This window comes from Euprymna scolopes, chromosome 25, assembly GCF_053919585.1.
Source record: "Euprymna scolopes isolate OS-2025 chromosome 25, ASM5391958v1, whole genome shotgun sequence".
Lineage (NCBI taxonomy): Eukaryota > Metazoa > Mollusca > Cephalopoda > Sepiida > Sepiolidae > Euprymna > Euprymna scolopes.
Genome location: NC_136506.1, coordinates 14,651 through 303,008, shown reverse-complemented (window position 1 = coordinate 303,008; position 288,358 = coordinate 14,651). Strand labels below are relative to the sequence as shown.

General features: G+C 36.6%; 3 protein-coding genes across 3 annotated transcripts in view; 1 reads left to right on the top strand and 2 right to left on the bottom strand.

Annotated features, from left to right (window-relative positions):
• Window positions 1-29,651: 29,651 nt before the first annotated feature.
• LOC145247241 (organic cation/carnitine transporter 2-like) lies at window positions 29,652-43,361 on the bottom strand. Its single transcript, XM_080108863.1, has 4 exons — window positions 43,137-43,361; window positions 36,349-36,530; window positions 34,609-34,762; window positions 29,652-29,807 (listed from the first exon to the last, which is right to left on the bottom strand). The coding sequence occupies exons 1-3, from the start codon at window positions 43,225-43,227 to the stop codon at window positions 34,616-34,618; spliced, it is 420 nt and encodes a 139-aa protein (XP_079964989.1). The 5' UTR covers window positions 43,228-43,361; the 3' UTR covers window positions 29,652-29,807; window positions 34,609-34,615.
• A 62,357-nt stretch (window positions 43,362-105,718) lies between these two features.
• LOC145247270 (organic cation transporter protein-like) lies at window positions 105,719-245,096 on the top strand. Its single transcript, XM_080108875.1, has 11 exons — window positions 105,719-105,961; window positions 154,104-154,278; window positions 179,447-179,666; window positions 190,736-190,839; window positions 200,623-200,777; window positions 209,096-209,267; window positions 222,857-223,072; window positions 227,302-227,531; window positions 239,170-239,351; window positions 242,597-242,748; window positions 244,809-245,096. The coding sequence occupies exons 2-11, from the start codon at window positions 154,136-154,138 to the stop codon at window positions 244,888-244,890; spliced, it is 1,656 nt and encodes a 551-aa protein (XP_079965001.1). The 5' UTR covers window positions 105,719-105,961; window positions 154,104-154,135; the 3' UTR covers window positions 244,891-245,096.
• A 36,560-nt stretch (window positions 245,097-281,656) lies between these two features.
• The window catches only part of LOC145247271 (uncharacterized), a 19,377-nt gene continuing 12,675 nt past the window's right edge, over window positions 281,657-288,358 (bottom strand). The window contains exon 2 of the mRNA XM_080108876.1: window positions 281,657-284,753. Within this exon, the coding sequence (XP_079965002.1) occupies window positions 282,606-283,580 (975 nt within the window). The 5' untranslated portion in view covers window positions 283,581-284,753 and the 3' untranslated portion in view covers window positions 281,657-282,605. The remainder of the gene's footprint in view (window positions 284,754-288,358) is intronic.

Sequence of the window (288,358 nt, the reverse complement as noted above, 5' to 3'; positions counted from 1 at the left end):
AAAGAAAACACGAATAAACCTAGAACCCTATCCTCCAACGAAGACCCCTACTACCATCTCTCCTTTTCCAATATCAGAGTCTACGTTCCAACCTTCCGGAGATTGAACCCCAATTACAGGAGACGAAACCGGACATATTCTTCCTAAGCGAAACTGGCATAGGCCGGCCACTTCCCTAAATGAGTTCATAATTAAAGGATACTCTAACTTAACATCTATATCTGGCCCCCAAGATTGTCATGGGCATGGAATATGTGCCTACATTAAAGATGGCTTTCCGTGTGGAAAGGATATCTCCAGAGAAGACCCTAATTCACCTTATATGTGCTTCTGGGTTGCACTTCTTTACACCACCACATTTATATTTGCCCTCTATCGCCCCCACAACAACGAGGTTACTATCTTTAAGAGTATATATGAGAAAATTGACCTTCGGCTAACATTCACATTTGCGGTGACTTCAATGTCCATAGTGTGGAATGGCTGACCCACTCAAATAAGACAGATGATAAGGGGGGGGGGTCCTGTCATGAGTTTGCCATTGCATATGACCTCACTCAGATTGTTCACGAACCCACCCGTGTGCCCGATAATACCGGTCACTATGCAAGCCTTCTAGGCCTTTTCTCACAACTTCCCCATAGCTATGTTTGTTCCATTCTATCTCCCCTGGGATCCTCCGACCACTCCATTGTATCAGGTAAGATAAAAATTAAATGTAATAAGTCTTCAGACGTATCTCTCTATCGTACTGTATATCGGTACTATGGCTGATTGGGATAGCTTCCGTACATTCATATCTGATCTACCTCTGCATTCCATGTTTAAAAAGGGTGTGTTCTCTATATTGTCAGACCTGACCGAATGGTTAATTGTAGGCATAGGCGGATTCATACCACCCAAACAATTCCAACAAAAACCTAACAACCAGCCATGGTTCCCTCCAGAATCTGCTGCTGCCATTGCGCACAGAAATCACATTTTCCATGTCTACCAACATAACAGATGTACTGAGACTAAAGCTGCTTTCAGGACTGCCATCAACCACTGTAAAAGAGTAATAAAAATGCAAGAGAGCTATATGCTCAGCCCGTTAAATCGAAAGTACCTGAGCAGCGGCTTGGTTCTCACCAGTTTTGGCAAATAGCAAACAGGATACTGAACAGAAATGTGCGTTCTATCCCAACCATCATCAATGGACTTGAGGTCATCTCCTCAGCATCAGACAAGGCCAAACTATTTGCCAAGAGTTTTGCAGCAAATTCTACCCTACACGATGAAGGCCATCAACTCCCCGAATTTCCACTTCTAACAGACAACACACTATGCAACATACAAATTTCTGTGCGTGAGGTCGCCAAGCTAGTCAAGAACCTTGATTCCAGTAAAGTAACTGGCCTAGATGGCATTGCAATTATATTGTTGAAAAAGCTTCAACCAGAACTTGCCCTCATACTTAAAAAAAACTGTTTAAGCGTTGCCGTAAGGAGAAGTGCTTCTCAACATCCCGGAAAACCTCATCAGTATGCCCTGTGTTTAAGAATTCTGTCAATAAGTCATCTCCCTCTCAGTATAGACCAATAAGTCTCTTGCGTGTCATGAGTAAGCTGCGGGAATCCATATTAAATAGAAAAGTAGTCAACCACCTCAGCAGAAATAACCTTCTTAGTGATATGCAATATGGTTTCCGTTCTGCTAGATCTACAGCAGATGTGCTAACGGTTATATCTCATAGGATGAGTGAATCTCTCGACAAAAAGCTTCTTTCTAGGGCAATAGCTCTTGACATATCAAAGGCCTTCGATAAGGTATGGCATAAGGGTCTACTTCACAAGATTTACAGCTACGGTATAACTGGAAATGGTTTCTCAATTATTTAATCATTTCTCAATGTGGAATGGTTAACTCACTCAAACAAGACCGATGATGAGGGGAGGTTATGTTATGATTTCTCCATTGCTTATGACCTCACTCAGATTGTTCACGAACCCACCCGTGTTCCCGATACTGACGGCTATTTCTCACAACTGTGTTCAGCTTCTCTTCTGTCTCCACTTGGATCTTATGACCACTCAGTTGTATCAGTTAAGATTAAAATGAAATGTAATAAGTCTTCAGGTGTACCTCTCTATCATACAGTATATCGATACTCTATGACTGACTGGGATAGCTTCCGCACATTTATATCAGATCTATCTCTGTGTTCCATGTTTAAAAAGGATGTGTCCTCTATAGTATCAGACCTGACAGAATGGTTAATTGTAGGTATAGACTGTTTCATACCATCGAAAAAATTCCAGCAAAACCTAACAGCCAGCCGTGGTTCTCTCCGGAAAGTGCTGCTGCCATTGCGCATAGAATCACTTTTTCCATTGCTTCGAACGTAATAGATGTACTGAGACTAAAGCCCATTTCAGAACTGCCAGCAACCACTGTAAGAAAGTAATAAAAAACGCAAGAGACTTGAATATTCAGTCCGTCAAGTCCAACGTAGCTGAGAAGCGGCTTGGTTCCCACCACTTTTGGCAAATAGCAAACAGAATCCTGAACAGAAGCGTGTGCTCTATCCCAACTCTCATAAATGGACCTGAGGTAATCTCCTCAGCATCAGACAAAGCCAAACTCTTTGCCAAGAACTTTGCAGCTAATTCTAACCTCTGCGATCAAGGCTGCAAACCTCCAATATTTCCTCATGTGTCAGAAAACAAACTATGTGATGTACACATATATGTACGTGATGTTGCCAAGCTAATCAAAGCCCTTGATTCCGGTAAAGCAATCGGCCCTGACGGTATTCCAATTATAGTACTCAAAAAACTTAAAACAGAACTAGCGCCCATCCTTACAAAACTGTTTAACGTTGTCTTAAGGAGAATTGCTTTCCGTCACCCTGGAAAATATCATCAGTATGCCCTGTATTTAAGAATTCAGGTGATCGGTCATTTCCCCCACAGTACAGGTCAATAAGTCTCCTGTGCGTCATGAGTAAGTTGCTGGAATCTGTGTTACATAGATAAGTAATCAATCATCTTAGCAAAAATAACCTTAGTAACACGCAATATGGTGTCCGTTCTGACAGATCTACAGCAGATGTGCTTACAGTTATATCTCATTGGATTAGCAAATCTCTTGACGGAGGTACCTTTCTAGGGCAATTGCTCTAGATATATCAAAGGCCTTTGATAGAGTATGACAGAAAGGTTTACTTCACAAGATCTCCAGCTATGGAAATGTCTTCTCAATTATTAAATCATTTCTCTCTGATAGGTTCATAAGAGTAGTGGTTGATGGGCAGAAATCAAAAGGTCTTAGTATTAATGCTAAAGTCCTTCAGGTGTCACTCCTGGGCTCAACTCTCTTCCTGATCTATATTAATGATCTTCCAAATCACATCCTTACACCATTCGTAGACATTTATGCTGATGACACTACTATCTATGGGAGCACATCTAAGACAGTAAACAACCAAGTTCTGTCTGACTCTCTCTCTCCTCTGATCTTGAGCAAGTGGTACAATGGGGAAAGAGGTGACTTGTTACTTTAATGCATCTAAAACCAAGCTTGTATCTTTACATCATCAACGCTCTGATCTCCATATGGCATCACTTGAAATGAATGACTCTCGTCTGGGGGAGGCCTCATGTTTTGACAAGCTTATGAGCTTGAACTTTACTCTTGATCTTAAATGGAACAAATACATTAAATATGTTTCCAAGGCCGCTGGGAAAATGGTGGATCCTTCTATCAATACAGTAGATATCTCACTGCTGATGCAATTCTCTATCTATATAAGAGCCAGGTACGTCCAAAGATGGAGTATTGTTGCCACATATAGGTAGGAGCTGCTAGAAAGGACTTATCCTGCCTTGATAGAGTTCAAAATAGACTTCGTAGCCTTGTGGGGGATGTCCTTTTCTCTTCCCTGCAACTACTTTCTCACAGAAGAGATGTTGCGTGTTTATCTCTGCTTTATCGTTATTTTTATGGCAGATGCTTGTCTGAGCTCCAGTCTATGGTCCTCCCTCGCCAAACTTTCACAAGAAACACCTGTCTAGCAGAAAATACTATCACTAGTTTCCCCCACTCTTTATCTGTGCCTAAACCTAAGCGTAGATTCCATGAGCAAAGCTTCTTTCTTAGAACTGCACGCCTACGGAATTGTCTTTCGTTTTTCTACTTTCCACCTGACTACAATATGGTTGTCTTCAAGTCTAACGTAAACAAGTTTTTTGATGAGCCGTTACATATAAGTTAACAAATTTACCGGATCTCCATTACTAACGGTTACTATATTGTCCAATATATATATATATGTATAGTCTTAGAAGATTTTAACATTTAAAACTGTATCTGAAATTTTTTTATACGTTAATTGTATATTTTTTATCATTCCTTGGAAAATTATTTAGTCAGTAAGTCATTTAATCATTGCAATCGATATATAACAATCATAATCACCTGCAATCAACTTGCTTCCTCAAATTCGCAGTAGTCTTAATGTTATTATTTTATTTTTTTATTTTTTTTTTTTTTACAAAGGAAGCACTAATCGAGAGTAAGGGTTAAAGAGTGTACAGTAGACAATTGGACAATAAAGTAATCGTTAGTAACGGAAATTCGGTAAATTTCTTAGCTTAAGTGGAACGGCTCATCAAGAACTTGTTTACGTTAGACTGGACGACAGCCATATTGTAGTCAGCTGGAACGGAGGGAAACAGAAGACAATTCCATAGACATGCAATTCTAAGAAAAAAGTTTTGTTCATGGAATCTACGTTTAGGTTTAGGCACAGATATTTATTGATAGTGTTTTCAGCTAGACGAGTGTTTTTTGTGAAAGTTTGGCGAGCACTTACCATGAAAATAACGATAAATCAGAAACAAACTCGCAACATCTCTTCTGTGGGATAGAGGTTGCAGAGAAGAAAAAAGGATCTCCTACGAGGCTACGAAGTCTATTTTGAACTCTATCAAGGCAGCACAAGCCATTTCTAGCAGCTCTTGCCCAGATGTGGCAACAGTACTCTTTCCTTGGACGAACCTGGCTCTTGTATAGAGAGAGAATTGCATCAGCAGTGAGATATCTGCTGGATCGATTATAGGATTCCACTATTTTTCCAGCGACTTTGGCAACAAATTTGATGTACGTGTTCCATTTCATATCCGGAGTAAAGGTCAAGTCCAGAAGCTTGTCAAAGCATTAGGTCTCCCCCAGACGAGAGTCATTCATTTCAATTGATGCCAGATGGGGATCAGAGCGTTGATGATGTAAAGATACAAGCTTGGTTTAAGATGCATTAAAAGTAATCAGCAACTCCTTTCTCCATTGTACCACGTGCTCAATATCAGAGGAGAGCACTTGGTCGTTTACGATCTTAGACGTGCTACCATAGATGGTAGTGTCATCAACATAAATGTCTACGAATGATGTAAGGATGTGATTTGGAAGATCATTAATGTAGATCATGAAGAGAGTTGGGCCAGCATTAATACTGTGAGCTTCTTATTTCTGCCCATAAACCACTACCCTTATGAATCTATCAGAGAGAAATGATTTAATAATTGAAAAGACATTTCTAGCTATAGTGTAGCTGGAGATTGTATGAAGCACACCTTTATTCCATACCCTATCAAAGGCGTTTGATATGTCAAGAGCAATTGCCCTAGAATGGTAGCCTCCGTCGAGAAATTCGCTAATCCTATGAGATAAAACTGTAAGCACATCTTCTGTAAATCTAGTCAAACGGAAACTATATTGTGTGTCACTAAGATGGTTATTTTTGTTGAAATGGTTGATTACTTGTCTATTTAACACAGATTCCAGCAACTTACTCATGACGCACAGGAGACTTATTTGCCTGTACTAAAAGGGAGATGAGCGATCACCTGAATTCTTAAATACAGGGCATTCAGGGATCATCAGTTTTCTACCGTTAAACACTATATATATATATATATATATATATATATATGTATGTATGTGTGTGTGTGTGTGTGTGTGTGTGAATTATTAGATAGATAGATAGATAAATAAATAGATATGTGTGTATGCGTGTATGTGTGTGTGCGCGTGTGTATGTGTCTGTAATATAAAACACTATAAAGACCGTATTCTTTTTTATTCGATGCAATAATGCAGAATATAGAAAAATGCATACATAGAATTTTGTGTACGTGTGAAATGCAACCATCTAATGAGTAATCATAAAAAATAATGAGTTTTAAATGATTGTTTATAGTCGCTAAAGTTTATAGAATTAAAGGTTGTGTAAGCAAAACTTATATATATATAAATAGATAGATAGATATAGATACACACACACACACACACACACACACACATATATATATATATATATATATATATATATATATATATATATATATATATATACTCTTAAGTCCCTCTCTTTGGGTTGAGCACTTTGTATATATATTTTCACTCGATGCGTATTTAAGCAATTAAGCGACGCCCATTATTTATTTGTTTGTAAACAAATGATGATTTGAGCACTTTCTGCGACGAGTGAGCGTGGATTTAATACACACTTGAGGAGAAATATTTACGGCACTGATTCCTAGCCCGATGGCTAGAGCTGTCGACTGCCAATGCGACGGTTGTAGGTTCGATCCACGGCTGGGGAAAGGTGTTTGTCTAGCCGCACTGATGAGTTGTGATGCAACGAAACAGTACTGTATGTGGATGACGAATATATAAATATATATATATATATATATATATATATATATATATATATACTTCGAAACATTATATAAAATTGGCACGGTACTGACATGATACAATAATTTAAACTAATATGGAGAGACAGGCAACTATTGCAAACTGCATCATATTTATGCGCAGATACTATCATCTATGCTAGTTTTATCAGGTTTGACAATAAAACTGGCAGTTAATTTCGAAAGATTGCGAAATGTTGTACAAATATTGCTGTATGAACATGTCTGAGATACAATCCACAACGGTGAATAAACTCAAATCTGTTACAAACCGAAATATTTCATGAAGCTACATCGTTTTGTTTTTGTTGGGTTTTTTTTTTGTTTTTTTGCTTGTTTTTTTTGTTGTTTTTTTTTTAATTCTACCAAAACACAATTCCTTTCAGGACATACTAACGCTAAAACAAAATTAGGCATATTTCTAGTGATGATTGGGACTTCAGTCGTTATCATAATGGGTTCTTGTATGTATTTATTTGGATTCAATCGTGGTGTCTTTCATGCTGATCTCACTCTCTTTATTTTTCTATATTTGCACTCCCAGTAAGTTGCTTTATTTGGTCATTCGCAAGCATTTCCAATGTCTCATTTATAAAATGAAAACCTTATTTAATAACTATAATGGCATCAGCTCTTGCAGATCATCGTGTTGCAAAGAATCTGCACAATCTACATGTTCCAGAATAGACCACCGGTGCGTTCAATTAGCAAGAATTCATAGATATTTTCAACGACGTCAAAGAACTGAATTATTTTTAGACTTGTGCCGCGCATACACCAACTAAATTCAATGAATGAGCATAGCATGGAACATATTTTGCAAGCATCAAATTTTTTTTTTTTTTTTTGACAAGTACCTGTATTCCGTTATATTTCACGCTCATGTTGGACACATTGTCATAACTCTGTTCACGGCCAGCTGCAAGATTGATACCCTTCTTACTGGTGTACTGTATGCGGCTATCAAGAATTTGCTGAGCAGTATGACCTTCCATTGTCAAAAATGACAAAACCTTTTCACAGACTCTGTTGGCTTAATATGTCTGTGTGAGTAATGTTCGGGATTAAATCTAATAATATTGAAAAGTATTAAGCACCTTTCAGTTAACAGGCCATTATTTCTTCAACTGCCTTTTCTAATATAACTTCGTAAATGCTTTTTGATTATTAGAAAGTGTGGCCGTTGCGACAGTTTGCATGCATCTGGATCTGTTGGCACAAGAATGGATCTACGGTTGCAAGAAGCACCAATAGGCCTAAATAGTTTTCTTTGTTAGGAGCCCCTACTGTTTCTTTCTGTTCCTCTGAAGGCCAAGCCTCTTTTACAAAAGAATTCTATGACATTTATGATACTCTCCAGTTAGGAACCTCAGTACTCCTTCTCGTCTTCAAGTTGTTTAGTCAGGGCAGCATCAATTTTCCACAATCTTTTCCTAGACTGATCAGCTACAGAACTGTAGTGTTGTGCATCGAACCTATATTGTGTGTTTTCAGTGAGAATTTGTGTATACTTTCAGTTATTGAAACCTTTTCGAAATGCGTGCCATTCAGTGTTTGATGGAGCTTTTAGTTTGCAGGTAAAACTTTTTGTTTTGATTACTTTTGGTTTCCTTGTAGTATAACTACTCCCCAAGCCGCTTTTTATTTATAGTTTTATGCATATCAAATATTCTTTTTTACAAAATCTGTTGTACCTTGACCCTCACTGCTCATGTTTTGACGTTTTGAACTACCCCTTACTTTCCATTTCCGTTTTTGTACAATTATAAGTATTAAATGCCACTCCACCAAGACAGTGGATTGAGCTGCCAGATCTGAAAGATAGGTAGTTCTTGATAGCAATGCTGTTGAGTTTCACTTGTCTCGGGTGGTTCTTGTTCTTCTTGCTTCATATCACTTGGGTTTAAACAAGGCTGCTGAAGTTCCAGCGTAGTAGTATCATCAGAGTAATTGAACCAACAGCAGATGATGACGTAGGAGAAAAGCGTTTTGATTTTAGTCATTGTTTACAGTAATTTCGGTTGTTTATTTTTAATGTTTATCTTTAATTTTGTCTTCATCTTTATCTTTATTTTTATCTTCAATTTTACTTCTATTTTATTTTCATCTTTATTATTACTACTATTATTATAATTTTCATTATTATTATCTTTCGTACTACTATAATTACTCTACTACTATTTGGTATATTTTTACTACTCTCATAAGTAGTAATGGTTTCCTTACTCCTCCACTTTGCCATCTATATGTATCCTTAACCTTTTGCATAAAGTTAAACGCACTCATAGTCATTGCCATTCTAATTTCCGACCGCCCCTTATAATCATACTCCCTATACCATAACAGAAGAAACTTATATATATATTGCCGCATATTACCTTTCAGTTTTACAACATTGCATAACCCCCCCACACACACACACACACTTATAAGCGATTTTATAGCCGCCATTTGCCGTTTAGGTGGCACCAATCAAAATTACAACTCCATAGAAAATAGACACCCCACAAACCGTAAAAATAAATTACAACGCAGCAACAATACACCCCAATTTAACCCTAATACATATACCCCTTAATCTCACCACTATATTCAAGACCATATACAATCTTATATATCATAATATATATAACAAGCTTCTCGTTATTTATTTAGAATTCAATAAAGTTTGCCCCAACATTTTATAATTCCTATTAATATTTTTCGTCCCTAATGAACCTTACGCTTCTCCATGCTTCCTAGCACCTTCTCTACTCTTCTGATGAGAAGCATTAGGCTTCGAAATACACTGGCATAAAGAGTCCCCTCTATCCTCCAAATTGTGCCTGTATTTCATTATTAAATAAATGATCCATTCTATATCTACCAATATATAGTTTTGTGTCTTCATTTCATACTCTTGTTGTCCTATTGTATAAGTTCCAATAATAATTGTTGAGCTTGACATTATCCGGAAAAGTCTGCTTTCGTGGAATTAAACTTTCTTTTTCCTCTTACACATTAAGCTATATATATATATATATATATATATATATATATATATATATATATATATATATATATATATATATATATGAATGGAAATGTATAAAAAAGAATACGAAAAGTATAAAGACTTATAACTTTTTTTTATTCGTTTTCAATTGGTGACGCGCAGGAATACAAATTAATATTATGAAAAAAAAACAACTTTTTTTACAGGTACATATTTTCGACCGATCCTTCAGTCTTCATCGGTGTAATGAAAGTGATGAGCATACACAGGGAAAAGGGAATCGAAAAGGAAGGAGGAAGAAGAGGAGAAGGAGGTATAGCCAATGAGAAAGTGCCACCTCAGTATTAAATATACACATATAAGTACGCACATACACACATGCACACGGTACATATACACATATAAACAAAAAATTAAACAGTAAATAAAAATGAAGAAACGCGCCTTTAACTGTCCACTATTTTGAAGTCTAACGATATTATTTATTCCAAGAGAGAATTATATATATATATATATATATATATATATATATATATATATATATATATATATATATATATATATAAACTACAATAAGTTTACCAAGGTAATCAAAATGGTAAACTTAAAATATATTATAAATATTAAAGAGTTAATATTTACAAGTAAAGTAATCTCAACCAGATATAAAAGCTCAATTAAACCGAAAATATCACAAATATACCGGAAATATATATAGGTATGACAAAAGGCCAATTTAAACAAAGATATTATGCACATATGAGCTCCTTTAGAGCTAAAACAAGGATGAATACAGCATTAGCTACCCGCGTGTGGGAGCTTAAAGAAAAAAATACACCCTTTTCCATAAAATGGAGAAAAATAGAGCATAGACCAGCCTACGCCCCGGAATTAAGTCAATGCTCACTCTGTAACGCAGAGAAATACCACATCCTCCGGTCCATTCATGACCCAAAAATAAAATGTTTAAATGTGAGGAGTGAAGCTTTGAAAAGTTGCATACATAGAAGGAAGGGTCTCCTAATAAATTGGATCAATGAAAAGAACAACACTTAGATGTTGTTTTTTATATATATATATATATATATAAGGAAAAAAATTGTAAATACATAAATAATTAGTCGGTAAACTTGGATTTTAATCGCAATTATATTATAGATTTTTAATTAATGTCATATATATATATATTATATTTTATAAATGTAATTTATAATCTATTTCGAATTTAAAACTATAGAAAAATATAATGTTAATAAACTAGGGAAATCACTTAGGATAGATAAATACTCACTTCCCCAAACCTTGAAAGATTTGGGTTTTTAAAAAATAATTTTTAAACGTATTTCGAAATTTTTAAACGTGATTCGATATAATTAAAAATATATTTTTTAAATCTTTAAACGTATATTTAGAAATTTTTAAATGTTCGATATAATTAAACGAATTTTTAAGTTTTTAACCGATACCAATACAGATTTTAAAGTTTTTACACATAAGGAAAGAGATTTTAAAATTAAATGGGGTTCAAATTAAAATCGATTCATATAAAAAAAAAAAAAAAAAAAAAAAAAAAAAAAAATTTTTTCGAAATTAGATCTTAAATTTAAATAATTCAAAGTTGAAAATTAGGTATTACATTACCCGATATATATATATATATATATAGATATATATATATATATATATATATAGATATAGATAGGAAAAAAAAAAAAAAAAAAAAAAAAAAAAAAAGGGGGGGGGATTAAACAAAACGAGATTTGAACGTGGATTCGCGAGGTATATATACTTCACACTTCCGGTTATAAGATAGACGAATATTGGCTGAAGAGAGCTCGATAAGGATACCTTAAACGGGCCTTATTATCGGGCTTGAAACCGACGGTACCAATGACCTGTCTCAACTAACAACTTTCTGTACACAAAATATAAGTACGCTCTTAAAATTTGGATTTTCCTTTTAATTGAGCACTCTGCTGGAATTCTTTTTCCAAAAAAACTAATCATATATATATATATATATATATATATATATATATATATATATATATATATATATATATAACTACTTCATTTACTCACATAAATTAATATACGAAAGTATAAATTTATGCGTAAACTTTAAGTATTTACTTCAAACGTGCTCAATACGTAGGTAGAGCTAGTTAGTATGTTCATTGGCAGCTATAAAAAAAAAAAAAAAAAAAAAAAAAAAAAAAAAATTTTTTCGAAATTAGATCTTAAATTTAAATAATTCAAAGTTGAAAATTAGGTATTACATTACCCGATATATATATATATATATATATAGATATATATATATATATATATATATAGATATAGATAGGGAAAAAAAAAAAAAAAAAAAAAAAAAAAAAAAAAAAAGGGGGGGGGGATTAAACAAAACGAGATTTGAACGTGGATTCGCGAGGTATATATACTTCACACTTCCGGTTATAAGATAGACGAATATTGGCTGAAGAGAGCTCGATAAGGATACCTTAAACGGGCCTTATTATCGGGCTTGAAACCGACGGTACCAATGACCTGTCTCAACTAACAACTTTCTGTACACAAAATATATATATATATATATATATATATATATGGTAGATTAATATCTAGACGATAATAATCCACTGAAAAATTTTAAACGGACGAGAAGAATAAAATATATTGGTGCTTGCATTGTACAGGTTCGACGAAGTCCGAAATAATTCCAAAAAGAGTATTTGTTTATTTTGGGACTTTTAGGCATTATTAACCCTCCAAAGACGACATATTGTTTTCGGCCATTTTGTTGTCGGTTTGATTTTCTAACTCGGAACTACTTGTTTTTCACACTGAATAAAAGTTTAAATATTAAAAAGTACCCCCAAAACTTATTCAGGTAGGTAGGAGAGTAACTTAGCTTGCCTTCGGTAACATTGTTTTGTTATATATTTGCATTTTTACCTCTTTTTTCGATTGTTATCTTCTCTTCACCATACGCGAGTTGTTTGCGTTTTTCTTCCTTTGACGTAATTATACAGTGAAAGAATCGATTTAATGTTACAAAGATTTATTATAAAGTTAAATATATAAAAAACATTAATTTAAAACATGTTAGTAATTTCTTTCATAAAACAGATTTCAAATGTATTAGATATATTAGAAGATAGAATAAAAATTTCAATTTTGAAATATTTCTGTTTTCGTCGTTTCTTATTAGTGGAAGAGAGATATTAATAACTAAACTGCCAAATGGTTTCCATAGGAAAAAAAAAGAAATCATTTATGTTAATAGATTTTATAGATTTCTTTCTCCGTTCAAACACCTTTTATTCATTAAGAATTTATTTTTACAACCAGGCATAGCAAATAAAAATTAAAGAACTGAAACCAAGTGAGTTGCCACAGAGTCGTGAAATTTTTGTTCAATTCAAAGATTCATTTATACCTAACTAAATGCAAAACCGATAATTTTAAAAGTCTATTTATTTCATACTTCTAAGCCCTCTTTCCTTGCAACATTTTTCAATCCTTTCTGGAGATTGAACAAAGGTCCACTGTGCATATGTTAAACAAAAATAAAGCAGAAGATATGATAATGAAACACAAACGAACGCCCAAAACAATAAAATAAATAGATAAAAATACCTTATATATTTCATTTGATTATCAATCATGCTTGATACTATGTTTTTTACAAAAATGTTTTATCTAATTTTAAAGTATTTTCGAAACCTCATATTTTTTTTTTGCATGGAGGTCACCACTTATCAAGGCCCAGAAGCAACGCGGGTATAGGAGTTATTGTGTGTACAGTGATCAATGGGATAGTATCGTAGTAATCGTTAGTATTAGAGATTTGATAAAGTGTATTACTTAATGGGGCGGTTCATCAAGAATTTGTTTATGTTGGACTTGAAAACATCCAAGTTGTAGTCAGGTGGGAAACAGACAAACGGAAGAGAGTTCCACAGTCGTGCACTTCTAAGAAAGAAGGTTTGCTCATGGAATCTACGCTTTGATTTAGGCACAGATAAAGAGTGGGGAAAATTAATTACAGTGGTTTTAGCTAGACGGGTGTTTACCGTGAAAGATTGGTGAAGGGGGACCCAAGACTGAGGCTCAGACGAGCACTTCCCATGGAAATAACGATAAAACAAAGATAGGCTCGCAACGTCTCTTCTGTGGGAGAGGGGTTGCAGGGAAGAGAAAAGGGCATACTCCACTAAGGCACGAAATCTATTTTGTACTCTATCAAGCAGGCTAGGCTGTTTTTGGCAGCTCCTGCCCAGATATGGCAGCATTACTCCATCCTTGGACGTACTTGGCTTTTATACAGATAGAGAATTGCATCAACAGTGAGATATCTTCTGGAGCGTAGAAGGATCCCACCATCTTCCAGCGACCTTGGCAACAGACTTGATGTACGTGTTCCATTTCAGATCAGGAGCAAAGGTCAACCCCAGAAGCTTGTCAAAACGTGGAGCCTTCCCAAGACGAGAGTCATCCATTTCAATTGATGCCAGGCGGGGATCTGAGCGTTGATGATGTAAATATAGGAGCTTGGTTTTAGATGCATTCAAAGTAACCATCCACCACTTTCCCCACTGCACCACGCGCTCAAGATCAGAGGAGAGAGAATCAGAGAGAACTTTGGCCTTTGATATGTTGCCATAGATGGTCGTGTCATCAGCATAGATGTCAACGAATGATTTAAGTATGTGTTTTGAGAGATCATTGATGTAGATCAGGAAGAGAGTTGGGCCCAGAATAGACCCCTGGGGGACTTCAGCATCAATACTCTGGGCCTCTGATTTCTTCCCATCAACCACTACTCTTATGAGCTTATCAGAGAGAAAGAAATTAATTCTTTAAGGGGTTATGTAGTGAATTCATGCAAAGTTTTATTTTTCACTTTTTTTACGCAAGTGAAATAAACCTACATTGTATTTTGATGTTATTGTGATTCAATTTTTTCGATGAGCTTTCCGTCTCTATTGGGATGATCGCAACCCACGCTGTATTGTGGCTATTGAAGTCACCAATAATCAGGTGGGGTTTACGATCCATAGTGCATTTTCAAAGGCAATCGAACGAATTGGAGGTGGCTTGTAGACAGATGTTATTGTCATTTTGTTAGGTTCCAACTCGAATATTTCCATATTGTCGGTCGACTTGTCCCAGTAATCTTTGACAATCGTCTTGTGCCGCACATAGATGGTACTTCCATGCACTGCACTGGCATCAAAAATGACGACAGGCACGCTTTGAATTCTGGCTGGGTAGAATGCTTTATTTGTCTCTTGAAGGCATAGGACATCAGACTTGAGATTGGACAGACATTAAATGTTTGCTGTTGACACGCTTTTAATATTGAAACTGATAATTTTGAATAACTGGGACATCTCCGGGGCCGAGGGTCTATCTTTTACTACAACCGGATTACTTTTGATATGGGTGTAGTGACAAAAACAGTGCCGACACAATGCATCTATTAATAACCGAGAAATAAAAGAAAAAACATTTGTCTGATTGCAAGAGAAGTCTAATGGGTTCAGACGATTAATAATAAATCGTACTCAAAATGAGACGATTAGAATAATAAAACCTGGCAATTTTACAATGATGCGATGTCAAAACAGCAATAGAATAAAATTGGTGACATTTCAAAGTTACAGGAGAGCGTAGACATTTGACAAATAAGAAAATATAAATAATATCTAATGTTTATACGACGCAATGTGAAAACTAAACAATTCAGAGCATAAGTTAATATTTGATAATGTTACTTATCAACTTTACCCTCTCTTTTACCTCTCACTTGCCCTTAAGTATTTCACTTACTCAACTATATATATATATATATATATATATATATATATATATATATATATATATTGAGACAGATAAACCAACAACCCGACTAAGAGAGCCAGAAAGACCAAGAGGGACAGACATAAAGAGAATCTGCAGCAAAGCTTTGAAATAGTTGGGGGGGTTAGCTGGAGCGTAAAGTTGATAGGTAACATTCCAAAATATTAACATGCTTTAACTTTTGTTTGTTACATAAGAGGAGCTAATCCAACGTCGTGTAAGTAATTAGATATTATTTTTATTTTCTTATTTGTCCAAGATATGTAGATATTTTTTAAGGTTTACTTATTTTAATCTATCGGTTTTTTACATTGTATCCCTGCAAAATTATCAGGTCATATTATTCTAATCCTCTAATTTTGAGCGAGCTTTGATATCAATCATCTATTAGACTTCTCTAGCAGTCAAACAAGTGTTTTTGAATTATTGTAGTGCCTGAAATATTAGGATTGGCTACGGTGGCGTGGAAAGTATTTTTGACGTATATTTTGTTGTGTGGGGTACTGGGGTGGGTGTTGGAGAGATTATTTTGAATGTGCTGGTATCTATGGAGGCGGTTTGGTTTCGTAGAGTGATTTCGCGAGGATTGTTGAGTAATAGGATATTTTGGATGTTTGCATGGGTGGTGTAGGGTGAGAGGTAAGGGGTTCTCGATATTGTTGGATGATGATTTGGCAATAGATATGAACACTTTTGGCAGATAAGTTGTGAAGTTGCGATATTTATATTTTTATTAGATGCAAATGTTAATAATAATTATATTGATTTTAGTTTTAAATTTATATTTTATTTGATTTTGTTTTATTAAATTTATAATAGTTTTTTTTCTGAGTTATATAATCTTGTGAGCTGGTATTGATATAATGTTGTAATCTGATTTAAAATATGGCATAAACAAAACCGACAATTCTATTCTGCGCTTCCCCTGCACTTCGCATCCCTTAAAATCACATACTAGACATAATGCCGAACGATGGCACGTTTCGAAGATTTCTTTTTAATTTTGTTAAACGGAGAGCTGTATCCAGCTTAGACGATCCTTAATAGTGAGACATTAAATATGGACACATTTTAGCAGATAAGTTGTGAATTTGCGATGTTTATTTTCGTTTTTATTAGATAAAATGTTATTAGTTATTATATTGGTTTAAGTTTTAAATTCATATTTTTTATTTAATTGTCTTTTTTTAAATGTATCAGTTTTTCCGGTCCAAGAATGTACTTATATAATCTTGTAAGCTGATTTAAAAAAATAGCATAAACAGATCCGACAATTCTACCCTTAATAGTTATGCATTGAAGATGGACGCTTTTAGCAGATAAGTTGTTGATTTAGGATATTTATTTTCTTTTAATTAAATGAAATTATCAATATTATATTTATTTCAGTTGTTACTTTATATTTTTATTTTATTCTGTTTTATTAAATGTATAATACTACTGTTATTATTATTGGAACTTTCTGTCGTCAATTTGCGGTTTTGATTCGCTTGCTATTTCCCTCAAAATTGACTCATTCTCCAATTTGGAACGAATGTTTGTCCACGCGTTCTTTTGCAAAACAAAATTTTCGATTCTATTTTAAATAGCCTTTTCAAAAAATTCATAGTAATAAGGTGCCGCTTAGTGTGGAATATCTTAGCAAAGGTGTGAGACAATTTCCACATAAATCAAGTCGGGAATGACTAAATGAAAATAACCGATTTGAAGCAAGAATTACATAAGTATATATCTATATATATATATATATATATTACACAGTGATCACTACTTATCAAGGCCCGGAAGCCACTCAGGGATAAGGGTTATTGCAAGTACATTACGCTAATGTGGAGATTTGATGAAGTGTTTACTTAAGGGGGCGGTTTATTAGGAATTTGTTAACATTGGACTTGAAGACATCCAAGTTGTAGTCTGGAGGGAAGCAGGCAGACGGAACAGAGTTCCACAGACGTGCAGTTCTAAGAAAGAAGCTTTGTTCATGGAATCCGCGTTTTGATTTAGGCACAGATAAAGAGGGGGAAATTGTTCGCAGTGGATTCAGCTAGACGGGTGTTTTTCGTGAAAGATTGACGAGGGGGACCAGAGATTGGAGTTCAGACGAGCACCTGCCATGGAAATAACGATAAAACAAAGATAGGCTCGCAACGTCTCTTCTGTGGGAGAGAGGTTGCAGGGTAGAGAAAAGGGCATCCCTCACTAAGCCACGAAGTCTATTTTGTACTCTGTCAAGGCAGGATAGGCTGTTTTTGGCAGCTCCTGCCCAGATATGGCAACAGTTTTCTATCCTTGGACGTACTTGGCTTTTATATAGATAGAGAATTGCATCAGTAGTGAGATATCTTCTTGATCGGTAGAAGGATCCCACCATCTTTCCAGCGATCTTGGCAATACTTGATGTACGTGTTCCATTTCAGATCAGGAGTAAAGGTCAAACCCAGAAGCTTGTCAAAACACGGGGCCTCACCCAGACGGGAGCCATCCATCACAATTGATGCCAGCGGGGGATCAGAGCGTTGATGATGTAAGGATAGGAGTTTGGTTTTGGATGCATTAAAGGTAACCAGCCACATCTTCCCCCACTGAACCACGCGCTCGAGATCAGATGAGAGAGAATCAGAGAGAGCTTTGTCATTTACAGCCTTTGATGTGTTGCCGTAGATGGTCGTGTCATCAGCATAGATATCAACGAATGATTTAAGTATGTGTTTAGGGAGGTCATTGATGTAGATCAGGAAGAGAGTTGGGCCCAGGATTGACCCCTGAGGGACTCCAGCATTTATATTGCAGGCCTCCTATTTTTGTCCATCTACCACTACTCTTATGAGCCTATCGGAGAGAAATGATTTAATGATTGAGAAAACATTTCCAGTTATACCGTAGCTGGAAATCTTGTGAAGTAGACCCTTATGCCATACCTTGTCGAATAGATATAACTGTCAGCACATCTGCGGTAGATCTTGCAGAGCGGAAACCATATTGTGTGTCACTAAGAAGGTTATTCCTGCTGAGGTGGTTGACCATTTCTCTATTTAATATGGATTCCAGCAACTTACTCATAACACATAGGAGACTTATTGGTCTGTACTGAGAGGGAGATGACTTATCACCTGAATTCTTAAACACAGGGCAAACTGATGAGGTCTTCCAGGGAGTCGGAAAGCACTTCTCCTTAAGGCAGCGCTTAAATAGTTTCGTAAGTATGGGAGCAAGTTCTGGTTGAAGCTTTTTTAACACTATAATTGGGATGCCATCAGGGCCAGTTGCTTTACTGGAATCTAGGTTTTTTTATTAGCTTGGCGGCCACATGCACGGATATTTGTATGTTACCTAGCTTGTTCTGTGTTATAGGAGGAAATATGGGGAGTTGATGGCCTTCGTCGCATAGGGTAGAATTAGCTGCAAAGTTATTTGCAAATTGTTTGGCCTTGTCTGACGCTGACGAGATGACCTCTGGTCCATTGATAATGGTTGGGATAGAACGCACACTTCTGTTCAGGATCCTATTTGTTATTTGCCAAAACTGATGGGATCCAAACCGTTGATCAGCTACCTTGGATTTAACAGACTGGGCATATGGCTCTCTTGCATTGTTTATTAGTCTTTTACAGACCTGGAAGCAGCTTTAGTCTCAGTGCATCTATTACGTTGGTAGCTATGGAAAAAGTGATTTCTGTGCGCGATGGCAGCAGCACATTCTGGGGAGAACCATGGCTGGCTGTTAGGTTTTTTTTGGAATTTTTTAGATGGTATGAAGTGGTCTATGGCTACAATTAACCATTCGATCAGATCTGATACTATAGAGGACACTTCCTTTTTAAACATAGAGTGCAGAGGTAAATCAGATATGAATGTACGGAAGCTATCCTAGTCAGCCATAGAGTATCGGTATACAGTACGGTGGAGGGGTACGTCTGGGGGCTTCTTACATTTCGTTTTTATCTTAACTGATACGACGGAGTGGTCGGAGGATCCTAGAGGAGAATGAACGGAACATGAACATAACTCAGAGGAAGTTGATAGAAAAAGGTCTAAGAGGCTTGCATATTGACCGGGTGTATCGGGCACACGGGTGGGTTCGCGAACAATCTGAATGAGGTCATAAGCAATGGCAAAATCATGACAAAACCTCCCCTCATCATCTGTCTTATTTGAATGGGTCAGCCATTCCACGTTATGGACGTTGAAGTCACCACAGATGTGGATGTTAGCCGAGGGATGTGAAGACAGTATGTGGTCTATTTTCTCAGATATGCTCTTAAAGATAGTAACTCCGCTGTTGTGGGGCCTATAGAGGGCAAATATAAATGCAGTGGTGTTAGCAAGTGCAACCCTGAAGCATATATAGGGTAAATTAGGATCTTCTCTAGAAATATCCCTGCCACACGGGAAGCAATCCTTAATGTAGGCACATATTCCATGCCCATGGCGTCTTGGGTGTCAGATTTAGCTGTTAAATTAGAGTATCCGTTAATTATGAACTCATCTAGGGAAGTGATCGGCCCTATTCCAGTTTCACTTAGAAATAATATGTCCGGTTTCGTCTCCTGTAATTGTGTTTCAACCTCTGGAATGTTGGAACGAAGTATATTTGCTAAATCAGGTCTTTATTTATTACAGAAAATGAGAGGGGAACCTATCGCCATACTTTCCCCTAAACATGTCAATTGAACTTATAAAGTAGAATACTTATTATTGTTATTATTTTAATAGAGTGTAGACAATGCATTGTGGATGCGTTATCAGCCGTAATTCCGTAACTCTAGCTTCTCCCAATTTGTCCCTCAATCCTCATTCAGAATGAGTCATTTTTCTGACAAATGGAGAAGATAAAGCTGTAATCTTGATCGGCAGTAATTTTTCGTGAGTCGTCGTCATTAGATGTCGGAAAAGTTCTGTTTCCGAGTCTATTCTTATAGCCATGTAACTAATAAGGGTACAGAAGGTAAACGTTTTGCTCGGTTGAAGTGATCCGTCAGGGACCCAAAACTTGAATTAACCACTAAGGAGACCGTCCTATCAGTAGTTGCAAAATACTGAGATTACTGTATTGCCATTTAGTGAATGGATTCTGGACCATGCAGTAGCTTCTGATCAGATTTCTCGATGCCATGTTTACGGCTTTACATTATCATAAGCTACAAAAAAGATTTCTTCCTTTCTGTTTCTCACTTACTTTCCCTCTCTGTCCAGCCTTTAATCTAATCTGTCAACCTGTTCTACAAATACTAAAACTCCATTTAAAAGGTCTCCAGGAAAAATACACGCTTAAACCCCGTGTGACGGATCCCTTACCAAGGAACCTTTTTGTCACATAAGAGTCAAACTTCGGTTACGGAACCCAAATACGCCGCTTTCCTGGTCGCCGCTCACCAAAGTGTGACCTATCCTAGTCAATGCAGTAGGACCCGTTAATCGCACTGGTCAGTTTTTCATTCGCAGTCGGCGCCTGTTAAGTTCTCTCGTCTCAGGGTTAATATGCCGTCGTCTCGCTGGTCGGTCGCTCGCTAAGGAAAAAGAAACAATAATTGACAATTCGCCGTCTAATAGGAAGCGACAATACACAGAGAAAGAAAACAAACTCAGCTCTTCTAGTCTACTGATTAATTCAAACAAATATATATATATATATATATATATATATATATATATATATATATATATATATATATATATATATAAAATGGTCGGGGGCTTCGGAATTTAATAATGGCTAAATACAGACCAATCAACATAATGATTTTAAAAAATAAAAAAATGAAAATAAAGGTTAGCTAACTAGGTTTCGTTCCTCGCTTAACAGAGCTAAATCGAGGAAAATATGATTTTTAAAAAAAAGGTAATGAATACGGCGGGGACAGGAAGAAAAACGAAAAATAAACAAAGAAAAATTACATAGAGACTAAATTAAGTCCTAAAAGATTTTCTTTTTGCTTGGAAAGAAAAGGTCTCAAAGACTTAATAAAAATAGTCTCTAGAATTTCCAAATGAAAGAGCGAGTGCGACTTACTCAAGATCGTAAACATATCAGCACTGAAATCCGTGGCACACGCATAATTATTTATAAGGTGGTCGCAAATCGTAGAACCATACGTATTACTCAGAACATCCGAGGGGGAAAGATTTGCATAGCGAATCTTTGCTGGTACATGTTGTTTCAAACGGAGATCTAATCTTTGCGATGTTTGCCAAATATAGTGCGCACTGCAACTACATTTAAATAATTAAATAATAGAATTATTATGGTGGGGGAAGAACATCTTTGCAAATGGACGGCAACATAGGTCTAGTTGAAAAACAACACGTGGAGTCGATGCAAAATAACACCATTGCACAGACAAATTTGCTTAGCAAATCGGTCGCTGATGTTACCTAACCAAGGTAGACGTAGGCAAACAGGACATTTATTAACTACGATTTCTTTAGGTTTATAAAAATTGGAAACTTTCTTATTAATAGTAGTTTCAACAATATCTAAGGGGTAACCATAATTACAAAAGGTCTTAGTAATAAATTTAAGCTCGTCATCCAGATTAACTTTATAACAAATATTCAACGCCCTATGTGCTAAAGTCTTAATGAAATTGTATTTGTGATTTTTAGGGAAAAAAGAGTCCAAACGCGTATAGAGACTGGTAAAGGTTGATTTACGATAAACAGAAGTAAGACAATATGAGGATCTCTTAAGCACAAAAACGGAAGAGGAGAATTCGTTTCTTGTCTACCGTAAACTTAAGGGCTGGATGAACGTTATTGAGGAACACAAAAAAAGCATAAAAGCATCCAGCATATATCTCTCCACGGTTTGGTGGTATGGGAGGAATGCAGAAGTCCAAGCCGTGCGAAAGAATATTAAATTCAAGCTCGGACAACTGCGCGGAAAAGAGATTTAGGACGTTCTGAGTAACATTAGGACTTTTAGGACTTAATTTAGTCTCTATGTAATTTTTCCCCGTTTATTGTTCGTTTTTTTTTTCCTCCCCCGGCCTATTCATGACTTTTTTCTAATCGTATTTTCCTCGATTTAGTTCTGTTGAGCGATCATAAAGTCCATGGTAGTAACCAATCAACTACGACATCGTTATTTTTAGCTTTTTCTAGATTGGATTCCTCTTCGAATTTCCACGTAACCGCAGCTAGAAAGGTCGCAAGCTTTTACCAGGCACCGGGGGTCACACTCATGATCCATATATCAGATGAATGTAGTCGAGGTGCAAACATTTCTTCTCCAATATACGAATTCGCCTTATTTTGAACTAGTTCACCACATATGTTTTCGCTCAACCTTTAATAAAATGACATTGCTGAGTACAGACAATAAAAAATGATCAAAACACAATCGTTTATTTTTTTACCATTTTCTTTCAGCAGGGACTTTTCTGTTGCCCGCGCACACTAAATGTAATAAAAAGTTACGTATGCCCATTTTTATAATTAATTATTAGTTTCTACTCCTTTTGGGTCGGTCATCTCATATTCCGCCGCCCTTGAACTCATGATTTCCGAAGGAAACGGATGAGTTCAGCTCATTCACACAATCGCCTCCGTCTCAACTAACCTTTCATCGCATTACTCTAACAGCTGGTTAGATCGGCTGCTTCTCCGCTATTAGTTCACCTGTCAAGAAAAAAATTAAAACTTGAGTTCACAAACAGCCCTCCAGATGATTGTTCCTATCAGCTCGTCATTCGAGAGAGTCACATTCTGGGTCTCCATTAGAATTTCAAAAGTTCTACAGTCAATAAAATGTTCTACTTTCAATAGAATATACAATTAGCGAACAAATTAGTCATTTTTTTTCAATAAAAAGTCCCACCTGTTTGTTGCATAAAAGGTGTTATTTTAGAAGGGATAGCGTATGTATTCGTTGTTCGTGTTAGAGTGTTCATGTTAGTGTGCAGATATATCGCGTATATATGAAGAGAGAGACAGTTCTCGATATATAAAGAGACAGGATACATGTTAATACAGGAGAGCCGACGGCATGTAATACACAATGAGAGGGTATTTGATATATAGATAGATAGACCGAGAGATAGTAAGTTTGATAGAGGAGATTGACATACGTTTGACAGTTCTGTGAATGGGAGTGTGGAGATTGGCATACGTTTGACAGTTCTGTGAATGGGTGTGTTTCTATAACATTGACACATATTTCTTTACTTATTTTTGAGATGATGATTTTCACAAAGTTCTTATAATATAAATTCGCAATACCTTTCTGTTCAATAACATAACACGAATACGCAGATACAAATTATGAAGTTGCTCGTTTATTCCATTCTGACCGGTCAATGGCTTTGCATCAAGGAATTCAAATCTTTACATGATTCTTTCTTCTCCCCTTCGCTTCCAAGGTTCCATTTAAGCTCTGCCGCTAACTCCTCTCTCCTCCCCTGACTAACTGACTGACTTACACTTTGTCAAGCTTCAACTATATTGAAAACTCATTGCATCATTGCATGACCAACACGTGCATATCAGACATGTGGCCTGACACGCCTCACGTTTTCACAAAGCCGACTCTCTAACCTAATTTTTGATTAACCCATTTTACAAACATTTCTCATTGTTCTTTTTTAAATCCCTTATTTTAATTTCGTTTCTTTAACGGAAACAAAATTACATCATTACATTCCTCTTTCCTGTTTTCCAGCTGACTACAATCTGGTTGTTTTCAAGTCCAACGTAAGCAATTTCTTGATGAGCCGTTCCACTTAAGTTAAAAAATTTACCGAATTTCCATTACTAACGATTACTATATTGTCCAATTGACTACTGTAAACTCTTAACCCTTATCATCGAGTGGTTGCTGGACCTTGATAAGTGGTGATGCGTTTGAAAAAAAATAACTGGTAATCACCGGATCTTGTAGGTTCATCCACGGGTCACTTCTCCGCAAAAAAAAGAAAAAGACCGAGAAGAAGAAGAAGAAGAAGAAGAAGAAGAAGAAGAAGAAGAAGAAATCAATACGTCACTCCTATCGGCTCCATAGCTCGTCGAACGACTCAGATACGCACGTTGTCGTCCTCTGTTCTCTTCTCATCGTAAATTTGATTTTCTCCAGATGGGGGTCACATTGGCTGCTGTTGGGCTTTGACTGTAGTCACTCCTGCCATCGTCGCAACCAATCTTGAGGTGGCGTTCATTGTCTCTTATCCTCATTTGCTTCCTCACACCCCACACCACTGCCGTTAAACTCCCATCCAGCATTGATAATACGGCTATCACCATCCACATTACTGTCAATTTACGGAAGCTACTTCCTGATTCCTCGACCTTCTACAAGAAAAAGTCCTTCCTTTTCGCTAATTTTTAATTCATTTTCATCCATCTTTCCTTACGAACTTCTAATATGAATATAGGGAGTCAGACTCGCCCCTCCACGCACGTCCGAGTGGCACAATCTGACAGAGCCCTTATATATTTTCGTAAATGATCACATTTTTATGGTTATTATTTCTTTGAAATTATTGGACTTACTTGCGTTCATGTCTGCTCAATAGAAGTAACCCAGAGAAAAATATTCGGAGTTATTTCCCTTTCACTTAAACTCGCCAGGGTTTTCTACTGTAATTACTTTTTTTCTGTACCTATGTATACTTCTTTCGTTTTCAGAATTGTTGTAACGCACGCATTCAGAGTTCCCTCTGTTCTCCCTCTCTTTCTCTCTATCAATCTATATATCTAAGTATATGTCTCTCTAAAATGATTGCATGTTTAAAATATTGAACTTCATCAAATTTCTTGTTGTGACTTTAGGAGGAAATTACTTGTTAAGTTATATTTTTTCCAAATATATGTAATACAATTCTTTTCAATCGGCAACAATAATAATTTAAAAAAATGTATTTTTTTTATTTCTTTATTTTTTTTATTTGTTTTGTTTTTTATTTCTTTTTAACTTCTGTTTATGCCTTGTATGTATGTGCGATAGTGCACGATACCTCCTGTATACATGGGAGCCAAACACTATACCTGCGTCAGAACCACAGGTAAAACAATTCTGGCCTCGGTGTTGCCACAAACACCAAAATATGAAAAATGCCAAGTACAAATAATTCAAACTATGGGACCCAGAAGAAAGATCTGGGTGTCATGATCGTCAGGTGTTCTTTCGGTAGCCAGCATGAGGGACCCGGTCGTCATCCTGCGAATGTTGGCCAACTTCCTAATTTCAGAAACTCAAATAACATTGACGCTGAACAGGTAAGCATAACCTCTAATTTCAAGGATGAAAATGATACCGAACAAACACAGCACAGCCGTGATAATCATCAAAATGGGAAAAACCGAAAAAAGAAATGGACAACAAAAGAGAATAGACTAGTAATGGAATGCTATTATAGAAGTCATCCTAAATATAGATATGGGGGTTATCGGAAACGAATGAAAGAACTATGGGACCTCTCCAATTACCAACAAGCGACAGAACAAAGAATTGTGGACCAAGTAAGACTAATACTCAAGAAAGGTTGGCTCTCTAAACTAGAACTAGCAGAAATTCAACGAAAAATAAATGATGAAACTGAACAAGAAACACCCCCAACGGAACTGCCCGTAGAAAACCCCCACAAGTTGACGCCTCACAAATAAAAACACCAAAGACCCAGGACCTACGAAGACCGAAGACTACACACGTTGAAAGCGAGAACAATGAAACAGAAGTAACAGAGAATTAAGCAAATGAAATAAATAAAATAACACAGTTCCTGAACGAGGAAAAAACAAAACTCCCATCGTCAAAGAACCAAGAGCAGAAGAAATTAAAAAACAGAAACAGAGAAGGTTAACAAGCTCTTCTCACACTTCCCAACAAACATAATCACAGACTTAAACAACCTCATTTACGCAGACGCCAAAATGGTAAGTATGAATCTCAAATCAGAAAAACAACCGGTGACAAGCGAACCCGCAAAATCTGGATGAGAAATAAGTCTAGAAACCCAAATACAGAAACATAAAAAAGAAACCAAAATGATCAACAGGAAGGAAGAAATGTGGAGAAAACGGAATATTGGAAATGTAACTGGCAGGGAGAGGCTAAACAAGAAACATGAAGAACTGGACCAAAAAATAAAAGCAAAAGAAGCGAGATTGAGACGATATAGATATAAATCTGAACAATGCAAACAAAACAGAACATTTGAAACTAATGAACGCCAATTCTACCAAAATGTGAACGGAGAAAAAACAAAAACAGAACAACCAAATCCGACAGAAACAAAACTCTACTGGAGTAACATATGGGAAGAGCGACGAGATCACAATAGAAATGCCGAATGGCTGCAAGACATGAAAGAAGAGTTACAACAAATCGAAAAAGGAACAGTGAATGAAATCAGCAAGGAATCACTAAAGAAAACCAGAGGAAAAATGGCAAACTGGAGAACACCAGGGCACGACGGGATACATGCATACTGGTTAAAAAAAATCACAACCTTATACGAAAGGCTATCCCAAAACCTGAGAAGTTGTATACAGGAAGCGAACGTGCCAGACTGGGTGAAAAAAGGTAGAACCATACTGCTACAGAAGGACACGGAGAAAGGAACCGTCCCCAGCAATTATAGACCAATCACGTGCCTACCCACCATGTGGAAGATACTGACAGCACAACTGAGAGAACAAATCTACCACTCGCTGAATAACCTTGGACTCATCCCCGAGGAACAGAAAGGATGCCAAAAAAGGAAAAGAGGAACACATCATCTGCTATATGTTCATCAAAGATCCAAAAGGAGGTAAGAAGGAGGAGGAAAAATTTAGCCATGCCATAGATCAACTACAAAAAACGCACGACAGTATCCCCCAAGCATGGATAATAGAATGCCTAAAAATGTATAAAATACCAAGCGGGATCACCAATGTAATAGAAAATGCAATGAAATCATGGAGACTGGAACTGACAGCTGATGGACAACACATAACAGAAATTAACATACAAAGAGGCATCTTCCAAGGAGACTCATTATCATCATTACTGTTCATCATAGCCATGATGCCCTTGAATAGTATTCTGAGAAAGTGCAAAGCCGGATACAAGTTCCCCAATACAGAGGGAAAAATGAATCACCTGATGTATATGGACGATCTGAAACTTTTTGCAAGGACCGAAAAGGAGTTAGCGACACTAATTAACACTACCAGGATCTTCAGCCAAGATATCCAAATGGAATTTGGAATGGAAAAGTGCGCACTACTAGTTATATAAAAGGGAAAACTAGAAACGACAGAAGGCATGGAACTACCCAACCAAACAGAAATGAGGGCACTAGGAGAATAAGACGACTATAAATACTTGGGAATTCTGGAAGCGCACACCATCAGAGCAACAGAAATGAAAGAGAAAATTGGAAAGGAATACCTTAGGAGAACAAGAAAACTCCATAAAACTAAATTATATAGTAGAAACCTAATAAACGGTATAAATACATGGGCAGTGTCACTAGTGAGATACTCTGGACCGTTTATATGATGGATAAAAGAAGAACTGAGACAGCTCGACCAGAAAACCAGGAAACTCATGACCATGAATAATGCACTATACCCAAAGGACGATATTGGCATACTCTACGTGAAAAGGAAAGATGGCGGCAGAGGACTGGTCTGTATAGAAGACTGTGTGAAAGACAAAAAAATGTTTTATTCCTTTGTCATCATATATATATATATATATATATATATATATGTATATATATATATATATATATGAGATAAGTCACAGATTAGAAATCAAGTGAATTGTCCTGTCAGATATCACACTACTGTAATACTTTCAAGGCGATCCTAGCCAAAAAGGTTATGCTTAATATATAAAAATAGAGAAACGTATAAGTTTAATGATTAAAGTTAAATTCTGTAGATTAAAATATATACAAATATATTTATTTAAGTTAAGAATTTATTGTTTGAAACAAGAAATATATGGAGAAAAATTATGTTTATTTCTTAATCCATGGATTTTGGATAATGGCAGAGAAAATGAAATGCAATTAACAAAATGTTAAGCTATGAATAAACAAATAGTTTGTTTTTCAACACATATATATATAAATGTCATTAAAAAGTTATTTAAATTGTGCTTAACAGCCATAGAAAAAGGATATCATACAATCTGGGGAGTCCGATATCAGACTGATTTCCAATGTTTCCGGGATATTACTGCCAGGTCGAACGAGTAGTGATCCAAGGGAAAAATCAGAGGTGATATTCTGGATATATCTCTATATATTCCTTGTTTCAAACAATAAATTCTTAACTTAAATATATATGTATATATTTTAATCTACAGAATTTGACTATAATCATTAAACTTATATATATATATATATATATATAACTACTTCATTTACTCACATAAAATTTATATACGAACGTATAAATTTATGCGTAAACTTAAAGTATTTATTCAAAAGTGCTCAATACGTAGATAGAGCTAGTTAGTTAGTTATAAAATATATATGGCGATTAAGCTACACTGAATATTCCGCGTTTCATCCACCTTAGGATTCTTCAGGCTGAAGATATATATATATATATATATATATATATATATATATAGTTAGTTAGTTAGTTAGTTAGTTAGTTATAAAATATATATGGCGATTAAGCTACACTGAATATTCCGCGTTTCATCCATTCCAGGATTCTTCAGGCTAAAGAATCCTAGAAGGATGAAACGTGGAATATTCAGTGTAGCTTAATCGCCATATATATTTTATAACTAACGAACTAACTATATATATATATATATATATATATATATATATATATATATGAATACTTGCAAAAACCAAAACAACAAGGAGAAAGATAACATCATATGTGTATTTTTCGAATATTACAATTGTTTCGATATCAACCAGGCAATTTAAAATCTTATGTTATTCAAGAATTTTCTTGGTAAACATCTCATGAAGTAAGTTGAAAAATACAGGGTTAATGTGTATCTTAACACATGTCCTAATATATATATATATATATATATATATATATATATATATATATATATATATATATATATATATTTGTTTTTCCTATTGAATATGATGATGCAATTTTATCTCCAAAAGATTTATGGGGATTTTTTTCAATCAAATAGCAGCAAAGTTTATTTTCTTGTTTAATTTTCTACCGATTGGTTGCTCTTCATTTCCGATTCCGCTGTGATAGTAAGTTTTCCAAATTTCTTCTCGGTGGAAAACCTGATAAACGAAAACAACGGACTTATTTGAAACATTCCAAATAATTAATGACTTATCTAATTAAGGTGAACAGTTTCTAAAGATTATTTTTTCTCAAGATTGAAAAGGAGACTTCATCAGTTTAGTAAATGAATTTTGTTAATAAATTAAAACATGTTTTACTAAAGTTGCCAGCTGAGTTTACGAGCGGCAATAGCGTTGATACATTTTTGATGGGATTCAGTGAAATAATTGTAAAATCGGTATACAGATGGTATTTTGTTCTGTTAGCCATGACTGGATAAATTTTTCAACTAATTTGTAATTGTATCTTAGTATCGTTCGCGCTGAAGATTTAGTTTTCAGCGTTTCTATGACTGAAAGTTAAATCCCCAATCGCAGATGATTTGTGACTATCTTGAAACAAAAACAAAATCAAAAAAGACAACGATGAAAGCGTGGTTTATGTTCATTTAAAAACGAAAACAAATAAAATATTTGTACTAACTAAAAACAACTTTTATTTCTTGACGATTTTGAAAATAGCAATAACAGCGTAGAATACATGGTTTAAATTTTACTCTTAAAAATTATGGACGCTAATATAGACCTATATTTAAATCATTAACTTCAAATCGTTATAACATACACGTACATCCTCTAAAATACAACTCGTTCTTACCTGGTGATGTTGCTGAGGATGAAACGTAGTGTAAGGAATGTGCTTTAGGGACGACCAAAAACAAATTCATATGACACTCGCAACCCGGCAACTTTGACCTCTGGTTAAAAGTAAGAAAATGTCTGCTCCGGTAACGAGTCACTTTATACGGGCTTGTCTTTGATTCTTTGGAAATCTGTGGCAAACAAGTTATTTTACCAAACAATTGTATAATTGCGGCCAAGGATTGTTGCTTAGTTTTCTATATCCAAGATACTCCATACTTTCCTCCATGCTCCTCTCTCAACATATGAAAATCCTGGTATGGCGTCCGCAAATAATAACACGATCGCCAAATGATGCAAGTATCAAATTAACTAATTAGGATGATCATGATGCATAGAAAGTACTATATCATTGATTAGTTGAGCGCCAAAACCTTGATGTAAGTAGAAACTCAATTGTTAACAATAGAATTCCTATTCAAGTACTATATAGACTTAGCTTTTTTTTTAGAAGTCATACTTTCTGATACAGGCGGTTGTAAAATGAAATAAAATCACCAGTAGCTTATTAGTTTGACTGATAACTCTGATTAGCATGGAGTTGTTTTCGCTCTTGCTGATTATCTCAATGAATCGGTCCTTACCTAGTAATCAATTTCTACCTGTCTGGCCAACATCCTCTTGAAAGGTTTGGTTCTCAATGGAGACCAAAATGTTAATAGCGAGCACTGTTTACTTTGCAGTATACATCAAGACAATACATACAATACAATGACACTATACTGCACGCGTTTCCAATATCCTCAGAAACATTTAATTATGTAATCATTACGGTGTCACATTCAACTAAATCGACAACTTTATTGTTACACACCGCTGATCATAAAGCGCCTTTAATTATCGTGTCTTTCAGTTAGCGAATTTGGTTCCGATCAAGTATTGATTTCAAACAACTTTTAAGCAAAATGCAGTATCGGATTTTGCATGCAAAAGTATTGGATGAAACAACAAGTAAGTCAAAGGTCTTACTTGATAACAAAAAAGGTGAAGGAGAGGGAATAAGGTTAAGAAAAAGTTGATTACACGTGAATGTATAGTCTGGTGGAATATTAATAATCAAGTGACGGTAAAATCCAAATATATAACTTCAAGGAAGTTTACTGAATTTCCATTTGCACAAGTAAAATCCAAGGAAACCCCGTAATTGGAAGATGGTCCAAAATAATCCAAAGGCAGAAATCCATTGAATAATTCTAAAATAATGTGTACAAGGGGAAAAACGGGAAAAATTCCAATAATTTTATCTTATATATATATATATATATATATATATATATATATATATATAAATTTGAAATGGTTACATATGATTTTTATTCAAGCAAATATTACAAATATTGCTCAATTCAACGGAGATACTGTCTTTATAATTCTGTTTTTATTTTTACGATTTTCTGTATAACTTTTTGATATCAAAATCGAAAATATTAATGAAGATTCACAAATTGTCACTGTTACGAGCGCTTTCGAACCGGTTAACGGTATTTTACCACCCCCACATATACACTTAAAATAAATAAGATGCACATGCGTTTCTATTTTGTTCATCGGTTAATCAGAGAATTGCAATAAGTCAGTGTGTAAACGGAAAGCAAAATTCCCACCCCTTCTAAGCTTGACGTAGAGAAACAGGGACGCGACTTCAATCGTGGAAACTGAATAAGAATCCAAGTGTTCAGATAAATGAGACTTGCGTCTGCTGCTATGGATGAGAGAGTTTTTGTTTCAGGTACGCCATAGTTGGGACAAAAACCACTGAAGATACGAAAAAGAATATAAAAAGTACATACTGCTTCGTTTTTATACACCCCGCAAAAGGTCTGATGTGCCGTAAAAGTGATCACTGACACGTAAAATAAAAAAAGCTCCTGTCCCACATTACAACTGAAATATTCACCCAAGATTAAAACGATGAAACACTAGTACTATTCCTCAAGAAAAGTAATAGGTGCTGATAGAGCAACTACCGTGGTATCAGCCTGATTGACGTGCCTTTGACTCTTCTAAAATGATTCCAATCAGAGCGCGACGCCATAACGAGGCTAAACCAATGTGGGGTTCGTCAAAGTTCTGGATAAACCTATCAAAACTGCACCTTAAGAGGAATCCTTGAACATCATTGGTGCTTCCAGTCTCATTAACTCAGTTACTTACTTTCTCCGCCCTTGTAAACCATGGTACCATCTGGAACGTTATGCAAGCAGATATTGTTCCGCCTCAACTTCTAAGTCTACTTAAAGCACACTACTGCTCAACATGACAGTTTCGCAAAACAGTGTTCCACAGACGTGCAGTTCTAGGAAAATTATTTTTATTGCGCCATCGTCTGCGTTACTTTGAATGCCTAAAAAGAGTTTCCTAATGTCACTGTTAGATGCAGTTTTGTCATTAAGGTCTTAGATTATGCAATTGGTATCGCTTTACTTCTTGAAATTGAAAATTTATCTGATGCTTGGTCACCTATGAATGGATTTTGTATGTTGTATCGCAAATTGGAATTACATCGAAAGCAGAGATACTCGCTGCATTTATATCTGAAATCAAGCCCAGCACAAAAGTAATGATCAACCAAGTTCTCGTGCTAATAATCATACCTAGTGGCAGTGACGTCTTGCCAATGAGAGTTGAAGAGGTTATGTGATTGGAAACACTTTATCATAATGTATGCGTCGTATTATCGTGTCCGATGGCAGCACTTCCTCTCAAGCAACACAGTATTTTTGTCCTGAAAAATAGCATCCCCCGATAAGTCATCCCTCAGGAGACGTCAACACTTACTTGGTCATACTTTTATCCGTATACCAGGAGAATTCAGCTTCGAAGCTATTGATTCATATTACATGCAGAGTTGAATAAGTAAAACCTGACCGATAACTATTCCAACATAGCTGAAACTAATCTGTTTAGCCATTAACTTCAAATCGTTAAACTGGATAGGGTTTCGTGAACGATGCAGTGACAAGGCTGGATTGAGTCAGAACGATCACACCGGATGAATGTTGTTTCAAATATGGAGGGAAAATTGTAATTTACTTGGCTAGTATGTGTGCGTGCTTCAAAGAGTCGGTTGTGTAACAAAACAAAAAACAAAGACAAATGCTACAATAGTGATACCCGGTTGATTTTATGGTTGACGATCACGTGAGTGACGCAGACTCATTGTTCCTGTGCAAATGAGACAGGTGAATAAAAACGGACGTGAAGTGAACAGGAAGACGAATTGGAAGAAGGCGATTTACGTACGTTGTCGTGTGCAAGTCAACTTGAAAGCGTGTCAAGTTTTGGAGTTAGAAGTTTGACAACAGTGTGTTGAGTTGTGGAGTTGAGGAGTTGGAAGTTTTGACAACAGTTGGAAGTTTTGACAACAGAATGTAAAGTTTGGCAGTTGGAAGTTTTGGCAGCAGTGTGTTGAATTTACTCAAGCAATTGTTAGTTGAATACAAGCAAGTGCTTAATGATCGTAGCCCAGCCATCGTTGGGTATTTTAAATATGTCAGTTGCAGAATTTGTTACTAGCAAAGGTCAGAATATTTTCTTTTCTACAATAGATGGACAAAACTTCAACGAATTCACATTGGAATGTTTTTATTTTTACTGAATCCTATTGAAAAGCTGGTTTTTCTTCTTTGCACGGTCTAATTCCGGCAAACAGTGGAACTTATTTTAGCTAGATTCGTTTGAGCGAACACGAGACGTGAAATCCCTCTAGACGGTTACCTCATTATCCTGCCAGATATCTAAATTTCACAAGCATATATGTGCTGCACGCGAGACTTTCTGTACTCCCAATAAACATTTTATTTATATTGACCTTGTTGAACTGTTTAGTATGTTTTCATGTATATTCATTATTGTTTCAGAATTGAGCGATACTTTATATGTGTGACGGTTATAAGTATAACTTACATGTGATTAACTCTTTTTATAACATGATTCATCAGAATCTTCGACATCTGTAAAGCCTTTATATGTAAGGAATTCTATAAGTTTGTGGAGCAGTAACGTATAGTGCGTCGTACAATCTAGCAAATGCGTAAAGCACTTACTGAACTTAATCGCTCCCTGAGAATGGGGTATTGCAAGAAAGTTTACTTACCTCTGCATCAGCTTTCATTCTTTGATTGTGTCAGGAATTGATTGCTTTTTTTTGTTTCTGGTAATAATATAACGAGAGGGCCAGCAACTAAAGTCGCGATTGCAAGGATAATAAAAGGAAGACCTTTGCCAAAGTTTCCTGCATTAAAATCGCCCTATATAATAAAAAAGATAGAACAATTTAACGTTTTATTTATCAATATCATTCCAACATTTAATATAAGATTAACAGACTATTTCCCAGAAGAAAAATGTCAATAAATAGATCATGAACAATAAGACATTTCATTGTAAGGTATTAGCTAATGTCTTGCAATTTCATATGATAGTATATGGCAAATAGATCTTAGATTTGAAAAAAAAGTATATCGGCTGGTCAAATTCTTTGGGGTAGAATTATTTTGCAACGTCACTCTGATGACATATTTGTTAGAAAGACCCTTATAAGGTTGTTATAAATTCATAAATTTCTAACACATAGAAGTAAATTAATTCGGTTCTTCTTTAAAAATCAACTCGATTTGTAAAGAATTCAAAACAAATATTTATCATGTACGTACTCATGATGGAATAGAGATGCCATATTCCAAAAATTACATACATTTATCAAGTAGTTACTTTATATAGAAAATCATTTTCTTACGATTTTAACGATTTAACTAATGAATTGTGTCCATTATAATACTCATTTGGATTCCGATAGTTAACACTGAGTTACATATAAAATATTGCGGATCAAATAATGTCATTTTCTTTCGTAATAAAATACGAGTTTTTTAGTTTTAAAATAAACTACTTGATAAATGTACGTGATATTTTGGAATATGTCATTTTCCTGCCGTGACGTATACGTATATCATACAGATTTTTCTGTGCTTTCTGTACTTTTTAAATTAGGTTATGGTCAAAATAAAAACCACACATTTATCTATAAGTTTCCCAAAGTTTCACATTTAACTTATTGAACGAATAATAGAGGAAATGAAAGCCAAGTACAATTGCACATTCATTTAGAGTTGTTGACATATAAAAAGCCACAAACATCGCATTATGAACGGCTTAATTAATGAATGTTTTTCCATACGTAGTGGCAGTTCACTGCCGTTTCCAGGCATGACCCAAATATTCTTCGTTTCTCTTGATGTTGTGATAGTATGTCACCGTTTCATCCCTTTAGATAACTCTCCCAAAAAGGAAGTTTCAAACAAAGAATCTCTAGTTTATGGCACCGAGATTAAAAATAGGTCTTTATTATGGCCCCTTTTACTGTATCATGTGTTCGAGGTTCTTCTTTCCTAAACAATAAATTGTATCTCAGATGTGAAAGGCGAGGCATCCAACGTTATCGAGATGTGAAAGGTGAGGCATCCAACGTTATCGAGTACTCTTTTTCTCTACTTCTTTTAATTTTCACAAAGGGAACTAACTCAGTGTATTTAGTTTTCCTATGTAATTGTAGTGATTAAATTCACTTAAATAATCGTTAGTCTAAAGTAACGTTTGTTTATAAGAAAAAGTCCAGAGGCAAACTTCAGATATTTGTAAACAATTGCTATTCTTCACCTCACTCTGTAAGACAAACTCGAATGTTTTCATAACGTTTAACTCAAATGATTTTCTCCGTGACTGGTAACTTCAAACACAATTGGAGGAAATAACTGATAATCAGATCTAACGAAAGAAAAAACGAATAATTTGCGATTAACATACGTGAAAAAATAACAAAGAAAAACATACTAACCAGAATCATGATGTACGGTGCTGACAAGGATCCTACCCGGTTGAAAGTCACACAAACTCCAAGGGCGCCATTTCTCGCTACGGTTGGATAGATTTCGCACGCATACAGATAGATGATATCAAATGCAGCTGTAATAAAAAATCTTCCGACGATACAAAACACCAGTGTAATCCATTGTAAATCTTAAAAAGAATATAAACAATATGGAACAATGATAATTATTTGAATTATTCTGAGTGGACGCGCGAGGCAACGAATAAATGACAATAACAACGAATAACAATTAGTTCTAAATGACAGTGTTATTAAGGTTACAACTAATCTATTTCCATGAATTAAAAAGCCAACTCAATTCGAAATATCCTATAGATTGCTGAGATCGATACAAACGCTTCCGCGTACGTCGGGGTGAACATGTATCCACATAAATGATATGAGATATAATATTTTATGTATCAATTTTCAGTATTTATTTCAATATGTGAGTGGAGTTAAGTACTAAATTATGAAAATATATAGTAAATAAGCTACATAGAATCTTCCGCATTACATTCCTGTAGGTAATCGTCAAGCTGAAATGAAATGTGGAATATTCTGTATATATATATATATATATATATATATATATATATATATATATATATATATATATATATGAGAGAGAGAAGAGAATGTTGTGTTTTCAAATAATTCACCAAATTACTACATATTCGCGACAAATAATAAAAAAAATCAATGTGGATTCCGCTGCTGGGACATGTTATCATCACCGTTATTAAGATTAGACCCTTTTCGGACAAGGGAATTAGTAATTATTAGTACTGCAGTAACTTCTACATTTTGGAAAAGCGTTGAAAATATCAGCAGGAAGAAATCTTCAACCTAATATATTGACACTGTTGAGCTTATCCAGCGAGTATAAGAATGGAAAAATTGGAACTGAAAATGAAACGAAATAAAACGAGATAGTTTGTAAATAATTACACAACATTTTAATTTAAAACGTACTTTCCTGTGAAATTATTTAGATCTATGTATACTCAAAATTCATTCAAAATTGAATCTTAATAAGATGCAGCATAATATCTCACCAAATTTACTTGCCTCAACTTCCTTTTTCACATGAATTGCTACGGATACGAAGAAAAATAATTCGTGATGTACCGTAGTTTCTTTTAAATATTTACACACTTTTATTTAAAACCCTTTTCCCTGTGAAATTATTGCGAAAATGTTCAAAACTGAAACAGTAAATATTTTCATTCAAAATTGAGAAAAACTGACATCTCGACAAATCTAATTTGCCCAACTCTTTCTTTATCCCTCCTTTTTTGTGAATTCCCGACGATGCAAGAAAAAATGACTTCGAGACGTACCATGCTAATAACGCAATTTCCTTTTGAATTAAATATTTCTTTAAATAAATAATCAACTCTTTAATTTGCTATTTATTTTTATAAAATTAAAGTAAATTTTAAAATACTGTGCATAATTAAAATGCTATTTTATTTTATTTCATTTCATTTCCAGTTCCATTTTTTCCTAAATACTAATCGTGCGGCCCGCCGACGTTCTCTGTAAATATTACTAATTTTATTTGGAAGAGTTTGACTGAACGGATATATTTATTTATTTTCTGTAAACATTGCCGAAATTTACAATTTATTTATGTAAAAAATTAATTATACTTATTCAATTGTATTTTCATTTTGTATTTGGAAAGTGGATGCTGAATGCAGAATTTTCAATGATACTTGGACATTAAATTACTTATTTACCAAACGCAGTCGAAAGCCGATTTGTCCCATGTATCAGGACAGTCTTACTGTGAATAAGATATCAGCCGACAAAAAAGTTTCAAGGAATTTTCTCCACAATCAAGGAAAGATGACGTTTAGCTGGTGAAGCCTCAATATAAAAAACAATTTTTTATTTATAAAAAGAAAAGGCAAAGATATTGTCATTATAAACGCCAGCTATGAATTTCAAAGCTGGAAAAATAAAACCATTTTTAGGTGATCATTTTTAAAGAATAATTATTACTCGTATTGAATAATGTTTGTCCGAAAATGTCTATTTTAAACTACTAGTCTTCTACAACGACGGCATGCTGCGTATCGAAGAAATATTAGTAGATGTTAAAAATAAAATAACGTACACCTGCAGTGAAGTGCAACATTTTTCCATAGCAGTCGGTATGAACACAGACTAAGTGATACTGTGCAATTTGGTCTCTTGGTATAAAGCGTATATACTTTTTTTCATATTTTTTAGGAGTTTATTCAGTTTATTCTCATGAAGAAACCGTGACCGGAGCAGATATATTTGCAATTATTTTACTCGTATATGGGAATATGTATTCCATTATTGTGTGTGTGATTCATTTGTGCAAATTTCTTATATGCGTTTCAAACATACACGTTATAGTTTCATCCATTTTACATCGGTTGATGTTTTCACTTTAAAGTATTTTTACGTTCCGCAATGGAAAACAAATTTTTATTCTTTTAATTTTTATAATTTTTTATATTATTATTTTTATTTCTTTTGGTTTTTCTTGATTTCTTAATGTTTATTTTCATTAGTTTTTAGATATTTATTTTGAAAGTTTTCTTCATGTGAGCTTTTTCTTGATTTCCCGTTAATGTCTTTTTTCCGGCGTGCGAACAACCATTATAACACAATCTAGCCCTTGAAATCGATAGAACACTGAAAACTCGAAGTTTCTTTTTAACTGGCCAATACTCAAGTGTGAAACGTTAACAGATAACGTTTAAAACAAGCCGAACATGCGGGGCCACCCTTTCACTAGTGACAAATTTACTTTCACTATGACAAATGTTTATGCAATATTTCCCAAAAATCCAAGGCGTAGTTATTGAGAAAATGAACAGACGAACGATTCTGGGGCAATTTTCCTTATATAATGGCCTCTACTGGGGAAATCAGAATTTTCCCGGAAAACCCGTTCTGGCAAAAATTTACCTTAACTATTACTAATATTTGTGCAAAATAAAAAAATATTCAAAGCGTGGTTATTGAGAAAAGAGCAAACAAACGAATGGACGAACGGAAGTGAAATGCTAGATCCAATCCCTCCTTTGTCGAAGGACCAATAAATAGATTTCAAGTTAAATAAAGTTGCTATTACAGTTGTAGGGCGGATAAAGTGTAAAAGACAAAAACACTGAATAAATATCGCCCAGATTGCAAAGAAAATGTAGCGAAAATTGCAATTTGCAAAATAAATACAGAATAAAAATATACTAACGAAATATATGCAATTTTTTGTTAGAGTTTTTAATAAGTCTAACATATATGAAAGCTCTTTTTGCCTCTAGCACAAGGGACGATGCACTGTTATATTTACGACCTCGCTAATATTAAGGTAATGTTTAGAGCGGGTTTTGTGTACGATGCGAAAGAAATACGCTTCACTCCACATTAGTATCATACAGACATTGATCAATAGATGAGGCGTGAATTAGTGAGCGCCCCAATGTGCTTTGTAGACACCCGAATGTATTATTTAAACGCACCTTGCGCTTGTAAATATATTCTCATAATCGTTGTGGCTTGCGTAAACATGCACGGTATGCTGTGCTACTCTGATTTCTAAGTGTTGAAAAGTACGAACAACATAGTTAGCCTAACACTAAGATTTAAATGTATATGATACAAAACTTTTCTTGTGTTATTTGGATTATCTTGACTGTGAGTTTCACAATGTTTCGGTCGATACAACCTCCGATCTTATCAGGTGTATTTTGTCGAACTCGGGAATGTTTCTGTCGAACTCCAGAATTTGGACGGAATTTCGAGCGGAGCCATTTATTTACTTTACGGGGGAAGAATGCTCGTGTTCCATCAGCCAAGACCCGTGGCGTAGTGGTTAGAGTACTTAAAAAAATCAATTGTAAGAAGTTATATTCTTCTGAAGGTTGAAGGTTCAATCCTCAACGTGAGTGACCGAAACATACAATTGCGAATTACTTAGGATCTTTATCTATTAAAAATAGTATTTCTTCTTTTATAAATAAAAGAAGTTTTACGTTACACCGGTGTAACGTAAAATATTACTCTGTAATTGTTTTATTTATAAAAGAAGGAAGACTATGTAAAGATCGGAGGTTTTTTTTCGATTGTCGATACTTATCGGATGAATTTTTCAAAAAAAAGAAACATATCTAAAAAATATGCCAGAAATATAGTTGCCTTTGGTTACATTTACAAAAGATAGGGTCAGCCATTTTGGAACCTATGAGGAAGGAACTCTCTCACACATACACACAAATTGACTGATATATATATATATATATATATATATATATATATATATATATATATATATATATATATATATATATATTAATGCTCGATTATGAAATGTGATAATTTTGTAGATTAATTCTTAAGTCAACCATTTTTGGCTTAAAACCTATAGGTATATGAAAATTTATATATATTAAGTCTCTCTCTCTCTCTCTCTCTCTATATATATATATATATATATATATATATATATATATATATATACATGTAAACTGTGTCCATCGCTTTATTGCAGATTACAAAATAATCAATATTTCAGTAAATATAAGTTATAAATAGCTGAAAATTACACCATCCAAGGACTGTATTAAGGTGAGATAAATCCTAAAATTTCATCAAAATTCATGTTATATTTAAAAAGTTATGTTATTTTTTTAATATTCAAGGAATTTTCACCGTCCATCGCTTTATTGCAAGTCTTCTAAGATAATGCTTTAGCTCAATAAAACAATACCAAAGCATCATAAATTTATATTGAACACATTTTCTGGGGAAAATTAACAAAAACAAAGGCACATCCCGAGGTCTAAGTGTCAAACAAACGAATTATTTGTCAACATATCCCCCATGTTTTGAAATTACATTAAACAACCTTTTGTCCACTGAGGAGGTCAATTGTTTGATCTGAGATGGAGTAATGGTTCTGGAAACGTCGACTATTTTGTTCCAAAGAGCATCCTTCAAAGAAAACTGCCCTCCTCCCTCATAAACTCCTCATTTCAATATTGACCATAGGTGTTCGATGGGGTTAAGGTCCAGAGAACACGGTGGCCAGGACATGAGGGTTTCTCCAACAAAGCCCTGAGATCCAAGGAAGGATGTAGTTGCCCTAGCAGCATGAGATGGGGCATTGTCATGCATAAAAATAATCTTAAAACGACGTGATAAGGGAAGATCATCTAGCCATGGTAACAAATTCTCATTTAGAAAGGCAGTGTAGGCATTGCTGGTGAGCTTGACACCTTCTGGCACTCGGAATGGTCCACATAGCTTATCCCCAATAATTCCCGCCCAAAACATTATGCCTCCACCTCCTTGTTGGCGACGAAATTTATAAGGCGTTGGAGTTCCATTTGGATTCCAAACTTTGGCCCATCCGTCCTGTCCATCAAGGGTAGCACGAGCCTCATCTGTAAACAGAACATTTTGGCAATCCATTTTCATATATTTTTGTGCCCAAGCCAATCGTTTTTCTTTGTGGGTTTGGCTCAATGGAGGCCTTGGAATAGGATTGATGTTCCTTGCCATTTCATTCAGTACATTGCATCGGGCTTGTCTGGACCTTGGTATTACTCCAGCCCTCGCAAAAATTGTTGCACTGGTGCTGTTTGGGTTGCGCACAATCTCTCTACAAATTTTTCGAAGATCCGGATCAGAAAGGTTCCTCCTTGTGCCCTTATCTTTCCTGGGCTTGATGTTGGGGTTCTTGACGAATGTAGCTAAAGTTCGGGGATCCCTTTTTAGTTCTGTGGCTAAATTTATGATCGAGAGTCCTTCTGCTTGTCCTGCAATAATCCTCTGCTTCTCGGTAGCTGTTAAACCTCCCTTTTTTGGTATTTTATGAGACCTGCAATAAAGCGATGGACGGTGAAAATTTCTTGAATATTAAAAAAATAACAACTTTTTAAATATAACATGAATTTTGATGAAATTTTAGGATTTATCTCACCTTAATACAGTCCTTGGATGGTGTAATTTTCAGCTTTTTATACCTTATATTTACTGAAATATTGATTATTTTGTAATCTGCAATAAAGCGATGGACACAGTTTATATATACATATATATAATTATGTTATTAAAGTGTAACTCTTTAACAAAGCAAAGCTTATCAAAATAAGAAACGCTCAGCCCTATTAAGAGGAGAAAAAATATATATTTAATAAAAAATTAGGTATAAAAGTTATACATAACTTTATTATTTCATCAAAACAATAAGGAAAAATAATTGGTAAAATTAATTTTTTACTTTACTTTTCCTTATTCTTCTGATAATATGATAAAGTTATATATAACTTATATTCCTTATCTTTTACCTAATATATATATGAAAAAATATAGGGCATCAACGTTTTATCTTTATTGTAAGATTTCTTCTAAATGAATAAATTGAAAAAATAAAATATCAGTACAATATTTGGAAATATATTTGTTTTGAAAAGTATGACTTTGCTTTATTTAGAAGAAAAACGTTGAAACATTTGAAATCATACATGCGGTGAAAAGGATGGCTTATTTCTATTTCGGAACGAAAACAGTTGTTGAAAATTCTAAAAAAGTTATTGTATTGTGAAAAGAGGAAATTTTTTTAACATTATGTAGCCATTATTCTTATATATATATATATATATATATATATATGGGGGGGTGTATGTGTGTGTGTGCGTGCATCGCTTTTGTAAAGCATAATAAAAGAAAATCAAAGCAAGAACATAATAACAACAGCAATGTCTCACCAGGTCCTCCATAGACATAAGGGAATGTGCTACTAAAACAAGTAACTCCAGATGCAACCATGGACAATGCCAACAGAGTCCGTCTGCCCATGTGGTATTTCAGCAAATATATGCCAATTAAATGCGCTGGGAATTCTACTAGGGCGCCAAGAAAGAAATTCAGGTGAACGTTAGGGTACAAATCTCTACTGTTTACAGTCAGTGCATAGTAACACAAACTTACAGAAAACCTGAAAGGACAGTAAAAGCAAAGAACATAAGATAAAAACGTGTATCATTAATAAAGATGTAAGAAACGCCAATCTTGTCCAACTTCAATTGTATTTATAAGTTGAGAAATAATAATTTTCAGTAACTTATCTGTATAGTTCAGTCATTACCCGCTGTAGTAGAACCGGTGACAACTTGCTAATCTCAGAGCCAACCGTCTAAAATCCAGAAAGAGTCGACATCAAGATTCGACATCCTCTTGTCAGCTCTTCCTCTGCGTGTGAAAAGCGCTGAACCGTAAATCATATAGTGATATATTAGCAATGTTGCTTCTCCGCTATTCCTTTGTGTGTTCTATTCTAAACCAGTCTCGATTTCATATGCGATCGCTAAACCTAACTGGTTTCAGTTTTGGGGGTGAGGTCCTGCAATATTATTAAGGAATAGTTGCGACTAACAAACAGGGCTTTATGTAAATCAAAAATGAACTTGAGGCAAAATCTTCGTGAACTGAATGCAGAAGTTTGATTAAACAAACAAACAAAAAATTAAGCAACAATTAACGGATCTTTTGTCCATTGAAGTGAAATTAACATGTGCTTAGTGTCAATTAGTGTTCTGTAGATTAACTGGTGTCGAGTATCAGACAAAAAATCAGAGCCTGGGTCAGTTTCCACATAATAATTACAGTAATTTCATGGTAAGTAATTTTTTAAAACTAGTCGAGTTTTAATATTCAGTTATCTGATGAAATCAAACTTTTTATAATCATTATTATATAACTTATGAGAAAAATCATTTCAAATTACAATTACAAATATTTAATTGAGTTTTTTTTACATTTACAAGTTATAAATCAAAATATGAGGATTCTATCTCCACTCGTCGATACCAAAATGGCGGCTTGAAAATAGGTTCACGTTATGTCGAATGCATGTGAGAATTTTAATTTAATAATCTTTTTAATGGGAGTTTTACATATTTTCTTGCCGTATTTCAGCTGTTCCTGCTTTACTTTGGATTAATATGATTCTTTTAATAATTAAGTCAAAGTCCCAATTTGAATAGTGTGTGAAAGTAAAAGCTGGTATTTTTGTTTACTTATTCTGAAAATATCAGAAGACGAAGAAAATATAAACATTATCAAATTTAAAAATATAACAAAGATTATGATTGTAGACTATCGTTTAATTTTCGTTATTGGAATTCGATTAATATGCTCTGGCGGCGTAAACATAGTTTTGTTCAGCTTGTAACTTTAAATATTTGGATGATATGAAAAAAGAGTATATATATATGTGTGTGTGTGTGTGTGTATGTGTGTATGCGTGTGTGTGTGTGTGCTGTAATATTTTGATTGCCGAATTCCCCTCTGAGCAAAGTACCGTAGGTTTGCAACAGCAGAAGCCACAAACAAATGTATTAGGTCTACACTAATAGCCGCTACCTTATATAATTTTAGAATGACATTTTAGACATATTTAGTAGTTATAATGCAAGACTACATTTTGTTCGAGGAGCGCCATCATCACAAACGCCCCACCTTAAAAGGAAGTAGTTAATATTTTCCCCTCTAATTCTAAAGTCCTCTCACCGCCACAAGGTTACACCGGGTATAAATATACGCATTATAAATATACTGTCCTGTCTCTCTTCGTAACTGCATCATGAACTCATAGACAAACAATTACCTTTCCTTTACACAGTTCTAAAATAAGAAGTTCTCCCCTTATAAGTTCCGGCCATTCTCATTGGTTGCCCTTCCACAAATCGCTTATTCGGGATGCCATATTCTTATTAAATAAACGAACACACTAAACCTTTACAAATATGACCGCTATCTCTGCGCGGTACAATGGTTATAGCCAAAAACAAACCGATTGTTCTTTATTTCTATGAATACAATGTTTCGTTTACTTATTTTGCTGTTTACTGCAATTTATGCTTTCTGCGTAGATAAAAATGTACCCGGGAAATTGAAGGTTTTCAATAAGAGCAAGCGACCGCGATAGTATGGACAATAATATACACGGACAAAGCTATAAAGAGATAGAGATAGGGAGAGGGGGAAATAGGGGAAAGCAGGCCAAGAGAAAAAGACAGAGAGATATGAAGAGAGAGAGAATGGAATATCGTCATAAGCGTAGTAAAGTAAATCACAAGAAACCAATTGCTTGTTATTAAATTTATATCAATGCAATGTCTCGTTTAGTTATTTTAATGTTTACTACAATTTACGTTTCTGCATAGATAAACAAATGTATCCAGTTTGGAAGTTTTCGAGAAGAGCGATCGAGCGCGACTGTATGGAAACTAATATACATGGACATAGTAATAGAGAATTAGACGGATAGAGAGGGGGGAACGAGAAAACGGGAAAGAAAGAGATATTGACATAGAGAGCGAGAGACGGATAGGGAGAAAGAGGGGAGTGACAGAGAGAACGATAAAGAGAGACAGAGATAAAAGGAGAGAGGAGAGTTGTCAACATCGTAGCCGTGCTAAAGTAAATCACAGCTACAAATAAACTATTTTTTTCCTTTATTTTTTATTTCTTATTACATAATCGTTCGTTGGAAACCATTTTCCTTCTATACCCTTTAATCAGTACATAAATCGACATCGCTATCGTTTTCTTTCACCGTCAACTAGACCGTTATTTTCAAGATGTCAGTTTTTGCGCCCGCCTTTGAAAGGCGTTTGCAAAGTTTATACATATATATATACATATATATATATATATATATACACACACATATATATATATATATACTAGCAAAAGTACCCGTCGTTGAATGGGCTCAAAAACAGAAAATGGACTCTGATTTGTGAAAGTATGATAGCTTATGAAAAGGAAGGGTTGTAAAGAGATAGCTTCGAATTTGGGGGTATCAAAACCAAAGCAAAATATGATTAAAGTAAAAATAGATTAGATAAACTCCATAATTTATTATACCATACCTGTTCACACTGAAACACTTATCACAATATTCTGTGGATCTATATTAAAAAACCTTGTGAAACTTTGTGTCATATTTCCATTCTGTGGAGGTCAGGCGCGAATGAACACCCCATAATTTTATTATACCATATTTCGTCAAACTGAAACATAATTATCAAAGTATACTTACGCAGATAGATATGGAAAGTGTTTATTAAAGTGTGTACCTATTTCCATTCTATGGAGGACAGGCGCGAACGCAAACCCCACAATTTTATTATACAACCCCTATTTAAGTTAAAACATACTTTTAAGTATTATTATGTACATCTATATTAAAAACACTTGTAAATGTTTTTTTTTAATTTTTAAATTTTTTATTTCCATACTTTGTGAACCAGGCGCTTACGCAGACCCCATAATTTTAATGAATCATCATTATGCCAGATGATCAAACATACCCATTCCTGTGTCTCGATACATCTTCTATCATTATATATGATCAATTTTCTATAATAGCCAAAACTCTAGGAGCCTATTCGTGACCAGACACACACAGACGTTCAGCTTTATATATATATATATATATATATATATATATATATATATATAGTATAAATAGAAATTAATAAAAACTGAAGAAAGTGCTCAATACTGTTGTAGAGCAAATATGCGTTTTATTTTTTATTACCGTATCTTTCTGTTAAGTTACATTATTGTGTCAGCTACCTGGCCGTTTTTTGGCCGTCTGTAGCTTCCTCAGACTTTTACAGAAATGTTCGTTATGATGGGATGAAAGAGTGAATGATCAGGGGAGAGGTGCGAGAGGACCTCTATATATGTGTGTACGTGCGCATGTGTGTGTTCGTGCGCGCGGCCCTAGCTAACTCTCTCCAAGCAATTAAAAACAAATAAAAACCAAATAAATAAACCGAATCATAGCGCCCCCCCCCGCCTCCGAACCTAAGCGAACACCCAACAGGTCAAGACATACTTATCAAGAAATCATCGCACCAACGAGACGCCAAAAAACCTAAACATTAAGACTCGAATTTTAAAGCAACCCCCTTCTCTTACACCCACATATACACTCCCCCTCCAAATATCCCTATGCCCTCAGCCACACCAGAAATGAACTTCCCAGACCCTCTCCCACAACCACCTAAGGTCCTTAAACTTCAAAACTAAAACATTACCGACATACCAAACACCCCCTCCCACCTTTCCCCCTTGTCCCCTTCCTTTTTTTTTCCGCTCCTCTCGCACCTCTCCCCTGACATCATTCACTCTTTCATCCCATCATAACGAACATTTCTGTAAAAGTCTGAGGAAGCTACATACGGCCAAAAAACGGCCGGGTAGCTGAAAAAATAATGTAACTTAACAGAAAGATACGGTAATAAAAAATAAAACGTATATATATATATATATATATATATATATATATATATATATATATATATATATATATATATATGTATATATAAGCACCGATATACAAAAATTGATGGAACGAGAACATGCTGCGTCCGTGAATTAAATAAAGGGTCTCATTCGAAATTTCGTGCAGATTTCTGAGTTCGACATAAAGATTCCTGAGTTCAATAAGATACACCTAAAAAGTTGAGAGGTTAAATCGAGCGAAACGTTGCGAAAATTATACTAAAGATAAGAACAAATTCAAATAATACAAAAAATGGGTTTTTTTATTATATCGACTGTAACCATTTATAATTGACTCATCTGTTAATTCGCTTAAATGTGTTACTTCTAACTCTTGTTCCGGGGTTCGAATCGTGCCACTGCTACACTGACCATTTCACATGGTTTAAATGTAGATGTATGTATATTGATTAACTAAGTATTAACATGAAAATATGAACTTTACAGACGTTTAGACGCATGTAAAATTAATAAATAGATATAATACAATCGAACATGCCATCAGATTTTGGAATAGCTCACCAACTAATAGCCATAACGACGTTTTGCAGACATAATGTTTTCGACGTCCACACCTTGCAAGTGCCAAGAGACTCAACTTTCTCTACAGAGATGTTCTCTTCTTCAATATTTGCTGGCAATAATCTCTTGTTCGTTTTTGCAATCAACTTAACAATTTTAAAAGCTTGTTGATTTTTATTCTTTGTGAAAAGCAAACGTGGCGATTCTTGTATACACCTGAAAAGATGGTTTGAAAATACATGAGCATACAAACAAAACTTTTACATAGAAATACATTAATATGAAGTAAAGTACATATTTTCTTAATATATTGAAGTGAAGTAGAAAAAAAAGAAATTTAAAAAATATATATAAGACACAGCTGTTCCTTCCAAAAAGGTCGAGCTCTTCAACGTCCAAAAATAATTCACCGTCACAAAAAGAATTCGCCGTCACTTCTTCCAACCGTCGTTTCACTCTCTGAGCTCTTCACGCTTGCTTAAAAAAAAAATTATATGCTGCCCATTTCTCCACTTATGCAAATCAACCAGGACCATCTAGTTTTCCATTTCTCCAAACAGCCAATTTGCAAAGGGGGACAACTCAAACCACACAGAGCCATCTAGTTTTCCATTTCTCCAAACAGCCAATTTGCAAAGGGGAACAACTCAAACCACACGCCCCCTTGATCTACACGATCATCACATGTCAACCCATCATGTAGTCGCTCAACCAACATGGCGGCCGTCTCTCTCGCTGCGATCTCCGCGGAGCCTCTTCGTGAACGTCACTACTTGGCTCGACATCGCTGTTTTCCTTTGATGACACCACTACCGGCCGCACATCAAGGATGTGTCGAGGGATGCCGTCGATAGATACATTGTTCGGGGACTGGACACTTGTCACAATGCCCCTCCCCCAGCGTGTGGTACAGCGAGCATCAGGTGGTTTGATCCACACTTCCTCTCCCACTCACACAGTCGCTCGCTTCTCGCCTTCCTCCGCGGGTACCTGTGCAGTTCGGGGATGCCGCCACTCGTACTTAAAGACTGCCCTCTGCGGCACTGACTCCACTTTTTGCCCTGACTTTGGAGCCATATTATACCAGAAGACAGATTCTGGCGGCGAAATCTGGCTCCTTTCAGCTATAGCCTTACTGGTCCTGTGAAGCCGCTCCACAATTCCGTTTCCGCCTGGTCTATATGCAGCCCTGAAATAGCGCCGCACTCCCCACTTATCCAACACATTCTCCATGGCAGCTGAGCGAAAGGCAGTTCCATTGTCCATTAGCACTTCCGTCACTGGACCCCTCTCCAAAAACACCTCTTCCAAGACCTTTGCAATTTCACCTGCATTTTCCGCCTTTGTTTCCCTCCAAATGGCTACTCTTCCTGGTCCACCGTCGACCATTGACAGATACGGCCTCTGTCGATAGTGCGTTACGTCTATCGCCAACCTGCTCCAGTTCTCTGACACCTGAACCTCACCAGCTTCGTGTCTACTCGGCGCAGGGTCGATTGATTGACACCGGCTGCATCTCTCAACCACTGTCCTAACGGCCTCCTTTTTGATTCTGGGATCCACCTTCCTGGCCAAGAACAAGGTTCTGTCCACTCCAAAATGGTGCATGTCATGCAAATTCTTCAGAGTGTCTTCATTCAAACAGCATATTGCAACAGCCGCCTCTTTCGGCGCCTTTAGCCAGGTCTTCCGCACCCTCGTCATCACATCTGCTCTGTTCTTCGCTGAAGGAACGATAGTGACCCTAAGTTGAAGATCAAATTCCCTAATCAGCTCCCTTAACATCATCAATCGACGCTTTACTAGCATCTCGGCAACGCCTTTCGTCTTCACCCTCCTTTCTCCTGTAACTTCGGACTGGATCCAAGAGAACACAGTGGCTGAGTTGGTCCTCACCTCAACATTCTGTAGCCCTCATTTCAAGGCTAAGTTGATGCCCTTCATAACCGCATCCAGTTCCGCCACATTTATGTGAGCCACGTCGTCCTTCTTCTGCAACGAAGCAGCATCTTCTACAGTAACACCACCTATCTCCAAGGTGACCCCACTGCTATACAGCTTGCATCACACCACACAACACCTTCTGCACTGTTGGGTACATGCCAAACACCTCTCACTTGATCCTCCCTCTTCACCTCTTCAATAATCTCTCTCATAATGTCCACAGTCCCTTTATCAACTCCATCCTTCCACTTCTGTCCACTAGCTAGCCTTTTGATATAACTACATGCAGTCCGTAGCCATCCTGCAATAGGGTAATGGCCCACCAGTCTTCCGCATATTGAGAAGAGTTCTCGCCTGCTCAATTTTTCCGACACCTCCGGGATCTCATTTCCCCTCCGGAACACTAACCGTCCTATCTGGTCCTTTCTTACTTGGAGCCCTAACACAGCTCCTCCCTCCAACGATTCCGGGCATTTTGCAATTAGCCCAAAGCTGTTGAGGTGTTTTACTACGTCCTCCGCAGTTGTTACCGTCTCATCCACCAAAATATCATCAATGTAGGAACTGGTTGCTCTTCTGACTGTGTCCTCCTTGCTTAGCACCGTTTTGAGGATTGCTGCCATGATTTTTGGTGCAGAATTCAGGCCAAAACCCAACCTAGTCAGGCAGTACGTTCGGCCCTTGTATCTGACCAGTTGGTATTTACAGAATTCCTGTGAAATGTGGATCTGTAGGTATGCAGATTTTAAATCCACAATCGTCGCAGCCTTCTGAATCTGCCTCCACTCTCGCATGGTCTCTCCGCACACGTCCATCACATCGCCTCCTGTGTGACACGCAACGTGTACGTTCAGCTCCCTGGAGTCCAGTACTGGCCGAAATTTTTGTTTTGTGGGCTGAACAAACCGCCATTAACGGCAGCACACCTTCCACCTTCTCCGTCCATGGTCTTAAAACCCCCTCTGAGATCCATCGGTCCACCTCCTTCTCAAATTCAACTCTTGTGCCTCCTCGCAACGTATGCTCGTAGCATTCCACTGTTGTTCAGTATGGGAGGTTCTCCCTTCCATGCCCACTTAACTGTTCATTTCTAACCATCAAAGTATGCAGAGAAATCTTGGTCCTCTATCGTGCAACTTTTGTCTAACCCGGCCGCTCCTGTAACACCTTTTTCGAATTGCCCTGTTCGTTTCCCTGGGAACAGAATCTCCTGATGTGGCCGACTTCCCCACAGCGGTAACACGTGACTTCTGGCTTTGGCTCACTGCACTCCCTTTCCATATGGGAGCCTTGGCATCGGTAGCATCTGCCAGAGAACCTGGGTCTCTGCCACAGTCCTCTCTGCTTTTCGTCCTTCATAATTTCCTGCTGCAGTTTGCTTCGTTGAGCGACAGCTACGATTCCCTGCTCACTCTCTTTTTTCCTGGCCAGCACCCTAGCCTGTGTAATCAACTCCGCCACCTCCATAGTATTTACACCGGGCAGTTGCTGCAGAGCTATAGAAATATGGTCCGGGAAGCCATTGATAAAGGCCATCTTAACCATCTGTCGACGGCCTCCTCCATTGAATCCTGCTAGTCCCGTCAACCTCCTGATATTGTTGGCGTAAACATCGACAAGCTCTCCGGTCCACACCATACGGCTTAGTTTGCCATATGCCACAAACAGTCCTTCGGTAAATGCTTCCTTAAACTTTTCCTCAATGGTGTCAACAGACAGTCGATCCTCCTCCCGCATCTCCAGATATAGGGCCAGAGCATCACCATCAAGATACAGCGGTATCAAGCTGGCTACACCCGCGATGTCCCGAAACTTAGCGACAAGTTTAACCTTGGTCAACCAAGTTATAACATCTCCCTCTCCAGAGAACGTCTTAAGCATTTCACTGCTGATCCTCTTTGCTTCGATAGTTCCCGCTGAAATAGCTTGTAGTGAAGTAGAAAAAAAAGAAATTAAAAAAAAATATATGACACAGCTGTTCCTTCCAAAAAGGTCGAGCTCTTCAACGTCCAAAAATAATTCACCGTCACAAAAAGAATTCGCCGTCACTTCTTCCAACCGTCGTTTCACTCTCTGAGCTCTTCACGCTTGCTTAAAAAAAAGTACCGTTTATATGCTGCCCATTTCTCCACTTATGCAAATTGACTATCAACCAGAGCCATCTAGTTTTCCATTTCTCCAAACAGCCAATTTGCAAAGGGGGACAACTTAAATTACTATTAAGATGAATTTCTATACAATAGGTGGTTTGGTGCTTCGTATAAAGATACAAGAAAAGGTTTTCAACAATAACAATGCTCTCCGTCGTCGTTAGCAGGGAAGTTAACATCATGCAACCTCATCTTTTTCTTGAAGAATTCATAGTGAACACGTTTCAACATCCGCATTTGATAAGGGAAGTGAAAAACTTGATCGACCATGAAGATGAATGTCAATTATACAAGGGTCAAAACTCTGCCGTACTTGTGGTTTAATGAGACACATTTAAGTCTTGAGACTGGTTGAAGGTTGAATTCAAAGCGGTATTTAAAGGGGAATAAAAATGTGTAATATCATAAACATTGGTCGTTCTTTCATCTTACATAGAAATGCCGTAGCGTGATGGTTTGGAAACACGATGACCAATCCGACCCTGAGCGTTGTAATTTCGACAGTATCTTTTTAGAACTTCTTAAACATTTAGAAATTGTTAGGCAGGCATCAATCTCCCACACATGAACATTCTTTTGCTACAAATAAACTTGACATCTGAGCAAGTTTATCTTTACTAAAAGATATACTGCCCGGGAAAAGACGTTATACCATCAAACTGTATTGCTATTTCTTTCTTTATTGTTTTTAAACTTCTGTTAATGTGGATACATTATATAAATCATTTAAACGAATAAGATGCAGTTTCGTGTCATAGCTAGAACAGATATATATATATATATATATATATATATATATATATATATATATATATATATATAAATGCTACAAGAAAGGTTTCCCTTTTCTTGTAAGTAAGAAAAATATTAACTAAGTAAAAATGAGATAGGATAGACCGAGATTTGAACTTGGTAAGCTAGGTTCAGAAATAGGTTTGAAAATGGATTCGGAAAATGGAATGTGGAATTACCTATTGTTTAGTTTTAACATAAAATAGATTAGATGTGGTTTCGTTAGTCTCATCTTTCGTAACCCCTATTAATTGTACGTGTAGCTGTTTCTCTTTACATTTTTCTTTGCTTGTCATATCTACCATCTCTGCTAGTTTTTGTTTTGTTTTTTCTTTTGTGGCTTTTAGTGTGGTAATTATTATTTCGTTTTTCTGCATTATATATATTTCTAATTCTTTTTTCGTTTTACTTACAGTCTTCTATACGCACCAGCCCTCGACCTCCGTCTTTCCTTTTCACAGAGTCGATCAGTATCATACTTTGGGTGTAATGTGTTGTGCATTGTCATAAGTTTCCTGGTCTTTTGGTCGGGATTCCTCAGTTCTTCTTACATATAAACTACAAACGGTCCAGAATATCTTAGCAGTAACACTACCTATGTGTTTATACCTTTTATTAGGTTTCTACTATATAGTTTAGTTTCAAGAAGTTTTATGTTTTTCTGACGTATTTCTTTTCAATTTTCTCTTTCTGTTCTGTTGCTGAGATGATGTCTGCATCCAGAATCTCCAGGTATGTGTAGCTTACTTGTTCATCTCTCATTGGGTAATATCATACCTTTTCGGGTCTTTTTGCATCCGTGTCGTTCTACATTTGGTCATCCATTCTGATACGTCTGCTGCATAAATAAATCTTTTCCGGTTTTGAAGTAGTCTTTCATGTAGTGCTGTGAATTGTTAAACTAGCTCGCGTGTGTTCCATCGTAGCCCGGTGCTCCCCAGTTTTCAATTTTGCAAAGGGTTGTCCTGAGTGTTTTCCTTCTTTATCATTTCCTCAATTGCTCTGCTTCTTCCTACATATCTTCAGCCATTCGACATTTCTATTATGATCTTGCCGCTCTTCCCATATCTGGCTACAGTAGCGTTGTTTTCCTGTTGGATCAGGTTATTATTATTATTATTATTATTATTATTATTATTATTACTACTACTACTACTACAACAATAATAATAATAATAATAATAATAATAGTAATAATAATAATAATAATAATAATAATAATAATAATAATAATAATAATAATAATAATAATAAAGATGAGTAGTGGTGATATAATGTTCACCAAAGTATTATATCAAGTATAACAACATACTTCCTGTAGGATTTGATATAAATTAGTAATATGTTGGGAGCTATATGTGTTTTAGTAGTAATAAAAGTAGTTTATACTATATATCAATGATAACCTTTGTATCTAAAAGACACATCATACAAAATGTGGTGCAATCTGTCGCATATTAGAGCCTTTTAACTGGCTACAATATGGGCCAAGTAGTGAGTTTTTTAAGAGTATCAGAACCGAAGTTATTGTCAAATTTGAACCTTTCAATTTTCCGTGAGCTTGCCCTTTGATTAAAATATATCAGTCTCCACTTCATATTTTGATTATAACTGATAATTTGACTTAATGTGGGAATTGGTCAAGCGATGTGAGCATTAGGTTGTAATGAAATCAATTCCAAAAAATTTAGACTAAAACATAACCTATGTAGCGGGTGTAATGATTGCAATTCGAGTAAAAGTTTGTGTTGACTTACTAGATAAAGCTAAAGCCCAGAACAATGGAGGGCACGGTTATTATCATTATAAGAGTCCGCCATTTTCTCACAAAATAGCCTGCCGCTGTGAGTACACATAAGCCGAAAGTGTAGAACACCATAGATACGTTAGAAGTTACCGGCCTTTTTTTGGTTCCAACAATTTCAGAAGCTTAAAAATAGAAAACATATTTAAATTCCCTTGAAAAATGTAAGGCATTGAATCGTTTTATTTAAAGTTTTTATGAATTACTAGTACGCCACCTAGTGTTGACCGGTCACAAATACGCTTAAATATAATATTATATTATAATTAATCCACATTTCGTATTTATTATTATAGTATCAATTCTGTGATGATTATTATATTGCACTTAATATAAAGGAGTGATTTTAATAGTTTGGGGTACTATAAGCTAGAATCGAAACGAAAACATGTAGCTCTCCAGCGGTATTCGCTAAAATATGAGCTAAGAGCACAGGCATATACAAATTGTACAAATGAGCACACTTTAACGGATAAATGTATATTTGTGTATACGTAGAGAATTTTACCCATTAACAGCTAATTTCTGGCTAAAAAAAAAACAAAACAAATCGATTTCATTCCACAGGTCCAAATACACGATATATCAATTTTCAAGTCTGTCGACCAAAAATTAACAGCCTGGTTTAATAGAGACCGTTCCAATGACCGACACGTTCCCTTTTATAATATACTAGCAAGCCGCCCGGTCTTGCCCAGTCACAAAATACGCATAAATAGTATATTTTAATTACTGCAGATTTCTAATTTATTATAAAGAGAAACCCCGTAGGTACTAAACGTAACTGAATTTAAGAAAACGGAATTTAAAAGAACGGAAAAAAAACTGAGATATGACGAGTATTATGTTTTTTTTCTAAACAATTCACTTCTTGTAACAAAAAAATATCGAGCTGATCGAAACAAAAACCTAAAGATTGTGATTCAAGTACGTAAACCATAAGACCAGCTTAACACCTCTTCATTAGTTTTTTAAACATACTTATTCTTAACTTAAAGAAGCTGTTATGTTTCATGACCGCACATGCGCAGCTGTGAAACAGTTGGCAAACATAACATTTCGATGATTCCCCCAATTTTTCAATTTTGATCCCTTTACAGCCCTTTTTCCGGATGAAAATAAATTAAAAAGTTTTACAAGTGTCTGAATACCCTATATACCAGATTTCAAGACTGTAGATCAAAAGTTTGTGGAGTATATAGGTTGAGAAGTCTTTTCACAGACACACATTCTCTTCTTCATAGGTATATAGATATAGATAGTTATTGTTTCTAGGACATTATTGCGAACGTTTGCATTTTAGTGTTTGTACTGAATTGTGAAATAAGAACAGAAATAGTAAACTCTATCTACCGGCCTAGAAAACGTCTGTCATATGACTGTATCTTATATATATATATATATATATATATATATATATATATATATATATATATATATATATATATATATATATAACAGGTTTATATTGATTCGTCTCCTAGATGTAAGTGCACGTGAATATTAAAGAGTGCTTAATGGAGGACAGAGCTGGTATATAGTAAACAGCCGCCAATTAAAATAATATCAATACCTTCCCTGCTTCGACAGCTTGACCACACGGGATCGTACTTCCCTCTACTTCCTTAACTTTAACCCCCCCACACACACACACTTACTCCCTTTTTACCAACCCTCCCTCCAAAACCTCTAATGCTCACATTCACAAAGTATATACCCAACTTTTTTAAAAGCCTAAACCACACCCGAATATTTTTATAAAAACAAATTTAATCTTGACTCTCGTTTCAATATTGCCTCTTTTTGTAGTTTGATGACATTGTCTCTTTGAATTGCGATTCCACTGAATCATGTATGCACATATGTAACTAATAATGTTTGTATAATAAAAAGACTGTTTCTCTCTCTCTCTCTCTCTCTCTCTTTCTCTCTCTTTCTCTCTCTCTTTATATATATATATATATATATATATATATATATATATACGTTTTATTTTTTATTATCGTATCCTTCTGTTAAGTGAGTGTACAGTAGAAATTGGACAATATATTAATCGTTAGTAATGGAAATTCGGAAAATTTGTAAACTTATATGGAACGGATCATCAAAAACTTGTTTGCGTTAGACTTGAAGACAACCATATTATAGTCAGTTGGAAAACGGAAGACAATTCCACAGGCGTACAGTTCTAACGATTAATATATTGTCCAATTTCTACTGTACACTCACTTAACAGAAGGATAGGGTAATAAAAAATAAAACGCATATTTGCTCTACAACAGTATTGAGCACTTTCTTCAGTTTTTATTAATTACCATCTCCACTATATATATATATATATATATATATATATATATATATATATATATATATTCAAGACCACCATTTGCTTAGTACATAGAGTACTATAGTTCTGGACTGACTCACGGGCTATTAGGTATTCTCTATTAGGGCAAGCGAAAAAGATTTTAATATGAGTAATTCGTTGTAGTATGCACTTTCTTTCAAGTTCAAGCCGCCATCTTATTGCCGGTATGTTGCATCCTGTGCTTGTCCTACGCGGAAAGTTTCCAATAAACTAACTGCACTTGTGCCTCCCTTAACATCAGTACCTTGAAAAACTTTGGAACATTTCCTTTTTTCTTAGGTCGCTTGACTTTGGAATTTCTTCCCTCATCCCAACTTCACTAGCGTTATAACACGCGGGATTTTAATGAAATGTAAACAAACAGCTAAACCAGATTCACGGCTTTGCTTTTCTATTAAGTTTCTTGGTTTCGAATGTAATATTTGTTTAAGACATGCGAACGAACATACAAGATTACTAGCTTCCCTAAGCTACCCTCATTTTTCTCCACTGTTTTAGCAAGATTTTTCATTTTCATTTCTTTCCTTACTTTATCGAATAGAAAAGAGACAGCCAAATTAATATATTTGTGCTACGTCCGTGCTCCCGGAAATATCTCATATAAAAATGTGAATTCTACAAACAATGTTAATGATTATCGTTCGTTTGAAAGGATAAACATAACGAGCCGGTGTGAAATACAAATTTCTTCTAAAACTACAACTCGACAATTTGAAAACGGTTATCTAGAGATAAACAATGACTTGCCTTATAGCTTAAGAAAGCAGTTTTTAGTCCATTAAAAACGAACAAAAGTTATAGCTCGTTAGCTAGAGTTCTTCATGCCAAATTCATGTTTGCATATTTTTAAATGTGTCCTTTTTCGTATTAAACACTAATCTATATTAATCCTATTTAATTTCTAACTCTGAATTGAACGGATATCATACTTATTTCGCCACATATTATAATAAAATTCGATATAAAAATTTTACCAGATAGAACCATAGATCCCAAGAAATTGTTTGGAGTAAATGTGGTATCGTGCTGACTAATCCATATCTATGCCTATTAATCTTTACATATGCATCGGAAGGATACGATAACATTTAGTCCACGGCACCTGATCATTACTAAAGTTCAGACAAAATTTCAATATGAACTGACCCAGTAGGTTTTGGGAAACTTCTAAAGTAAATGTGGCATTATGGTGACTAACCCATATAAATCCCTATTAATATCTTAATTTTGTGGGTGAGTTTTTCAGCGGGTTTCTAAAAACGCTTAATTAATTTTCCTACTACCAGGTAAAAAAAAATCAAAAATGGATTTGTTATACATCTCGACCAGAAGACAGGGTGCGTTCAGCATAGCATTTCGTCGTTACTATTGCAAAGATAAGATCTGGTCAAATCTGGTAAAGATGTTAAAGAATTTTATGATATTCAGAACATGGAAAGAAGTGATGATTAGATTATCTTGTGATTTTCATTAGTGGTGAATTAATTGTTTGTGGAGTTTTAGCGAAATTGAACAACAGCATAAGGGAAATTCATTTCATGATGAAATTAATGATGAAAGTGACTTACACAAACGGGTACGCCTCTCTCTATCTTGTCGTGTGACAGAATAAGGTAAAGGAGAAAGAAAAGATCTTCGTCTGTAGAAAACTCAGTAATATACATATAACATTATTTTTTATAGGAAAAGAGAAACTACTATAAAAACGAGTTGGAAGCACGAGGTGGTTTTCAGTTTTTCGACACCTGAGAGAGAGAATAGACGATACAAATTACAGTTGACGTTAATCGTGAGAAGGCAGGAGTTCGAACAAATATTTTTCTTCGTTTAATCTCCTTTGTCTTTCAGGAGTCCAATGGATAGTTTAGTGTAAACCATTAGGCACACAGTTAACTTTTGTTCAGTGTTATACAAGTGACATCAGAGTGGTTATAGTAGAGCAATTATTGGTTGCCCATTGTACATCACACTATTATATATGTTTTCGATAAGTCATTAGTTCTTTATTTCTAGGACTTGATACGTTTTGTTGTATATACGTAAACTATGATTATTACATTCTTACATTGGTTTTGTAATGCTACAAACGTTTATCTGTTTGTATTTGACTTATGGCGGCTGAAACAGCGGTATGCTGTCTGCCTATACGAAATAGCAGATGGAAAGTTATAACTGAATCCTCGGGAAGGGTGGGGGTCTACTATGAAATTTTAGCGGCGGCGCAAATATTTAATATAGGTAGCACTGGTGGTACAATGAATTAATCCAGTCATATATACACACCATTCTCCATTTCATAAAAACTTCGCCAATTTTAATGAGTAAATTTACATTTATTATTAAAAGGTTTGAGAGATGTTTTACTTACCGAGCACAAATGACGTAAGGGACGATCCACTACTTCCGAATCCAATGAAGAAACGCAGGATTAAAAACATAGTAATTGTTTGACTAAAAACAGAACTAATCCCTGCAATTCCTTGGATCAAAAGACAGACGATAATTACATACTTTCGGCCAATCCTGTAATTATATATATATATATAATGTGTGTGTATATATAATATATATATATGTGTGTGTGTATGTAATTATGTAATTGTATATACATACATATATATATATATATATATATATATATATATATATATATATATATATATAGCTTGTAAATAATAGGCAAATAAACTTGTGGGGAAAGGGGCGGATGACACAGGTAATTAATACTTTTTAAAAGACATGAATTTGTTAGCTTAATTTATCTGGAGGAAAAAACTAGATCCAGTTAAAAAATATTTTTATTCGTGTCTTTTGCGGGAGATGGTGTTTGATCAACACTGTTGGGACCTCTGATGTAATATTCTATTTTGTTTTAAAATCACAAAAACAGGGTTTCATACAAAGCAACTGATGATCTCCTTAAAAACATTGGTACATTTGTTTACTTATGTAAGTAAGGCTATTCAACGATGCAGGAGATTAATTGACTTACTGACAAAATAATTTTTCAACGAGGGACTGTTTTTTTATATATAGTTGTAAAGGTTTTAAAGACACTCCCAAGATGTATATATTCTAGGTTGAAAATATTCAAGGGTCGTTGACAGTGCACAATCAAAGAGAGCAAATTCATAATTTTTATTTTCTTATGTAAATATATCTTGCTAAAATGTGAAGAGCGTTATTATATTGATCTCATCAGGTAAGAAAAGATTTTGAAAATTGAAAAAGTTAAAGAACTTTTTATAATTTCAAAGGAGGAAATATTTTACTATATCTAGCGTGTGGCATGATTCAAGGTTCAGGTAGGAATTTTAAACGATGCCGAATAAAAATAATACACACACACACACATACTCCCCCACATACACATTATATATATATATATATATATATATATATATATATATATATATATATATATATATCAATTTATATCTTGTTTTATATTAATAATTATTATGATGAAACCTCACATGTTTGCGAAGTTTGATAATTGCGCCTTAAATTATTATTTTATGAATTACTATTAATTAAATATTTAATGAAATCAACAATGACATAGCGAAAACAATTAAATTAAATTCACTAAAATATATATCGGCGATTTTTTCTTTTTATTTATTTAAACTGAAAGTAAAAGAAAAACCAACAAAATTACAATATGATTATAGTGATAACAAACTTAATAACAAAAATAATATAAGTTTTACACATTAACACGCAGAGGCAAAAGGGGGAAATAAATCAGACAAGAAATAGGGAGATTGTTAGTAATAAGGAGAAAGACAGAAAAATGAGTAAGAAGAGGAGGAAGGAAAGGGTTAGAAATGGAGAATGAAGAACAGTAAGAGGGCAGAAGAACCAAGAGTAAGAAGCGAGGAAGGAAGTATGAAAATGGAGAGAAAAGGGAGAAATCAGAGTATACCTGGAAATAGAAGAAGAGTAGTAAGATTATTAGGAGCGAAAATAATATTAGTATGGAGAGTAATAGAAGAAAAGAAGAAAAGAAGGAAAAAGAGGATGAAAAGCTGTAAGGAAAAGAAGAACAGGAAAGTGGAGTAAATAGAGAAGGAGAAGTAAGGGAAACAGAATAGGAAAGAAATGAACTGCAAAAAGAAGAACAGGGCTGGGAAGAGGGGTCGGAAGAGGAGATAATTGAAGGGGATAAATAAAAAGATACGTTAAGAACAGGAAAAGAAGGAAATGTAAAAGGTATGAGGGATTAAAAAGGGTAGAACAATAAATCACGATTCACAGAAAAATGCATACTTCCTCGTTGAAATTTAAAAAAAACATGTACGAGTAACTTCAGCTAATAAATTATGTTAAAAAATGTTTTGCAAATAAATAATAATTTAATTTACATTCATTTACTATTGAATTGACATTAAAACTCCATTAAATTTCCAGCAAATCACAAAAAAATAAACCTTAATTCAACATTACTTTGATGTTAAATTAACATTAATTTAACAAATGTATATTTTATGATTATATCTAATTTATACAACTGAGGTTTACTACACTGTTGTCCTGGTGACAACCGTAAACTCGTTAAACAATTTCCCTGGATGTCCTTCGGGTCTTGATAAGTGGTAACTTCTTTGTAAAAATTAAAACAAAATTTACCAGCGCTAATGAACTCAGCGCCTTGAAAAAGCGTCTGTGTAAATTATACAGTACCCTACACCAGACTGTACTTATTGAATCGGAAAATACAGGCCGTCGTAATCTGCAGCGGCTCACTAATGAAAAGTAGAATGGTACACGTAAAAACAAAGCAGTCTAGATACCAACCGACCTTACCGAAGCGGCACTCACTATAGACGGGTCGAACTGCCTGCCTCTAAAAGAGAACGTTTCATGGGTGGTTGAAATTCACAAATTGTACCTAGTCGCATGTATAATAAGTCAGATTATTAAGAACATTACAATATTCTTGTTTATCTTGAATAGTATTGTAACGTGGCCGTTACACTTTAACCGTGTCCTTACATTCCAACAACAAGAACCCACACTTTGCGTGATACCGTCGCAGGAACAAACAAACAAACAAAGGACATAAAAATATGACTCAGCATTTTTTTACATGAATACAAAAACATAGATTCCAGTATGTTGTTCATGATGTTCGATGCGTGAGTGATATTTTGAACACAGTGAAATACGTTGTTGAAAATGACAACGTACTTCACTGTGTTTCAAAATATCACACGCGTCGAACATGTCTGTCAAGATGCTTTTTCACGAATGTGTCTCTGTCGTCGCTTGTCTTTTCGGGGTTTTTTGTTTGTTTGTTTGTTTGTTTGTTTGTTTTTTCGACCCTGCAGCGCATTTTTTACTATCGTCACACACAAGTCAAAATACTTCCGGTCGCTTCCTGTGTTCGACCACGTGCTGTGCCTTTTTCTTCCTTTTCTTTTCTCGCATTGACATTATCGCACATGTGTCCGCTTGCTTCAGCACGCGTTAAACACTTCTTCTCTCTCCGCTGTCTTAACCACGAGGTCTATACTTATTCTCCTTTTTTTTTTCTTTTTCTTCCCATGACGTCAGCGCGCGCACACTTGCCAATTTGCATACGTGCTCAAAATGCGGCTGTTGCAGCTTTTGTCGTTTGTCGACGTTCTGTTACAATAAGAGCACACCGATTCGTTACAGTATTTATTGGATCTTAGTGACTTTGGTTCTGGATGAAGTTTGAGGATTTTCACCTTCGATTTTGCAACACATCGATTAATTGACGGCCAACGTGAAATGTTCTTATTTTTCTGTGTTTAGACAGCACATTCATTCGAAAGAAACAAGAGTGTCAACTCTCCTCACTCAGTCTGAATCTATATCTCTAACTCAAACTAACTTCTTACTTTATCTGTTTTAAATTCGCCATACGTTACGCTTTATATATGCAATTAATATCACTCGGCGGCGTCTAGGTGAATTCTGCTTGCCTCAACCACAATGATCCGGTTGGTTTTTGCTTTCATCTGCCTATAATTAAAGCTAAATTAAATTGTCATCAAGGACTCGTTTTCATGTGGCTCAGGATTCCCCCCTTCATATTCGACCTGACAGATACAACATTCGAACTGATTCATGACTTGATAAACTGAAAACACTGTGTCACCAGGCCCTGAAAATATAAAAAAATCTCCTCTAAAGATGAGCATGATTTCACAGTTAATGGATATATATTTTAATTCTCTTGATGCGTATTTTCACATGCATATAAGCTATTCAATCCTCCGAAATTATCAATCAATTATCGTCCTTTTATTTTATCTCAAATATCTTTTTTTTTAATTTTGCACTACAGAGTTGAGCATCCAGAAACACAGACAAAACCTTTGAAAAAATAACCCATTAATAATCATCAACATTACAATTACAATTAAAAGTACATTCACTCGAAAGAAACAAACGTGACAACTGTTAAAATGTCGCTGAACGATGAAACGGGTTAATTAAAGTAGATTAAGATACTCACCAATCGGCCAGGACTCCTACCAAAGCTGCTCCACTGAAGACACCCAGGAACAATGCCGTGACACTGTGTGAAAGCATTATCTTTTGATCGCAGACAAGACTAAGCTAAGGAAATAAAACATAATTCTAAATATTATAAACAAACATAAAATTACAGAAAACATTAAACCAAACAAATAGTAATAGCATAATACTCAGTGGGTGTATACTTATACCGAGGATACAAGTAAATAACAGAATTGAAACATGAATAATAGAATCAAGTTTATTTTGTGCACCTCGATTATGGTAGTAGATAAATGAAAGCCATGATGTAGATGTTCAGAACTATTCTTTATGATTCAAAAGTGTAAACGCAAAGAGTAAACGGAAGTGAATATATTATGTGAATAAAAATGTGAATTCGACCTTTTTGATGGCAAATATTTGAACGGGAAAAATCTGCTATAAATCCACCAATTTCTGACGAAGCCTATAAACGATTACGAAAGAGAGTTGGGCTCAAGCCGTTTACTTCTCACTGATACTATAACCACAGCTTACGTAATTGATCTTTAATGCTATTTCACACTAATATTCGAGATGAATACACGTTCATTCGATGTATTTTAAAGGGAGCTTACATCTCTTCAGTGAACTCTATTTTTATATAGTACCAAGCCCCTAATTATATAATACACTCCATCTCTCAAAAACTTATACATAAAAATACGTACGCAAAATATCGTTTTTGCATATCGCATACTGCTTTAATATTTTTGTCATCGGTCTGTAATTTTAGTAATCGGAGAATTTCATGCGGTGTCTGGCCTTTCAATCAACTGTCTCTTATATATCGTACGTATTTACATATTTAGCTTCTGAGATAAGCAATCATCACTCTCCTATTGTGCGTATTACCACCTAAAATAAGTTTATCAACCCAAAATCGAAAATGGGTAGAAAAATATTTTGTTCATTTCTAGTTGGTAAATTAATTCGCATATTTTTGTCTTTCTTTAAATTAATTCTGTTTGAGTTATTATATTTTCTTTCAGAATTACGTAACTTGTGATATGTGGCAGTCATTGTTGCAATTTGCACTATAGTATAAAGTTATTAATATATTCAGTGTCACCTCCCTTTAAGCGGTCCTCATTTGTAACGATGTCTGTGGTGCGACGGGAAAAAAACAATTACATACCAAATAGAAAAGCTATTTTGGTGAAAGAGCCTGTGCGTGTTTGAAAAAAATTTAATGTGTACCCTAGTATTCGTAGATGGGAATAAGATTTCAAGCGCATTCGACTACAACGAATAAACATTCAAGACATGTGGGGAAAGCCGGACAAGACAAGAATACGGCCATCTTTTAAAAGCATTTTCCTTGCTCAGAATATATGAAATAACTTAAATAAAGCTACTTAGACGAAATCATAAACTGTGATATCATTTCGGTAGATGCCAGTAATTCTCTTCTTTCTTGATTTTTTGTTTTATCCAGCATATATTATTTGAAAGTCCTTCAGTTTAAAAGTATACTTTATCTATTGTTTCCATTATCACGATCATCTATCTTCGGATGCATTTCTAAGATTGTAGATTTCGTTTTGATTTCTAAGGTTTACTGTACTCTTTTCCTACTGCAGTTGTTACGTTAATTTTTCATCGCATACGTTCTTAAAACTATAAAACAAATTGAACAGAATCCCAAAAATAGTATCAATAATATCCCAAAGTATTTTACCTCTTCAATAATCGTTGTTTCATAGACTGATTTGTCGAACACCCAAGAATTGCATTTTTCTAAATGAAAACTTGTTTCATTCCAATCCTGAAATCGCTCACAAGAATTATAAACTATTTTACCATTTTTCACGTGATGTGGAATGGTTCTGTTAATCATGCGTTCGTGGTGTGGATCTTGGATCGCGAACGTGTCATTTTCCATTCCTTTCAGGGAACAGCTAGAATGAAAAATATACATGTTTCAATTCGATTTTTGATATGAAGTTAAAGAGGGCCAGAATTTTTTATTTAAAAAATCAAATACCAACATCGACGTGTCACAAAAGAGTAATTCAAGTTTTGTAAAAACATAGCATTAAGTAAAGTAAGTAAGAGTTTTTAATGTAAAAAAAATCGAATATCAACATTGAAAAATGGGTAACTATAATAATGTTATTGCTGGCACTATTTTATAGGGTAGTAACGGTAAAATGGTGTTATTGTTGACCATGGTAAATTAGATTAATGTAAGTAATGTAACTGGTTTTGATAATCAACTTATTTTTTCGCGCAATGTTAAGATAACATGTAAAACTATCGTTGCCCGAGAAGTGTATCTCGTTATATACCCGCCGAAATGATATTCCAAGCTGAAATGATCGTTCCAATATGGCGCTACAATATAGTACGATAGTCAGACCATCTGTCAGACAAATGATTGACCATTATCTTGAGCCAATATTGTCTTTCTATCCACAAAAATTGATGGGTAGTGTCTTGTTGAACGGGCCGAGGGAAAGTCATTACGCAGAAAATTATTTTAGTTTTGGAAAAAAGAAAAATAATCATAGTAGCTGGAAACTGAACACTTGATAAAAATTTATAAAGCATTTTATATAAAAATAGCATTTATTCTATTAATGATTTTTTCAAAGCTTGATTCGCTGAGAAAAAAAACGCTTCTTGTCCGTATGATGGTTTTTAAAGACTGCCTTCTCGTGACGTGAAAAAGGAATCCAACAAGTGTAAAACAGATAAAGGAAGAATCAACAAAAAGGAAGTCACAAAAAAAAACAATAATCAATGGATGTATTTACCTATTGCTACTATCAGTATCAGTCAGCTTAAAGTGATTTAACTTTCGATCCTTCGGCAGTAAACAGCATGAGTTATTGGCAACAAATCTGGTGACAAACAAGTGGAAAATATGATTAACAAGCCCCCTCCCATTTCAGTGCCACGTCCACTGGTTCTTTTCTTTAGTAAAGTGTATTATCCTCCACTAACTCTAAGTTCGGTTTGGGGCCACGTCACGAAGAAAGGTGCCTTCATTCATTTTGACACATAACAAATGCATTGACCAAATCCGTTTAATATATAAATAGGATTTTTTTTTTAATTTCTCGCTCATCTCTTTTGCAACGTAACTGAGATTATGACACATAAATAGGGAACATCTTTTTAACCGCAAAGTTTGCATTTATGTTTCTTTACCAAAAGTGAAAACATAATCGCTTTCAAATTTGAAGACTATTACTAAATGAGCAAAGTCGGTCAAAATAACAAAATAAACAAATACGAGAGATGAGTCGGGATTTAAAAAACCCTAACAGACCACTGCTAACCCACTATATAAAAGTACTGCAGTTGTTGTAATTATTAGCTATTGTAATTATTTGTGCAGGTGACGTTTGTGTTAGTTGTTGAACTCGTGTGATGTTGCTGATTATTATTATTATTATCATTATTATTATTATTATTATTATTATTATTGCTGGTGCTACTGTTATTGTTAATGGAGCTGCCGTTTATGTTATTGATTCTATTATATTTTTCGTGGATACTAGTTTTATCCTTGCTATAGTACTGATGTTTTTAACGGTGTGGGTATGTTATGTTGGTAATATCCATATTGCTACATTTGACGTTTGTGCTGGTAGAATTATGTAGTGAAGTAGAAAAAAAAGAAATTAAAAAAATATATATAAGACACAGCTGTTCCTTCCAAAAGGTTGAGCTCTTCAACGTCCAAAAATAATTTACCGTTACAAAAAGAATTCACCGTCACTTCTTCCAACCGTCGTTTTACTCTCTGCGCTTTTCACCCCTGCTTAAAAAATAGTACGGTTTATATGCTGCCCATTTCTCCATTTATGCAAATTGACTATCAACCAGAGCCATCTAGTTTTCCATTTCTCCAAACAGCCAATTTGCAAAGGGGGACAACTCAAATTACTATTGATGTTGAAAGTGTTTGTATTGCATTTGATGTTATACTTGTTTTAGTGTAGTTGTCTTACGTAAATAAGCTATATGAAGTTTATTTTTCTCGAGCAGATGACGCTGCATCTTCAAAGGAAAACAGAAAATGCAAATTTGTAACCAAACATGTGATTCTTCTTTAATTAAAAAAATCTGCAAAGATCAGAAGATGAATTTCTATACAATAGGTGGTTTGGTGCTTCATATAAAAATACAAAAGGTTTTCAACAATAACAATGCTCTCCGTCGTCGTTAGCAGGGAAGTTAACATCCTGCAACCTCATCTTTTTCTTGAAGAATTCATAGTGAACACGTTTCATTATCCGCATTTGATAAGGGAAGTGAAAAACTTGATCGACCATGAAGATGAATGTCAATTATACAAGGGTCAAATCTCTGCCGTACTTGTGGTTTAATGAGACACATTTAAGTCTTGAGACTGATTGAAGGTTGAATTCAAAGCGGTATTTAAAGGGGAATAAAAATGTGTAATATCATAAATATTGGTGGTTCTTTCATCTTACATAGAAATGCCGTAGCGTGATGGTTTGGAAACACGATGACCAATCCGACCCTGAGCGTTGTAATTTCGACAGTATCTTTTTAGAACTTCTTAAACATTTAGGAATTGTAAGGCAGGTAGCAATCTCCCACACATGAACATTCTTTTGCTACAAATAAACTTGACATCTGAGCAATTTTATCTTTACTAAAAGATATACTGCCCGGGAAAAGACGTTATACCATCAAACTGTATTGCTATTTCTTTCTTTATTGTTTTTAAACTTCTGTTAATGTGGATACACTGTATAAATCATTTAAACGAATAAGATGCAGTTTCGTTTCATAGCTAGAACAGATTATATCATATCTGCATACCGCAGATTTAACCGACATAATCCAGTACAAACAGACAGAAGTTTATAGAAGCTATAAGTAATTGTAAGAAAGAAATAGCGACAGCTGAAAGAGACTATACCGAAACCACCAGAAAACACATCGAAGTACAGAAATTAGGAACCCGTGATTTATGGAACAGCTACAACAATGTAGTATATAAAGAGCAATCAACAATTCCCCCACTATTCAACAATCATTAGGTTGTTAGCTCGGCAACCGAGAAATCTAACAAGCTTGCTAATCGGTTTGCTTCAAACTCTATTTGGGACCAGCAAACCATTCCCTCTCTGACTTTCCTTTGCAGACAGACGCCACACTAGATGATCTAAAAATCACTCCTTCTCAGGTGTGATGTATCATAAAAAACCTAGACATCTCAAAAGCACGTGGACCCGATATCATCCCGGTTGTGCTATTTAAATAATGCTTTTCTAAGGTTGCCCCAATCTTCTTCAAGCTTAACAACAAATGCCTTAATGAATCTTGCTTTCCTGACTACTGAAGAACTGCTTTTGTAGTATCAGTTTACACGAATTCTGGCGAAAGAACTAGCCGATTAAATCATCGCTCCCTCCTCCCTTTCACCAAAATATTTGAGTTCATAATTAGCCAAGCTCTACTCCATCACCTTACAGCTTCTGAACTTCTAATCGACCAACTCTATGGATTTAGGCAAGCCTGTCCTACAGCAGATATCCTAAAGTTGAACGCATATACCATACACTGGACAAAGCAGGGGATGGTAGAGATGTTAGATATATTTAAGGCTTTTGACAGGGTTTAGCACGGCGGTCTTCTCAGGAAAATTAGATCATACGGTATCACTGGACGAATACTTAATATAATTAAATCCTTCTTGAATGAGAAAAAATCACGGTTATCCTAGACGGTTGTACATCTAAACAATATGATATAAATGCGCATGTACCTCAGGGATCGATTCTTAGACCTTTATTACTCCTAATATTCATAAATGACCTCCCGTATAAAATTGTCTCTGGGATAGGTATAATTGCTGATGACACCACGCTCTATAACAGGCACAAGGGGAAAACAAATGAACACATATCTAAGAAATGGTGGAAACACTAGAGGAAGACCTCCAATCTGTAGTAGAATGGGGATAAAAATGGATGGTCAAATTCAATACTGTCAATACTAAGCTTGTTTCCTCCAATAATTACAAGAAACCTTCTCAATCGCCAATAGCGGTGGCTTGAGATACATTACTTGAAATAGTTCTTTGAAACTCCTAGGTTTAATGTTCATAAGGAATATGAGTTAGGACAAATACATTGAGAGCATTGCCAGGGCAACTGCGAGGAAGGTGTTTTTTCTTCCGTGCTAGAAAGTTACTTAAGTCTGAAAGTATTATGTACTTTTACAAGGCAACCATTCGCTCATGTATCGAATATTGTTGTCACATTTAGGATGGTGCATTCACTACTAGTCTCTCGCTACTGGAGAGAGTTCAAAAGAGAGTCGCCAACCGGAGAGGTCCTGAACTGTCATCTAGGCTTCAGCATCTGTCCCATCCACGAAATATTGCATTCCTCTGCTTGTTCTATAATTATTTATGGTGTATGCTCCCACGAAATACAAGCCCTTGTACCCCCTCGACGTAAATACCACAGACAAACCCGACAAACAGCAAAGTCTCACACATATTCAGTATAGATCCCTCGATGTAAGAAAACCTTCTACTCTAATAGATTTTTCCCCCAGAACTATTAGACTTTGGAACACCCTTCCGAGTCCCTGCTTTCCCAACTGTACTGCCATGCAGAAGTTCAAGTATAATGTTAATAGACATCTTGCTGTTCAACTCCCCACATACCATCCCTGCAACTTATGGCCCCGATAGTATGCTCCTCTATCAAAGTGGCACTGCGCCTTGTTTGGGGTGAAAATGGAACAACAACAAAAATGAGAAACCGGGAATCTGTTTCAACTCTCCGTAAAAATGAATCCAAGATATTTTAAATAGATTTTAATACATTTGTAAGCAAAATATATACTTTTACAAATATAGATTTGAGATTAGCCGGTTTGCTATTCTCAGCTGGGATATTGTTAACAAAAATTTATGCCGATGTAAACTCCAACTTTATCAGTTGCAAATTATCGAACTCGGAAATTTTTCACAAACTTGCAAATCTAAACGGAATTTCGAATTGAACTCTTTAGAATTAAGTTTTCTCGTATTAACTCTAGTGTAGAGAAAATTGAAAATCGCGTCGGTCGAAACGTGAAAATATGATATCAGGTTACAGTAGCAGTAGAACTAATAAAAAAATACTAGCTAAAAAAAAAATATCAGCTAAGGTTAAAAAAATGTTTCCAACTTTTGAACCTAATTTGTACTAATTACCGCTAACTGTTTTCTTATTACAGATTTGACTTAAAAACTCGTAACTAAATTTTACCTATCTTGTCTTGCTTTTTTGTTCTGTTCTGAAATGTTTGTCAAATATTCTGTTAACCAATACCGTCTTGTTACATGTAAAACGGAGAAAAAAAAGAAGTCACCTATGTAAACGAGAACCTCCCAAATTAAAATCTTGAATAATTATCTAAGCTCAAATGTAAATTAATATTAAGTCGACTTTACAGATTGAAGTTAATTATTGGATTTTAATTATAAGGTGAAGCTCGAATTATTCAAACTCTAGATATATAATGTCAAAACATCCATCCATGGGAGGGGAGATTATCATCAAAAGCGTCCTGAATTGATAATTGAGCCTCGGACTTTTACTAAGTAGATATTAATAAGTCCCTTATACTCCCCCGTTTTTTATGGAGAGTAGATAATACAGTGGATGTGTTATCGGCGGCTCCAATAACTCTCGCTTCTCCTTTTTTGTCCTTCAGTCCTCATGCAAATGGGTGATTTTTCTGACAAAGGGTGAAGAAAAAGCTGGTTTAAAGGTCGGTAGTACTTGGTAAACAGTAGTGTGAGATGTCGGAAATGTTTCTGTCCCTATGTCTATCCTTGTGGCCATGTCACTAGTAAGGGTGCTGGAGGTAAACGTTTTGTCTGGGCTGACGTTATCTGGACCCGAACCTTGGATTAACCACTAAGGAGACTGTCCTATCAGCAGGCGCAAAGTACTGGGACTGCTGTATTGCCATTTGGTGAATGGACTCTGGACCATGCAGTAGTCTCTGGTGGGGCCTCTCGATGCCACACTAGTGGGTAATTGTTACGGCTTTACCTTTTCGTGGTCTACACAAAAAAAAACTTTCCTACCTTTTTCTCTCTTACTTTCCCTCTCTGTACGGCTCTAACCAAGTATGTCGACCTATTCCACAAATCCCAAAACCACAATATGAAACATCTAAAAAAAAACTCGAATAAACCTAGAACCCCATCTTCCAACGTAAACCCCTACTACCATGTCTCCTTCTCCAACATCAGGGGTCTACATTCCAACCTTCCAGAAGATGAAACCCAATTACAGAAGACGAAACCGGACATATTCTTTCTAAGCAAAACTGAAATAGGGCCGACCACTTCCCTAGATGAGTCCATAATTAACGGATACTCTAACTTAACATCTAAATCTGACCCCCAAGATCGCCATGGGCATGGAATATGTGCCTACATTAAAGATAGCTTCCCATGTAGCAGGGATATCTCTAGAGAAGATCCTAATTTACCCTATATGTGCTTCCGGGTTGCACTTGCTTATACCACTGCATTTATATTTGCCCTCTATCGGCCCCACAACAGCGGAGTTACTATCTTTAAGAGCATATCTGAGAAAATAGACCACATCCTGTCTGCACACCCCACGGCTAACATCCACATATGTGGTGACTTCAACGTCCATAACGTGGAATGGCTGACCCATTCAAATAAGACGGACGATGAGGGGAGGTTTTGTCATTATTTTGCCATTGCTTATGACCTCACTCAGATTGTTTGCGAGCCTACCCGTGCGCCCGATACTACAGGTCAATATGCAAGCCACCTAGACCTTTTTCTCTCAGCTTCCCCTGAGCTATGTTCATGTTCCGTTCTTTCTCCTCTAGGATCATCCGACCACTCCGTCGTATCAGTTAAGATAAAAATGAAATGTAATAAGTCCCCAGACGTACCCCTCCACCGTACTGTATACCGATACTCCATGGCTGACTGGGATAGCTTCCGTACATTTATAACTAGTCTACCTCTGCACTCCATGTTTAAAAATGATGTGTCCTCTATAGTATCAGACCTGACCGAATGGTTAATTGTAGGCATAGACTGATTCATACAATCTAAAAAATTCCAACAAAAACCTAACAGCCAGCCATGGTTCTCCCCAGAATGTGCTGCTGCCATCGCGCACAGAAATCACTTTTTCGATAACTACCAACGTAATAGATGCACTGAGACTAAAGCTGCTTTCAGCAATGCCAGCAACCACTGTAAAAGAGTAATAAAAATGCAAGAGAGCTATATGCCCAGTCTGTTAAATCCAAAGTAGCTGATCAGCGGCTTGGTTCCCACCAGTTTTGGCAAATAACAAATAGGATCCTGAACAGAAGTGTGCGTTCTATCCCAACCATCATCTATGGACCTGGGGTCATCTCGTCAGCTTCAGACAAGGGCAAACTATTTGCCAAGAACTTTGCAACTAATTCTACCCTATGCGACGAAGGCCATCAACTCCCCATATTTCCTCCTATAACAAAGAACACGCTAGGTAACATACAAATATCTGTGCATGAGGTCGCCAAGCTAATCAAGAACCTTGATTCCAGTAAAGCTACTGACCCTGACAGCATCCCAATTATAGTGTTAAAAAAGCTTCAACCAGAACTTGCTCCCATACTAACGAAACTGTTTAAGCGTTGCCTTAAGGATAAATGCTTTCCAACACCCTGGAAGACCTCATCAGTTTGCCCTGTATTTAAAAACTCATGTGATAAGTCATCTCCCCCTAAGTACAGTCCAATACGTCTCCTGTGTGTCATGAGTAAGTTGCTGGAATCAATATTAAATAGAGAAATAGTACACCACCTCAGCCGGAATAACCTTCTTAGTGACACACAATATGGTTTCCGTTCTGCAAGATCTACCGCAGATGTGCTAACAGTTATATCTCATAGGATTAGGGAATCTCTTGACAAAGGCTTCCTTTCCAGGGAAATTGCTCTTGACATATCAAAGGCCTTCGACAAAGTATGGCATAAAGGCCTACTTCACAAGATTTACAGCTACGGTATAACTGGAAATATTCTCTCTATCATTAAATCATTTCTCTCCGATAGGCTCATAAGAGTAGTGGTAGATGGACAAAAATCAGAGACCTGCAGTATTAATGCTGGAGTCCCTCAAGGGTCAATCCTGGGCCCAACTCTCTTCCTGATCTACATCAATGATCTCCCTAATCACATACTTAAATCATTCGTTGACATCTATGCTGATGACACGACCATCTACAACAACACATCAAAGACCGTAAATGACAAAGCTCTCTCTGATTCTCTCCTCTGATCTCGAACGAGTGGTTCACTGGGGGAAGACGTAGCTGATTACCTTTAATGCATCTAAAACCAAACTCCTATCTTTACTTTAATCAACGCTCTGACCCCCATCTGGCATAAATTGAAATGGATGGCTCTCGTCTAGGAGAAGCCCCATGTTTTTACAAGCATCTGGACCATACCTTCACTCCTGATCTGAAATGGAACACGTACATCAAGTATGTTGCCAAGATCGATGGAAAGATGGTGGGCTCCTTCTACCGCTCCAGAAGATATCTCACTACTGATGCAATTCTATATCTATATAAAAGCCAAGTACGTCCAAGGATGGAATACTGCTGCCATACTTGGGCAGGAGATACTAAAAACACCTATCCTGCCTTGACAGAGTACAAAATAGACTTCATGGCTTAGTGGAGGATGCCCTTTTCTCTTCCCTGCCACGTCTCTCCCACAGAGAGACGTTGCAAGCCTTTTTCTTTATAGCATTGTTTCGATTTCATACCGATTTGATATCATGTTTCAGAATCATTTGTACTTTTTAGCATATTCTGATTAATGTAAGTAATATAAAGTATCGATCAATTACATTTTAATAAACAATTTGGACTTAACATTTCAATTTGAATTATAAACAAAACGACACGCACATTTCCATTCGTAGATTTATCTTGATTAAAATAGTTTTATTTATAGAAAAGTGTTTGATAAACAGATATGTATTTAAAAACGCGTTTAATATAATAAAACGCTATAAAACCTTATGCCATGACTTTATAATGGGCTATTCTGTGGCTATATTAATTCTACTAATCATATTCTACATAAAATCATACTCTGGCATTAACTGTTACTATGTGTAACGATTTATTTAATCATTATACATTATTAGTGAGGTTTATCGGTGATAAAGTCACAAATTTGTTCCCACGAATGACAAAAATCCTGTTATCTGTTGTTGTGTCAGCCGATCATAGATGAATATTAAAGAACGGTAATATTAGAAAATAAATACATCTTAATTTAGGATTAATTGTTGCCTCAGAAATTGGAAAATTTGTCATGTATGATCTTCCGTCTTAATTATCGGTTATACAGTGACATGAAATTATGAATGTTACTTTCTGTAAAATAAGAAGTTATTTTTGTCAAATACTAAACGATATGGCCGTCTTGCAGCGTATAATTTAATAAATTTTTTTAAAGCTAGCTATTGATTCATTAATTCTAATGAAAAGAACTTGAAAATTTATACACATGTTCATGAACATCTTTGAAAATTTTCAGTAGGGCATAAATAAATTCCTGTCAGCTGTCATTGTGTTGTGAAGATCTCTAGTAGTTAACGATGCTGATGTGGCGCTTTTGATTGCATGATCTTGAGATATGATACCATCTATAACATACTTTATAATAAGTGGCGTCACATTCAGCCTAAATCCCAACTAAATTCCGTAGACAGAAGCGCTGGCCGCTGAAAATACCTGCTACCACTGTTAGATCTCGTTTTCATAGGCATCCCTAGCATGACAAGGCACTGTGTATTCTTGCATACTGTTACTCAGTTTTCTGGGAGAGTGACCGTTTGCCCATTTCCACGATGCAGTCCAGTCTTTGTTACTGCAATTATATATCACACTAAAGTCCAGCTTGTTGATCGAGATAGCAGTACATCTATTTAAGCCATCGAAACGTGGAAACTAGGTGGAGTTTGTTTCACAGAATCAGTCACCTAATTCTGTAAAAAAAACTCCACCTGGTTGCTTTATCGCATCAATCTCCAACAGTAAGTCAAAGCCCAACAGCTGTTTATCCACGACCAATCCTCAATGTCGACAGCTGAAACTTAACCAACCTCTACATATCATCGGCAATTTAATGTCCTTCTATCAGCTGTTAATACTCCTGCTGACTACCACTTCCAAAAGCGACACACGACTTCACTCACTAGAGTCTGCGAAGACATAGAATCGATCAACGCCGTGCACACTTGCCCATGTACACGCTTTTAATAAAATGGGGATTCTTAATGATTTATTGGTCATTTTATTTGTTTTGTTGAGTTGTTCGGGGAGGAGACTAATACTAACGCCTCCCCTCATTCGACGTTTCCCTTGCACTTCGAGTCAATATGTTTAAGACCACTTCATTCGAAGCAATGTATTTCACGATAGACTTTGTGCGTGCAACTGTTTGGCTCTCTTGGCGATTCTGTAAGCAGTCCTTTGTCAAGTAGTTGAGATCACCACATCCGTAGCAAGTAAATTTATTACCGTCATGTCGCATATTTGATTCTGCAGGTGTTCGTCTGAGAAGGTGGCAGCATCCTATTCTGCAGTACCTTTGTTGTCAGTCATGACAGTTTTGGTTAGAGTCAACAGTTGCTCCGCATTCATTGTTTTCATCCTAGATGAAGCACGTAATATATGTCTGACATGTTGCGCTGGTCCAGAAACGAATGCGCACGTTAACCAACATTCGGGCAACAGTCCCCCAACCAACGGGACAGGCCTCGCAGCTCAACAAAAAACTCATCCACTGTCTCATCCGGGCGAAGTTATCGAATCATAAACTGGTCATATGCATTAAATGCATTGGTTGCATAAGCAGTTATAAGAGCCTGCTTGATCTCTTCTGTGTCTGCTTCCTGCTCTTATACAAGCAACTTATCGTAATAAGTTGCCTGTATATTGCCAGAGCTCTACCTCGCAATCTCAATGGCATGACGCGCTCAACATTTTTTATAGAGCAAAGCTAAAATCTTTGGAGTCAACTTCAAGAATCCTGATAATATACACCTCCGTTCGCATAATACGCCGTCTTTCAACTCGCTGATTGCTATTTTGCCGCTTCTTTTATACATCTTGCATAGTTTAATTTGCATAGAGTTTGCTTACTCACATGTCATCGTCAAATACAAAAGTGGTGTCGCGATTTTAGCTGTCATTTTTTATTATTTTTTTACGTTATGCGAATATACATGACACCCACGCTAGTCAGATAAACCACGATTTTCCCTACATAACTGTATGTTAAATAAAATGGATAAAACGTTTTTGTATTTTCCATTTGATGTTAAATTGTTTCGAGTTGAAGGATTTCTGTCTGTTATATATTTCGTTATGAGTCCATAAGAACATTTTCTTTGTGAAGATAGTTTGAGTTGTCATAGATTTTACTGAAGGGTTTGTCAAAGTGGGTTAAAACGCTTATTTTTCTGTAGTGCATAGTGAGCAATTCCTGGAGGAAGGTCTATACGGGTTTTGTGTGCCAATTATGTACAATTTAATTTTACAGTGAGTATTGAACCCTTTCATTTCGCGATGCGTAGCCTCGTTTTCCCGAATATTTGAATATGTTATCGTTAGTCTATATTCTCTGCTTTAAAGTCATTTGGTTATTTCGATATAAATTATTCACTCTCTGAGTTCACACCGGAAATCAAAGAATCGAAAGCAACGAATTATAGATTTCTGTAACCCAACATTTTGTTTATTAAAACCGTACATTTTTGGTTTTATTTTATTTTTAGAATAGATCTAATTAATTTATTGTTAAATATAAAGTTAGTTAGTTATTCGTTATTATTTTTTGCAATACTGACAATTTTGGGCTATACATACAGCTTTTACGACTAAATAACCAACGATGAAATGTAGCTGATATGTCCTCGTTATTTTGAAACATGTGTAAGACTAACACTGCGTTTAAAAAAATTTCATTTGTCATATTTTTAGTTATTACTCTGATTGTGGGCATTTTTTTTTGCCGATTAGCAGTTTAAAATTACATTTTATAACGTACATTTTTAAAACTAATTAGATAAAAGCAATCCAATACAACAATATAAAAAGAAGCCAATAACTTGACGGTTGTTTCATTAATCTAATTTTTAAATTTAAAAAACTAAATTGATCGTCACCGTAAGAAGATGATCATGAAATAAAATGGAAAAGTTAAAATTAATTTACTTCAAGTACTTTAATTAAATAAATCTTGGGATTTTGAAAATTAAATATAATTGACTTTTAATAAAAACTGCGAAGAATAACTTCACGAAGCATTCAAACGTAAATGTTATCGTTTTACTGCGCTTTAGTCGATAAAAATAACAAATACCATAGTCAGAACTCGGAGTGCTATTTTGTATGATTAATATTTAAAAGATATTTCAGTACAAGTTCAGAATAAGAATAAAAATAAAAAATCGAAAAATCAAATTTCAATTAAAAACTAATTATATCTATTTAATTTTTATGTTAACTTCAACTACAAACAATGTTATCTACTTAATATCCATGCCACAACATATCATGTCAATATATTAGTACGTTATTACATAAAACATTACATTATTGCATAAAACGTATACTTTCACGATTTCACTACCCGTTGATCGTTCATTATTATGTTTGGAAATGTAACTAAAGTTACTCATGCTTTGCAATCTTTTTTATTATTTAAGTATTACTTGCATTTTTTTTTCGAAAACTGTTTTATTCATAATTTTTTTTTTAATAATTTTTATTTATAATTAATTGTTTACTTAATTATTTTTGCGTAATCTTTTGATATTTTACTAATTTCGATATGCTGATTAAATTAATATCATAGGTTTTAACTAAAATCCAATGTTTTTATTTTCAATTTTCGTTCTTATTCCGAACAAATGCTGATAAATCGGCGTAATTTTCAAACATTTTTTTCTATAATCTTATTAAAATTAATTTTGTTTTCAACCAATACGCAAATGCTATTGTTTTTGTAATAAGCGAACACATATAAAAAAATATTTCTCAAAAAGCGAACACATATAAAAAATCTTTCTCAAAATAAAATAAACATTTTAACAAATATTAAAAGCTATAACTAATATAGAAACTGTGGCACCCCAAGTTATTTCTGCTCAATATTATAGATAAAATTAAAAGAAAAATACTATGTTCTCCTTTTATTATTTATATATTACTATTTCTTGGCGGTGAGATTATCTTGGTGTGGATCTGTGATGGGGACTTTTCTAAAACGGCTCATACATTTTGTGCACGGCAACTACTCCCCGGGGCAAAGAGACGATTAAACGTAAACAATAAAACGTTCCTTACATCAAGTGTGGGTCAATTGGTTATATGTTGACGGGTATTTCTGGCGTTCTTAAGCGTCATTAGTGACAGGGTTTTCGTTGGCATTAATGACAGGGGCCGTTCTGCTTGAATTTAACGCTTGCGTGATATCAACAACATAGTTTTAACAGAAAAATAGAAATTTAAGTAAACACTCAAGAAGATGCATTTTCTTTTACTCCGAATATTGAGGCACGCGACCCGTTGCCGTTGGCGTCCCTAGTTCAACTGATTTAAATTCTTCTCTTCTCGAACCGAGAGAAAAACAGTGATAGAAAGAGATAGAAAGATATATATATATATATATATATATAGAGAGAGAGAGAGAGAGAGAGAGAGAGAGAGAGAGCGAGAGGGGGGAGAGAGAGATAGAGGGAGAGAAAGAGAGATAACGAGAGACAGAGAGAGAGGAAGTGAGAGAGAAGGATTGGTAAAGAAAGGTAGATTCATATTTTAAATAAAATACTGAAAAGTTATTTTGATTTTCATATCCCAGTGTCATTCAAACAAGCTTGACCTTTTTGTGTCTTTGTATCTGAAGTTTATTAAACATCTTTTAATTTCCAGGTTGGGTGTGGGCTGACATTTCGAAATAAAAATAACGAGGGCAATAAAATACTTGCAGAAAACCTTCACGTGTGAGAAATTGAAGAGCTCCCCTAAAAATTGCTCGCAATCATTATGGCACATTAAATTTTATGTATAAATTTACATTCCCTGAATTTAATGTCGCCAAATTCATGTAAAAACAAAATTTAAAAAAAACGCCTTGCATGACTTGTGAAATTCGTAGCATGCACGAGTTAAGCAGCGGTACAAATGATGACGTAGAATTGTCTAACGAGTGTCCAATCCTGTGTATTTTTGTGAAATGCAGTGGTTCCTATGAACTCTGCGTGTCCGATGCTTATGAATATGCTTGAACGTGGTATAAAGTGTAGAATCAAAGGCTGTAATCTAAAACATATCCATTTTCTGAGAAAATCCAGACGAAATCTAAGAACTTGTGAAATATAGTTTTTACTTACATATTTATTATTAAATAGTATTATGAATTTGAATTCGGTACTATTCAATACCCCTACTTAGACATGAATATTTGTTTATTTATTTATGGAGAAAAATAAAAATTAACCTCAAAAGGGGTATATTTACCCCTGAAACACCCTCAGGCTCACGCCCCACAATTTTCCTAGGATAAAATATTACGTTTCCAGATTTATATTCATATGATCTTGTTCTTGGGTAATTCTCAGAAAAATCTAAGAGACGGAAAAGATTCTATTGTGTGAACAACTACTAAGATGAGAGCGATAGTCCAAATAATCCAAATTAATACCAATCTTTATCTCAAAATATTTAAAATAATTTATCCAATGTGTCAAATTGATAGAAATTTTGTTCAAATGAAAAAGAAATAAATTTAAAACCTTAGAAAACCAAGTAATGCAATAATTTTTGTTATTAAATGAAAAAAATGAATAATTTGTCGGATTGTTGCGTTAATTCCTATTTCAGTCACACAAATTCTTTAGAGAGAGATTATTTGGCCATTTCTTCCAAACAAATTACTTAAAGCATATTTGTAATAATAATAAAAATGATAAAGAGTAAGTTATAGCGGGTTTGGCACTTATGTATGGCACGGGTCGCGATACATAGTTGCGAGCCTATGATTATTTTTCAATGTTCAAATTCAAAAAAGAAGCCATATTTTGCGGTAAACAGACAATTGGTGTTTCTATATTATTCGAGCATACAAAATATTGGCTTTCACATAAAACAAATGGGCTTGCTTTTGGGTAATTTTCAGCAGAATTTAATAGTCGGAAAAGATTCTATGTCCCGAGATGTCCACTTTTTGTCTATTTTGTGCTAAAAAATCACCATTTTTACCCCTTTTTGCTTTTCTGGGAACGAAACAATACTTTACTCATGATAAAATATTATCTTTCCAGATGTGTATCATGTGGGCTTGCTTTTGGATAATTTTCAGCAAAATCTAATATACGGAAAATATTCTATGTCCAGAGATGTTCAATGTTTGTCCATTTGGGGGTAAAAATCAACATTTTTACCCCTTTTTGCACGTTTAGGGGCGAAACAATAATTTAGTCAGGACAAAATATTATCTTTCCAGATATGCATCATGTGGTCTTACTTTTGGTTAATTTTCAGCAAAATCTAATGGTAGGAAAAGATTTTATGTCCCGGATAGTACTATTTTGGCCTAATTTGACCTATTTTAACCCCCTGTGGATGCAACCAGAATTTTCCCAGGGTCAAATATAACTCGTCCAGATATATATGCAAATGGTCTTGCTTTTGGATGATTTTCAGCAAAATCTAATGATAGGAAAAGATTCTATGTCCCGGAAAGTGCTATTTTTTGGCTATTTTGGCCACTTTTGGCCTCTTTGGGACGCAGCAAAAAAGAAAAATATCAAAAATCTGAGAGTGTTACATTCCATCGCTTACTTAGTTGTAACTTCATGCAAAATTTTCGAAAAATGTAGTGAGTAGTCATTGAGAAATTCGGAACAAACGCACGAGTGGATAAGGTTGAATACGAAGGTCCAAATCCAAATCAGTGGACCAACAACAAAGACTTTTATACAAATTTCCTAAAATAGCCATTTTTTCACAAAAATTACAGTTTCAATAATTAAAATAATTGGATGTTGTATTCAGAGAAGAATAAATAGCGACAGAAAAAGAAAAGAAGAGACAGAAAACATGAGTAAAGGCGAAGAGATGGAAGACAGGGGACAAGAGGGAAGCGGACGGCAATAATACATGAGAGAGAAAGAAATGGGGAGAAATGGGTAAGATACAGAAAGAAAGAAGAATAGATGAGAATAAACGAAAACAAGATAGAAATCAGTTCATTAAAGTCAGTTTACATGCTGCAAAATTAATTAAATAGTTAGATGTAGTAAATAAGACAGTCATTTAATTAAAAATAGATATATTAACGAGGGAGTTTAAAGTATTTTTTCCACACATTAAATACTTTAAAATAATAAATTACAGCCGTATTCTTTTTTTCTTATTTTTATTGTAAAAATAAATCCAGTGGTTTTAATAAGTAGAATTGAAATGTAACAAACAGTATTTTGTTGTCGTTTTAAGATTATAATTTAAAATGTAACAACAAATACACTCAATTCTGACACTTTTTAAATGTTAAAATCAAATTTTTGTAGCGTTTGTTATAACAGATTTATAATTTTACGAATTGTTTCATTGTATTTTCATACAATTAAAATCAGTGTTTATTTTTTAATAAATTTACATCTCATATAGATGCCGCATCACATGTAAAATAATGTAGAAGATATTGTTTATATACGACCGGGCTGCAAAAATGTTATAAGTGGCTATCGAAATTAAATAAACGTAATAATAATGAGCCGAAACACTCTGTTTTAATTAATTTATTGGGTTATGAATTAGCTCAAGTACTATTTTTTAATAACGTCGATCTCCAGTTGCCGTTGTAAAGTTGACGTAAGATTAGGTCTATATGGCTAAGTTTGATGTTTAAATATAACCATGTATCTATTATTTAAAGGACAATTGTCATTGTGCATTCTCGCTCAGTCGTTCAGAATTATAAAAGAAAATATTATTTTTTATTTATTTATTTTGCAAATTAAACCAAGAAGAATAGAGTTTACTTACAAATTAATGTCAAGTAAGAAAAATACGTAGTTCTATTTAGGATACTATTAAGTTTATGCACTATTTATATAAACATGTATAAAGTATGTATAATTTTGATATGCTTGTTTAGCAATGTTAAAATAATGGGTAAAACATTTCTGAAGCAGAATCCCATTAATATTTGATACTAATTAATAGCAAAAGCATTAAAGATTTTAGCAAATGAATTATTTTAAATATAAACACATTTTTATAGTTATATTATTTTTTTAAAATATAAGATTGGCCTTCAACGTGATTGAATTGTAATCAAACCTTAATGTAGATAAATGCTGCCATATTACAGTAGTTTCTTCTCCTGGGTCGGTGTTTACGTCCAGTGATGATATTGCTCTGCTGTAGGAGGTGATATAGAAAATAGTTCTTGGCCATCTAGCATCCAAGTCTCTTTCCTATATCTAATACATGATATAGAGCATTTAGAGAGAGTTCAAAGACTGACTGCTCGAATGTTGCGGTATCTCTCGATTCTGCCTTACGATAGTCGAATTATAAAAACTTAACATTTTCTCTCTTGAGCGCCGACGATTAACTTGATTTGGGCCTGCAATCTCCTCAATGAGTATTATGATATATCTCAGAACCAATTATTCATTCCTGCACCGGAAAATGAACTACGCGGACAGTACATGATTTTGTTTTCATCGCTGATTTATATTGAACAGAGGAAGAGCTGATTTCTCAATCAGAAGCCCTGAACCTTGGAATAGACTTAAAATTAAAGTAATAACTGCCCGAAAAATGCAACAATTAAAGGTAACTTTGGGCAAGTGCTAGACTACGGGGTCTTCTTCTCCATAATTTTTTACTACACTTTCCGTCCGTTGTACTTAAATACAATTGATTTATTTTTACCTAATAAACTAAACTGAATTGATTTAGTGGTATTATTTATTAATGGCATCATAGAATATAACACTCTACTCCCAGTCACCTCCGTCAACATCATTAATTTACCCAAATTATAACCCTTTCTAGGTTACTTGTCCTCCTCTTTTATTGTTCTTTTAAAGTTTGGATAAGGGTTTTTTTTTGCGGTAAATCTCAATCGTAAATTATTAAAATTATACAAGTTACATTGGTTTTGAAGTGTGAATTACTTTTAAATGACTAAAAGAGAATCTACATAATGCATCTATAAAAATGAAAAGTACGAAACAAACTATTTATTTTATTGATAGAGAAGTCTAATAAGTCGAGGCAATTAATAATGCGCGCTCTCAAAATGAAACGATTCAAATAATATAACCCGGCATTTTCACAGAGAGTCGATGTTAAAAAACGATTAGTTAAAAATTCAAAGCAAAGAGGTGGGTGTATACTCGATAAATAAGAAAATATAAATAATATCTAATACTTACGCTGTTTTAACTCCTATTATGTGCAAAGCAAAATAAAAGCGACAGCATGAGCTAATATTTGAAAATCTTACTTGCTAACTTAACCCTCCCGCTTACCTCTCACTTACCCTCAACTATTTTAAAGCTTTCTAACCCCATGCTCTCTCACACCTCTCAATCCCTCTCTTTTGTCTCTCCCACTCTCTCGATCGATATATCTATGTATCAGTATTTGTGTGTACTAGTAGGGCAACCTGGCGTTGCCTCGGATTAAATGATGATCAAGGAAGTTTTCACACTGCGAATACTTTTATTGTCATTGAAATCGGTGAAATCTTCACCTTTTCAATCAATTCGATTGACTGCCTGCTCTAGTCGGGAGCCTACCACGATGCATAGGGAGGTACCTTTACATACCTCTCCAAAATGACTTAGTCCTCAATATTCAGTAATCTATATTACACTGTAAAGAACCTACTGTTGATTTTATGAAATTGTTTTTATATAACGGCTTGAATTAAAGTTTATATATATATATATATATATATATATATATATATATATATATATATATATATATATATATATATATAGTGTATTCCAGTTCCTGCTTTAGCTGTTTATTTGAATATGAAATCATGCAAATGGTCAGTCATCTCATAAGATGTATAGCAATAACATAATGAATTTTAAAGAGTCTACGACAATTTTAAATTCCGGTAAATAACGTCTGGAAACTTAGAGCTACTTCGTAATTACCAGCTTATTATTTATTTGGAAAACAGCCGATATGCACAAGCAGTTCAAATGGTAATTCAAAGTTAAATGTAGTTTAACTGAATATTAGTAAAAATGGGGAGCTTCATGTAAATTAAGTCATCTCCAGTCTTTTTGTTTTTTTTGTTTGTTTTTTTTTTCAAAATACAACAATAAGCATTGAGCATAAATTTTTTTAAATCCCCAAATTTCAGTTTCTTTGAAGTATTTTGAAGTGTATTTTATGAGATATAATATGGAGAGAAACAAATATTTTATTTGAAAATTCAAATAATTCAGATATTTCTTGTGTTGTTGCTCTATAAATATTAAACAAAAATGAACCAAAAACTCCTATTTTAAATTCTTATTAACACGTCTTAAACTTAAACTTTTAATTTGAGACATTCTCTAAAGTCAAAGTCATATGATATATTTTGATTAAATTTGGAATAAGGACTCTAGATATTACGTATTGGTTTTAATCGTTGTAAAGGGAACATAATACTGTCCCGTATTTATCTTATTTTAGGATTTTCCTTATAATTGAGCACTCTGCCGGATTTTTTTTTCCTGGCCTGAAACGGATTATACATAAATTCACACATACATACATTTATACATACATACATTTATACATACATGCATGAATGCACACGTCCATAGTGACATAAAAATGTTCCGTGCAAGGAATAAGCGTTTTCCGGAATACATACATGCATATATAAAAACATACATACATGGACAGAGGCATATATTATTATTATTATTATTATTATTATTATTATTATTATTATTATACTAAAAATCTGAATTTGCTTATTATGATTTCACCGTCTAAAATGTTAACGTCCTGACGTCATTTCTGACAAACTTTTAATGTTGAAATGTTGTCAAAAATATTTTGTGTCAATTTATTTTTATATTTTTAACTACAAAGTTAGGAGGGGAGAGACATTTAGTTTAGTAATATTCTAGAGGAATCCTAAATTATATTTAGTGGTTTTTAGTAGCGCTCTGCAGGCCTCTTGGGTTTTTCTTCTCTAATACCTTAAATAGTTCCGTTTCTAGAGGTGGGTTTAGAAAATTCATTTTAGTATTGCTCTTGCGGTCTCCTTACTTTCAGAAGTGCTCAATATCATAGATAGCGCTATAATTCAAAGTGATTAATATCTTGGATAAAGCAGTTATGATATAAAAATGAGTTGTTATTTTTCACTACTAGCTAAACAAAGTATTTCTCTTCTTGAAGGAGGAAACCCTCATACATATATATGTGTGTGTGTGTGTGTGCGTGTGTGTGTGTGTGTGTGTGTGTGTGTGTGTGTGTGTGTGTGTGTGTGTGTGTGTGTGTGTGTGTGTGTGTGTGTTTTGTTTTATTTGTACTCCTTGATAAATAATTAAAATTTTGTATACCTCATTTACAGGTTTATAAAGTTTTTTTTAACTTGAATAAATTTTCAATATCAAGATTTTTATTTTATATTATATATATGTACCTAGGTTATCACCTTCCACGTACATTTATATTTGTATATACAACCTTACGCTCATATGTACATTATCAGCTTTCACACACATTTGTTTGTACGTACGTTATTACATCTCACACACCTATGTTCATACATACGTTGTCCGTGTTAACACATATTTATGTTTGCACGTACGTTATGACCTTTATATATTTATATTTTTATGTATAACCTTTCACATATATTTATACGTTTGAATATATGTTATTATCTTTTACCTACGTATATTCGTACGTACATTATCACCTTTCATACACATTTATGTCTGTACGTATCTTATCACATTCCAAACACATCACATTTCACACATGCATTCACATTAATGCATTTCCTTTCATACACATTTATGTTTGAACATACGTTAGCACATTTCGCACAAATGTGTGTATGTACGTTATCACCATTTAAAAGCATATTATATTTGTTCGTCACCTTTTACATATTATTTTGGACTACGTTATCAGCTATAATGTACATTTTGATCATACGAACATTATCATCTGCTACACATAGTTCTCATTTTTGTCTCATACATACATATGTTTGTACGAACGTTATAACTTTTCAAGTGCAGTTGGGCTTGTACGTCATTATCACCTTTCATACTCACCTATGATTATACGTTTATCCATACTGTATAAGCTTCCACACAGTTATATTCGTAAAAATGTTATCACCTTTCAGACATATATATACGTACATACGTTATCATATATATATATATATATATATATATATATATATATATATATATATATATAGTTAAATGGAATTGTAGAAGGCGGTACAATGCAGAAGTAACGGAAAGACACAGGCTGAAGCAGGTGAGAAATTTATTAATACAACTTATAAATGCATGTGTACATATTCATATTTCATATACGCAGTATATTTATATTTGCACAGTGGTTACCTGAGAAAGTCGGTCTGGTGGTATGTCCGTGTAATATAATATTTCGAGAAAGATCTCTTCGTCAGATGTTTACTTGACTTTGACAAACGTGTAGTTGTAAGCAGTGACTATACCGCAGCAAATCATTGCCCGGGACTTGTGGGTAGTATATGGTTAGGTTTTTTTTATCTCAATTCTTATTTTCTATTTCTAAATTATTTATTTTATATTATTTTTTTTATTTATTTATTTATTTTTATTTTTTTTGTAATAGTTTATCTTTGGTTCAAACGTGTTGTTGTAAACAGTAAATAGTAACAGCATCGGGCTAAATAATTGTCCGGACATTGTCGGTGGCTTTTTAATTTAATGTGATTGAGTTTGTTTGTTTTTCTTTTACTTATTTTTATTTAATTTATTTATTTATTTTATTTATTTATTTGTTTTTATAGTAGTTTATGTTTATAACGACGATATTTAATTAACTAGTTTATTTTTTGTGTGTTTCTAGTGGACGTAGGCTTAGAATAGGTCGGTTGGTCAAGGGAGACTACTCGATGGGTTGTTCTAAGGGGGGATAATCGTTACCAATATTTCTTCTTGGGTGTATAACGTTGCATTGCTTTTGTGTGTTTGTTTGTTTGCTTATTTATTTTATTTTAGTGATGTTGTTCTCATTCTGGGGGTATATTATTTAGTTCGTTATGTAGTGTATATATACTCATTTATGGATTCATGTATCTTTAATTCAATTACCAAGTAACTATAATTATTTATTTATATATGCAATTAACTATAAATATTTATTTATATATGCGTTATGACGAAGTGGTTAAAGTTATTTCGGGTGTTTTATTAAAAAAAATTTTATATAAAGTATTTATTTTTTTATTTTATTTTTTTATATAATGTATTTATTTATTTGGGTTTCCTTGGATTTCTGTTTTTGGTGTATTATGTCTCATTGTTATTTGCGATTAATATTGTTAGGTTTATTCGGAGAAATCAATTGGGTTATATTGGGGCATATAAGCTTATAAATTTGCATGAGTCGTATACATGTAGCCGTGTAGCCTACATGCTCGTACCATCTAATTCATATATCTTAGGCTTGCTATTTAATTGTTAAGTATTGTTATTATTAATAATGTGTAGTAATCTTGAATAGGGATTGCTTATTTATTATTTTTTTTGTTTATTTATTTTGGTTTCTTTTAATTTAATTTTGGATTTATTTTTTTTTTGTTTATTATATTTTGTTTGTTTATTTATTTTTAACTTTATTATGCAACGGTGGGATGGTGTGCATTAAGTTAAGAATGATGAGCCTAATTCATGTCGGCGATTAATCTTGAGGTGTAATTTGGCAATCAGGATTGATTCTTTGATACGAAGGCTGCCGACATTGCGTCCGGTGGCTAAAATCTCTACTCTGATGGATTTGTTGGTGTTGCCGCATGTGTGAAGGTGTTTGCGAACAGAAGAGGCTGGTGTTTTTATGTGTTCTTTTACTCTAATGTGCAGGTGTCTCACTGAGCTACCGACGTATGATTGGTCACATTTGGTGCACTGTATGCGATATACTGTGTATGTACGGTGGCACATGTTAGTGGAGTTAATCGGGCAGTTAGTTAGAGTGCAGGGTACGTTACTTAGGTGGGTTTTGCGTTTTGACAAATGTTGTCGTAGTGATGGCCCAGTGTGTATAAGTTGTACTTTCCCAGGTAACCACCGTGCAGATATAAATATACTGCGTATATAAAATATGAATATATACACATGTATTTATAAGTTGTATTAATAAATTTCTCACCTGCTTCAGCTTGTGTCTTTCCGTTACTTCTGCATTGTACCGCCTTCTACAATTCCATTTAACTACATAATATACAATGCTTCAAGCAAACTACACCCACCATGTATATATATATATATATATATATATATATATATATATATATATATATATATATATATAATTTATTTTTTAGGGGGGAAAAGGAAATCCAGCAGAGTGTTCTCAATTGTAAGGAAAATCCTAAAATAAGAGTGTATTTATATTTTGTTTACAGAAAGTTTTTAGATGGGACAAGTATTGATACCGTCGGTTTCAAACCCGATAATAAGGACCGTTTCAGATACCAATATCAAGCTCTCTTCAGCCAATACTCATCTCTGAGAGCTTGATATGGATATCTTAAACGGTCCTAATAATCGGGTTTGAAACCGACGGTACCGATGACTAGTCCCATCTAAAAACTTTCTGTAAACAATATATATATATATATGAGCAAACAAGTTATATATATATATATATATATATATATGAGCAAACAAGTTATATATATATATATATATATATATATATATATATATATACACACGCGTGTGTGTGAAATGTTATAATGTATGTACGAATATAATTGTCTGAAAGTTGATAACGTGTATATCTATCTATATATCTATAAAAGTGAGCGTGTTTGTATCTGTGTGTCTGTGTGTCTATATACATTTCCCTATGCCATAATTCTGTCAATTTTTAGTCTACAGACTCGAAATTTGACATACAGGGTACTGAGATTTGGGAAAATCGATATGATCGGTTTTCGGCCAGAAAATTCGCGATTAAGGGGTCAAAGCTCAACGATTTGACCTTTGAGAACTCTACCAAACTTCTCCGACTATTTTGGGTCTAAACACTTGAAATTTTAGATATAGGTTCTTTGGATATGGATATAACTTTATACCTTGATTTGAGCCCAAAACAATAAATGTTAAGGGGTCATAATAAGGGTCAAAGTTAAAAAAATTGACCGTTTTTGTTGTTATTTTTTTTTCTATGAGGATGTATAAAAATGAATAGGAAAGTATAAAAGGTAATAACTTTTCTTTATTCATTTTCTATTGGTGAAGTGCAAGAATACAAAATGTTATTTTAAAGAAATTAAAAACTTTTATTACATGTACATATTTCGACCGATCGTTCTGTCTTCATCAGTGTAGTGAAATTGACGTGCATGCACGGGGAAAGACGAGAAAAGAAGAGGAAAGAGAAGAAGATATAGCCAATGAGAAGGTCATTTTTAATACATATAGATATAAGTACATACATACACACATGCACACAATACAAAGTGTATAAGACGTTATGAGGAGAGACGCTGTAAAATCATTTGTGAATCAATGGATTTTTTTTTCGTAAAAAAAAAAACGGCACTTCCAAATTCAACTTTATTTTAAATAGATACGAAACGCTTCTTTTCATTCATTTTATATAATAATATATACATATACATGCGTAAACAAACAACTCCTCATATGTACATACATATATATACATATATATATATATATATATATATATATATATATATATATATATACATATATATACATATATATACATGCACACATGAATGCATGCATACACGTACATACAAATACAAATTAATAGATGTATGCACAAACATAAACGTGTGCATATACATAATCGTATAGACAGCTTTACATATATACACAATTATATAAAGATACATAAGCAAATGTGGGGGGAGAGAAGGACGGGGATGAGGACAGAAGATATATAGGTGTGTGGGAAATATATATATACATACATATATATATAAAGAAAATTAACATAGAGAAAATGTATTTTGAAAGACCATACACACATATACACGCACACACATATACATATATATATATATATACATGTGTGCATAAAGATTCATGTACACATACACATACGCCAGCATAAATGAATACATATTATGTACATAGTACGCACACACATACATAACATAAGCCTATATGTATGAGAATATGAAGAAGGATAAAATTTAGAGAAAATGTGGAAACTTCTGAAAGAGTTAGCTGGAGAGGAAAAACGAAAGCTTTTCCCACCTCCACCGTGCATATCAGTCTTTAGGAAATGTTTATGGTAATTTTTGTTGTTATAGAAATTGTAGCCATTGAGTAGTCCCAGGTTATGTATTGTGCGTGTTGAGTCTTACAATGAGTTATTTTTCATATTTTCGTCTCCGATATTGTATATAAAAAGTTGATGCTATGAGGATGTATCTGATGTCTATTATGCGGTTTAGTAAATTATACTGTATAGCTACTGGGTGCTGTGTAGATTTATCTCTAATGGTATGTTTGTAGTTGTTAAGGTGTAGGCGGAACTCCAGGCCTGTTCTCTCCCAGGGTATTGTCTTTTGAGCATTCAGTGCAGTATAATAAATATACGAAATTTGAGCTATTGCATTTTAGAGAGGGGATGTTTGAGTTACATGTTGCCTGGATGTGTAAATGTGTTGTTGGTGTTAATGTGTTGGCATATTAGACATCGAGACATGTTGAATGCTTTGTTTTCTTGAGATGTAAGGTGCGGTTAATCTGAGTAAATGTGAGTAAAGAATGTAAGTTGGGGAGCTCTCGTTTGGCACAAAATAAGGGTTGATTATATATTGTGTTGAGTGTGGGGTCCTGTTGGAGTTATTTGAACATCCGTATTATGGGGTTGTGTAGATATTTAGTGTTATTGTTGAAGTCAAATACCATAGGTATTCGTGTGGATGTTTTGTTCTTTTTGTACGTTAGTAGATTATGTCTGCTAATGTGCGATGCTCTGTTGGTGTCTTGTTTTATTATTTTGAGTGGATAGTTACGTTGGGTAAAGTTATTGGTTAAAATGCCTACCTGTGTGCCATAATCGGATGGGTTTGTACATATCCTTTTAATACGCAGGCATTGACTGTATATGATAGATATTTTTGTTGCGATTGGGTTGCAGCTCCCAAAATGTAGGTAATTGTGTCCATCGGTATGCTTCGTGTATAGTGATGTGGTGATATAATTATTGGAAATGTTAACCAGACCGTCTAAAAACGGAATGTATGTTGTGGATTGTTCAATTGTGAATTTTATAATATTATAACAGTTGTTTAATGTGCTGATAGATGTCGATCCGTGTATTTTCGCCGTGTGGCCAAATGACAAAGATGTCATCTATATATCTGCAATAGTGTGTCAGTTTGGGGTGGTATGTGTGTATGTGTTTTTGTTCGAATGTATGCATAAAGATGATGGAATAATTGGAAGCCATTTTTGTTCCCATAAAGTGTCAGTTGTTGAATGTAAAATTGTTGTGTTAAAATGAACTCTACAATATTGGATATGTCTATGATATTGGTGTCTTCTAAGTTCTGGGTTTGTAAAAACTCTTGCACGCAGATATTTCCTCATCATATGGAATATTTGAGTAGAGTGAAAAAACATACATCGTGACAAGTATTGTTTTGTTTGGTAAGTTACTGATGTAGTGTAGGATCTGTAGGAAATGTGCCATCCATGTAACTGGGTATTTTGGCAGCAGGAGGTTCAGGATACTGTCTATATATTCCGAGATCGTCTCTGTGAGGATTACGATAACCGAAACGATAGGTCTACCAAGTGAATGGATCTGGAGAGCCTTAACCATGTGGTATATGTTTGTGGGTTCCTTAATCGATCCCTCAGTGTTTCACGTGTCTTCAAATGGGAGGTGTGCAAGTATGTCGCTGACTATTTTCGGGAGTTTATAGAGTTTGGAGAAAGTGTAAAAGACAGACGTGTTGTGATGTTCTGGTACTAAATTTTCGACTGTTGTCCTAAAAGTTCGATCTAGACTGTGGATTAGAGTGCTGGGATCTCTGGGGAGTGGTTTGTAGAATTCTTTGTTCGCTAGCATGTGTTCATTTCTGCTATGTAATCATATATATATATATGTGTGTGTGTGTGTGTGTGTGTGTGTGTGTGTGTGTGTGTGTGTGTGTGTGTGTGTGTGTGTGTGTGTGTGTGTGTGTGTGAATTGTCAACAACATAGGAAAAAAGTTGTCAGGATATCACTGACCGTCTAAACAGTATTTTTACACGAATCATATATGTTTTATTCACTTCAAAAATAAAAGAGGATAATGAGAAGTATTTTTTTATCAGGGAGGTTAGTATTAATGTTATTTATAGATCTGAAAGCATATATGAGTACATAAATGAACCATTTGACGTGCTTATCGAGACGGAAATGAAACCAAACATAAATCAATAAGACGATGTGCAATGAACATATATATATATGTATATATATATATATATATAAGTGTATACATATACAACATTAAATATACATATAGATCTACACTCATAAATATGCATACATGCACATGCAAACACGCACACACATATGGATATGAATATATATATATATGCATGTATAAATATAAATATCGAATGATATCTAAAATACTGTAAAATTATACATAAGTTTATACATATGTACACATTTAATCATATATATATATATATATATATATATATATTAGGTTGGTACAAAAATAATATAGTATTGACGTTCCAATTTATGTCAAAAATCGATATATATATATATATATATAATATATTTATTTATTTAAATAAATACATACATATACACTTTTTAGTATACACACATAAAAATAATATAAAAATACAGGATTCAGAATTTTTTAATTAAAATGTAAAAATCATTAATAAACTTTAAATAAATCAAATAAACTAAGATATTTAAGTAATAATTATTAATTATTAATAATATAAGATACATAATGATAACAACAGATGAATAGAAAACAACTAACACGTACATTACTCACATCGGTTATTATTTAATAGATGAAAAAGCGACAGAAAACAATGAGTAAATGTCTGGGGAAAAGTATAGCTACAATTTAGGCTATTAATACATTTATGATATCCTGGAAGTGGAAGGAAATTAATATTGTAATAGCAAAGTATTAAAGATGTATATGAAATATATAAATAGTTCTATTTGTTAGAAAATCTAATTGGGTAATTATAAAACTGTAGTCTTACAAATTAATTTAATTAAATTATTATATGGAGTTTGTTAAAGTAAAGTTAGAGGAAAATAATAAGTGGTACATTTTTATAGTAGAAAAGTAACTATAATATTATGTAATGCCAATTTAAATTCTATAAAATAGAATAGGAAGAAATATATAACAATAATTTAATACAAACATATAAATAAATGCATAAATCTATAGATTTTTAAAATTAAAAAGACAGAATAAATAAACAAGTAACTATCAGGAAAACACAACACCGGCAAGTTAAGTATCTGTAGGTAGACATAACAAAGAAATTATACATTTATTCAGTAAGAGTTAATAGATACATTATACGAAGAACTAAACTCATCTACAGTATAAAAATAAATGTTTGTCGAGAAAGGGGACTAGTTACACACTAAGATAATTTTAAGTAGTTATATATGTACTAAATTGTATGCTTCGAATCAATCTTTATATTTCTGCCACAGTGCTTAATGGATTACTTACATCACAAGTCCTGATGTTATATATTGGTTATCATCTGATTTCTCACTGGAGTTATCATTGTGGTACACCATTTACGTTTTGGTGTATATAACATCAAAAAGGATTCCGTGTGCGTATGATTGTCTCTAATATAATTGGTTGTGTGTTTGATTATCATAAAGGGAATCGTGTGTGTGACATGTATTTTCAGAACCTACCTCTGCTTCTTCGATGTTGGACCATCTGGAAATTTCTCATCATGGAGGGAGACTTGATACCTGTTTGACGAAGATTTATCACTCCAAGACGATGAAATGGTTTTATAGTTTTTATTTCACTTTCCTCAGAGGTCCTGCAGAAGTGGAAGTGAAATCGGCCTGTGTGGGGGTTCTACTTCTACACACGTCAGCGTTCGTCTCCCCCCTCCCCAGTTAAGAGGGGGAGACAACGGAAAAACTTCAAAGCCCAAATCAAATCTCTCAGATCTAGCCAACCTGCCTGACCACGTCACATATACGTAATCTGGTCAGCTGACCTTCGGTTCTGGTAAACGTGTCTACCTCCACGTTTACTCACCTCTCTCTCTCTCTCTCTCTCTCTCTCTCTCTCTCTCTCTCTGTGTGTGTAACACTGAGAATTATTGCAAAAATTACTCTTAGAGAAACAGATGTGTGTGACACTAAAGTCCCAGTCATAGTTCTGTTCCAGTGATTGTGATTTTCTAACAAAACAGGCTACCCTGTAATTATCAACAGTTTATCTATCAATAGTTCTTAGAAAGAAAAATGAAGTCGGTCCTCTTATTTTATGAAGACGAGGTCTTAAAAAACATTCACATTGACGGGTGCACAGAATAAACTCTTCCAATTGTAGTGTAAAATTTTGCACCTGAATGACCTTCAAGATCAGTTCCTCATTTTTGTCTATACCATATATTTTTACTCCACGTGTAATACGATGGAACCTGATTATAGATAAGAGTTTTTGTAAAATTGTCTCGTTCATACAATTTAAAAGTTCAGTAAGAGTTGTGTCTTTTGGATTTAAGGAAACTTGAGTTGCATTTTCCTTTGTGAAATCAACCCTCTAACATTTTTCAAGATTAACTGCAAACTGTTAGATTATAGGATGTCTTCCATGAATGAAAGGATTTCATTCATGGAAACTCTTCATTAGTATCGATATATTTACAAAATTCATATCGAGTAACTTCATGACTAACATTTTTGTAAGCAAAACATGGCGGCATGAGATCCCTAATTTATGTATTTGCAAATATATATAATAGACTTCACAAAATTAGAAAATTAGACATTTATGTGAACATTGAATATCTTTAAAAGTAAGGGAGAGTAAGGTGTAATCCACCTACTGTCAACCTCATGCGTGCCAACCATAGTTTCAAAGCCATCATCTTCAGGCGATCTTCTTCTATAAAAGAGACAACCATCCTCACTAAACTAAGTTTCAAGCAGAAAGTTTTTACGATATCTTATTGTACATTAGACATCAACCATGCAGGGGGAATTTCTTTCGATATTACCACACACACTATGTGACTTCTTACTAACTCAAATAAGGTTGGATTAGTTTGTATATCAGTTAACTCAACTGATGTAATGGAATCCATTTGATTGGAGTTGATTTTTCTGGTAAGCCACAATAATATATTCGCACGAGGTAAGCCTCTCTTTTGCCACTGAATTGGATACATATAGCATCGTAGTGTGCCAAAGATTTCTGATTATTTTTATCAAATTCATTACTTTTATCATTTTCAAGCGTCATACCCTAGCCAATAGATTTTGTCGCTTGATTTAAGTTTGTCCAAGAAGCAGTTTATTTGAATTTTTTTACACTTTGGACTGAAGTGAATGTAGTAAAAAATGAATGATTTTGCATATCTGAAATGTCATTGCATCTTGGGCCTTTTTTTTTAATTGACGTGAACACTAGAATATTTCAATTAAAAGTTAAATATGAACAGGTAAAATTATAGAGGAATAAAGGCGAATCAAGTGAGGTTTAGGTTGTTTAAACAGTTGTATTAAATTGAGCTTAAATTTGCAGTTTTTGGAAAAATTACAAGTGTGGACTTTCTTTTTGCCGGCACTGTACATTCAGCATGTGATCTCTTAAATAAAAAAATATGTCTCTATTACCAAAACTTTCATCAGCCATCATAAGTGCCACTTCAGTACATGTTGGTAAATTGAATCGTCTAACATGCTAATTGGATGATTTTTTAACTACTCGAAATTCTGTTGATGAACTTTTTCTCCGTGGCTGCATTACCGCTAAATGGAGTGTTTATCCTAAAAACATAATTCTAACGGGAGTGATTGTATAAAAGATATTTGTAATAACATAAACAAAAATATACACACATCTATTAAAAAATATATACTATCATTGATAAAAAAAATTATATGCACATAATATTATCATGGTTATAGGAGATTTATTGACGACCTTATACGTATTAATGATAACGAGGAATTTTTAAAAGTAAGCATACAATATATCCAAAGGAGTTGTCTTTTTTATAAGGGATTCACCATTTATCAACACCGGGTTGCCACTCGAGAATAAAGGTTAATGATTGTAAGATGGTAATGTAGTAATGAGTAATTGAGTACAATTTGATTATTTAAGGGGACGGTTTAATAAGAACATGTTTACTTAAGAATTGAAGGTTACTATGCTGTAATCCGCCGGGAGGCAGGCTAACGGAACAGTGGTCCACAGGCGGACAGTTCTAGAAAAGAAGTTGTGTACGTAGAATCTGCGTTTGTATCTAGGCATAGATAGAAAGTGGTGGAAATTGTTGATGGCGGCTGTAGCTAGTCGAGTGTTTTATGAAGGTTTGGCAAGGGGACCATAGATTGGAGCTCAGATGAGTATTTGCCATGAAAATAACGATAGATCAGCCAAGTTCACAACGTTTCTTCATTGGTAAAGGGGTTACAAATAAACGAAAATGCATCGCCTGCTAGGTTTCGAAGCTGGTTTTAAACGCAAGGCAGGATAGGGAGACCTGAGCAGCTGCTGCCCAGATGTGGCAACAGTATTCCATTTTAGGACATACAGATTGGGGATTGCATCGGCAGTGAGATACCTACTGGTGCGGTAGCATAATCCAACCATTTTTCAGCGATCTTGGCAACAGATTTGATGTATGTATTTCATTTCAAATCAGGAGGGAAGATCAGTCCCAGAAGCTTATTAAGACATGGTACTTCCTAAAGAGGATAGCCAGACATTTCAACTGAGCCTGTGCATTACGTTTTTAAGAATAGCTCGCGTTATTTAAAAGTAATACATTTTATACATCTAGTCTCTAGCGTAGTAACAATAATGAGTAAACAAGGTGGTTATGATAATAATATTTAAACAGTTAAATAAAGCATTTGTTAGGTACACTGATACTTTTTAAGTATAGAAAACTAATCAAAGTATATTAATTAAAAAATGCAACACTCCATTAGTAATGTATGAAAAATAAAATAAAAATGAACTCATGTATGTATTTATAATAGTTTTATGTTTTTAAATAAACTAAAAAATATAAAGAGATTATTAGTAAATCAGAATTTAATTCTCTATATGAATAAAACAGTAGATAGGTATGTAATTATTTACCAGGTAAACTCTTAAACTACTGGTCACATAGCACTGAAATTAGCAGGAAATAGTAATTATACAAGCAAGGATGCTTTATAACGAGTAAAAGTTTTGTTTGGATTGATGAATAACGTGTACAGACATATATCGGCAAGTTGAAATGCGCAATGTTCATTTCAACTGGCCGACATTTTTTTTTCTTCTTTCTGCGCATGCTTACATAAAATTAATTTTTGAAGTGTGTTACTATTTAGGCTTTTATATGTTTCTCTCGATAGCAAAATCGGTAGAGAATGCGGCTGGAATGTTAAATGTGTTGGTTTTTTATTCTAGCTGATTGCATCAAGTTATTTTTCTAACTTTTGCTATCATGTCTTTGTATAATAAATGCCAATATCTGCACGATTTTAAATATATTTAAATGTATTTTACGGCAAGCATATATATATATATATATATATATATATATATATAGTCATCCACATACAGTATTGTTTGGCAGTATCACAGCTCATCAGCGCGGCTAGAATAGAAACTACCTCAAAACAGGATTGAAAATCGACCGGTTAGTTGACAGTCAGCGCTTCTCACCGTTAAGCTATTTGGCTGCTACTAAGATAGGCATGCGAAATTACAATATTTCAACATTGGTCAAATGCCTAAGCACTATTTGTTTACAAAAAGAGCATTGCTTCTTACACTACCCGCAGTTCGTTACGTCGCTCCCGAATATGAACAACTTAAGACAGGGAGCATTTATAGTCATCCAAATACAGTATAATTCGCTGTGTCACAGCTCATCAATGCAGCTAAACCAGCAACTGCCACAAGCCAGGCTAGATGTGGCTATATATATAATGTTACTTTTTGAACTAGAATTTACATATAATATCAACATAAATTTCTCATTCAGAAAAACCAATATTGCAATACTAGATCCAGTGGCGTAGCTAGAGTAAACGTCACACTGGACAATTCGCTCAAATGTCATCCCACTGACCCACACTTCACTCTATGATAAAGGGGGGGGGGGGTCGCCTTCCCCCATGTAAACAGAATTTTAGTGAAATATTAAACGGTTCTTCTGCTCAGTTTATGTCGGTGCATTATTTACGGAATACGATTAAGTAAACTGCGGAAGCACCGGTTTAAAAGCTACACAAGTTCTATAATTGAATACCCCCTCCAAAAAAGAAGGAAAATTATAAAAGTATATTTTTGTAAACTGCTCGTGAAAACTTACTGACAGCATTATAAGAGTCCTAAATTATGGGATTAAAAAATGAACGAATCTCTTAGTAAAAGAAATTTGTCTCTCTCAGAACAATGACAAATTGTAAAACAACGGCAATCTATACTATGACGAGTCACTTAGTAAATAGATGAATAAATAAATTAATTAATTGTTGTTATGAAGAAGAAAAGAGGGCGTTAGAAACGCAGTCAAAGAGAAACGCATAAAAAAAAGGAAAAATCGTTTGGTAAATAAAATCGGAAAAGATGGTTTGAAAACAAAAAGACACGTAACAGCCGATCTGCATTATTAACTCACAAAACGAAGTGAATAAAATAAAATAGAAGGGGATCAACTGATTATAATAAATAACCTTATCATGGCTACAAAAAATCTTCCTCTCCTTTTCTCTCTTACTTTCCCTCTCTGTCCTGCTCTCTGTCGACCTATTCCACAAATCCCAATCCTCAACATGAAATACCTCCAGAAAAATAACACGTGTAAACCTAGAACCCCATCCTCCAACGTAGACTCCTACTACAATGTCTACTTCTCCAACATCAGGGGTCTACGTTGTAACCTTCCAAAGGTTGAAACCCAATTACAGGAGACGAAACCAGACATATTCTTCCTAAGCGAAACTGGCATTAGGCCAACCGCTTCCCTTGACGAATTCATAATTAAAGAATACTCTAACTTAACATCTAAATCTGACCCCCAAGATCGCTATGGACATGGAATATGTGCTTACATTAAAGATGGGTTTCCGTGTGGATGGGATATCTCAAGAGAAGACCCTAATTTACCTTATATGTGCTTCCGGGTTGCACTTGCTTACACCACTGCATTTATATTTGCTCTCTATCGCCTCCCACAAGAGCGGAGTTACTATCCTTAAGAGCATATCTGAAAAAATTGACCACATCCTGTCTGCTCACCCTTCAGCTAACATCCACATTTGTGGTGACTTCAATGTCCACAATGCGGAATGGCTGACCCACTCTAACAAGACAGATGATGAGGGGAGGTTCTGTGATGATTTTGCCATTGGCTATGATCTCACTCAGATTGTCCACGAACCCACCCGATTGCCCGATACTTCCGGTCAGTATGCTAGCCTTCTAGACCTTTTTCTCACAACTTCCCCTGAGCTATGTTCAAGTTCCGTTCTGTCTCCTCTGGGATCTTCCGACCACGTAGTTGTATCAGTTAAGATAAAAACGAAATGCAATAAGCCTAGAGGTGTACCTCTCCACCGTACTGTATATCGATACTCTACCGCTGACTGGGATAGCTTCCGTACACTTATATCCGATCTACCACTGCATTCCATGTTTAAAAAGGATGTGTCCTCTATAGTATAAGACCTGACCGAATGGCTAATTGTAGGCATAGACCGATTCATACCATCTAAAAAATTCCAACAAAAACCTAACAGCCAGCCATGGTTCTCCCCAGAATGTGATGCTGCCATCGCGCACAGAAATAACTTTTTCCATAGCTACCAACGTAATAGATGCACTGAGACTAAAGCTGCGTTCAGGACTGCCAGTAACCACTGTAAAAGAGTAATAAAAAATGCAAGAGAGCTATATGCTCAGTCCGTTAAATCCAAGGTAGCTGAGCAGCGGCTTGTTTCCCACCAGTTTTGGCAAATAGCAAACAGGATTCTGAACAGAAGCGTGCGTTCTATCCCAACTATCATCTATGGACCTGAGGTTATCTCGTCAGCATCGGACAAGGCCAAACTATTTGCCAAGAACTTTGCAGCTAATTCTACCCTATGCGACAATGACCATCAACTCCCCGTATTTCCTCCTACAACGGACAAGACGCTCTGCAACATACAAATATCTGTGCGTGAGGTTGCCAAGCTAATCAAGAACCTTGATTCCAGTAAAGCAACTGGCCCTGACGGCATTCCAATTATTGTGCTGAAAACGATTCAACCAGAACTTGCCTCCATACTTACAAAACTCTGTAAGCGTTGCCTTAAAGAGAAGTGCTTCCCAACACCCTCTAAAACCTCATCAGTATGCTCTGTATTTAAGAACTCATGTGATAAGTCCTCTCCCTCTCAGTACAGACTAATAAGTCTCCTGTGTGTCATGAGTAAGCTGCTGGAATCCATATTAAATAGAGAAGTAGTCAACACCCTCAGGAGAAATAACCTACTTAGTGACACGCAATATGGTTTACGTTCTGCCAGATCTACAGCAGATGTGCTAACTGTTATATCTCATAGGATTCGCGAATCTCTTGACAAAGGCTTCCTCTCTAGGGCAATTGCTCTTGACATATCAAAGGCCTTCGATAAGGTTTGGCATAAGGATCTACTTCACAAGATGTCCAGCTACGTTATAACTCGAAATGTTTTCTCGGTCATAAAATAATTTCTCTCCGATACGCTCATAAGAGTAGTAGTTGATGTGCAGAAATCATAAGGCATCAATATTAATGCTGGAGTCGCTCAGTGGTCCATCCTAGGCTCAACTCTCTTCCTGATCTACATCAATGCTCTCCCAAAACACATACTTAAATCATTCGTTGACATCTATGCTGATGACACGACCATCTACGGCAACACATCAAAGGCCGTAAATGACAAAGTTCTCTCATATTCTCTCTCTCCTCTGATCTTGAGCGGGTGGTACAGTTGGGGAGGAGGTGGCTGGTTACTTTTAATGCATCTAAAACCAAGCTCCTATCTTTACATCATCAACGCTCTGATCCCCATCTGGCATCAATTGATATGGGTGGCTCTCGTCTAGGGGAAGCTCCATGTTTTGATAAGCTTCTGGGCTTGACCTTTACCCCTGGCCTGAAATGGAATACGTACATCAAGTCAGTTGCCAAGATCGCTTGAAAAATGGTAGGATCCTTCCACCGCTCCAGAAGACATCTAACCCCTGATGCAATTCTCTATCTGCATAAAAGCCAAGTACGTCCAAGGATGGAGTACTACTGCCACATCTGGGCAGGAGCTGCTAAAACAGCCTATCCTGCCTTGACAGAGTACAAAATAGACTTCGTGGCTTAGTGGGTGATACCCTTTTCTCTTCCCTGCAACCTCTCTCCCACAGGAGAGACGTTGCAAGCCTGTTTTTATTTTATCATGGCAGGTGCTCGTCTGAACTCCAATCTCTGGTCCCCCTCGCCAATCTTTTACGAAAAACACCCGTCTAGCTGAAACCACTATCAAAAACTTTCTCCACTCCTTATCTGTGTCAAAATCAAAACGTATATTCCATGAACAAAGCTTCTTTCTTAGAAGTGCACGCCTGTGTAACTCTGTTCCGGTTGCTTGTTTCCCACCTGACTACAACCTGGATGTCTTCAAGTCCAATGTAAACAAATTCCTGATGAATCGCCTCCTTAAGTAAGACACTTTATCAGGTCTCCAAAACTAACGTACTGTACACACAATAACCCTTATCCCCGAGTTGCTTCCAGGCCTTGATAAGGGGTGACTATCTTGTAAAAAAAAGAAGAAATAAGACACTTAAAAAAAGAATAGAAAAAAAAAGAAACAGTGAGTTAAAGATCTTTTTGTTTTATATTTAAATGTACACTAGAAAGAACAACGGTACTCATGCAGTTTTGTTGCCGCAATTTTACCGAACCTTTATGAGCGTTTCCAGGCAGATATCGAGAAGAACTGGGATATGTCGAGCCACTTAGCCAATCGAATTCAAGTTAGCAGGTGCTAAAAAATTCAATTAATTTCTTTTATTCAATTATCTATTTTTCACAATTCACACTTTAATAAAGTTTTTTTTTTTGCTAAAGTTTCCAGATAATTAAGATAATGGATCTATAAACTTTGTTGACCTTACTACACACACGACAACGAACCATGTCGAAAGAATGTTGAGGGAAGCAAAGCAAAGAAACAAAATCAAATGTGGGACCAATAGGGAACTATTAGAAAGCTACTTGACAGACTTCGCGTGGAGACAGATATTCAAAGATCCTTTCGCCTGCATAATGAACCAGGTAGCTCAATATTACCCTCAGTTTCCCTCCACTTTTTCTACGCACTCTTCTCTACCTTCGTGGTTATCGTCTGCTTTTGCAGCAAAGGAAGATTTGCCAACCACCCTACCCTCTATATTTTCTTAACAATTTCCCCCCAGATAAAAAAAACAATGGCTCCAAAACAAGAATAAATTAAAAAAATTAATTAAAAGGTTTCATAAAAAGATGTCTAAAAAATTTTTCCCATATCTTGTTTTACTTCGTTTTCCTTTTTTTGTTAAAAGTTTCACCAGTGGTGTTTTAATTATTTTCTCTTTAAGATATATTAGCAACTATTTTTCTTCATTTGGGGTTTTGGTCTTTTCAGAAACGCTCATGAAAATTGCGGTAACAAAGCTAAGTACCAAAAAAACTTTTATAATATTTTTACAGTTTTCTTTCATCATATCAAATTTGATATAGACATGTGTAAAAGAAAAATAAATTTTCGTTTCTTCCATTTTTCATTGTGGGTTGTAGTTGTATTTATATGAAACAAAAACAAAAAATAAATAGAAAAGTGATACAATGCGGAAACAAACGAAATCACAATAAATTATTTTATTAAATATCGGAACATTGCATAAAACGCTTGTACTTTGATCTTGAAAAGCAAATATTCACTTTTAGAACATTTAAATGCAAAACACAGTAATTCACGAAAGGATGTACCTTCGATATTATAGTCCTACAATGAATGTTTTCTTGTTTTCCTTGTGGAAAACTGGTCAATGACATTGTCAAAATCTATTTGTCTTGTAAGTTCGTTTTCAATGGACAGAATAGCCAGATGCAACAGTCTCGACTGGCTCATGGTTGATAGGAGGTAATTTTTTATGTTTCATTTTTGAGAAACTTCTTTCACACGATGCCACAGAAGCACATATTGGCAGAAAGAAAGTGTAAGATATGGTAATGACTAAACAATCCCCACTTGGTGAAAACTGTAGGAATTGCAGTACAGTCCAATGCTTGGCTTCTTCGAAGTTTATTTCAGCTGTTTGTAGGTGCCGCCTTAAACGTGGAATTTCTAGACAAATGTCTTCTTCAGATAGGTCATCATACACAGTTGTGAGCTTCGCAACAGACAACTGTATTGCTCCCTCGCCGGCACAAAAAATATGATCTGGCTGAACGGCAGATTTTTTTAAATGTCATTTACTCTGGCATCCAACTCGATATGGAAACTGTCCAGACACTCTACCGTTACTTTCTCAGTCCTCTGCTGAAATGACAATCCAGCATCTCTTGCCTCCTCTCCTGGCATTCTGTTCTTTCTTCTGATTCTTCTCTCTGTAGATATATCAAGTTCTTCACATTTTGGAAGGGACTTGCTAGACGACATTGTCAACAACATTCATACGCTGCTCTTCCGAAAAGACCTTGAGAGCCCTTAGTTTGGTAGCAACCATGTTCAGGGTAATGTCTGGTATTTGTATGTACTTCTGATCTACGTTTACTTCTTGTAAAACGTCAGTCCAGAATAACAAGAAAGCAATGAAATAAAAGTCGCATATAGCTCGTAACAGGTTGTGCCTAAAACTATCGACAGAGGCGACGGCCTTTCACAATATTAGAATCGTTTTGAAGATTGTTTTCGGACGAAAAATATCGAAAAATTCGCTAAAGACATTAATTTCTTCACCCTCAACTGGGCACTTTTCTAAAAGAAGGGGTCGCTTTTTTCGCCAATATTTTCGAAAGATATCCCCTTTTTCGATCGACTAGCCTTAATTAAAACCTTTGTCACTTCCGGTTTGGCGATGGAGGAATATTAATACGATAGCGTGTGTGGTATTTTCTGTATCACGCTTACATCCGAGACGTTTAATTTTATGTACTACATTTCTTGTAATAAATATATATATATATATATGTGTGTGTGTGTGTGTGTGTGTGTGTGTGTGTGTGTGTGTGTGTGTGTGTGTGTGTGTGTATAATCGTTTATCAATTATAATTTGGAACAAATGGGCGGCTTATTAGAGCATAAAAATCCAATTATCTCACCATTTCATAGCATATGAACAGGATTCTCTTATTGCCATAGCAGTATTCACTATTTTATTTTATAACTGCTATCTAATGCGTTAAGCAAACATTATCAGTACACTTGTCTTTTCATTCCCTTAAAATATATACGAGTATCAACTTTGTTTTCTCGACGATTACTTTTTTAAATTCCGGTATTCAATAGAAGTCATGGAGTTTTAAGTAAGGTGAGCAACAGTTTTCATAATTAAATTTCAAATTACTAACATTTATTTTCTTAAATGAAATTTTAATATTATTATTTAATTGATATATCAATACACGTTTTATTATTTTAAGCCTAAAACCTAACCATTTAAAGCGTATACCTATATGGTCAACATTTGTTTACATTCTACAATGTTAAACTTCAGATTATTAGCTGATACAACTCATTCCGATATTAATGGATTATTGGAATGATAACATTCCTTTTACTTAACGAACACTAAATCACCTTAATGCCAGCATACACACATATATTTACATTATAGCCAACTATACTTTGTTTTGTTATTTTCTTTTTTTTCTGGGAATATTTACATTTACATATTTTCCGTTTAATTATACATTACCACCCTCTTTTTTTCTAAACACGGGCTCAGTTTATTTACATATCCGTTTCCTATCGGATCGGCAGAGAGAGAGAGAGAGAGAGAGAGAGAGAGAGAGAGAGAGAGATTTGTTTTTTATACATCACAATGAAACGAAAAACCTCCATTTGTTTATTTTGTTTTCTGTTTCGATGTATAGATTTTATTATTTTTTACGGTGATATGTGAATTTATTGACACAAAGTATTGCAGTTCATAATAAATAATAAATGATAACTACACGAAAAAAGTTTTGTTATTTAATTAGGATAGGATTCCATGTTTCCGTTCGTAAATAAATTTCTGCTTCCTCGTGTGCGTGTGTGTTTGCCTTATGAATGTGCAGCATCGGAACAGATACGACGCTTTCAGCCTTGCCCCGAAAACCAACATATTATTATAGTTACTGTTTCGAAGACGGTATGCACTTATATTAGCGTACTATTTTTTATTATAGTTTTTTCACGTTAACTTAAAGTTTTATTGCATTGTTAGGTGAAAATACAGAATAACTGAAAATAAAATGTTTTTTTGGTAAAACTTGCGCTGTTTTACGGTTGTTTTAAAAATGGAACGGAAATTTACATTTCGTTCCGTTTTACATTCGGTACATTTTTACATTAGGTCCAGTCATTCTCCAGATTATTCAAGTTGTTTTTGAAGGATTTCAGTTATTTTTTAAGAATTCAAGTCATTCTTACGGTCATTCAATTCATTCTTAAGTTACTTTAAAGTCATTCTAAGTCATTTAATTTTCATTTATTTAAGTCACTTTAGCCCATTTTTCGGTCATTTTAGTTTATCTTTAAGAATTCCATGTCAATCCTACATTCACGCATTCATTCATTACATTAGAGCACGCGACTAATTGCTAACGCCCTTATTTCGTTTACAAATTAAGTTATTTCGTTTTTGTTTATAGAATTTAATTTTTATACCAAAAATAAAACTTTCATTTATATATATATATATATATATATATATATATATATATATATATATATATATATATATATATATATATATATATGGCTGATGAGTGTTAAACTTTCGATTACTTTCGATTACTTTCGTTTTTAGGGAGCACAAGAAAAAATTAAAGATTAAAACGGAACGAAATTTAAATTTCCGTTCCATTTTAAGAACAAATGTAAAACACAGCACCCTTCGCCAGTTATACAGGATTTTTTTTAAATAATTACAAATTTAAATCACTGTGCATTTATTCAAACGGTCCTTCATCTCGCTCCCCAACCAAGAATATATATAATAAATTCCCTATATATATAATCAAGTATTCTCTTTTTGCTTATTAAATCGTTAGGCGAAACTACAGAATAGTTACAGAACACCCGCCAACCGTATTCAGCTAAATCCATTGCAAGCGACAAGTACATGAATGGTATATTTTATTGTCACTAGACCGTAATCACGGGATTTAAATTGTAGCAGATTAAAAATTAAGAGACACAGGGGTTAGGAGAACTCGAAATAGTAATTCGCATGGAAATATATACCAGAAATAACAATTTCGTTTTAGTAAGAACGATACCGAAGCAGTACTTCATTCTTTCCTGGCTAAAGCGTGCATAAATAAAGAACAGTGCAGCAAAAAAAAGCAATAATAATAATAATAATAATAATAATAATAATAATAATAATAATAATAATAATACGTATGTTTGTTTATGTGTATATTTGTGCGTATATGTTTGTGTATATATATGTGTTATGTATGTATGTATGTATGTATGTATGTATGTATGTATGTAGATATATGTTTCAATGTGAATATGTATATATGAGTCTATAACCGCTTAGCGTTTTATACTTTATTATAGTAATAGGGCTCAATTCTTATGTTTTTATTTTTTTATTTTTCTCTCTCACTTCCTCCTTTTTTGTTTTGTCATCTCTCCTGCTTTTTGCCATATTCAATTCGTTATTAACTCTATCTCACTTTTTTTACTACTGTACTCGGCCACGCGTTGCTGTGTTTTAGCGGAAATAGGAAAAAATGCTGAGGGTTACGAAAATACCACCTCCCTTCTGAAATCCTCACAGGACACATGGTTTTTCTTTTATCACGGTAATCTTATCGATTAGAAACGTAACACTCAGGATTAAAAAAAAAAAAAGATTTTTTCTTTAAATATTACTTATTATGATTTTTATGATTGAGTTTAATGTTTTTGTTTTGATAAATGTGACAAAGGGAATACCCTGGCCCAATCACTGCATTTTATTATTTCTATGATTTTAAAAATTATTAAAGCAATTAACAATATTATCACATTATTATAGGCTTTATATAAGTTGTTAATTTTATCGCATTATTATATGTGTTATATAAGGTGTCAATTTTACTTGTTATTAATTGAAATAATAGTGATTAAAATTAAAATTACATTACTTTATCGGAGTTAGGTAACGTGCATATATTATCATGATTGTAAACCATCTATGACAATAAGTGACTACTTAATTATAATGTTCGTTATTTTGTACGCATTAGATTATAGCATAAGTAGAATAGATAACTATTATTTAACTTAACCCCTATCGACTAACACAACGTACTGTTCTAGTAAAGTACGCTTCACTTTAATTACTTTAATAATTTCAAATGTATATTGTCTATATATCCAGCTGTCGATGTGAGTCATGGTAATATCGAACGATTTTCCAGAAAGGTTGCAATACGATTTCTCTATACTTATTGATTATTTTTAGAGAGCTCGCATCTTTTATGTTCTTTTGTTGAAGAGCTCCTTATTGTCCTTTTTTTATATCGTCGAATGGTTCGGGGTTGTCTGACGAAGTCTCATTGACTGAAACAGATGGCTGTTTCTATCAACCAAATATAACTGTTTACCTTCGAATAAATAATAAAAAATATTGTGCTCTTGTTATCAAGTACTATCTAAGAACCTCGTTGAGTTAATTAGTTTTTACTTTTAAATATCTCAAGCCTATTTTGGTGCCATCAGCTAGAATCAAACAATAAAAGAATAAACTTATAATATATAAAAAAATTCAAGTTAAAATAAAAATGTTTAAATCAAAATAGCACTGATTCACAAACAAAACACATTCATAATTTCCCTTTACGTCTAAGTTTGTTTTTTAATCACGTTCACTTCAAACAAAACCATTGGTTCTTGAACGTTAGGTACTACTATTTAGCACCATGTTAAGTGGAGATGAGGCAGATGTCGCTTTACGTTACATTTAATCTTTTACATGTCAGTACAGTAAGGGGAACATGTATCAGGAAGGATATTTTAAAGTCTGTCTGGGGGAATAAACCTTTAGGGTAGAATACTTACTGGTATTTAGGGACATCTACAGTGAAAGGATTTAATTTTTTTTTGCTAGGCGAGTTTGTCGGGGCTGTTTACCTCGAGTGGAAACAAGTGCAATGATTTTATCAGAGGGCATTCCATTTAAATACTTGTAAAACAAGAACAGGGATGCAACATTGGGCGATGGGACAGAGGTTGAAGCTTATGACAGTGCGGGACCAATTAGATTTGTTATAAAGCAGTGTCGAAAGGCTAGTGGAAAGCACATAAAAGCCGGATCAACCGATTGAAGACGTACTTCTCTAGTTGGAAGGATGTATGCTACGAATACGGACTCTAAGCCCGTGCATATATCTATCCTGGTCCTTATGGAAGAGAAGGAAGATATCCTTTCATGTTGAAGTAATTAAGATGGGTTGATGAGTGTAGGTTAATTTAACTTAACTCTAAGATATCTTGGAAGTTTACTAAGTGGTATGACTTTGAATCATCTAGGTTATTCTAAGCCGTAAGATATTTATGAATTTGGCATTCAAGGAAGAAGTCGAATTGCTTTTATTTGGGTTTGATCGTAATATTTGTTCGGTTTGTCATTTCATTAGTTTTTGCTTAATTTCAGATTAGGGTTAGAGTGTTGGACAAAGTGGGACAATTTCGACGCCAAGTATACATACACAACTAGTTCATTATCCGAGTCTTGTCTAGAGAATTGTGGTCTCGTGAACGTCAAAAAGAGACAGCGACATTATAACGTCATATAGTTAAAAATATATGATGGAATTCATCTATTTTTTGGAAAAATATATCCTTTATAATTCAAGATGTCTGTGAAATTGAAATGAAATGAGTGTATATTTTAATGTAATCTATTGACTGATAATATGTAATTATTATTATGGAAAGTGCTTTTATAGTGTGAGAGAGTTAATCTGTGTCTAAAATTAAATAATGTTCTTTTAATAGAAGTTTATTTATTAATGGGGATAAATTATAGAAACCTCCACGTTGTTTAACTGTGCTTAAATTTGCGATAAGCGCTGATTCAAGAAGTCTCTATCGCGGTTTTTTTTAGAATGCAATTTAACTACTTTTGCTTGTACTGGTGTTTTGTTTTGGTTGACTAAAAATGTCCCTGAGTATTTTAACTTTTAAAGTCAGATGAACATATCTTGATTTAAATAAAATAAAAAAATTGATCGAAATAAGCACTATAAGAATTAACACAACGGAAAAAGTGCATTTATGCCAGTAACGTAAAAATCTTGCGTTTTGGTGGGAGATGAAATCGTTGAAGGAGTTTTTGATATCGCTCAGTTTTTTTAAGATTTTCTCACGCAGAAAGTTGTCGAAGCTTTAAAACGTAGTACGGTAGATGAGAGGTTTGGAGAGCATGGCGGAAGAGACAGAGTTTCGTAGCCCAAATCGGTTCAAGTCTTGTAGCGTCGGTTTAGCAACTTGCGATTGGGCATTTCGTGGAGGAGAATTCGGCTTTTTTCTGTTGACTAATGCTAGATATAGTTGTCCAAGTTTCTGATGCATTTCATCGGTTTGTTAACAGTACTTCTCCACCGTAATGGCTTCACTTGTATTAAAAAAATTGTAATGGATGAGACTAGTTGCAGATTATCAAACTGCCAGCATGACCTTTTTTTTAGTACAACTCTGGCAGCGGAAAGTGTCGTGGAGCTTCGTCTAACTACTGAGCTTATCGTCGCAACTAAAAACCCGGTCGAGAAACGAGTCGTTTTTTTTGCATAAAGCAAGAGAGGATAGCACTTTATAACGGCGTTTCTTTTGGTTGTCGTTCAATTCGTGAGGCACCCATTTATCAGTTTTTCTTCTTTTTTTTTTGTCTTTCCAATCTTTCTCTAGTGATTGGAAATCGTCGTGTGCATTACGTCTAATTAAGAAGCAAGTTATTGAAAAGTTGTGCGTGGATTGGTTTCGATTAAGACTCCTAAGTCTAAGCATTTACAACAGCCGACCACTACGCACTTCATATTTATGACCCTCGCAACAGTCACGGAATTTCTTAAATAACCATCTTTCTGGAGTAGTTCCTGGGTTAAATGCTTCTTTGATATCACGAGTGATTTCAGTAGCTTTTCGGCTTAGCATAAAACGTTCTGAAAAAAAAGATATAATTGTTTTAAAACGATTGTAATTTAAACGATTAGATAGAGGGAAAAACGTTCTTTGAAATGATATATAAAATAAAGGTATTATATCGAAAACTTATTTGAAAATATATGATTTGAAATCCAAATTAAAAATTCCGCAAGACTCTTGTCAACCTAATATATATATATATATATATATATATATATATATATATATATATATATATATATATATATATATATATATATATATATATATATATATTAGGTTGACAAGCAATTACACCTACACTGCATTTATCGCGTTTCATCATCGCCAGGACTCCTCAGCCTATGGCAAAAAATGTATATATATATATATATATATATATATATATATATATATATATATATATATATATATATATATATATAAAATTGAATTAAGTTTACTAGTTAATCAATGAGATCCTTTGTTATCTTTACAAGTTCGGTTGGCTTGTATTTTATCTCTCTTTGTTTATCTTTAAAGAAGTGTGAGATGTATTTCTATACAGTGACCTGTTTTAACTTGGGTATGCTCTGATACGTTTTCTTATATTTTTGTTCATATCTTATGTGATGCATGATTTTTTCTAATGCATTTTTTCGACCTGTTCTCACAAATGGCTGGGCGTTCTTCACAATCACGCTTTCCATATTTCATCTTCCTGAACACGTGACAAGGTTGGCAGTTTTAGATTTCTTAATATAATCTATATTGCAAATTTTGTCAAGGAATTAAGTATTACCAACCATTTATTTTTTAACTTATTTATGAGATGTTCAATTATCGCAGATTTTGTAGGTGCGACTGTGATGTGGCCATTGGACTTGATACGACCATTTTCGACGACAGTAGTGTATTTTGGTATTACAAAGAACAGTCCGAAATGTAATATAAATTAGGTATACTATAGTAAGAAAAGAAAATTATATATATATATATATATTCATATATATATATATATACGCATGCATATGAAAATGAAATGATGACAGTACTAACTAGAAGATAAACAAAGTATTGTAAGTTATAATTAATAAAAAACGAAATCATATAACAAAACATTTTTATATAAAAATTTTTATAAGATTATAAGAGTTATTTTGAATTAATGAATGTTCATTTATGAAAATTTGTGTTTGATGAACAAATTTGAGTTAGTGTTTGTGTGACTAAGTACATGTATGTATGTGTGTTTGGATTGGAAATCGACCTTTTACCTATCTAGGTATCCTGCCTCTGTCTCCCTCTTACACGCACGGGCATGCGCACACACGGGCACACACACACACACACACACAGGCACACACGTGTGGAAGGAAAAAAATCACAGATCTTGACCCACACACATTCACGCTTAAACACGCACAGCAGACAACTCTCGCCTTAACACACGGGCACACACTGCAACACACATACGCACACATCAAAAAAGAAAGAAAATCATAAAATCCCATAGAAATCTTCACCAAATAGACCAAGAGCCCCCTCGCCTAGTAAAGGGACTTAACTCTTATTGAACTCTGGAGCAACACACCGACTATTAGTGACAAAAAGTCTGAGACTGGCATTTTTCTGAAAGACGAAATCAGTGTTGTCAGAGTTAAAATGTTTTCCAAAAAGACATTCAAACTTTCACTTTAAAAAAAACTATACATAAAAATATCTCAAATGAGCTGAAAGAGGCTTGAAACGCGTTATAAAAATATTTTAAAATAAAAAATGATAAAAATCTGAAAAACCTACAATTGTTGATGGCTACACTCTTTTGAATATATATTTTTCTCTCGTTGGAACTACACAACACTCTCTTTATATATATATATATATATATATATATATATATATATATATATATATATATATATATATACTAGCATGTCATTGTTTTGGGCTCAACTCACATTATTAATTAGATCCATGTCTAAGGAATCTATACCTAAAATTGCAAGTGTTTAGACCCAAAATTGTCGGAGGAGTTTGGTAAAGTTCTCAAAGGTCAAATTATTGAACTTTGATCTCTTAATCGACAAATTTTTTGGCCGAAAACCGATCACATCGATTTTCCCAAATTTCAGTATCCTGTATATAAAATGTACCTCTATAAGACCACCATTCGCCCATGCATGGAGTATTACTGTCACATTTGGGCTGGTGCATCTGCTACTAGTCTCTCGCTCCTTGACAAGGTTCAAAAGAGAGTCGCAAATCTGATAGACCCTGAACTGGCACCTAGGCTTCAGCCTCTGTCCCATCGACGAAATGTTGAATCCCTCTGCCTGCTCTACAAGTATTTTAGTGGTGAATGCTCTGACGAACTGCAAGCATTTGTACCCCCATGACGTGAGCACTCTCGACAAACCCGACAGGCTGCTAAATCCCACCCCCACACTGTAGAGATCCCTAGATGTAAAAGATCTTTCTACTCCAATAGTTTCTTCCCCAGAACCGCTAGACTTTGGAATTCCATTCCAGGTCCCTGCTTCTCGAACAGTAGTGACGTGCAGAAGTTCAAGTATAACGTGAACCGACATCTTGCTGCCCAAATCCCTACATAGTACCCCGGTAGTTGTTACCCCTGATAGTAGCCCCATACACCAAAGTGACAATTTGCCTTGTTTGGGGTGAAAATGTAATAAAAATATATTTTTTTTTAAATCTCGAGTCTGTATACTAAAAATTGATTGCGTAGGGAAATATACACACACAGACAGATACACAGACAGACAGACACACGGACACGATCACTTATATATATATATATATATATATATATATATATATATATATATATATATATATGTATATATATATATATGTATATATATATACATACATATATATATATACATGCATTTATCTAATATGCCTTATTTCTGCATACTTGTGGGCGCATAATATTTTTTAGTGTTCGATTTTCTGTGAAGATGTAGAGATTGTTTGGTTTACCGACTGCAGAACACGTAACACACAATTCTCTGTGTAAGAAGCAAGCACTGTGTAGATGTAATTTACACAGTTGAAATACGTCCTTGAGCTTTGTTGATGGTGATTGAAAACATCAATCGAATTAGGAAATGTAATCACATAAATTTAAATGACATACCTGTTCAAATAATTCTTTTTAATTTCATTTTCACCCTAAACATGGCACAGTGTCACTTTCATGTAGAAGGCTACTATCGAGGACATATGTTGCAGGAATACTAGGTAGGGAGTCGAGCATTACACTTGAACTTCTGCATCTCAGTACAGTTGGGAAAGCAGGAACCCGGAAGGGAGTTCACAAGTCTAGCAGTTCTAGAGAAGAAACCATTAGAGTAGAAGGCTTTCTTACATCTAGCGATTTCTACTGTGTAGGGTGAGATCTTGCTGCTTGTCGGGTTTGTCGAGTGTATTTACGTTGAGAGAGTACAAGGGCTTGTAGTTCGTCAAAGCACTTACCATTAAAATACTTGTAGAACAGGCAGAGGGACGAAGGTCGAAGCTTAGATGACAGTTCAGGGCGTATCTGTCTGGCGACTCTCTCTTGACCTATTCCAAGAGCGAAATACTAGTAGTAGATGCACCAGTCCATACACAGGCGAATGGTGGTTTTGTAGAGGCACAAGATACTATTAGGCGTAGGTAACTTTCTAGCGATAAAGAGAGCACATCTTCCTCGCTGCGCTCCTGGCAATTCTCTGTAGTTATCTCTTCCAACTCAAGTTCCCTGGAACTTTAAGCCGAGGAAATTAGCAACTTTTACATTATGTATCTCTAACCATAACTATTTCTAGTTTAAAATATTTCTTTTAATTATTGAATGTGGCAGCATTGAATGTGTCCATCCATTTTTATCCCCATTCCGCTACAGATTGGAGGACTACGTCTAGTATTTCTGCCATTTCCTTAGATAAGTATTCATTTGTTTTCCCCCGTGCATCCTATGCTCGTTTGACTGATAAGTAAACGTCGCATTGTTTATTTTTTTTCTTTTGTTTTGTTTTTTTTTGCATGAAGGTCACGACTTATCAAGGCCCGGAAGCCACTCGGGGATAAGGGGTATTGCGTGTACAGTAATCAATGGGATAGTATCGTAGCAATCGTTAGTATTGGAGATTTGATAAAGTGTCTTACTTAAGGGGCGATTCATCAGGAATTTGTTTATGTTGGACTTGAAGACATCCAAGTTGTAGTCAGGTGGGAAAGAAGCAAACGGAGGAGAGTTCCACAGGCATGCACTTCTAAGAAAGAAGCTCTGTTCATGGAATCTACGTTTTATTTAGGTACAGATAAAGAGTGGGGAAAATTACTGAGAGTGGTTTCAGCTAAACGGGTGTTTTTCATGAAAGATTGGTGGGGGGACCAGAGATTGGAGCTCGGATGAGCACTTGCCATAGAAATAACGATAAAATAAAGAGAGGTTCGCAACGTCTCTTCTGTGGGAGAGAGATTGCAGGGAAGAGAAAAGGGCATCCTCCACTAATCCACAAAGTCTATTTTGTACTCTGTCAAGGCAGGATAGGCTGTTTTTAGCAGCTCCAGCCCAGATGTGGAAGCAGTACTCTATCCTTGGACGTACTTGGCTTTTATACAGATAGAGAATTGCATCAGGGGTTAGATATCTTCTGGAGCGGTAGAAGGATCCCACCATTTTCCCAGCAACCTGAGCAACAGACTTTATGTACATGTTCCATTTCAGATCAGAGTAAAGGACAAACCCAGAAGCTTGTGAAAACATGGAACCTCCCCAAGACGAGAGCCATCTATTTCAACTGATGCCAGATGGGGATCAGAGCGTTGATGATGTAAAGATAAGAGCTTGGTTTTAGTAACCAGGCACCTATTTCCCCGCTGTACCACGTGCTCAAGATCAGAGGAGAGAGAATCAGAGAGAACTTTGTCATTTGCGGCCTTTGGTGTGTTTCCATAGATGGTCGTGTCATCAGCATAGATGTCAACGAATGATTTAAGTATGTGTTTTGGGAGATCATTGATGTAGATCAGGAAGAGAGTTGGCCTAGGATGTACTCCTGAGGGACTCCAGCATTAATACTGAGGGCCTCTGATTTCTGCCCATCAACCACTACTGTTATACGCCTATCAGAGAGAAATGATTTAATAATTGAGGAAACATTTCAAGTTAAACCGTAGCTGGAAATCTTGTTAAGTAGGCCCTTATGCCATACCTTATTGAAGGCCTTTGATATGTCAAGAGCAACTGCCCTAGAAAGGAAGCCTTTGTCGAGAGATTCACTAATCCTATGAGATATAACCGTTAGCACATCTGTCACTAAGAAGGTTATTTTTGCTGAGGTGATTGACTACTTCTCTTTTTAATATGGATTCCAGCAGCTTACTCATGACACACAGGAGACTTATTAGTCTGTACTGAGAGGGAGATGACTTATCACCTGAATTCTTAAATAGAGGGCATACTGACGAGGTTTTCCAGGGTGTGTGACGCACTTCTCCTTAAGGCAACGCTTAAGCAGTTTTGTAAGTATGGAGTTTATACTCTGCGAGTACGACGATCTAAGTGTGATATTCTGCAGAGCATTTAAAGTTAGAGAATGACAATAAAAATTGTAAACGCCTTTTTACAAATGGTCACAAATAGAATTTTCTTCATGCATACAAACACACATATTATAGATGTGTTTGTGTATGTATATACATTATAACAAAAGTTGTAATCATGTATGTTGGTTTGTTTACAATTTTGTTAATATATGCAAAATCTACATCGTTTCATAAATTAATTTTCATAATTGAAAGTAGACTTATATAATATTTTATAGACTTTTACTGGGTTTCTGTGTATACTATTTATTCAAAGAATCTACATTATAGAAGCTATTTCATTTGCATATTACATTAAAGAAAATATATTTTAATAATTAATTCCATGTTATAACTCTTGGTTGCTACATAATTATTTTAATTTTTCTGCTTAAAATATTATAAATTATACCTATCAATTTTTTTTTAATTTGTCTCATATTTAATTTAATTTATTTTAATTATTATTAGCCAACATCGATTGTGTTTAAAAACAAAAGTAAGAATTATTTCCTCTTTTAAGCTAGGTGTGTTTGCTAGAACAATTTTAATAGTTAATTATTTTTTATAGAATAAATATAGCTTGAAACATTAATTCTTAGGCATCAATATTAAAAACTTCCGAAACCAAATAAGAAAATATAAGTAAACAGATAACGACAGTAAGTAACGCGTCATATTTCAAATTGACGGCCAAAATATTAGTTTAGATTTCCAATTCATTTTCCAAGTAAGTTTTATACTTTATGAAATTGTGGTTTCATTAAGAATTTACTTACTTTCCATGTCGTAAGTTATTTTCTAGAAATTAATTTTTTTTAATAGTTGATCTATATATAAATGTTCCTACTGTCTGTCTGTGCGTTTGACGCAGTTTATCTCAGCCTACAGGCAACCCACCCAGGCAAGTTAGGTACTGAAATGAAGCTTATGATCCAGCGGATGTTTTAATGATATTTATATCCATGTTTGGTGTATGGAAATGCAAAGAAAATGCAAAAAATTGTCCAGAGTTATTCCGCCTGTGTGTACACTCTTAGTGTCTCCTTTATAACGTCTAAAAATATGCAATGTTATCCAATTTTCCGTAAAATGACACTTAACTAAAAGTAACTTTACTCGATAAATTTTCGTAATTTTTTTGTATAAATTACTTAGTACATAACATTGTTTTCGCTTGAAACGACATCTATCTATCTATATGTACATTTTCCTACTGTCTGTCTGTGTGTGTGATGCGGTTTATCTCAGCCTACAGGCAACCCACCCAGGCAAGTTAGGTACCGAAATGAAGCTTATGACCCAGCGAATATTTTAGTGATATCCATATCCATTTTTGGTGTATGGAAATGCAAAAAAAATGCAAAAAATGCAAAAAATGCAAATAATCATATTTTTAGTGCGTTCTCAATCCCTATATCTATATATCTGTGCCTATATGTGTCTGGCAGAACTTTATGCAGGGAAAGAAGTACAAGAATACAAATAAATCACCAAGATGAACAATTTATCGCGTGGAATCGTCGCCAATTCCTGGTGAGGCTTGCCTTCGCCATGACAATCAATAAAAGTCAAGGCCAGACGTTGAACAAGGTGGGTGTATGGCTGGAAGAACCGACTTTCACCCATTGTCAACTGTATGTAGCAGCATCGCGGGTAAGAAACTCACACGATCTGATCTTCGCTCTGAAAAAAAAGTGGCTGTAAAAAGACGAGGAACGTGGTATATAAAGAAATCCTATAACTTCAAATACTTTCATGTTGAATACTTCCATGCTGTTGTTGTTTCCACTGCTGTTGTTTCTTTCATGTAAATTAAAAATGTGTAAATACACTGTACTTACTCGCTTTTCTTTCACAATATGCAGCCATCTGGCTGAAACAGGGTTACTTGCCTTTAAAAAATCGGTTTACAAAGAAATTGTAAAAACTTTTCAAATTTTGTTTACTTGAATACCGTGCTAAAATATATGTTATTATATAGAAAGCAATTTTAAACATGGTAAAGACGTGACGATTTCTAACAATCAGGTTGCTGCAAAAATAATGTTTTTTGACGTTCAACTTTATGCCAAAAAACGACATTATTTTTGGACCAACCTAATATTATGTACTTTCACCGAACAATTACAAAAGATATCGTCGAAATTGAATTTAACTTGACACTTTTATCTAAAAAAAAATAGCACGGTCGAATTTTGCGAAAGTATCGTGCATAATGCATTTTTTTATATACGAGTCGCCACATATCAAGGTCTGGAGGCCACTCGAGGATAAGAGTTATTTAGTGTAGACTAGCCAATGGGATAACATCGCGGTAATCGTCAGTAGTAGAAATGTGGAAAATTGGATTACTTAAAGGGACGGTTCATCAAGAATTTGTTCACGTTAGACTTGAAGACCACCAAAATTGTAGTCAGCTGGATAACAGGCAAACAGAAGAGAGTTCCACAGGTGTGCAGTTCTAAAAAAGAAGCTTTGTTCATGGAATCTACGTTTAGGTTTAGGCACAGATAAAGAGTGGGGGAAATTATTGACAGCGGTTTCAGCTAGAGGAGTGTTTTGTGAAAGTTTTGCAAGAGGAGAACCATAGATTGGATCTAAAATGGAATACGTACATCAAATTCGTTGCCAAGGTCGCTGGAAAAATGATGGGATCTTTCTATCGATTCAGTAGATATGTACCTGCTGATGCAATTCTCTACCCTATAAGAGCCAAGAAAGTCCAAGGATGGAGTATTGCTGTCACATCTGGGAAGGGGCTACTAGGAGGACTTATTCTGCCTTGACAAAGTTCAGAATAGACTTCGCAGCCTAGTGGTGATATCCTTTTCTCTTTCCTGCAACCTCTTTCTCACAGAAGAGACGTTGCGCGCCTGTTTCTGTTTTATCGTTATTTATATGGTAAGTGCTTATCTGAGCTCCAATCTATGGTGCCCCCTCGCCAAACATTCACGAGAAACACTTGTTTCGTTGTAAACATTATCAATAATTTCACCACTCTTTATCTGTGCCTAAACCTAAATGAGCATTCCATGAACAAAGCTTCTTTCTAAGAACTATACACCTGTGGAACTCTCTTCCGTTAATTGCTTTCCAGCCGACTACAATATGGCCGTCTTTAAGTCTAATGTAAACAAGTTTTTGATGAGCCATTCCCCTTAAGTACTCTAATTTACCAAGGTTACACTTCTAACGATTACTCTGATATTGTTCTTTTGACCACTGTACACACTTTAACCCTTATTGTCGAGTGCCCCCCTGGCCTTGATAAGTGGTGATTCCTTTGTAAAAATGCAAAAGAAAAACAATGTTAGTAGAAAGAAAGTTATTAATCTTCTCAGCTAAATATATTTTTACTGAGCTGGATCCTATTATCCTTTGTTCTAAGTTACTATTGAAGGAGAAATTATAATCGTGTTCCTATTAAAAAGCTTACTATATTTGCGTAAGGCTTTAATATTGTTTTCATAATTTTAAAGAATATTTTGATGATATTATTTTGGACATTTGGCTAAACAGTGGGTTAAACAAAATACAAATAAAAAATCAACTGAAAATTTGTTTGAGAGAAGCCTTACAATTGGTTAACGGAAACACTTACTCATGGAAGAGAATAACATAGAATATTGTTGCGTAGCTAACAAGATTTAATACCATGTTTATATACTAAAACATTCAGGAACACCTGAATTCCATGTTTTCTGTCCTGATGATCTCTTATATCGATGAAATGCGGAAATCTCCGTAGCTTCATTGTCAAAATATATTTTCTTAACTTACTATATAGCAATACTCACTTATTGAGAATTGTTGAAATAAATACTTAAAATTGATACATAAAATATACTCATAAAATTGTACGTGGACACATGTGATATTGCAAAATCTTGTATAGATGGGAATGAGCAGAAAACTTTCTGAAAACGAATAAATTCTTAACTATAATAAAAACTTTCTTTTTCAAGAGCTGCAGCGGCGGAGGTTATGACTGAGGTCCATAAAATTTTACTCGTGTTTGTCACAATCGATACTTGTAGGAAAAGTGCAGTATTTATTTATTTGCAATAAACTTATTATTTACTTGATTAAATAGCGTTTCTTCTTCAGTACCGACAAATGAAAGTATAACTGCTTTAATTTATTACATAAATTCTGAGTTCGCTTAAATGATTTTTTTTCCATAAGAGAATCACATAAACAATTTTAATCACACGTATTGAAAAATGCTTTGACGGTACAGTTAAAGATTTATATAGAATAGGTATGTTTTAATAAGTATTATAAGTGCTATAATTATACGACCTTCTACCCGAAAAATAGAAGTTCAAGCAAAATATATTCAAACTGTTGTAGTCTGAATAATTTGTCGATTACCAGTATGCTCTGCGTTGAAAATCGATGCTGGGACATACTCTAGTTTCTTTGATACACACATACGTGTTATATATATATATATATATATATATATATATATATATATATATATATATATATATATATATATATATATACTAGAATTTCATCCCGGCGTTGCCCGGGTGTTTGGGTGTGTATGTTGAGCAAAAAAAAATATATAGTGGTAGTAGGAAGGCAGGCTCGAACCCGTACCGCAAAGGAGGAAAAGAACGGGGTAAAACTTAACGATTATGCTGTTACGACCACCGCCAAGCCGGAGGCGACATTTTTTTAAATTAAGGCTAGAAAATCCAAAGAAGAGGATAACTTTTAAAAATATCGGCGAAAAAACTGACCCTCATGTAGAAAAGTGTCTAGTTGAAGGGGAAGATATTAATGATTTTAGCCAATGTTTCGATATTTGTCGTATGAAAGGTCGAACTTTAAAACGATACTGATCTTGGTAAAATTCGTCGCCTCTATTGAAAGTTTAAGGCAGACATGCAAACATACATACATACATTTATATATTGGTAACTAAAAATTTTCGACCCAAACTGATGAAAAAGCTTGCTCTATCTCTGAATACGCCTTACGTCAAATTTCAAATATTTAGACCAGAAATTGTCCGAGTAATTTGAAAGAGACCATAGAGGTCAATATTTTTTTTAATTTGACCCCTATTATGACCCCTTAAAATTTATTGTTTTGGAGCCAAATCAAGTTATCAAGTTAGATCCATGTCCAAGGAATCTATATCTAAAATTTCAAGTGCGTATACCCAAAATTGTCGGAGGAGTCTGGTAGAGTTCTCAAAGGTAAAATCGTTGAACTTTGACCCCTTAATCGCCAAATTTTTGGCCGAAAACCGATCACATCGATTTTCCCAAATCTCAGTACCCTGTATATCAAATTCCGAGTCTGTAGACTAAAAATTGACAGAGTTATTGCGTAGGGAACTGTACACAGACACATACAGACACGTTCACTTTTATATATATATATATATATATATATATATATATATATATATATATATATATATATATATATATATATATACTGTATTAACAAACCACGTCTAGCTGAATCCACTGTGAAAAATTTCCCCCACTCTATATCTGTGCCTAAATCAAAACGCGGATTTCATGAGCAAAGCTTCTTTCTTAGAACTGCACGCCTGTGGAACTCTGTTCCGTCTGCCTGCTTCCCTCCGGACTACAACTTGGATGTCTTCAAGTCTAATGTTAATAAATTTCTAATGAACCGCCCCCCTAATTAAACACTTCATCAAATCTCCTCACTAACGTAATGTACTTGCAATAACCCTTATCCCTGAGTGGCTTCCGGGCCTTGATAAGTGGTGATCACTGTGTAAAAAAAAAAAGACAAGACTTCAAAAAATGAATTGATAGCAACAGAAAGTGTATTTCATTTCAAGTTACAATTGTGTCCATACCAATTGGACAATTTCAAGCATTATGGCGTTTAAAAATTTTCACATAACCAGCATTTCTTCAGACTTCTTGAATAAAAAACACTCTTAACAATAGAACATTGTTTAAAGAAAATTCCTTTAACGGAAATGAAGCATGCGAAAACATTTATCCTGGAGGCATCCTCCATCAAAAGCTTATTCAAATATTAATATATCACCTTATTTTCGTATCGTTATTTAAAAACAGCCATAAAAAGTTTCTACAAAAACCCGTAGCCATTTAAAATCTTTAAATAATACCATTCATTGAATTCCTAAATATGATTTCTATATTCTTTATTTCACATAATTAATTTTTTTAAAAGAATTTTTTAAATTTTATTTCTATATTTATAATATGGCTAGAACAACCTTGCTATAACGTTACGGTTAATTTTTAGTTTCGTATTCGCTCATTTGTGGCAACAATGTTTACAAATATTGATTATCTTATTACTTAAATTTAAAACCAGTTTAGGGTTAATATTTTATTAAATAGGAAAATAAAGAAAAACAATACCTTATATTTATTAATTCTCATACAACATTCCAAGTAAAGGGTCCTGATCTATTTTTCATTATTTAATATTCTAAAATTCATTATCGTTCTAATCAAATACGGTTTCATGTAGGTATGAAAAAACTAATTACGAAGGGAGATAATCTATTACGTTGTTAACTACTAGTTAAAGAATTATGTGGAAATAAAGGTCGTATTTAGTACTTATAACAGTTAAAGGGAGACAACTAAGGCCGTTTGATGTTTCAGGTCTAGTAGATACTAGAAAGCGTCTATGGTTTATTAATTAATTTAATTAAACAGATACAGAAAAGGCTACGATAGCTTCTTTAACAAATTAAGGATCTAAAGCATATTTTTAATCTTAAAACTGATTATTTACTCATGGGTTTAACCTACATCTGCTATTCATGAATAATCTACTTGGGTTAATCATGGCTCCAAAACCTAAAATTACAATTCGTATATTGTGTTCTTGGATACCTAAATAAAATAATATATATCCTCTAATAATTATTATGACAACAAAACCACCCAATAACTACAAATGTGCTTCACTCCGATGAGAAGGTGTATACCTTGTATTTTTGGATAAAACATTTAGAACAAGGGTAAATAAACCAGAAGGGATTCTACAAGTGTTAGATGTTAGATAACAAAATCAATTGATTTCCAATACACTAATTGCTATTTTAATTTTTTAATAATAATTGCTAGTTTATTGTTAAGTTGTTTTATTGATCCGGAAATGGTACCACTTATTTCACCATCAATACTGCTAGAACTAAATACTAAGCAATGCTCACGGTTATGGAGCAGTCTTTCCAGACTTTGTTGAGCTTTATACTTTATCTATATTTCTTATCCAGTTTAAACCATATTTATTATAAACATTTAGAACAAGGGTAAATAAACCAGAAGGGATTCTACAAGTTTTAGATGTCAGATAACAAAATCAATTAATTTCCAATCCACTAATTGCTAATTTAATTTCTTAATAATAATTGCTAGTTTATAGTTAAGTTGTTTTATTGATCCGGAAATGGTACCACTTATTTCACCATCAATACTGCTACAACTAAATACTAAGCAATGCTCACGGTCATGGAGCAGTCTTTCCAGTCTTTGTTGACCTTTATACTTTATTTATATTTCTTATCCAGTTTAAACCATATTTGCTTATTAGATTTGGATCCTTCGTTTAGACTACATCATTCCCAGCTATTTAACTATACATTGAAATTTTATCCTTGTATCCGAGGATCCTTATTGTTATAAAAAGTTATATCGCAGTTACATTTAAGGCGTGATAGCAGAAACCTATTCCTGTGAAACATCCCTGTATGGCATCTAGCCTTTTATTCAAAATTTCTTCTTTAGAATTCACTATATGTATATATATATATATATATATATATATATATGTATATATATATATATATATATATATATATATATATATATATATATATATATATATATATACAGAGAGAGGGAGAGAGAAAAATACAGAGATACGGAGATGGTTATTGATATATATTCATATTATAGTCAAAGGTAAACAAATTTATGAAGTACTAGAGGTTCAACGTTAAACAAAACAGCAACAATTACATTATCGTTCACTCTCAATTACGCAGTGAACCGATTATATATATATATATATATATGTGTGTGTGTGTGTGTGTGTGTGTGTGTGTGTGTGTGTGTGTGTGTGTGTAAATATATTTTTTTTCCTTATAATATATACTAATCCTTATTTAAGAAGCTCAATGTGATTACAGAGCAATATAGTGAATAAATGACAAAAAACTATATTCCAAAGTTCATGATGTTGATCATCTTATAATTCTTTTAATTCAGTCGCCATTTACAATTCTTGACACTATATGTTTCGTAGCGCAAAATCAATCACTTAATTGTTATATCAGTTAGTAAATCTATATTGCCTCTAACTCATCAGAAGAAATAGCAATAATCAATCCGTCAAAAAATCTGGAAATTGGAAGAGGAGCTGTAAATACCTTACGATATCTTTACATTGCGCCATTTTGAATTTTGTATTGAGCTTTTTTATTCCGCTTGGATAAAACTATCTATATATAAATACTGGTATTTATATTAGATTATAGTTTATTATTATTAGATTAGTTAATTTTTGCTGATGAGGGGATTATGTTCCAAGACAAAACCTTTGTCAGTTATTGTCAATAATTATTGTCAATTTTATTAAAATAAATATTGTTTCCAAAACGATCGAACACTCAAGATGATTTTGTTTGTTTTTCCTTTTGAAACCGATTCATATTTTACAATTATTAATCTTTTTAGTCTATATATATATATATATATATATATACCAATTAGAGTTGAAACCCTAGCAGATCGGATAAACAAATGCAACAGCTTTCGGTTGACACCATTTGACCTTAACCTTTCCATACGCATATGCCATCTGGGGAGAGACAAAAAAAGGCACTTGTTCGATTTTTTACTAACAATATATATTTTTTAATATAGACCACATTTTTCTTTTTTCTTGTTTGTGGGGGGGGGATAGGAAAACCTTTTGATAAAATTATTCTAACAAAACTTTAATAAACCAACGAATGATATTTATGTGCCATCTTAATAGTTATATTATTTTTTTATATGCATTTTTATTTTACCTCAGAAAAAATGAGTTGTTTCTATTTTCTTTTCAAATATCGTTTGTGACCATAGGGAAAGTTTTATTTTAAGAAAGGTGGTGGAGGCAATAAATATGTATTCTTAATGTGAGATACAAAACTATTGAGGAGGGGGGCAAGATTTTCTCTGCATTAAAATTAAGAATTTATAACGCTGATCTTTCCTCTTCTCAGTCAGTAAAAGGCGATCCTTCTAGACCGAGGCATATTTTATGCATAACAAACTCACATATTGAATGCATTGTCTTTTTTACAAAGCGTTTTGAATTTTTTAAAAATATTATTTCCTGTTTCCTGATGAATTCTTCTAGACTGAGGTTATTTAAATTTTTATTCTAATCTATAGTTTTGGAAATTTTTATTCTAATCCAGAGCTTCGAACTTTGGAAGGAGCAGGGTTTTGTCTACATAAAATCCGACATTATAATTTATTTAGTAATACATTTTTAATTGAATAATAAAAAAAAGTTTTGTATCCCACTGGAATAGATTTTGCAAAATGTCGTTTTTTAATGTACGGAAAATACGGCTCCTCAAAAAGTGGCACTCCAGATTGCTACAAAAATTTAAATTATCCCAATCTACAAGGACTTCTCGCCACTTACCAAGAAGAAAGATAAAATGTACTATCTCAACAGATAGTACACTTTTCTCCTAGCCAAATGGTCTAAGATAATTTTGAAGAATATTCTTCCTGTGTGCTTGTTGGTGCTTATTCAAATATGTATTTATGGCAGCATATATAGGACATAATCGTTTTGACACACAGGTTGCCGTTAGATCACCGAAGTTAAGCAACACTGAGCCTGGTTAGTACCAGATTGGTTACCATTTGGGAATTCTAGGCGCTGTATGTGCTCTCCGCTTGTTTCGGTATTTGTTTCCAGTTGTCCTGTACATACACTTCACTTGCCACTGGTATTTAACAGTGTCGACTCGGAAGAGGTGTGGTTGGAGATTGCGCACCTCTTGCCACCAGAATTTCACGCGCAGGCACCCCTTCGTGGGTATCCATAGTCTGTCACAGACTGAAAGAGTCCTTATTTAGGTGGCAATTAAAAGTAAAGCAAATACAGATCAGGTCGTATGATTTACGTACCCATAACGGAACGAAGATGATATATTCCAAAAATCACGTAATTTGATCAAGTAGGTTTTTTATTCAAAAATACCAAATTTTACATTGTGTTGATGAGGGGGAAATAGCGACCATAGTAGATTCAAGGAATCGGTGGACAAGGGCAGGCAATCGACTTTCATTTCATTTTTTAGGAAAATGCCGGACTCTAACAAAAACATACGATTTAAAACCAAACAATAATTTATTAACATAACGTGTACTTCTTAAAATGTTATTTTATAGTTATTTGATGTAAGTTTAAAAACAAAATTTGAAGAATAATAAACAAGTTAAATTTCCGAATGTGGTAGAGCAAACTTTTCAAAGACTTCTTAGAAAACTTCGGTACTTATTCGGATTGACTCTTATGGCGATAAATAAAAATGAAAAAAAAAATTTTGTCGTGTACCTACTTGCCACGGAATCGATTTCATTCATACACACACATAGTTTCTTTCCCGATATGGGTAGGATTCTTACACTGTTTCCTTTTCATTTTCATATGGTCTATGATCGGTTTCTTTTTTTGCATTTTTCCTTTTAATATCCTGAAGATGTCCTCTGTAATAGGGACGAAACGTTGATCATTTCATAAATTCATTCGGTTTTTCTTTTTTTTTCAAAACAACATAACGTCAACCATCGCTGGTATTTATATATACATATATATATATATATATATATATATATATATATATATATATATATATATATATATATGAGAGAGAGAGAGAGAAAGGGGGCGATGAGAAGTGCAAAAGCCTAAGTGCGATTTCGAAAAGGTTTTAATTTAGCTGGAAAAAGTGCTTGTTAAGATAGAGTCGACAACAGATCGATTTTAATATGTTGTTTGAGGAAAAACAATATTATGTACTTAATTGTCATGTTGAAAATAGTGATATAGCCATGAATTATGACAATTCTTCAAGTAGAAAGTTATTTATAGTTTAAATTATTTTTCCGGAAAATTGAGTAAAATTTCATTTTTCTAAGACGTTAGAAAGTAGACAGTAAAGAATTCACATACAGGGGTCATAACTTTGAAGAAATATTTTACATTATTTACTCATGGCGTGCAATATTTGTTTCTATAGAGATCGACTTTTTTTACTATAAACACAATAGCAGTTGTTTAATTTTTGTAAGTTTTGGATATACTACTATTTTAGACATGATAATTAACTACGTAATATTGTTTTTGCTTGAAACGAGATATTTCAAAAATAAATCGATTTGTCGACTCTATCTTAACAAGCACCGAACAAAACTAATCCTCAATATTCCAAAAGAGAACATAGAAACATATTTCCGGACAAAATACAACATCTCACTCATCGACAATATCATTTTTGTGAAATTAACTATTAAAAGTCATCGGGAAATATTCGACAATTTACCGTTAAGATCAGGTAAAATAAAAATATACTTGGTAAGGAAATCTAGAGTTAAAAGACAAGCGCGGCTTTACGGTTTTCATATAAACTTTATAATAGCAACTCTGGTAATTCTTATGAATAGCACACTCAAAGGTAATGAATCTCGGAGAATTTCCAGTAGAATAGATTCCACATGCCAAAAGCAGAAATATTTTGGAGACCTGGGCCAATTTCAGCCAATTTAATGAGCCAACATGCAATATGTTTTTTGTTTTGTTTTGTTTTTGCGGAGGTAAAATTGTTAAAAGGATAATAAACTTCATACAAAATAATGCCTATACCTTGATACAGAAGGCGAAAAATCCTTAATATCTTAATACAGAGAGCTAAAAATTCCTGTTTTCCAAGTTATATTTAAATATCACTATGGTGTGATAAAGAATATAACAATAGCAAATAATCTGTCGAATTACAACTCATATGACTTTACTTGGGACGCGTATTTGGCTCAGCAAAACACCCGGCTAAGTTCGAAAGTAGTCAAGTTCTTTTCAATTCCGTTAGACATTAAAAGTTTCATAGTAGTGTATTTTAAATGTACACATATGATATTATCTAATAATCAATTGCGTAGAAAGTGGGGGCGCCTTGGGTGCCAGTACAGTTGGGATGACATTGTATCACCTGCAACAAAATTTTTCAACCAGACTATGGTGCCAAATATAGTCTGAAAGCAACGGTGGCTTGATAAGGTTTCGAGGCGGGCATATGACTACCAAAAAAATTATGACCGTCTAGTTTTGTCTGCCCCTTCTCTCAAGAATTTTCTAATAAATTGTTGGGAAATTTATGCGTAGGAAAAATAGCAATGTTTTCAGTTTTCTTGTGTTTTAGTTACTACAATTTTGATTACTAACAAGAGATTGATGCAATATTCTATCGGATGATATGGTAGGTGTATCAGAATTTTGGGGAATTTTTGACACCCCTAACACGAAACTGTGAATAACACATAAAAAAACTCGTAATTTCTCATTTAAAAGTGGTTTGTTTATTTTCTTGATGGATTATACTTCCAAAATAAACTATTTAAGTTGTATAAAAAGTAATAGAAATATTATTTTTTATCTTTCAAAAATCAGTGTTTACAAAGTGCCGGCACGCTTCTAGGCAGCCATTTTTTTACGTAATGAAATCAATTGATTTTTACGAGTTAAATATTTTTCAATTTTTTTTTTACTTTAAAAATCTATAAAAATTTATCTATTTATTCAATTTTTACGATATTTTCAGGGTCAATGGGAAATTTTATGCTCTTTCCAATAAACTGAATATAATATTTTAGACAAACGTTTTTTTTAATCCCCCCTATTTTGAAAGGTCTATTTAGATTTACATAATTAATTAATGTAACAAAGTTTTATATATCACAAATTGAACATAAAAGGTCAATCAATAAAATATTTAAATTTCAAACAAAAAAAAGATTAGTTTTTTGCCAATTTACCTGTAAAGTTCAAAGTGTAAATCCTTTTTTATTTTGAAAACCAGGTGGATTTTTTTTTGGGGGGGGGGTTTAAGTTGGAGTTTATTTTATGCTTATAATTTTCCATTCAATATTGGACGCTGAGAATATTTTATTCTATTTTAGTCATTGTTTTTTTTTTTTTCGATGTTTAAAAAAAATTATCTCAGTAATTAAGACTGACAATATATTAAAAAGAAAGTTCTGGTATTTCTCTAAGATGGTAAAAAAAAACAAATCGAAAATAAGTCTCTCGGTCAATTTGTAAATGGTCAAACTCCATAAATGAAAAATGTACACTTTGCAATTATGGTAGCACAATAATGACTTCTACTGAAATATGTGAAAAATACACAAGGGAGATTACGCTTCATTGAAACGGGTTTTTCCCCCTTCCATACTTCCGTACATAGCAAAGTGAGAATTCTTTTTACATACGGGTACTTTAATGGCTGATAAACAAACGTCGGAGACACGGTACTTGGTTGAAAAATCCTTTCATTTAAAAAATACATGGAATATAATATATAAATATAATTAAATTCTCATACCGGAACATTAGAAGCAATCAAATATTAATAATTTGAAACAGGGAAGTGATTTTTTCACAGTTAGATATATATATTACATCCACACGAGTTACTTTTTTTGTTTTTCGTGAACTTTTTTTTTAATAAAACCGATGAAAAAAAATGTATATTTTTTCGGTGAAATCTTTCATATTAAATTTTGGTCTTTCCTCATTTTATTGAAATAAAAATTATGGTTTGAAATTAAATTTTCATATTGTTAAAAGTTTGTATACATGGAGAGTCATTTTAATGAAAAGTTTTTAATGGCGACTTGTCCAAAAATTCTGATACACATGGTGTTTATCTATGTATCATTAGTTACAACAAAGCGAAATACGAAGGCAAAAGTGCAACAATTTCAGTCATTATCAACATTATTATTATTATTATTATTATTATTATTATTATTATTATTATTATTGATGTTGTTGTTCAGGTTTTTGCTTTTGTTTCTGTTTGTGTTATTTTTCTGGTGTAGTAGTAGTAGTACTACTACTACTACTACTACTAAAAGTAGTAGTTAGAGGATTATTATTATTATTATTATTATTATTATTATTATTAATGTTGTTGTTCAGGTTTTTGTTTTGTTTCTGTTTGTGTTATTTTTCTGGTGTAGTAGTAGTAGTAGTAGTAGTAGTACTACTACTACTACTAAAAGTAGTAGTTAGAGGATTATTATTATTATTATTATTATTATTGATGTTGTTGTTCAGGTTTTTGTTTTGTTTCTGTTTGTGTTATTTTTCTGGTGTAGTAGTAGTAGTAGTAGTAGTAGTAGTACTACTAAAAGTAGTAGTTAGAGGAGGAGGAGGAGAAAGATTAGTAGCAGCTTAATACCCTTGGCTATTTCACAATTCTAAAAAAAAATGAGATTCTATTTTTTATAAGATTAAATGTAAACAAGTGAAAAAAATTAGCGAGTGATGTTTCAGAATATTCAAAAAATAAAAAAACGTGAGAAAACTTAATAAACAATCAATAAATGTTATCAAAAGCAACCTAAGTTACTCTTCTAGCAAACTGGGTAAGCTGTTTTTATGTATTAACTCATTTTACTTTTTACAATTTATTTTCTACTTAAAAATAAAGGTAGTGTAAAGCCTGTTGAGTTAGAACTAAAAGTAAATGGTTGCTCAAAATTTGAAAATTAAACAAAATGTCCACCGAACATTATATTTTCGCACGAATGATGACATTTATGTATTTCTCTTAATAGTTTGTTTAATTTTTTGTTATTTTTAAGCGATTATCGAGGCTCGAGTATGGCTCGAACGAGAGTGTCATTTTCTTTTTGGTGTTAATTCAACAGACTATATACTATCTTCATTCTTAAGTGAAAACACTTTAAAATAAGTTAAAATGAAAAAGAAACATACCCAAATAATTGAAATAGTAATTTAGCTTGCCTATGGTAACATTTATTCGTTGCCTATTTTATTTTTTGCACATTTTTTTTTTCGAAACTCACCCGCCATGCGTGAGGAAAAGAAACAAAAAAGATTTTAGAATTTAGTGTTGGGTTAGATTTACATGCAAATTTAATGTAAAGTAAGGCCTCTTATACAGGCTATCCTAGCGTTTTAAGGCAATTATTCAAAAACTGCTAGTGGGGACGTTCTGTGTTTTGTGTGCGTGTGTGTGTGTGTGTTTGTGTGTGTGTGTGTGTGGAGGAAGTTACTTTTTTAAGCGATAATGTGCAGGTTTTACGAACTTACCAATTGAACTTAAGTCGATTGTAAAAGAATGTAATGAACAACCATAAAAATTTTCAATGGCCTGGAAATGAGGACAAGTTTACTTAAAATTTATATGCGAAACTGATCCGACATTTTGAATTGTACATTAATTTTATTTTTCAGAGTGCTTTAAATAAGTAGACTCTCATTTCAGCTGAGGGTTATTGAGTTAGTTTATAGGTAATCCTATTTACTTTTCCTCGCCCCGATGGTAGAATTGGAGAAAACCTCGCTTTTTAATATGGGTAATTCAGCTCTCCAAAATGATAACCGACAATAAAACTTGCTTCAATCTGGGAGGATTTTTCATCATTGACCGAGGACATAAAGGATAATGTGTACTACCAGAACAGATACTACGCCTTAAATTATTTATTGGGTAAAAATTTGTGTCGGTAATCAGGAATCGGTAAAATAAGAACTTTTGGAATCGTAAACATTTGAGTCAAACTTCCGATTCTTTTTTTTTTTTTTTTTACACAGTGATCACCACTTATCAAGGCCCGGAAGCCACTCAGGGATAAGGGTTATTGCAAGTACATTACGTTAGTGTGGAGATTTGATGAAGTGTTTAGTTAAGGGGGCGGTTCATTATGAATTTGTTCACGTTGGACTTGAACACATCCAAGTTGTAGTCCGGTGGGAAGCAGGCAGACGGAACAGAGTTCCACAGGCGTGCAGTTCTAAGAAAGAAGCTTTGTTCATGGAATCCGCGTTTTGATTTAGGCACAGATAAAGAGTGGGTGAAACTTTTGACAGTGGATTCAGCTAGACGGGTGTTTTTCGTGAAAGATTGGCGAGGGGGAACCAGAGATTGGAGTTCAGATGAGCATCTGCCATGGAAATAACGATAAAACAAGGATAGGCTCGCAACGTCTCTTCTGTGGGAGAGAGGTTGCAGGGTAGAGAAAAGGGCACCCCCCCACTAAGCCACGAAGTCTATTTTGTACTCTGTCAAGGCAGGATAGGCTGTTTTTAGCAGCTCTTGCCCAGATATGGCAACAGTATTCCATCCTTGGACGTACTTGGCTTTTATATAGATAGAGAATTGCATCAGTAGTGAGATATCTTCTGGAGCGGTAGAAGGATCCCACCATCTTTCCAGCGATCTTGGCAACAGACTTGATGTACGTGTTCCATTTCAGATCAGGAGTAAAGGTCAAACCCAGAAGCTTGTCAAAACACGGGGCCTCACCCAGACGAGAGCCATCCATCACAATTGATGCCAGCTGGGGATCAGAGCGTTGATGATGTAAGGATAGGAGCTTGGTTTTGGATGTATTAAAGGTAACCAGCCACATCTTCCCCTACTGAACCACGCGCTCGAGATCAGATGAGAGAGAATCAGAGAGAACTTTGTCATTTACAGCCTTTGATGTGTTGCCGTAGATGGTCGTGTCATCAGCATAGATGTCAACGAATGATTTAAGTATGTGTTTAGGGAGGTCATTGATGTAGATCAGGAAGAGAGTTGAGCCCAGGATTGACCCTTGAGGGACTCCAGCATTTATATTGCAGGCCTCCGATTTTTGTCCATCTGCCACTACTCTTATGAGCCTATCAGAGAGAAATGATTTAATGATTGAGAAAACATTTTCAGTTATACCGTAGCTGGAAATCTTGTGAAGTAGACCCTTATGCCATACCTTGTCGAAGGCCTTTCATATGTCAAGAGCAATTGCCCTAGAAAGGAAGCCTTTGTCAAGAGATTCACTAATCCTGTGGGATATAACCGTCAGCATATCTGCGGTAGATCTTGCAGAGCGGAAACCATATTATGTGTCACTACGAAGGTTAGTCCTGCTGAGGTGGTTGACTATTTCTCTATTTAATATGGATTCCGGCAACTTACTCATAACACACAGGAGACTTATAGGTCTGTACTGAGAGGGAGATGACTTATCACCTGAATTCTTAAATACAGGGCAAACTGATGAGGTATTCCAGGGAGTCGGAAAGCACTTCTCCTTAAGTCAGCGCTTAAATAGTTTCGTAAGTATGGGAGCAAGTTCTGGTTGAAGCTTTTTTAACACTATAATTGGGATGCCATCAGGGCCAGTTGCTTTACTGGAATCTAGGTTCTTGATTAGCTTGGCGACCTCATGCACATGATTCCAAAAACGATTCTTTTAATTTTTTTTTCTTCATAAAACAATGAAACAAACAAGTATGCACGTAGTAGAATTTAGAATATAAGACTAAGAACCACAAACCGCATGTTATACATCAAATTTCTAGATGTAATGTAGCATTGGCTTTTCTAGCCTAATTCATATTTTTATTGGTCAATTGTGTTAAATAAGGGAATATTATAGTCTACTTAATCATTATCTTAGCAAACCTTTTAGCACCTATTTGCTAACATCTATATACTGCCTCTCAGAGAATCTACGATTGATTATTAAAAGATTCAAAATTTCGTGGGCAAGTTTTATTTTTCAATATATCTGATGTCGTCTAAATACTCCCTGTATTTGGTCATCTGCTTTTTTCTGAAATAATTAATGTTTTACTGTTATTTGTTCACTTTGGAGTGAAAAATATAAATAAAAATTCACAACGAGATTATTAAAATATTGATTACAATTCATGAATAGAAATCATCTAAAGGTTTATTGAATTAAAAAGCAAATTATATTTATATTTTACTCGTTCTCAAAATAAAAATGAGAATGAAATTCGAGTATTTGTTACTATGACTAATGAATTTTTTTAAAGAACCGGAACAGGTACTTGTATCGAAATCGGGTATTTAAAACAGATTAGGTCATTGTATCAGAATCGGAAAAAAATAGGAATTATTCCATCACTAATATCTACTCTTGAAATGCAACAAAGAATAAAGCCTATCATTGTGTCTTTGTATTTTGCTTAGATTTTGGCTCAGCTACACAAGTTTCTCATATTAAATAAATTCATCAGTGCAAACAAGTGTGTAAGCTTGTTCTCTATTAATTTTAGAATTCCACGTGTACTTTGACCTTTACCGATTGCATACTGTTCTCATAGCTTGCATACTGTTCTCATAGCTAAACTAAAAAGGTAAGATATAAGTGATACTGCCAGAAACATTTCTGGATTTGAAATAATGTGAATTAATAATTAAAATGCAGTTTCATTTGGTAATTTTTAGCATTTGTTATTTTCCTATCTTAAAATTTTTATCAGAACTGAGGGACGGCAAGTGTTCATTTTATTTATTATGTCTTATGCTTATTTTGCTTGTTAGGACGTCTAATCCCCAGCATTATTTTATTTATGATTCTACTCTATTCTAGCTTCCAGTTTCGATCTTTCTAAAAAACGCCTCTGTATATTGTTGTTATCCTATATGCGTTGGGCCAGGTCTATAGCTGTAAATCTAGATGTCTTTAGTCGGAATACAGAAAACTACATTGTTTTAATGGCAGTGACTGAACGTACTCAGCTCAAAGATATCCAATATCTGAAATAGTACTGTAGTGATTCGTAGTTATGTAATTAGTTTTATAATTTTGCTGAGATTTCATGACTTAAAATACACATACATATATTGTTAATATACAGTATTTTAATTTATTTTTAAGATAATATGTTTCCTAGAAATAAATACATAGTTTCTTGGTTAAACGATCAGTAGATAACTAGCTTGGAAGGTATGTATACGCTATTTTGTTGGTGCCTCAGCGACCGACTAACAATGCATAAAAAATAGATATCATAAAACATGAAGTTTATCAGAAAATATATTCAAATTTTCGTATGTAAGTGCGTAGCTCCGCCACTATCTTAACGTAGAATTTATTCATGATATTGTATTATGTAATTACCTAGTGCAAAGCGAGAAATTTCGTCTAAAGAAAAATCAAGTTTTCTAAGAGCTGGGGTAGTTGAAAGGATACATGTTTTTTTATCAAAACGAAATGCAATCATTAATCCTTTAAAATTATCATAGAGAAAGGCTTTGTACTTCCACAAATTCAGCGATTAAATATATTTAGTTATAGAGTCGTTTTCGTTTCTGTTTAATTCTTGAGTTGCGGCAAAATTTAATGTAATATGTGAATATATTTTCGTAAACGTAAAAATACACTTGTGCGGCGGGGTTAGTTATATATTTTAGTTTTAATAGTAGTTTAAAGTCAATAACTTATCACTTTATCATTATTAGTATAAAAAGAAAATTTACATTCGGCAAAACAAAATAGAAATAAATTGACAGCATCAGAAAATAGGCACACATTGTTCAGATTCCGGTATCGATTCGGATGCTCCTAAAATGTTCAATTTTTCTGATTCCGATTCCAATTCCGATTTCGATTAATCCTCCCAGCACTAATATATATATATATATATATATATATATATGTGTGTGTGTGTGTGTGTGTAATGTATATATATATATATATATATATATATATATATATATATATATATATATATATATAGTGCAAAATTTTGTTGAAAATTCAAAGACTCACGTTTTCTTTTTTATAAACTTCGCTTATTTCCTGGATTTTTCCATTACAGCTGATGAGTTGGCAATTTTACGATTTATGTTTGCATAAAAATATCCTGATCCCACCAACGTCTTCAGATGTTTATCCATTAGATTTTTACAACAAATTGTATATTTTTAACATGCTGGACATCGTATTCGGGTAAAAAATTTCCACAGCCATGCTTCCTCACTTCCTCCATCTTTTTGTGTCATGTAAAGATAGTTTTCCATTTTAACCCATACTTTTGTATTTTTATTTTTTATTTAATTATTATTTATTTTTGTTTTAAATTTCCGTTTTTCGTATTTGTTTTTTTTTTCTATTATCATATATTTTTATATAATTTATTCCTATATTTATGCTTGTTTATTTTAATATTGTTTTTTTTTTACTTAGTGTTTGAATTCGTATGATATTATCCGATGCAGGGGAGGTTACTCTCGTGGTATCATTTTTAATCTAGGATTACCTCCCTTGCATTTTTTCCTAATCTGCTCTAGTGCGTGAAATTAAATATCTGATTCTGTGCAAACACCCGTGTATTACATCTAGTCTTTTGTTTAATAATTTAAAAAAAACATTTTTTTAATAATTTTTTATTTTAAGAATTTTTTTGTTTTGTTTAATATTTTTTTGTTTAATAAAATAGTCACATTGAGCTTAACTCAAACTTAACGATGAATGGTTTTAAAATACAATCTAGGCACGTTAAATGAAAACGGTATACATTGAAAGTAACGGCCTTTCAAAAACAAACTTTTATATATATATATATATATATATATATATATATATATATAGTCTCAAGAAGCTTGGGGTATTTTATTGAAAATATGTACTAAGAAATATAAATGCAGTTTAAATTCTTCTGGGTACTAAGTTCCACATATCACAAACTTAGCGCTTGGCTCACTGCTAGAAAATTTACAATCTCTAAAAGGGAATTCATCTATATGAACATTCGATGTGCAAAAAACAAACGTAAAATTTAACAGAGTACGGGAATTATCAGCTTTTTTACCATGTATCTGTTTGGGAGATTTAAAATCAGGATAGCTGTTAAATTCATGAGTCTGCAGTAGAAAATACCACTTCCTCAATAATGAAATGTAGACACAATTCAGTTACTGTTTCACTAATAACTACTACTATAAATAATAATAATAATAATAATAATAATAATAATAATAATAATAATAATAATAATAATAATAATAATAATAATAAAGAAGCTTACGACAGGATCCATCATTGATAATAGAATGCCTGAGAATTTACAAAATACTAAGTAAGATGATCAGTATGGTTGAAAATGCAATTAGAAATTTAACTGACAGCTGATGGACAATACCAAACTGGGTTAAATAAATATAAAGAAGCATCTTCCAAGGGGTTCCACATCACTACTAAAGTTAATCATATCAAGCATGTCCGAAACAATATACTAAAATAGTGCAGAGCCAGATACAAGTTAACTAATACAGATGAAAGGATGAAACACATGTTCATAGACGACCTGAAACTTTTTGCAAGAAAAAAAAGGAACTAGAGACGCTAATAAACACAGCCATAATCTTCAGACAGGTTATCCAAATGGAATTCGGTATGGAATACGGAACATGTTGATTATTTCCATGAAAAATTTGAAGCAACGGAAAGTATGGAACTAACTAACCAAGCAGAACTAAGTGAAATATTTTAGAGTTCTGGAAGCAGACATCATCAACGCAATAGAAATAAGAAAGGAAATTAGAAAGAACTAACGCAGAACAAGAAAATTCCTGTAAACTAAAGTATATAGATAGTATAAACTTAATAAAAGGTATAAACATATGAGCAGACGGAGGAAGAGGGCTGGTTTGTATAGTAGACTCTGTGATGACACAAAATAGATTAGAAAATTTCATAGGGCAGAGCATTGAATAAAATAAAAAGAAACAGAAAGATACGTACTGCGGCAAGAATACTGAGCATGAACGAACAAACAGATAAACCTACCCAAGCTCGAACATCGGATGCCATAATAGATAAAAAGAAGGAAGAGTCCTGCTAAATCGTAGACTTCACCATTGCAGCCGGCCACCGGGTGAAAATCAAGGAGACAGAGAAGCGGGTAAATTTAAGGAACTGACCAAAGAGCTAAAAATGGTAGAAAAGATTAAGAAAGTCATGATAACATTAATAATAGGAGACGCACTATGAACAATCCTGAAATCTTTGAAAAACATGGAAGAGATTAGAATTAGAGGGAACACCACATGGACTAAAGAAACCCGAAATAGTGCAATTGTAAATTATCCCCCCTACTCCGCAATTAAAAATGTCGTATCGGTATCAACTAGCGCTATAGCAAATATTGAAAGAACAAGAAGGATAAAAAAAATCCCGAGGAGAGAAAGCACTATAATCAGATCACCAGTGAATGAGTGTGAAAACGAATGTAACCTTGGGATGTTTTATTGCCACTCAAATTTTACTGAAGACAGCGAGAAATTAATAGTAATTGGCTTTTATAAAAACCAAAGCTTTTAGAATGATAAGGAGAGTACTGGGAATCTGTGCGGATTTGTTTGTTACTCTGATTCCCGGTCGTTGACAGAAAAAAATTGTTTAAAGTGGCAGGTGGGAAAATTCTTTATTAGTAAAATAATAATAATAATAATAATGACAAGAAGAAGAAGAAGAAGAAGAAAATAATAATAATAATAATAATAATAATAATAATAATAATAATAATAATAATAATAATAATTCTGATTTCACTTATCAACGTCTCTCTGGAAAGAGATGGGATTCATTTCCAGAGGATTTCCCTTAATCTCGGCTTCAAACTAGGAGCTTCAAAGATCAAAGGTTTTCCTAAGGATGTTGGTGGTACCTATGATTGCAGAGGTTTGAAGGCCGCCTAAAACATCGGGAATTTGTAGTTTTTTCAATTGTCTTTCCAGACGACTTCATACTACTCCTATTGTACCAACTACGACCCGGATTATTTGTGTTTTAACCCCGTGTATACGCCTTATCTCCAAGGCCAATGGAGCATAATTGCTCCACTTCTCATTCTCATTCTCTCTCACATTCCTGTTCCAGGGTACTGAGAAGTCTACAATCTGCCAGTTTTTTGAGACCTTGTCAATGACGATCAAATCCGGACGATTATGTTCCAATTGCTTGGTCGTTATGACACTTTTGTCCCACCATATCTCTACCTTGCCATCCTCACTTGTTCTCACTTCATAAGGCATCTCCTCAAACCATTTTCCAGCACACTTCACCCCAACCCTCTGACACACCTCCCAATATATCTGGAGTCACATGCGATCGTGTATTTTGCTGTCCTCTCTCTGGGCCAGTTCACTACACCCTGCTGCAAGGTGCGCAATTGATTCTGAGGTCTTACCACAAATCCGACATTTTGCAGCAATTTCCTCTCCTAGAACCACTTTTTTTAACAATCGTGTTCCTAATGCCTGCTCTTTTGCTGCACAAACAAAAGCTTCAGTACTCTTAGCCAGATACTCAGCTCTAAGCCATTGCAATGATCTTTCATCAGCCACTTCTGCTATATCCTGGAAGAACCTTCCATGCATTTTCTTCCTAGTCAGTTTCCCTGCCCTTTCTCTATCCATACGTTTCACATAATCAGCCTTGGTCTCACATACCTTCACTTCATTGGCCACAACCTTAAGCATCCACTCCCCACTTCTAACCACATGCTCCTTCAACGACATCTCTTCGGTTCTAACACAATCTTTTACACTTTTCAATCCTCTCCCACCATATTTCCTCTTTTGATACAGCCTTGCTACGCTACTTCGAATGTGAAATATACCAAACATTGCTAAAACTTTTCTTGTTTTGATATCCATGGCATGCAACTCCTTGTCAGAATATTCTAAAATTCCCGCACTGTATCTCAAAACACTGACTTCCCATGCATTTATTGCTTTCATTAGATTTCCTCCATACAGTTTCGACTTTGCAATTAGTTTCACTCTTCTAAGATACTCCTTCCTGACTTTTTCCTTCATTTCTCTATTCATGATGCTTACACCCTCCAGCACTCCTAAATACTTATATCCTGTATCTTCTATTTCTTTCATGACTTCTCCATTTGGCAGCACTATTCCATTCGAATGAACGTTTACTCCTCTTTTCATCACCAGCACCGCACATTTACTAATCCGAAACTCCATCCCAATGTCTTCTGAGTATGTCCCCACAAGTTCTACCAGTCTCTCTATTTCCTTTTCATTTCTACCGAATATTTTCAAATCATCCATAAACAGTAGATGGTTGAGGCGTCTGTCACCAGATCCAAAGTTATACCCCAGTTTTTCTCTCTTCAAGAGGATGCTCAGTGGCATCATTATCATTACAAAACAAGTGGCGATAATGAATCTCCTTGAAATATAATAATAATAATAATAATAATAATAATAATAATAATAATAATAATAATAATAAGTAAAAGTAAGGTATAAAAATTTATTTTAAATTGAAGCAAAAAATTACCTTGGATTTATTTTATGCAATGTACATTCTGTTGCACTTTTAAAAAAATCATTGAAAATTTTATATCAATATCATTAATTGCTAGATGAAAGATAATGTTTTTAAATTGCAACAAAATGTACATTACATAAATCTAAGGTAATTTTTTGATTCAATTTAAATTAAATTTTTATACCTTACTTTGTAAAATTCATAAAAGTGTACTTTGAAGATACATAAATTTCAAATTGAATCTTGTACCTTTATTTTTAAAGCCTATAGTAAAAACATTTTGTTTAACAATTTTCATGCCTTGGATGAAATGCTTTTCTAACTTGTGTCTTATCTTTTTAAGATTATATTTTTAAACTCTCCTTCTCTCTATTTCAGTTTGTATTTCTCCTCACACCACAACTCATTTTTGCAACCCCCTCTTTGTATTATTACAGGTCTGAATATTCTCTGTTTCAGTTTGTATTTCTCCTCACACATAACTCATTTTTGCAACCCCCTTTTTTGTGTTATTACAGATCTGAATATTCTCTTTGTTTAAGTTTGTATTTCTCCTCACACCACAACTCATTTTTTGCAACTCCCCCTTGTTAATACAGGTCTAAATATTGAGAAAATCTGATTTTTTTAATAAAAACTTTAAAATAACTTTTTTAGATTAAATTTTTTAAAACTTCTTTCAGAATAGAAAAACTTTAAAATTTAATAAGGAACATATTTCATATAGGTTTCATCAACAAATATTCAGTACATAACGAGAAAAACAGAGATGAAAATTATAAAGGATTGTATAACTGATTACGGACAATTGTAATCCTCGCCAGCGAAAGTCTTTGTTATTATTATTATTATTATTATTATTATTATTATTATTATTATTATTATTATTATTTAAAACATTTTGTGTCCTGCTCTTTCGCTCAAGGACTAATTTGTTGACCTGGTATCTGTTGTGCAAATGTCATCCAGTCTACGCTGGTGTTTCATTGAGCATTTTATCTTTGACCCTGCTGCACAAGTTAGATGTTTCCATAATATGTCTTTCACATTTTAAAGCACTTTAAGGATGGTGTTGGAATGATTCAACTTATCCTACATGTTAAGTAAGTCTAACCCATCGTCCTTTGAAGTTGAGCGGAGAAAAAGAGTATTAATACAAAATAACAGAGAAAAGGATAAAATGGTTTAAATTTCAGTAAAAATCATAGACTACTAACTTTATTGTTTCATTGTTGCATCTGGTTTGGTATTTGTAAAAAAAACAACAAACATCAAACAATAATCATGGTAATACAGTCACATTCCTGCCTATGGATAACTTGATTTTTCAAGTTCACAGGGAAAGGCCTAGTAGTTATATTTGCGTCTACTCCCCAACAAGTTATTGGCACGGGTAGTTTTTTTTACAATATCTTGTCTATCGAATGATGCTAAATTTATGCCCTCCATGTGTCTTTTTTAACCCTGGATTCTCCTTATGAAGACACCCTTGAGTTCACTCCCATTAATTACATCGACTTTGATGATGTATTGACGTGTGGTTTGCTTGTCATTGACGCTGACAATCTTTAAATCACCTTCTCTAGTTCGTCATCCGATACATCGTAGACTCATGGTCTTCATCATCTCGGCACTTATCAAAAGGGTACATTGGTTGTTGTCCTTTGGGATGTTTGGCTAAACAGTTTCATTTTAATGTCTTTGGTGGGTTTAACCTTTACTTTTTTTCTGCTAATTCATCTCGGACTGGTGTGTTAATCAGTATTTTGGATGCTCTTTTCTGTCTTCCATTTTTTTTTTTTGTTTTTGTTTTGTTTTCTTGGTTCAGTTCTTGGGAAAGGATAGATTGTTGATGAAAGCAGGCTACAGGACTATGCCACAAGAACAAGGTCTTGTGATCGGCAGTGAATCCAAACCCCCTGGGGCTGGACTAAGAATTGGATTCAAATCTGCAGCATCTGCATTTGCTTTAACAGTCAGTAACTGCAGTTGAAGCAATATCAACGTCTATGAATATATCTTTATTGTAGCGATGGATGTATGTGGCTTCGAATTATGCTTTGATATTGCGTCATGACATGTCACAGAGCTGAGCTTCACAAAGAATAGTGGAAATGTCGTAAATGGTAATTATTCTCCCAAGATTAGATCAAATCCACGCGTTCATTGCCGCCTTGTAGATATTCTTAAATAGATTATCAAGATATTGTAATCGGTGGAATGTGTTGGAATGGAGTGATAGCAGGACAACGCCATTTTCACGTGTATGGTCAGTTGCCTTGATCGTGATATGTGCTTTCACATTATCCAGAATTCGCAAAACCGGTCTTTCGTGTTTAACAAAATGTAGCATATAATCTATAAACAGGTCTTTCTTGTAATACTCACCAGAGTAGCAAGCGTCGGCGTATTTGTGCATTATGTGGATGTGCGTGCGAGCGGTGGCGTGACGGGGAAGGGGTGGACTTGCCGCAGGGAAGTGTTGGGTGGGAAAAGAGAACAAAGATGGCGCCTGGTGTTTTATAAACTGCGGTCTCGCGAGATCACGAGAAAACAGAGGGCACTCATGCAAATGAGACTGGGTGAAAAACTGAATAAAAAAGCAAGCTTGGGGGAGAGGAAGGGACAGTGTCGTTTACAGTCACGAGGTTATTGTGTTACTGTTGCGAGCGTCGGTGAGGATTGAAGTTGAATTCGATACAAGCTATTCCGGCTATTGCTGTGAAAAATGACCGACTCAAAGTTTGATCTGAAACTGATTCCAAAGTTTGATGGGTCTACATCTGTCGTTGACTAGGTTGAGAGGGTTAAGTTGACCTGCAATCTCTGTGAGTTAAAGAGAATGCACACTGTGATTCCCCTTAGATTGGCTGGGGGCGTTCTGAGTGTGTATCAGCAATTTAGTGCCACCGTGAAGGCTGATGTGACCGCTATAAAAAAATGCGCTGTACAAGGCATTTGACATGGATCCTTGCACGGCTTATGAAAGATTCGCCTTCAGGAAGCTCATGCCGGGAGAAACTGTGGATGTTTTCTTTGTGGAATTGAAGAAACTTGCTGTGCTGTTTGGCAATGAAGTGTCGAAGAGGACATTGGCATATGCATTTGTGGCCGGCCTTCCCACCCGTGTTAAGCAATTGTTGAGAGCCTCTACTAGTGTGTCCTCAACGCCTATGGAGCACTTGATGGAGCGCACCCGCGCTATCATCAGAGATGGGGAGGACCTGGGGGAATCAGTTGTGATGGGGACAAAGACAGCCCAGAACGAGACCGGGGAGATTCCCAGTCTGCGCCCCGCGACTAATGGAAAATGTTACCGCTGTGGTCGGCGAGGTTATTTTGCGAGAAGCTGCACTGACAAAGGGCGGGGGCGACTGCGCTGTTTCCAATGTGGCGGCACCTAGCCCAAAACCGTGCGGGAAACGCGCCAGGGGGCAGGATGTCAGCACCGCCATTCTCCCCAGAAAAGATCTAAGTGACGCGCAACCTACGATAACTGTGCACGTCAACCGAGTGCCCTGCTCATCTCCTCTCGATTCCGGCTGCTCACAAACCATCATGAGTGCCAGATTGTGTCGGACATGGACTTAAAGGAACATTAAAGTCACCACAATAGGCGGCGAGACACAAGCATACTGTGGAGCTGGAACCGTGAAGATCAACACGGACTCTAGTGTGGCCACGGAAATTAATGTGTTGGTGACGCAGGGGGATTTGCTGGGGTTCGACGTACTGTTGGGCTACAATGCTATCAAGACACTGGGGGGAGTGATCATCGAAAGAGATGGGAGCATGCGCTTTTTAAAAAATCCGGTGTGGGCTGCAATCCATATCGATCACCCTGACTTTAAGGTGGGCTATGACTATAGCTAGCAGGCCTGGACTGTGTCATGGAAATGGACCGAGGGAAGGGCACAACCGAATTAAAGAATCGCGTCACAGAATACCCTATACCTGACGAGGCGTGGATCCGAGATGGATGGCTGATCCCCTACCCCAATAAGCTTGTCCGCCCAAGAGTCTGATACCCTTAATGGCAGTTATCCAGCATAAGTCAAAAGTAAGACCAGTGTTGGATTATCGTGAGCTCAACCAGTACATTGAGACTTACACTGCCGATGCTGACATGTGCGCCAGCAAACTGAAGGAATGGCGCCATAAGGGCTACAATGTGTCAATATTAGACCTGTGGAAAGCCTATTTGCAGGTGCGAGTAGATGAGATGCTGTGGCCGTTCCAGGCGGTGTGGTTTCGGGATCAGAGGTACTGCCTAACACGACTCAGCTTTGGTCTGAATGTGGCACCGCAAATCATGAAGACCATTGTGAATGCGGTGTTGTCTCAAGAAAGGACCATTGAGGACGCAACATCAGCCTACATTGACGATTTGTACATCAATGCGGGCATAAAATCTGCATGTTATGTCAGGGAAAAATTGGCTTAGTTTGGTCTGCAGTGCAAGAATCCTGAACGTCTGAAGGAGGGAGTGCGCGTATTGGGATTAGACGTCTGTGAGGAAGACACGATGGAGTCGTGGCAGTGGGATTCCAGGCATACCTGACGTTGTTACGAGGCGGACCGTTTTTCCTGGTGTGTGAAACTTGTTGGACACTTACCAGCCTGTGGCTAGCTCCATGTAGCTGTGCGTGTCATCAGAGCGAATTTGGTAACCACGGGTTGGGACGATGTGCTTGACGATGCTCTTCTAATTCTGATGGTAACTGAGACCCTGGAGATAGTCAAGAAGGAGGACCTTGCCCGTGGAAAATGGTTTGTTCATGCAGACCACGTAAATGTGTTGATCCACGATAGTTCATTGGAATTGGGAGTTGCATTAGAGCAATGAGGGAATGTGTTTGAAGACGCATGTTGGCTGCGACCCGTGAGTGGTGCTCAGCACAACAACTTAGCAGAGCTGGAAGCTGTTGTAAAGGGAATAAATCTCGCACTGCAATGGCAATCGAAGAAACTTCACCTGTACACGGATTCTCTCTGCGTCTACCACTGCGTGTCTGATACGCTCTCAGGGCGGAGAAGAATCCGCACTAAGGCAGCCAGCGAGATGTTGATCCGGCGAAGGCTAGACATGCTGAAGAGTCTGGTCTCTGAGTATGGACTATCAGTGGGGGTAACACTGGTAACATCACATTGTAATTGTGCCGACAAACTTACCCGTGTACCTCACAGATAGTATGGAGCCGTGAAGATATGTGTGAAGCACACTGCTCGATCTCGCACAGTTGAAATTGGCGCGATTAGCCCATGTCAAATACAGAAGATTCAGGCACAGAGCGGACATCCAGGTGTCAAAAGAACAGTGTATTTTGTGAGTCGTGTGGTCCCAGCAGTGACAAAGGCAGATGTCAGGCAGGTTTTCAGGAACTGTGAGGCGTGTCAATCTATTGATCCTGTACCAGAGCAATGGTGAAAAGGACGATTGGAGGTCAAGAATGTGTAGCAGCGGGTGGCGATTCACATTACTCATTACAGTGGTAAACCCTTTCTAACTCTTATCGATTGTGGACCCACGTGTTTTGCGGTATGGCGACACATGATTAGACAGGACTCGGCAAGTGTTGTTCGCATCTTGTCATCCATCTTTTTAGCGGGGTGCGCCGGAAGAGATCTTGACGGATAACGATGCTGCTTTTTGCAGCCAACAAGTTCGGCACCTGTTAGATGAATGGGGCGTCCGACTACGGCTGCGATGTGCTCATGTGCCATCAGGGAATGGCATTGCTGAGAGGAGCCATCGTAGCATTAAGAGAATTGCTGCCAGAAATCAATGTACCATTACGTAGGCTATATATTGGTATAACGTCACGCCAAAGGATGGGAAATTACCCACAACAACGCCGGCCAATGCCATATACACATATCGTGTTAGACTAAAGGGAATTGATTCTGCACAACCAGTCAACCAGAAAAGACATGCTAAATATGAAGTAGGGGATCCAGTTTGAGTGAGACCACCTGGAAACCGGTGCACTACAGCCAGCAGTCGGTCCTAGTTGGCGAAACCCCACGCCATGTGCGCGATCTTCGCTTGGCTTCTGAGGTGCATCATACAATTACAGAGGGGAGCAATGAATTCTCAAGTGATGAGTCGAATATACCTCAACATTTTATTTTATTTTTTTCTTTTTAATGAGTTTACGATAAACAGGGGGGTACCATTTAAAATCGTTGCAAATCTGTTAAGTTTTGAGACATTTTGTTGAACAAAGATGGTGGCGTAGTTCAGATCAGTAACACAGATGGCGACCAAGAATCAAATGCGGTCCGTCGCGTAGTTAACCTCTTAAGTTCTGAAATATTATGTTGAACAAAGATGGCTGCGTAGTTCAGATTAGTAACCAAGAGGGCGGCGTAGTGTTACATGATAAGGGCTGTCCCTTTTTCATGTAAGTATGAAAATAGAGAGATTTAGTTAAAATGAAAATGAAATAGAATAGACGAAATTCGAACCTCGTAATTTAGGTTTAGAAATAGATTAAGAGAGAGAATTATAAAATGGAATGTAAAAACAAACCATTGTTTAGCTTGGAGATGAAATAGTTTTAAGAAAAGGAATGTGCATTTGTTAATTCTGTTATGTAATTGAATTGAGGAATGCAACTATAGGATAATTTAATAAACATGTTTTAAAATATTGGAAATATAGGTTACTGGAAATATAGGTTAAAATTCCTTTTGTAAACAAAGGAAAATGTTTTGGACACGCATTTCCAGAACACGTGAAAGAATACACGTGTTTTAACATGTGTATGACGTGATGGAAAATGGGAAGTTCTCGATATAGTTAGAAAACTTGAGAGTTAAGGAAGGCAGAGTTTGAGGAAGACAGACGACAGTCCGAAGTCCAGAGATGGACAGTCGAACGTCTTGAAGCGAGATGGTCACCTTTGAAACATAGAATGTAAAACTTTGAATTCCTGACTAAGAAAACCACCGACCGGTCCATGGAAATAAACGCATCATGTGTTTTTATAAACGTCGTCTTTGTGTTGTAATTCTACCAAAAGGTAAAGTGAAATTGTCATTATATGTCTCATGTATCCTGTGTTTTAAAATGTCTTTACATACACAATGTCTCTACATCTCATATCTACAATGTGAACACTAAGACTATCTCAACACTGTCTCCTCACTCTAAGAGCTTCTACTACACTTCTAAATATGAACATTTTATACATATGAATCTCTTCATAACACGAACACAGAACGTCACATCTCTCTTAATAAGACTCTCTAAGACTCACTTTTAATAAGACTTCCTAACAACGAACAACAACAACAACAACAACAACAACAATAATAATAATAATAATAATAATAATAATAATGAAACTCCTATATAACAAACACAATTTGGAGCCGTAAGCGACCAGACACCCCAGCAAGGGTGGGTTTTAAAAAAAAGCTTCGGTTACCACGGAAAAATAAAAGAAAGAAACACAACGTTTTAAAAGGGTCCAAGATAATTAAAAAATAAATAAATAAATAATACCGCGGAAAAAACATTACACGATCACAGAAATGCGAACAAAAAGAAAAAAAATTTTGAACACACACGCACACAGAAAACTAAAGTTTACAAGAAAATATTAAAAAAGAAAAAAAAAGGCCGATATGCCGTAATGAATGATAAAAGATATACGGTCAGTTCAAAAAGCAACCCACGAATATTTCATTCATAAATAAAATAAAAATAAGAGAAAAATTGTTGAATTCGGATAATTTTGTTTTGAAATATACGGCCGCACACAAATAGAAAATATGACAGTGTGTCATTCATAAGAATGTGTGTTAATGCCAGAATTAGTTAGAGTTAAACTGTCAATCATAATAAATAACAATTTTGTGTCAAAAGTCGAAAGTACGTTTAAAATTCTCGAGTATTAATAAAATAAATAAATAAATAAATAAATAAAATACACAATAGCAAAAAGAAGGATACAGAAATGAAAATCAAATTTATGCTCATTGTGAATATTTTCGGCTTTTTAGTGTGTTTTAATTGTTCTGGTCTTTGAAAAAGGGACAATTTTTTGTTTTGTGTTAACGGACTTTTGAAATATATAATGTAACGAATTTTTTTTTGCTTTGTTGCAAAATTTTTAACTGTATTAAGGTATTTTCTTTTGAAAATGTGTTGATGTTGAACAATATTGTAAATTTGTACTTAATGTAAATGTAATGGTTTTTTTTGCGACATGAATTCAAAATCATTATTAGATATATACATTAGAATTAAAATGATCTAGGAGAAAAAAAAGACTAAGACGAATGGTTGGCTTAGAAATCAGTTAGAATTTTAGAGATGGGACAAAATAAATTACGTAAACGGGTATTTAGAGCGTTTTTAGATGTGATAAGCCATAAGAAAGATGTTTTTTTTAGCATTTGGTTTTTTTTTTAGATCCTATAATTTTCTTCCAAGAAAAGTTACTTGGTAGGGATTGATAAGCACAAGATGTGCCCCTATTCGAAAAATTTGGGAACCTGTGTTAATTAAGTGCTTAAAATAAGCTGGTCGCACGTAACGACTCCAAGCAAGTGGTAAGACTTGGCTTAATTAAAAAACAGGCCTTGGAAAGAATACGAAAATTCTTAAGGGGACCAGTAAACCGATGATAGGTAGTCCCGAGGCAATCACATATAGCTTAATGAGGTGAGAGACAGGCAAAAATAATCCGTAGGTGCGTAAGAAGATATAACCTTGTAAATCTTAGTAGAGACGCATGAATGTGGGATATATCTGCTAGATCTTGGAAGCTCTGGTGAGAGAGAAGAAAAATCACAAAAAAAAATTCGGCTATTAGATAGAATTTAGTGCGCGATTAAGGTATTGGGCGCAAAAAGTGTTAGTTAGTTAAGGCTGATATTTTCTCGATCTTCGACAGATTCTGAGAGTCCAGGCAAGGAAATCCGATCGAATCAGTGGATGAAAGGTATATCTTAAACTTTGGAAGCCAACCACAAAGATAAATGAGCTTAAAGATTGTCCCAAAAAGATAAGATAAGTTACAAAACGAAAACAAAGCTCAAATTAATAGGAGAACCATACGGAAGAAAAGATCAAGGACACAATTGGACGAAGAGTCGTCGATTTCGTAAAGAGGTAAAATGAGACCTTAGTTTACGGCATAAGGGTGGCTGGAAGAAGCAGCTGACGTGAGTTATAGGAGGTACTAACCTACACCCAAAAGGGATATGCCTGGGAGATCAGATAGAGAGTCTGGTCTAAAAAAATAAAATTATGAAGTCAGTTGAAAAAAGGGCTGACTTGGAAAAAAAAAGTTTCGGTTATGTTTTATGGTGTCTGATTTTTCTAAGCCAAGTGGTTATATAGAAAAAAAATGTAGTAAAATTAAAAAATGCATGCATTTTTTTTGGAAAAATGAGAGGAAGGAATGTTACATGATAAGGAATGTCCCCTTTTCATGTAAGTATAAAAATAGAGAGATTTAGTTAAAATGAAAATGAAATAGAATAGACGAAATTCGAACCTCGTAATTTAGGGTTAGAAATAGATTACGACAGAGAATTATAGAATGGAATGTAAAAACAAACCATTGTTTAGCTTAGGGATAAAATAGTTTTAAGAAAAGGAATATGCATGTGTCAATTCTGTTATGAAATTGAATTGAGGAATGCAACTATAGGATAATTTAATAAACATGTTTTAACATATTGGAAATATAGGTTACTGGAAATATAGGTTAAAATTCCTTTTGTAAACAAAGGAAAATGTTTTGGACACGCATTTCCAGAACACGTGAAAGAAGACACATGTTTTAACATGTGTATGACGTGATAGAAAATGGGAAGTTCTCGATATAGTTAGAAAACTTGAGAGTTAAGGAAGGCAGCGTCTGAGGAAGACAGACGACAGTCCGGAGTCCAGAGATGGACCGTCGAACGTCTGGAAGCGAGACGGTCACCTTTGAAACGTAGAATGTAAAACTTTGAATTCCTGACTAAGAAAACCACCGACCGGTCCATGGAAATAAACGCATCATGTGTTTTTATAAACGTCGTCTTTGTGTTGTAATTCTACCAAAAGGTAAAGTGAAATTGTCATTATATGTCTTATATATCCTGTTTTAAAATGTCTTCACATACACAATGTCTCTACATCTCATATCTACAATGTGAACACTAAGTCTGTCTCAACAATGTCTCCTCACTCTAAGAGCTTCTACTACACTTCTAAGTATGAACATTTTATATATATGAATCTCTTCATAACACGAACACAGAACGCAACATCTCTCTTAATAAGACGCCCTAAGACTCATTTTTAATAAGACTTCCTAACAACGAACAATAACAACAACAACAACAACAACAACAATAATAATAATAATAATAATAATAATAATAATAATAATAATAATAATAATGAAACCCCTATATAACAGTAGTTCAGATCAATAACCAAGATGGTGGCGAAGAATTAAATGCGGTCCGTGACATAGCAAATGGCGAACTGATTGAATCCAAAATTCGACGATTTTTATAATAATTTTGCGACGTTTTGATTGGTTGTTTAGCACAGCCGTTGGTTATAAAAATGATTGGCGAACCCATTCATTTCATAACCCCTCCCCCATCACAAGTCAAAAATATTTTACACACACCCTTTTTTGATATAATGGAAAAATCCTTTCGGATTCAATTTTGGTTTCACTTGAGAAAAGGAAAGAAGAATAAATAAATAAAAATAAATGAACAAAGAAAAATAAACCAATAAAAAAATTGTTTTTTTTTAATTTTTTATTTTTCTTCTGGTTTTATGGGAATTTGTCTTTATTTTCATCGGTCAAAAAGAATTAATATATTTGTATAATGTGTGCAAAAAGAAGCCATTTTTATACATATAAAAATAAACACTTTTTAAATATATATAAACATACGAATAGAATACTTTTCAAATACTTATAAACATATGCACAAAAATTCACAAATATGCATTTTTGTTTTGTTTTAACAAATGTTTGCCAAATAAAAGATACAAAAAGAACTGTTTGACAAAATAGGAAGTTTACAAAAGGGTTTTAATAAGTGTTTTTTTTTTTGTAACAAAAACTGGAAACATTATGTTAGGTATTAATTGGTTAATTTGGTTAGTAAGGTAGAAATGGTCGCAGTTTAACGTCGTGCCCGAGACAATTTACAATTGTGTGTGTGTGCGTATGTGTGTGTGTGTGTGTGTGTGTGTGTGTGTGTGTGTGTGTGTGTGTGTGTGTGTGTGTGTGTGTGTGTGTGTGTGTGTGTGATTTAAACTGTTCATGCTTCTCCTTTTGGGTTTCTGAAAAGAGATTTATTCATAATTAGATTCCAAAAAGTGTCTTAATTTTATTCTTTTTATAGGTTTAGTGAAAATGTCGGCTATATTATTCTCAGACGTCACATAAGTAAGAGTAATAGATTTTTTTATTATTTCATCCCTTATAAAATGATATCTGATATCAATATGCTTCGACCTTTGATGAATAATAGAATTATTTGCTAATAAGATACTGTTCTGATTATCACAATGAATTACTATCGGTTTTTTACTTCAGAAAAATTGTCTCCTGCGCGGAATATTCTGCTTCAAAAGTGAAAGCCAAAAAGAAAAGTCGGAACTTTAGACAATTCTCGACACAAATTTTTCAAAACGCTGTTTTTTCCCCTCTCCACTTGCACGTGGCACTCTTTCGAAAATAGATAAATAGATAAATAATAAAAAATAAGAACGTTACTTGTTATCGTGTCAAAAGAAGAAAAAATCCTGCTCACGAGATTACGTGTCTTTTTAAAATCATTTACATAACCTTTTTATTTTTATTTATATACCTGTTTAAGCTTTTTTTGTCAATTTGCTAGAAGGAATTAGTTGATTACAACCCTTTCTGCGTGTTCTTTATATTACAATAGTACAACCCTGAATCCGACGGCGCAATACCACACAGTTCAATACTGTAAAACTGAAACGAAGCTGTTCTTTTTGAAAAGGGCGCAATTTTCTTCTCATTTATATTTATATTGATTCTTTGCTTTAAAAAACTAAAGTAATTACGTGTTTACTTTTTTAATATCCCATTTTGCTGTTTCGGATTATTTTACTAAAGTAAGTAAAGCTTCATTATTTTTCCAAACTGTTTTTTTTCTTTGTTTGTCGATAAATCGAAAGATTGCTGTATTAATTTCGATAAATCGAAAGATTGCTGTATTAATTTGTCCGAGATATAATCCACGACAGTCGATGACCTATACATAAATAACCGAAATATTTGCGGAAAATGTATCGCTTTTCTTTTTTTTTTTTCTTTTTTTTTTTTTACACAGGACGTTTCTTTTCAGAGCGTACCAACATCAAAATGAAATTCGATGTCCTCCTGGAAATGACTGGAGACTTCGGTCTTTATCAAAAGCGGGTTCTTTTCTGGCTTTACTTGGATTCAATATTGGATGCCTTTCATGTTGGTCTCACCGTCTTTATTTTTCCACATTTGGATTTCCGGTAAGTTGTTTTACTTCTATATTTGTAAATAATTTTTAAATCAGCACCCTGCCCTAATTGATCATTCCTTTGGCAGTAAAGATGCAGCACTCCCTATAGATACTAACGCCTAAATGCATGTGTCGGGTGACTTTAATGTCTAATATTCTCATTGGCTGTGCTCGTCAAGTGGCACAGATGTAGCTGGGCGCTGTACTTATAGTTTTCTATATTTCATTCCTTAACACAAACAGTCATGTTCTCGACTTGACCTCCGAATCGTGAAGAGCAGGAAGATTTACTCCAAGACATATTCCTAACCATAGGACCTGAAGACCGTATAAAAATGTCCAAAGTCCACTTGGAAACGCCAACCACCTGGTAATATCAGTAGACATTTCCCTTAAATTCTAACCCCAACGAATCGTTCAACACAAGGTAATATAAAAATGTTGATTATGGAGCCATCAGAGAATATATACCCAATGAAACCAATATCTTTTTCTACTTGCTGGACAGTGTTCTAATGAAACAACTGAATGCCCCAAAGCAAGCACTGAAACACATGTTCCTATCTGAAGTATTATAGCAAGCCCCACTCTCCCGAAGAGTTCACTTTTAAATTGTACATCTGCTATAGTACAAAGGCAGCATGTATTCTGCCGATTCGTTCGTTATAAGTCAAGTTCAAATAGGCTAAAATATATAAATGTTCAAAATAACTGCAAGATTTAATAACCACAGTCAAACTGTCGTGCTGAAATAAGCATAAAACAGGTAAAATCGCAGAAGATATGAATTCGTGATTTTGGAGAAATGTATTAAAGTAGTAAATAAAACAAGTAAAAGACAAGTAGAAAATAAAAAGCAATCGGTAATTCCGCCACTATCTTACAACAAAGAGAAGGCTGAATTGCTTGCTCGACGATTCGCCTCCTATTCCACCGTAACTCCCCCAAAATTATCTCTAGGCAAACTGAAGCAACATTGATGATCTGGAATCATCCATAGTCATATCCGCGAAAAAGAAAATTTTCAAAACGTGCGAGTCTGATCTAATCTCTGCTATTCTTATTAAGAATTGCTCAGTTGAGCTGGACCCATACTTTCCAAACTTAACAAATACCTTGCGGAATCTTCCTTCCCTAATAGTTGGAAAGTAGTTTTAGTGGTACCAATTTACAAGAATTTTGACGAAAGAACTGACTCACTCAATTATCGCCCTCTCAGTCTCCTCCTTCTCTTCGCCAAAATCATTGAATCATAAATCAATCAAAAACTAGTCGGCCGCCTAGCAAAAGCTAATTTTTTCTCTGACTGACGTTATTGATTTAGACAATACCGTTCTACTACTCATGTTTTAACGGTCATCTCCAACCACATATACTAAGTACTGGATAAGGCGCGGAAATCTGTAGTTCGTTGATATATCAAAATGCTTTACAAAGTCTGGCATGGAGGGCTCCGAATTAAAATTAAAGCATACGGTATTACTTGACGAATGCTAAATTTAAGATCCTTCTTAAAAAAAGAGGAAACCCAGATTGTTATTTATGGACTTACATCTAAACAGCATAATATTATACGAATGTGCCTCAGGGATCGGTCCTTGGACTTCTATTATTTCAGATATACATAAACGGCCGCCCTAATAACATCGTGTCTGAGATGGAGATATGTACTGATGACATAACGCTATATAGGCATAATGGAAAAATCGATGCACACATATCTAAGGAAATGACAGAATCCTTAGGAAACGAATACTAGTCCGTAGTGGAATTGGGGCCGTAAATGGATGGTGACAATTTTATGCTTCTAAGATACAGTTCTTTTTCTGTAACAATTACAAGACTCCTTTTCAACCACCGATAAGCATAACTAATATTAGGCTGATTAGAAATTCTTGCGGAATTTTTAATTTGGATTTCAAATTATGTATTTTCAAATGCGTTTTCGTTATAATACCTTTACTTTATATATCATATTAAAGGGCATTTATCATTCTATATAACCGTTTAAATTACAATCCCTTTAAAACAGTTGTGTCTCCTTTTCAGAACGTTGAATACGAGATGTCAAAAAAAGCAAATTTGCATAATTTTCTTATTTCAATTCAACTATGCCGAAAATCTACCGAAACAGCTCGCGATACCAAGGAAGTATTTGGCCCAGGCCCCATTAATGAACGCACAGCACAATAGTGATTTAGGAAATTTCGTGGCGACAACGAGAGTCGTGTCGATAATGTGCGTCGTAGTGGGCCATCGTATGTTAACAACGATGAATTAAGAGCCTTAGTCGGACGACTGTTCAAGAACTTGCTTCTGAATCAGACGTAACGTTTGCGACGATTTTCTATCACTTGAGAGAGATTGGAAATACAATAATTTGATAAATTGATGCCTCAGGAATTGAATAACAACCAAAAAAAGTACCGTTATGAAGTGTCATCTTCCTTTCTTTTACGCAGCATGAACGACCTGTTTGTCGACCGGGTTGTGACTTGCGATAAAAGTGTGTTTTTAACGAAAACCGGCGACGCTCAGTGGATAGACGCCAACGAAACTCAACAGCACTTTCCGAAGCGAGAGTCGCACCAAAAGACTGTCATATTGACTCTTTGGTGGTTTCCGACCAGTCTCATAAATTACATTTTTTGAGTGCAAGCGAAAAGATTACGGCGGAAAAGATCTGCGAAACAAATGGATAAAATGCATCATAGTTAACAGAGAAGGCCCGATTTTCCTTACTTTTCTAGATGTATAGATCGATAAGTAATGTATTGTGAGTTTATTCTCTAATTAATTTTTGGTTGATTCTTATTTCATCCATTCAAACTATTAAGAGTGACATGGTTTAAAGGAGAGAAAAACATTTCATTTTATTTTGCGAGTGCAACTGTACATATTTCTGTTTCTGTTTCTGTTCTTCAGTGAGATTCTGGGTTTACGTGTTATTGTTTGTTGAAAAAATTAAAAGAAACTTAGAAGTTGTGAACGTTATTTTTTGTGCGTATTAACGTTGCGACTTTATCTCAGAAATATTTTCGAAGTTTGATAGAAATTAAAGGCCATCACTTTATAGAAGCTCGCCTGTAATAATCGGCAATAAGAGATTCGTAAACTAAAGGAAAAAATTCTCTCCAATAAATAACAAATTATGGTATTGTGATAGACATAGAGAGGACCTACCTAAGAAACTGGCGAGAATCCGTCTCGGTAGCAGGCTGAAAGACAGAAAGAGACCCAAGATGTTGTCTTTTAAAGCCTCCGGTCACGCGTAGATCTCTAGCAGTCTCGTGCAAATTGGGTGTGCCCGAAACATTATAAAAGGCGAGTCGCTGGGAGAAGTGGGAAGAGCGTTTAAGACATACGAATAGAGAACGACGACGTGTGTCTCGTGTTGTGAACAACGAACTCTACTGGATTCAACTTGTGACTAGCGAACCTCTGCTTGACGTTTTAGCCAAAAAGTTTTGTTGCTTTGCGTTAGATAAAGACTTCTGATACAAGCTATTACAACTGTATTCTTATCATGGATCTAAGACAGTTTGACCTCCGACTCATCCCCGAGTTCAGTGGCGCAGCAACGGAAGTTCCAATAGTAGTGTAGTGAAGTAGAAAAAAAAGAAATAAAAAAATATATATATAAGCCGCAGCTGTTCCTTCCAAAAGGTTGAGCTCTTCAACGTCCAAAAATAATTCACCGTCATAAAAAGAATTCACCGTCACTTCTTCCAACCGTCGTTTCACTCTCTGCGCTCTTCACGCCTGCTTAAAAAAGTACCGTTTATATGCTGCCCATTTCTCCACTTATGCAAATTGACTATCAACAAGAGCCATCTAGTTTTCCATTTCTCCAAACAGCCAATTTGCAAAGGGGGACAACTCAAACCACAAGTAGAATGGCTAGAGGATGTAGAGTTAACGTGTGAGCTGTGCGAGGTTACTAAGGTGGAGCAAGTGCTGTCGCTGTGGCTGAAGGGTGCGGCGCATGAGACATATAGGCAACTCTAGGAGGACCAACGAAGTGACCACGAGGAAATCAAGCGTGTCCTTGTAAAGGCTTACGGAACGGATTCGTTTATGGCATTGGACCAGTTCACTGCACGCTGCCTTCGGGCAGGGGAGACCGTGGATAAGTTTTTGACGAATTTGCAGCGGCTAGCACAACCGGTAGATGAAATGCCACCAGAGTTTTGGATAAAGGGAGCGTTCATGAATGGATTGCCATGCCATGCAAAGGGACTTTTTCGAGCCTCAATCCGAATGGAAAGCTGTCATTAAAAGGGCTGCTTGAGAAGGCTCGTGCCATGCTGATGGATATCAGAGGTTAGGAGTTCGTCGCCGCGGTGCAACCTCGAGAGGCCGCATGTGCACCTACACCACTGCCTACAGCTAGCGCGAACACCAGAAGTGTTAACTGCTTCAGATGCGGAGGCCCAAACCATTGGGCCCGTGATTGCCTTTCATCGCGATCAACGACCCAGAAGCCTAGCAGACCGCGGTGTCACAAATGCACAAACCGGCGATACCTGGCTCGCGCCTGTCCGGGAAACCGGATAGGGGAGGAAGTTACAGCGCCAGTCTTCTCCCCAGATCGTCATTAAATAAGGCACTACCTGCGATGAGCGTATGCATTAACGGGCATGAGTGCCACGCGTTTGTGGACACGGGTGGCGCCCTGACACTTGTGCGCAAAGAACGTTGCGACACTTGGAAAACGACAAGAACTCCAGTGCTGACTGTAGGCGGGAGCTCGTTGTTCTTTTGCGGAGAAGGTGTCATCCACATAAGCATCGGTAGCGTGCCTGAAGTAGCCGTGCAAGTTCTGATTATAGACAGAGAGCTACTTGGGTACGATTTACTCTTAGTAATGGACGCAATTGTGCAGCTGGGCGAAGTCATAGTAGATGGGGTCGGGAACGTTACGTTCTCCCAACACGAAGAGTGTGTTTGCACGGCACACCCTAGATAAGCCTGATTTTAATGCGGAGTTCGACCAGTGCACGAAGTTCTGGACTGTGGCTTAGAAGTGGTCAGATGAACCGCCAGAGAATTTGTTCAATAGAGTGCTAGAGTACAATATTTCCCCCGGAGCTCGCGTAGAGTATGATAGGGAACTACAGACCTGGATCGACAATGGATGGCTGGTTCCTTATCCTGAGAAGTCATTGGGACCTAATGGCGGTCGTCCAGCGAAAGAAACAAAACGTGAGGCTGGTGCTTCATTATAGGGAGTTAAACAAACACGTGGATCCATTTACGGCCCACGCAGACATGTGCGCTGATAAATTAATGGAATGGCGGCAAGCAGGGTTTAATGTGTGCGTGCTTGATCTTCAGAAGGTGTACCTTCAAGTGAGTGTACACCAGTCACTATGGCCTTATCAGGAAGTTCTGGTTAAAGGGAAGAGATACTGCTTAACCCGTATGGGGTTCGGACTCAATGTGGCGCCATCAATTATGCAAACGATTGTTGACACAATTCTGGCTCAAGATGAGCGCATAAGACAGGCAACATATATATTGATGACGTGTACGTGAATGAAGGGGTTGTATCCCGACGCGTGTAGAGGAGCATCTCCGCAACTTTGGACTTCTCAGTAAGGATCCGATGAGACTACAGGATCGCGCACAGGTGCTTGGTTTACAGGTCCGGGGAGAAGACGGCGTCCTGCATTAGAAAGGGGGAAATGAAGTCACAGACATGCCCCGCGATGTCACGCGAAGAAACATATTTTAGTGGTGCAGAAAATTGGTTGGACACCTTCCTGTGGGCGGCTGGCTTCGAGTTGCGGTGGCGTTCATAAAGAGGAGAGTATTGAGGTTACCACTGGATGGGATGATGTGGTACACGATGCCCCTCTCAACACAATGCTGGAGGAAGTCCTCACCAGAGTGCGCAAAGAGGACTCTGCGCGTGGCAGATGGTGCGTCGACAGTCGAGACCTGAGTTGATGCGAAATCTCTTGCCACGGGCATATCAATAGTCCATGATGGGGCCGTGGTGGAAGATGCCTGCTAGTTACGCCCAGAACGGGACCCCCTGCATATAAATCTGGCAGAGCTTGATGCCGTAATCCAGGGGATAAACTTGGCGATCCTCTGGAAGTCGACTACCCTGCGGCTGTTTACAGATTCTGCTTGTGTCCATAAGTGGATCTCGGATACCCTTACCGGGAGGACCAGAATACGAGCTAAAGCTACGAGCGAGATGCTCATCCGACGGCGGCTCGATACCATCATAAGGATCAAAGAATAATATGCGCTGTCAATGGTCAGATCCAGGCTGAACAAAGCCGATTGTTCAACAGGAGTTCCCCGCAGATGGATTGACGCCACTAGAAGAACCATCTAACCCATACAACCGGCCTGCGCCGCAACCACGTGTTCTGCTCAGTTTGATCGAATCAAGGAAGTGGACATCCAGGGATCAAGCGAACCTTGTATTTTGCTAAGTTGGATGACTCTGAAGTACGAAAAGCCGACGTTAAAAGAGTGGTTGAGAGCTGCGTGGCTTGCCAATCCATTGACCTGGCATTCGCTGGGAAAAAGGAAAACTGGACGTAAAGAGTCACTGGAGCCAGCTGGCGATAGATGTTACTCACCACAACGGCGAGGATTACCTAACGCTCATTGACTGCGGCCCATCTAGGTTTGCAATATGGTGGCTGCTCCGCTGGCAAGATACGGCAACAGTCATCCATCAGCTAAACAGCATCTTTCTCGAATGTGCCCCCAACAGAGATACTAACTGACAACGGCACCGCTTTCACCAGTGAACAATTCAGAAAGTTTGCCGATTGCTGGGGAGTCCATCTGCGGTTCTGATGTGCTTACGTACCGAGCGGGAATGGGATTATTGAGCAAAACCACAGGACTGTCAACACTATCGCTGCCAGAACGGGCTATGCGGTGTCTGAAGCAGTTTATTTAAACAACGTGACCCCAAAGGATGCTGTATCACCCTCTATAGTGCCGGCCGACACATTGTACAAGTATCATGTTAGGGTGAAGAACATAGAAACGCACCCAGTACCTGAGACGAAAGTAACTGGAGGGAGGCTGGAAAAAGGGATGTTGTCTGGGTCAAGAACCCGCGCGGTAAATATACGACTCAGTATGGACTTGGACGCATCACTGAAGTGATCAGCAAGCAAGCGGTGTGTGTCGACGGTGTGCCCCGTTACATTAAGGACTTACGGCCGACAACATAATCGTGGCTACTCATGAACAATGGGAGCGAGTCTGACTCCGAGTCAGGGACCAGTAAGACATCGCTCTGGTTCACAGCAGCTCCCTCAGAAGGTGACTCTGATATCCGTAGCCTTCCAGCGGAAGGGATATTCTTCAACCCCCAGTCCGCGGATAAGAGCTTAAGCGAAGAAGAGGCATGCATCGTTCCCCTTCGGAGAAGCATCCGGCGACGGCGATCATCACCCCACTGCCATTTCTGTGATCGTGAGATCAGGAGGGAGTGCGATAGACATAGTGAGGACTTACCTCAGAAACGGGCGAGAATCTGCCTCAGTAGTAGGCTGAAAGACAAAAAAAGAAAAATAGAGGCCCAAGATGGCGGCTGTTATCTTTTAAAGCCTCCGGTCACGCGTAGATCTCTAGCAGTCTCGTGTGGTATATGCAAATTGGGTGTGCCCGAAACATTATAAAAGGCGAGTCGCTGGGAAAAGTGGGAGGAGCGTTTAAGACATGCGAATAGAGAACAGCGACGTGTATCTCGTGTTGTGAACAACGAACTCTACTCGACTCAACTTGTGACTAGCGAACCACTGCTTGACGTTTTAGCCAAAAGGTTTTGTTGCTTTGCGTTGGACAAAGATTTCTGATACAGGTATGTATTTTTATGACGTACACAGTTGGGTGTAGGTTGCCAGAAGTTTGGAACTACAGAAAGAAATTGTTATAATAAACGTCAGCTGTCGTATGTCTTCTCTTGGGGCAGTATATATTAAATCCGTGCCTAGCAGACTACAACAAGAGAAGCTGTAAAAGTCTTTTCCCGAGTACCTGAAAGTTCTCTGCCTCACCAGTAACTCATTAAAGAGATCTAGAGAATCATTAAATGGTCTGGTCGAAATTACGGCGCTCAAGTGTCTGATTAGTTGTTATGTGGCCAAACAACCCCGTTAGGGCACCTCTCTGCCCGATGAAAGAAATGTTATTGTTTATGATTTCTAATTTCCGTTTGTCTAGAAGGGCTTCATATACAAACTTCATCAGTCTCTCGACTTAATCCCTAAAAGGATTTGGTGATCTTGGCGTTCATGATATCTTTTGCTTTTCAGCTTACTCTTGATATCTCGTTTCTTCGCCAGTTTAGTAGGATTCTGAATCTTGCTGCTATCTGTACAATCTACCTGCAGCTTCATAGTCGATCGAGATTTTCACTGTCTCCCAGAACGTAGATGTAGCAACTGTTGTTCAGTATTAAGTCTTAAAGAAAAATGGAGTGGCTTTACTTTAACTTTACTGTTGACAATTGTTGGAAATTTCGTCAGATTTCTTTGTACAAATCGTCCACAACCGGTTGTCTAAAATTTAATCTTCTGGTTTTTATAGAAGTCTTTTCTGTAAGAAGAACCATAGCATGTTTAGCTGCAGTGCTGGTTTATACTGATTGCTCAGACCCTTTGCTTATTTCAGGTGCATTTTCTGTATCGCATTTGATAGAAATTATCTTTTCCTTATCTTGTAGAATGAGTAATGGATTTCTGCAAATGTCACCAAATTATTATAGCTTAATAGCATTATATTTGGTTTATTAGTTTTGTGCGTGAGGATTAAAAACAAGACTCGCATACTGGATTAATGTTTGATTTGGGGGGGGGGTCTTGGCATGTAAAACCTTTTTTATTATTATATATCGAATTTTAATCCATGCGACTAAAATAAGAAGAGTCAAATAAAACGACTGCATAAAGAGAAATTGCTAGAAGTACACGCGTTGTAAAAATCGGATGAGTTGAAAACAATAGGTTATTGCCTCATGGATTGTAGGGTTATCCAAGATTCTGTTCCGTTAATGTAGATACAAAGTTCGTACATGCTATTAAGTATTATCGCATATTAGTTGAATTCCGTATAGCTTTCGAAGTTGCCATTTGTAGGAAAGTCCGAGAAACACACACTATTATAAGTTACTATTAAGTTGCCCGATATTACCCGGTTATAAACTATGCATAAATATTACATTTTACTTCGTACAGAAATCGAGATATGTGCATGCAAGTATTATGTTTTTTTTCTAAAAGTTTGCTTCTTGTAAGTAAAAAAAATATTCGAGCTGAGATCGACACCAAAATCTAAAGACAGTGAGTTAAGTCCGATAAACATTATGCTATCTTAACATGATCTTTAAAAAGTATTTTTAAACCTACTTATTCATAACATAAAATGTATGCAGTTACAAATTTATTTTCAATTTCACCATTCCTTATAAAATTATCAACATAAATAATTTCAGTACCAACTTTGAGAAATTAAAATTTATATAATCCTTTATATAATCAAAATAAAACAAACAAAAAAAAACAAAGTAAAACAGGAACATAAAGATGTTGGTATTCGATATTTGCCTCAATAGAAATAGCACGCCCGAAAAAACAGCAACAACAATAGTACTAGCAAATATGAGTATAATAATTAAAAAAATACTATTCCTCGGTCTTTTAGCAAGAACAAATTTGCGGTATCTGTTTTCATGCCGCACTTAGTCTTTTCTGCCTTCGATCAGTGAAGATGTTTTTATAGACTGAGACAAGTAACGTTTTTGTGCTCACCAAGAATACAACTTTAGGGGAGCCGCATTTTTCCCAAGTCAAAGGTCGACCTTGCGTCTAACTCAGCCCTATATATAAATAGGAATAATATCCACAACAACACAACTACTATTATATAATGGATTATCTCTGATTTGCTTCCGGATTCTATAACTACATTCGTTTCTCGTATTTGTTTGCGCTGTTATAATCACTTTAACTAGTCATAACGTCAGTGGAGTAAGAATTGGTTATTTCTCCTTTATTACAATAGAAAAACAGAAACATAATGATTTTGGTATTAGATGTTTATTTTTCAATTCCAGCTTCCCCGCAAGAGAGATGTGAGAGAACAAAGTGTGTAGAATATTTTCTATTTCAATATTGTATGCGTTTCTTTAATGCTGCCTTGCGCAGTGATTTTCTTAATTTATATAAAAAATAACTTTTTCTGATGATGTTCTTTTACTTTTTCTAATCTCCGTAACTACATAATCTCCGTATCTATATAATTTTGCTTTTTGATCTCCCGAGATAATGGTGTCGTTTACAAAATTAATCGATAATCTAAACTAGTTAAATTACAAACGTAAATCTATTACATTAAAAACCTACCTTCACACACAATGACGAACGAAGCTAAATTAACACCAATAATAATAAGATCGTTAAGAATAACACAACTTCAACACCATCAATAAATCACAAATGAGAATACCACCTAAGCACCATTTCTAACACCGTTATAAATAACTAACATGATAAATAGAAAAGAGGCTCGCCTTTTTTCTGTTGTTCTTGGCCTTTACTTTTTTTAATTTTATATTGGAATTTTTTTAATTAGAATTTTTTCTTTAAACCAAATATATTAAATATAAAGATCAAAGTGTAGTATCTGTTCTCGCAGGCTTTCTCTTTTTCAAAGACCAGCGACCGCCCACTTGACCAACTTTTGGTAAAGTTCAAGGGTTTTTTCTTGTTTGGCCTCAAAGGATTGACCCCATTATTTGGGTGAGTGGTCCTTAGGGCATTGTTTTTGTTACCACTAACAGTTTTTTCTATTTTTTGCAGATAGTCCAGTGTCTGGATCCGACTTAAGCAGCCGGTCGGGTTAGGGGAAACTGACGTGCCTTTTTAGGCGAAGGTCCCTCTAGTTTCCAAATCGGCGGGTCGGAGAAGGGCACTGGGCCAACACCTAGGATGGGGGGGGCAGGCCTCTGCCTCTTCACCATGGGGGACGCCCCTGGTGTAGCGACCGTGTCGGGGGGCACCACACCCGATGATGCTCCAGTGCCGTTGAGGGGGAGTGCCACATCCGGTGACACTCCAGTGCCGTTGTTGGGGGGGGGCACCACACCCGGTGGTGCTCCAGTGCCGTTGTCAGGGGAGTCTCACATTCGGTGATATCCCAGTGCCGTTGTTGGGAAGCACCACACCCGGTGGTACTCCAGTTTGCGTGGCGGGGGGGGGGTACCACACCCGGTTGTACTCCAGAGATCGTTTCGGCGTGTACCATATCCGGTGATACCCCAGTACTGAGGGCAACCACCTCGCCCACAGCCTTTGTATACGAGATGGGAGATGCCACACCCGGGGGAGCCCCATCATCAAGCGATGAGTATTCACCCTCATCACCTGTGTATGTCGTGGAGGGATCCAAGCCGTGTACCCCTTTACTGAGGGTTGATGACTCACCAGCTCCTACAGCCAAGCCGGAAGGGGTGGGCCCAGGAGCAAAGTTCAAAGGGAAGATTGCCACATTCGGTGACACCCCGCAGCCATCAACATCCAGTGATAACACACGTCAGCTGTCCATGGAGGAGGAGACGGCGCTTGGCAATGCAATGGAGGCAAAGCCGTCGGAGGACTTTCTCACCCCCTGGGCTTTTGCAGAGCTATCACAGGACACGGTGGTAGTCTACAAGGAGGAGGAGACCAAAAATGCGTGAGCCAAGTATGTCGCGGACACGCTGGGGTAGGGGGGTCCGTGGAAGATGCCGAGACTGCCAGACGGCCGGGAGAGTCCGAGGGTGGTGAGATCGGCAGGTAGCAGCCCACAGAAAAGTGAGCAGGTACTGAAGAAGTGGAGATCTCTTAACCTTGCAGAGTCTAGGCAGCAAGGCCAAGCTGGAAGTATAGAGCAGAAGAAGGCAAAATGGCCCGAGCTGAGACAGGCTTAACCAGTCGCGGCGGCAGAAGAGAAAGGCCCGAAGAAGAGCAGGAGTTTGGGCCCAAAAGGAAAGAAATGCCCGGAAGAGTACCGACGGCTTTTCCAGGAAACATACAAGCCCATAACCGAGGGAAATGTAATTAAATTAGTTCCAGACACATTGGAAAATCTGAGAACCAGGATAATTTCGCTGGTGATGCTAGACCAAAAACAAAAAATGGCTTTCGGGCGTAAGGAAGGAAAAGATGATGGCCATGCTCGTGGAGTTGAATATCCCGGCAACATACATAGTGCGACGTAGCTATGCAATGTGGTATCTGCTTCTCCCGACAGCAGAAGACGCAGTAAAGATAGCAAAAGAAGACATTATGTGGAAAGGGCTGAGATGTAAACCTGAATACTTAGAGCAGAAAAGGACAACGGTGTCAGTTATGGGAGTCCCATGCTGTATCAGTGAGGAACACCTTGGTGCCATATTCTCACAATACGGAGATGTTGAGGCTGTAAACCCGGTTCGAGGATTGAGAAACATCGCCACCGTGGATTACAAGATAATCATTAAATTAACCCGGGCTGAGTTTAACGCAATACCAGCCCAACTTAAATGCGAAAACTGGGTGATGTCTATCATCGTGGAAGGGAGGAGGCCACATTGCTGGCACTGTATGTTGCCGGGCACATAGCAAGAGTCTGCCCTAAAAGGAATCCCGTACTTCCACCAGCAACTGTTCCTCCAAAGACAGTGACAGAGGAAAAAAGGGAAAATACTCCTAAAGACAAGGAAACCCCCAAGGATAAGGCCACAAGCTGGAGCACAGTGGTCAGGAAAGGAAAGGAGAAGCAAACAGTGACCGGTAAAGCAGCAAAAGAAGAAAAAGAGGGAGTAAAGCGAAAGTTGACATCGGAATCAGAAGAAAAGGCAGGAGAAGCCGTAGACGAGACCAAGACAAAGATGGGTCAAAACAAAAAAGTAAAAGAAGACCAAACAAACTCTGCTCAACCCCAACCCCAATCCCCTCCTCCGGATGAGCAGAATACCCCTCCCCGTTGTACCACCCCTAAACCTACGCCTGAGGAAGAGGCTCCTGAAATAAAAATGGCAAAAAAAGAGGAAAAAGGAGAGACCACTACCCCTCCAGGAAGACCGGTCAGAACCGAGAGGACCAGAAAGCGGCCATTCTTGCCTGGAGAGAGAGTATGTGAAGTGGACATATCACAGCTGCAAACGGATCTGAGCGGCAGCCATAGAAGGAGTGTAAAGCAGCTGGAAAAACTCACTAAATTTGAGGGGAAAGAAGTGGAAGACCCGAGAAACTTTCGCGAGGCTTCCCTATTAATAACTTTTGTCCGAAAAGAAAAGGGGGCAAGAGTTAAAGCCATGTGGAGGATGCTGAAAGAAGCCAAAGAAGCGATCCCAGGACTGAAGCTTGTAGAAGAGGAGCATCCTTCATTGAGATAAGAGTCCCGATATATGTTCACCCCTCCCTTTATAGAGTTTTAAAGCTAACATTTCTCCTGGACGTGAGAGGTCTGGTCCAAGGAGGTCAGTTCACAACGGAGTTGTTAACTGGCAGCATCGGTCAGACCTTTGGCGTCCTTACCCATAATGACTTTAGACCCGTGATAGACGAATATTACTAGTTAGGGAATCATGGCAACAACCTTAAACCTAGCTAGTTTAAATGTGAAGGGCATGAGATCCCGAAGCAAGGCTGCTCGCGTGCTGAGGGATCTCGTGGCCATTGAAATAGATATAGCTGCAATTCAGGAAACCCACTTTGGGTTTGCGATGTGCTGATGAACGACTTTGACGTTTACTCAGAATATGGCAATTACCGTATTCGTGGGGTTTCTGTGCTAGTGAGTCGCACTCTAGCTGCGACGGTTACTGCAGTCCACGCGGACGCTCATGGAAGGCTGGTCGTGGTCGATGTTGCCGTTAAAAGCGGTAAGTTCCGGATTTTGGTTGTTTACACGCCCAATATCGCTGGGGAGAGGGTTTCCTTTTTTCGGCAGGTGAAGGTGTTCCTATCGGCGGGTCCGGAGCCGGTAGTTTTAATGGGGGAGTGGAATGCCATCCTGGACCCCAAGATAGATAAGGTCGGGGGGATAGAGGGTCGGAGAGGTGTGAAAGCAGCCTGTCTGACCTGATGGCTTCGTGCGATCTGGTCGACAGATTCCGTCTGGATCACCCGGGGAGGGAGATGTGGACGTGGCAAAAAAGTGCGGTCTCCTGTTCAAGTACCTACTTGGATAGGATGTTAGTTAAGAGGCGACATAGATTTCTTATCTTGTCCCACGTTCCACTGGCTAGGTCATTCGGGCCATAAATTAGTAATGGCCCGTTTGAAAGTAGGTAATAGGCCTAGTTTGGCTGGCTACTGGAAGTTGAACGTCTCCTTACTGAAGATGAACGACTTCCGGGAACAGCTGACAGCATTAATTCAGCGGGAGTTAGTGGGGGCGGTTACCGGGAGTAGCTGGTGGGTTAGACATAAGGCTACCATTAGGCTCTTTTGCGTCCAATATAGCCAACGCCTCGCGTTAACTAGGGTACGGACCAAAAGGCACCTAGATGATAGGCTGACTCGGGCGATGGCTGGTGGGGATCCCCTAGAGATAGCAGTAGTTAAGGGGGGCCTCCAGCGCTTGGCTAGCGGGCGTTATGAAGGTCAAGTAGTTAGAGCTAAGTTAAATAGAGTCTCTAACGAAGCCGTGAACGTTGACGCTGTTAAGCGTAAGGCTGCCTTAAGACGTGGCTCGGGTGGGTACATTCGGAAGGTGAAAAACCTGGAAGGACATACCCTCGTATCGACTCTAGAGATTTGCAATGGGTTTCGTCAACATCTGGAGGAACGCTTTACCCAACTACCCAGACTCCGCGGCCAGGAGTTTGGCAGCTATTTAGCCGGCTCGCCTCGCCTTACTGCGGCCCGAGCAGCTAGCTGTGATGGGATGGTTACGGAGCGTGAAGTCGTTACTGCGTTGAAGCAGGTTGGCCATAACAAATCTCCAGAGCTCAATGGTCTGCCTTACGAACTGTATTTGAGGCTGTCGCCCATGTTTGTTCCTCTTCTGACGGGTGTGTTAAACCACTGGTTTGCCCAGGGATCCATTCCTAGGCAGGTAACCAAAGGAGTGGTCACACTACTGAAGAAAAGAGAGCGGCATGGTGGGGAGGACTTAGATGATTATAAGCCCATCACTCTGCTAAACCCAGAGTTGAAGATTTTGGCCCGATTTCTTGCAGGTTGTTATCGGCGACTTGGTCAAACCGGATCAGACTTGTTCTGTGAAGGGGAGATCGATTCAAAACAACTTGCATTTGGTGCGCACGATCATAGAGGGGTTAGAAGACGACACAGGAGCCGCGCTGATCAATTTAGATCAGTCCAAAGTGTTCGATAGGGTCGACCATGGTTTCTTGGAATCTGTTATGGAGACCGCCGGGTTTGGTCCGGACTTCCGCAAGTGGATTGCCGTTCTGTATCGTAATCCTGCGGTAGCGGTAAAAGTAAATGGAAGGTTGTCGGAGTCCTTTGGGGTCTCTTGGTCGGTGCGCCAGGATTGTTCGCTGTCGCCTCTTTTGTATGTCCTGGCGTTGGAGCCCTTCCTTCGCAAATATAGGGACGAGGCGACTAGACCAGTCCTGCGCGGTATAGCTCTAACTGGCGGCAAGTTCGTCAGGGTGCCCGCGTACGCTGATGATGTCACCGTTTTTGTAGGGCGAAGGATGGAGGCGGTCGCTGAGTATGAAAGTGTCACAGGGTCCGTAGTCAATCGTAGCAAGTCCGTTGGCCTGCGCTTGGGCACCTGGACCGGGGTAAACTCGCTTCCAGGTGGGTTCAGCTGGACTGATGGCACGATAAAGATTCTTGGAGTCTTGTTCGGGTCTGGACTTCAGCTGGACAAAAATTGGTCGGAAGTACAGACGAAGGTCGAATCGTCAGTAAGGACTTGGATTCGCAGGGCCTTATCACTGAATGGTTTGGAAAGGAGGAAAGTCGTATGTCCGTAGACAGGTCTGTACACAGAAACTCAGCGAGGGAGGCTTAGGAATACCTGACTTGTTAAGTCATAAGTACGCCGAAAGATTGGCGTTCCTGAGTCGGACACTGCTTGAGGAATTACACTGGGTACCAGTTGTGGAGCAAGCTTTTCCACAGCTCCTATCCTCCCCTGCCGCTGAAGGTCGCAGAAGACCGGTGGGGGAAACATAAATTCCTCTCCAAATGCTGAGCCGCCCTTAGGACATTGCCGGGTTCAGTGATCTTGTACGGCCTAGGAGGAGGCTATATCGGGATTTAGTGGTGGGGACCGAAAAAGATCCGCTGGTTGAACGGCTACACGTGTAGAGGGAGGAGGTCCTCTCTCAGTGGAATTGGGCGCCAGCCAGAAGCTTTTTAAACAATTCAGAGTTTTCCATAACATGGAGGCTTGTCCCGAATGCGCTGCCACTTTTTGGCGTGCTTGCCAGGGACTGCAGGAGGGATGAATACGTTCCCTTTTGCCTCCGCTGCAAGGATGATGAGGATGAGACAAGGGATCACGCCTTTTTTCTTTGCAGCGGAGTTCGGAGGCTCTGGGAGTACGTCGGAGAGGTAACGGCTCGCATCGACCCCGAGCGGTTGGTGCCACTTGATTTGGCGTACGTCGTCGACAACATGGATCCGCCGTTCACTGGGGAGAAACGGTTGGTGTTTCTCGTGATTCTAGCTGTAGCTAGGTTAGTGACGTGTGTTACACGTCTTAACATTGTCTATGGGGTTGAATCTGTTTCGGATCGGGATCTGGTCGCTTACTTTAAGCATCAGCTTAAAGTAAAGATCAGATGCGATTGGAAAAGATTACATCGCATAGATTTTAATAGGAGATGGGTGCACAACACTAGTTTGTGCATCCGATGAGGCGCTATGCTTAAGTTTGTTTTCCCACCCTAGTGGTATTAGTCAGGCGGTGCTAAGGTTCTACGGAACCCAGCCCCGGGCAAAGTTTTATAGAGTAGGAGTAGTTAGGTTGTAACTAATTCAAGTGGAAAATACTTTATTAGGTGCTAGACTAGGGCAAGTATGATCGTTGATCCTGTCCCCGATTTTATTTTTCATCGGCACTAGGAGAGCTTCCAAAGATGGCCAGTCCACCCTTTGTTTTGTGTCCGGTCTGTTGCCCCTACACGTACATTTATCTTGGAAGACGACATCCATTCCCTATGTTACACATCCATATCTAATTTGTTTTCAAAATATCGTCCTTAGGTCCCCCACTCCTCACTAAAGAACGACCTGCTTGCTTTCGACCTTCGGGGCCGGAAGACAGTGGCCGTTCCATATTTAGAAGTAGGTTGGGAGGATCCCTTACTAACCCGCCCCCATAAGCATTTTGTTTAGTTGTTTTATTTTTCTTTCTTCCTTTTTGGGTGTATCTTAGCTCGCACCCCCCCATCATCTCATCCCTCATTTATTAAGAAAAAAAATTGTTTGCATATATAACTTTTGTTTTGTTAAAACATGTAAATATTCGTTTTGTTTTCAGTTTGTATATAAAGCCGACGCATACGCTGGTGAGATTTAAAGTAGATAAACTCCATGGTAAGAATGAGGTACTATGGTGATAGTGTCTTAGTGTAGGAAACTTAATAAAGTCTTTAAAAGACCTAGCAAGTAGTTAGAAATGACCCTCGATCCCTACTTTCCCCTACTGGCCCTGGTGCCTACGTGTTTTGGACCCCAAATGTGGGCCTGGCAGTAGATAATGCCAGGCCCGGGGCCAAGCACTAAATAAACTGTTGTTCTTGGCCTTTGTGCCGGGATCAAAGCGTAGTATCTGTTCCGGCAGATACTGCAAGCAAAGACCATATGTGGGGGGTAGCCCACATATAAGACCTTGGTCAATGAAGGGGCAACCCTTCATACCAATTGTCACTATCCAGCTCCCCTACTCCCCGGGGAGTTGGTCCCCATTTCCCCTTTACTCCTCACTTTAAAAATCGGCCTTGTGCCTAATTTGCTCAGTGGGGGAGCAAATAAATACCTCAAAGTGTAGTATCTGCTCCAGCAGATACTGCAAGCAAAGACCATATGTGGGGGAGATCCCACATATAAGACCTTGGTCAATGTAGGGGCAACCCGTCATACCAATTGTCACTATCCAGCTCCCCTACTCCTCGGGGAATTGGTCCCCATTTCCCCTTCACTCCTCACATTAAAAATCGGCCTTGTGCCTAATTTGCTCGGTGGGGGAGCAAATAAACACTCTGTTGTTCTTGGCCTTCTGGCCGGGATCAAAGTGTAGTATCTGTTCCGGCATATACTGCAAGCAAAGACCATATGTCGGGGAAACCCAACATATAAGACATTGGTCAATGTAGGGGAAACCCTTCATACCAATTGTCACTATCCAACTCCCCTACTCCCCGGGGAGCTGGTCCCCATTTTCCCTTCACTCCTCACATTAAAAATCGACCTTGTGCCTAATTTGCTCGGTGGGGGTGCAAATAAATACCCTGTTTTTCTTGGCTTTCGGGCTGGGATCAAAGTGTAGTATCTGTTCCGGCAGATACTGCAAGCAAAGACCATATGTGGGGGCAACCTCACATATGAGACCTTGGTCAATGTAGGGGGCGGCCCTTCATACCAATTGTCACTATCCATCTCCCCTACTCCCCGGGGAGCTGGTCCCCATTTCCTCTTCACTCCTCACATTAAAAATCGGCCTTGTGCCTAATTTGCTCGGTGGGGGAGTAAATAAATACTCTGCTGTTCTTGGCCTTCGGGCCGGGATCAAAGTGTAGTATCGAAAATATAAAAACGAAAAACAAAAGAAGAAAAGAGGAAGAAAAGGTGGCCCCCACTCCCTGTGAACATACACCACCCCTAACAACAAAATCCACTTCCACCCCCAAACTAGACACCGCACCAACACCAGACACAACACCAACACCAGACACCACACCAAGAACAAACATGGCACCAACACCAGACATCACTCCAACACCAGACACCGCACCAACACCAGACACCGCACCAGCACCAACACCAGGCACCAGACAAATACCCGTCCCCACACCAATGCAAACTGAGCCACCACCCCAAAAAGAAAAGGAAAAGAATGAACCGAGGGAGGGGAGAGACCCCTCTGCCTCTCCCAGACCAACCAGATTAAAAGTCCTTGCCCCTGAGGAACTATGTTATGTAGACCCTCTATCTGTGACAACAGACATTTCCCATCGGCAGAGGAAAAACTTAAAACCTCTGCTCGATTACAAACAGATAGAGGGGAAAGATGTAAATATCCCCTCAAATTTCCCGGACGCCCTAATAACTTTTGTCAGAACTCCAGAGGCCTGCAAGACCAACTCGTGGACAAGGCTGCAGGCCGCTGAAAAGGCGTTTCCGGGAATCGAACTGGTGAAAAAAATTACCCTTCTCTTGACGAACTGTCAAAACAATGCAAGGGAAGGGTCCCAGTGTTGGTCCATCCATCACTCAACAGGGCCATAAAATTAATTTATCCTTTGGACGTCGGCGGCATTACGAGAGAAGGTCAGGATATGAAAAACCTGTCCACCTTGAGCATGGCACATAACGTCGGCGTCCTCTCCCCAGCTGACTTCGGAGTTGAGTGTGACACACCCTAAGTTAGGTACCATGGCTTTGAATTTGGCTAGTTTGAATGGGAGGGGCTTGAGATCATCGGGCCGGGCGGCTCGCCTCTGGCACGACCTCTTGTCCCTGGGAGTGGATTTGGCTGCGATTCAGGAGACGCGTTTTGTTTCCTCTGTGGACTGTCAGGTGCTGGCCCGAGATTTTGAGGTTTTCTTAGCATATGGCAGCCCGCGGGGAAGGGAGTTTCCGTGCTGGTTAAACGTACCCTGTCGGCGACGGTTGACGTTGTTCATAGAGATGCGGTGGGCAGGTTGGTTGTGGCCGATGTGGGCGTAAAAGATTCTGTGTTTCGGGTGATCGCGGTTCATCCGCCCAGCACCGCTCGTGGGAGGGTCTCATTCTTCAGTCAGCTTGCCGCGTTTGTATATTGTCAGAAGCGGGTAGTGCTAATTGGAGATTGGAACGCCATCTTAGACCCCTAGATAGATAAGGTAGGAGGCGATGCTAGAGGATTGGAGAGGTGCGAGTGCAACCTTACTGATCTGATGGCTAGATGCGGTCTGGTCGACAGGTTTCGGGTCGAGCATCCGGGGCGAGAGATGTGGACGTGGACCAATAGTGTTTCCTCCTATCCAAACACTTACTTGGACAGGATGTTAGTTAGGAGAGGCGAAGTAGACTTCTTATCTTGTCCCACATTCATTTGGCTAGGCCAGACGGATCATAAACTAGTTATGGCCCGGCTGAAGCTAGGAAATAGGCCTAAGTTAATGGCTCACTGGAAGTTAAACACTTCCCTTCTGGAGATTCAAAGAGAAGCTAATAGAATTAATTCAAAAAGCACTAGTGGAGCCGATTACCGGGAGTAAGTGGTGGGTAGGTCTAAAAGCCAAAATTAGAACCTTCTCCGTCAAATATGCCCAGTGCCTCACACTAGATAAGGCCAAGATGAAGAAGAAGCTAGAGCAGAAACTAGCCCGGGCTACGGGGGAGGGTGATAGGGTTAGTCAGGAACTAGCTAAGCAGGATCTTCTGCGTGAGAATAGCGAGCGTTATGAAGGTCAAGTAGTCAGAGCTAGGCTTAGAAAGGTAGGCAATGAAGCAGTCAACTCCAACACTGACGCGCGTCGTGAAATTTCTAGGCGTGACTCAGACAAGTGCATCGCAAAGATAAGACATCCAGAAGGACGCACCTGGAATCGACTCGGGAGATCTGCGAGGGGTTTAGAGAACATTTTGAGGAGCGTTTTACGCAGCAGCCTGATCTTCCGGTCCTTGAGTTTAGCGACTATTTAGCTGAATATCCCCGCCTCGAGGCGGCTAGAGCGACTAGTTGCAAGGGCCGGGTGACGGAGCGGGAGGTTTTTACTGTGCTGAAGCAGGTCAGCTGTGACAGATCGCCGGGACTCGATGGTCTGCCATACGAACTGTATTTGAGGCTGTCGCCCATGTTTCTGCTTCTTCTCACGGATGTGTTCAACCATTGGTTTGCTCAGGGATCCATCCCGGGGCAAGTCACCAAGGGAGTGATCGCGTTGCTGAGGAAAGGTGACGGGCATGGTGGAGAAGAGTTAGGCGATTACAGGCCCATAACTCTGCTAAACACAGAGTTGAAGATTTTGGCCAAGGTCCTGTCGAATCGGCTGCAGGTTGTTATCGGCGAGTTGGGTGAATCGGAACAGAACTACGCTGTGAAGGGGAGATCGATTCAGAACAACTTGCACCTGATCCGCACTATCCTAGAGGGAGGGATAGATGATGACACGGAAGCCGCGCTGATCAACTTAGATCAGTCCAAAGCTTTCGATAGGGTCGACCATCGTTTCTTCGCATCTGTCTTAGAGGCTGCCGGTTTTAAACCGGACTTCTGCAAGTGGATCTCCGTGATGTATCAACAGCCTACAGCCGTCGTGCAAGTCAATGGAAAGCACTCGAAACCCTTTGTTATCTCTCGGTCGGTTCGTCAGGTTTTTCCGCTGTCGCCCCTGCTCTATGTCCTGGCTTTGGAGCCCCTGCTCCGCAAGCTGAGACGTGGGGAGGCAAATTCGGCTCTGCGCGGAATTGCAATACCCGGTGGCTCAGCCGCCAAGGTATCTGCGTTCGAGCTTCAGAGACATCGAGATCGTGTCGGAGGCGCTCGCTCAGTATGAAAGAATTACAGGGACCAAGATAAACCGCAGCAAGTCGGTAGGACTGCGGTTGGGCGCCTGGAGTGGCAACGCCAACCTCCCGGCGCCCTTCAACTGGACAGATGGCCCGGTTCGGATCCTCGGCGTGTGATTCGGACCGGGTCTCCAGCTTGACAAAAATTGGTTGGAGATACGGTCAAAGGTGGAGGCTACTGTCAATTCGTGGCTTCCTAGGAAACTTTCCTTAAAAGGTTAGAGCTGAGGCGTGCGCCACTTACGTCTTTCCTCTCATCCTTTACCGATTGGCTGTACTTCCCCTGCCTGCACAACACCTAACATCTCTTGTCAAACTCTTGTTCTCGCTTCTTTGAGACATAGGAAGACACTAGGTGAGCAGACAGGTCTGTATTCAACGTCCGTGTGAGGGAGGCTTGGGAATGCCGGACTTGAAGTGTCGTCAAGACGCTGAGAGGCTGGCCTTCCTGAGCCACTATATGCAAGATGACCAACCGTGGCACCCTGTGGTTACTGCTGCCTTCCCCGACCTCGTTCTCGACCCTTCTATCGAGAGCCGTCGCAGGCTGCGGGGAGAATCTGTTTTCATGAAAGAGTGCCGAGCCGCGCTAAAACGACTACCAAGGTCCAGCGACCTTGTGACTGCTACCCGTAGGAAACTCCACAGGGATCTAGTAAAGGGGCTGCCGACGACCCGCTATGCGCGCGTTTGGATTGGCAGCAGAGTGAGATCTGCTCCGCGTGGAGCTGGGCGCCAGGTTCGTGTCATCTGAACAATTCAGAGTTCTCTCTGACCTGGCGATTGACCCGAAATGCACTTCCACTCAACAACGTACAATGTAGAAGATGGATACAGCTAGCAAGTCTGTGTGTACGAAGAGGAGCCGAATTTGAATACGTGTTCCCCGCCTAGGTGTGGAACGCGCAGTTCCGTAAAGTAAAATTTAACAAATAGCCTTTCAGCTAGCTGAGTGTGTGTTCCATCCCTCCCTGATTAAGAAGCCTCCAAGATCCCCACCCCCTCCTTCTTGCAATTTTTGTTTTCACCCCCTCCTCTAAATTTCACACATCTTGGAGAGAAAGAAATACAAACTAACCCCCATTCCTTACTCACAAAATTTTCTTTTCTCCATTCACCCCGATCTAGAGGGCATCCCCACTTAGAGACTGACCCGCAGAAGCGAGGTTCCTTTTACAAACCTAGTGAAACGGGCAGTCTATCAACTAGACGGAGTTGGGAGGGTCCTACTAATCACCCCCCACTTTCATCCCCCGCCCTCGACACAAATGAATTATTGTACCATTTTTATTGTTATCTTTTTTTCGTTTTTACACCTCAATAAAAAATGTTTTAAAAACTGGGAGTTAAGTAGGACGTCCCCCAGTATGAAAGGGTGAATGCGGTATTATGGTGAAAGATACTAGCAGGGAGAATCTTTTGATTTTGTTTAGTTCTGGAGTGACAAGAATAACCAACGACACCCACAATCTCCCCCTTTTGAGTTGGCCATGTGCCTAAGTTTTTTTTTTTCAGTGTTAATTTTCAATGTATTTTTAACATGAATAAAGGATTTAATATCTCAAAGTGTAGTATCTGTTCCGGCAGATGCTGCAAGCAGGGACCGTATGTGGGGGCAGCCCCACATGTGGGACCTTGCTCAATGTGGGGGCAGCCCTTCATACCAATTGTCACTACCCAGCTCCCATTTCCCACCCATCGGGAGCTGGTCCCCTTTTCCCTCCCCCCTTCCCTCTCTCTCCACATTAAAAAACGGCCTTGTGCCTAATTTGCTCAGTGGGGAAGCAAATAAATACTTCTTGGCCTTCGGGTCGGGATCAAAGTGCAGTATCTATCTGGCAGATACTGCAAGCAAAGACCATATGTAGGGGGCAACCCCAGATATAAGACCTTGGTCAATGTAGGGGAAAACTTTCAACCAATTGTCACTTTCGAGCTCCCCTACTCCTCGGGGAGTTGGTCCTCATTTCCCCTTCACCCCTCACATTAACAATCGGCCTTGTGCCTAATTTGCTCGGTGGGGAAGCAAATAAATACCAACCCCACATATAAGACCTTAGTTAATGTAGGGGAAACCCTTCATACCAATTGTCACTATCCAGCTCCCCTACTCCCCGGGGAGCTGGTCCCTATTTCCCCTTCATTCCGCACATTAAAAATCGGCCTTGTGCCTTATTTGCTCGGTGGGGGAGCAAATAAATACCTTGCCCTTTTTCTGTTGTTCTTGGCCTTCGGGTCGGGATCAAAGTGTAGTATCTTTTCCGGCAGATACTGCAAGCAAATACCATATGTTGGGGCAACCCCACATATAAGACCTTGGGTAATGTAGGGGAAAAACTTCATACAAATTGTCACTATCCAGCTCCCCTACTCCCCGGGGAGTTGGTGCCCATTTCCCCTTCGGCCTTGTGCCTAATTTGCTCGGTGGGGGAGCAAATAAATACCAACCCCACATATAAGACTTTGGTAAATCTAGGGAAACCCCTTCATACAAATTGTCACTATCCAGCTCCCCTACTCCCGAGGAGTTGGTCTCCATTTCCCCTTCACTCCTCACATTAAAAATCGGCCTTGTGCCTAATTTGCTCGGTGCGGGAGCAAATAAATACCCTGTTGTTCTTGGCTTTCGGGCCAGGATCATAGTGTAGTATCTGTTCAGCCAGATACTGTAAGCAAAGACCATATGTGGGGGCCACCCCACATATAAGATCTTTGTCAATGTAGGAAAACCCTTCATACCAATTACCACTATCCAGCTCCCCTATTCCCCGGGGAGTTGGTCCCCATTTCCCCTTCACTCCTCACTTTAAAAATCGGCCTTGTGCCTAATTTGCTCAGTGGAGAAGCAAATAAATACCCTGTTGTTCTTGGCCTTCGGGCCTGGATCAAAGTGTAGCATCTGTTCTGCAGATGCTGCACTTAAGGTAATGTGTACCAGTCAATGGAGGGGAACCCCTCTATACTGGGAGAATGATTATTTTTGGTAACCAGAGTGCCTCCTTTTTGCCTACTTTTAGGGGAGCTGGTTTTTAGCCCACATTAAAAACGGCCTTCTGCCTAATTTGCTTTGGTGGGGAAGCAAATAAATACAATAAATAACATCAGGAATACCATAAAGAACAACAAGTACAACATAAGTTCACCAATCATAACAATAGCACCAGCACTAATACCAATTATAACAGTAAAAGCAACAAAAACAACAATGACAATAATAATAATAATAATAATAATAATAATAATAATAATAATAATAATAATAATAATAATAATACCCATCTTATAGTTAGATACTTGCTTTCGATTTTAGTAATTAAATATAACTAAAATAAATCTGATTTTTTATAAAAATAAATGCATCTGGAGTCGGTTAATACTATTCGATATTGATTTTCTATATCAACAATTTAAATCCTCTTGAACATAAAAATATTCAAAATCAAGTTAAAACATGTTACCTTTTTATTCTAGGTGTTCCCTAGAAGGAATTGAAAATGATACATTTTTGATCCAAGGAATGCACCACCAACGCATGATTAACGAAACCATTCCACAACACATGAAAAATGGTAAAATAGTTTACAATTCTTGTGAGCGTTTTCAAGATGGAAATGGAACAAGTCTTCATTTAGAAAAATGCAATTCTTGGGTGTTCGACAAATCAGTCTATGAAACAACGATTATTGAAGAGGTAAAATTTCTTTTTTTTCTTTTTTTATTATTGAAATTAACTCGTATTGGGATCTCGGCTAATTAAATTTATAGTTTAAAAAAAGTGCGGAATAAGGGCTAACGTGACAATGGCAACAGAAAAAAACTTTTACAATTGAATTTTCTATATAATAAAGTAAAGTTTATTTCCCTTTCTGCATTAAGTCACAATCTTCATATTCTTGTATATACTTTATCCAATTAGACTAAGTATTGATGCGTGTTTCCGACAATGGTGCAATGTTTATTAAATTTTATCTGAAATATCAGACTCCAAAAAGATTGCAGTAGTCATTTTACATCTTAATGTCTACTCTTCCTTTCGCCCCTAAAACTGGACCCTTTCTCAATAAAAAAGAATTATGGTTAAATCAACTAAATTATTTCAGTTTGTCCTTCTTAATATTGTTTCCAAAATATAATACCTTTTTAAATGCAAATAAGAATCGCTCTCGCTTGCATATTAAAAGGACATAGTTTGTCCATTTATATTGTCTCAATCTAGGATGATTTTTTTACACGAAATAAAAAATAATTTTGGGAATATTCTGTATTAGATACGTTATTATAACAATATTTTTTTCGTGTATTTTCATTTTTAAAAAGCTGTAATGTCCTATTTTAATCACCTAGAGTACAGTTAAATTTACGCAGTGTTTCTAATATTATTTTAATTCAATCACTATTTTATATTTTCCCCGCGCAACGCCGGAAACGGAGCATGCTAGTATAATATATGTTAGAGAAAAGAATAGAGAAAGTTCTGTTGTTTGGGGAATTAATGATATTTTCAGAACTTATATGTAACTTTATACTCTACTACAAATGAAAGTTTTGTTGTTAATTTCTAATAGGGGTTTTATAAATTACTACATGGGGTTTATCCTTAACTACCCTAAAATCTTATTAAAATTAAAGGACCTTTTTAATAAAAAGTAGAGAATAATTTTTACTAAGGAAACTGTAAAAGCTTTTGAATTTTATTAAACTGTCTTATATAGACACCTATCCATTAGTTCAGTGTTTTAGCAACCGATACAGCAGATATCGCGATTAAAGTGGGTTTTCTCATATAAAATGAAACTGTACCCATTTATATTTTACAGCGAGGCATAGAGACCATCAACGGAAGTGTAACACTTGTTTGAAAGAGAACGCTGTGTATCTGTCAATAAAACATTTTTGTCATCTTTTAGAAGGCAGAGATTTTACAATCTTCACTGACCACAAATCTACAACCTACTCTTTTCACATTAGAAATGACATATATTCACCCCACGCAAATGCACCGGCTAAATAACTTAGCTCGGTTTTTATACGGGCGTCTGTTGTTTTATAAAACGACAACATTGTTGCTGACGCTCGATCACAACTTACTACTGTCCAACTAATTAACGAACCTTGATTTTGCAAAAATTGTTCTCAAGCGAGACAAAGATGCAGTCTACAGGACTGATCTAATAGCAACACTGCAGAATTAAATTAAAGTTCCTGATTTTTTAACTAAAACATTTTTTGCGAGGATATAAAGGAGTATACTAGTCCATATGTGCTTGTTACTTGTCGAAATATACACACATAAAACTCATAATCACTTATCTACAGACACTGATAAAAAGACAAAGTGGAGTCAGGAAAACCAAATTCGATTGACATATTAGGATGGTGCAAAAATAATGTCGCTGTTTTACGTTCTACCTTCAAAAGAGCATAACTCCTTTTATAATAAACTTTATTAATCGATATAAGTACCATTAGATTTGACACGTATTTGCAAATGAAAAACAAGTTTATTTATCCCATTAGCATAAAAATCCGGAGTTCTAAAAGCGATGAAGTCATTGAAGGCCGATTCGGCATCATCTCGGTCTTTGAAGTATTTTTCGCGCGGGAATTGTCGAGATACTTGAAAAAGCGATAATCGGTGAGCGAGAGGCCCGGTGAATATGACGGATGAGGCGGAGTCTCGTGGGCCAATTCATTCAGCTTCTGCAGGATCAGTTGAGCAACATGCGGGCGAACGTTGTCATGGAGGAAAATTGGTCCCTTCATATTGACCGATCTCGGGCACATACGTTGGAGCTTATGGTGCATTTCGTCAATTTGTCGATAGTATTTCTCCGCCGTAATCTTTTCACGCGGATTAAAGAAGTTGTGATAGATGAGACCGGTCGCAAACAACTAAACAATGATCATAACCTCTTTTTGAGCAATTTCGGCTTCGGGAAGTGTTGTGGAGCTTCTCCAGTATCCAAACACTGTGTCGAACGTCGCCAGTTATTGAAGAGGATCCACCTCTTATCACACGTCGCAATCAGCTCGAGAAATGGGACGTTTTTGTTGTGCAGAAGGCGCATAGAAAATACATGAAAACGACAATTTTTATGGTTATCGTTCAATTCATGCGGCACTCATTTATCTGAATTTCCTATCTGCTTTAAATAGAGAATGACTGTTGAATGGTCGCTCTCGAGCTCAACATTAACTTCTCGTGTGGTTTTGCGAGGATCGGCTTCAATTAAGGCTTTCAAATATTCGTTATCAACCGCAGTCGGCCGGCTGCGACCGTCTTAATCTTCGAGGCTCTCGTCACCATTGCGAAATTTCTTGAACCACCGTTGTGCCACACGTTCATTAGTGGTCTCCGGGCCAAACACCTCATTTTATCACGAGCTGTCTCGGTAGCTTTTCGGTTTAGTTTGAACTGGAACAAGAAAATCGTGCGGATTTGAATATTGTCCATGCTGTCGAAAAATAAAAAAAATGAATGAAGAGATTGAAAACGGTAACGAATAACACGATAAAGCGAAAAACGCGCTTCATAATAATATATAACATGGTTATATATATATATATATATATATATATATATATATATATATCAATGATTTTATTCAGAAATCTATATATATATATATAAGCGAAAATGTATGTATGTGTGTCTGTATGTCTGCTAAAAACTTTCGACAGACTGAACAAAACTTCACAAACTTGGTATTATATGAAAGCCGCATCTTTCGTCCGACAAATATCGAAAGATTGGCCAAAAACGTTAATTTTTTCACCCTGAAATCAACACTTTTCTACAGGGGGGTCAGCAAAAACCATCCTCTCATGCCGAGATCGGTTCTACGCATGCGTCAGACAACGTCATAACCTTATTTAGTTTAAATATTTGAAGAACTGACACAATTTCATGTACGTCGTATTAGATCAGTTGGGTAGAGCGTTGGGTCATTATCTAAACGTTTTGGGTTCGAATCGTGGTGTGAGATATCTTTTTTTTTTTTCGATTTTTAAAATTTTAATATTGAAGCAGGGTTAGTTAAGCCATTTTTCACGTAACGTTCGTTTTTCTGGGTTTTTTTTTAGTTTTTTTTTCTAGTTCGCTTTTTCTTAAATTTTCATTAACACCCCCCATCACCGACTGGCCATACACACCCCAAAACACCCGGGTACCCACCGATTTTTTAAATTTTAATATTGAAACAGGCTTATTTAAGCCATTTTTACGTATTTTTTTTGAGGGGGGTAATTTTTCAGATTTTTAAAAGACTTTTAACGTTCGTTTTTCTGCTTTCTTTTTTGTTTTTCCGATTTTTACATTTAACATCGTTCGTTTGCCTTACGTTAGTTTTTTTGTGTTTTTTATCGATGTTTTGTTAAAAGTAACATATGTAAGAAAACGAGATTGTTTTTGCACCAACCTAATATATTGGCTGCAGATACATGTAAATGTTTAACGGTCTCTGTATTAAAAATAAAATAAGCGGAAAAACAGAATTATTTTCATGCCGAAAAAGAATTATTACACAAAATTATTTATTTTTCTGAGAAAATGCCTAATATTTTTCTATCCGTTATTTGCGTTTAAGAGTTCTTTCTTTTTAAAGATATAGGATACTTTCAAATGTGAGAAATTTACAGGTCCAGTAGAGAAAGTCCACAATTTTAACAACAGACTTGGCAGTAGTATATTTCATTCACCTTATCTGTGAATGTAAGGCCGATCAGCTAAGCAAAAAGTTTAATAGATATATTACATAAAGTCATTTGACTGTTTTTATGTGTGTCTTAATGAAATTTGAAAATTACAATATTTAGAAATGAAATTATACATACATACTTTTTATAGGCTGTAAATAGTTCAGACTTGTACTGGAAACGGTCGTCGATGTAACTTTTCCCCCTCTTGTTCACCCCATAGAAGTTATATTGTTACTTGGACGTAAGGGGATACTATTTAGGACCATATTTAAAAGGAGGTGAGCAAGATTATCATTTACTTAAAATTTAAAATTCTGCATGTCAGTACAGTTAGGGAAACAGGAAAAGGTAGAGAATTCCAAAGTTTAGCAATTCAAAGACAGAAGTTATTAGAGTATAATACTTTCTTACATCTAGGGACCTCTACACAGAAAAATAAGATTTTGTTGTTAAACGGGTTCGTCGAGAATGTGTACGAGGGTCGTGCTATAAGTAATGCCCCTGACCTACTTCCCATAGCAGTAGAGCAACGAAACTTGGTGCAGTTATTAGTCTTTCTCTACATAGGAACCACCCAGAGTTATGCATTTCTCCCATCGTTTGATGCAGCTCTAGAGACCTTGGCTTCTGGGATTGACCTTTACTACTGATCTTAAATGGAATACATACATCAAATCTGTTGCCAAGGCCGCTGGGAAAATGGTCGGATCCTTTTATCGATCAAGTAGATATCTCACTGCTGATGCAATTCTCTATCTATATAAGAGCCAGATACGTCCAAGGATGGAATACTGTTGCCACATATGGGCAGGGGCTGCTAGAAAAGACTTGTCCTGCCTTGATAGAGTTCAAAATAGACTTCGTGGCCTGGTGGGAGATGTCCTTTTCTCTTCGCTGCAACCTCTATCTCACAGAAGAGATGTTGCGAGTTTGTCTCTGCTTTATCGTTATTTTCATGGAAAGTGTTCGACTGATCTTCAATCTATGGTCCCCACTCGCAAAACTTTCACAAGGAACACTAGACTAGCTGAAAACATTATCAATAATTTTCCCCACTCTTTATCTGTGCCTAAACCTAAACATAGATTCCATGATCAAAGCTTCTTTCTTAGAACTGCACGCCTGTGGAATTGTCTTCCGTTTTCCTGCTTTCCAGCTGTCTATAATATGATTGTCTTCAAGTCCAACGTGAACAAGTTTCTGATGAGCCGTTGCACTTAAGTTAACCAATTTACCGAACTTCCATTACTATCGATTACTATATTGTCCTTTTGACTACTTTAACTCTTATCCTTGAGTGGCCTATCAGCCTTGATAAGTGGTGATGCCTATGTAAAATAAAAACACCCCAGGTTGATCCTCCAACCACGACGTGACTTCAGAAATCAAGGCTGCATTATCTGGGAAACGCTTTCCTTTCAAAAACAATGTCATGGCTGGGAAGAGGTGAAAGTCAGAGGGTGCAAGGTCAGGAGAGTAGGGAGGATGGGGTATAATTTCATAACCACATGCTCGTGCTTCTGGTCTGGCGACAGGCGAGTTATGGACCAGAGCGTTTTCCTGAAGGAGGGCACCTTTGCTGATCTTGCCCCGCTTCTTGATTTTGATAGCTTCCCTTAGTTTCTTCAAAAGTGAAGCATAATAGGCACCTGTAATTGTGGTACCCTTTGCTAGGAAATCTGTCATCAGTACTCTGTCCTGGTTCCAGCGGAGGGCGTCACCCTTGCCTTCTTTGGAGGTGGTGAGTCCAAATACTTCCATTGCATTGACTGGGCTTTGGTCTCTAGATCATAGTGATGAACCTAAGTTTCATCCTGTGTAATCAGTCTTTTAAAAAACTTTGACTCATCTTCTTGGCACATCACCAAATTCATTCTCGAGAACTCGACGCGTTCTCGCTTCTAGAATGGTGTGAGCAACCTGGGAATCTATCTGGCAAACACCTTATGCATATGCAAATGGTCATGAATGATAGTTTCCACAGACCGTGTACTAATCTTGACATCTTGGGCTATTTGGCAAATAGTAATGAGCTGAACTTCCAAAATGGCAGCCTCAACTTGACGCACAGATGCCTCATCACTGGCAGAAGGGGGCGAACAGGTCTGGGAGCTGTTTCCACAGACTTCCGACCATGTTTGAATTCACGGTCATATGATGGGGTATTAGCACCATAAGTTTCTTTCATTTCATCAAAAGTCTACTGTGGTGTGCATCTTTCAAATACAAAAACCGAATCACTTCTCGACATTCAACAGACTCTATTTCACACCTGACTTAGTTCAAACACTTGTAAAACAGAAACCACAATTAGTTCAGAGCTGTAATTTGCCACATAACCCGTAGAGATATAAATCATTGCACAGGCAAAATTTCAGCTAGATGAGACAACTGGAAGTTGGCCAGGGACATTACTTATTGCACGTACGTCGACGGGATATAACTGTAATGTATGATCAGAGCGCATTCTATTAAAATACTTATAATATTGCAGCGATGGGACATGGACTGGAGCTTGGGAGATAGTGTGGAACCTATTAGAAAGGTATTTTTTTACCCTATCTAAAAGGAGTAATGTTGGTGCGTCAGCCCGAATGTGGCAACAATAGTAAAATGATGGCTCTATAGATATACAGAATACTCTTAGGTGTGTTTAATTTTCTAACACGGTAGAGGAAACCCATCTTCTTTCCTGTAAACTTCTTAATGTCCTCAATATATTTGTTTCGGTTCATAAGTTTGAAAGTAGAGCTCTCATAGAGATTGTAATTCTTAAAAGGAAGAAACTTAGTCTCATTAGCATTAAATGTTACTGTCCATTTGCGGCCCCATTCCACTACCGACTGCCATTGCCCTAGATATGTGGGCATATGTTTTGCCTCAATGTCCATTAATAGAGCGTTATATCATCCGCAAATATACCCATGTTACACACAAGGCTATCAGGGAGGTCATTAATGATTATCTTGAATAATAAAACGTCTGCGGTTGGTCCCCTGAGGCTCTCCTGCATTATGTACTGTTTTTTTTTCATCGGCATTTTGTTTCTAAATATAAATTGAACAATATTTCTTAAACATTCCTAGAAAACATAAATACAGGGACTGTAGATTTTGCAGGTATTAACCATTGTTTTCTATAAGGCGCAAAGGTTCTTTATTTAATTTTATCAGTTTTATGCGTAACTACTTTGAAGTTTCTTATCCCCTCATTAGTTGTAACCCACCTTTCCACCTTATCGTTGCTTACGTTAATCCTTTCGACACGGTAGATAGCATTCCGTATTTATGGCCTTTTAGTTGAATAATTTCAATTTATCCCTTCCTTTCAGCTTTAAGACACCGTAATTGCTTGGTCTATATTGTTTTTGATTCGTTAAAATCACCGTCTATTACATCAACTTACAATGGCCCTTAACTTTTAAAAATCGAGATAATTATTTTCTTTGATTTTTTACATTAAAATATTTATTAAATCTAAGATTTTTACACGCTATTCTGCTGAATCAGTCCCTACTTAAGCAGCTGTAATTTGGGGTGACTATACCATGAATTACGCTTAGGTTTCATCTGTGTTTAACTGCTTTTTAACTGCATGTATGTATATATATATATATATATATATATATATATATATATATATATATATATATATATACATGCTGTATGCGTTTGCGTTGTTAATATTGATTTATGTTTGAGTTTATATTCATATATATATATGTATATATATATATAGTATTATGTTTATTTTGTTCATTTTTTTCTATATACTGGCTGTAAAATTGTCATATATATCTGTCTACTATACTCGTCCCTTAATTTATGAAAAAATATAAGTTAATTCTAATTATCAATACAATTTTTTATACTCTCACTTCCGTTTACCCATTGAACTCACGGTTTTGTATCAAAACCTATAAAGAACTATCGCCATTCAAGTGTTAACTTTCATTATGTAGTAGCGGACATATTATTTCTAAGTGAAACTGGAATAGGGCCGACCACTTCCCTAGATGAGTTCATAATTAATGGATACTCCAATTTAACAGCTAAATCTGACACCCAAGATCGCCATGGGCATGGAATATGTGCCTACATTAAGGATGGCTTCCCATGTGGCAGGGATATCTCTAGAGAAGATCCTAATTTACCCTATATGTGCTTCAGGGTTGCACTTGCTAACACCACTGCATCTATATTTGCCCTCTATAGGCCCCACAACAGCAGAGTTACTATCTTTAAGAGCATATCTGAGAAAATAGACCACATACTGTCTTCACATCCCTCGGCTAACATCCACATCTGTGGTGACTTCAACGTCCATAACGTGGAATGGCTGACCCATTCAAATAAGACAGATGATGAGGGGAGGTTTTGTCATGATTTTGCCATTGCTTATGACCTCACTCAGATTGTTCGCGAACCCACCCGTGTGCCCGATACACCCGGTCAATATGCAAGCTTCTTAGACCTTTTTCTCTCAACTTCCCCTGAGCTATGTTCATGTACCGTTCATTCTCCTCTAGGATCCTCCGACCACTCCGTCGTATCAGTTAAGATAAAAACGAAATGTAAGAAGCCCCCAGACGTACCCCTCCACCGTACTGTATACCGATACTCTATGGCTGACTGGGATAGCTTCCGTACATTCATATCTGATTTACCTCTGCACTCCATGTTTAAAAAGGAAGTGTCCTCTATAGTATCAGATCTGACCGAATGGTTACTTGTAGGCATAGACCAATTCATACCATCTAAAAAATTCCAACAAAAACCTAACAGCCAGCCATGGTTCTCCCCAGAATGTGCTGCTGCTATCGCGCACAGAAATCACTTTTTCCATAGCAACCAACATAATCGATGCACTGAGACTAAAGCTGCTTTCAGGACTGCCAGCAACCACTGTAAAAGAGTAATAAAAAATGCAAGAGAGCTATATGCCCAGTCTGTTAAATCCAAGGTAGCTGAGCAGCGGCTTGGATCCCACCAGTTTTGGCAAATAACAAATAGGATCCTGAACAGAAGTGTGCGTTCTATCCCAACCATTATCAATGGACCAAAGGTCATCTCGTCAGCGTCAGACAAGGCCAAACTATTTGCAAAGAACTTTGCAGCTAATTCTACCCTATGCTACGAAGGCCATCAACTCCCCATATTTCCTCCTATAACACAGAACAAGCTAGGTAACATACAAATATCCGTGCATGAGGTCGCCAAGCTTATAAAAAACCTAGATTCCAGTAAAGCAACTGGCCCTGACGGCATCCCAATTATAGTGTTAAAAAAGCTTCAACCAGAACTTGCTCCCATACTTACGAAACTATTTAAGCGCTGCCTTAAGGAGAAGTGCTTTCCGACCCCCTGGAAGACCTCATCAGTTTGCCCTGTATTTAAGAATTCAGGTGATAACTCATCTCCCTCTCAGTACAGACCAATAAGTCTTCTCTGTGTTATGAGCAAGTTGCTGGAATCAATATTAAATAGAGAAATAGTCAACCACCTCAGCAGGAATAACCTTCTTAGTGACACACAATATGGTTTCCGCTCTGCAAGATATACCGCAGATGTGCTGACGGTTATATCCCACAGGATTAGTGAATCTCTTGACAAAGGCTTCCTTTCTAGGGCAATTGCTCTTGACATATCAAAGGCCTTCGACAAGGTATGGCATAAGGGTCAACTTCACAAGATTTCTAGCTACGGTATAACTGGAAATGTTTTCTCAATCATTAAATCATTTCTCTCCGATAGGTTCATAAGAGTAGTGGTCGATGGACAAAAATCGGAGGCCTGCAATATAAATGCTGGAGTCCCTCAGGGGTCAATCCTGTGCCCAACTCTCTTCCTGATCTACATCAATGACCTCCCTAAACACATACTTAAATCATTCGTTGACATCTATGCTGATGACACGACCATCTACGGCAACACATCAAAGGCTGTAAATGACGAAGTTCTCTCTGATTCTCTCTCCTCTGATCTCCAGCGCGTGATTCAGTGGGGGAAGATGTGTCTGGTTACCTTTAATGCATCAAAACCAAACTCCTATCCTTACATCATCAACGCTCTGATCCCCAGCTGGCATCAATTGTGATGGATGGCTCTCGTCTGGGTGAGGCCCCGTGTTTTGACAAGCTTCTGGGTTTGACCTTTACTCCTGATCTGAAATGGAACACGTACATCAAGTCTGTTGCCAAGGTCGCTGGAAAGATGGTGGGATCCTTCTACCGCTCCAGAGGATATATCACTACTGATGCAATTCTTTATCTATATAAAAGCCAAGTACATCCAAGGATGGAATACTGTTGCCATATCTTGGCAGGAGCTGCCAAAAACAGCCTATCATGCCTTGACAGAGTACAAAATAGACTTCGTGCTTTAGTGGGGGATGCCCTTTTCTCTACCCTGCAACCCCTCTCCCACAGAAGAGACGTTGCGAGCCTATCCTTGTTTTATCGTTATTTTCATGGCAGGTGCTCGTCTGAACTCCAATCCCTGGTCCCCCCTCGCCAATCTTTCACGAAAAACACCCGTCTAGCTGAATCCACTGTGAAAAATTTCCCCCACTCTATATCTGTGCCTAAATCAAAACGCGGATTCCATGAACAAAGCTTCTTTCTTAGAACTGCACGCCTGTGGAACTCTGTTCCGTCTGCCTGCTTCCCTCCGGACTACAACTTGGATGTCTTCAAGTCTAATGTTAACAAATTCCTAATGAACCGCCCCCTTAAGTAAACACTTCATCAAATTTCCACACTAACGTAATGTACTTGCAATAACCCTTATCTCTGAGTGGCTTCCGGGCCTTGATAAGTGGTGATCACTGTGTAAAAAAAAAAAAAAGTTTAGAATTGGAGTACTTGCTTCTACTTTAGTTTCAATTGAACTCGTACATTTTTTTTTATTTACTTGTAGCCTTTGGAAAAGTATGCATCCATTGAGTACTATGTTGTTATTAGTATTATTTGATTTTTTTTTTTATAATTTATCCTGTGGTTTCATGTTTTTATAAAAGTTTGAAACTCGTTATTGTGCTTAAGTTTATGTTTTACTACTTCAGCTCAGTCTTGTCTGCAATCGAAAGATACTGCTTTCACACAGTGTCACAGCTTTGTTTCTGGGTGTTTTCGCCGGGGCAGCTTTGATAGGTGCCCTGTCCGATTGGTAAGTATCTTAACCATCTTTAATCAACCTCTAGTCATTTAATACCATTTAAATATAAAACGATCAACACCCATAACTAAACCCACGTGCATGTATACATGATTAGTAGAACTAGCCGGCTTTTCACGGTATTCTGGATATAGATACATATGGAAGTTTAAAAGATGGCTTTATTCACGCGTAACACAAATCATCTCATTTATACGCAAAGTAGTTCGATATAATCAAGAAGAAATAGAAAATAAGAAAGGAATCAGTTTACTGACGGTCTAACCTCTTACTAGGAATTAGTTTACTGACAGCCTAACCTAGGCAGTCAGTAAACTGATTCCTAGTAAGAATATCTAGTAAGAATGAATTAACTTATGTTCTAAACCCAAACGTATTAATTTTGTTCTTGCAGAATCTAAGTGAACAATAAAACGAATGTCTTGATGCTGAATCGTCACATGTAAGTTTTATATGTGTATCTTGTATAGTTTCTGTTGCAATATTTTTGATTTATAATAGGGGTATGATCCCACACAGTCGGACGATTCTATTTATAAAAGATGCTGCTAAGAACTGACGAATCAAATTAACTACGTTCTGCTACCAACCAATCAGAAACCAGAATTGCTTCATAAATATTAAACCTTTTCTGGAGCAATTTCACATGTTCTTTCCCGGGTTTCGACACGGTAAGAATATTTTGTTCTGTGGAACTGTCTACTACAAACAAGTCCCCTCCCAGGACTTGTGTGTAACAGCGAACCATCTGAAACTGTTCTGAAACTCAAAATGGCTTACACTTCTAGAGGTTATGGGCCCAGCATGGTCTTTATTTCGATGGATCCGAATCAAAATTCGAATCGTGGCAAGTTAAATTTCTGGGATATCTACGAATCCAAAAGCTACACAAAGAACTAGAAACACAACCTGAAACAGAAACGACCCCGACTTCATTGAAAAGAACGCAACTGTCTTTGCGGAATTAATACAGTGTTTAGATGACTGAAGTCTATCACTGGTAATGAGAGAAGCCCTAGACGACGGCTACAAAGCATTAAACATATTGAGAGAGCATTATTTATCGAAAGGAAACCCCAAAATTATTTCTTTATACACTGAACTGACCTAATCACAAGAGTTTCCAATGTGGATACAGGACTCAAAATGGCGACTACATTAAAAATGTAGAGAGCTCTGTTAGCGAACATACATTTTTTATTTTCGTGTACATTTGATGCGTCAACAAGCAATAATAATTTTCTTGTCGATTGTGGGGCCACGGCACACGTGATTACAAGGGAATCTGATTTTATCAATTTTGATCCCAACTTTCAGCCACAAAATCATTTTGTAGAACTAGCTGACGGGAGTCGAGTCAATGATATCGTTTTGAAAAGAGGCAATGCGAAAATCTCGCTAAAGAACAATACAGGTGAATAGTGTTTCTGTATTCTAGAAAACGCTTTTCTAATCCCAAAATTTAAACAAAATATATTTTCTGTACAAGCTGCCACAAAACAAGGTGCACATATAAACTTTAGCCCCAATAAATCAAAACTGGTATACCCGAATGGAACTGTATTCGACATTAAAGAAAATAGAAGACTATATTATTTAAATAGCGTAGTCCTATCAAAAACCGCCTACCATGATCTACATACATGGCATAAAATTCTTGGACACTGTAATATTCCTGATATCAAAAAGTTGCCGACTGTAGTTGATGGAATGCAAATACAAACATCAAAAACCTTCAACTGCGACGTCTGTACGCAAGGGAAAATGACAAACTATCAAAGCAAGATATTAGAAAAAAAAATCCTATCAATGGTGCATTGTGACTTGAACGGTCCCGTCGAACCGATGGCCAGAGAACATTATAGATATGTGTTGAATTTCGTAGATGACCATTCAGGTTTAATAATGGTTTATTTTTTAAAGAATAAATCTGATACCCTGCTAGCAACTAAGAAATATCTAGCCGACATGGCCCCCTACGGTGAAATCAAGTGTATTCGCTTTGACAACGGTACTAAATTTACCAATAAAGACTTTGAATTTTTACTAATTAACCATCATATCAGGCATGAAACATCAGCTCCTAGATCGCCACACCAAAACGGGACTGCTGGACGTGCGTGGCGGACACTTTTTGAAATGGCAAGATGCCTACTCATTGAATCAAAACTCCCTAAAAACCTCTGGATGTATGCACTTATGGCGGCAGCCTATATACGCAACAGGTGTTTTAACAAAACATTATCTAAAACTCCATATGAATCTTTCTGCGGTAAAAAAAAAAAAAAAATTAAGCAGAATGCATATATTTAGTTCAACTTGCTTCGCATATATAGAGAAAAAGAGTAAATTGAATATTAAAGCTGACAGAGGTATATTTCTTGGATACGATAAAAACAGTCCAGCCAATTTAATATTTTTTCCCGAAAAAAAAAATAAAATAAAAAGAATCCGGTGTGTAAAATTCACAGACACGTTTAATTTTAAAGACGAAAACCCGTCATATGAAGAGGATGGAATTATATTACCTCAAATAATTAGAACAAACGAAAACAATAAAAATGACGGAGACGAGAGTGTCCATGATGATGATGATGATGATGATGATGATGATGATGATGATGATAAAGTCGAGATATCCCGAAAGAAATAGAAGACGACCCGATTTTTTTGTGGTCGACAATATAAAGGATTATCAAATCGACTATTGCTGTTCAATGGAAAATGCGCCAAAAAGCTTCAACGAAGCAATTAATTCAGAACAGTGTGATGAATGGAAAATTGCCATGAAAAAAGAAATAGATGCCTTAACCGAAAATGATACCTATACGGTAGTGCCTCTCCCAAGAGATAAACATGTTATTTCTACCAGGTGGGTCTTTACAAAAAAGAGTACAGCATCAGGCGTAGAACAGTACAAAGCAAGATTTGTTGCTAAGGGGTGCTCTCAGATTTACAGTAAAGAATACTTTTCTACGTTTTCGCCGACCACAAACCTAACGACAATCAGAGTTTTACTGCAAGTCGCATCACAATATGACCTAAACATCCATCAAATGGACGTAAAAAAAATGCTTATTTGAATGCCCCAATAGACTGTGAAATTTATATTACCCCTCCAGAGGGATTTATAATGAAAAATAAAAATAGCGTGTGGCGACTTAATAAGTCATTATATGGTCTAAAGCAGAATGCTCAGTGTTGGAACACAGTGTTCCATGATTATATTATTAAACAACAATTTAGACAATGCGCTGTAGACCCCTGCTTATATACCCAACACAAAGACGATAAACTACTGATTTTGGTTTTGTGGGTCGAAGATATTTTAATCGCATCAAATTTTGACATAATGTTGACTGATGTTAAGAACAAATTAAGTAAAAGATTCAAAACGACCGATCTTGGCAAAATATCCTGGTTTCTGGGGATAGAATTTACTCAAAGCAAAGGACTTGTTACGATGACTCAATCGAGGTACATCGACGAAATACTATTAAAATTTGGAATGGGAGAGTGCAAGAAACTCTCTACACCGGTCGAAAATGATATTAATAAAAAGTATACACACAGAATCTGAAATAATAAATGACACACAATATCGCGAAATTATAGGTAGTCTTATATATTTGATGACTGCAACCAGGCCCGACATATGCTATACAGTAACGAAACTGTCACAAAAATTATCACGACCGACAATGAAGGATTTAAACAGAGCTAAACAAGTCCTACGTTATTTAAAAGGAACTAAGAAGCAGAAGTTAGTATTTAGAAAATCAATAAATCTTCTAAAATTAGAAGGTTTTTCGGATTCAGACTGGGCAAACGACGAGGATCGCAAGAGTGTATCTGGATATTGTTTCAGACTCTCAGAAAATGGGCCTATTATTTCATGGAAATCTAAAAAGCAATGGATTGTATCTCTCTCTACGTGTGAAGCAGAATTTATCGCGATCACACACACGACTCAGGAAGCACTCTACCTTAAAAATATCCTGAAGACTATTTTAGAGCCAGAATTGATTACAAGCCCCGTGGTAATTAATTGTGATAATCAAGCCAGTATAGTCTTAGCACAGAGCACGGTGATCAACCAAAGATCCAGGCATATGGATATAAAATGCCATTTCGTAGAAAACGAGATAAAGCTACAACGTTTTTTCTCAAAACTTGTTGGTGAATTCGACTGAATATTTTTTTTCTTTCACTGCCCTGTATGTATATAGATTTCTATATATTAAAAATACAGACCAGCAAAGTTCCACTTATGAGAAGGCTATTACTCTTTTGCATGAATATTAGCGGAAACCCCTAGGGATAATGCTCAGTATATAGATTTCTATATATAAAAAAAAAAATTTTTAAATGGTCCTGGACAAGACGTTAAACTGTATCCATTTTATTTGTATTAACACTTTAACCTACTAATGCGTATCTAATACTTTTGCTTAAAAAAAATCTTTGTAATTTTCCTTTTTGACATTTGAACACAATTAAAAATGGCGTCTTTTTAAATGCTAAAATTCTAAGATCCAAATGATTTCTAATTTTTATGTCTAAGTAAATATAAAAATATATATTTATTTTTTAGCAGAACAAACACAAGGGACTTCCCCATTATAAAAAAATAGGGAGGATGTTGCAATATTATGGATTTATAATGGGGGTATGATCCCACACAGTCGGACGATTCTATTTATAAAAGATGCTGCTAAGAACTGACGAATCAAATTAACTACGTTCTGCTACCAACCAATCAGAAACCAGAATTGCTTCATAAATATTAAACCTTTTCTGGAGCAATTTCACATGTTCTTTCCCGGGTTTCGACACGGTAAGAATATTTTGTTCTGTGGAACTGTCTACTACAAACAAGTCCCCTCCCAGGACTTGTGTGTAACAGCGAACCATCTGAAACTGTTCTGAAACTCAAAATGGCTTACACTTCTAGAGTTTCCAAGCTTACTTCGGAGACATACGGATAGCAAAATGCTATTTTATTATATAAAATACTAGTTAATAACAGATCTTTTATTGGTAGTAAGACAGAGCATTGCTAGGCTAATTTACATTTTTTCATAATCTTTACTGATTTATAGCTCGTACGTACTAAATATTTGTGATATTTTGTGATATTTTGTGACAAATATCCTACTTATTATTTTCCTGCGAGAGTAAATAACTACGGTGAATGTATGTATGCATTAGTTTTTGTTGTAATGGATATGAGTACATCCGGTGTTTTTTCTTTCTTGCAATATTAAGCCACAAATAATGACCGGTAGAACCACTTGAGGAAGACATCAAAATATACGCAAGCCTCCCGCTAGAAATACCCGCTTCGACTACGACACTCGTTCCGTACGGCAAAACCACTCAGCGATTTCAAATGGCAGTTAAATAGGATGGTTGGGAGAAAAAAAAACAAAAAAAGAAAACACAAAAATTGACGGATAGAATTACTACTGTAGTTAATCCTCCTCATAATTTTCTCTCTCAACTTCCAGCACGCGTTTGTCTCATCACCTCTGTCAACAGGCGTTTTATAGAAAATTAACTGACTGCATTCAATTTGCATATGTGTGCAGTGGACGGTATGATCTCGTGCGATTCCACGAGACGACAGCTTATAAAGCCACAGCCACCACTTGCTCTCTCTCTCGTTCTCTCTCTCTCTCTCTCTCTCTCTTTCTCTCACTATCAGATCCCACATGAAGGGAAGTCGTATAGCCACCCAAGGCATACACACGTGGGCGCTTGCTTCTTTGATTATTAAGTCCAATTCTACACTCTCCCCCCTCGGTCTCAAAATTACACATGTGGCACTGTGGATGTGGTCGTTTTATGACGTGACCGTCTAGGGGAGCGATATAACTCCCCATTGGGGAGATTAAGATCCCCTAAAATCCTGAGTAAGGCCGTATAAATATGCTGAGATTATCTTTTAAACGTTGATTGAATCCCGGACAACGGCGGGTGACCTATCAAAGGGGATGAATTTATTGTGTTTTGTAAAAACAGACATATATTTTATTGTTTGAGGAATATGACAGGAAATGTCAGATTAATGTGGAATGAAATCACACATTTGTTGGCCTGATGAACACCTGCACAGGCTGTCTGGCTTCTGAGTGCGGAAAAGTGACAATGTTGACCTTTTGGAGCGTGTGAATAGGAATTGAGTTTTGATCCCAGATTCGCAGGCTATTGACGGCCTGCTGAGGTGCACACACGCAAAAGGATTTGGGGATCCCCCAAAAGACGTTTTGGATTCTGATTGGTAAGAAAGATTACCCCAACCTTCCCTTTCCCTTGGTTTATAAGCGCATGCCTGTGCCGAAATTAGCAAACTGAAGCAAACTCTCGAGAGAAACACATGCTCTCGGATCCTCCACTCGTCTACGAAACGCCTGAACTCCCCACTGAAGAAGGCCGTCATTGTCCGTGAGGATCTCTTCAGGCGGCCTCCTTTCGTAAAATATGGTCTCGAATTCACGGATGACACTGAAGGAATCCTGTCTTATTAATGGGCGTCAGATCGCAACATCGTCAGTCCACAATCAATCGAGGTAAGGACGTGCTGGCTGCCGTAGTAGGTTATGTCCATACCCAGTCAGCTCCAAGCCGTGTCTCCTCCTAGCCAACCTTTCCACCATGTAGCCGGGGCGAGTTCGATCTACAGGCATGTTTGGCATTCCTTGACTACCGCTTTCACAGCAATTTTGGGAACCGACATATTCGCCAACTGCACAAAATAATATGTCCGTCTCACTCCGGGGTCCCCACTGTTGTGGTGTATCTTCCTGGTTTTGTTCGCCGCCTCAATAGATACAGCACATAGTAATAGTACTGACTCAGCTTCCTTCTTCATGGCGTCATATCATCTCTATGGCACCCGAGTGAGCCTATCAGAAAGATTGCAATTTGAAGTGACCAGTACCGCATACACAGAAAGGTTGTACTCAGTTACCAGCTTTCTTACCATCTCCAACCTCCGTCTAATCAGCATCTCGGTGGCTGTCTTGGTGCGCACCCTGGTCTTGCTTGTCAGCGTTTCCGATATCCACTGGTACACGCATAGCGAATCAGTGTGAATGCGTAATTGCCTGACTTTCTACTGGAGTGCCATGTTGATGCCTTTTATCACCGCATCGAGCTCTGCCATGTTGATATAAGCAGCGTCATTCGCTGGTTGCAACCAGCAGGCGTCCTCAATCGCAGCCCCATTCTTCTCTAACAGCACGCCAATCGCCAGAGGGCTCGCATTCACCCACACGTTCAGTTCGTCTCCCAGCACGCACCAGTCTTTTTTTTCTTTTTTTTTTGGGGGGGGGGGCGGGGTTATCCTGCTTTAACCTTGCACTGGTCTTTTTCACTATGCGAAACAACAGATCATCTGCTGTTTCATCCCAGCCTTTCGTTAGTGCGTTTGCCCTCCTCTTTATGATGCCTGTTATCGCACGAGTCCATCCACACACTGGTAGGTACCCCACAAGTTTTTCACACAGAGAGAATACAGATCGCCTCGTGAAGACATCGGACACTTCAGTAACAGCAGTTCCGCGGCGCCTCGACGTTAGCCGAATTTCCAGTTCTTGTGGGAATGTTCACAGCGCCCACCCCGTAACATGTCCGCGTCTCTCCGCTGATGATAGTCACTCTGACATTCTTCTTCTTCCAAGTGCAGCAGAGGTCCACGCACACTATGGTCCGAGAGCACCCATAATCGAGGAGTGTTGAGCCAATGTCTCGTTTGTATAGACCTGAATGGTCGACAGTGGCTCGCCTAATTTCTTCTTGGGGAAGAGGTCGACGCTGGTACCTTGTCCCCCACTCCGTTTCGCACACAATCCCGGACTATATAACCAGTCTCATTTACCGGTAGCAGCGAACAGCTGTTAGTTGCCGCCGGCAGTCCCTCACAATGTGGTCATGGCCATTGCACTTATAACACACGACTTCACCACGCGAGTCGGACTCTTAAACGGTCTAGCATCACTGTAGCGACTACCGGTTCTCTCATATCATAGGTATTCTTCATCATGGTCCTGGCCTGATCTACCAGGTCATTAAGGGACAACGAAACTAAGCTTGGGCTATCTCGCAGGAGTTGCTTTGCTCCGGTTGGGAGCCCTGGCAGAAATTTGTTCAGGTAGCTGACCGAAAACACCGTCCACTTCGTCAGCTCGGCCAGATACACGTCGACGGTTTCGCCTGGACGTAAAGTTCTAGCCTCAAATTGCCCCCAAGCAGTTGTGGGGTCGATAGCAAACGTCTTGTATAGTTCTATCTGGATTCTCTTATAATCCTGTTTTTCCTCAGGACTAAGCTGTTGATACACCGCGAAAGCCCTGCTGGACAGACGTGGAGGAATCACGTGTTCGATTCTTTTCTCGCTAGACAACAGGCAATGCAGTTCCATCTTTTCCACCCAGTCGTGCCGTCGTCGAGCCATCGAATTCTGATATTAATGTAAGGTTGAACTTCCCCCCCCCATTATGCCGAAATAGCTTTCAGTTAAATGGGATGGTATTTTGTGAGAAAAAAAAATAAAACAACACAAAAGTTCACGGATAAAATTCATCACTGTATTCCCTCTTCCTCACAATTTTCTCTCTCAACTTCCAATACGCGTCTGTCACCTCATCTCTGCCAACAGACGTATTATTTAAAAAAAATGACTGCATTTCATTTGCATATGTGTGCGGTGGGCGGTATAATCTCGTGCGTTCCGCACCTTATAAAACCACGGCCGCCATTTTTAATCTCTTTCTCTCTCTCAGCTCCCAATTGAAAGTAAGTCATATAGCCATAGAAGGCACACACATACGTGAGCGCTTGCTTCTTTGATTGCTACATTCAACTCTACACAAATGAGAGACTCAACCATAATTACTGTGTACTTCTGATTTCTGCCCATCATCCACTGCTTTTATAAACCTATAAGAGACGAACGATTTAATAATTGAAAAGACATTTCTAGTTATACCGCGGTTGGAGATCTTGTATAGTAGAGCTTTATTACATACCCTATCAAAGTTCTTTGATATGTCAAGAGCAATTGCCCTATAAAGAAAACCTCCGTCGGGAGATTCGCTAATCCTATGGGATATAAAGTTAGCACATCTGCTATAGATCTAGTAAAACGGAAACCTTATTGCATTTTATTAAAGAGGTTATTTTTGCTGACTACTTTTCTATTGAGCAGATTCTAACAGCTTACCTATGACGCACAGAAGAGTGATTAATCTGTACTGAGAGGGGATGACCGATCGCCTTAATTTTTGAAGATGGGGCATACTGACCAGGTTTTCCAGGGAAAACACTTCTTAAGACAACGTTTAAACAGCTTTGTAAGTATGGGAGCTTTGATTGAAGTTTTTTCGGCACTATAATTGGAATTCTGTTAGTGCCAGTTGCTTTACCGGAATCAAGGTTTTTAATGAGTTTGGCCACATCATGCACAGATGTTTATATGTCGCATAGCGTGTTTTTAGATACACGAGAAAATACGGCGGCATTGATCTCATAAGCTAAGAATTAGCTGCAAAGTTCTTGGCAAAGTGTTTGGCTTTGTCCAGTGCTGTCGAGATTACCACAGATATCAGGGAATCTTGGTTGACACAACGACACACCTTGATAAACACTATTGCTTCTTATAACAAAATCGATATTTTCTATTCTACAGGTCCTTGAGTGAAGTGAAAATTAAAAGAAATCTCGCTCTTCATTCTTGTGATTTATTCAATTGTCGCATATATATAATTACAGGATTGGTCGGAAATGGGTTATCATCGTCTGTGTTTTCATCCAAGGAGTTGCCGGGATTAGTTCTGCTTTCTCTCAAACGATTACTGTGTTTTTAATCCTGCGTTTCTTCATTGGATTCGGAGGTACCGGATCTTACATCTCTTCATTTGTGCTTGGTAAGTAAAACATATCCCAAACCTATATAATGAACGAAAATCAACCTATTAAGATTGTCGAATTGAATATGATAAATCAGGTTTGAAAACGTTCAAAAATATATTTAAATAACTGTCACCACAATACGATGGCTATGTGATGGTATGTATTAACGCCTTTACTATCAGTGTGACGTGCCTAACGAAGACTCATCTCAGCCGAAAACACTAGTAATTATAATCAGTTCTAATACACATTGATGCAGAACGTTGAATCGCTGATTGCCTAATTTGTAAAAATAGATTTAAAAAATTAACAAAGCAGATTCTCCATTCATTGTAATCAAAATTGTATTCATGCATACACACACATACACACGCAAACATATAGATAGATAGATAGATAGATAGATAGATAGATAGATATTCATACACAAAATATATAGTAAACAAATAGCAAATAACATTCACAGCTAATTGCCGTAAGTATATTTTCAACCTTTACTATCTAGCTCTACTCATGTACCGATTATTTTTAAGTAAATACGTAAAATATATACATAATAGATATATACTTGATATTTCCTTATAATATTACATGTGTAGAGATGAAATAATAATATACCTACTACTAATTTCCCTATAAACTCGTGTAAGTGCTACAAAATTCACATATAATTGCATTATTTAACAAGTCTGAGCTCTCATGTTATTTATTTTTGGCTATATTCCAAATTTAAATAACTATTTACAACTTTGAATAATGAACTTTGGAAATTGATTATACAAGAATTCTTTACATATTAAACACACACACACAAATATATATATATATATATACATACATATGTGCGCACGCGCGCGTACGTGTGTGTGTGTGTGTGTGTGTGTGTGTGTGTGTGTGTGTGTGTGTGTGTGTGTGTGTGTAGCAGGAAGAGCCAACTTTGCCCGGAATTGAATAAGGATGTCTCATCTCGCGATTGTCCGCCACTTTGAAAATGCTTAAATTTTTCTGGCAAATGGTACGGATTTACACAATCATGTTCTACTGCAAATATTATAATAACCATCTATATATTTATATACAATACAGGGGATAAAGTAGGAAACATAGGTCAGTAGTGCTAGGCATATTTATGTAGACCCAAGGTTGGGACCACGGAAGGAAAATACAGAACACTGATTAGGTGTAAGGAAGATATATTAACCAAAATATTACAAGTATATAATAAAGAGTAAGCGGTGATATTCATTACAGGTAGTCGTATATGCTGCGTACTAATAGTATTCCTGATGATTCTTCGGTATTACGAGGGTTATCTCACATTGTAACTGGAAGAGTCATTGATGCCGGTAAGTTTTGGTCTCACAACACATATTCAAGTACGTCCAAGGATGGAGTACTGCTGCTACATCTGGGCAGGAGCTGCTAAAAACAGCCTATCCTGCCTTCATGGTTTAGTGGGGGATGCCCTTTTCTCTTCCCTGCGACCTCTCTCCCACAGAAGAGAAGTTGCGAGCTTGTCTTTGTTTTATCGTTATTTCCATGGCAGGTGCTCGTCTGAGCTCCAATCCCTCGTCCCCCCTCGCCAATCTTTTACGAGAAACACCCGTCCGGCTGAAACTACTGTCAATAATTTTCCCCACTCTTTATCTGAGCCTAAATCCAAACGTAGATTCCATGAGCAAAGAACTGCACGTCAGTGGAACTTTCTGCCGCTTGCCTGTTTCCCACTTGACTACAACTTGGACGTCTTCAAGTCCAACATAAACAAACTCCTGACAAACCGCCCCCTTAAGTAAGACAATTTATCAACCCCCCCAATACTAATGATTACTACAATACTCTCTCATTGATTACTGTACACGCAATAACCCTTATCCCTGAGTGGCCTTCGGGCCTTGATAAGTGGTGACTCCCATGCAAAATAAAAAAAATTCTTTTGACAAGATATAATATGAAGACCTTCTCGAGAAAATTAATTCGTACGATATAATTTGATACATAATATAATTCAATTTGTCTTACCTAAAAGTAAGATTTAAATCGGTCTTGATGGTGGTACACCAAAATAGCACTACATGAATACGGATGTACATTAGGGGTGTATAGTTGGACTTTTATAGTTCATATTCGTAACAAACGCCATCATTGATTTGCCCATGTCCCAGATGAGTATATTTCCTAATGAAACTGAGCTCTCTTCTTAACATACGAATGCAGGAAACGCACTTATATTCAAAGTAATTGTGTAACCTAGGTGATGTGTTGAGCGTCAATTGTTTTGTTAATATTACAATTAAATATTTGCAGTTATCACGGTTGAGGTAAACAAATTACATGAACGTAATTCCAATGTTAGGCAGTCCACAGAAAGAGACTATAAAATCTTCCGTCATTTAAGAATCTCTACAGAAACGGGGTAATGTTTCGACTGTAATAATAGGTACAACTTAAATGTATGTGAATAAACATCTTCTGTCTAGCTAGGTAACATACAAATATCCGTGCATGAGGTCGCCAAGCTAATAAACCAAGATTCCAGTAAAGCAACTGGCCCTGATGGCATCCCAATTATAGTGTTAAAAAAGCTTCAACCAGAACTTGCTCCCATACTTACGAAACTATTTAAGCGCTGCCTTAAGGAGAAGTGCTTTCCGACCCCCTGGTAGACCTCATCAGTTTGCACTGTATTTAAGAATTCAGGTGATAACTCATCTCCCTCTCAGTACAGACCAATAAGTCTCCTGTGTGTTATGAGTATATTGCTGGGATCCATATTAAATAGAGAAATAGTCAACCACCTCAGCAGGAATAACCTTCTTAGTGACACACAATATGGTTTCCGCTCTGCAAGATCTACCGCAGATGTGCCGACGGTTATATACCACAGGATTAGTGAATCTCTTGACAAAGGCTTCCTTTCTAGGGCAATTGCTCTTGACATATCAAAGGCCTTCGACAAGGTATGGCATAAGGGTCCACTTCACAAGGTTTCCAGCTACGGTATAACTGGAAATGTTTTCTCAATCATTAAATCATTTCTCTCCGATAGGTTCATAAGAGTAGTGGTAGGTGGACAAAAATCGGAGGCCTGCAATATAAATGCTGGAGTCCCTCAGGGGTCAATCCTGTGCCCAACTCTCTTCCTGATCTACATCAATGACCTCCCTAAACATATACTTAAATCATTCGTTGACATCTATGCTGATGACACGACCATCTACGGCAACACATCAAAGGCTGTAAATGACAAAGTTCTCTCGGATTCTCTCTCATCTGATCTCGAGCGCGTGGTTCAGTGGGGGAAGATGTGGCTGACTACCTTTAATGCATCCAAAACCAAACTCTTATCCTTACATCATCGACGCTCTGATCCCCATCTGGCATCAATTGTGATGGATGGCTCTCGTCTGGGTGAGGCCCCGTGTTTTGATAAGCTTCTGGGTTTGACCTTTATTCCTGATCTGAAATGGAACAAGTACATCGTCTGTTGCCAAGGTCGCTGGAAAGATGGTGGGATCCTTCTACCGCTCCAGAAGATATATCACTACTGATGCAATTCTTTATCTATATAAAAGCCAAGTACGTCCAAGGATGGAATACTGTTGCCATATCTGGGCAGGAGCTGCCAAAAACAGCCTACCATGCCTTGACAGAGTACAAAATAGACTTCGTGCTTTAGTGGGGGATGACCTTTTCTCTACCCTGCAACCTCTCTCCCACAGAAGAGACGTTGCGAGCCTATCCTTGTTTTATCGTTATTTTCATGGCAGGTGCTCGTCTGAATTCCAATCCCTGGTCCCCCCCCTCGCCAATCTTTCACGAAAAACACCCGTCTAGCTGAATCCACTGTGAAAAATTTCCCCCACTCTATATCTGTGCCTAAATCAAAACGCGGATTCCATGAACAAAGCTTCTTTCTTAGAACTGCACGCCTGTGGAACTCTGTTCCGTCTTCCTGCTTCCCTCCGGACTACAACTTGGATGTCTTCAAGTCCAATGTTAACAAATTCCTAATGAACCGCCCCCCTAATAAAACACTTCATCAAATCTCCACACTAACGTAATGTACTTGCAATAACCCTTATCCCTGAGTGGCTTCTGGGCCTTGATAAGTGGTGATCACTGTGTAAAAAATAAAAAGTCTACCTCCGCATTAGGAACCAACTATAAATCTTTACCCTAATCACAGTGGATGTGTGTGTTGTTTTGGATGAATAAAAATTAAAACCATTTCTTCTTTTGAAACTTAATTTAAATACTATTTTAAATTCATATATTCTTGATTAAATATTTGGTCACCGCTCGTAAGCATATAATAATAGCTAAAATTTGGTAGACATCCATGAATTTGTGCAGCATGTGGGGTTTTGTCACAAACAAAAAGAATAAAAAATGGTTGCTGACTCTAATTTTATGTTGCGGGTTTCGTGAAGTAATGCGATTTCTCGTTGCCTCATATGCAAATGAGATGCTGCCAGCTGTAACACAGAGCCTGTTATATCAGAGACGGGCGAATTTTGATTCGTCACTTGGACACAAATGTGACGAATTTAACCAGGAAATCATGTTAGTTGAAAGTATTTCGAGGAAACTGAGAAAATGTGCGAACCAGTACGATTAAGCAGTTCAATCCCAAGACCATTTAACGAAGAAAGCGGTGTAGTTGCATGATTTCAAAAGATGAAGTTGGTTGCGAGCGAAGCTGTAAAAGATTGATGGCATAGCAACATTGACTCCGATGTATTTGAAAGAAAATTCCATCGGGGTCTATATGGAAATGGCACAGAAAAATGCAACCAATTCTGAGAGTATTAATAAATTATTAAAAAACATCATTTTAGGAAGGTTATTTAGATACCAATAATAAGCTCAGAATTTACTTCAGGAAAATAAGTAAAGGTGTGCTATTGTGCCAGTAGTAACCCTGTTAATTCTGAAAAGATATCTGAGGGTGAGTTGCCACAAATAGCGGTTATTGTAAACGGAAAGAGAGCTAGAACCCTTGTTTGTACCGACTGTACTACTTTTTTTATTATTTTGGAGAGGCCGAACGTAGCACATTGACTTGCCGTACTCTCTTAAATAAGGAAAGGAATAAATTACCATAGTTAAATGAGCTAAACAAACGGAGAAATGAAAAGTGTGACTTAAAGAAGTCAGTTAACTTTTATGTTCATTCGAGTAGTATCTCTACCACCTCACGCCTCAAAAATGTATCCTGAAAAACAAAATTGGAATTTAAAAAATTAACGACTAAAGATGTGTAATGTTTTTATTAATGAATAATCAAAAGTGCAAATAAATAAAAGTCTTCATAGACATGTATGAGACGATTTACATGATTTTACGTGATGGTCTTATACACTTTTTCCGCTCTTCTCGTCGCCACTGTTTTGCCTTGTGGCCGTTGCCTGGTTCTTTTCTTTTAATTCGTAATCAGTGTTGCTAGATGAATAAAACTTCTTTAATACAGGAAAAACACAAGAAAATGTCCGCTGAGTTTTCTTCAATATTTTATATAAAGAGAATGGACTTAGGAGAGAGGGACTAATGTAAGCCTAATAATTATTTACTTCCTAAACTTTACTGTCTATCTTAAGAAATGAGTGCCACAGACGGAGTGATATAGAAGCAATATTCGCTAAAATTATCAGTGTCCTACAACATGGGCTTGTCCAGTTTACGTCGCTTCTCGAGAGCGACTGATTTGAAACCCTTAGTTTTCACTCGCTTGAAAATGTGAAATCATTCTTCCTTTGTTATTGTTCGACTCCTGTTTTGTCAATTGCGCTCGACTTCTTTTCCTTGCCTCAAATCAAGGCCAACGGTCTTTGGGAACGATTTTCTTTGCAGATAAGCTTAGTCTAATATTCATTAGATGTGATCTTGTATGAATTCATACGACCTAACTTATTTTAAATTTGTTTTTAATGTTTCACTTATGAGCAGGTTTGTTAAAACGTATAATTACCACACACAAGGCATGTCGTCATTGAAGCATTGGGAATTAATGTGATAGGAGCTAGATATATGGATGGCAACCTTGGTGATGAGTTTAGTGTCAAGATTTTTTATTCGTATTACATTTACATATTTGCATCTTATTACTGTCGAGGTAAACAAATAGCAGACAGGTAATTCTAAAAGTAAGCAGTCCAGGGATATAGGCTCTTAGATTAGAAAATATTCCGCCATTTAGGAATCTCTACAGAAACGGGGTTTTGTTTTATTGCTAGTCGTAGAGTATTTCGAATCTTAGGGTATTTCTGTGGAGGTGGTACAACTGCAGTATGTTCATTGAAGCAGTTTCCGTGGAATTATTTGTAAAACAACCACAAGTATTAAGTATTACAATGATGCAATTGAAGGCGGAACTTGGCATATAGTTCAGGAACAAGTAGGTTTAAAATTTATTTTTGTCTATCCCTGATACAGAGTATGATGCAGAAATGACAAGAGTACTTTCAGCATAGAGGTAAGTAATTATTTTATAAAAAAAAGTTTTCTTACCTGGTAAACGGCGTCTACTTTATATTTTGTTTTGCATTCTTATGCAGCAATGAAATAAGAACATATTATTTGAAAATCACCCCTTCTCAGGTACATGCTATCATAAAAAACCTAGACACCTCAAAAGCATGTGGACCAGATCTCATCCCGGCTGTGCTATTAAAAAAATGATCTGTCGAGGTTGCTCCAGTTCTGTCCAAACTTTACAATAAATGCCTTAACGAATCTTGTTTTCCCGACTGCTGGAAAACCGCCTCTGTGGTACCAGTCTTCAAGAATTCTGGTGAAAGAACTGACCCACTAAATTATCGCTCCATTAGCCTCCTCCCGCTTTTCGCCAAAATATTTGAGTCCTTAGTTAATCAAGCCCTAGTCCAGCACCTAACAGCTGCTAAACTCCTGACTGACAAACAATATGGATTCAGGCAAGCCCGTTCAACAGCAGATATCTTAACTGTAGTTTTTGAACGTATATACCGTTCATTGGATAAAACAGGGGAGGGTAGAGCGGTGGCCCTTGATATATCTAAGGCTTTTGACAGGGTATGGCATGATGGTCTTCTAAGGAAAATTAGATTATATGGAATCACTGGAAGAATTCATAATGTAATTAAATCCTTCTTAAGTAATAGAAAAATCAAAGTTGTCCTCGACGGACATACATCCAAACAATATGACATAAATGCGGGAGTACCTCAGGGGTCTATCCTTGGACCTCTATTATTCCTGATATTCATAAACGACCTCCCTGATAATATTGTTTCGGAGATGGGTATATTTGCCGATGACACCACTCTCTATAACAGATATGAGGGGAAAACAAATGAACACATATCCAAGAAAATGGCAGAAACACTAGATGATGACCTCCAATCCGTAGTGGAATGGGGACAAAAATGGTTGGTCACATTCAATGCTGCTAAGACTAAGCTTGTTTCCTTCAATAACTACAAGAAACCTTCTCTACCACCAATAGCAATGGCCAAGAACACATTGCCTGAAAGTACTTCTTTTAAACTCCTCGGCCTAACGTTTACAGGGAATATGAACTGGAATAGATACATTGAGAGCATTGCCAAGGCTGCTGCAAGGAAGGTTGGCTCCCTCTACCGTGCTAGAAAACTACTTACGCCTGCCAGTATCCTATACCTCTATAAGGACACCCTTCGCCCATGTATGGAGTACTGTTGTCACATCTGGGCTGGTGCATCTGCTGCTTGTCTCTCGCTCCTGGACAGGGTTCAAAAAAGAGTCGCCAACCTGATAGGTCCTGAACTGTCATCTAGGCTTCAACCTCTGTCCCATCGACGAGATGTTGCATCCCTCTGCCTGTTCTACAAATACTTTAATGGTGAATGCTCTGACGAACTGCAAACACTTGTACCTCCCCGACGTAACTACCCCCGACAAACCCGACAAACTACTAAGTCTCATCCCTTTACAGTAGAGATCCCTAGGTGCAAGAAAGCCTTTTACTCCAATAGTTTCTTCCCCAGAACTGCGGGTCTTTGGAACTCCCTTCCGGGATTCTGCTTTCCCAACTGCAATGATATGCAGAAGTTCAAGTGTAATGTTAACAAACATCTTTCTACTCTTCTCCCTTCATAATGACCCCGCTAATTAATTCCCTAATAGTAGCCCCCTGCTTCAAAGTGGCACTGTGCCTTGTTTGGGGTGAAAATTGAATAAAAAAAAAATATTAGCCTGTTCGTGATTCAGTATTTTGTGATTGCCATAAAATAAAATTAAAAAAAAAATCAAAAACGATTAAGTAACAAATTTTTAAGTAAATATAATAATATCTGCCATTTTTATTTTGAAGGTATTGAAATTGTTGGAACCAAAAAGCGACCGGTGACTTGTATCGTAACTATGATGTTCTTCGCTGGTGGTTTCTGTTTGCTCACAGCGGCGGGTTATTTTGTAACAAATTGGCGAACTATTGTCCTTATAATATCCACGCCTTCCATTTTATTGAGTTTCATTTATATTTGGTAAGTTAGCGGTTTTTGTCATATTGCAATCATTACCGTAGCTAAGAATGCCATGCTTTCGGTTGAATTATTTGTGTTTGAGTACAACCTAAAGGCTACATCGCTTGATCAGTCACCACCAAACTTGCTCACAATGTTGGTAATTGTCTAATAGAACTTATTTTTTGTTGGGATATCTAACTCAACTTTCAAAGAAACGAAAAATATAAAAGTCACACTTTTGGCAATAACTTCAGTTCTATTCCTCGTAGAGACTCGCTACTTGGTGCATATTTTATCAAATTAAGACCTGCATTTTATATTACCTTGATGTTTTACATTGATCTTGAAAAGTCTGGTCATGTTGAAAATCATTATAGCCTTTCAACACATATTTTTTCCAAATTAGATGCATGTGTCTGATGCTATATAACTTTAAGCATACTCCATAAAATATGGAAAAGTAAATCTCATATAGTATTTGGAAATGTTTAAGTTTTCACGAGACAATATGCATTCTTACAACCGACTTATATTTATACAATAAGTATTTTTTGTCTGCCCATCTATTCATAAAATATAGGCTCCAATACTATTCGGCCGAATTGCATCACATTTGCATGATGTATGCTTTAGAAACTGTGATTATCACTGGAATATAACTTTATCTCAACTGATACTACTACTCTTTCTACTACTACTACTACTACTACTACTACTACTACTAAAAGCACACTTCAACTCCAATATATGGCTAATTTTTACCAAATTTTACATGAAGTATCCTGGTCAGTGATGATGATGATGATGATGATGATGATGATGATAATAATAATAATAATAATAATTTTATGTATTTTATTATATTTTATATTTTGTTTATTATTTGTTTTTAGTTCCTTGTCAGTAAACGTATTAATTGTTATGTCGTATGTAGCCAAAAAATCCCGACATGATTCTTTCTGTGCTCCTAATCCCACCAATGCAAGATGGCATAACTGAACTCCGCTAAGGGCTACATATTTCCTGCTGAACTGCAGTCGTTTAGAATTACGCCTGGATCAGTGAAAGATCTAGAAGGGAAGTTACGAAGGTGCAAACTCTTTTCCATACTAAATGATTAATTTATTTAGGTGGCGTATATCTTTTAATACTCCTAAAAATAAGTTCATGAGAACTTATACTAAGTATATTACTTACGGTGTTTGTGCTGTATTTTTATATCTGTTCATATCATTTATGCATATATGATAGTGCACCATGCCTCACATCTAGATAGGAGCTAAACACTATAGCTGTGACAGAATCACAGGTAAATTAATTGTGGGCTTGGTGTTTCCATAAACATCACAATATGAAATATGTCTCAAATAGATAATAAGCAAGGTGGGATCCTGACGAAATATCTGGGTGTCATGATCGGCAGGTGCTCCCTGGGTAGCCAGCACGTGGGACTCGCTCGTCACTCTGTGAATGTTGGCTCTTTTGATTTTTAATTTCAGAAACGAGAACCTCACAGACACCAATCAGGTAAGTATTCCCTTACATTTCAGATACCAAAATAATATAGATCAAACAGAGTCCATCAAAAATGACTAACATAAACAAAAAACCGAAAGAAAAAATGAACAACAAAAGAGAATAAACTGGTAATAAAATGCTATTATATAAGCCACCCTATAGAACTAGGTTATCGGAAAACGGATGAAACAGTTATAAGACATCTCTACTGACTACCAAACAACAGAATAAATAATCGCAAACTAAGCGAATCTTATTCTCAAGAAAGGTTGGCTTTTAAATCTAGAACAATTGGAAATACAATGAAAGATAAAAGATAGAACAGATCTAGATATACGCTTCAGTGAGATCGCACACATAGAAAATCCAGATATAGAAGACTTGCATAATAAACGCTGCAAACGTAGAGAGCGGTAAACAACACAAATAACTGATAATGAAGCAACTGAAGTGTATCTATTATACAACTTATGAATGAAGTAAAAACAAAACTCCCAAGTAGATGAAATTATAAGCGGAACAGAAAAAGTGTACAAACTCCTCATATACATCCCAACAGATACTTTTACAGACTTAAACGATTAAATTTACGCAGGAACCGAGACAGTAAGTATGACATTTAAAGTCGTAAAAAACAAGAAAGAAAAGGAACTTCAAATACCAGTATGAGAATTCAGACGTGCTGTCACTCACTCACTCACTCACTCATTCACTCACTCACTCATTCACTCACAAACACGCGCGCGCTCGTGCACAAATAAACGAACGTTTATCAATTTTAATTTCCCCGCGCATTTACACAAAAATACGTTCTTCCAGCAACGACATAATTTCAAATACACCCACACGCTTTTCTCACAACAACAAAAGTAAAATGGACATATTTCTGGCGGACGTAGTTGAAGACAGTACCACATGACACCAGCGACTAATGAGAAAATTTAGAAGATTGTCTTTTTAACGCTTTTCAAAAAACCAAATACCAGCAGCAGCAATCTTGTGCTGGAGCCTGTTCAAAAAGTATTTAAACGCAACAAAACATTCTTCTCCCCTCTTTTTTCTTTCTTTCTTCTTATCTTCTCGCTCCGACGTGACACGAGAACATGCCTCTTGTTTTCACCTCATCGTCGTTTTCAAATCTGTCGAAACCATAATCACACACGCCACCCGGGCACCCAAAAAATTACGTCTTTGCACATACGCACCCATTTCCGTGCATTTTTCTATAAGAATTAATAACATCGGACTACTGTCCTCAAGGGACTTTTGAATGAGGCGAACTTCGCCAGTTAAAATACAAACCTTGAAATAAGGACATTATTTTCACAAAAGACTTTTACCTTCTAATCTTATTATCTCAACGAAGGACTTTCATCTACGTTGAACATTCCAATCATAATGATTTCTCAAGAACTCTTACCGATCGAACTTTGCTTGTTCATCTTGTTATTTTTGTTGAAAAAAATAAATGCGGTGCATTATAAACGAAGAGATGTCATTTTGTTTTATTCCTTTTTTTATTATTTTGTTTGGGGCAGAGAAATTTAATTTCACTTAAACTTCTTTTCCCCTACAGACTCGAAACCCCAATTTTTTTTTTTTTTTTTTTTTTTTTTTTTATTCAATTTTCACCCCAAACAAGGCACAGTGCCACTTTGAAGCAGGGGGCTACTATTAGGGAATTAATTAGCGGGGTCATTATGAAGGGAGAAGAGTAGAAAGATGTTTGTTAACATTACACTTGAACTTCTGCATATCATTGCAGTTGGGAAAGCAGAATCCCGGAAGGGAGTTCCAAAGACCCGCAGTTCTGGGGAAGAAACTATTGGAGTAAAAGGCTTTCTTGCACCTAGGGATCTCCACTGTAAAGGGATGAGACTTAGTAGCTTGTCGGGTTTGTCGGGGGTAGTTACGTCGGGGAGGTACAAGTGTTTGCAGTTCGTCAGAGCATTCACCATTAAAGTATTTGTAGAACAGGCAGAGGGATGCAACATCTCGTCGATGGGACAGAGGTTGAAGCCCAGATGACAGTTCAGGACCTATCAGGTTTGCGACTCTTTTTTGAACCCTGTCCAGGAGCGAGAGACAAGCAGCAGATGCACCAGCCCAGATGTGACAACAGTACTCCATACATGGGCGAATGGTTGCCTTATAGAGGTATAGGATACTGGCAGGCGTAAGTAGTTTTCTAGCACGGTAGAGGGAGCCAACCTTCCTTGCAGCAGCCTTGGCAATGCTCTCAATGTATCTATTCCAGTTCATATTCCCTGTAAACGTTAGGCCGAGGAGTTTAAAAGAAGTACTTTCAGGCAATGTGTTCTTGGCCATTGCTATTGGTGGTAGAGAAGGTTTCTTGTAGTTATTGAAGGAAACAAGCTTAGTCTTAGCAGCATTGAATGAGACCAACCATTTTTGTCCCCATTCCACTACGGATTGGAGGTCATCCTCTAGTGTTTCTGCCATTTTCTTGGATATGTGTTCATTTGTTTTCCCCTCATATCTGTTATAGAGAGTGGTGTCATCGGCAAATATACCCATCTCCGAAACAATATTATCAGGGAGGTCGTTTATGAATATCAGGAACAATAGAGGTCCAAGGATAGACCCCTGAGGCACTCCCGCATTTATGTCATATTGTTTGGATGTACGTCCGTCGAGGACAACTTTGATTTTTCTATTACTTAAGAAGGATTTAATTACGTTATGAATTCTTCCAGTGATTCCATATGATCTAATTTTCCTTAGAAGACCATCGTGCCATACCCTGTCAAAAGCCTTAGATATATCAAGGGCCACCGCTCTACCCTCCCCTGTTTTATCCAATGAACGGTATATACGTTCAGAAACTACAGTTAAGATATCTGCTGTTGAACGGGCTTGCCTGAATCCATATTGTTTGTCAGTCAAGAGTTTAGCAGCTGTTAGATGCTGGACTAGGGCTTTATTAACTAAGGACTCAAATATTTTGGCGAAAATCGGGAGGAGGCTAATGGGGCGATAATTTAGTGGGTCAGTTCTTTCACCAGAATTCTTGAAGACTGGTACCACAGAGGCGGTTTTCCAGCAGTCGGGAAAACAAGATTCGTTAAGGCATTTATTGTAAAGTTTGGACAGAACTGGAGCAACCTCGGCAGAGCATTTTTTTAATAGCACAGCCGGGATGAGATCTGGTCCACATGCTTTAGAGGTGTCTAGGTTTTTTATAATAGCATGTACCTGAGAAGGGGTGATTTTCAAGTCGTCAAGTGTGGCGTCTGTTCGCAGAGGAAAATCAGGGAGTGAGTGGTGTACCGAGTTCAGTGTGGAGTTTGAGGCAAACCGACTGGCAAGCAGATTAGCCTTGTCAGTTGCCGTGCAAGCAACCTCATGATTGTTTGTTAGTGGGGGAATAATTGACTGTCCATTATTAACTACGCTGTTGTAGATTTTCCAAAAATCCCGGGTTCCTAATTTCTGTGCTTCGATGCGCTTTCTGGTGGTTTCAGAGTAATCTGACTTAGCTGTGTCTATCACTCTCTTACAATTATTTCTAGCTTCTATAAACTTCTGTTTATTTGAGCTGGACTTATGTCGGTTGAATCTGCGGAACGCATGCTGCCTTTGACAAATGGCAGCTGCACAAGCAGAAGTAAACCATTGGGGGGAGTGGGGCTTGCTATAGTATTTCCGTGCGGGAACATGTGCTTCAATAGCAGTTTTGAACCATTCAGTTGTCTCATTTGCACACTGTTCCGCTGGAAGAGTAAAGATATTTTGCCATGGGGCATCTCTGATGAGCTCCCTGATGGCTTCCCAATCAGCCTTTTTGTAATACCTCGTTGTTTTGAGTAGTGGGTCTTCAGTTTTAGGGCGAGAATTTAGGCTGATTTCTACCATTATCACAGCGTGATCAGCATTCCCGAGTGGGCTATGGGCATTTGTTGTACAGTCATTGGGAACTGTTGTCAGAAAGAGATCTAGAAGTGAGGCATGTTGATCGTGCTGGTCTGGGAAACGTGTCGGAAATGTAACCATCTGAGATAGGGAATGAGATATAGAGAAGCTATATGTGGCGCTACCAGCTACGTCTGTGTGATTTGAGAATCCTAGCCAGTTACTGTGGTGGACATTGAAGTCACCAAATACATGTATTTGTGCGCTAGTATCGAGGGAGAGTGCTATATCTATGCTGTCTGAGACTTTGTTTATTAGGGTACAGTCTTGGTTTGAGGGAGAGCGGTAGAGAAAATATAAGTAGCTAATATTGTGTTGCATATTTAGTCTGAAGCACATAAAGGCCTGGCCCTCTGATTCTAGTTTTATTTCTCTAGTTAGGGGGAGGGTGTTTCGAATATAGACTCCAAGTCCATGCATATGTCTGTCCGAGTCCTTACGGTAGAGTGGGAGATAACCAGGCATGTTAAAGTGGTTAGAGGGTATGGAGGAGTGAAGGTTAGTTTCACTTAATGCTAAGATATCCGGGGTGTTTACAAGGAGAAATGACTCAACATCATCTAAGTTAGTTCTAAGCCCGCGGATATTAGTAAATGCAAGCCTCAAGGGAGGAGGCAGGTTGGTTTTCTTTGAGTTTGGTCCTGGTTTAAACGTAACTTTTGCTTGAGCTGTCATTTCATTTTATTTTATTTAAAAGTTTCAGTTAGGGTGGATGAGTGAGGGGGTGCTGGACAAGTAGTTGTGCAGAATACCAGACATGCAATACAAGTAGACCATCAGCTGTCCTCACCCACAGGATTGTGGCCTCGGGAAAGCCCACCGGGGATGAGTGCAGGGTCCCTTTCCATGCGCGACATGGCACTACAAACATCCCGATATTTTACAACTGTTGATGGAGCAGCCGCTCTAAGCGCTACCAAAGAGTTAGGGCTCCTGTACTATCAGTCGGAAACAGCAGCCAGGAACTGTCAATCCGGTACCCTCAATCCATTAGGCAAAGCCAGCCCAGTCCAACTGCACTGACATATATGGCACTGAAGCACCCCACTGTGTCCAGTTTAGGGGGATGGGATGTGGCAGGAGTGGGGAAAAGCGGCGTTCATTACCCTAGTCAGGAAACAAGGTCAACCACTGGGTGATTCAAGCGAGTCCCTGTGATAGTACCTCTACGCCTGGCCAATAGGCAAAGAAGGAGTATGAAAGCCGAGCGATAGACAGAGTCTATCTCCTCCTTAATTCATAGTTACAAACAATTAAAAAACCGTACGGAAATGTGGGAATATCTCTCACAAGACAAGACAAAAACTAAACCTAAAGATAGCAGTAAAAGAAGGAAGAGTTAGGCGATTCAGATCGCAACAGTATAAGCAAAACAGGACCTTTGAAAGCAACAAGGGCAAATTTTATAAAAAATATAAGCGGGAAAAAATAAGAAGAGAACAACTGGGCCTTACAGAAACAAAACTTAGCTGGGACAAGATATTGGAAAGCGACAAGATTATAATAGAGATAAAGACTGGTTAAGAGCCATTAGAGAAGACTCACAGAAAATCGAGGGAGGAATAAAGAATGATATTAACTACAGGAAACCCGCAAGACAACCTTAACGAAAATGGCAAACTGGAGAGCATTATGTCACGACAGAATAAAAGGGTACTGGTAAAAAAAAAGTCACGATATTACATAAAAGGCTAATTCAAAACCTTAAAAGATGTATTCACAAAGCAGATATGCCTAAATGAATGATCAAATGTAGACCATACTGCTACAAAAAGACACAGATGAGGAAGCCGCCCTTAACAATATGAAAGATTTAAACAGCTCAACTGTAGAACAAATTTACAACTCCCTTATATCCGAGGAATATTTTCCGAGAAACCGATAGGATGTCGTAAAGAACTAAAAGAGACAACATGACCTACTATACATAGATCAAAAGATCCTGAAAGAGTTGCAAAGTAGAAAAAAATATAGTCATAGCATGTATCGACTACATTTAAGCTTACGACAGGATCCCTATTACCTATATAATAGAATGATTCAGGATGTACAAAATACCAGACAAGATTATCAATTTGATTGAATATGCAATGAAATTATGGCGACTTGAACGACAGCTGATGGACAATATATAACTGAGATAAAAATTCAAAGAAGTGTCTCAAATGAGATTTTCTATCAACACTACTGTTCATCATAACCATGATGTCCCTTAACAATATACTAAGAAAGTGCCAAGTCGGGTACAGGTTTACTAAGATTGTGTAGTAAAAAAAAAAAAAAAAAAAAATCGTGTAAACCTTTTACCACTGGCAACACCCGCTTCAGAGAGTGAAAGAAGAAAGAAGAAGAAGAGAATGGCCACTGCGTCTATTTATAGACTAGAGATCATGGGAAGAGTATGCAAATAACTTATGACGGTTTTGTCCTATAAAAAGCCTGTATTTGGGAGAGAGGGCGTCTTTTTTGTTTGGCAGAAGAAATTGCTGTCAAAAGTGCATTGGACTGCAGGATTGAAGAGTGAAGATTGAGTTGTGGGGTCATTGTATTTAACCACAAGCTATTTCGGCTAAGAACAGATCATGGAATCTGGGATGTTGAGATTGGGAAAAGATGTGATACCACCTTTTAGTGGAGAAGGTGATGTAGTCGGATGGATAAAGAAAGTAAAACTGGTGGCTAAGCTTCAACATGTGCCAGACCTTGCCAGTTTTATTCCACTTTTTTTGCAGGGAGATGCACTCGCTCTCTATCTTGAGATGAATAATGCAGAACAAGAAGATGCAGAACTGATAAGAGATAAGACTCGTGACCGCCTTCACTGAGGGGCCGTTTGAGGCATACGAAAAACTGCAACGATTAAGTGGACAGGAGAATCGGTGGATGTTTATGCTAATAAAATCTAAAAAGATTGGCTGGACTGGCGGGATATCTGGGAAGAGGGCTGGAATATACAGCCAAACTGGCATTCATAACTGGATTCCCAGACGATGTATCTGTGGCATTACAGCAGCTACCGAACATAGAGAGAATGGATGTCAGCAAACTGATACCGACTGCACGGCTTTTAGTCAGCAAAAGGGTCGTAGAAACTCGGACATTGGCCGCAAGTGCGCAAACTAATGAGACTAATAAGGGAAAGAAAGAAGCAAGCCTTCAGTGCTTTAGATGTCAAGGACCGCACCTAAAAAAAGATTGCACAGAGATCCCTAGGGCCAGGGCAACATGCTACAATTGTGGAAAATTTGGCCACATTGCGAGATATTGTCCTCAGATTCAGGGAAACGGGCAAGGGGGGGGGGCTTCTGCGCCGCAAGCTACCCTAGCAATGAAATGAAGGCGCGATACTGGCCTCTTCCTATAATAAAAATAGAGGTGAATGATTCTGTAATGACTGCACTTGTCTATACTGGGTGCACCACTACTTTAATCAATTCCAAACTTTTGAAGGGATATGGAAGGAGCGGTACAGTGAAAGCAGTTGATGGGAGGAATATAGAATGTAAACGAGCCAGACAAGTGGAGATAAAAGTCTGTGGAATGCACGTAAAGGTGAGGGCAATCTTGATGAATCACATCGTTGATGGGATCGACGTCATAATTGGAATGGACGTGATTAATGAGCTGGGAGGTGTAACTATAAAGAAAGCCAAAGTGAAGTTTGGAGATATACAATGTGCCGTGGCTGACCATCAGCTGAATGTTTGCAAAATCGAGGATAAAGACTTTGAAGCAAACTTCGATGGAGATAAATGGACAGTAAGATGGACATGGAAGGGAGAGCCTCCAGTATTGCAGAACAAAGTCCAATATTATGAAAACTCTCTGGAAGGCGATAAGAAATTAGAATTCGAGAAAGAGGTGGAAAGATGGATATCGGATGGTATTCTGTTACCATGGAAAGGAGAAAGAAAAGGCGTGTTGCCATTGATGGCAGTATTTCAGGCCACAAAAGGGAAAGTTAGGCCAGGAGTCGACTTTCGTGAGTTGAACCGTTTTGTGGCGTGTCATACAGGGAGCGATATAATAGATGTGTGTGATGAAAAGATAAGAAAGTGGAGACAGTTGGTAGGAGGGACCGCAATAGTGGACCTTAAGTCTGCCTACCTGCAACTACATGTGGCAAAGGAACTATGGCAGTACCAGCTGGTCTGTTATAAAGGAAAAACCTATTGCCTAACACGATTAGGATTCGGACTTAATGTCGCACCAAAGATTATGGCAGCCATTTTAAAAACAGTATTAAAGAAAGGAAGTAGGACGAAAGAGGCCACTGATTCATACATTGATGATATAATGGTAGACGTAACGAAAATATCGACACAGGAAGTTGTGGAACATTTGAAGGGGTTTGGGTTAGCAGCAAAATCTCCGGAATCCCTGGACGGAGGAGCGGCACGGGGCCTTAAGCTTATGAAAAATAAGATGGGTGCACTAATGTTCAGGAGAGGCAACGAGATCCCAGAGATGGGAGGAGAAATTAGTAGGCGGGAGCTATTTTCGATCTGTGGTAAATTATTGGGGCACTATCCAATTGCTGGATAGCTGCTATTAGCATGCAGTTATGTGAAAAGAAGAGCAAATGGAATGGATTGGGAAGAAAAAGTTGATTGCAAAACCATGAAAGTGATGCAGGAGGTTCTAGCTGAGGTGAAAAAAGAAGACCCTGTTAATGGCGCTTGGCACATACCTGAAGTGAGCACAGGAGTCGTGTGGTGTGATGCAAGCAATGTTGCAACTGGCGTGGTTGTCGATTGGCGGTGTGGTGGCGGAAGATGCAACTTGGCTGAGGAAAAGTGATGACTTTAATCACATTAACATAGCTGAACTAGATGCTGTTCTAAAGGGTGTCAATTTAGCTATCAAATGGAGACTGACAAATATTGAAATAAGAACTGATTCAGCCACTGTACTCAGTTGGGTGAACTCTACTGTGGAGGAGAGTGGCAGAATACGAACAAAGGGTGCCGGAGAAGTGATAATAAAGCGGAGGTTAGGGATGCTTAGAGAGTTGATGTCTGAATTGAAACTGCAAATAAAAGCAGTGTTTGTGCCTTCTGAAAGAAACAAGGCAGATGCGCTAACACGGATAAAAAACAGTGGTTAATTGAGAAAGAGGAGGCGCCGATATGCTGTCTTGGAATTGGAGAAATTAAAGAGTTGCATGACATGCATCACATGGGAGTGGAGAGAACATTATATTTGGTGAGGCAAGTGGATCCGAATGTAAAACGGGAAGAAATTCAGATGATAGTAAAGAACTGTGTTCGGTGTCAATCGATTGATCCTGCCCCAAATATACATAATCCTGGGGAAATTGGAGTTTTAACGAACTGGACGAGACTAGCTATTGACATAGCTCACTACCGAGGGGGAGCGTACTTATCAATAATTGATTGTTGGCCAAGTAGACTGGCGATATGGAAGGAACTGCGAGTGGAAGCCGCATCTGCAGTTGCAACTGAATTAGAAAAGGTGATGCTTGAACCAGGTCTAGTAAGGAAGGTGATAATGGACAATGGCACTGTTTTTCGCTCAGAAATCTTTCAGACGATGTTAAAAAGATGGAAGATTAAAAGTTATTACAAGGCAGCCTACAGACCTGGAGGAAATGGCATTGTGGAGCGACATCATCGGACCGTGAAAGCAATAGCTGAGAGAGGAAGAATATCGCCTGAAGAGGCCACATTTTGGTATAACATGTCCCCTAAGGTCGGGCAAAGAGATGACACAGTACCACATAGAGCAATCTTTAATTACGAATGGAGGCATCCCAGAGACATGTCACCGGAAATTAATGATCAAGGACCAGCCAGAATCAAAATAGGAGAAGAAGTTTGGGTGAAACCGCCTAATGCCCGATGCACAACGCAGTGGTGAAGAGGAGTGATAACAGGAGTGCAATCCCCAAACAACTTAAGTGTCAATGGAATGCCACAACATGTTTTAGATTTAAGGCGTGTGGTCTATTTAGGTGATGAGGATGGTGGTACTGAGCCAGGGAGTGATGAAGATGAACCGGTGCCGATGCAGAGACCGCAAAGAGAACGCAATGTGCCGATCTGGACACGGGATTATGAGATGTGAATGATCTTTAATGATCATGGGGGCGTGTAGTAAAAAAAAATCGTGCAAACCTTTTACCACTGGCAACGCCCGCTTCAGAGAGTGAATGAAGAAAGAAGAAGAAGAGAATGGCCACTGCGTCTATTTATAGACTAGAGATCATGGGAAGAGTATGCAAATAACTTTGGACGGTTTTGTCCTATAAAAAGCCTGTATTTGGGAGAGAGGGCGTCTTTTTTGTTTGGCAGAAGCAATTGCTGTCAGAAGTGCATTGGACTGCAGGATTGAAGAGTGATGATTGAGTTGTGGGGTCATTGTATTTAACCACAGATAGATTAAAACATGACCCCTTGATGTATATAGATCACTTACAACTTGCAAGGACAAAAAAGGAACTGAAAACGCTAAAAACACAATCACAATCTTCATCCATAATATCCGAATGGAATTCGGTATGGAAAAGTGAAAACTGTTAGTTATAAAAAAGGGAAAACTGGAGGCAATGGAAAGTATGGAACTGCTCAACAATGTGGAGATAAATATACTAGCCGAACATGACTCTTAAAAATATTTTAAAGTTCTGGAAAAGCAAAAGAAAAAAAAAGAGAAAGTTGGAATCGAATCAATAAGAAAATAAACGATATAGTAGAAACCTAATAAAAGTATAAAAACATGGGGAGTATTATAGTAGTTTGGACCAAAGAAGAAATGAGGCATCTCGAACAGGATTATGTACAATGCACAACTACTAAAGGGTAATGTTGACCGATTCACGTGAAAAGAAAAGACAGAGAAAGAGGACTGGTTAATATAGAAGGCTGTATGAAGGATGAAAAAAGAATGAGAAAGATACATAAATAAAAAATAAAAATACAGAAGTGATAATTACTGCAAAAAAAGTGAGAAAAATGATAAAACGAGAACAGCAAATGGGGATAGAAACAGCTAAACAGACGATACAGAAGGATGACAAAAGATGCGATTCACGAAAATACTTGGGCATGGTTACAAAAAGGGCACCTAAATAAATAAACTAAATCTCTACTAGCAGCCGGACAAGATAGCGCGATTAAAACTAACTACATCAAAGCAAAGATCGATATAAATCAGGAAAACAGCAAATGCAGATTCTGTAAGCAAAACAGACAAAAAGATAAACTATATAATAAATGAATAGAGAAAACTAGCCCAAAAAGAATTCAAGAATAAACACGATCAAGTGAGAAAATCAGTACATTTATCATTATGAAAACAACTGCATTATGAACACTCAACACTTAACTCAACACTTTTATGCACATACAAAAAGATAAACCCATCCAATCAAGAAAATTGGAGGTCGTAGTAGTTAACAAGAAGAAAAAGGCCTGTCAGATCGTAGATTTCACCGTTCGAGCAGACAACAAGGTGAATATCAAAGAAAGTAGAGATGCGCATAATATTTTGAAAAGAACTGAAGCCAACGAAATTTTGATAGTGTAAAAAGCATGTTAAATAAAAGATAAAATGTTTAGGCAAAATGAATATCGGTGTTTAAGATGCAATAGATCTACATTTAAAAATCCGAAAGGGCGACTATATATTAAATGAGGAGAGATGTATTTGTTTATTCAGAATCATCTTCTATATATATAAAAGCCAAACGTCTGTGTGTATGTATGTTTGTTTGTAACGCTAAAACTTTTGAAAGACGGAACCAAACTTGACAAATTTGGTATCATATCGAAGCCCCATCACCCGAATGACAAATATCGAAATTTCACGTCAAACGTTATCTTCTAGGGGGGCCCCCAAAAAACCTGTCATTATCTATATATATAAAAGACAAATGTTTGTTTGTAACGCTAAAACTTGAGATGAAAGATTCCTCTCCCCTAAGAATAAAACATATGTTCAATATCTGCTTTTGTTTTTTCATTGTTTATACGGTCCCGAGCAACGCCGGGTAGCCCTGCTAGTGCATTTATAAGTCACAGTTTTTGTTTGTATGTTCATGCATTTTCCAGTCGTCATTAACTAATATCCGTTGTATGTAGTTTTATAGTCTAGAATGCAACCTGGATGATTATAATAACTTCCTCCTCTTTCAGGTGTATACAAGAATCGCCACGTTTGCTTTTTACAAAGAATAAGAATCAACAAGCTTTTAAAATCGTAAAGTTGATTGCAAAAACGAACAAGAGATTTTTGCCAGAAAATATTGAAGAAGAAAACATTTCTGTGGAGAAAGTTGAGTCTCTTGGCACTTGCAAGGTGTGGACGTCAAAAACACTATGCCTGCAGAATTTCGTTATGGCTGTAAATTGGTGAGTAATTAAACCAATCCAAAAATGTGATTGCGTTATATATATATATATATATATATATATATATATATATATATATATATATATATATATATATATATAAAGGTGTGTTTGAAGGCTTGTCAATGCAGGAATTATTCAGTAGTTTAAGACAGATAAATAAATAAATATTGATAAATAAATAATAGAGTTCAATAATTTATTTACCTAACTATAAATGGTATATTTCCTCAAATATATTGGGGGGAATCCCCCATTTTCAAGAGAATAGAAGTGTAGATCAACTATCTATGCTGTTGTTTTCCGTTTGATTAAAATTGATCGTTATATTTGATTTTGTTTAAAAACGCTATTTTGGATCTTTCGATAATTATGCTATTTGTTGAGGGGAGGTAATTCTGTTATCTTTTTTCTTTATGTTCTAATCTAAGGAAAGTAACTCTGTAACTCATCCAAGAGAAATAATTATTACGGTTGTGTCTGGAAAATGTTGGTTACTTCTGTTTTATTATTAATTTCTCGTTTTAATGTTTCTATCAGTAACGATTCTGTTAATCTCATATTTCCTTGATCTCTCTCGATTGCTAGTATTTTAACAATTATATTTTTATTGGGATCTCATGTGTAAGATATATGTTTATAAAAATTACGTGAAACAATTCGCAAAAAACAAGTAGACATACAATTCACACACACACACACCGGTCCAACATTAACACAACACCTATATAAAACCAAAACAACACGGAGGAACAAAAAATCATGTTCATTATCTCACTGCCCAATTAAAAAATGCAGGACTGGGCAAACGCACATATTTTGTGTATAAAATCCAATGCACCATAAGTCTTACATTGCAAGTAATAAGTTATGCAATAAATCTTACATTGCAAGTACAATCAGGCCGTTGCATATCCGAATCAAAGAACACATTACCACACTTACCTCGTCTTTTTTATATACATATATCTCACAAACACAACTCTAATAAAAAAATATATAATTGTTAAAATACTAGCAACTGAATTACCTCCCCTCAACGATTAACGTAATTTTAGAAAGATTCAAAAGAGAGTGTTAAAACAAAATAAAATATTTATGGAGATTGTCGGACTGACTTCCTCATCTTGGTTGTTATAGTCACAATGTTTCGGCCGTTTTGCCCTCCGGCCTTCATCAGGTGTTTTGTATCGAACTGGGGAACCGTTTGTTAGGAGTCTCGAACCCAACCTTTTATTATTATTACCGGGGTACCGTGTCTGGACTCCAGCTAGGCTCTGGGACATAGTTACTTATTCTCTGTTTTGAATGTTACTTTTCACTGCCTTCGTTCAGGATTGAACTCAGCACCTTTGGGTAACTGTAAACTTTGATACAACGTCTAGGACCACTCGGCCATATGTCACTAGTACAATTCTTAGTTGGTTTTTGTTAATGTTAAACCTATGTTGTTATTCAAGATTTTCTCTCTATTAGAGGTGTCCAAATTGCATTCAGCTCTACGCTTTGTTTGCTCAGTAGGTTGTTATGTCCGAGCATGTGAGCTGTTTCTTTAAGTTTTCTCACTTTCCAGTGGGTCTCTCTTTTTATTATTTTTACTTCATCCCATAGGGGGCGATGGTCCCCCCTCTCCATCCAGACATGGTTGACTATACCCGATTTTTCCGTCTCCCTTTTAGTTACCGCTTTTCGGTGTTTTTCCACCCTTACTTGGAGGGGGCGGCTTTTCGGTGTTCTTCCACCCTTACTTGGAGGGGGTAAACCTTTCTGCAACTGCATGGGATGGAGTATATGCAGTTCTTGGTTATGTTCTCCTCCATGCGGGGCTTCACTCGTACCAGGTGTCATCTGAGTGTTGACTCGCTGTTAAATACCGTCCAGATGTTGTAGGGGCACATATTCTCTGAATCTTTTCGGAGATTCCTCGTATGTATGGTAGGCAGACCGTTGGTGGTTTTTGGGTTTCATTCTCCTCTCTTATAGTATTAACACGTCTGGTGGATAGTATGCTATCGGGGTAGTTGTTACGACGGAGGGTATTCTTCAACCTGGCTATTTCTTGGTGGTATGTAACGGTGTCGCTACTTATTGTCGCTGCTCGATGTTGTAGGGAGCGTGCGATTTAATGTTTGATACTGCATGAGAGTTGAAGTTAAGGTATTGTCCGGTGAAGGTAGGCTTGCGATATACGGATGTCTTAAACCCATACTCTGTGCGTGATATGAGTATATCAAGGAAGGCCAGTTGGTTATCTCCATTGTGAACTGTATCAATGATCCACCCAGGCTCTCCTAGACCATGTGAACTCAATAAGACCCATACAATATCAAACATGGAATCGTCACGACAGCAGAATCTACTCAAAAGAATAATGGCGCGCGACGCGTGTGTGCTTTCCTACTGTAAAACCTAATTGCGCGCGCGGCTGTTTAAAGATCGTTTCAGCTACGCTCATATTTCCTTTCTACACCCACGCAAATTCTGTGGGCATAAAAACTAAAACTCTGCCTTTCCCCGCGGACGTCTTCCAAAGCACCTTATGTTACAAAGATGTGGTTGTTTTTTTTTTGTTGTTGTTTTTTCATCCAATCGTATTACGAAGAAAACAAATTTCAAAAATATTTTATTCGACAATTTTTGTGAAGCCAGTTTGAAATCTATAAAAAGGGCATATTTCGCCAAAACAACACAGTTGACCCCAGCCAGCATACTGTAAACATTAACATTGATTCTGTTCACAGGACGTTAAACGCGTGCGCACCCGATAATTAATTCTCCACGTTGAAATGGACTTTTTACCCTTTTGTTGTTCTTTGCTGAAGTAAGCAATTGACTTTTATGTTGTTTAAGTATTTCCGAAAAGGACTGGTTATTTTACTTTTTCTACTTCATTACATTTTATTACCTCAGTCGCAGGAACTTTTCTACTTCATCACATAAAGAACATTTAATTATCTAAGGGGCAGGAACTTTTCTACTTCATTACATAAAGAACATTTATTTACTTCAGTTGCAGGAACTTTTCTACTGCATTACATAAAGAACATTTGATTACCTCAGTTGCAGGAAGAGACTCTCAATTAGGAAGAAACTTCCTGGTCTTCTCTTTTCACTTATTTACGATTTTGAGAAAATAAATTTTGTATAAAATTTATTCTCCACCTTGGTCATCTTGTTTGATTGTTCAACTATATTTTACACATTTTTATTTATTTATTTATTTATTTTTTTTAGTTTGCAGGACTAACAACGACACCCGTAGTCCCGCAACAAGCTCGTGGTTTCCTTTCTTGAATGAGTCCGGCAAAAAGAAGTCAGTTACGCCACATAAACGTTAGCGGTCTTTATAAGAACTATGCAACTATGTGCGGCAACTCGTCATATGGTATATTACCTGGTAGTTTTAACGGGTCGTCCCTGTGTGTGTGAGTTTCTGCTTATACCAGAATTTCGCGAATCTCTTTTCGTACAACACTTCCATTCCAGATAGACGAAAAAATGATGAGTAGAAGTGTGTGGAAAATAGAGAAGGCTTACCGCAAAAACGTGCTCGTATCTGTCTGTCCTGTGGGCTGAGAAGGAAAAACGAAAAATTTCAAGATGGCGACCACGGTCTTTTAATGTCCACGGTCTCGCACAGTTCTCGAAAAATCACGTCTCACACGTGATTTTGAGGTGTGTCCGGGCACTATAAAAGCAGGTTGAGTGGGAGGAAGTGTTCAGATCTGTGTAGAGTAAACACCGTCGTGCGACTCGTCAGACTTTCTTGAACTTGTTTATATTGTAGTCGGTCAAGAAGCTAGCCAGCAGAACAGTGTTCCATAAGCGGGAAGTTTTAAGAAAGAAGTGTTCAGACCTGTGCAAAATGAACATCGTCGTGCGACGTGTCCGATTTTTACAATTCAAGAGTAATTCGTCTTGCCTTCGATAACATTTATTTGTTATATTTTAAAATTTTTGACCACTTTTTCGTACTTCTCTGGATTGTAATACAAACTGGCTATTATTAACTGAAAGTTGATACCGAGTTGTGTCTGTATGTGCGAGTTTCTGCGGATATGAGAATTTTGCGAAACTACACTACTGTTAATTATCAGTTTTATCGACCTTTATTTACAATTAAATATAGAAAAAATTGTATTTCTTACTAGACACATTTTTATTCATTTATGTGTTTGTTTTTATGCTTTCTGTTTGTTTATTTGTTTTTTTTTTATATATAATTTCAGGCTTTCTGTAAGTTTGTGTTATTACGCTCTGACCCTAAACAGCAGTGATTTCTCAACTAACGTCCACCTAAACTTTTTCCTTGGCGCCTTGGTTGAATTTCCGGCTTATTTCATTTCGTTGTATTTACTGACTCACCACGTGGGCAGACGTATTTTATTCGCTTTGTCGATGGTTGCAGCTGGAATGGCTTGTTTTATTAGTACTTTCTCATATGTCTATGGAGAACCTGGTGAGATATTTTTGCTTTTTCTTATATTGGTTTTGTAGGTTAATTTGTTGTTACTGTGACATTTTCATACTTCGCTAGCAAGCGTTTTCATATTTGTTTATGTTTTGGAGACTGGCGGGAAACAAGCTCAGCATCGGTGCAGACATATGGGTGCCTCGCTTTCATTACTTACTTTACTTCACTATTTATTTATTGTTGTATATGTACATTGTTCAGATGTCACTGTCTTTACAATATGTCTTAGGAGCGTTTTGTTCTTTTGTATTGCAGGCTGTACCTTGGATTTAAGTTGAGTAAAGCTTGGTCTGCACAACCAAGTTTCCTTACCCTACAACACTTTTCTTTTAGGTTATTTTATACAACGTGGGAAGGGTTACTGTTCTAACATCGTGTGGATGCTGAGTTGGATAACATATATACCATAGTCGCATCTTTTTGATATATGCTAACCATTAATGTATTACAAATTGAAACATTGGCATAATGTGTGTTATAAATGACAGAGATAAAACATGGCTAAAAATATAATAGTAATACAATAGTAAGATAAATATTGTCTACGTTGAAATGTTAATTGTTTTCGTTTTTAGTATGTTCAAAATGAGAATACTTAATTTACTTTAGGAATATATATATATATATATATATATGGTTGGCCAGCCATTTCTGAGAGAGAGAAATCTCCACTTGTTTTGCTCTCTCAATGGAGTTAAGAATAACGAAGAACCTTACAGGAGACATTCTTGGAGATGCACTGACCCAATAGTGTAATTCTGTGTACGATAATGAAGTTTGGATTCTCAAACAAAATGGTGCGACAAGCCACACTGCTTGTGTAACACAGTAATAGTTTCGAGGCAACTGTCCGTCCTGGATGAGCAAAGAAGAATGGCCTCCTTCATCACCTGATCTTAACGCTTTCGCTTATTCTTTGTAGTCAATCCTGGAGAGTTAAGCCTGCTCTACACTTTGTCAATCTCTTGAAGCTCCTAAGATAAAAGTAAATAAATGCTGGGAGACACTATCTTAAGATATTTTGCGTGCTGTTATAGATAATTTCTCCAAAAGACTTCGTAGTATAGTGAAATCCTAAGGGAAACATTTTGAATAATACTTATGCCATATTGTTCTTTCAGTATTTACTAATGATTTTCTGTAATTGGGTTTCTAATAAATCATTTTGTTGGGAGTTTTATTTTGTAACAATATTTTTGCCTCACCCTACATATATATATATATATATATATATATATATATATATATATATATATATATATATGTGTGTATATATATATGTTTGTGTGTGTGTGTGTGTGTGTGTGTGTGTGTGTGTGTGTGTGTGTGTGTGTGTGTGTGTGTGGTCTGTCGTGTAAATTCAGTATGCAGTGTGTATGTTGATTTTTTATTAATAAATGTGTTAGTTGAAAGTAGTACAAGGGGAAACAAAGTGTAATGGTGGCGTTGACTTCTATCTTCATCTTAGCTGCCTGTGTATTTTTCTATCACGATTTTTTTGTTTTTTTTACCCAGTGATCACCACTTATCAAGGCCCGGAAGCCACTCAGGGATAAGGGTTATTGCAAGTACATTACGTTAGTGTGGAGATTTGATGAAGTGTTTACTTAAGGGGGAGGTTCATTAGTTGGACTTGAAGACATCCAAGTTGTAGTCTGGTGGGAAGCAGGCAGACGGAACAGAGTTCCACAGCTGTGCAGTTCTAAGAAAGAATCTTTGTTCATGGAATCCGCGTTTTGATTTAGGCACAGATATAGAGAGGGGGAAATTTTTCACAGTGGATTCAGCTAGACGGGTGTTTTTCGTGAAAGATTGGCGAGGGGGGACCAGAGATTGGAGTTCAGACGAGCACCTGCCATGAAAATAGCGATACAACAAGGATAGGCTCGAAACGTCTCTTCTGTGGGAGAGAGGTTGCAGGGTAGAGAAAAGGGCATCCCCCACTAAGCCACCAAGTCTATTTTGTACTCTGTCAAGGCAGGATAGGCTGTTTTTAGCAGCTCCTGCCCAGATATGGCAACAGTATTCCATCCTTGGATGTTTGTTTATATAGTATGGTATCTTATTCGGACATGAATTTTGACTTCAAGCACAGATAATTATTTGGGCGCCTGGGCGTATTTGTAAATACTTTACATAACCGCTACTTTTTTCTAGTAGTTATCTCTTATGAAGTCGATTTATCACGAATATGTAATTAACATTTTAGATTGAGAGGAGTGGTAGCTTATGGAATTTCATTCATAAGATTAAATGATATGTCAATGTTATACTTATAGCACTTTCTTGGTAAACCATGATCTACTGACTTCTAATTAAAACTTAACTTGAAGCTTTATAATCTTTATAAAACTTGGGCTTCCACTTTTAAAAACTATGAACGTTCTGAAAAAGACAGTATATATTTAAAGACTAGTAATGGAGCACTGTTATAAAAGCAGCTCTCCCATAAAGAGGCTCTTTCACCCATGTAAAACATGAACCAGAAGTTATGAATTCGATTTTCCAAACAGCTTGTATAGGTTAGATTATTTACATTACTGTTCTTAACTTGAATGCTATTTACGCAACGTTTCAGTCGATGTAAAGTTCGATCTTTTTCCGATGTATCTTATCGAACTCGGGAATCTTTCTGTCGAACAGAGAAATTTGCACGGAACTCTTTATTTACTCCACAATTGTAGCATGCTCTTGTTATATCCTAAGTAATTCGCAATTGTATTTTTCGGTCGCTCAAACTGAGGATTGAATCTTGAACTTTGAACCTTGAACCTTTTTCAATTTACAACTGATTTTTTTCCAGGTACTCTAGCCACTGCGCCACGGGTCCTTGCAAACAATTTTAGTACACATTTCAAGAGCTTTAAACCTATGTTATTTTTAGACGTAAATATAACTATTTATTACTACATATTATTGCTGTATATATATATATATATATATATATATATATATATATATTTGAACGCAAATTTAGACTCATAGATATACTTAACGGCAGTGATAACACAACAGACGACTCTCTAGTGAAGAACAAATCAACATACTTCCCCAACCAATATAACAACACAAAATAACTAAATACCTTCTTTGAAACACTCTGGAGCCTCAACCCCCAACAAAAAGAAAACCCCACCAGTAATCTAACACGAAAACAAAATCAAGCACTTAAAAAAATCCAACACAATAACAACTTAGTTATAAAGGAAGCAGACAAAAGTAGTGCAGTAGTTATAATGAATAAGAACTTCTATAAAACAAAAATTTCAGAATCACTAGGGAACGAAAATTATTACAAACCAATCAGCTCTAACATAGACGACACAACCATATCTAAAATAACAAAACTCTGCACAACATACAATAGTACATTAACTAAATAAGAAAAAGACTTCCTTACAAACTTCACAACAAAAACAAACATCTTCTATGGGCTACCCAAAATACACAAATCTAACCAGGTAAGACATGCCATCAACATACAAAAGTCAGAATACATAAGCACCCCAAACCCCAACGACCTCACATTCAGACCCATAGTAGCAGGACCATCATGCCCAACAAGCAGACTTAGCAACCTAATAGATATACTATTACAGCCCTTCACCAATCTAGTCAGAATTTTGTAAGAGATAACACACACTTCCTTAGCTCCCTACCACAAACAGTAGACGATGGGACTATACTAGCCACATTCGATGTTAGCAGCCTATATAGCAATATCCCACACAATCTAAGAAAAGAAGCTATCGCATATTGGATTGACAAACATACACAGACTTTACACCCCAGATTCAATAAACAATTCGTGATTGATAGCATCGACATAATCCTCAATAACAACTCCTTCCAATTCAATAAAGACAACTACATCCAAATACTAGGCACAGCAATGGGTACCAAAATGGCACCAACATATGCCACCCTTACACTCGCCTTCCTGGAAGAGACCCTTTATGAAAGGATAGAGCAAAAGTACGGGCACAATATAAAAACTCTCTTCATAAAATCTTGGAAAAGATACCTAGACGACTGATTTATCCTCTGGAGAACCTCATGGGGAGATATCAAAGAACTCCACACTTTGCTACAAAATCTACACCCAAAAATAAACTTCACACTAGAACAAAGCCCCACAGAACTACCTTTCCTAGACATCCTACTAACAATAAAAAACAACAACGTAATCACAGACATCTACCACAAACCCACAGACACTCAACAATACCTCCACTTCAAAAGCCACCATCCTAAAAACTGTCTAAAATCAATACCCTACTCCCTAGTACGTAGAGTCAGCACCATAGTAACAGACAGACACCGCCGTTCAACTAGACTGAATGAACTACAAATAACACTGCGGAAAAGAGGATACCCACTACCACTAATACAGAAAGGTATTGAACTGGCTGAAAAAATTCCAATAGACCAACTAAGAACCCCAAAAGAACACAACAAAGGACAAATTCTAGCATACGTCTCTACACACAACACAAACAACCCAGAACTATTCACACAGATAACAAAAAACCTTATCCTCCTCAATCAGAACGACAAACTAAACAACATACTTAAAACAACAAAAATAATAAAAAGCAAACGCCAACCCAAAAACTTAAAACACATCCTAACTTCCTCAAAACTCGTCCCACATACTACAAAAGGAGTTACAAAGTGCAACAAAGTGCAACAAACCGCGATGTAGAGTATGTGACATAATAATAGAAGGTAACACATACACATTCAAAAACACAGCACAAACATTCAAAATAAAAAAGGATCTAAATTGCACCTCCAGAAATGTAGTATATGCACTAAGATGCACAACATGCAACAAATCCTACATAGGCGCCACCAAAAATTTCAGCAATAGAGTGGCCTTACATAAGAGCAACATCAAAATTGCAGATAACAGACACCTCTATGTTTCAAAACACGTACACACATGCAGTGGAAACAGCTTCAAAATAATGCCAATCTTCCAAACAGACAATTATTTTTATTTACTTACACAGGAAAAAAACTTCATCACCAAATTCACTCCTGAACTGAACAGAACCTAATACCATCACACAAAAACATGAAATGCAAGGTACACTCGCATACACACCCATACACATACACATATACACACCCACACATAAATCAGAACCGACACATTAAAACACACACATGTGCGCGCATACAACCACACACAGACATAACACCCCTATCTCTAATACAACACACTGAACAATACCAACCCTACTTAACCTCGAAACCAACAACACTAGGAGACACCTAGAACCATAGTATAATATCTGTTCCAACACCTCGCTCCCTCCTCAGTCAGGGGAGGATAATCCCCTCATGACTGAAACGACTATCTTCCCTTCTATCATCCCCCTCCCATACCTACACCCCCTCCAATGTCCTCCCCCCCTTCTGGGGAACAAAATCTTCCCCACACTAGGAACCGATCTTGGGTCTGGCCATACCCACATGGGGAGACAAATAAATAGAAACATTAAAAAATCCCCTATTTTAAATACACCCCTCTTTCTAAACAAACATAATATAAGACTAAAACGAAAAATCACAATACTAAAATCCAAGAATCCAAAAAATAAATATCAAAATAGAATGAAAGCACCCCTACCCTTACTTCAGAAGAGCCAGTCCCCCCTCCCCACACATACACATTAGTAACGACCTCGGACCAAAGCCGCCTTCCTAAGGAAGCAAATAACCCCAAAATACTATAAAACAATACACACATTCCGAAACCAATAAAAGCAAACACACACACGCACACACACGCGCGCACACACACACACATAAACACACACGCACACACACACACACACATACACACACCCTACCCCACCCTAAAGGAAAAGAAAAACACATTAGCAGACAGAGATAGCGACTGACTACAGCGAGGTCAAAATCTCCCTGGACAAACCAAATAAAAAAGCAATAAAAATTCAGCATGCCAATGTATAATAAACACTTACAAGCCTCCACCTCTTGGAAAAACTTCAAACTAACTACGAAAATCGACATTTTTACACATTTGAAAATAATTTCTGACGAGGACGCATCACAGACCGTCTGAAACGCGCGTAAACGATTTCAATGACTTAAAAACATTATTACAATGATCCAAACATAATTCTCAATGAAAAACCAAGACACGGAATAATAAAATAATGTTAAAAAATACACATTGTTGGTGACTACTCCCTTATTTAAATATAATATATATATATATATATATATATATATATATATATATATATATATATATATATATATATATGATTACGTAGTTATTACTATATATTGGATGACAACAAATTACCGAGTAAAACTAATATATAATTTAACATTAGATAGGAACCGTCAATTATAAGTAATAGATTATATACATTGTACTAAGTAGACAATAATATCTATAAGTAACTGTTTATTTGAAATGTTCAGTTCTCGAAAAAAATTTAGTTAGCAATATTACGAGTAAAATATATATGTTCTTAATGTTTTCTATTTTCTAGTATTTATATCCGTGCGACAGTGTCTGTGTGTTGCTTTTGGTTAATATACATAAGTATATGATTTTGTGTGAGCTCGAGAGAGTGAGTTGTGATTTCATAAGGACAACTTGTTAAATGAGACACCGTAAATGTATGTGGCGGTCAATATCAGTAAAAATAGAAAGTCCACAGGCGGAGACGGGTTATCAACGTCTTTCTCTTAATAGAATTAACACCAGAGAGAAAGAAACATGACTCCTTAAGGGGAGAGTTCTCAAACTAAAGGGTCATAACTCAGGATGCTAAGGTTTATTCTCTTAACACCCCCGCTTAAACTTTACATCCTGATAATTTTTATTTTACACAGTCCATGCGGGTCATCGCCACGGGTTTTGTGAAGCAGTCTGCCGTATTTTTGGCGGTAGGCACATAGTTCAGTTCGATTTTACCATTGTTTATTTTGTCCCGTATGTAGTGATATTTTATGTTTATGTGTTTTACCCGCTGATTAATGATAGAGTTTTTTGCAATGCAGATTACGCTCTGGTTGTCAGAATATATGGTTGCTTGCTTACATTCTTTTGTATTGTTCATATCGTTTATTAAGTCCAGTACATATTGTGCTTCCTATATGGCAGGTGTCATTGCCGTATATTCAGCCTCACATGTAGATAGAACTACAGTAGACTGCTTTTTACTTTTCTAGGCAATAACAGGTCCTTCTTCATTTAGGGAAAAGCAATACCCCGACGTACGTTTTTCTGTTTTCAGAGCTTCCCCAATCAGCATCGGTAAATCCTGTTAACTTCAGGCCGCCTTCACATTTCCTGAAAGACAAACAAAATTTAAAGTCCCTTTCAGACACCTGAATACAGGCTTTATTGCATTCCAGTGTTCAATTGTGGGGTTTGGTTGTACTGTTATAATTTTTTTACGACCCATGAAATATCGGGTCTGGTGCAAGAAGATTAGTAAACCAGGCTTCCTATAGCTTCTCTGTACCTTGTGTAATCAAAGGATTTTGCTTCCTTAAAGAAAGTTAATTTTTGTTCATAGGGTGTTAGTCTGGGTTTGTAGTCTAGCATATTAAATTTTTCTAATACTTTCTCAGTGTATGTCCGTTGATTCATTTCTATTTCATTTGGTTTGACTATGAAGTCGACATCAAGAAATCTTGAGATTTGACCTAAATCTTTCATGTCAAACTTTTGTTTGAGTAGGGTCTTGACATCCGTTACTGTGTCTAAGTTATTTGCGGCAAGCCAGATATCATCAACCCATACGAGAATAATAGTTCTTTTATTTTTATCAACTTTTTCAAACATGCATGAATCGATAGTGCTTTTATTAAATTTTTCTTGCAGAAGTTCTTTACTCAGTAGATCGTTCCAATTTTTACCGTTCTGTTTAAGACCATAGAGTGATTTGTTTAATTTCCAAACAAGCCCATCGTTGCCTGGGGCAATGAATCTTTCGGTTGTTGGGTAAAAATATCACAGTCTATTTTGGTGTTTAGGTATGCTGATTTGACATTCATTTGGTGAATTATCAAATCATACTGTATAACAAATTGCTTTAGAATTCGGATAGAGCTCATTTTTGTGGTGGGTGCATATTTTTCATGGTAGTCTATGTCCTTTATCTGACTCTAATCCTTAGCAACATATCTAGCTTTATATTCTTCGTTATTTTTGTCATCTTTTTTTATATAATACACCCATTTTCCCCCAACTAAATTTTTGTTTTCGGGGAGGGTTGTTAGAGTAAAAGTATTGTTTTCCTTTAAGGAATTCATCTCCTTCTCCATTACCAATTTCCATTTATCAGCCTCTGGTGAATTTATGGCTACATGATATGATCCAGGGATAGTTTTATTTTCACGAGAATTTATACATTCTTCATCTTCATCATTATTGCTAGTAACGTAATCTTTTAAATAAATATCTGTCTCAATGGGTACTTTGGATTTGTTTTCGAAACTGTCATTTGTTCTGTTACTTGTCTGTTCCCTAGCTTGATTATCTATATCTCCCTCGTAGGGATCAGGTAGAAGTTCGTTTGTTCTATTCTCATTGACTTTGTGTTAACTGAAATGGTTCGGATTTATAGAAGGAATTAAAGTTAGATTAATCTATTTATTTTGGGTTGTAATATCCTGAGTGGTTTCCCTTGCATCGTTAAATTCATTTGTAAAAGTATATTTATTTCGGTTTGTGTTATCTTGAGTGGTCTTCCCTGCATCGTTAAATTCATTTGTAAAAGTCGCTAACCGTATTTTTTTACAGATTTCTTTTCATTGAAATATACAAAATAGGCTAGACTGTATTTGTCGTATCCTACAAAAATTCCCTTTTCCGCTCGAGGATCTAATTTTGTTTTATTTTGCACATAGGCGTAACATGTTATACCAAAAATATTCATATTTTTAACATTTGGTTTTTTTCCCTTTAGTGCTTCATAAGGTGTTAGTTTTATTCGGTGATTATAGCACCTATTTCAGATAAAAGTAGCACACAGAAAAGCATATGGCCACAGCTTGTGAGTTACATGAGACTCTATTAGCATGCATCTCGACATTTCAAATAACGTTCTCCATCCTCGTTCCGCGGTTCCATTTTGGTGCGGTGAGTAGGGGGCTGCGGTCTCGTGTCAGATTTTATGTTGAACACGAAGTGATTTGAATTCTTTTGATGTGAATTCCGAACCGTTATCACTTCTTAATCTCTTAATCCTTCCATAAGGAGCACTATCGGCCAAGAATTGTTTTGTAGCGTCGACTGTGTTGCTTTTGTTCTTGAGGAAATATGCCATCACATAGCCTGAATAGTCGCAGTAAATGTTATGGCTTACTTGTAACCATTCATACTAATATGTTCTATTTTCCCAGCCAAGTCACAATGGACTAGTTCTAATGGAAACTTGGCCCTTTCGTCTGGTTTTCTTAATAGCAAATTTTGCATTATTCCAAGAATACAAGTTTCATACGGTGGTATGGTATTGTCCTTTTCAATACTGGTCATTCTCTCAACAATAGTCGGCATTTTCAATGGCTGAAAATTTTTTGCCATGTGTTCAAGTCGCGCCGTTTTTATTAATACTATTTGCTATGCATTTATTTAAATAATAAAGTTTCCCCCTTTTCTTTATTTTAAATTTAACGCTGTCTTTGGTCGTTAGCATAGCATGGGTTTGTGCAAATTCCACGTTGCAGCATTTCCCTATGGCGGCTTGTACCGACAATATGTTTTGTGTAAATGTTTGTGAGAATAAAACATTTTTTAAATAAATCTTATGTCTCTTTTTATCCTGTTATCGTGTAACGTTATTTTTGCTGTTCGTTTTTTTAACGCTATATTATTTTTTTGATCCCTTAGCAAGCTCAATATAATGTTCTTCTGGGTTAAAGTCACGTTCAAACGTAACCAATTTTTTTCATCATTATTAATATGGGCAGTAGCCTCAAAATCGACTAGTAGTTCAAAGTTATCAGAAATAATATGAGGGTTTATTCCTACCTTGTAGTATGAATGGCTGTTTCCTTCAGGTTGTCTTTTTTGCAGAACTTTGTATCATGAGTTCTTACTTCGCGAAATTTACTCCACCTATTTTTGTCATAGTTTTTGTGAAGTGGACATATTTTTTGCACCGAAAACACATGAGAGGTTCTTTTTTATTTGATGCCTCCGTGATGGCGTCTTCCATTTTTGGTTTCGTGTTTTCTTCATATGATCGTAGTGATGCCGTGAATTCCATCCAAATTTGTGGTGTATCTCTTTCGATAACTATGGCTTTTAATGTGTTGAAGGTAAGACGGCAACTCTTTGAGTAACATAGCTGTCGCCCATGCGTCTGAAATTGTCTCTTCACCATTTCGTAAAGCCATTTAATATTCCAACCTCACTCCGAATCAACAACTCGAATATTTTCGCAATATTAGCTTTTTCAGCACGTATGACGTAGCCGGTAACATCTTCGTCCTCGTTTTTTTTTTTTTTTTGGAGGGTAAACAGTTCGGTATACAAGGCAAAGGTTTTTGGTTTGCCTTGGGACAAATAATGTAAAATTTGTAAAGCTTTCCTTCCATCGTCTTTCACATCTCGCATGGTTAATGCCAAACTTCTATCATCTAGAACTTGGACAAGTTCCGCGAGTAAATCCTCGTTTCTCTTTGGGTCAATTTCATCATGTCCCTTTTTAAATTCGGCTTTTAATTTTAGCATGTGAAGGCATCATATGAATTAAATTTCGAGCATCTCATAATTATTTTCATCGCCATCAAAAATTAGGGGCCATAACCTGTTAAATGAGACATGATAAATGTATGTGACAGTCGATATCAATAAAAGAAGGAAGGTCCACACGTGGAGACGAGTTATCAACGTCTTTATCTTAAAAATGTTAACACCGGAAAGAAAGAAATATGACTCCTTAAGGAGAGAGTTCTCAAACCAAGGGGGGATAACTCAGGATACTAAGGTGTACTCTCCTTAGACTACTCTTGTTTAATCAGCGGCAAAGGGAGCTTAATGTAATATAGATGTTTGAGTTTTGCTTATTTTTCCAACTGGTATATAACGCTCCATTCGGCTAAAGATGCATTATTTTCTTTTATGCGAAAAAGATTTTAATCTAACTAGGTGCAAGTTGCATAGTTGAAAACATATTACGTGATCGCTATTATTGCTTTTTTGACAAAAAATTACTGTGAGAGTCAGGTTGATATGAAAACTGTGATTTCTTTTTAAATGTAATTTATAAGCATGTTTGTGTTTTTTTCTTCTACATTACTGATCATTAAATATAATCGGATAAGGATACATTTAAATCCTATAAATCTATACGTAATTTCGATATGAACTCTTTTTTTTTTAAACATGAGGGTATTTTTGTTTTGTTTATGTTTTTTTTTTTTAAATGAGCGATTATAAATACAAACGAAGAATTTTAAATTATTCTTAGATAATATAAAGTGTGGTAAGTTTGAGTTTTCAATCTATAATACTTTCATTTAGCACTGATTGTGTTTAACGCCTTTATACGTTGCACCACGTGTCTAGTCTGAATAATCAAATGATGCAAGTTACTTCATTTTATTTTTATTTTTCAAGATATACAATGGATTACTATGGTGTTTTGTCTTATTGGAAGATTTTCTAGCACAACTGCATTTACTATCATCTATCTATATGTATGCGAAATCTATCCAACCGTGGCGAGAAACGGGGCCCTTGGAGTTTGCATGAGTTTCAATCGGTTAGGATCCTTGACAGCGCCGTACGTCATGATTTTGGTTAGTATCCTTTTTTATTTCCTGATGTTATTACAGATGATTCGTGCTTTTCAATATCCGTTAGATTTGATTTATAACTTTTTGATGCAATTTGGCTTGAAGTTATCATGCATACAAAAAATCACATGAGTAAAATATTGCGAAAATATTTGAGTTGTTGATTCGGAGTGAGGTTGGAATATTAAATAGCCTACGATGACCTGAAAACACAATTGTTTACAAATATCTAAAAGTCCCTGCTCAACTTTACAATATAAACAACAATAATTCTGATTAGCGAGTATTTATATGTAACAAATATCTAAAATTACGTAAGAAAACGATATATACTGTTATTATGACACCAATGCGTTATGTTTTTTATCATAAGGAGGTTAAAAAATAGAGTAGTAATTAATGTAGAACCCACTCTATTACATCTCTCGTAGAGTGTAGACATTTAGCTTGATTTTATAGGTCAGTATCCTAAGATTAATTCTAGATAGCTGTCACTACGCGCCTGTGTAATTATATTTATTATTGTCGTTCATAAGGGAAATATAAAAATTATGTTAATTCTGTGTTATTCATATGTTGTCAACTGTTAATAAATGTGTATTTGTATTTGGCCTTAATCTATTTTATTCTTCGTTCGTTCTTCGTTCATAATTGGCCAGGTTTGTGATTTATACTAAATACAGAGCTCGAAGTTCAAGTAAGTTCTAATCCAAACATAGTCATTGATTTTCCCTACAAAACGTAATAAATAATTGTTTGAAAAGAGGCGAAATACTGTATACCGTATTCTGTGTGGCGCTCCTCATGGCAGTCAGTCGAACAGAGGAGAGCAGCAGTGTTTGATGTTGTTTGTAGCCAATTCTGGATGGAAAAGCATGATAGAGAGTTTTTTGTGTATTCCTGTTGAGAATATGTCGGATCAAAATAGGCAAGTGAATTTGCGATACAGCACATTTTAAAAATAACAAATACTAGCGGCGTCTACCATTTTCAAAGGGAATATAACACTGTTCTGAGACAACCCCTGGCAAGAGTGTGCAATTGTGCTTAGGAGGGTGGATAATGCTACACGACTACCGTCCAATCTACACCCACTCAGAGAATTATCAACATACGCAATTTCATGTAGCGTTATTTCATCTTTACTGATCCTATGGATTAACGTTATTATATTGTTCGATTTTTCGTCTTTAATTGCATTACTTAAACCACTCGACTGAAATAATACAATAATTTGTCATAAAGTAATCGTTCAAAATATTGAATAATCTTGCCTCATTTTAAAATGATGTGAATATCGGATAATACCGACTAATTGTCTTCAACTCGTTCCAAAAGTTTAACCACCGGCATAAATATAATTTTAAATTGTAAATAGTATAAGTTTTAATTAAGTCACTTTTTTCTTACTCGTTAGCATATAGTTAGTACTGAACCTTCTAGCTCTAGAAGAATCTCACATTCAACTGATTGTTAACTTTTTTTTTTGTGCGTGTGTCCTCATCTTTTAATAAAATATAATTTCTAAACTACGTAACTGAAAAGATTATGAGTTCAGAGTTAATTAAATTTCTTTTGCACAGCTGATTTTACAATCTCTTAATATTAAATAAGATATGAGTTCTAGTTTATAATTCCATACAAAAGTTTTGAATTAAAAATAAGTTTCAATAAAGTTAATTGAAGGATTTAGTTAAAATTTAAATAATGCTGACATTTAGAATTAAAAATTAATATTTCCAAGAATAAAGAGGAATTTAATAGAAATAATTTTAATATTACCCTTTTCCGGGCTACAAATTACGATATTGAAAATTAATAAATTGTTATAAACAAGAAAATTTTATCACTTAGAGCCGGAAGGTAATTGTTTTAGCTGTTGTCTACTCAAACGTGACATTTTTTTTTATTTTGGGGACATGCACATCCATATGTCTTTTTGATAATATTTCATGCCAAATGGAAGACTTTTACTGTTACATTTCACTTGACTAATAATTGAATTAAATTTTTAACAAAATATATATTTGTACTAAGTTTTTTTTTTCTCCTGCCTGGTTTTTTCCTTTATGTACAAAAATCTGCTGCCATTGATATTCTCGTTTTTTTTAAGATTTTATTTTGTGGTGTTCAAATCAAATTTCCCGGGTTTTATGGAGTGTGAAATGAATAATGTTTATATGCGATTTAAATTCTGATCCTTTGATATGGAGTAAAAATTACGCTGAATTAATTTCATTTTACTTGTATGTTTTATTATGCGTGTCGAAAATTATTTTCATGCATAGAAATAAGGCTTAGTATAATTATAGCTCCATTTTAAGTTTCTTATTAGATATAAAAGTGGTGCAAACTTTTTAGTGGCGGAATAATCCAAATAATTTAAAATATCAATCATCATGTTAAAAATTCTGAAACATTGTAAAATTGTTTGATGTCCAATTTTCAAAACTTCTCAGATTTTATTGATTCCATTAAGCATGTTTAATTCTATATTAATATTCTTCATCATTCAAAATATATGTTAAAAAATGATTTAAGCAAACATAATTTTAAAAACTCATAATAAAAACCTATAAAAATATACTCGTCCCAGGCCAGATAAAGTTAATTCTCCAAACGAAACAGTTCTGCATCACTTGAATGTTGCATTGCGAAAATTAAAGTCCGGGTAAAATGAAACTGAACCATATGTTTAGAATTTTTGTTTTAATATAATTAAAATCTATTAATAATTTGGATTTTAAAAATTTCTAAATTTTAAAGCTTAACCTGTCTTATAAAATTGTAAATTAGTTGAATCTTGCTTAATTAATGTGTAATGCCTATGGGAGAAAATCAATTCAAACTTGAAATATTTAATTTTACACGTGGTAGCTCGTGTCGATATTATGACTCTAAAATCACTTAAATACTCCAGAAAAGTGAAACAGAAAATATTTTTTAATTGATGTCAAAAAGTTATTATAAAACTTTATAAAAATCGGTGTTATATGAATTTAACGAAGGATCTTAACTATTTTTGCATAAAATATAATTAAACTAAATATAACCTGCATTTAGACACCTTACCCTTAGCAGCTATGTTTCAAACTTAATTAGTTTTGGAGGGAATCATGATTATTAATAATTTCAAATCAAATAAAAGAAATACTATAGTAGTTAGACAAGAACTGGGAATAGAGTATGAGATAGCGTTGATATGGATATTAAATGTTTATTAAATCACAGTTTTCTTTATTATTTAGGGGGATTATGTTCCAGGCAAGTTTGGTAAAGGTCTTCCTTTTATTATTCTTGCAATCGCGACATCAGTTGCTGGTCCACTTGTTATGTTGTTACCAGAATCAAGCAACCAATCAATTCCTGACACAATCCAAGAATCAAAGCTGATGCAACGGTGAGTCCACTGGCATTGATATCTTTCAGTTTATCATCCTGTTCTTCAATCACAGAACTCGATTAACTTCCTTAGGGGCCTTAATACATTTATTAGATCGTGGCGCCCCTTAGATAAATGCCCTGAAACATTATCGCGCCCCTACATATAATGCCTCTACACTAGAAGATTATGATTTCTTGTTGGATAAAAATATGTTAATCACTTAAAAGATAGACGGTTCTGTCCTCGTCCCTCTCCGCATACAATGTCGCTCAGCATATCTTCCCATAAATCCCATCTTGGTTTTAATTCTCTGGAATTTAAGACAACCAAAAAATGCGAGTTAAGATCTGCAAACAATTTGTGATTAACCGTTTTTCAAACATTTGAAACATTCTAAATGGTTGAAAGTAAACGATTGTATGCCTTTAGAAAAACTTTTCTGACAATTCTTCAACTGACGCTGCAGCGTTTTGTTTAAGTAATGTCACATGGAGCACTGCATCAAACTGGAGGTGACTTCCTGAAAGGTTTTAATCCTTACAAGCTAAATTTCCTTAGCTTAAGCTTAAGCCAGGAAAGGCTCATTATTAGTAAAGAGAATTAATGAGGAGTCAATTCTGTAAGCCTTGTTTAGTAAGAAAAACAGAAGACTGCTGTTGTATTGCCATTAAAAGAGATTTATGTTAACTCGAATATAGGACAAACTCATAACCAGCTTTATTTAGATATCGCTTCAGTAATAAGCAAAAGGGTTGTAATGAGTTATCTTACAAAAAATATTACTATACATTGAATCGGAAGGTGTGGGTATAGTTGTCTAATAAGTTGGATCTCACACACACTGGTTTTGTGGTACACGCTTTCTGCCTGGCTGTTATGAGGATATGGCACGTATATTCTCCTTGAAATGAAAACATCCGACGAAGGACGCGTGATAAGTGTGTACAAAAATTTAGTGTAAATGCGCCCCACGCAAAACCTTCTGATTGAATAATGTATCAATTACTCCACGTGGAAGTGTGTAAACCTGCGTGAAAGAAAATAGATGAAAATATATAAAAATGCAACATTACCCTCTACTTTGAGCTATAGACGACGAAAAAATAAAGGCATGCTTTATTGATAATAGCAGCAAAGAAAATAAATGTAAACAGACATACTTGTTGCAACAAGTCGGAAAATGAATATTCAATGCTTTTTTTTTTTCAGAAAATAGACAAAACGAGAAAAAAGCGAAAAAGTAGGTAACAAACTCAAATCATGCTCCTATGAATTGAACATATAGTGTAGTAGTTGTGTAGTTTTAGACCAATGGACATATTTACTAGAATGTATGTCAGCGATTTGTGTCCGAGGATTTGAGTATCTCTAGGATTCAATCTCAGTTCAGGAAGATTTTATTTTGTCTTAACATGGAACTACGGAACATCTGCGTACAAAAAATTTGTTTCAACTAATCGAACAATATAGTCTCTTTCATAACCCAATTGCTAGAGTAGTGCAAGCACACGATAATAATTAGTATAAGGTGGTGTGAGTAGGTGTGTGCTGAGACTTTCCGTCGAAACATGATTTCTGGATAAAGCATTTGTGATAAGTGAATAGATTCCTATTTATCAACTTCTGCCATTTTACCTGTATCATTATTATCCAAATTTTTGTTAGTTAAATCATATTTTAACTAACTTAGAATTTATATCATTAAAAAAACAATGCATAGATGGTTAATACTAAGAATATTATATTTGTACCCGAATCAAATCCTGTTAAGTAATTGGGCTGATAGTCCCTCAAAATGTCCCCTTAATACTGGTATTACAATTATTTTATTTAATCCCATCTCAAAAGTATCAACTTTATTGATGTTCTTAATCTCAGCTGGTAATTTGATGCAAACATATTTTACTTCATTAACATAAGTTCAATTCCTAAACAGATCTAACTGTTTTTAAATTTCTACAATAATTTTCTAGATGGAGGAAATTATTTTTAAAGAGGTGTTCATCTAAATTAGAAATACCATTAATTATTTTTGAAAGTTTCAATGAATAACTGTTTTTCTTTTCGTTTACCAGATTTGAATTCAGAAGGCAATTTAAAAAAACTCCTACCAAAGCAGAAGTGGAAATGAAGAGCAACCTATCCGTAGACAGTTAAACAATACAAGTGGATATGTTGTTACTTATTGAGAGAAAAACTAAATTTTGGGTGATATTAAGTAGGTTACCATTGCTATTCTATACTCTTGTGCATATCAGAAATCAAGAGAATACTGCGTGTTTGCATAGAAATACTGGAAATAATAAAAAGCACCCGGTGAAAAAAAATAAGGCAGTTTTTATCCCGGTGCTGATTGAAACCTACGTCCTTCTCTTTGTCTTTATTGATTCTTTCTGTTGTTTTTATTTATTTTAGACTTACCATCCGAGCTTACATCTGGCAACAGAACGAGAATACTCACATTTCTTTTAAAAAATAAGAAAGTCTACACAAAGAAGAGAGAAAGCTATAGCTAATGGTAATTTGCTCGTGTTCCCAATTTCAGCGTTCTGACGAAAATTGGTATTTGCTGGCAAAAAAGGCTTAGATAATTTGGAAAACCTAGACATTGCTATGGATATTTCAGTGACAGACTACAGCGGCTTTTCTACAGTATGCCGGAGAAAATGTATTCAACATTTTTCACAATTTAATGGATAACAGAAGGGTGTCGGGGCGATCAATAAAGCGGAAGATGAAACGATAATATAAAATGAATATAAAACAGTGAAATCGAGCAATTCATATCTAAAAAGACTCAATATACGAAATTTCGACTCTCAATGCAAAATACAGACAAAATGCTTAGAATATTACTATGCCAGATTAAGAATTGAGATTCCAAGGTTCAAACAGGGAAATATTGGACTAGAGACTGTGACGACTGAATTAGGAAATGTTTCCTACGAATGTTAAAAAGTAAATGGCTATAATTGCTACATCCTTTCCTTCTCCACTTTGGAATTCACTTTCCTCCTCACTCTCCAGGCATAGAAATATTCAAAGACACGTGGGAACTCAAAATATTTTCAACTATTGAAAATTTGTCCAAGCCTGAAAAAGTAATACGTCTATGTGAAAGTAGTAAGTTAGTGCGAACTTTGGTAAAAAAAATCACTTTATTCGGGAATTCTCAAGCTGATCATATTACTGAAGGTCTACCTCCATATAACATTAGAGGGCGGGTTAATGGCGGCATTCAAGGATGTGGATTTATAGTCTCGATGCCTCCATTACATCTTGAAAGACAATAGATATCCTCTGTGAGGGTAGCTGCACGTGTAATTGTAAGACAAGGGTTGTGAAATCCCCAGCAAGATTTCTCCTGAATCAGCACTGCTTCAGTTCAGTGGCAAGAAGTCCATTACGACTGGAAACAATATCAAGATAAGCGTATACATACAGTATCTGAAATACTCAAATGGTCACCCATTCTAGTAGTAACCAAGCTCAACATTGCTTAACTTCGGTGATCTAATGAAGACTGCTATATTAATATCATTATGCTGTATATATATATATATATAGTCTGCAGAAAGTCAAATGTAGTAAGATGAGTTAGCAAGCAGGTAGTAGTTTACCCAAACAATATCATTTGCTTAATTGAATAAGCCAGGTTTGAAGGAGCAGGAACCAATAATCATGACCCTGATTATAGTGGACCTGATAGTGGAATCAAGAATGCTGAAAACAATGAGATCTAAACCAACAGATGATTGCAAATGTGTGTCCACCCCTGGTAAAGCCGCAGTTTCTATTAAGATCAGATTTAGTATCGGTGTAGCCAACCATAGATATGACAGCAAAACTCACATAGTGATATAATGTGCTAATTATGTGGCAAAATTTGACAATGGGCGCAGAACTGTTTGAGAAGATGAGACATTAGTGACAGTCTTCTTTTACACAGGGATGTAAATGCAATGCTTTTCAGATTATCATGCATGTTGAAGGAATGTGGTGTTACACTAGTAATCGTTAATTGACATGTTCTGTTCGTAGACCATAGTACATGAGAGATGATGCCAATCCTGGAAGACAGCAAGGGTAGATATTACTATTGGAAACGCAACTGTGCATACTGTGGCAGTGCATTAAAATGGGCTGGGTAACAGCAAAACAAAATAAAATAAATACAATAAGCAAAAGTTCAGCATGCCAAGGCCCGCTCAGGCAGCTCACCAAAAAACACTATCAACTTTGTCAGTTCGGCCAAATACACGTTGACATTTTTGCCGGGATGCAAGATTCTTCCTTCAAATTGCTCCCAAGCAGTAGCAGGATCGATAGAAAACTCCTTGTATAATGCTGCCTTGATCCTTTCATAATCCTGTTTTTCCTCAGGACTAAGCTTTTATATACTGCAAAAGCCCCACCAGAAAGATGCAGAGGAACCACGTGTTGAATGGTCTTCACACTAGACAACAGGCAATGCAGTTCCACCTTCTCCACCCAGTCAAGTGCCGGGGTCGAGCCGTCAAATTCTGGTATTAATTTAAGGTCGAACTTGTCTCCCATTATGCCGAAATAGCTTGGAGTTAAATGGGCTGGTAAACAGCAAAACAAAATAAAATAAATACAATAAGCAAAAGTTCAGCTAGAATTCGTCACTGTCAACTTTCTCTCTCAACTTCCAGCACATCTTCCCATCACCTCTGCCAACAGGCATTTTATTAGAAAACTGACCCCATTCCATTTGTGTACATGTGCAGTGAAAGATGAGATCTCATGAGATTCCATGAGACTACACCTTATAAATTCATGGCTGCCATCTTTAATTTCTCTTTCTCTCAGATCCCATCTGAAGGTAAGTTGTATAATTGCACAATACACACACACGCGAGCGCTTTCTTCTTTGAATATTACATTCAACTCTACAGGCAGTGACTTATTCACCATTTCCTCGGACAAAAAATCTTATGCTACGTAGTAATCTGTGGTTTGAGTTGTCCCCCTTTGCAAATTGGCTGTTTGGAGAAATGGAAAACTAGATGGCTCTGTGTGGTTTGAGTTGTCCCCCTTTACAAATTGGCTGTTTGGAGAAATGGAAAACTAGATGGCTCTGGTTGATAGTCAATTTGCATAAGTGGAGAAATGGGCAGCATATAAACGGTACTTTTTTTTTAAGCAACGTGAAGAGCGCAGAGAGTGAGACGACAGTTGGAAGAAGTGACGGCGAATTCTTCGATCTTTTGGAAGGAACAGCTGTGTCTTACATATTTTTTTTTAATTTTAATAATAGTGTTGAAAAATGCTAGTTGGCTGCAACCCGAGGACAATACTCAGCACATTAATTTAGCTGTACAGGGCACTGTGTCGAAAGAGACAAATTAGGCTCTCCATCAGTGTGGCAAGGAATTTCGCATAAAGATGACCTTTGCATATGTGAACTATGAAGTATTGGAACCTCTCACCTGGAAAGTACCAAGGCAACCAGTGAGATGTTCATTACAAGTTGATTGGGTACACTCAAAATCTTGGACAGGAGTTTGAGCTCTCTGTGGATATGACATTTATTGTATCAATTCAAACCATGTCTGATTAATTGACGCTCAATTTCAATCAGTCTTTTGATGCAAAGAAAGACAATCCACCCAAGCCCATGATTAGTGCTGTACATGTAACTGACATGGACACGTTCCTAATGATAGCTGATCACAAATGCAGTCGACACCTACAAGAGCAACGCACCATATTTTGTTAGAATTTCTCTAGTCATAGAGAAAGCAGTAGTTAATCTGTTATACAATCACGTGCTGAATGTCTCTCAATAGATCCAGTGCCAGTTTACTGGGAAAAAAGAAAAAAGGAGACGATCAGCTAGTGGCAACGGTTAGGAATAGACATCAAACATCAAAATGCTTAGCATTTATTAACCGTAGCATGAAATTGAAGAGAAAAGGTCAATAAATAATATATTCAAATTTAAAACAAAAAAAGTACTGTTTTTTAGAAATTTACCTGTAAAGTCCGAAGTTTAAAACCTTTTTAAAAAAAACAAAAAAAAACACGTTGTTTGTTTTTGTTTTGTTTTTTAATGAAACCTTGGTCCTAGCTCCCTGAATTGAAAAAAAGAATTAGGGCTTGAATTACATTTTTCGAGGAGTTATAAGCTTGGAAAGATGGGGTGGAATTATTCACTATTTTCACGAAATTTCTGACACACCTACGGGATCAGTAGGAGAAATGAAATGGTCTCATGTCGATGACGCCATGTATAGAGAGGCTTATAACAGGAAAAGTGAAAAAATATTAGATAATTTTAAAACATCTTTAGAGCATGTTCCTGAAAAATCTGGTAATTAAAAAAAGTCCCAATAAGCTTTGGGGGAAAAAACTGTTTTGAACAATTGAATATTTTATTTTTGAATAAAAAATAATTATTAAAACAAGAACAGTAGTGTTCTCGTCGAGTAGTTTTTATTTTAATCAAGAAAATAACAGATACTCATGCATTTATTGAGCAATGCTGAAATAATGACATTATTTATAAAGCCATTCTTAACATGGGGGCGGGAGGGTGTCGTGTACGTGTACCTATTCTGTACTTTCACCTAACAATTTAATAAAAACAGGTATAATTAAACTTGAAAATACTATTTAAAAATAGCGTGAGTACTTTCACCTAACAATTTAATAAGAACAGGCATCGTAAAACTTTAATTAAACTTAAAGTACTATTTAAAAATAGAGCGGATTAGTAAGGGCACTAGCACCAAATAACTTTAGTTTACTTTAGACGGAAAATTTAGGATACAGGGGCTCTTACTCCGACCTGACTCAGGGGGACGAAAAATAAATAGCACCGCCGCACCGGTACTTTATCATTGCCGTAACCAATGTTACATTTACTAGTTTCATTTTCGTTTACATGTTAACTTAATGCTAACGAACTCGAATTAATAAGTATTTTATTTCGTATTTTTAAACAAGGAAAGAATTGTAAATAACTTTCGGTACTTGTTAAATTAATGCTAACAAACAATTACTCGAATTAGTAAGTATTTTATTTCGTATTTTTTACGATAATAATTAAAAAACAGTAAGAAAACAGAAAATAAAAACAATAGAATGCTAACAAAAAAGGATAAAAAAAAAGCAGAAAATAAAACAAAAATAGAATGCAAACAAAAAAGGATAAAAAAAAACAAAAAAGGTTTTAAAATAAAGTTTATGTAAATTTTTAGAGGATAAAAAACAAAAACAAAAGGTTTTAAAATAAAAGTTGGGTTTGTATTACTGTACACATAGATTCGAAAAAGTGGTCAAAAAATAAAATATACAACAAAGAAATATTAACAGTAGCTATAAAAGTTACTTTGCAACCTACCTGAATCATTTATTAGTATTTTTAAGTAGTTTTAAATGCTGTTTATTTCATACCAAATATTAACTTTTTACGAGTCGTAAGAATTCAAGATGGCCAAAATTACTACCCCCCTTCTTCTTCGAAGAGAGAAGCCTCGCTTTCAAATTATAGTTCGCGCATATTTTGGGGGGAGGAGCTTGCCTCGTTTTCAGCACTTGTCTCTACGGACATATGTCTCTGCGGACATTTTGCGTTTACATGTCTCTGCGGACATTTTGCGTTTCCATTTTTTTGTTTACATTTTTTAGAAGTTCTGAGGCCACAGGACAATAGCAGAGAACTAAAAAAAAACAAAAAAAACTTCACGTGGACAGCAATGTCTGGGTCCAACCTATAGAACCTTATGTAAAAGAACGGGAGAAGCCATGATAAGGGAAGGGTTGACTTTGACTGGTTGGTGGTATGAAGTGGAAAATGCAACCAGACAGCGACACCACCGCAACCGTCGTTTTATATGCCAAACATAACAATCAAAACACTCTTTCCCTATACAAATAAGAGGCACCATCTACAACCACTCTAAGATATAAAGTCTAACCCCAGACAATGAAACAAGCAGACGCAGTGAAATGCAAGCAGCAGCAGACCAACAAGAGTCAAACGAGAGATCAGTATCACTGATACAAACAAGATCGGGCCAAGTCATAAAAGCCTGCCATTTATACATTTTGAGCCGGCTCCAAAAACAAGATTGCTACTGCTGATATTTTGTTTTTTTGGAAAAGCGTTAAAAAGACAATCTTCTGAATTTTCTCATCGGTCCCTTGTGTCATGTGATACTGTCGCCAACTACATGATTGTGTAGTGGGAGGTTTCAGGCAATGGTGTTGGTGGGAATAATCCCAGTCAAGGGGAGATAACTCGTGTTACTTGATGTATATAACATATTCTGCTGACGTAACAAATAAAAGGAAAATGCAAATTTTAGCATATAATTTAGATATCTATTTAAAATTAGTAAATAGCAAATTTATTGGGGAGAAATTCTAAAGCAAAAATGTTTATATTTCAATTCCCTAAAAAATTGAAAATGTTGACATGGTCAAGGGAGCAGGCAAATAATTTAAAGAAAATGTGGGAAATAGTGCAGTGCCAAGTAAAAATGGTGGAAAATAGCTTACAAAATTACATATAAAACATACAAAAATGGAAATAAGGCAACCAATAACCGGATCAAATTAAATAGATCTTGCTCAAAATTGTAAATTTTTAGAGTGTCTAAAATAGTAACAACAAAAAACCGGACTAATGTAAAGCCTAATGGAAAGTGAAAATTCCAACTTATGTGCTGACGTCACGCAGACAAGTTGAAATAGCAGGAGAATTTAAAAGTTCCCACATGGTTGGAAACACATCAGACTTGAAAAAAGAAAGCAAAATTCAGAAAAACTTAGACAAATGTCTTATGTATCTCATATATACATAAGACTTTGAAAACATAAAGAGAAAAAGTAACGGAATTTTGAAAACGTTACCAAAATCCGTTTTCCATGGTAACAAAAATGAAAGAAAAAAAAGGAAAAGGAAGCATATAAAGCAAATGTCCCGGAAATTGGAAACTAATAGAAATGAGCAAAAGAAATACAGACCATAAATGTGTTTAAAATGATCCAAATTATGAAAATAAAAGTTATGAATTGCCTTTATTTCTCAAAGCTAGTGTTTAAAAAAACCTTAAAGAAACATTTAAAATAAAAAAAAACAAGTACAAAGACGGTAATTCTTACTTGTAAGAAAGGCTGAAAAGAAAAGAACATAGTAAAAACAGAAAATAGTTCTTTTCAGTCCTTGTTTTAAGTTCAGTCCCGCTTTTAAAATTATTTTTCTTTCTCGAAAGGGAATCTCAAACAAAGTCTCTTTGACTTTAAATGGAAGAAAAGAGGTAAAGTATTTTTCCTTTGTGAAGGCTCAGGTACGTTTAAATTCAAAAGAAAGAAAAGAAAGCCATAAAGCCGCTTTGGTACGCTTTATGTGTACAAATAAAATAATTCTTACATCTGTGCTTCCAGACTGTCCAGGATGCCGTGTCTTCCTTATACGGGATAAATTCTGGTATTAATGTTTTTCGTTTTTTTTTTCTTTTAAAATAAAAAATGATGTTCTGTGAAGGAAACTTTTGTTGAATTGTCTTCCAAGACGGTCTCTTTCAAGTTCCTTGAACAAAGAAAGAATTTTCTTTTCTGGCGGTCACATGTGCCGATAATCTGCTCGTCTTCTTTTCGGCAAGCCGGCGAAATTATTTTCTGCCTTTTACAGAAAGGAAATCCCCAAAACAAAACTAGTTTCATCCGCTGGTCTTTGTGAGACTAATTTTCCAGTCGATAAAGACGTGTTGCTTTTTAATAACTGGGAATGAAATTACGTTGAAACTATTACTGCAGATTTTCCGGTTGGTAAGGCCTTGGCGCCTTTTAATCACTGGGAATGGAATTGCATTGAAAGTTTAGTAACTATCAATGGAGTTCCTAACAAACGTCTTTTTCTAAAGGAGAAAAACCAGTGACATTATATTTAACATCAAAATCTTTTTGACAGAGAACGAAGTAAGCCTCCTCCTTGAAAGCGGGGATACTCGAACTGACGAAAACGGGGAAAGGTCCTTTCTTCCTCCCTTCCTCACCCCCCCCCCTCCAGAGGGTGGAAGAATAGGAGACTGCTAGAAGGAAATTAAGACATGAGGGAAAGGAGTGGTGACAGTATGGCCTGAATATTTATGAGAAGGATTAGGGGGAGGAAAGGATGCCATAGAGGCCACAACCAAGAATACCTGAAATGAATAACGTTGGAAGTGTGTAGATTCTGACTCCATATAAAGACAGACGAATATTGAAGGTTGAGATCCGATTTTATTTATGACCAACAATTTGTATTAGGAGAGGCAAAGTGTCCGTAGAATGGAATGTGATTTAACAAAGGAGAGGAATGTTCGTAAAATGCTTGTGGGTATGTATGAATTGACAAGGAATGAATGTTCGTATACTGTTTGTAGGTATGTATGAATTGACAAGGAATGAATGTTCGTAAACTGTTTGTAGGTATGTATGAGTCAACAAGGAATGAATGTTCGTAAAATGTAACTTATCTTTTAGACGATGGAGGGGGTCAGGGTAGGCCGGTCATCCTGCTGTCGGTGATGCGTGTCCTGACTTGTAACTGGAAAGCGAGGGTCTTCTTTCATCAGCTCTAGCAGCCCGGCGTCTTCATCGTCTTTCTCCTCCTCTCTCTTCTTTGGTTTGTGTGAATTAGGCATCGTTAGAATTGAAGGCGTTTTGCTCATAATATGAGAGCGTAGTCGGCTTCAGTTCACTGGTGCCTTATTTCTTTTTCTTCTTCATCTCTTTAGGTCGGGTGGGAGAATGTCCATGCGTTCACTGACGCAGCTGGGCGAAAATCTCCTGCTCCCTCCCCTCGGTTCCCTCAAATACCTCGTTTTTATAGTGGCAAATTGGCTCCCAGTGGCTGTGATATTTGAGGTGTTTATTCTAGGCGCGGAGCTCTGCAATTGGTCGATAATTATTTTGTGGTTATCTTATTTTTTTTCTTCCCAAGCGGAAGCGATGCGTGGAGCCATGTGTAAAAGACAATTTTTCATTTTGACTATCATGGTGGGTGCGTTAATATCCGGTTGGCTACCAATTCTCATTATGTTCCCACAACAGTAGGCAAGTGACTTGCAAAAGGCCATTCAAAGAGTGTGTCCCTTTCGCTAAATATCGAGATGTTGAATGCGTGTATATAAAAAAAATAAATAAAAATTATTTCTTTATTGAAATTTCTAGAACATATGTGCTGGGAAACGACTAATTTGGTGGAATCCTTCAAATTTTTCAAGCAACAGTGTGACTTATATTTTTCCGTAAAAGGCATTATAGAAGACAGACAAGTTGATCACATTCTCTTGTTGTCGAGAAGGAATGTCTTGAGCGTTTTAATTCTTGGCTATTCGAAAATAAGGCCGACAGACACAATCCTGCTATAATTTGGAATACATTCTTAGAGCAATTAGAACCTCAAGTTAATTTTCAGATCGCACGTTTTTATTTACAGAATTACTCGCAGAACGAAACAGAAAACATTGATGATTTTCTTGCAACGTGCAATTTGCAAACGCACAAATGTAAATTCAGAGATGAACATGAGTTGGAAGAACGGGTGATTGGAGAAATAATCGTCAGAACGAAACAAAGGCAACTATTAAGCCAGAACGGGGCCATGCCCTTACAGGAAGTACTTAACATGTATTAAAGCTATGAGGCTTCGATTAACTGCATGGAAACAACGGTCGAGCTGCAAGGAAAAACTGACTATAAGATAAATGCGATAAAAGAAATATGTGACAAATTTGGGCTTCTCCATCAGCGTAGAAATTGTCCCGCTCGAGGCAGCACTTTTTCAGAGCTGTAATAATATCCAGAATCAAGTGGTTGACGAATTTGAAAATGTGTCATCTTATTCAGTGCAGGATCACAGGAAAAGGAGCTCTTGGTCAGAACCATTTGCCACCCTAAACGTGATACTGCCAAACAGGAAAGGTGTTCATGAACTGAAGATTAAGGTTGACACAGGTGCGGAGGGAAATACACTCCCATTGCGTACATTCAAGCAAATGTTTCCGGAACATGTGGACCAGAATGGAAATCCACGCCCAGGAACAATACAGAAGGAAACAGCGATCCTTACTGCATACAATGGCTCTAGCATTCCACAGCACGGATCTATAGAAATGCAATGTGCATACAAAGGTACATGGAGAAGTGTGAGATTCTATGTGGTAACCTCCAATGGGTCTGCCATGTTAGGACTGCACTCTCTTCAAGAACTAAAGTTAGTCACCTTGCACTGTTCTGTCAAGAGAGCCAAGTTTGTAACAGATGCACCAGTTACTTCTACAAACCACACTTCAATCAACTCTACAAGATATCTTATGGAAGTATACCCAATTTGACCGGATTGGCAACTTTTCAGGGGAATACGATATCGTGCTTCGTCCGAACAGCTATCCCATGATTCATGCACCTAGGAAATGCCCATCCACACGAGGGATGAGATAAAAGCAGAACTGGGTGAACTGGTAAACCAACAAATAATCCGAAAGGTTGATGAGCTAACGGATTGGGTGAACAGCATCGTGTATGTGCGCAAGAGCAATGGCAAACTTCGCCTATGTCTAGACCCTAAAGATCTAAACAGGGACATCATGCATGGTCACCACAAATTCCCAACTATGGAGGAACTCTCGCACAAACTCTCTGGTGCAAAATTATTCTCCAAACTAGATGCCAAAAATAGCTACTGGTCAGTCAAACTCGACAGAGAGTCACAATTACTGACAACCTTCAATTCACCCTTCGGGAGATATTGTTTCACAAGAATGCCCTTTGGCCTAGTCATGTCTCAAGATATTTTTCAACAGAAAATGGACAAGATCATCGAGAAGAGTCCTGAAGCATTAGCTGTAATTGATGACGTTATCATCCATGGAAAGACCAAACAGGAGCATGACCACAACTTACGACAGTTGCTGGAAACTGCACATACTACTGGCCTCACATTCAACAGTAGCAAATGACCAATCAACCAGAAACAGGCCTTGTCCTTTGGTACAATTTTCGACATGAACGGGATACACCCAGATTCCAAAAAATTGGACGAAATAAAATTACTCCCAAGCATTCGATTGTAGCTTGTTGCGGACCAGGGTATAATACCCTAGCTCGCCACAAGAAAATAATGAAATGAATGAGAATTGAAGGAAACAAAGACTCAATTTATGGATAAGATAAACGTCGTTTATTTGCTGTTGAAAGAAATGAACGTTTTAGTTATAACATGTCCGCGCGTATGTAACCTATGTTCATTGCAGGTCTGATGTTGTAGCAAGAAAAGGAAATGTGTTTTCATCTCAAGTTCGGGTCACTATTGTTTGTTCGCGCGTGGGAATTGAAGTGAGTGTTGTAGTGGAAATGAGAATCCAGCGTGTAGACAAAGAAGAGGATAGAGAGTTGACATCAGTTAGTAGTCAGCTACGCGAAGGTGTTCTCAGGGAGCAGTAGTAGATAAAGAGAGAAAGAGTGAGAATGTATACATACAGTTTGTTAACTCGTGCCCCATACATAGTCGCAGGGATGTTGAAGCGCGCGAGCGTGCGCCTCCTGAAGGGGATGCGGTTGGTTAGCTTAAACTCTCTAGTCGAGAGCTTGTCCTAAAAGGATTAGAAACAGCTTGTCTCCTTGTTTTATACTCGTTTCCGGAGTGTCTTTTGTGCATGTGTATAATTCCCTAGAAAGCGGAAGTGACGTCATCCATGTGTGCGTTCGTGTGCGCGTGTGTGAGTACATGTGTATACGTAAGCGTGTGTGTATATACACGTGAATGTGAGTATATGTACACGAATGTGAATATGTGTACGTGTGTGGACGTGGGCGCGTATGTTTGTGTGCGTGTATGTATATGACAGCTTGAAATATGAATGTGTGTTTTGTGCGAGGCTTGAAAAAGGCTCGTACAAGCTTAATTGCAAAAGGTCATAGGAATTATTACCTACATGGCACCATTCATTCCCAGGCTTTCAGACCTCACAGCAAACCTCAGAGAACTATTAAAAATATATGCTGACTATGAATGGAGCAACAGCCACCAGAAATCTCTACAAGAGATAAAGGGTATTATATACAAGATGTTTCTCTGCTATTATATACCCTTCCAAAAGTCCATTATTCAAGTTGATACATCTTCCAGAGGATTGGGAGCAACCCTAATCCAAGAAGGCAAATCCATAGCTTTCACTTTGAAATCGTTGACAGAAATAGAGCAGCGCTATGCTAATATTGAACGGGAAATCTTGGCTGTCATATTTGGCTGTGAACGCTTTATAACGTAAATTTATGGGTGTTCATTTGAAATTGAAAGTGACCACAAACCTTTAGGAATGAAGAGCCTCAAAAACTTAACAGCAGCACCACCCCAGATCCAACGAATGCTGTTAAGACTCCAAGAATATGACATGATCATTAAGTATAGACCAGGCAATGAGATCCTACTGGCTGATGGATTGTCTAGGTTATCCAGCAAAAAGAATAAAGAAGCCATTTACCTAGACATTAAGGTAGATTTTGTGCAATTCTCAAATGAGAAATTAGCACAGATTCGCCAAGCAATGAGCACCGATTCAATTTTATGCGAGTGGAGAGTGATGATTCTTAAGGGTTGGCCAAAATCTTGCAGAGAACTGCAGAAAGACTATACTGGTCTTATTGGGATGGGCTCTCAATTGAGAATGGTGTATTGCTAAAAAATAACAGGATACTGATCCCTAAATCATTGGAACCAGAGATTTTAAGGAAAGTGCATTATGAGCACCAAGAAAATGACAAATGTAGGCTAAGAGTCAAAACCTGTGTTTTCTGGAATGGCATCAATAATGACATCAACATAATGGCACAACAATGTGCCATTTGCCAAGAACTTCAGAAGTTCCTAACTGCTGAGACCCTCATGCCACACGAGATCCCCATGTGACCACGGATAATTGTAGCTACCGACATTTTCAGCCTTGACGGTATGAATTACCTCCTCATAGTGGATTACTACTCAAAGTACCCTTTCATCCGCAAACTATGGGAACTCTCTAGAAAGGAAGTAATAGATTGTATCAAAAAATCTTTGTTGAACAAAGAGTGCCAGAAAGGCTTATCAGTAACAATGGCCCACAGTTTAGCTCACAGCATTTCAGAGACTTTGTCAAAGCATGGGATTTTGAACACATCACCTCTTCTCCCAGACACCCACAATCGAATAGCATGGCAGAACGCTCCATACAGACTGTCAAAGCTGCCATAAAGAAAGCTATACTTAGCAGTCGAGACATAAACATGAATATGTTGTGTCTCCGATCGACTCCGTTAGACCATGTAATCCCATCGTCGGGAGAGCTGCTATTCAATAGGAAATTTGTCAGTAATCCACCCGCTAAATTCCCCAACCAAAATGTCCGGGAAGGTGATTCAGGAGCGCCTTCTACTGAGACAGTTGTCGCAGAAAAGACAGCATGACAAACATGCTAAGGACCGCCCTTATCTTAGCGCAGGACAACGGGTGCGAGTACAAGACTAAGACACTAAAAAGTGGACGCCAGAAGTCGTCAAACAAGTCTGCACTGAACCGTGATCCTACATTGTGGAAGCCTCAAGAGGACAGGTCATTTGCAGAAACCGCAGGCACCCCAAGAAGGATGCCCACATTTTCAACCCAACTCATGCATTTCTGCAAAATACACACCCGCATAATACGCAGCTCACACAACCTCATATTCCAAACATGCATCCTGCAGAAGTTTCCAACAAACACACACCAGCATCTGTGCTCCCTCTACAGAAAACACAAATCTGCACACGAAACAGAGGCCAGCAACAGTAAACCAGATGGTAAAGTTACGAGATCAAGTTGTGTCGTGACCCCCCCCCTCAATTACGACCTATATGTAGGGTTCATACCTGAAGCCCGTTCCAGTGAACTCTGACTAATCGTTCATTTCTTTTATGAAGGAGTGATGTCAACATATGGATTATCTTTCCTTGTTGGTTGTAATTCTTGCTGTAGGAGTTACGTCCCTTATGAAAATAAAGACGTCTTCCTTGAGCTAATACGTCTCGTTTAGTCTCCTTAATATAACACATTTGTACTAACAATATTATAAAAAGGTACATCTACCTAGCTCTGTGTCGTTTGTCCATTTTATACTAATGTATACACATGTTACAGAATTCTTATGAATGTGGACGATAATCTTTAATCCCCGCCTTGTACGACTTTTCGACTGAAGAGTACACTGATTTAAACTACCAAATTCACAAGTCCTTTGGAACATCTATTTTATGATGCTAATTATCAATATTGTATAGGTGAAATAACTCTACTTAACTTTTTTAATCAATGTAAACGTGTGATAGAACCTCTATTTAGTAGTCTAAACATAATAAACTCAAGAATATAACTAGATACGTGCAAAATGAATAACCGATGCTAAAAATGTATTTGGCAGATGTGTATTTAAGGTTACAAAATAGCATCTAAGCCTTACAAGTCCAAAAGGGAAAAATGTTAATATTAATATTCATTTTGAATGGGAAAAGAAAAAAAAAGCTTAAAACGAATAAAATCTTTTTCAAAATGCGAATAATGTGAGTTTCTGTCACAAGGTTTTTGCCCTGGCAGTATGAAAGAAAACCAATCAGAATTGCAACAGGCTCACCTTTTAAACTTCAACGTAAATTTTATTAAAGAAAAAGATCCAAATTGCAAAAGATGCGTCAGCTCCAGCTATCTGCCGTAATGGGCTGGTAACACCCCAAAGGGGTAATAGTTCATCTTCGACAAAAGCTGAGTGCAAAACTTCGCTGACAAAGAACGTTCTGCGTGGACATAACTGCTGCTGAGTTGAGTCGAGCTGCTGACGGTCCGACCTCGCCATGCGGCGATTTAGTTGCTTGTTAAAAAAAACACTGTATTTATACTCGTCCGGCGTACGTACTTGTAGACACCAGGGCTTTGCAGTGCTGGTCATCGTTTTTCATTCAAAATTTGTGTTTGTTTTTGTGTCTTTAATGCGCTGTGGGGAGTCATCTGTTTGAGGTTTACATTCATGTGTCATATCAAATTGAAGATGGGGATGATGTGAACATTATTACAGTGAGAATTGTGCTATTTGGAGTTCCACAGGATAATTATTCATGTCGAAGTATTGTCAAAAGGGCCGTCGGTTGTGGTTTTTATGTTTTGAATAGGGATCATTTTTGATGAGCGGTTTCTTTTGGTGGAAACTGCAACAAGATTATGATGTCTTTACAACTGTAATACTATAAAGTGGCTCTGAGGTGGATTTGAGCCACTAAGTGCTGAGAGGATGGGACAGACAAAAGAAGCTTAGAATAAACAAAGAAATCGGAAATATCCTACAATCAACAATAGATAGAAAATAGCTTAGAATAAACAAAGAAATCGGAAATATCCTACAATCAACAATAGATAGGAAATAGCTTAGAATAAACAAAGAAATCGGAAATATCGTACAATCAACAATAGATAGGAAATAGCTTAGAATAAACAAAGAAATCGGAAATATCCTACAATCAACAATAGATAGAAAATAGTAAACAATAACAATAGAAACCTACTGATAAAACAGGCAAGGGCAGCTTCCGGTAGCCAGGGTGGGGTGGGCGACCGGAGAGATCAAGACAGAGGAGACAGTCAGTTGAGATCTAGATGCACTAGACGGTGGTTGGAAGTTGGACAGAGTTGACAACTAGATACCCTTGACGTCGGATGGGAGTTGATAACGACTACAGTTGAACAGTTATAGAGTTGACTGTGAAATAGAGCCAGGGACAATTTTAGAGTTGACTGTGAAACAGAGATAGACGAATGTAACATCAATAGAACGGGGAGAAGACACACACACACTCCCAAGTCCAACAGTCAATTTATATGTGAACATTAGCGTTTGTGTTTTTCTTTTCTTTGTTCATATTTCTATTTTGTGAACCGCATGTGTTCTCATTGACAGTCGCCAATGGGAAAATGACAATCCGGCCATGAACAAAAAATCCACGGTACACAATGTTAGGAGTCGGCGATACGTCAGGGAGCCACACGTTTGGGGGTTACAATGGTGCCTTAGACCTTAGATCGACCTTCAGGCGATTTCACGACGAAAAGGGACTCCAAAAAAAAAATTGAAACAGCCGAATCCATTTCGAAAAAAAAATCAACTAAACAAACAACAACCAAAAATTGCGAACACAAAAAAAAGAAAAAAGTGAAAAAACATGAGAATGCTCTCCTTACAAACTTCGGAGAGAGAGAGAGAGAGAGAGAGAGAGAGAGAGAGAGGCAGAAAAAAACAACCCCGGAACACAAAAAGTGAAGAAAACGAAAAACATACAAAGCAACCGAGGAGGAAGAAGAAACAATAAAAAAAAAAGGAAAATCGAGCAACAAGGAAAATTCGAGATGACAAAATAGATACGCGGTGAGTGGCTTGCTCTTGTTTTTTATTGTTTTGTTTTGGGTTTTTTTTTTGGCTCTGCACAGAAAAAAACGGCAATTTAAGGCCAATTTATTTTTTCATTTTAATGAAATATTTTTCTACCTTTTTTTTTTGTTTAGTTTTGTTAGCATATGTAGACATTTTCTTGCCTCATATAAAAATGTGCGAATACACGGTTTTCCATGTGTGATACATTGGGAGAGAGAGAGAGAGAAAGAGAGAGAGAGAGGGGGAGTGAGAGAGAGAGAGAAGTTCGTAGTGGCGGTGCATTTGAAGAAGACAGTGTAGAAATCAGCTAGGAGCAACCGGACAATGAAAAAAGGGAAGTGTCAGGGTGGAAGAAGTCAGCCGATATAGAAGAAAAGAAAGAGTGGTATCAGGAGATTAGCGACTACAATGAAAGTGTTGGATGGAGAAGCTTAGTCGATGGGAAAGAGGGTAGTCGAAAAAAAAGATGTAGGGTGAGCATTGGGGTCGCGCACATCTTTGGGAACAGAAATTTGATTTTTTTAATATAGTGGGATTCGTCCCAGTTTTTCTATATTTTTTTTACATTTATACTCAAAGAGATAGGGAAAACTGTACTGTTTTTTTTTAGGAAAGATAGAAACAATGTCCTTCTTTTTTGTATATATGTTTGTTTGTTTTTTTATTTCGTGATCATTTTGTTGTTAGGATTGATTTTTTTTCTCTAGATTTTTTTTCTCTTTGTTGGAAGGTCACTCCAGGTGGAGATGAGAGTAGGGACGGGGTGCAACATGCTAGTGTGGAGATCTCCCATGAGGGAGGGGAGCCTCAGAGATGATAATTATTTCAGGAAAATTTGATATTAGATAGTGATTTATATTGAAGGAGTTTTCCACATGCATCAACTCCTGATGCACGGATTGCGTTCACTCAGTGTTAAAGTGGCATCGGGAAGCATGGCGATGCGTCCTTTTGTTACTTTGTGGAAATGTAAGCCTATGATAGGAATTGCTAAACATTTCAATTTTTGTCCATGTAGAGGTCTTCTATATTTGTGGCAATGCGGCGTCCTCCCATCTTTTCACTCACGGTTTACAAGGACCTCTAGCAGCATAACGCATTTTATGAGAGAGATGTTCATCAATTTAAGACATCTCCTGGGAACTTCGTCTGTTGTGGGAATGAGGATTTGTCTTACATCGCGTGCTAGGTGAGGGGGGTATAGACGATAGTTACAAAAAAAATTAAGTCATGGTGATTCGACTTGGCCAGGTTGTTGGCGGAAAACGGAACATGAGTTTTTTGTGGGATGCATGAAAAAAAGCATCCAAAAATTCGGATAATTAGAGATATGACACACTGACACGTGGTGTACGTCGGTTCTATCATCCGGTGGCAGATTAAAAATCATTGAGAAATTGTATTTAGAGAGTGGATGTATTTAACATACGTCGAGAATGCGGATAAATGAAAGTTTAATGTTTGGAGAATAAATTACTGGTAAAGATCAAGGTTGACGCGATGAGTGATTAGGGTGAGGTCAGTCAAGAATTTTAGAATTTTAATGTTATTTTTAATCACTGTTATCGATTCACGGGGGGGGGTAAAATTAAGAGATGCAGGGGGAAGAGAGAAGGCCATTCACTTAAAAAAATAAATAAATAAGGAAAATAAAATAAAAAATAGAAAGTCACAATGAAAATTTCTTTTTATTAAAATTGTCGCTTATAGAAAAAATATAGACTGCTTAAACAAATTTTTCTGTACACATGCATACGAACTTTATATTTTAATTGTTGTAAAAAAGAATAGAAGAAAAAAAAGAGACATCTTGATTTTAAGGAAAAACATTTTGGCCATGTGAAAGAAAAGGGAAAAAAGAACTGCTTACGTGAATTTTTATGTATTTCTAACGATGAAGATTACATATGTTTCTTGCTTGTAAAATTGCACAGGGACTACTTAATCGATTAGTACAAGAAATGAGAAAAACTTGAGAAAAGAGACTTATAATTGTTAAATGCTATTTTTTTTTTCAGGTTGTAGGTTTTATTGTGTTGAATTATATTGTTTTACTGATGTCGAAAACAGAAACAGTAGAGAAGCAATTTTGTTTTGTTAAAATGTTACTTGTTTTTTAATAATGTTGCAAGTGTTATTTAAGTTGTGCCAGTTGGCACAGTTTAATATTCAAATTTAAAATCGTTAAATACAATTTAGGCGCGCAGTGCAATTGATTGTTTCGGCGCGTTAAAAAAATGAAAAATGACACCCACGCAAATTCCGGCGTGACCTTTATATACCAAAGGTGCGTACGTAGTTGAAAGCACCCCATGTGATGTCTTCCGTCCAATGGAATTCCTCCTAGGACATATTTTAAAACTGATTTTCTAGAGCTCGTTTGGAGCCGATCAGATCATATATAAACATGCACAAACACAAAATCTATCTCTCTTTAGTCTCTTAGCCTTTTGAGCATTCTTTTGTCTCTTTAAACTCTTCCGACTCATTCAACGCTTTCTCATTAGGACTTGCCACGCGTGCAAACATCAATTATTTCATTTCCACTGCTCCGCGCATTAATACTCTCTTTTAACAGACGAACATTAATATTGTCTCTGTTGCATATTTGAACATTCAAAGAACACAAAAAAAGAGACTCTACATCTTTCATATGAACTCAAAAAAAAGAACTCTGAAATATTGAGAACTATGTTTTGCTTGTTATTGTTAGTTATTTCTATTCCGGAAATAAACCTCCGTTTGTGTTGCACATAAGATTTCTTATTTTCATTTTTATTATTTGTGGAGGAAGTCAGTTCCCAAAAAAAGGCCAGGCGACCCCCACAAAGTAAAATGTATAAGATTGTCCTTCTTATTGAAAATAAAAATGGCGAGGGTGTGTGCACAAGGTTTTGCCGGTAGTAGGTGACACACAAAAAGAAACCCTCCTGATTTTTTTTGAGGAGGGGGGGAGAAAGGGAGAGAGGAGAGTGGCACTATGAGCCTGTCTGGCATTGGATTTAGTTTTTTCAATTCCCATGTGTGCCTGATGCAAAATCATTTGCATTTCTGCTCGCATATTAGTTGGGAGAACGATTTGTTGGCCTTTTAATAGAAGCCCTTTCTAGTATGTAAGATCATTTCTTTAGTAAATATCGGTGGAGGCAGGTGTTAAGTTTATGTCGATGATCTGGCCACCCTTTCATGATTTGTTGTTGTCATTGTTGCAATATTTCATCATTGGTTGTCTCAGTTGCTAGCTGTTGTCAACGTTTGTTACTGATGAGTATTGAGGCCTTTATGGAGTGGAAAAAAACGTTCATTTCTCTGTTCAGGATTTCTGGAGTATTGCATTTTTGTGCCACACGGCTGAGTGCGTCAACAACATGCATTAGTTTTCCCATAGTATATTCGATTTCAAAGTCATGCTTTTGTAAGCATAATCGGAAGCGTTGTACTCTGGGTGGAGTTTTAGCAATTTGTTTTGTGACAATAGTTTGGAGAGGCTTATGATCGTTGTTAATTTAAAAGTGTTCTCCATATAAGAATTCATGAAAATTTTCGCAGGCAAATACTATGGACATTTTCAGTTCGAGAGGCAATCATTTTTCCAGCAGATATAAGAGAGCAGCTAGCAAATGCTACTGGAGCTCATCTATTATCATGGTTTTGTTCCAACATAACCCCAAGTCCTAATTTTGATTTGCTTGGAAGTGCTGGGTCCAAGTGTTTTAATGTTGGACTCTGCATGACCATTTTTTTAAGTCGTTGGACAGCTTCCTTTTTTGGTTAATCAAAAGACCACATGTTGTCTTTTTCCGATAAGAGGCGAAGAGGTGCGGTTTCATTTGATAAGTTAGGAATGAATTTTTCTAAATAATTTATCATGCCTAGAAAACGCTGAATTTCGGTTTTATTTGTTGGGTCCGGCGTGTTTCTGGCAGCTCTGCATTTGTTTTCATCAGGCTCAACTCCACAACTGGGTATTGCATGGTCTGGAAATATCAATTCAGTTATATTAAACTGGAATTTCGACTTATTTAGTTTCATGCCGGATTTCTTTATTGCATTCACAACTTCAATAGTTCTATTTTGCAAAAGTTCTGGAGTGTCAACACAAGGGATGTGAATTTCTTCATCCTTCAATATTTTCGATGGTCCCTGCTATTTTTGCATGATATATTTCACTGGCACTGTGTATGCCATATTAAAGATGCGTGAATCTGTAGCGCCCACAGAGGGAGTTGAAGGTAAGAAGTTTGGAGCTTTCTTCGTAAACTTTGATCTAGCAGAATGCATTCAAAGCATCAAGCTTAGTGAATAACTTTGCACGTGCCATCTCATGTATTATGTCTGATGCTGTTGATAGCCTGTAGTGTTCTCTTTTTATGGCCTTGTTAAGATTCCTTGGATCAAGGCATACACGAAAGGAACTATTGGATTTATCTATTACTACCAGTGATGATACCCATTCCATTGGTTCAGATACTGGCTTTATGACCCCTAAGTCTAACATTCTTTCGAGTTCCTTTTTTTTAATTTTTTTCTTTAATAAAAAATGGGTTTTCTGTGAAGGGTTTATGATTGGCTTAATTCCTGGATCCATTGTAATATGATGAGTACCAGGAAGTGAACCAAGTTCTCCAAAACACTCTTTAAATTCCAAAAGAAAGTCATGTTTGCTTGTTTTAACTTCACATATTTTTATGAGCTTGAGACTGGTACCGTCCTTGAGTCCAAGTATCAGAGATTCATCTATGTCTGCTATGATGAATGTGACATGATACTTCAAATTATTTCTTGCTATTTGAGCAATAAACTTGCCGTGAACTGATATTGTGGTGTAGGCAGAGAGTGTTTTCTTGGTTGGTTTTAGTTTTGGAAGACTCGATAACCTGCAGAAATCTCTTATGGGAATAATGTTGACTTGACTGCTTCAGTCTATTATAAATTCAATATTGGCCCTTATGGTAAAATAATAATCACTTGAGAGTAGTCTGCCCCTTTCTAGGAAATTGTCTCCCTTTGTTTGATATGCCGTTGCCATCTTGTATATGTATCGTGTGTTCTTCTAGTTGAATAAAACCTAAATCTCCCAAAGGTATTCTTGTAATTCGCCACAATTTATTCGACTAGAAGTTTTTCAAAACTCATTCAAAAGTTATTCAAAACAAATTTATTCAAATGGATGCGGTATTGAAACTAGAACGATTCAGCCAAGACGCTAATTCACCAGTTGCCGCTAAAGAATGGAAGTTTTGGTACCGGACATTCAACAATTTTTTGGACGTTATTCAAATGCTTGGATTACCGCTGGATAAATTGAATGTCTTGTTAGGCAACATAGACAGGACTGTGTATGATTGCATAGAACATTGTGACACATACGAAGAGGCTATATGGACATTGTAGAATGTTTACGTTAAGCCTACAAACGAAATATTTGCACATCATCTCCTGTCTAGTCGGTGCCAGAAACCGGATGAGTCTATCGATCAATTCCTACAAGCTCTGCACGAATTGCTTAAAGACTGTAATTACAAACCAGTCACAGCTGAAGTTTATAAGAGGTTATTCGGGATGTGTTCATCAATGGTATGGAGTGTAATCCTATTAGACAGAGGCTATTGGAGAATAGGACACTAGATCTACAGAACACTTACCGTCAAGCTCAGTCTCTCGACCTTGCTCAAAAGAATGCTATTGCCTTTGTCCAGCAAGATTCTCCCACACCTACTATGACTGCTGCTGCTAGAGAAGAGGGACGTCTATGGAAGCCACATTGGCTGCTACAAAACCACAATGTTGGTTTTGTGGAAATTTACGCCACCCACGAAGTAAGTGTCCAGCAAGGCAAAGTAACTTGCCATAAATGTTCGAAAATCGGACATTTTTCAAAATTGTGCCATTCAGGCAATTCCAGCACTCATTCAGCTACAATTGTCAATTCTATTCAGTCAATATCAAATAGTAACGGCCCTACACTTTCAACCATCTTTTCTGCTGCTACTGAGTCAGGGTTTAAAGTATCCACTAATTTGTTTCTGAAAGGACATAAACTGAAAGCCCTAATCGACAGTGGAATCAGATGGTAGTGAGGCAACTGTCTCACTTAAGCATCAAGCCCCCAAGGGTAGAGGCCATAATGAATCACCACAAGAGAATATTCCCAGGGATGTACCTACATCAACCCAGCCCGAAAGTCTACCCCCTAGAGACAATGATCAGGAAATGCATATTACTGTGGATTTGCAAACACCGGCTCAGCCAGGAAGTCAGTCCTCTAAGGAGAATCATGAACTACCCCCTAAAAAGACTGTGAACGACTCTGTAAAAAAACACACAACTAGTCCACAAATCCTGCGTCGGTCCACTCAAGTCATACCCCCCCCAACTGATTAGACCTGTAAATACACTAATTCATTTGTTTAGTAATTTTAATGACATCACATTACACCTTACTTCTTTTTAATGTGGTGGTGATTGTGGTAGATGCCCCATGGACTAATATCTTTTCCGTTCTTACTGGACAGTTGAAAGAATTATCTACTAATTTTTTGTGACCGAGTGACATCTTCACCAAGAATTAATTCCTACTTTAGTCACGTAAATTCTTGTGAGTTGAAAACAAACGTCGAAGTTGTGGTCATGTTTCTCCCACAATGAAAAATTCGCTAATTCTCATAGGCTGCAAAAGTCTCTGTTCTTTTCTTTATCTCTCTGTCTCTCTTAGTCCCAACTGATGGTAAACTCAACCACAAAGGAAACACTGTCCAAATGCAAAGACACAAAAATCTCAGAATCCAGTGCTAACACTTTTTTAACATAAAGCACTGTCTCTACTCTTTCACACCTGTTTTAAACTCAAATTCTTTTTTCCAATTTGTACCTTTAATCGACTGTGAGAAATTCTACATTTATAAGCAAGATCCTCATTGGTTGATTCATCCACCCACTGTCTTTGTTTACTAATCAAATTGGTTGATGTATTAACTGCCAAGCGATGCACTCAGCGCGTTTTTGCATGCATTTCCTTTCAATTCTAGAAAAAGCAGCCTACAAGAAGGAACTGAACTCAACATTGTTTGGATATGAGGCTCTTGCATGTCTCTTTCTGTTTATCTCCTTGAGACTTTATTTTAAAGTCTAAATGATTAGGCTAAACCATTATTATATATATCTTTCAGCGACTTTTTAAAGGTCTGGATTATCATGTGTCATAAATGGCTTTTCTTTCAAATGAACATTAATTATGAACTTCTGTAATGTCGACACCAGTCAAGAATGTAATCTTTCATCAGAAGGCATCATACCAAACCCCTTCAACAGCTGCAATTAATCCAATCTCCAAACAGTGCTATTACTTGGATACCAGTCCCTGATGAGGATAAGACCCTATTACCTCTCGAGGTTGTTATCAGCTTCATTTAGAGGCAAATAGGTTATTTCTTTTTTGCAATAAAGAATGAATAAAATTTGTATTGAATTTTAGATGTATGCTTTGTTGTAATTGTTTTGTCAATTTTTTGCCACTGTCTTCGGGCAAAAACAGGTAAGATAAATATCTTACACTGTTTTTTATTGCAAAAAATAAACATACATTAATTTTGATTTAAAACTTATAACATTTTTTTACATGAAAGAATACTTTATACTCGTAATTATTGCTAAATAATTTGTTAAAACTTACGGTTGAAATGTTTATTATTCTGATTATGTTAGCGTTAAATGCTAGATATTTTAGAATAATTAAATCTTTGATTAATATTTGATTGTCATAATTGTTAAAAAAAAAAAAACTCTTTGTCATTATTAATATCTGAGTGTCGTAATTGTTAAAAAAACGAACCAAGTCATTACGATAAATTTAAATTAAGGCCACATGGTTCGGTGGCTTGTAAATTTAATTAAGCTTAATGCTTCATATGAAAACCTTCCTAGAGCTAAACTTAAGTATTTCGACTTTAATGAAGCATAATTGTACTACTTAATGTAAAGTGAGTTTAACAAAAAAAAGACATTAATAATTCACGTTTCAGTAAATTGAGTGGGTTTTTTTTTTTAAGTTGACTAAACTGTACTTGTTTATCAAATGTGCTGTTATAGTCTGCTATTTTAATGATTGAGATTTCAGATAACATTATTGTTTTGGTATTTCATTTCATTTGACACGCGCGGTTGAGAAAAAAAAACAGTTGCATTTAATGTAGCAAGAGTTATTTCCCTTTGATCGTTACTTATACGGTCGTGGTTTTTTTCTTTCTTCGCTGTTTTATTATTTCTTTCCTTCTTAGTTGGAAAAGGTAAGCATTGTTCGCAACAATTAGCATTCACTAGTTCAAATATATTATTTCCCTGGCCTTATTAAGCCATAGTCTGATGAGTTTTTTTTTTCTTTTCCACCCATTATTTGTTCTTTCGGCTTCAAGCTGCTATTCATGGCATGTTCAAAAGATTTATTCACCCAAAGAAATTTTGTATTACCAACACATTAGACTGGTTGATTGAAAATACTACTGGACTGGCCTTGTACAAATCGAGCTCTTTAGATGTTGACAGATGGTTTACAGAGTTAGACTCCATGGGCAATCAGTTAATTTTAAAATCTACCACTGAAGAAACATTAAAAATATGCCAAGATTTCTGACGTGAGAAGTAAATGACTCAAATTAAAGCTTAGTCCAGAACAATCTGGTTTAAAACAACCTACTGTCATTCTACTGATGAGAATGGAATTGGGCTGTCCTAAATTTAGTAGGCCCCACTCATCAGATAAATTTGAATTTCGTAGCTTTCGCAAGAGATTTGAATTCTGTTCAACCAACGTGGGGAAAGCCAACAAGTTGCTATTATTAAAATCAAAATTAATGGGTAAGGTGTTCGACCTAGATTCCAACTTAGACATAAGTCTTGATAATTACAATCAGACAATGGCATGTTTAAGGGAGAGATTCCTTTATTCTTCTTCCTCAAATGTGTCAAATTAGACTTATGTGAAATGGATTGGTTATTTTGTACGGATTTTCTTTTTGAGAATTCAATGTCTGGAGCTATGATAGCCCATATCTTGTTCACGAAATTCCCAGTGTACATAGAGAAATAATAAACAGAACAAACGAATGCATTCCTTCTCTTTCTTCCATAATCTCACAGTTTCAACATTTTAAAATTTTTGATTGCAGTGCTATTAGATGCACGAAGGTGGGAAAATAGCCCATCTAAAATGTTGGTTTCTTCTTCGGAACCTAGGTCCAATATGGCAGCTTATTCCTACTCCAAACCCATTAACATAAAGGGTATTAATACCTTCAGCATACTTCCTAATAATGGCGAATAAAATTTGCAATTTATGTAAGGTTACAGACCATTCTGTTAATTACTGTCCCAAATATCAGAATTTTGATGCTAAATTTCAAGGACCAAGGAATGTAAGTTGTGTACAAAGTGTCTTGGTGGCACTCTGAAATTAATTGCAAGGGCATAAAGGGATTTCCATACCTTGCACCTTGCACTGTTTGCGGACTAAAGAACGACTATACTATTATGAGTTCTAAAAGTCCCAAATCCTTTGTGGGACATAAAACAGAAAAAAATAAAAATCTCAATGAGGGTAAAGAGCCACTCTGTGTACTTCTACTGCCTGTTAGGTACGGGCAGTCAGAGGTCATTCTTTTCACAGGCAGTTTTAAGTCAATTAAGTCCCCAAAAAATTAAATCTGGGGACGGTTGAAATATCAGTTAACGCTCTTATTAGGTCTAATTCTTTGAAACTTCAGGAACTTTAAGTTTCCCTTAAATTGAGTTTCCAAAAACCCTTTCTATTTTCTGCTCTATTTGCTAACGACTTGAAGCTGAATTGTCACGTGGACAGGTTCAACAAAATTACATCGAAATTAACTAATGAGAGTTTTTGTCTTTGTCCAGGATACACTGAATTAAATGGCTCTGTTATTCATGTAATAATAGGTCTGGATCTAATTCAACGGACAAATAACCTCCGTTTAATCAAATGTTTGGGAGGTAGTGCATGGAAGATTTCCAAGTAGGTAATTTCCCTCAGTTAAGGGTCCAAATTTTTGCATTTTAATTCAAATGTCAAGGAAGAGTTACCGGCCTTTGATAAGTGTAGCAGAATTAGCAGTAACCAAAATGAGAAGTAGAGAGCTTACCTCGGATACGTCTGTTTTGGGCTGAGCAGAAGAGAGAGTTCCAAGATGGCGTCCATGGGCTTTTATTAGCATTTATCCAATGTAATTATTGTTGAATCACGTCTGCTCTCGCGCGATTATGCAAATATGTCGTTCATGGCCGCTATGAAGGCAGGTAACTGGAAAGGAGAGCGAGCATTCTGCAGATTGTGTGTAGGTGATTCTGGCGAGTAGATATTGCTTGTTATGACCCACGTGTCTGCAAGAAGCGAGTTTTTGTTCTGTCTGTTTTTAAGTGTATTTTTTTTTGTTTGTTTTGCCTACTACATTTTTGTTTCAAGCTATTTTGGCTCGACTATGGCGAAGGTGCGGATAAGCAGCGATATTATCAAGCCGTTCTCTGGCGAGGGAGACGTTGTAGCGTGGCTGAAAAAAGTGAGACTTGTCGCACAACTTCAGCAGATGGATGATGCAGCGAGTCTGCTACCTTTATATCTGGAAGGTGATGCACTGGCCCTCTACATGGAAATGGATGAGGACGATCAAAGAGAAATAGACCAGATTGAGGCCCGATTAAAGGAGGCATTTACCGACGACGTGTTTGCAGCATACAGAAAAATAACTATGGTTAGATGGGCTGGCGAACATGTGGATGTTTACGCCAACAAAATCAGGCAGTTGGCTGGATTGGCCAGATTCACAGGAGATTGCTTAGAGAGACTCACAAAATTGACTTTTGTCACTGACGCTATCTCAATTGCTCTTCAACAGGTGCAGAACATCAAAGTTCTGACCATGGGGGAACTAATGTCGAGAGCAAGAATTTTGACGACAACTGAGGAACACAATCAGGACATGGTTGCGGCCACACGCTCACCCAACAACCACAGGGCCCAGAATATTCCTGTTAGTGTGACCTGTTTCAAGTGCAATACGAAAGGCCACTTTGCAAAGGACTGTCGAAAACGTGGAACACAGTGTTACCGTTGTGGTGAGAGTGGACACTGGGCTCGGAATTGCTCGGAAAACGAGCACGGGGAGGACGCAGAAGCACCAGTCTCCTTCCCCACCAAGATGCAAACACGACGCTCCCGGTGATAAGCATCCATGTTGACGGGACGTGATGTTTGGCGCTTATTGATACAGGATGCTCTAGGACCATTTTACATGCAGACCGGTGTCGATCTTGGAGAAAAACGAACGTAAATGTCAAAATGATTGGTGGAATGTCCCATGCATGCTGCGGTGTTGGAGCGGTCTCTGTGTCCACTGACGAAGGTGTGTCTGCCAGAATCGATGTGTTGGTGGTGCGTTGCAAATCGCTGGGGTTTGACTTACTTCTAGGGATCGACGCCATAAAAGCTCTGGGTGGTGTCGTTGTCAACCCCACAGGATCAGTGCGGCTGGGCGACAGGAAAAATATTAAATGTGCAGCCATTTCTATTAATGAACCGGATTTCACCACCACCTTTGATCATCAAAACCGAACGTGGACCGCATCGTGGAAGTGGTCTGAGGACCACCCCCCTGAAAGACTACACAATCGAATGTCAGAATACCCAGTGCCGGCACAAATCCATGAAGAATACACGCAGGAGCTCCGCACCTGGATAGATAATGGTTGGCTCGTGCCGTACCCAGAGGATAAATTAGGACCTCCCAAAAGCCTGATTCTCCTGATGGCTGTGATGCAGCAGAACAAAGCCAAAGTGCGCCCGGTAATTGACTACCGGGAGCTAAATCATTACGTAGACGCGTTTACGGCCAACGCAGATGTTTGTGCGGCTAAGCTGCGCGAATGGAGACAAAAAGGTGCTAACGTGTCTCTACTGGACCTCAGGAGAGCATACCTACAAGTCCGGGTCCATGAGACACTGTGGCCATATCAGACTGTGTAAATCGATGGGAAAAAATATTGACTGACCCGTCTGGGGTTCAGTTTGAATGTGGCTCCCCTAATCATGAGAGCAATTGTCAGCGAAGTATTGTCTCAGGAAGAATTTGTAAGCCGTGCAGCATCTGCTTACATCGATGACATTTTTGACAATGAGGACGTGGTGCCCGTGACCCATGTAAGAGAACACCTAGCGCAGTTCGGGTTGGAGTGCAAGAACCTGGAGCGGTTGAAGGACAGTGAACGGGTGCTGGGATTGGCGGTCTGAATGGAACACACTGAACTACGGTGGAAGCGAGGAAATGCAATTCCAGAGTCTCCTAGCATTGTTACGCGATGAACAATGTTTTCCCTGTGTGGTCGACTTGTCGGGCACTTTCCGGTGTGTGGTTGACTTCGTGTGGCTTGTGAAATACTTAGAAGGAGAGTAAGTTCGGTAACGAAGGGCTGAGATGATGAAGCAAGGGACACCGTACTGCATCGTATGATGTTTGAAACCTTGGAATCTGTGCAGCGGAACGATCCAGTCTGGGGAAATTTGTGTGTGGATGGCAAAGAGCTGAATGTATGGGTCGATGCTAGTTCCCTAGCAATTGGTGCAGCCTTGGAGATGTGCGAAACTGTGTTAGAGGATGTATGTTGGCTGCGACCTGAAGGTGAGTCTCAACATATCAACTTAGCTGAGCTGGATGCCGTATTGAAAGGTATTAATTTGGTTCTACAGTGGCAGAGCAAAGTGCTACACATAAAGACAGATTCTGTCTTTGTATACCATTGGGTCTCGGACACGCTAACTGGAAAGGCGCGAATGCGCACCAAAGCAGCAAGTGAGATGCTTATTAGGAGGCCACTAAGCACTCTAAAGGAGCTTGTGAAAGAGTACGGGCTGACAGTGGACGTGACGCTAGTTCCATCAGCACGAAACATTGCTGACCGATTGACACGAGTACCACAGACGTGGTTTGAGGCAATGAAAAAGAAAAACAGGCTTGACCCGGTGATAGGCGCGGTTCACACAGACAAGCTGGATGAGAGTGAAATCATGGCTATTCACAAAGGTAGTGGACATCCGGGGGTGCGATGCACTACCTACTTTGTCAGGAGAAGTTGCCCAACCACGACAAAAGCAACCGTTAAAACGGTCATACGGAAAGGTGAGGAATGTCAGTCCATTGACCCAGCGCCAGTCAGGTGGGAAAAGGGAAAGCTGGAAGTTAACGAGAATTGGCAAAGAATTGGAATGGATATCACGCATTATGGCACCTTTCATTTTTTAACTCTAACAGACTGTGGTCCATCGTTTTTCTCCATTTGGAGGAAATTGGCAAGGCAGGACTCAGCAAGCATGATCCATCAGTTGGAAACAATGTTCCTCGAGCGTGGCTCGCCGCATGAAATCCTTTTAGACAATGACACGGCTTTCTGCAGCAACGCATTCCAAGCATTTGCACATAAATGGGGAGTTCACTTGCGATTCCGTTGTGTGTACGCTCCAGCCGGGAATGGCATAGCGGAGCGATGTCACCGTACAGTGAAACGAATAGCGGCTAGAATGCGCTGTCCCATACAGGAAGCTGTCTACTGGTATAACATCACACCAAGAGATGACACATCTCCCTTCACTGTGTTTGCCAACAGGATTTATCGATACGAAGTTTGAGTAAAGGAGACCAATCTCGCAACTGCGTCCGCACATCCGAAGGACAGCTCTTACCAGGTTGGAGATCGCATGTGGGTCAAAAGACCGCAAAATCGATGTACCACGAGGTTCAGCAAGGGTGAGGTGACCAAGGTAATCAGCCCTCAATCGATTTTGGTGAATGGTGTGCCTCGCCACGTGAAAGATCTGCGTCCTCGCCATTATGTTGTTACATTGGAGGAAGAGGAAGAGAGTACAATGTCTTCTGAACGAGCAGAGAGTATAATGCAGGACGATGGAGAGCCATATAATGCACATACTGAAGAAGTGGAAGAGGGACCACCCGTCTTGCCTTTACAAAGGAGTAACCGACAAAGATGGATACTGCCCCCCTGACCCTGCCCTGATTGTGAAACACCGCCTATGGAACAGACTGGCGGCAATAATGGTGGAAATGAGGAAGATGACAAGGAGGAAGTGCTGCCTTCGGTTCTTCAAAGAAGTACCCGACAAAGACGACTGCCCCCCTGCCCCGTTTGTGATCAGGAGATCAGGGGGAGTGTAGCAGAATTAGCAGTAACCAAAATGAGAAATAGAGAGCTTACCTCGGATACGTCTGTTTTGGGCTGAGCGGAAGAGAGAGTTCCAAGATGGTGTCCATGGGCTTTTATTAGCGTTTACCCAATGTAATTATTGTTGAATCACATCTGCTTTCACGCGATTATGCAAATACATCGTTCCCAGCCGCTCTAAAGGCAGGACACTGGAAAGGAGAGCGAGCGTTCTGCAGATTGTGTGTAGGTGATTCTGGCGAGTAGATATTGCTTGTTACGGCGCACGTGTCTGCGAGAAGCGAGTTTTTGTTCCGTCTGTTTTTAGTTGTATTTTTTTTTGTTTGTTTTGCCTACTACATCTTTGTTTCAATAAGGTCTTTAATGCTCTCTCTAGATGCCATTCTTATTTGATTAATAGCATGCTGAATCCTATTGTTACTTAGGCGGATGCATTTCAATCGTTCTTTAATGAATCTTCCGTAAAGCATGGAATTGAGGTTTTTCTTTTTAGATTCCATTGGAATTGATGAGAAAAATAAGTTGTCTTCCAGTGATGAAGAGAAGATGAATAAATGTAAAGAATCTATTATCCTCAGGGACAAAAATTATTACATTGATCTACCGTAGGACTCTGGGAAACTTTCTAAAGTAAAGTTTAATTATGTGCCCTCTCTGCGAATAATACAGAGGGTGGCAGAATCCTTAAATAATAAGGGTCTGTATGATGACTATCTGCAAGTTTTCAGAGAATATGAAAACTGTGCAATAAGTGAATCATTCTCGGTTCCATCCGGAACATACGAAAATTACATCTGGATTCCCCACAGTAATTAAGGAGGGTCTTGGAGTAATAACGAAGATCCACCTTGTCTTCAAGCATCGGGGGGGGGTACTTTAATCAATGATGCTACTTACTCTGGTGTCTATTTAACACCTCAACTATTGGACCTATTACTAGCCTTCAGAAAAAAACAATTATGTTCTTTTGGGCGATTTTCATAAGGCCTTTCTACAGATTCATCTGAAATCTATTGAAGACGAGAATAGATTTTGTTTTTTTTTCTTAAGGTGTAAATTGTTGACAATTTGGTCACCACTTGTTGTGACCGAGATTCCTTACTTTCAGTTTCTAGCAATGTTCGTGACAGGTAAAAAGAAACTGGGTTCGCGCTTCGGTCCTGCAATTCCATTGTGCAAACTTGCAAGTTGAAATGTTGGAAGATGATTCTATTACATCTCCACTTTCCACCCTTGAAAAGGTGTTGGGTTATTGATATTCCCCTCAACAAGATTCTGTTACTCTTACTCCCACAACAATAGACGATAATATCAAAACTAAACGTGGAGTACTATCTCAAATTTTGAGTTTATATGGCCCATTGTCGTTGCTTCTCCCTGTCATTATTCACGGGAAGATTCTTGTCAGTCAATTGTGAAAAAATGATTCATCATGGGATATGCAGATCCCAGAAAGTTTTCTTACTTTGAGGCAAATGCCAAAGAATTAAATAATTAATGGAACTTTGATTTCTCCAGATGTGTATTACTGGAGGACTTTCTGATTGAAATCATTTGTTTCTGTGATGCATCTAAGTATGCCTAAGGATTTTCTTTCTATGCTAAACAAGGGGCCCAATGTTCCTTGATGTTTGCAAAAGATAAATAGTCTCCCATCAAGGGAGATCAATTCCTACCTTGGAATTAATGGCAATATATCTAACAACTTAGTTATTCTGCAGGTCTTGAAGGCCCTAATGCCCATCAATATCCATGCCTTTTTCCAGATGTACAAGTAGCCCTGTCGTAGATTTTGAATGGGAAGGGGTAAAAAAAATTTTTTTTTTGAAAATCATACAGCAGATAAATTCAAATTTCATACTATTTTAATTCTAATTTTCCGAGCAGTTAATGTTCATTTATTTGTTGCTAGCTAAAATGATCGCTTTCCCAATAAAAAGGGGGGGGGTAATTTTAAAAATGAAAGTAGTTTCTTGTTAATTTGTAGAAACAATTTGGGTTTCTCTCATTTTCGTTCCTTCATTCCCTTTTTAAAGTCATTCTTTTTCTCAACCATGCTGCATCTTCTGACACTAAACCTCCAATTTCCAAGAGCACACTGGTTGCCATATTGCTTGTATCACACCACACTACTCCTATTTCTGTTCCAGGTATGTGCCAAGTTCCTGTAACAGAATCATTTTTTTCTACATCAGCTAGAATTTCCTGCACTACTCTAACAGTTTTGCAATCAACTCTACCCTTTTAGTCTACTCGACTTGCTCTTATTTTAACATAACTACATGCTAGTTACAGCCATCCAGCAATTTGCCACAGATAGAAAATAACTCGTCAACTAATTTCTTCTCTTATCTCTGGGATCTTCATTGCTTCATCTGAATATTAACTCTCCCATCCTTCTTTTCGATTAGTTTAAAGCCCAGTACAACTCCTCCAAGAGATTCTAATGATTTTGCTATCAGTCCAAATCCTTTTATATGCTCTACAACTTCTTTTGTTGAGATCTTCATTACATCCACCATTATATGATCGATGTACAAATCAGTAGCTTTTTTAATTGTGCTTCCTTTCTTCAATACCATTTTAAAAACAGCTGCCATAATCTTTGGCACAACAGTCTGAATCCAAGTTGTGTTATGCGATGTTTTCCTTTATAGCAGATCAGCTGGTACTGCCATAATTCCTTTGCCTCATGCAGCTGCAAGTAGACAGACTTAAAATCCACATTAGCAGTCCCTCCCACCAACCGACTCCACCTCACTTTTTCATCACACACACACCTATTATATTGCTCTGCATACAATTCACAGAAGTCTAACACTGGCCTAATTTTCCCCTTTTCCTTCTCCCTTTTATGGTAAAATAATACCTTCTGCTATACACTTTCCACATCCTTCTTAACTTCTGAGCTTTACTAACTTTCTAGTGAATTCTTGTCACTCTATTCCCTAACACTGAAGGCTCTCCCTTCCATTTCCATTTCACCGTCCATTTCTCTCCATAGAAATTTGCTTCAAAGTCTTGATCTTAAATTTTACAGACGCCTGGCTGATGGGCAGCTTTGGCACAATGTACATCTCCAAACTTTACCTTAGCTTTCTTTTGTAATTACAGCTCCCATCTCATTGATTACATCCGTTCCAATTATGAAGTAAATCCTGTCAATGATGTGACTCAATAATACTGCTTCCACTTTTACTCATACTCCATGTACTTCAATTTCTACTGCATCCACTCAGAAGTCTAGAATTGATTAAAGTAGTGGTGCACCCAGTATCATCAAGAACAGTCATTCCCATAAGAGGCCAGTACTGCACCTTTATTGTTACTGGGAAAACTACTAACGCAGAATCTCCCCTTTGTCCATCTCCCTGACTCTGAGGTCAATATCTTACAATGTGGCCAAACTTTCCACAATTCTAGCACCTTACTCTTGGTAACTCCTTACAATCTTTTATAAAGTGCTGTCCTCTACATCTAAAATATTAAATGCTTGTTGATTTCTTATTTCCCTGTATATTGCTTTGTACACTCATTGCCACAGTTCCAGTCTCTTGGATACTTTTGCTGACTAAAAGCCAAACAGTTAGTTTGCCAATGTCCATTCTCTCTACATGAGGTAATTGTTGTAGTACTATGGATACATCATTTGGAAATCCTGTAATAAAAGCAAGTTTGACTGTATGATCCAGCATTATCCTTAGGTATCCTGCTAGACCAGCCAATCATTTGATTGTATTGGCATAAACGTCAACTGTCTCTCTTGTCACTTTAGTTTTTCATTTGCTTCAAAGGTCCTTCAGTGAATGTCTCTTTTCTATATGTTCTGCATCTAATTTGTTTTCTTTGCTCATCTTAAAGAAGAGAGCCAACACATCTCTATGGTGAAAGAGGGGAATAAAACTAACAAAATCTTGCAGTTTTGTAGCTTAGCTACTCATTGTACCTTTTTGATCCATGTGATCACATCATCTTCACCACTAAAAGGTGGTATCACATTCTTTCCCAATCTCAGTTTATTTGATTCCATGATCTCTTTGAGCCAAAATAGCTTGTGTTTAAAACAGTCAAATGTTAAATTTGACACACTGCTGCCAAAAACCCACTACTTCAAATCTCAATGCTCCAAATCCAAAATCAATTCAGTCTCTGAAAAAATCAGGCTTTTTATATCCACTTATAAGCATCTTATTTGCATGTTAGGTGACAATATCGAAAGCATATAAAGAGAAAAGCAGCCATTTTTTTCTTTTTCTTCATTCTTTTCATAAGCCATTATGTGGAGCTTTCTATAGCTAAAACTCCAGCAAAATTTGATAGAGAACAGCAACATTTGTCAGTATTGTCTGAATACTTACCTAACGTTACTTACATTAGAGGTAGCCAAAACATAGTGGCAGACTATCTATCCAGGCCTATTCTCACCATTCAAATTGACACTTGCAACTTATCAGAGATAGGACAAGCACAGAATAACGATAAAGAAGCCAAATTATTCCCAGATTTGAAGTACGTAATTTCTTCTGAAGTCAGATCTATCCTGTGTGATTATTCTACAATATACCCCAGACCATTTATCCTTTGATAGCCTACATAACTGTCTACACTCCAAATAGATGCATCATTGAGACTAATTAAGTCCAGATACGTTTTGCAAAGTATGGACAAAACTATTAAAGAATTTTGCACAGGATGTATAACATGTCAACAATCTAAAATAAATAAACATACAAAATCTGCTGTACAAAATTTTGAGTTACCCTCAACTTGCTTTCGATAAGTTCATATCGACATTGGCAGACCATTACCACCTGCCCACAAAACAACAGAAAACCATACCAGTCTTTACAATAATTTACTTACATGCAGAGACTGAACTACACCTTAGATAGAAGTCCAATCTATGGTAGAAATAACCACCAAGTTTGGGGCTGAAGCCTTCGTAGAGGCATGAATCTCTAAGTTCAGTGTACCCCTGTACATAGTCACCGACAAAGGCCGTCAGTTCGAATGTGAACTATTTCAAGAATTAGTTAAAATAGGTTTCTATCATCTATACACAATCGCCTACAACCCTCAATCTAATGGATTGATTGAAAGAGCGCATTGTATGCTAAAGACTGCAATTATGGCTCAAGAGGAATCTTGGTTAACAGCAATCCCTATTATACTCTTATGTATACATAGTACACCAAATGATTCTTATCTTGCACCCTTTACAGCAGTTGCAGGAGCACCTATACCGATTCTACAACAGTTGACAGGTGATCTATATATAAAAGAAAATGTTCCTTTAAAAGACACCTATATCAAGGACCTATGCAAATCAATGACAGAGCTAAATATATTAAATCATAACAGAAAACACCATGACAGAGATCTACTTATGTTCCAAATTCCCTTTACACTCGCAAAATAATATGGCTTCATGTAAGCACAGTGAAAAAACCTCTGGAATCACCATATTCTAGTCCGCACAAGGTTTTGCAACATACACTGAAACATTTTAAGTTAGAATTAAATAATGATATACAAACTCAATAGATAGATTGAAACTTGACATAGAAGCTTCTAATAATTCTAAACTTACTGGCAAACTGCAAGAGCTACAAAAAAATTTGCTAAGAAAGGAAATAGCATACAAAATATATCTGAAGGGACTACTAATGAAAATAATTTGTACATTTTAGGGAAGACTTTTTTGTTTCTGTTGGTAAGTAATATGATTTCAGAACTCAGATTTTCATCTCATTAAATAAAAATTGATTTCTGATATTTCCGAAAAGGCATACTTATATTTTATAAAATATTAAATGTTACTTTATTTGCTGATCAGTAAACATTTTTTTGGAAACCTTTTTTAGGTCTGCACTGAATTAATATTGTCAAATATATACTTAGTCTTGTATGTTATCTCCGATATCAGATGAATCAACAAAGTTTTATTTCTTTGAAAAGGATCCAAATATTTCAAAATAATATAATTTTCCTCTGGAATGTGTTCACACATGTTAATATAGTGTATCTTTTTTTAAAACTGAACCCAAATACTTCATAATATATTATTTATTTTTAAAGTTTCTCTTTGTCTTTGCTGGTTTTGAGGCATACTAAAACATACCAGATATTCACTCACTATTTCAAAGACTGCAAGAGATCATTTTAGATTTCAACAATTTAAATGCAATTGCTTAGACCTTTCCTGTACATGGTGAATTGGGTATATTGCTAGGTTATTTGTTAAATTTTCACGATTTTAGTGGCTCATGATTATTGCGTATCCTTATGTGTTGCAACCAAGATATAAGGCAATACTTTATTAAAAATATGAGTTTTACTTGAATGTTTCACAAGAATCTTTTCTTTAGTCTCATTTTGTGCAGTACATCAGACTTCTTGGAAAAAAAGAACCATATGTTTCACATGAATATAATTCTCACTCATATGACAGTCTAGTCCAAAATGTTTGGTCAGTTTAATCATGGAGATTGTTCTGCTGTTTCATTATGTTGGTGCACCATTTTGAAATTTAGACTATGGAGCTCATCAGATATTGGTGTGATGTTTATGATCAATATCTGAGGCACCCACACCTCCTGCTTCTTTGGGCAAATACAGTCTAAGCAGACACTTGTTTTTGTATATTATTCTATACAATGTTAGCATTTGTCTTGTTTTAGTGTCCAGTCTATGTGCTTTTGTGGCTAGTTGATAATGCCAAAGCTGTATAACAAGCATGGCTAGTTGATTAATGGCAGTGATCTTGTTTTTGTTTGTAAGTTCTTTTTGCAGATTTTCCTGACACAGTGTATATATTCTCTGACATATTTTTCTCTATTCTTGGTATGCTGAATTGAACTGTTCTCTTCTATGTCAAAGTATTTGTATTTTTCCTGTTTTTCTAGGTCCTTCATGTAAGTAGCTCCATCAATCTGTATGCATTCCATTCAGACCTTTTTCCCAGTTCTGAGGAAGTACTTAGCACATTTGTCCAAACCAAATTTTGTTCCAATATCTGGAAAAGTTATGGATGACTGCAAGAAGTATATGACTAATTTCTAACTGTTTTTTACTGGTATATGTTCTATAAACCTGCTGCTACATTCAATATTCAATTTTTTACAGATGGTCCAGGAGAGATATTTACATGCTTCATTTTGTCACATTTTATAGTAGCTGACCTCCAGCAGAAATTTATAGCTGAATGTCAGGTGGCTCACACTCTCTACTTCTGTGAGACAGTTCTGCTTCAATGTGGGTTTTCATGTGTTTCATTAAAGTAGATTTTACTGAGAATGATGACCGACAAACTTCACAAGAATAAGGCTTCTCTCCAGTGTGACTTCGCACATGTACTTTTAAAGAATATGACGATGTAAATAATGAGTGACACAATTCACAACAATGTGGTTTCTCACCACTGTGTGATCGCATGTGTTTATTTAAAGTAGACTTCACTGAGAATGATGAACCACACACTTCGCAAGGATAAGGTTTCTCTCCTGTGTGTGATCGCATATGGATCTTCAAATCAGATGCTGTTGTAAATGCTGACTGACACACATCACAAGAATGAGGTCTCTCTCCTGTGTGCAATCGTGTGTGGGTCTGCAAATAAGATGCTGTTGTAAATGATGAACCACAAACATTGCAAGAATAAGGCTTTTCACCAGTGTGTGATCGCATATGTATCTTTAAGCAAGATGCTGTTGTAAATGTGGAGTGGCACACATCACAAGAATGAGGTTTCTCTCCAGTGTGTGATCGCATATGTTTATTTAAATAAGATGCCGCTGTAAATGATGAGCCACAAACATCACAAGAATAAGGTTTCTCTCCTGTGTGGTTTCGCATATGGACTTTTAAGTATGATTTATCAACAAATTTTGAACCACAATCTGTACAAGAATACGGTTTTTCCCCAGTGTGGTTTCGCATATGTATGATTAAGTTATGTTTTTGGGTGAATGATGAGCCACAATCTTCACAACAATAAGGTTTCACTCCATGGTCAGTTCGCATGTGTATCAATAAAAGAGATTTCTGAATGAAGAAAGAGTCACACATTTCACAGCAATATACTTTCTTCCCAGTGTGGGTTCCTATGTGACTTTTTAAAACAATTTTACTGGGAAATGCTGAGCCACATAAATCACAAGAATAAGGCATCTCTCCACTGCTTAGACTTTGGTTAATAAACTTTTATAACATTTTTACATTGTTTTTTTCTAAAAAACTTACGTATAGACGATTAAAATTTATATTGTTGATGCGTTCATAGCATACTTTCATTTTGCGTCATCTATACTGTTCGTTTTATGTATTTTTGTTTCATTTTCAGAACAAAAAATGTGTGTAATGTTCCAACATAAATTATTTCTTGTAAAGAAAGAGACATACTTAAGAAGAATATAGTTTCTTTCCAGCATCAGAAATATAGTTGATTTTTGAAGTCGAAATATGTAAGATTTTTACAGTACAATTTTATTTTCATTTTCACTATTGTGTATTTTGCTAGAAACAGAATGACTTCTTTGTTTCAATTTTTATTCGATGTGGAATTTACTAGATTGCTGATGGCAATGGTGACTGGTAGTTTTCTTATTTCCATAAAAACCTTGTTTTAACTGTAACTGATAATAAATATCAATACGAGACTTATGTGCCTCTTCAGTGTAATAGCTCACTGTTAGATCTATAGGTGTTAAATTAGTCAGTAATGATCTTATATCTAAGTAGATCGGTGTAAATGGAATATTAATGATATATTTAGCATATTTTTATCTATCTTATGCAAATGTTATTTAAACCTTATGTAAATACGAAAATGTACAGACATTCTCAATATTCAAACCAATATGAATCACTTTTAAATTATTTTAAGATTATTTTACAAAACCGACTAGATTTACAACAAATAATAAAGCAAAACTAAAGTTTTCACCATTACCAGTATGTTTGTTCTATATTTTGATACCTGAAATTAAATTTTTGTGAAAGTATTCATGAGTGTGCCAGTCATCTGCATCCCACATGCAACAAATATTCTAGCTAGTATTTTATTTAATAAGAGTATAAAAAGAAGAAAAAAATATACACTTGTCAAGTATTTTTTCTTTCCAATATATTATCACAAATTTCGAATTGATGAAATAAATCAACTGCTATTTTTCATAAGAGTATGATTTTTCTCATTTTATGCTTATAACTCTGGGCAATCTATATCAAGACATGTTATAACATCTTTTCATGTGACATTTATTTGATCATTTCAAATAAGCAAGCCAATCTTGACCAATTCCAATCCAATAATACTTATTTTTCTTATGAATGCTGGATATTCTGCAAATAAAAAATAAAATTAATTTCAAGAAAAGATAAAAGAATGTAGATGATTGTTGCTGTATCTTCTAATATTAAAACATTTAAAAACACCCATTTCAAGAATATATAGCAAATTTTAGGCATGTTCTTTGCAAAATATATATATATCTCAGATATTGAGCAGATGCAGACATGATTATCTTTTAACTAGCCCAATTAGTGATAATTTTCATCACTGGGCTAAAAGGCAAAACTGATGTACAATTCTATGGAGAGTTTCCCAAATTCATTCTTGATTAAATTTTTAAAAAATAATGAGAATATTTGGTGCACTAGTTATTCGTTAATAATCTGAATGAATTTCCTCTTCTTATCAGATAATATTCCAGTAAAAATCCATAGAACCATCATTAATCAGGTCCAAAATGTAATCATTTTTTGTCTTTTATAATTTATACAATTTTTAAAATTAAGAAAAGAAATAAATTATTTCAAATAATATTTAAGATACACAAACACTTTATTGGCGATCTTCTTAAAGTTATAAAAATAAGATTTTGTTTGCAACAGTTTAACTAATGTTTTGAAACACAGGTCATAAATCTGGGAATTCTTTTCATTTCAATCTTTATTATTTTAACTCATAGGCTGAGAAAACATACATGAATGGGCAACTTTGACTGAGCTCAAATACCTGAATATTCAAATTAGGCCATGGATTGGGCAAACATATCTGGCATGCTGGAATTTGCTCAATAAATTAATCAATAAATATTTGAAAATACTGAGAAATTGGGTAATATGTGGACCTCATAAAATTACACAGAAAAAGCTGATATGCAAAATAACATAACCAAAAGAAACCATTAATCTTTTTCACATGCCATAAAATATTAAATTATTGTTATGGGACCATTACCTATTCATTGATAGATTCTTCCAAATGCTATATTAATCAAGTGATAAACATTCTCTTGGAGAGATAGGACTCCACCAATATCCAACTGACAAGTAAGATTTGCTTACGTCACCACTTTTCTTTGTAACTTTGTTCCTCTTTTCAATATATCTGTAAAACCCATACCATGTTTCCAATTGTCTTTTCATGGTCCCAATCAGAGTTTACATCAACTGGTGAATGGAATTTCAAAACAACATTTATCATGCAAAAAGAAATCCCAGTTGATTGAAAAATCAACTAGTAAACAAGGTTTCAAATGATATTACTCATGCAAAAAGAAATCCCAGTTGATTTACACATCAAATGGAATATTTCGAGACAACTTTACTCATAGAAAAAGAAATCCAGATGGATTCATGCACCAACTAGCTCTAAAATTCAAGGTGCCATACCTATGCAAATAGCCCAGCCAATTTACATAAATGGACTAATGGGAATTCAAAGAAATTACATGCAAAAGTTTTTAAAAATCAGTGGATTGATACATCACCTGTCGAACTAGACAAATGAGTTTCAAACCTAGAAAAACCTAGTTGATCTTGTGCATAAAAGTTACCCCAACTTGAAATTACCAAATGTGGTTTTCAAAAATATCTTTTGCTAAACATAAATTTCAATAATTTCGAAAATATAACCAGTTCTGCCATACAGATAAAGTAGCCCTTCCAACCTGTTGGTTTATTTCAACATTTCCAAAAATAAAACCTTTTTCTGCTAAACAGAAAAAGAAAGTCCCTCTGACTTATTGGTTTATTTTAATATTGCAACCAGTTGACTTGTACGGACTGAATAACTATTCCTACACTTCAAAGTTTGCCAACAAATTTCAGAGTACTTCAGTTAAATAAATAAAGACCTGCTTAAGTTGAAATAATAACTTCAAACGAATTTTGATGCTACCTCAGGAAATGGTTTTTATTCCTATTAAATTAATTTTAGGGCAACCTTAAAAACAAGTGTGGAAAATCTTTAAATTGTTGCATGAATATTTCGGAACAATATTTTGGGAAGAAAAAATATGTGAGTACATTTTTGGGTTGTTTTTCCCCTTCAGGTAAACTGGAGGTAGAGAGTTTGAATCCGTCTAGAGCGTCCATTAAAAAATTAATTTTAACTAGATTATTTTTTTATTGTTTTGTGCCCACATATTTGGAAAATAACCATGATTACTATTTTGTGTCTTTTTTTTTCTTTTCAATGAAAAAATTCATTACCATTTTTTTTATTGTTTGGATTTTACAAAAATGTTTTGTAACCAATAACGCAGGTCTTCAAAAAGTAATTGCACAAATACATACACAATAAACAGAGATTAAAGGAGCAGCAGCAAAGAAATGAGTAAATATTTCTACGAGCATTAATGAAAAGTGAGGAACGACATAAGGAAATTAAAGAGTTACTATTAAAATCCTTAAATAGTAAAAAAAATTGTGTAGAACCATACTACTTTTTCCAAGCTTACTATTTACAATACATAGAAAGTTTTTAGTATGTACCAGAAAATGATAAAATATTTGATGCATTCTAGAGAAAATATGAGGATGTGTTTAAGGTGAAATTCAAAGAAGGGTCAAACAAAAAGAATATATACTTTGGGAACAATCGAACACAGTAGATTCATTGATTTAATTCTCGCAAAGAAAGCAATGGATCAGAGTTCACAAAGGAGGTTATTATGTGAACTATTTGGATCAAAAATGTTTCATTTTCATGAGGAATGGAAATATATCAATATAGTTAAGGACCAGCAAGATTATTTGATGTTTACAGTGACAGTGAATAAACAATGTAACAATTTCAAGTAAGCAGATTTAACTAGAGATGACTTCAAATGTCTTATTTTTGGGCTCCATGGAAGATGCTTAAAATTAAACGTGTACTGACAAAACTGGAGAATGAACAAGGTTTGACCCTTAAAAAATTGGCCAGGAATTTCCAGAGAGTAGTATTTGTTAAAAGCAACTTCAGGAGTTGTGTAACAGATCGTGTATGAGCATGGTGGAAATTATCAGCAGCAGCTATAAAAAAAGACATATACAAATTAGGAAGTGTATGTGAGTTGGCATCTGAAGAAAGAAAAGAGGACAGCACATGCTCAGTCGAAAGAAAATCAATTTTAAAAAAAATGGACATGTAAATAGCAAGGATGAGAATAGGTCAGTTGTAACAAGCATACAGTTGAAGGAAAGAGAAACAAGTTCCTGGTAAAATAAACATGGCAGTGAAAAACTTTTTTAAGTGGCACTGAAAATAACAGTAATAAAAACATTTTGTATAAAAGAAAAAATGCTGACCCATAATTTTATTTATTCCTGTTTTATTTGTTTGTCCATTTGCGATGTAATTGTTTCATTACATATACATTTTGGTGTACATGACTAGGCCTTTTAACATAAAAGGGGCAATATGAAGAAAAAAAGAAAAATAAATGGAAAAATGTTGTTGATGAAAGAGGGGCATAAAAAGGCCTAGAGTGGAAAAGTTGGAGAAAGGGATATTGCACCATTCAGTGAGTACATTTATTCGCTTTTTTTCTTGTCTGCTCAATTTCGCCTTTGGTTTTGTCAGTGATATGTTAAAGACAAATGTTCTAATCTTATGGTCGGTTATGCATTAATATGAGTAATGTTGTTTCATACTCATTTTAACATAAGAAATAGCT

Coding starts and splice junctions, on each gene's coding strand:
- LOC145247270 (XM_080108875.1), top strand. CDS start 154,136: ATGAAATTCGATGTCCTCCTGGAAATGACTGGAGACTTCGGTCTTTAT. Junction 190,840..200,622: donor ATAGGTGCCCTGTCCGATTG/GTAAGTATCTTA, acceptor ATATAATTACAG/GATTGGTCGGAAATGGGTTA. Junction 239,352..242,596: donor CGCCGTACGTCATGATTTTG/GTTAGTATCCTT, acceptor TTTATTATTTAG/GGGGATTATGTTCCAGGCAA.
- LOC145247241 (XM_080108863.1), bottom strand. CDS start 43,227: ATGGGCAGACGGACTCTGTTGGCATTGTCCATGGTTGCATCTGGAGTT. Junction 36,531..43,136: donor TTATGTCTATGGAGGACCTG/GTGAGACATTGC, acceptor ATTCTTTTTAAG/ATTTACAATGGATTACACTG. Junction 34,763..36,348: donor CACCGTACATCATGATTCTG/GTTAGTATGTTT, acceptor TTTATTATATAG/GGCGATTTTAATGCAGGAAA.